This window comes from Dysidea avara, chromosome 8, assembly GCF_963678975.1.
Source record: "Dysidea avara chromosome 8, odDysAvar1.4, whole genome shotgun sequence".
Taxonomy (NCBI): domain Eukaryota; kingdom Metazoa; phylum Porifera; class Demospongiae; order Dictyoceratida; family Dysideidae; genus Dysidea; species Dysidea avara.
The window spans coordinates 3,389,170-3,636,103 of NC_089279.1; the positions used below are offsets into that span (position 1 = coordinate 3,389,170).

Below are 246,934 nucleotides of genomic sequence, written 5' to 3' on the forward strand. Positions count from 1 at the left end.
GCAGCTGAATTCTCTACATGGTGGTTTCTTTATAGCTGAACTCTCTACAAGGTGACTTCTTCTAGCTGATCTCTCTACAGGGTGATTTGTTTGTAGCTGAACTCTCTACAGGTGATTTGTTTGTAGCTGAACTCTCTACAAGGTGGTACTTCTAGGTGATCTCTCTACAGGATTCCTTGTTTCTAACTGAACTCTCAACAGGGTGATCTGTTCATATATAGCTGAACTTTCTACTGGGTGATTTGTTTGCAGCTGAACTCTCTAAATGGTGGTTTCTTTGTAGCTGAACTCTCTACAACGTGACTTCTTCTAGCTGAACTCTCTACAAGGTGACTTGTTTCTAGCTGATCTCTCTACAGGGTGACTTGTTTCTAGCTGAACTCTCTACAGGTGATTTGTTTGTAGCTGAACTCTCTACATGGTGGTTTCGTTGTAGCTGAACTCTCTACAAGGTAACTTCTTCTAGCTGATCTTTTTACACTGCATATTTGTTTGTAGCTGAGTTCTCTACAGGGTGATTTGTTTGCAGCTGAACTCTCTACATGGGAGTTTCATTGTAGCTGAACTCTCTACAATGTGACTTCTTCTAGCTGAACTCTCTACAGGGTGACTTGTTTCTAGCTGAACTCTCTATAGGTGATTTGTTTGCAGCTGAACTCTCTACATGGTGGTTTCTTTGTAGCTGAACTCTCTACAAGGTAACTTCTTCTAGTCGATCTTTCTACGAGGTGATTGAGTTTTTTGCAGCTGAACTCTTTACATGGTGGTTGCTTTGTAGCTGAACTCTCTAAAAGGTGACTTCTTCTAGCTGAACTCTCTACAGGATGATTTGTTTGCAGCTGAACTCTCTACGTGGTAGTTTCTTTGTAGCTGAACTCTCTACAATGTGACTTCTTCTAGCTGAACTCTCTACAGGGTGACTTGTTTTTAGCTGATCTCTCTACAGGGTGACTTGTTTCTAGCTGAACTCTCTACAGGTGATTTGTTTGCAGCTGAACTCTCTACATGGTGGTTTCTTTGTAGCTGAACTCTCTACAAGGTAACTTCTTCTAGCTGATCTTTCTACAGGGTGATTTGTTTGTAGCTGAATTCTCTACAGGGTGATTTATTTGCAGCTTAACTCTCTACAAGGTGACTTCTTCTAGTTGAACTCTCAACAGAGTGATTGATTTTTTTTGCAGCTGAACTCTCTACATGGTGGTTTCTTTGTAACTGAACTCTCTACAGGGTGATTTGTTTGTAGCTGAACTCTCTACAGGGTGATTTGTTTGTAGCTGAACTCTCTACAGGGTGATCTGTTCATAGCTGAACTCCCTATAAGGTAACTTCTTCTAGCTAATCTTTCTACAGGGCGATTTGTTTGTAGCTGAGTTCTCTACAGGGTGATTTGTTTGCAGCTGAACTCTACATGGTAGTTTCTTTGTAGCTCTACAATGCGACTTCTTCTAGCTGAACTCTCTACAAGGTGACTTGTTTCTAGCTGATCTCTCTACAGGGCGACTTGTTTCTAGCTGAACTCTCTACAGGTGATTTGTTTGCAGCTGAACTCTCTACATGGTTTATTTCTTTGTAACTGAACTCCCTGCAAGGTGACTTCTTCTAGCTGATCTCTCTACAGGGAGATTTGTTTGTAGCTTAACTCTCTACAGGTGATTTGTTTGCAGCTGAACTCTCTACATGATGGTTTCTTTGTAGCTGAACTCTCTACAAGGTAATTTCTTCTAGCTGATCTCTCTACAGGCCGATTTGTTTGTAGCTGAACTCTCTACATGATGGTTTCTTTGTAGCTGAACTCTCTACAAGGTGATTTCTTCTATAGCTGATCTTTCTACAGGGTGATTTGTTTGTAGTTGAACTCTCTACATGATAGTTTCTTTGTAGCTGAACTCTCTACAAGGTGATTTCTTCTATAGCTGATCTTTCTACAGGGTGATTTGTTTGTACCTGAACTATCTACATGATGGTTTCTTTGTAGCTGAACTCTCTACAAGGTAACTTCTTCTAGCTGATCTCTCTACAGGACAGTTTGTTTGTACCTGAACTCTCACATGATTGCTTCTTTGAAGCTGAACTCTCTACAAGGTGATTTCTTCTAGCTGATCTTTCTACAGGGTGATTTGTTTGTAGCAGAACTCTCTACAAGGAAACTTCTTCTGGCTGATCTCTCTACAGGGAGATTTGTTTGTAGCTGAACTCTCTATACATGATTTGTTTGCAGCTGAATTCTCTACATGATGGTTTCTTTGTAGCTGAACTCTCTACAAGGTAACTTCTTCTAGCTGATCTCTTTACAGGGTGAATTGTTTGTAGCTGAACGATCTACAAGGTAACTTCTTCTAACTGATCTCTCTACAGGGTGATTTGTCTGTAGCTGAACTCTCTACAAGGAAACCTCTTTTAACTGTGCTCTGTACAGGGTGAATTGTTTGTAGCTGAACTATCTACAAGGTAACTTCTTCTAGCTGATCTCTCTACAGGATGATTTGTTTGTAGCTGAACTATCTACAAGGTAACTTCTTCTAGCTGATCTCTCTACAGGGTGATTTGTTTGTAGCTGAATTCTGTATAGGTGATTTGTTTGCAGCTGAGCTCTTTACAGAATGGTTTCTTTGTAGCTGAACTCTCTACAAGGTAACTTCTTCTAGCTGATGTATCTACAGGGTCACTAGTTTGTAGCTGAATTCTCTACATGGTGGTTTCTTTGTAACTGAACTATCTATAAGGTGACATCTTCTAGCTGATCTTTCAACAGGGTGATTTGTTTGTAACTGAACTCTCTACAAGAAAACTTCTTCTAACTGATGTCTGAACAGGGTGAATTGTTTGTAGCTGAACTCTCTACAGGGTGATTTGTTTGTAGCTGATCTCTATACAGGTTACTTATTTCTAACTGATCTCTTGAATTCTGTTTAGGGTGACTGCTCTATTAGGATGACTGCTCTATTAGAGTATCTCGATCTCGCACTTGCTACACCAAGTTGGATTTCGTGTTATAACTCCGTGGCTTTAAGTCTGATTTTTCTACGCCATTGAAGAGCCTTTCTAAGATGATAACTCCATCTGTACAGTGATTTTCAAAGCATTACCCCAAGTGGTTTATCTGGTAGGCGTGGCAAGCATAATAATAATAATAATAATAAATTAGCTAATCTCGATTGCATAATTGTTACACACTGTTGATTTTTTCGCTGTATCTTCCTGGTTTTTAGCTCGATTTCTTTCAAACCACAAAAGGTTTGAGGTTCAATAGTTAACCTATTCACCCACCGATTTTCAGCTTCTTCCCATACGTGGTTTACCCTGTAGGCGTGACAACATATTGGTGTTATTTTTCGTGCATAATCGCTCATAACTCTTTGCCTGTTTATGGTATTCCAGCCAAAGTTGGTACAGAGATGCGCCTTTATACCCCCCTTCTGTGTGCCAAGTTTCAAGGCAATCGGATAACGCGTTCGCGTTTTATAGCAGTTTTTGTAAGTGTGCGAAAAGAGGAAGAAAAATAAGAAGAAAAAAAAAACGAAGAAACTAAGCCAATTTTTGAAGTCGCATATCTCAGGAATTCCTGAAGCGATTTCGCTCAAATTTGGAATGTGGAGTACTGAAGTTGGAGGGAATGTACACAGCAAAATTTGTCTTGTTTCATCAAGGCAGCACAGAGCTACGGAGGTGCGAAAATTGCGTTTTCTTTCTTCCTGTCAATATACTCACGGGGTTGCGCGCCGGCTTCTTGGGCCGCACGACACACTACCGTGTGTCTTGATTCACCGAAACCAAATAAAAACAAAATTATGCACTAGTCCAGCTAGTCAAACTACAGCTATGTGTATATATGATACAGTTCTACCATTTCACTGCTGTGAGAAGGCCACTCGTTGCTTTCAGAGGTGAGCTTGCAGTCTTCAGAGAGACATAGACCATAATCAGATTCTTCAGTAGTAAGTCAATTTATTATTAGCTCCTTAATTATGCCTAGCTACATGCCATATAGCTAAGAATGCACCAGTTGTGTGCATACACATTGCATATTGTGTGCAAAGGTGGGCAGGCCCATACTACCATGCAGCCTCCTCACAGTGGACCTGGTAGGTAACATGTCACTCTATGGTATGGCTAATGGTAGCACCCCTGGCTCTGACCATGTGGTATAGACCAGGCAAGGTCAGGGTGTCCTTGAGTTGGCCTTGCAAGCCAACAATAGGGTTTTCACTATGCACACAGTTCATACATTGCATTGAGGATAGACTAAGCAGAGTCCCAGGACCCTGCTATTGTCTGTGGCCCATCCACCCTCTTTGCGAGTTATTTCATTCATCTGGCCTAAATCAATCACTTGTAATTCAGTTACCCAGCATCCCTTAGCTAGATAGGTGGGTGTCTCCCATGGAGGCCGGAGCTGAAGAAGATTCCAGGGCAGGCAGTCAAGAAGTGTGTCAGGCAGCATAGCAAAGTGGTTAGAGCATTGGCCTGGTAATCAAAAGTTTCCAAGTTTGATGCCATAGTTGCTATTGTTGTTGTTGTTTCCTTGAGCAAGAAACTTTAATCACATTAGCTAAAGGCATGGCGACCCGGGGGTCCAGCCCCCTTTACGAATTTCTGATTGTAAATTCAAAAAATCGAGATACTCTAGTAGAGCAGTCAGTTACTCTAATAAAGCAGTCACAGTATTCAGAGAAGCAGTGTAGCAAACTATGAAGTTGTGAATAAGGAGGATTTTTATGCACTTTATCAGTGATGCAAAGTGGAGGGCAACCATTCTTAGCAGGTGTTGACTTCTCTTCTTTTTTTTTTTGCTCTTCAACACCATACTAGAACCCCCCTATTTAAAAATATGTTGCTATGCCTATGCTAATCCAGTCCACCCAGCTGTTCACAAAAGGTAATTTGGTGTTAACTGGGGAAGCAGCCCACCCAGTTGTGTCATTAATGGTTAGCTGTATCTGGGAAAGCAAATGTCAAGTGTCCATGTCTCGCTGTACAGCCGTACAGGTGAGGACTTTGAGTGCCCACACCTTTACTTGTGAGACATGGGACAGCCTCCTGTAGGTTTCTAGTCCTGCCCCAGGAAGATTTGCCATTACTGACTCCAAGACACAAGTTACCCAGTTAAGTCAGGCATGACGTTGTATACTGAAACCTAAGGCTTTGTTTTCTTTTACTTTGTGTGTGTGTGTGTGTGCATGCATGTGCTGCGTGTACTTTCTGAGCATTCCTGGTGGATCCATCCATAATAAAAAATAATATTACCAGTATTATGTTGCATCATTCTTACAAGGGATGTATGTTGGCTTACCTATATATGCAGGATGTCAACCCGGGAGTGTTTTCCTACCTGGATTTGCATTGATGTATGCAAAAGCAAAGCCTATATACATATATCAAATGTTGCAGTGTAACCAATTGGTGTATCTTTTACATAAAGAAATATATACCATGAGCTTAACCAGGAGCCCATGGCACTTACAGACTCCTGATAGCTAACATAGCTACCAGCAATATTATCTGTAATGCAAATTATTTTAACTTTCTGGGTTTTTTCCGGCCACAGTATTTCCAGTTTTCACATTATCTCCACAGTTCCCGATAAGACAAAACATATTGTTAGTATAGCATAGGCGGCGGAAAGGGGGGGGGGGGGGGCTAGGGGCTTTGCCCCCCCTCAGAATGATATCGCACCGAAATTATCTTTCTTGGAGTGGGGCTGAAAACCGTGATAAAGATCGAGATACTCTAATAGAGCAGTCAGTCTAATAAAGTAGTCAGTGTGTAGCGAGCTATGTAAGGATTTTTATGTAGTTTATCAGCTAGCAATGGTAGCTGGTGCGGTGGAAAGCTCTTGTCAGTTGGTTGTGACCTTTTTTTTTTTTTTTTTTTTTGGTCTCACCTTACCAAACTATAGAAATAAGTCTGGGTCAGCCCAGCCCCCCCTCATATCAACTACTTCCTCCGCCGCTGTAGTATAGTATAAAGCTGTCACCAACAAATTTAAGGCATCACTTACTACTGTTGTTTGTAATGTTATCAGTTGTATTGAATCAACCAACATTTGTTGGTTATTAATGGTTAATGTAGTCCATGGCTAATTCTGATGCAGTCTTCTCAACCTCATTTATAGAAGACAGCTGGATAGAAAAAAATTACACTGATCATGCCCATGAGGTCAGATCAGCTATGTAGCTATAGGCATATAGGCATTCCATAGTTCCACTGGTTCTCATATGGTTCCACTGGACAGAACACGTTCTCATGATTCCAGTGGTAGTGAATTTGTGGCATATTGTATACTTGTATGATGTGAAATAATAAGAATTAGTTAGTCTCGTGAGTACCACATGGTGTCAGAAGTGGGATGTGACTGGCAAGGAAATTTACCATCCCAAGCAGCCGTCGTAGAGCAGCTTTGTCAGTAGGCACTGGCATGTTCACAATGGCACTGACCTTGGCAGGATCTGGCTTAATTCCTTCATCACTAACAATGGTGCCCAAGTATTTGACTGAGTTGACACGCAACTGAAGTTTGTCGAAGTTGAACTTCACATTGCAATCTCGAGCCCTGGCTAAAACCTGTCGGAGGATCATGTCATGTTCTTCTACATTGGCTGCAGCAATAATAATATCATCCGCCACAATGTGAACACCATCAATCCCATCAAAAGCAGCTTCATTTTTCTTCTGAAACACTTCGCTGGCTGATGCTAAGCCAAATGGTATACGAGTGAAGTGATAGCAACCAAAAGGAGTGCTGAAGGAGCATAACATTGAACTGTAATCATCAAGTTCAACCTGCCAGTACCCATCTTTCAGGTCAAATGTAGAGAAGACCTTTTATCCAGCAAGTTTACTTGATATTTCCTGTGCAGTAGGTATTCTGTAGTGCTCTCTTTTGATCACTTTATTGAGATCTCGGGGATCAAGGCAAAGGCAGAGTGTCCCATTCTTCTTTTCTACAATAACCAAGTTGTGCACCCAGTCAGTGGGCTCATCAACTTTCTGCAGCACACCACATTCGAGTTGGCATCAAGGGAGCGCTTTAACTTGTCACATAGCAAATGTGGTACTCTTCTAGCTTGGTGTATTACTGGGATGGCATTCTCTTTTAGGGTAATGCGATATTTTCCGATGTTTCCAAGGCCTTTGAATATGTCTGGAAATTCGACTTGAATCGTCTCCTTCAACAAATCAGGGACCTGAACGTATGTACCCTCTGAACCAGACCTAAACTAGTACAGTCCTTGAGTCCTAATATGGGTTGAACTTCTTTAGAGACGACAAAAAATCTAACAGCAGAAGTAGCAAGCTTCCTTCTACATTCAAGGACACATGTGCCAATTGGTGTGAGTACAGAGCCTCCATAAGCAGATAGTTTTGTTGTTGTGTTAGTAAGCATAGGCTTACCTCTCAGACGGTTAAATACCTTCAGTGGAAGTACACTAGCTTCTGCACCCGTGTCCAGCTTGAATGTGATCTTATTTCCAAGCACACTGATTGTTGAGAGCCACATGGATTCTGAGATTCCGTGAACTTTAAGTGCATCAGTGACTAGTAGTGGCTCGCCATCTGAGTCATTAATTCAATTATCATCATGACTGGAACTGCAAAAACAGACTATGCAAGAAACATTTATGGCTCTTCATGCTGTCATGACTTAACTATGACTTTTCATGCAATTATGCTATACTATAGCCAAGAATTCTTTGGCCCTAAACAACTTTTTAAACTGGCTTTATAATACAAATTGCAGAATGCAGACATGTATCTATTCCATACATGTAGTGATGAGGTATGACTTGCTATGCTCTTTGTGCCCACATGTTTGCCTAGCTTGTATAAAAAATCTCCAGGGTGACCACAGTTACTGTTGACTGAATCCCCATGCACAGATCTAGAACACTGAGAAGAAACGATTACATTAAAAGTGCTGTACAATTAAATCATTCATCATTAATTGTTCCAGATGATGCATTTTTTTACAAAGTGGCTATACTAAAAGAACAGAGTTAGCAGTTATATACCCTTCAGCGATTGAACTGTAGAATCTAATACCTCATGACATAACTAATGCTCCCACATTTAAATTCCTGTCATATTTGTTAATAAAGAGGTAAGCAGCATAGCCATATACCATGCTACTAGCCTATAGCTTAAAGCATTTTGATTCAACTGCATATGGTATAATATGTCTAATTATAGCAACTAGGTTTACATAATTCCCAGGTCCTGCATGGAGGTACATGTATCTGAGATAACCGTGATCATGTCAATGCTATTGATACCTGACGCAGAAGCTACGCTAAATGTATAGGTTAAAATTTTCAGTTTTTATAAGGAACAGCCGTGAAGAATCAGGCTGGTACATAATTATGCATAGATGAAAAACATCATAGTATATAAGTGAATTCTTTTTGAAATCCGACTATAAACTAATTTCTAGCAAACAGCTATAGCTAATAAAATAAAGCCACAAGTTATTTTTATTGCTACAATGATTCTTCACTACCAGACGTATATGACCTATAGTAAACCAGTCTTAAAACTTGGTCAGCCTAAAACTGCTGCAATTTTTTTCACAATTCAGATCATGCCAATTGAAAAGGCTATAAGACTTGATATTGTAACTAGACAAAGATACTTCTGACTTGTAACATTCCAACTTCAATGCAACTTTATTCACCATGCATGATAGAGGATAAAAAGGTGTCTACATTTAGATATCTTGAACAACATTCCTAGCTGTTGATATTGAATAATCAATGGATTAAGTAGTTTTAGCTGTGAATTCATATCTACGTGGAACCATGCAGTAACCATGAATACCATGCAGTGGAGCCACAGAACCATGACAACCAGTGGAACCATGAAACCACTGAAGATAACCAGCAGAACAGACATAATAATTACTTCACATATTTCCACATGCAGTTAATATATAATTAATATTTCGTGAGTTTTGTATCCAGAAAGAGTTGCATGTCACAGTGGCACAATGACATGTCATGACTGGTGTGATACATACCCCATACCAGTATTGACTGGTGTGATACATACCCCATACCAGTATTGACTGGTGTGATACATACCCCATACCAGTATTGACTGGTGTGATACATACCCCATACCAGTATTGACTGGTGTGATACATACACCATACCAGTATTGACTGGTGTGATACATACCCCATACCAGTATTGACTGGTGTGATACATACCCCATACCAGTATCTCATGTAACTTTTTTCTTCAGTGCATGTATATATAGTGTGATTATTAACTTTATTCGCAATAAATGTTTATCCACAGAATATTGTAATGTTTCATAGACATTAAAAGGTTGTGTATGGCATTAACTGTGATTTACATGGTTATGAATATATTATGCTTCTTGTCACAGGGTCTGTGTCCTTCAATTTAATTTCTGTTTATTATCGGTTTATAGTTTTGACCTGTAATTAAATTTAGAGCATGTGTGTATCCAGTATATAGGTATACAGTGTCAGAAACTACTGCAAGAATTCACTACAGTGGTATCACTACCACTTCAAATACACTATGTGTTTCTTTCATACCGGGAATACCATGACACTTGTCATCACGATACCTCAGGGTACATCTCTGACACAGAGAATGATGGTAGGGTGGAGTTAACATCAAGGTTAGTTCAATATAACTGATGGTTTCATCTCCCTTGAATTTTTTTGGCTGCTCAGGATGTTTTTTCAGTTATTTAAAGATTTAAAACAACCACTGCATGCACTATATGTACTAACTTGTAGCTATATACTACTAGCTATATGACTCTTATTGTTCAACAACTAGAATTTTAGTGAGTATCAAGACACACGATAGTGTGTCGTGCGGCCCAAGAAGCCGGCGCGCCACACCGTGAGTATATTAACAGGAAGAAAGAAAACGCAATTTTCACACCTATGTAGCTCTGTGACCCCTTATCCAATTGGAACCAAATTTGCTAGGGACGTGCCGCCCAGTTAGGGGAGTCTACATACCAAATTTGAAGAAAATCGCTCCAGCCATTTTCGAGATACGAGCGAACAAAATTTCGTTTTAATTTCTTCGTTTTTTTCTTCTTCTTCATCTTCTTCATTTCGCACACTTCGCAAAATTCGCCATAAAACACGAATGCGTGCTCGGATTGGGCTGAAATTTGGCACACTTAAAGGGCTCATTAAGGCGGATCTCCGTACCAACTTTGGTAGGAATCCGATGAACATTCACGGAGTTATTACCGATTATTTTCGTAAAATAAGGTCTAAGGTCTGTCACGCCTACAGGGTAAACCCCTTGGAGGAATCAGTTGAAAATTGATATGTAGATGGAGCAACCATCGTAGGAGTGCCTTTTTGTAGTTTGAAAGGAATCGGGATAAAGACCATGGAGATATGACACAAAACCCAACCTGTGTCAAAATTACGCGATCGATTTTTGTGAATAAAAAAACTATTAGTTTTCGTGTCTACCAGGCAAACCGCTTAGAGCAACGAGCTGAAAATCAGTATGTAGCTGGAATAATCATCATAGAAAGTTCCTGCAGTAGTACAGAAGAATCGGATTACAAATCACTGAGTTATGATTCGAAAGGCAACTACGTGCAGCAAATGCGAGATCGAGATACTCTAATAGAACAGTCACCCTAATAAAGCATTCAGCTGCATGTTTAATTTACACAGTTATATTACATTGCAAGTTATTCTGTAGGGAATTCAGCTACAAACAAGTCACCCTGTAGTCAGATCAGCTAGAAGAAGGTACCTAATAGAGAGTTCAGCTACAAAGAAGCCATCATGTAGAGAGTTCAGCTCAAATATATCACCCTGTAGAGAATTCAGCTACAAACAAATTGCCCTGTAGAGAGATCAGCTAGAAGAAGTTACCTTGTAGAGAGTTCAGTTACAAAGAAACCATCATGTAGAGAGTTCAGCTGCAAACAAGTCACCCAGTAGAAAGTTCCGCTATGAACAGATCACACTATAGAGAGTTCAGTTAGAAACAAGTCATCCTGTAGAGAGATCAGCTAGAAGAAGTCACATTGTAGAGAGTTCAGTTACAAAGAAACAATCATGCAAAGAGTTTAGCTGCAAACAAATCACCCATTAGAAAGTTCCGCTATGAACAGATCACACTATAGAGAGTTCAGTTAGAAACAAGTCATCCTGTAGAGAGATCAGCTAGAAGAAGTTACCTTGTAGAGAGTTCAGTTACAAAGAAACAATCATGCAAAGAGTTTAGCTGCAAACAAATCACCCATTAGAAAGTTCCGCTATGAACAGATAACACTGTAGAGAGTTCAGTTAGAAACAAGTCATCCTGTAGATAGATCAGCTAGAAGAAGTCACTTTGTAGAGAGTTCAGCTACAAAAAAACCACCATGTAAGAGAGTTCAGATGCAAACAAATCACCTGTAGAGAGTTCAGCTAGGAACAAGTCACCCTGCACAGAGATCAGCTAGAAACAAGTCACCCTGTAGAGAGTTCAGCTACAAACAAATCACCCTGTAGAGAGTTCAGCTAGAAACAAGTCACCCTGTAGAGAGTTCAGCTAGAAGAAGTTACATTGTAGAGAGTTCAGCTACAAAGAAACTACCATGTAGAGAGTTCAGCTGCAAACAAATTGCCCTGAAGAGACAAACAAATCACCCTGTAGAAAGATCAGCTAGAAGACGTTACCTTGTAGAGAGTTCAGCTACAAACAAATCACCCTGTAGAGAGATCAGCTAGAAGAAGTTACCTTGTAGAGAGTTCAGCTACAAAGAAACTACCATGTAGAGAGTTCAGCTGCAAACAAATTGCCCTGTAGAGAATTCAGCTACAAACAAATCACCCTGTAGAAAGATCAGCTAGAAGAAGTTACCTTGTAGAGAATTCAGCTACAAACAAATCAACCTGTAGAGAGTTCAGCTAGAAACAAGTTACACTGTAGAGAGATCAGCTAGAAACAAGTCACCCTGTAGAGAGTTCAGCTAGAAGAAGTCACATTGTAGAGAGTTCAGCTACAAAGAAACTACCATGTAGAAAGTTCAGCTGCAAACAAATTGCCCTGTAGAGAATTCAGCTACAAACAAATCACCCTGTAGAAAGATCAGCTAAAAGAAGTTACATTGTAGAGAGTTCAGCTAGAAACAAATCACCCTGTAGAGAGTTCAGCTAGAAACAAGTTACCCTGTAGAGAGTTCACCTAGAAGAAGTTACATTGTAGAGAGTTCAGCTACAAAGAAACTACAATGTAGAGAGTTCAGCTGCAAACAAATTGCCCTGTAGAGAATTCAGCTACAAACAAATCACCCTGTAGAAAGATCAGCTAGAAGAAGTTACCTTGTAGAGAATTCAGCTACAAACAAATCAACCTGTAGAGAGTTCAGCTAGAAACAAGTTACACTGTAGAGAGATCAGCTAGAAACAAGTCACCCTGTAGAGAGTTCAGCTAGAAGAAGTCACATTGTAGAGAGTTCAGCTACAAAGAAACTACCATGTAGAAAGTTCAGCTGCAAACAAATTGCCCTGTAGAGAATTCAGCTACAAACAAATCACCCTGTAGAAAGATCAGCTAAAAGAAGTTACATTGTAGAGAGTTCAGCTAGAAACAAATCACCCTGTAGAGGGTTCAGCTAGAAACAAGTTACCCTGTAGAGAGTTCACCTAGAAGAAGTTACATTGTAGAGAGTTCAGCTACAAAGAAACTACAATGTAGAGAGTTCAGCTGCAAACAAATTGCCCTGTAGAGAATTCAGCTACAAACAAATCACCCTGTAGAAAGATCAGCTAGAAGAGGTTACCTTGTAGAGAGTTCAGCTAGAAACAAATCACCCTGTAGAGAGTTCAGCTAGAAACAAGCCACCTGTAGAGAGTTCAGCTAGAAGAAGTTACATTGTAGAGAGTTCAGCAGTTTAGCTGCAAACAAATTGCCCGTAGAGAATTCAGCTACAAACAAATCACACTGTAGAAAGATCAGCTAGAAGAAATTACCTTGTAGAGAGTTCAGCTACAAACAAATCACCCTGTAGAGAGTTCAGCTACAAACAAGTCATCCGGTAGAGAGATCAGCTAGAAGGATCACCTTGCAGAGAGGTCAGCTACAAAGAAATCACCCTGCTTCATCTTTTCTTCTTCCTGTAGTAAAGAAAAAATGACAGGTTAAAAAGCCCTAAAGCCAGCCATAGGCCGGTTTTGGGGTATACAAATACAAAAAGAAGTGAAATCTAATCCAAAACAGCCAAGCTGTAAAAAAAGAGTGCGGCCCTGAGAAAGGCTATGGTGAAAAAAGATGTGAAATCCAAGGTGGCGGCCAAGAAATGGCTGTGATGGTAGGTTAATGGTAAAAATTTTAATAACAACAATTCAGGTGAATTTGGTGCCGCTTGGTCTTGTCACAAAATTCACCTGAATTGTCGTTATTAAAATTTTTACCATAAACCTACCATCACAGCCATTTCTTGGCCGCCACCTTGGATTTCACATCTTTTTTCACCATAGCCTTTCTCAGGGTCGCACTCTTTTTTTACAGCTTGGCTGTTTTGGATTAGATATATATATACATTCACATAAGGACAGATTAGTCACACTTTAGTACACAAACTGCTGGACTGGTGTCACCAATACAGCAGGATGAGGTGGACACATGCAGATCTATATGAACTAGCATCACTATAGGGATACTACGTATCATCATATTGCAGCCCTTATACCTGTTATCTGTACTTAGATCTGAAACAACTTTTGGAGATGATCCAATCAGATGGTGTAATCCTGCTGTACAAGGTTCAGTGCATGTTGAACTGTTTCAATTTGTACAAGGTGAGATACAGCTGTCTGGGGAGATGCACTAACATAAATGCTATTGCTGAGCAGACTCCATCAACCCCTTCACTGCTAAATGTTATAAGTACTGCTTGAAATGTGTTTTGTGGGTTACTTTCACCAATCTTGTGTGCCATGTGTAAAGTGGTGGATGGACCAATAAAAGAATATGGAGATGAGGAATACTACCAAAGTTCAGTAGTACACAGTGGCGTAGCCAGGAATAAATCTTTACCGAGGCAAAGTTTATGCATTGACCTAATTGAAAGGGCCTGCTTCTGACTCAAATGATTCACAAATACTTTCAAGTATGGGTGGTACAACATTTACAAGTTGACTCTCTGGTTGGATGGAAGAAACAGTTTCAGAAGACTCAGAACATTTTTCTACATGTCTCCAGCTTAGTTAATACTACAGTATACCATGCTTCAATTATTTTACTACTTTAATTGCATTAAACTGGTACAAAAACTAAATTACTCCAGAGATAGTTTGAGTAGTCAGGCCATCCATGGACTGCAAGGAAGGTCATAGTCATGCACATTATACTTGTTATTGATCTGATGTGATGTTTAAGTCAGAGATTATCTCTTTCATGTGATGCTCAACTGCATGTGCTAAGCATGTCAAGCTAGGGACTCCAGGGGCATGCTCCTTCGAGGAAAATTTTAAAAATATATGCTTTGAATTGATATGTGGAGCCTCGGAGGCTATTTTTCATTGTAATTGTAATTGTAATTGTAATTGTAATATTTAAACAGGGATTCCACTCAGTGAAAAACACTGATTTTCAGTGGAGCCCTGCGAAACAAGCATACATACATACATACACAAATACATATATACATACATACATACATACATACATAAACATACAACACAAAAGGGTATACAAAGAACAGTACACAAAACTACACAGATACAATCAACTAAATTTATCATGATATAACCGTACAAATTTAGATAAGTTGGTTGCTTCAGTAACAGTTGATGGTAAACTGTTCCATATCATAGCTCCCCTGTAATAAAAACTTCTTTTCCCATAATTGTTGTTTACTCTAGGAACAAAGAGTCTATTAATGTTTCGACCAATATGACCTGTGATATCTCTGGAATAGTGAAATATATTGTGGAGATACGAAGGTAGCTTCTGGTGAATAGATTTAAAGATCTGTATAGCTGTATGAAACTTACGACGTTCCACCAAAGTAAAGGAAAACCTGCTCTGGTACAATGCTGGCAATTTTTTCATAAACTTAGAGTGAGTTCTTTCATTGGAATTTTTGAAAAGTAATTCAATAAAAATGTAAATGATTCAGACAAAGCAATATAATGGGTACAGTCGCTAATCTGTACTGAATGCTCTATTAGAGTATATTACGGTGACTGTTCTAATAGAGTATCTCGATCTTTTACAATGTATAGAATCTATACAGCTGTAGTACTAAGCAGGGCTAGCCGAGCCTACACCTACGGTGACACAGTGCTGGACCACTTTTCAGCTACTTAAATTGCAGTAATGTTGTCTAGTATAAATGTTTGAGTAGAAAATCAGGAGTGCCTATACTCAGGTCTGCTCAGCCTGTTGAGAATTTTTTACCGAGGCAGCTGCCTCGGTTGCCTCAATGGTAGCTACGGCCTACGCCACTAGTACACCAGGTTAGCCACCAGGTATACTCGAAATGTATACTAAGTGTTATAATTACCTGTGTATTAGATAGGTCATCAGCAATAGAATTTGAATATTTATCTTATGATGAAGTACCCTAGTCTCGTGCCCAGCCGGGCTCGCGGATGGGCACGAGACTAGAAGTACCCATGCTGTCCATCGGAAATAATTGTAATGTATTGTGTACAGAATTGCAAATAGGAAATATATTTGCTTTTTTTTTCATTCAACTTGTTGTAGAGATGCTATTATGTATATAAGTGTTAGTGCAAATTCAGTGCTCAGTTCTTTCAATAAACATGCAGGAATATTCAATGATTTTTTTTTCTCGGGGTGCCTGCACCCCTTGCCACCACCCCCAGCACCAGATGGTAAAAGTGCTGGACAAAGACTGTAAACTCAAAAAATCAATGAGATGGCAACACTTGGCCTTCCGAAATAGCAAGGTCAAGTGCTCCAATAGTCACAGGGCTGCCACGGTGTGACCTTGCTCCACGCAAGCAGGTCACTGCTGACCTGAGCAAAGAGAAGCTGGTGGAACATCTAATCCATGATACAACACTGCTGTAAGATTGGCCCCGTTGAGTAGATAGCATAGAAGCTAGACGCTTATAAGCAACTGTAGCTGCACTACCCATTCCTCCAAAAGTGGACCAATGGAGTGAATGGGCCCATTTCAACAACTCTTATTCTCTGTTCATACATCCTTTGTTTATCTCTTTCAAACCTTCTGTACAAGGAAGAAACCGCTGTGTTTTGATAACTGGATTGAAAATTCTAACATCAAAGAAAGCCTTCTGATGGCGACTTCCCCAAAAACCATGTGCACTTACATCTAAACGTGCCTCATCCTCCACATTAGCTGTGGCATAGCGAAAGGACTCACCAGACAGGGGTTGCAGCACTGGTTCAATGGCCACATTATGACATACTTCAGACAGAGCAGCAGCAGTGAAGTCCCTAAGTTCATTATGACGTAGAGTAGGGAAACCACCTGTAGCACAATTCATTGCATGATCAACAGTAAAGCCATGACCACAGACACACTTAGCAGGTAGACCATTGGGCAACCAACCATATCGTAGACACAGTGCATCCCTAAATGCACCTTTATGGAGTGCAAAACCATGTTCTTCAATAGGAAGCACTGATAACCATGATGAGGCACCTTTCTCACTAGATAAAGAAACACTATGACGTAAACTAGCTGGCAACTGTGGTGTGAGTTCCAATTGCTTACAAACCAGCTGTCGATGTCTCAAAGCTATAACATCAGCCTTAGCTTGACGCTGGGCACTAACCACTGACATCCTAAAGCAAGTCTGTTGTTCAATGATCTCCTTGGTTAAAGATGAGGTAACTTGAATGGAAGAATCAAATTCAAAGTTAGCATTAGCAGAAGGGTTACACAGATCCAGGCCTCCCATTCGTGCTGGAGGAATACAATTCGGAAACATGCAGGAAAAAAAAAAGAAACATGCAGGAATACAATTCGGAAACATTCGGCACTAGTCTCTTGGAAACATGATCCTAGTCTCACGTGGACAGACTGCTTTTTTCTCTTTATCGTTGGGTCGGGAGAAAAAAGGGTCTGGTGTGGTTCGAATACCCACACTCGTTCTGAGAATCCCGCTTGCCAGTGTTGCCAGATGATTTGCTCCAAATGTTCATGTGAAAAAATAAATTTGTTCATAAAAAGTTCATAAATCCATAGTCACTTTCCGAAAACTAGCTTACACATTATAAATAGGTGGATCTCTGGGTTAGTAGGGCACTGAAGAGCCAAAAAAAAAAAAAAAAAAAAAAAAGGTTACCACCTAAAATTGCCAAAAGTTCATAAAATGTTCACAGATTACTCCAGGTTCATAAAAAAGTTCATAGATTATTTCAAGTTCACAAACCAGCCAAAAGTTCATAAAAAGTTCATAGATTATTTCAGGTTCACAAACAAGACAAAAAGTTCATAAATCTATGAACTTTATTCACAGCATGGCAACCATAGGCGGCGGAAGGGGGGGGGGGGGCTAGGGGGCTAAAGCCCCCCTTCGGTCTGCTGAGGGGGGGCTTAGCCCCCCCTCAGAATGATATCAAAACGAAATTATCTTTCTTGAAGACCGTGATAAAGATCGAGATACTCTAATAGAGCAGTCACTCTAATAAAGTAGTCAGTGTGCAGCGAGCTATGTAAGGATTTTTATGTAGTTTATCAGCTAGAAATGGTAGCTGGTGAGGTGGAAAACTCTTGTCAGTTGGTCGTGACCTTTTTTTTTTTTTTTTTTTTTTTTTGGTCTCACCTTACCAAATTATAGAAATAAGTCTGGGTCAGCCCAGCGGAGCCCCCCCTCATATCAACTACTTCCTCCGCCGCTGATGGCAACACTGCCGCTTGCGGTGGGGGTAGAAACGTGATCCAGTAATCTTACTGCCTTACACAGTGGCGGATCCAGGATGGGGCATTTGGGGCAAATGCCCCCCCCCCCCCCCCCCCCCTTCAAGAAATTGCATACAAGATCGATATACTCTAATAGAGCAGTCAATTACTCTAATAAAGCAGTCACAATGTTCATGAGGCAGTGTAGCTTACCTATGAAGCTACAAATAGGATTTTATTTTACGTGATATAGTAGGTAAGGATAACTAGCTATTATTGTTGTGACCTTTTTTTTTTTTTTTTTTTTTTTTGGTCTTCAACTGGTTTTCAGTAAGTTTTTTTGGTCTTCAACTGTTTTTCAGAAAGGTGCCCCCCCTCTTTCGAAACTCTGGATCCGCCCCTGTTACAGTCGCATGTATGTTTTAAAATTAAGCGTGTTATATATTTACCTAGTCTCGCGTAGCCAGACCTTCTACGCGCCAGGCGTTTATCGATTTTTAGATTATAAGCGTCTGCAGCCTGCGCTTATAATCTAAAAATCGATAAGCGCCTGGCGCGTAGAAGGTCTGGCTACGCGAGACTAATATTTACCTGGGAATTGGAACACTAATGTACGTTTAATCTGCCATTACAACGGCCATTCAAAGATTGGGATTCCGACCATTTAGTGTTGAGCAGGCAGGCGATGTTTAGGAGAGATAGATTCCATGTAAATATACAACGCGCTTAACTTTAAAACACGCATGCGACTGTAAGGTAGTATCGGATCACGTTTCTACCCCCACCGCAAGCGGGGTTCTCAGAACGAGTGTGGGTATTCGAACCGGACCAGACCCTTTTTTCTCCCGACCCAATGAAAAAGAGAAAAAAGCGGTCTGGCCACGCGAGACTAACATGATCCTTCTTGATTGCTCTATTAGAGTATTTTAATTTTTTAATGATGGTGACTGCTCTATTAGAGTGTTTCGATCTATTCGTTGGTTATAACCGTCCTGTTTCCTAAAATTGCACATGCACAAAATCTCGCGGTTGGAAAATCACGATACCCCTCTGCGCATGCGCACAGGGCAATAACATACACCTTTTATGGTATTATTTTGTTGTTACTAAACATAGTCACAGCATTATTGCGGTCTTAGGCACTGGAGGGTGTACACAGAAGGCAGAGCCTGTTCGAGGTTGAGTAGAGAGATTCGAGAAGAACTTGAAGTCTATGGTTTCAAAAGCCCGGGTGCGGATTCTCAGTTGCAATCAGGACAAGAAATCATGGCGGAGGTCGAGGATGCGGTACAGGGCAAGGTGGTAGGTTAACACGGACTCCGCCGTGCATACACCGTACCAGTGTATCTCATGTCACAGTAACTTTTTCTTCAAAGTGTGTAACATTATTAATATATTATATCAACTTCATCATGGAATTTGCAATGAACGTTTATCCACAGAATATTAATGTTTCGTAGATTGGCGGCATGAGGGGTAACTAGCTAGCTAGATGTAAATCAGTTTGTGTGAGTACTGGAATGAAATGTTTGTTTGAAAGAGTGAGGTTTTGCAGGTACACAACCCATGAAAGTCACAGTAGAAAAACTTCATGTTAATATTCACATGATTCCTTTTCAGGTATCCAGGTTGTAAAATCATGCCAGCAACTTACAATATTCTTGCAAAAGACTAATACATAACTTCTACCATGAAATTTTCTACTGTGTTTATCATGGGCCATCAATACACTTCTGCGTGGTTTGATGTTATTATTGATTTATGTACTATCAACTTAATAGACTCTTGAATCATTGATATTCACATGTATGCGTTTATTGCAAATTCGTGGTGATAGATTTTAATTTAATACTTATATAAATTATTCCCTGGGTAATTCTTCAAAAATGTATAGCTACGTACAACCACGCACACACACATAAGTTGCACCCAGACATGTGCATGACTACAATAAGCAGAGGACGTCCATCCATTATAGTAGCAGTATAAATACATCAGTGAAAGGTATGTAGTCATTTACTGTAATTATACCACTAAATGTTTCTCGTCACAGGGTCTGTGTTTTTATTATTTGATTAAATTTCTGTTTGTCATCTTATTTATAGATTTGACCTGTAATTAAATATAGAGCATGTGTACAGTACAGGTATACTACTGCAAGAAAATCCAACTACAGTGGTATCTGCGCTCTGTCATCACTACCACTCCAAATACTCTGTGTGTTTCTTTCATAGCAGGGATACGATAACACTTGTCATCATGATACCTCGGGGTACATCTCTGACACAGAGAATGATGGTAGGATGGAGTTAACATCAAGGTTAGTTCAATGTAACTGATGGTTTTATCTCGGGAAGTTTCTTTGGCTGCTCAGGCTGTTTTTTAATTCAAAACAACCACTGCTCTACATATACTAAATTACGTTTCCTTGTATATTCTTGTAGTTCAACAACTAGATTTTTAGTGAGTAAACAGGCTATACTATTCACATAATGACGGATTAGTGTAGTAATATACTGCATGTCACTCTTAGATGTTCTAGAACACAACTGATGTCACCAATAAGGCAGGACACAGTTCTACAAACTAGCATCACTAGGGGTACTAATATATCATGCATTGCACTGCAGCCGCTACCTGTTATCTGTATTTAGATGTGGAACAACCTTTCAGTTTGGAGGTGATCCCACCAGATGGTTTTGCTGCTAATGTACAAGGTATGTTGAACTGTCAACATTTCAGAATTTATTTCAATTTATACAAGGCGAGATACAGCTGTCTGGGGAGATTGAGCTAAATACGCTGACCCCAAATGCTGTTGTTGAGCAGATTCCATCAACCCCTTCATCACCATTTGTTTTAGGTAATGCTTGAAATGTGTTTAGTGGGTTGTTTTACCAATTATGTGTTGTGTGTACAGTGACAGATGGACCAATACCAGTATATGAAGATGAAGGCACACAGATGGACCTACCAAAGTTCAGTAGTACACAGGTTCTGACGGGATGGCCACCAGGTATACTTGTAATATACTAAATATTACCAGTGTGATACATATTAATGAAATAGGTCACCAGTAATGGAATGCGAATATTTCTTTTGATGAAGTTTTTAACAAAATCCGTCCTACATACATGCTGTCCGTCTGATGTACATTAATATAACAATGAATCATGTGCAAAACTGTTTGTCATTTGTCTGCAAATTAAATATCACATCACTTGTAATGTTGTATACAATTAATAATAGGGTGGTTCTTATTGATTGACCATACTGTGCAGAATGGTTAATCACCTTTGCATGGATTGCTAAAGATTAGCTATACTACATTGTATTGTTGTTGGGGAAGCTAATACTTGTAAACTGAAGTAAATCAATTCCATTGTGGTTACTACAATGTACCAGTTCCAAAACAATCAGAATTGTTTTGTGTAGTCCTTTGAATGCTGTGCTGAAATTTTTTTTTAAAATAGTTACAAATTAAGCATTATTCTTTAAAAGAAATGCTTTTACTTTGTTCATAAATATTATACAGTTCTTTTTCAAACCACCTGTGTAGAGGGGAGATATAAGTCTGGACTATATCTTTAGAACTCACTTTGACGTTATCCTCTGCCCTGGTGTGTAGAATGGATTAGAGAACATCTTGACATAAGCTGCATGTAACATCTTGAATAGCTACACAACAATTGTTCCAAGTAATATATGAACACTGCTTCAAATTACTCTCAATAAATTATAAATCACTTGACCTCGTGTTGCCTGACCAGTACATGCCAGGTGCTTAGGCCACTTCAACTTGATTAGCTGTTTCACAGTGAAAACTCAAACTGGGGTCAATAGGTTGGCACAAAATTCAACATAAATAAATCAGCACAGAAATAACAAAACAAGAGTAAGGGTACGATCAGGCTCATTCACAGTCATAGTGTGTTTTGAGCAGATATTGGTATGTGAACAGTAGATAAATGCATTGGAGGGAAGAATATGAGGCTCGGGCTCAGACTTTACAGTATATGATAGTTATTTTATCTCTTGATAATTACTTTTATTTCTCAATCTTCAACAAATGTGGGTTGGTTGGGCCATGAAACAACTAATCAAGTTGACAGTCTAAGTGCTGAATGTAATTGGTCTGCTGACATTACCAGAATGTAGTGGCAACACATTATAGCTGTGGCAGCAGAGTGTAACTATAGCACAAGTGACACATATTACTCATGCTATTGTCTCTTAGCAACCACACCTTCCATTGCTAAACTGAGGTAAAACTCACAAACACATGTATCATTACAGTGTACAATATAAGGGAAATTATTGCTCAGACAGAATGGCCAAATTTGATTGGCCATTTCTGAAATTGCATAGCCATAAGATAGAGGTGTACTACCGCAGTACGAAGCACAAGCCTTCTGGAGGGGTCTGGGGGCATGCCCCCACCCCCCCCAGGAAATTTTTGAAAAAAAGATCACTCTGAGATTGAATCTGAGACCACTTTCAGCTACTTATCACTGAACTTTATGCACATACATTTTACACAGAATTGTAATACATGTACAAAATTTGTATTGCTGCTTACATATTTTACAAAAAAAAAAACTATGAATCAATGTATTGTACAGCCAGTTTGTATACTTAGCTAGGCTAAATGCTTTGTTACAAGTGGTGTTTGAGCCAACACAGATTGAATTATAACTATCCAACTAGCTATTGTTAAAGCTTCTCTTGTGAATTGCAACTTACTCTCGAACTTGCCGTGTGCAGAACACTTTTATCACCTGACTTTCATTCCACTATCTCCAGCCAGTGTATTCTCCAGACATGGGGCCAAGTACATTTAAAAGTACTTAAGTAAAGTACAAGTACTTTTGAATTTTCCAAGTACAAGTACAAGTACTCCAGCAGCAATCAAGAGAGTACTTAAGTAAAGTACAAGTACATGCTGGAAGTACTTAAGTAAAGTACAAGTACATTTTGCTGTAGTAAAATATACACTATATACACTGTATTCAGTGTATTGTAGTATGTAAGTGTGCCTAGGGGGGTTGGTTTTTGTCAACCATTCTCTCTCTTAAACTCTTAAAACGCACTGACTTGAACAACAGCATTGGCGACATCGTTAATCATGGCAACATTATACACAGTAAGGTTGGGGAAGACAATAGAAGAATTGCAAGAAGTTGTAAACTGCACCTTCATATAATTTTGATACTCTCATTGTATACCCACTGTGTACAAACTATGTGCAATGTTTGCAGTACTTACAAGTACTTTAAGTACTCAAGTACATACAAGTACTTAGCAAAGTATATGAGTATAAGTACAAGTACATTGGGGGAATTTAAGAAAGTATTTAAGTAAAGTACAAGTACTTTCAAATCTGTACTTAAGTGTACTTAAGTATAAGTACTCATGTACTTGGCCCCATGTCTGGTATTCTCTACACATTCTAACCACAAAATGGCCATCTTGTACTTAATATCGTACCTCCACATCACAAATATTAATTTCTTTTCTTCTAGAAAGCGCCACTCGTGTAGTCAGTGTAGTGATTGCTTCTTCACAACATCGACTGTAACCCACAATCGATAATTGGGGTAAACACGAGGTGCAGTGCTCTAACTTACGCATGCGCATTGAGTCGATGCTTCAACAGGATCAGGACTTCACGCAGCAATAAAGTAGCTTCGGTAAGGAAAGGTAGCGATATGATAATAATAATAATTATAATAATACGTACATGTTATAAAGACTAATAATAAAGAATTACAGTTGTGAAAATTTCGATCGGTACAAATGGCCGACCAACGGCTACATTGATCGGTCAACAGCATCACTTGGTCGGAAAATGGCCAATGGCTGACTGTTATATTGTACTCTGCATTAATACTAACTGCTTGTGTACTGCTATACAACTAGCAACCAGTTGTAATTACACACTTTTTGTGAACAGGAAAAGGAGAGGGTCTGGTAAACATAACATAGTACCACGTGCAATGTTCCCACCAAACAATTAGCCTCTCTGCTACAGACCTGCAGTACATCACCAAACAAAAGTCAGGGAACAAAGCCCACAAGAATAACAGTGCTATGCTATGTTCATTAGGCGCTGCCTTTCTTTTCCCATCCACACACAACAGAAAAAAAAGCAGTTAGAAAATGGTATGCATAAAATCCCTAATCTTTGGGAGATAATGAGGTCCTTAAAATTCCTAAGAGACCTTTGGATAGGTTCTCTAAAATGAGACCTCCTGAGGGAGTTACTACCAAGCAGTGGGCAAGCACACCTCACTGATGTGCTGAGTAGCATTACAGATCTTACTAATGATCACTTATCTGCTATGCCTCCCTCAGCAGATCAGTGAACTTCCTTTATATATATATATATATAACAATGTAGAAGTAATTGTGGGTTTATATTTTGTACAAGATATGACATGATGTTTTACTCAACCCACAGTCAATCAATCCATCTACTAGTACAAATATACCCACACCATTTTTCTAAGTCAGTTAGAGATCACCCACTCAGATCTTTGTGGTTTTAAAAAATCTCGACTTCACCTTGAGTTTTTAAATTCACGAAGAATCGAAGATCCTTGTGGTAGGTCTCTAACTATTACTTAGGCTACCCCAAACTAAACGTAGCTATACATACACATGACACTCACTACACACCTGTTTCATCTCCTGGTCTCTGGTCTGGCTGCCATAGTTCTCTGTAACAATGATTAATTTCATCCGACTGTTTGTTGCATATCCATAGCTACAGTGAGTGACATGGTGAATTTATCATGTGACAGTGCACCCAGTAAATTACATTTTGTAGTTCTCTGAAGGGTACAGGAGTCCTAGGTAGTGCTCACGTGGGTCACCAACCTTTGAAGAAACCTGCGACACTACACACACAATACTGGCACAGCCATTGTTACAAGAATCACGTGTACCTTTCTCCTCTACTACATCTATACACGTGTGAACCAGAAAATGAAGACTAACGTCCGCTTCCGCGCCAGAACGTGAATTCGGAACCCAAATGTGTAATGGAAAGTTCTAAAAGAAATACGAAACTAATAACCAGTTGTTGTACAAGGTAGCTAGAATTGTACCTCTTTAGATATTACAGCAATACATGCTATCGCCATTAATTCTCCTCGCGAAGTGTCTTGTTTTATCCTCTAACAGAACGTTCAGTGAGCACTAATTAGAGCAGTATATCACGAGCGTTTATACGCAAGCGTAACTCCAGTTAGCGGGAGATTTGCACGCAGGGGACATTCACAGCAGTTCGTGATGGCAGTGATCCAACCGGACACGTTTGTCAGTAGACTGGAAAGATTGTACGAATCCTGGAAGGTGTGAGGAATGCATGCACCACGTAGTCTAGTTTTCTCTAATTAATACCCATCACGTTATTGAACACTTATAATATGTATACCATGTACCAACACCATTATAACGTGTTGGGTGTTTGAATGGTGAAACAACTGTTTCCAATGCACTAGTAATGGACCTGGAATGAGATACGTACAATAATATATTTATGCCATTGTGTGTAGTAGGGGTATCCCCTTACAAGCTGTTTTATTTAAACCACACCACAATCATTACAATTACCACTGCAGGTACGGTACTTGGAATACAATGGGTTGTATCGAAGGACTTCTGTGTACAGAATTTTGAAATTAGCCGTTTTGCTATTAAATAAACAGGAAGTGTTGCCTTTGTTTGATGTGCTATCCATGTATGCAACAAGTGACAATCCACTCCCTGAATGTGTCATGTCAGATTACATGCTGTTATGTAGACTCCCTAATACAACACTACCACATGTTCTCCGGTCTGCTGTATACCAACTGGGTGTCTGGCATGATTCAAAAATTTCTAGTACAGAAAAGTTCAATTAATTTTGTTAAACTTGTCCTACAAACTCAAATGTGTCTAACGGTCTGCTGTAATTTTTCTGCTGTATAGTAAAACAGTATGTATGGTCTGAACTACTGGTAATACTATAGACATCTTGTCACTCAGTGTTTACTTATGAAACACCTTTAGCCAGGTGCTGTTGCACTATTTTTCAACAGGTGGTCCTATCTGCAAAATCACCTATAGTATCTCTATATGACATAGGAGTGTACTACAATTTAAACACAAATGGTAGGGACCACAAAGGAGTAGGCGTGGCCCACGAAATAATATCACCCAAAAAACAGCCTCAATTTCCCCAATGACGATCAGGCAGTATTGGTTAGGTGAAACTAAGCCCAAACAAGCTTTCAGATCGACCTGAAACGCTTTCAACAAGTTGCTATGGAATTTTAAAAATAATATATTTAACAGAATTTTCTACTGACTGAGTAAGTAAGTAACTGACTGATGCCTTCAGACAAGCGTAACTCGATAACGGCTAAGGCTACAGGCTTGATTTTTTTCACTGTTTGACGTCGCTTCGGCCCGACAGGTGCCTTTTGGCATACCGCAGTACGTACAATGCATTCTTCATGGACTTAATTACCAGTATCCTTTGTGTCCCATTCATCTTTGCTGACAGCGAAAAGTGTCGATTTGGCAATAGCACGTGATGGCTTCCCTTCGTAATGGAAATCATCCATATTTGTCATAGTGGCTATTTTGATATCAGAGGTGCTTTTCAAACAGTTCTTGATTCATACTGCTGTGTAACGGGTTGAACATAGCTAACAACAAAGCGTAATGGATACTTCACTTTTCAGACAAAAATTGATATAACTGAGGTGCGTGGCACCATTTCTTTCTTTCGGTATGCGTGGATTGCAGAGGTGCTTTACGAACAGTTCTTGATTCGAAATACTGCGTAACAGGTTGAACATAGCTGAGAACGAAGCGTAATGGATACTTCACTTTTCAGGTGATAATTGGGGGGCGCGGTGCCATTTCAGATGCGGTATGTGTGGGTTCACCAGTCATAATTATTATTTTACAAAAAAAAGTTAACAAACAAGTACACAGAAAAATTTGGAATTTTCAACTAGAGTAGGGACCATAACACATCGATAAAAAGTACTGAAACAAGCTGGAGTAGTGCACGATATTAAATTACAGTAAAACAATAAGTGTTATATCCCTACTGTGCATTTCTATTATGGTATCTTGAGCACAGTAGGGATATAACACTTCTTATTGTTTTACTGTGATTTAATATCATGCACTACTCCAGCTTGTTTCAGTACTTTTTATCGATGTGTTATGGTCCCTACTCTAGTTGAAAATTCCAAATTTTTCTGTGTACTTGTATATTTCACCAGGGAGTGCATGTAGTCCTTCGTAGTTATTATATATAGTATACAATCACCAGTTAATGGTGAAAGTTGTGGTTATGTTCCATGGATATGTAAAGTTTATACTGTAGGAAGATGATTTGGACTTTGTACAGTGGGGTCATGTGGATGCCATCTGTGTTGTAGTCGGGAGAGATGAGGTACTCTACTCCAAGTCAATATCATTACAGGTAATTCTCCCTTTGTAATGTGTTGTCTTGAGTGTCCCCTGGGACTTTCCCTCCAGGTCTGGTTGTTTGGATATGAGCTTACAGACACAGTGTGTGTGTTTTGTGAAAACGAGATACACATTCTGGCTAGTAAAAAGAAGATTGACTTTTTGAAGCCTCTCGAGCCAGTTATTGGCAAGAGAAGTGACTTACCAAAACTACATCTTCACTTGAGAAACAAAGTATAATTGGAATTGTGGAATTAATGGATTTGTAGTAATTGGTGTGGATTTGCAGAATGATTCTGACACTGAGAATTTTAAAAAGATATTGACAGCAATTAAATCTAGTAAAAGTGTGAGTCTTAGTTTTTGTGTGTGCGTGTGTGCAGTATGGTGTGTTATGTGTTACTTTGTAACAACTTCTCCAGGGTGGCAGAATAGGAGTCTTCACTAAGGACAATTTTACTGGTGACTTTGTAGAGGGATGGAAGAAAGTCTTGGAGGATACTAACTTGGAGATGGTAAGCTACATAACTAACCAGCATGCTTACTTGTCTACGTTGTCTACTTGAGCACCAACTTGTGGAAACTCTTCCTAAAAAGAAAATTCTGTAATGTGCACTAAGGACAAAGTAATATGATCTCAACAAGAGACTGGCTTGATAAGTCTGAAAGAGAAAATTTTTATAAGCTGACCAGTAAAAGCAATGATGTTTCTTCAGTCTTCACTGTGTAAATCTCCACCCAATATGGTCCTCAATCTCTTACATCAATGGTGTTTGGCCAGACGTTTTCCCATGCAGCCTTACTGCTCAACCTGAACTTGTATAAACTTCAAGTGTCTATAATTATTGTAATGTGGTTTCTTTACAGACAGATGTGAGTGCTGTGTTTGCATACGTCTCATCAGTGAAGGACAACAATGAGGTGGAGACCATTAAGGTAATGATTGGAATTACATGTGGTTTAATTGGTGGGAATTATATTTGTCAAACTGGTAAATAAAGCATATTAGAGGAATGTTAATTTGGCTAATGACTAAAATTCATCAATTAGCCAAATTAAAATCCTCACCAGTAAAACCATGTATATGGTATAGTATACATGTAAGGTTACTCATAATAAATTTGAGCGCTACACACACAAAACACAGTACACACACATGCATAATGATGCACAGCACGTGTCTGATATTTCATCTTTAGGTTGCCAGCAACACCAGTTGTCATGTCTTCAACAAGTATGTGAAGAGAGAGATTGTGAAAATCGTTGATGAAGAAAAGGTAATGATTACACACAAGTGTATTGTATACAAACAATAGCATCATCATGCTTAACCTATCATGGGCTGCATCAATTAGCAGTAATCTTCTCTGTATTTACTTCAGGTTCTTGCCACCCAGAACTTATTGGCACTTAGTTAATACTTTGTTTATGTCTTAACAAACAATTAAAAATAATAACTATAATCACTAGTCTACTAGTTCTGTCAAAGGTCACATTGTGGCTTCTCACCAGTAAGTCTTCTGAACCTGCCTTTATAACCTACCCCCACATGAGAGGCTGACAAATCATGGAAACAAGGTAGTGTTTAGGTCTTCTCACAGTCCTTCCTCCTCTGATCATAGTGTGACCATTCTCCTGTTGTTCTGATTAAGTAACATGTTCAGTAACGCTGTCATTATTGTCCTCTCCTGGCAGTTTTACTTTCTACCTCATCTGATTCCCTTCTTATGACCCAGCCAAGGTTGAGTTGATTCCAACCCTTCTCCCTTACAGCATGACAGTTTTTTTTTGTAATGACACAAATCATCTATGAGCTGATTGGCTGAATGTAAGCACAAGTAGTAGTCATGTCATGTACACGATGTGGACCTCAATACTGACTGTACATGTCAAACTTGAACTTTGAGTCCACCTTCAACATAACCAAATCTCCAACATCAGTTTTGGACTCTTCACCTCTTTGTCGTATATTGTTGCTTCTGAATATTCTGTGCCTTGACAATACAGTACTTTACCTAACTATTGGTCACATTTGCTTTACCTCATTGAATAATTATCTGCCATATAACAGCCTTTGGCTAGATAACACACTAGCATCTCACCCATATAGCAAATAGAATGGGATTCTCCTTATGAGGTTTGTGGCATTGTCCAATGCTCCATCAAAACTGGACCCAGTAGTTCATCCCAGTTTCGTCCCTTCTTCATCACCAATTTGGACAGCAATGACTCAAGGGTTTTGTTCAGCCTCTCCACAAATCCAGAGTAGCCCCCCAGATGTTGGTAACTGCTTCACTCCCAAAATTGCCGCTGTGTCCTGCAGAACATGTGACAAAAATCAGCAGCTCTGTCATGTATAGTACATGCTGGTACCCCATGTCTCCACACTACTTCAGCTAGACAGCCTGCTACAGTCTTAGCATCAGGCCATTTGGTGAGGTAATCCTGAAACACTAATGCTTACCTGTTGCTCTTGCTGATCACATCAAATTCTTTGAAGTCCATACCCACACACTCAAAGGGCTCCCCTACTGGAATACTGAGGTGGTAGCCATCTCTCCTGTCCCTGAGTAGACAAACAAGCTCGGCAATCTTCATGCACATCAGCATTCGTTCTTGGCCAATAATAATACTGGCTTACTCTCTATAACATTTTCATTTTCTTGGGTGCAAGGTGCCCTGCAAAAATGGCATCATTGTTATCCAACATCAACTGTTTTCTCAACAAAATAGTTGCTTGCATCCGGAAGTTGATGAGGCTTCTTAGTATAAAATACCATCCACAGTGTAATAGCCTTTTGTGTGGTAACTCTTGTGCAATGTTGCATCATTTGGTAAGATACTCTGTTTCAAATATTCCATCAACTGTGACAGCTCAGGGTTTCTCATTGGGTGTCTCTGACTTTATGCATCGTAGATCCAACTATTTTTATCTCAATATGTAACTGGAGCACGAGGTAGGGAATCAGCTGCTTGATTTGCAATACCAGGTTTGTGCTGTAAGTTGATGTTTAGAAGAAAAGTACCAGTACCTGATCGTTTAAATGACCAGTACCATTTAAATGACCAGTACCAGTACCTGATCATATAAATGATGAGACTAATGCTTGATGGTCCGTGTACATGGTTACTTTTTGTTACCAAGGAGGTAAACTAGGAAATGCTCCAATGCAGCAAATTCTAATTCAGTTTATCTCAACACTGTTGGTTGGTTGACTTGCATATGCTACTGGGTGTCTGTGTGATACCCTTTTCATCTTCCTGTTTCAAACCATACTCACTGGCATCTTTTTTCAGATTAGTAAAAGTGTGGACACAGGCAGCTTAAAAAATGCTTCTGACACTCAGGAGACCATGTAAATTGTGTTCTATCTTTCCTCGTTAGAGCTGTTAGTGGCATTGGTCAACCCTTCTCCATTACTGATAAAGTCCCAATATGTGTCGTCTTATGCTTGGAATCCTCTGCCATCTTAACCTGGTGGAGGCCTCACATCAAGTCTAGTGACAAAAACACCTTGGGTTCATTGTGTCCCACCATGTCTACTAACTCATTAATTCTTGGGAAACGATCAGGTACTGTCACCGTGATAGTCAACGCATACACAGAGCCCTCCACCCTTCTTCCTCGCTAGCACTATTGCAGTTGCATATGGGCTATTGCTTGGTTCAATACACCCAAGTTCAGTCCTCATCTCCCTGGCGTACGGCATAAGGTAGTCTCAAACAATTGGTCAGGAGCCATCCTCTGGTAATCCTTTAGTTGCCTCCAATAGTTCCTATACAGATGTAAAATCAATGTACTGCAATTTAAGGCAGCAGAGATATGCTGTTCAAGGATCTGTACGTACTCTGCAATGACCCTTGTAACTTTTCACAATGCTGTCCCACCGTGCCTTGTCTTCCGTGCTCAGTGTTCGTTGCCATGTGTGCTTAGCTGCACCTAAAAGAAACCATCTTACCCTCAACTCATCTGAACACCCGTTTCTCCAGTGGCCTCGCAGTAATCATCCAGCAACACCTCCAAATCTTCCTTAGACTCTCCAGTAGATAACCCTTTCACGTAGCTCCTTAAATGCTATACAACTGTGAGGTAGTCACTTCCTACTGTACCTGCTATTGTACTTGCACTGAGTACTGTCTGTGAAATTACATTCACCCCCTCAGACACAGAAAGCACATTCCTGATATGTGGGATGCTGGCACTAAGGGATTCTGCTGTATAGCAGTCAACACTGGTGTCTGTGGAAGCTTGCACCTGCTAACTGACACGTGACTATGGTTCTGATGGGTACGGTGTGGACGTGAGTAGAGGTATGCAAACCAGCTTCCTTTCTGCTTCGCTGGTCACAGCCACAGTCTGCTCAGTAGCTGGACCCATATGGAGTATGCACAGTTCACGCCATGCTTCCTCTGGTTGGCTTTGTCAGCCGGTCCTCCATACTCTTCCTCTCCAACTATAGTGCCTCAGACGCTCTGCTTCCTGTGTCTTGTTAACCAGCAACTGTTTGTACAATCCCTTCTGTACTTGTGCACTCCACATACATTAGACAACATGCTAGGGTACCCTTGTGCTTACACTGCAAGCACGTGAACAACGATGATTTGTATGGCGTCTGTATTATCACATCATAGCATGCTTGTCACATAATTTATATGCTCACACAGGTCACACTGAAGAGCTTGGTCTTCATCTTTCGCTCTGCACATGATGCACAGGTCCATGGGTTTGAAATCAGTTTCTCCCTCCATTGCTAAAGACTTTCTCCACTAGGACTCTTCTCAGCCATAGTAACCTCTTAGTAGACTATCTTGGTAGGATCTCCAAATTGTAGGATCATGGGTGGTGCCTAATCTTCTCCATCCTCACTTCTGGTTCTCGCCACCCAGAACTAATTAGCACTTAGTTAATATTTCATTAATATCTTTAACAAATAATCCAAAACAATAACAACTAAGTCTAAAGATCACTAGTCTATGAGTTCTGTCAATTAAAGGTCACAACATGGTCTATAACGTACATTCTGTGGTAGCCTTCGGTCACATGATCCTCCCTTTACATACTTAGGCACAAGTCTGTGTGTATGTACAGTGTAGTACACACAAGCTTGCTAGTTGTTTCCATTGAAACTGTTTTGGTAGAGGTCTGTTGCATCATAGAAGATGCTAAACATATGTCTTGTCTAACAGCTTGGAAAGTGATTGAGGACGAAGGCATAAGAGATTACGATGTCCTTAATAGATCTAATCATTTTCCTTTCCTCCATATTACAGAAAGTGAAACATTCTAAGTTAGCAGAAGACATTGAGCGACTAGTAAATGATGACAAGCAAATGTTGCCAGCTGATGTTGATGGAGACAACGTAAGTGGGCTATAATTGGAGTATTGTTATATTTACCTCATTGTTGGTTACTAGTGCTGAAAATGAATGCCAATTTTTGTCACTACACGTATGTACAGTATTACATATAGCTGTAATGGATGAACTGGCATGCATTTCTGTTGATATGCACTAAATGATTCCTGTGAACTCTGCTGTAATCAGCTTGTTCAATCTCAGTACAGCACAGAGCATGAAGGAAATTAACAATTTTATAGTGCATTTGCAATTAGAACTCAATTCCAGGTATGATGTCTAGCATAACCCTAGATTTTGCATGGAGGTTCAATCCCACTTGAAGTGTATACGTAAGAAATGTTGTGCACACTAGAGCTTGTTAATGTGGACACTTGAGGACACCTAGACACTTAGTTAAGGTCCCAAGGTATTCCTTAATACATAAACTGACCTGGAAAATCAGAACACCTTGATAATCTTGGTTGGTCCTACACTACACCGGTTCCAAAAATTATATACCTGTCATTGTATGCCTACAGATTGAGACATGCTATTCTCCAATCATTCAAAGTGGCGGGAACTACCAACTGAAGTTTAGTACTGTCAGGTGACTGTGTTTTATTTATTGAACACCATCTTCATGTGGTTAATATGTAGCAATGACGATAAACTTCATTTTGGGACTATTCTTTGCTTCCTTGGTCTTCGGTACAAGTCATACTGTTCCAATATTGTCCGTACCATGTTTGTACAGCCTTCTAAAGTAAGTGTGTTTTGTATGTGTGTGTTTGCATGTTTTGTGTGTGTGTGTGTGTGTGTGAATCTGTCTAACTTCTAATTGACACAGTAGTAGTCAAAAGTAGTTTGAACACTAGTATGGTAATTGGCTAATTGTTAGATCCCTTAATGTGTTGTTGTTTCCTTGAGTCACATTGCTCCACTTTAAATGAGGACTTGATGTTGTCTATAAAGCAAATACCAACCATCCATGTCTTGCTTAACAGGTGTTGATGACTCAGCTTCCTCAACTGTTTTTCATGAGACAAATTTTGGCCTCCTCGAGCATTCTAGCCAGGAGTATTTGCCAGTACTGACTCCTTAGTACCTCTTTTTACATTGTATATGCATGGTAGTGTATTGTAGTATAATGTAGGTGTTACATTATGCTATCACTACCTGCAGGAGCAAGAGGAGACATACAATTTCTTACTTGCTGTTTATGAGAAAGTGTTGGAATCACTCAAAGATGGAGCACAACTCAGTTCAGTCTATGCTGCTGCCATGAAACACATTGAGCAGAACAAACCAGACCTACTGGAACACTTTACTAAGACTGCTGGGTATGTTACTAGCCCATGTTACTAGCCCATGTTACTAGCCCATGTTACTAGCCCATGTTACTAGCCCATGTTACTAGCCCATGTTACTAGCCCATGTTACTAGCCCATGTTACTAGCCCATGTTACTAGCCCATGTTACTAGCCCATGTTACTAGCCCATGTTACTAGCCCATGTTACTAGCCCATGTAACTAGGCACAAATTGCATCATGAAATAGGCACGGCATGTGTACCATATGTACGATGTGGTATTTGTGTGTCTCATATTTTTAGCACATGTGACTTATTTGAGTATATAGTGTGTAGTAACTCTATTTATTGTGCAGCTTTGCTACTGGAATTGAATTCAGAGAAAGTTCAATGATGATTGGTCCAAAATGTACTGCCACTGCGAAAGCAGGTCAGTGCTGACCTCTGTTTCCTATTAACAATTAGACAACAGTTTCATGTTTACAGGGATGGTGTTTAACGTAACGCTGGGCTTCAATCAGCTCGAGAATCCTAATGTAGAGAATGATCGTTCTAGAGTGTATGCCTTATTAATCGGGGACACTGTGCTAGTTAATAAGGTGTGTACCATCTCGTACAGTATTGTTTGGTTGTTTGTGAGGTGTCAACTCTCTCTCATTTCATATAGGATGGTCCTGCTACTGAGTTAACCATGAGATCTAAAAAGAAGTTATCAAGTATAGCAATATTGTTAGGGGTATGTGTCTGTCTGTCTGTATGTCCATCTCTCTTCCATGCATGACGGGTGTAGTTCAGGTTCTGAGACTTTGATTACCCACACCTTCACCTGTTAGGCATGGTACAGCCTCTTGTGGGGGTATTAGTTTTGTCCCCAATAAGGAATTCAAAGTGCACACATCTAAGTAGTACACTAGTGACCTAGTGTTTCACCGGATAGGTATTGCCATGGATTGGAACAATGGCAGCTGAGGGCTTTGCTATTTTGCTTGTGTGTACGTGTATAGTGTAGTATGTGCTTGTGTATAGCTGTTCCATACCAGTCTGTACGTTGGTGTGTGTATTGTGGTTAGGATGAAGATGATGACAAGGGTCCTCAGATTAATGTGAGTAGTTGAGTGGTGTGTGTAGTATCTACCTGATGGCTTGTGTACAGCCTGAAGATGTGTTACATGGAGCAAGTTCTAAAGTGTTGGATCACAGAACAAGAGTGAGTGACGGGAACATCTACAGAGATACATGTGTGATAGTCTATAATATTGATAATATCACTCACTTCTAGACCAAGCATACGTATTGTGTGCATGTTTTGGTCTCTTTGTGTTTATGTGATAGTCTGTCTTGTTCCCCTACAGACGGAAGTGCCAGCAGAGGATAAGAGAAAACCTCACCAGATGCAACTGACAAAACAAATCAACGAGGAAGCCAAAGTGAGTTTGTATCTCCATGTAGTAGCTAATAGAAGCAAGGTATCTCAGAAACCAGTCAATTTGTTTTACTGGGACTCCCTTTCTAATAGAGCAGTCAGCCACTTACTGTATAGCCTAAATATTTCAAGGGAGAAATTAACAAATTTTAGACTAAGTGTTAGAGGGTTAACAAACTTTAAGACTCCATATATTGCAGGAATTGTTTGTAAATCCGCAAAAAAAAAAAAAAAAAAAAAAATTTATACCGCTCAACCTTGAAAATACTGCCCCTCAAAATGTTTATAGACTATATACGGTATACATACAGTTCTATTTGTAGAGCATCAATTTTTGTTATCAATCTTATGATACCCTGGAACAGTCTACTTTTGCTCAAGTGAATAAACAAATGAAAGTTAACTTCAAATTTTTCAGCATAGTCAATAGGGGGTTAGGTATGGTACAGTACATATTTGTACAGTAAACATCAGCTCAACAATACAACCACAGCATTATAACAATGTATGTATCACAAATTTTACACTTACACAATTTTCTTTCGCCTCAATTTATGATTGCTTCATGTTCTGTTTCTCTTTACTCCAGAGAAGATTGCTGGAGAGCAAGGACTCTAATAAACAAAAGAAGTTAGCAGTTTACCATTTCTGAAATGGCAGCATATGATATAGTCACTCTTCCCTACAGAACTAGGGTTGTCCTTACTGCTTACAAGAATTCTACTGCAGTACCGAGAGAGGCTGATGTTCAAAATGCAAAGATTTTTGTAGGTCAGCAAAAAAGCTTTAGAATTAACTGTATTGATGTTAAATGATGCAAGACTAGTGGAAGAGCTTAGTTAAGTAGCAAAACATGTAGTCAATTAGAATTGAGCTAACAAACTTTTTGGCTTTAGTAAGTATGCAGAATTTTGTCCGTACTAGGCAGCACACAGTGGCTCAAATGTACTGGCACTGACTGGTACAGCAATTGCTTCATCTGAAGTGTTAGTGAAGTTTAGTTAACTTTGTAAGTTCCGATAAAGCTCCATCCATCTCTATAGCTGTTAATTGTGACTGCCTGAGCAAAAACCTGCCATGCTTGCAACATATTGAAACACACTGGGTAAAAATTACACACGCTACATAAAAAATTACACATGTTTCACAGTGAAACAAAACTCAAACCAATAAAACCTATACTCCATCAGATTTGCCTGTTTATTGAGAGTAGGAATCAAGGCTGGTTTTTGCTCAATCAAGCACAATTGTTGAATCAAACATTGACTACATACCCAACTTTTGTTGTTCAATGTCTTGATTTATAAACTTGTACTCTCCCCAAATAATAATCTCGTATTGTTTGCGACCAGTGCATGTCTGTATATTTGGCAGCTATCACTCTGGCCAGAGCCTTGTGTTGTTTACAGTTATTACTGTCATTGCTCTTGTAGATAAACGTTATGAGGCTATTCTCATTCCTGTGGATGGGCTAGCAATACCATTCCATGTATCAACAGTTAAAGTGAGTGTAGTAAAGTCTAGTAAACTCTTGTAAACTAAGTGTAAAATTGTGACTGCTAGAATGTCAGTAAGAGTGAGGAAGGAGACTCAACGTATTTAAGAATTAATTTCTTCTTCCCTGGAAGGTAAGGCTGTTTCATCATCAACTAACTGTTGTGATGTGATTTGTGTGTGTAGTTCTGTAGGGAAGAATGATGGGGTGGCATATCCCAATCCTGATGGGTCATTTATTAAAGAAATGTAAGCCATGATGGTATACTGGTGTGACCTATTTTGGTCAGCTTTAGAGGGTGAAATTTTGTGAAAGTATAATAATAGGCTCCGCCTGTTAAGCAAGGCACTAAATCACTCTATTAGAACAGTCTTTTTAATACTGTGCTACATCTCAGCAAGATGATCAGATCTATATACAGTGTAGTTACCCTTCACATTTATTTGGAGTGCCCTTTGAACTGTTGATATATTATAATAGTACTATCTATGAGACCAAAACAGTGGACACTATAATGAGGTGGTCTCAGGGTTGTCAACATGCAATAGTGTATGCTCTATTAGGGTAGTGGTATGTAGCTCTGTCAACCAATGAACCGACTACGTTTTTCTATCAAATTTGTAATATACAGATGTTCAGGTAATGGAGGTCCAACTGTACTTCATCTCAACTCTTCACTAGTTTTGTCTTTTTGAGGTCCCACTGATTTGTTTTGTTTTAATGAAGCAGAAAGCTATATGAATTTCATATAGATCATTCCGATCATCACGGCAGTCAGGAGGCATGGTAAACCTCACCAGTGTGTTCCAGATGATCAGGGAGATGCAGAGAAAGTTTAAGGCCAGAGAGGCTGAGAAAAAGGAACTGGAGGTGTGGCAGTATTACATCACTCAATATTATGATGTCATCATGTATGATGTTGTGTTGTAGGGTATAGTGGAACAAGCTGCTTTGATCTTGAACACTTCAAAGACTAACTCTGTTCGGCTAAAAGATCTGTACATGAGACCTGTATTGGGATCACGTAGAATACAAGTGTGTGTGTGTGTGTGTGTGTGTGTGTGTGTGTGTGTGTGTGTGTGTGTGTGTGTGTGTGTGTGTGTGTGTGTGTGAGACAGACAGAGACAGACAGATACACAGAGACAACATTGACACTGTATTTAGTATCATGCGATTCCAGAAATGCTCCCTGTTGTTTTGTTGTGGATACCACAAGGCTATCAGAACAGTCGTGATTGTTCTATTAGAGTGTTTCATAGAAACTCTACAGTGTACACACTTCTGTATAGCACATATAAAAAATCCTCACTTATAATTTCTCTCAGCCAGAACAATTATAATTTTCTCCAGTCCTGGTATACTCAAGATATTTAAGCAGTTATCAACCTATCTTTGTCCACTACAGGGATCACTAGAAGCTCATACTAATGGTCTACGCTACACAACACTTAAAGGAGACCGGGTGGATATCTTGTATAGTAACATAAAGCACGCCTTCTTCCAGCCATCCAAGGGAGAAATGATCGTGTTGATACACTTCCACTTAAAGGTATATGTGGTGTATTCTATTTATAGCACAGTACTTAGGCATTTACATTGCATTTTTTGTTACATTGAGGATCTAAATATAAACTTTAGGCTGGAACATAGTACACTACACAGACACATACTATATTTGGATATATAATTCATATTAAGAAATAATCTCATTATGTTTGCATAATGTATATAGTTTGGTGTTCTTTATTTAGAATCCTATTATAATTGGTAAAAAGAAGCATCGTGACCTACAGTTGTACACAGAAGTGAGTATCATGTGTCACTGTCACCCACCCCCCTTTTGTAACCCCCACCCCTTTGTGTGTCACTGTCACATCCTAGCTTGTGTAACTGGTACTCCCCTACACAGGTTGGAGAGATCATGACAGACTTGGGTAGGATGCACAACATGCATGATCGAGATGACCTCCTTGCTGAACAGGTATGGTCAAGAAATGGCGGTATCACAAACATACCTAAGTTTAACTAAATTATCTGTATATTGCTCATTGCTACACAACATGTATGTCTCTCACTACACGTATCATTACAGGCTGAGAGAGAGCTAAGGATGAAGCTAGACAATGCTTTTAACAGTTTCTGTCGTAAGCTAGAGGCATTACCACAGTGCCATTCAGAATTTGAGAGACCATTCAGAGAATTAGGGTTTGTCAGTGTATTTGAGTGATGATGATGATGTGACACTTGCTTGCAGGTTCTATGGGGTCCCATTTCGCAGTACAGTACAAATGTTCCCTACCACAAACTGTCTCATCAGTCTAGCTGAATATGTGAGTGTCTGTAGGAATTAGTTAATAGTAGGAGCTGTGAAACTAATTAACTTAGTTACTGACCTTATTAGGCAGGGGTGATAGGCCACTTACAGTTGCAAGTTGGTTGAACAGTGTAACAAAACTAGTATTTAATTTTTTTTTGTGTGTCAAATACAAGTAGCTTTCTGTAGTATATTATGTTACTACAATTGTACCATATTAATTTTGGTTTGTTCTCAAAATAGCCACCATTTATTGTCACACTGGACGAGGTAGAATTAGTACACTTTGAAAGAGTAGCGGTAAGTGACATCTGCTACAATGTTGTGTGTGCCTGTTATAGCTCTCTTGTGTTTAGTTTCACCTCAAGAACTTTGATATGGTGTTCGTATTCAAGGATTACAATCGTAAAGTGGCCATGATTAATTCCATCCCAATGTCTTCGCTGGACTCTGTCAAGGAATGGCTAAAGTTAGTGGTAGTGTGAGACGTGGCCTTATTTAGCTGTTGGTTATGAGTACATTTGTGTGTACGTATTAGTGTACACACATTTAGACCTCATAGATCAGGACACCTTGATAATCAAAACATTTGTCCATTGTCCCAAGGTGTCCAGAATAGACAAAATAATTTGGTTGGTTAGTTTTGGGCTATACAATAATCATCATAAAATGCTTATCATGATAACTGTATGATGTATGACTTGTCACGATAAAGATAATGAATTTGTAACTATAAAGGTATTGAGGATGATAGTAAACTGCTGTATATCTTGTGGGTACACTTGTGAGAAAAGTCTCCAACCAGTTTTGGCAGAGCTATAAGGACCACTTTGGCAAGTAATTGCCTATAAACAATTGTAAATATTCCATGCTGTGTTAATTATTGTTTATCATGATAAAATAGTGCAAGTTTTCCGTTATCACACTGCCATTACCTTACAGCTCATGTGATATCAAGTATACAGAGGGAATACAGAGTTTGAACTGGGCTAAGATCATGAAGACAATTATGGATGACCCGACTGGCTTCTTTGAGACTGGAGGATGGGGATTCCTTGAGCCTGACAGTGATGTGAGTAGTTGTGTGAATGTCTTGTAGTTCTTCACAGAGTGAATGAATAAACACACATACACACAACGCATGCTACATTCTCATTTTGCTCTCCAGGAGGAGAGAGGTTCAAATGATGGAGATTCGGATGCGGACTCAGATGAGTACAATCCTTCGTCTGATGATGACGTCGATGGCAACGTATCAGAAGAAAACAGTGATGACGACTATTCCAGCCTATCAGAACACTCGGAAGAGTCATCAAACTATGACGATGAAGAAGAAGAAGGAGACAGTGAAGAAGAGAGTGGGAAAGACTGGAGTGAACTAGAGGAGGAAGCAAGACAAGGTGTGTACATCAGTGAGAGTAGTGGCATCTGTTAATATGGACACTTGAGGACACACCCACACAATCCAGTCACTTGACTACGATCCCACTAAACTGATCTAGAAAATCCAATATGTAAAATGTAGCATAAAGCCAACCTTGCTTTGACTAGAATGTTTGTAGAGACCTTTTTCTCTATTCAATCCTTGTGTTGTCAGTGCCCTTCATGACAAGCTAGTAAAGCTATGTAGGTCTTTTTTACATTACTAAGGTAGGGTTTTGTAATTGTAAGTACTCTTTGTCAATTCTTTCTAAGGAAAGGCGTTTGTAGGAGACTGAAGCCCCCTCAACTAAAAACACTCCAATAGAGCAGTTAAAGGATAAAAGTGGAGTTGCTTTTTAAAATGTTAAAATAGACGGCAAGCATTGAGTTTACACTTTTAAGGAAATATCCAAGCTAATTTACTGTATGTTACTAGACTACCATACAGAATAGAAGTACTAACAGCCGGCTAATATATTGCAAAGGTACTGCTTTAGGCCTATAACTGAAGCCATATATACTTGCCAGCCATATATCACAGCGACAGCGGGTCACAGAATGTCCCTCGTTATTAACACTCATTTTTAGGTTTCACCTTGGTCTCATGCCAACAACTGTGATATAAATATAAAACCTGTTGTTTTGTGGTACACAAAATACTATGTTTTCTACCCACAGCTGATCGTGATCAAGGTGCTTATGACGATGAAGAAGAAACTCGAAACAAGATCAAGAAACGTAGCAGACCAAGTGGAGGAGGCCATTCACACTCACCGGCAAAGAAAAGGAAACGCTGAAATATTTTAATCACCGCAGCAGTACCCTCGACCAGAAACTCCACACCACACATGCATACAATACGTATAATAAAATATCATAAAATCATTTTAAAATTATATTACTGTTGCATTAGTAACAAATGCTCTAGCAATATAACAGTCACAATCACTGATCTTGACTTGTGGTAGCTTGCAGGCTGACATGCGATGATGCAGGGTAGGGTGGGGCTCCGTGCTGCAGCTACTCTGCATCACCTGTCCAAATGTACAGGCATGCATCAACTAGTATACTACTTATGCATGGTACTCCCTTGGACAGCTACTTTTTTTTCCCATGTCTTTTTTTTTTTTGTCATTTTTTTTTTTTTTTGCTTTTTCCCTTTTTTTTTCCAAATGAAAATATGGGGTGTTATACATGAGTGCATAAATACAATACATACTCTAATTCTTGGCTTGTTGACGGAAGTCCCAAGTTTTGCGTGCATGTTCATTGTATTCTTCAGTAAGGAGCATACCAATTCGATCTCCCTCTACCCCTACACCAATCAACACTTAATACCTCACACATTTGATAGTTTCCCTACCTCATCGCTCTGCCTCGTCCACCACGATACATTACTGGCATGAAGCCACCAAATCCACCAAAGGCGGCTGCAGGGACAAAGTATCCTCCTCCTCTACCTCTAAAACCACGCCCCCTTCCTCGACCTCTAAAGCCACCTCTATCTGTAGAGCTTACTCCAGGTAGATTGGTTCTTTTTAGTGTTACCTATACAGCAATTAATTGTAGCATGTTTAGTGGGTGTGAGTTAGTGTATAATGCGTACCTTCAACTGACGACCTTTAAATAATGATTCATTTAGGGCCAAGGCTGTCTGAGCACTGTCCTTATCAGCAAACTCAACATAAGCAAACCTGCAGGATATGTTAGTAAACTAAATTTGCATTTAAACAATAAAAATAAAAAAATACGCACACAAACTGATCCATAGTCACTAACCCTTTTGGATTTCCGGAGAATTTATCACACATAATAGTTACTCTGGAAACAGCACCACAGCCCTGGAAGTGCTGGCCCACTTCTTTAGCTGTTGAAGAGTAATCCACGTTGCCAACATGCACTGATCGAGCATCAGCCTCTTGTTTCTCCTCAGGTGTTGGGAAATTAGCAGCAGCAGCAGCGCCACCAGCAGCAGCAGCAGCTAAAATATACATGATGACAGAGGAAGAATTAGTCAAGAGTTGTACACAATTAAAACATTCTATCACCTCAAAGGCCAAAAAAAACAGCCAACTTGAAAATAAACTACAATGCAAACTGTTTTTATACAGAAAGTATTCAATTTATGGACTTCAGTGGCATATTACGTCCAGTTTACCTTTTCTGTACATAAAAGTAGCTATAGAGACATTTATACAATTCAGCCTATCACATTTTACCTTGGGCATTAAGCAGTTCACACTAGTAACAGTGCAATATAGGACTAGCTTAGTGGAACATTTTATTTATTTAAAGAAACAGATAATATATGCCCAATATCAGATGCTATATGTGACCTGCTGAGTGAAAACCCGGCTTGTTTACATAATTGTGTTTTAGAGATAAACGCCATTGAAATACATTGGGTAAAAACACATGCTACATAAATAATTTTACATAACATTTTAATCACTCCAGTAAACAGTGAAGGAGGATACTTGAATCGAATAATCTAATATAGCAGTGGATTCGTCTCTTCATGGAGAATAGGAATATCTTTGTTTCGTTACTGTACCATGGAGCAAATGTGAGTTACGTGTGTTTGTTTACGTTGCGGTAAAACGTAACTTTATCATTGCCGTTTTTAAGCTTGAACAGCCTTCTTGCTTGATAGCATGAGTGTATTTAAGTCAAAAACTATACCTTGATGAATGTCCCAGTTAATTGTGAATAGAATAGCACAAGTCCCAACCAGGGTATTTGATAAGGCAATATGGCGCTCCATTGGCCCAGTGTGAACACAAAATGACCTACACAACTCATGGCTTCTGTTCCAATTTTCTCAGCACTAGTCCAGCTTTGTGACCAATACACATCAAACATAAGCTGATTGGTCCAGTGGTATACTACTGGTGGAGCAGTAGATGTCTGGGTTGGACCAGTTTGGCTCATAGTCAAAACACTTATCAAAAACCTTGGTCCCAACTCCATAGCCCATTGCACTAGAGAGTTATGATTAATTAAACGAGTGCCTGTAAATTTTTTTCCATATAAGCACTGTACAAATCGATTGTTTTGTTCTTCTTGTCTATCGCTATAACTCCAAAAACCACTTACCAGAAATTGAAACTTTAACAGTCCATTAGTTTTCCCTCTAGACAACAAAAATGTCATAAAATGAAATTTGAGGAAAAGGCAAACAAGTCGGGTTTTCACTCAGCGGGTCACATATAAAGTATTGCTGCTGAAAGTCATGAAAGGCTAGCTATGCCACCGATGCTACAACACTGCAAGTGAATACGAACAACTCACAAGATTTATTGGGAGGCGTGTTTAACATCTGGTCCACTTCTCCTTGCATCTCCTTCAGCTTCTCTGCCTCTTCTTCCATCTCCTTAACCCTGGCCTTTATCGCCTCTAACTCCTAACAGAACACACACTTGCATATAATGTGCAGGGAAGAAGATAACTTATGTCCCTATCAATATATATAGCCCCACTTCAAGCTTACTGGATAATTGACATGAAACTGTTAGGGAATTTGACAAGCATTCATTAAACGCGCAAGTATTTTGTTGCTACCTTCAAAAACCACATCAAATCCCTGTGTTATAACTGGGAATTATGGTGGGGATTCGACAATCTAGGTGGACATATTTGACATTCGTGTGTGTCAAATCTCCACCATAGCCCCAGAGGGGGGGGGGATACATTAATGGGTGCATTATTCCATATAAACATGCAAAGTTTATCACTTCTAACATTGGGCTTGTTTATGCTTACATGAACCTATAATATAAACCCACAACACAATGTCTCACTGGGTCGTCCTCCTCGGCGTTAGGGTTATCGTCCCCATCTAACAAACTATCATCAACGCCACCATCTAACAGGGTAGAATCGTCCTGGTTATCCGGTGCCTCTGTGCCTTCTTGTGTGGCGCTGCTCTCCTCACCGGTGTTTTCACTCATCCTTTTGGTCTCACGTGGCCTGGTCGCAAAAACGTTGGTGTGCGCGTGCTCAAAATTTAGCCAATCAGAACGTAGTGCGAATTCAAAAATTATTTCGTCCCCGCAGCTGTAGCTACGCTTGTACGATGGAGATCAGAGGAAAAGAAGGACCGAATTCTGTCAAGGTTCTAACTAATCAGGTAGGCCTAGCCAAAAGAATGAATTTTATTCTGGGTAGAATATGGATTGTGGTGCCACAGCGTTTATATGTCGATTTTTGTTCGTTCCCAGGTCCAAAGTATATCCATACACAACAATACATTTACGGTTGACAAAGAGAACCACTCACATCACCAAACAACCGCTTACCCCAAACAGGTTGATACACTTCACAAATTGATTTCACTGTTTACCGCCTTTTCTCCGCTTTAGTTACAAGTGAAGCATACTGAAGTACCCAAACCGCTGTACCCTGTAAACGCGACTGTTCCAACTAGCGCTCATTTAAAACCATCAGGAGCACACCATCCGCCTCCAACTACAGTAGTAAAAGAGCCAGTAGTAGCTGCTAAACCGCCTACCCAACCATCAGACAAATCACTGTCAAAGTATGTTGTGATTTTGTGTATGATAATTTATATTTTGTTAGGAGGTGGAAATTGGACGACTTTGATATCGGAAAACCACTTGGAAAAGGTAGGAATGGTGATCACATGTAATGTTTTAAGTTATTTCTTGTAGGGAAATTCGGTAGTGTCTACTTGGCAAGAGAAAAGAAAAGTCACTTCATTGTGGCATTGAAGGTGACTTTCAACAAACCATTCCATCACAGACATTCAGTGCTTCTCTAGGTATTATTCAAGTCCCAACTACAAGGTGCTGGAGTTGAACATCAGTTAAGAAGAGAAATAGAAATTCAATCACACTTGCGGTAATGTTTTTAACCAATGGAGAAAAGACATATTTCATGTCATAACGCATAACGCTACAGGCATAACCACATTCTCAAATTGTATGGATACTTTTATGACCAAAGTCGTGTCTACTTGATTCTTGAATATGCTGCACAAGGTGAATTGTACAAAAAGTTGCAGAAATTAGGAAAGTTTGATGAAGAACGTTCTGCAACAGTAAGTTATCCCTGTGTTGCTGGATGTGTTGTGACCAAGTCTTCATCCTTTTTTTTTTAAGTTGTTGTTTTTTTTTCCTGCAGTATGTGCGTCAATTGGCTGATGCACTAAAGTACTGTCACTCAAAGAAGGTCATTCATCGTGACATCAAGCCCGAGAACCTGCTACTGAGTTTCAAGGGTGATCTGAAGATTGCAGACTTTGGGTGGTCAGTACATGCCCCTTCATCAAGGTGAGCAGATGTGCGATTGTAGATCTTTTGAATTGTCTCTAATGGAAAAGTTTTTTAGTACTTTAGCTATAATTATTGTGCTTGATGTGGGAGAATCAAAGTGCCGCCGCATGCCGTATTTTCCATATTGTACCAATTAGCTTCATAACTACTGTTTGAGTCATACAGCACAGTTATGCAGATAATTGGGCAAATACAGTACAGTTATGAGTTATGCAGCGCAGTTATGTAAGGAATGTTACGAAAACAACCCCACATGATTGATCACATGCATGACATTGTAAATCGCTAAAACTAGCCAGCCAGTTGGTTCTATGCCTAGACATAGATTACATGAACACTTACTGATATGGAAAATTGAAGCAACAACCCCACACAGATGGCACGGTGGATCACATGCGTGACACTGTCAAACACTAAAACTAACCAAACTAATCCTACCAAATCATTCAATGGCTATAAATAGACAACTTACTGATAGTCTGATCACCAAAAATTGAAGTGGTTCGGGTACTCAAGAAAATTGCTCCAAGCAAGATGACCGGGAAGTACAATAAAACACTTAAAAGCACCGCCAATGCTTGTGTGTATGAAAATACAGCACTCGGCTTTGCCTTGTGCTGTATTGGCCTCCTGACACCGCGTATTTTCCATACACACACGTGGTGGTGCTTTAACTATAATGAGCAGTGCATCCACACTACGTGCATATTGTTTGGTAGGTGCTGTATGCCTATTAGCCATACACTTAGTTTGTAAATTATCCTATAGAACATGCATAAGACATCAACTACTCTAATTGAACAGTCACTTTGTCATATTTGTGCATATCAAGTAAGAGGTGATAAGGGTGGTTCTTGAAATAGTCAATATTTATACTTTCAATTTAGACGTACTACGATGTGTGGTACATTGGATTATCTTCCACCTGAAATGGTTGAAGGCAAACAGCATGATGACAAGGTATGTCTTTGTAGCAGTTTGTTTGTAACTGCAGTTTGTGTGTGCATATGTGTGGTGAGGGGCAGCATGGCCAAATGGCTAGAGCACCAGCCTGGTAAAGTGGTAATCAAAAAGTTCCAGGTTCGATGTCCAATTACACTGTTGTTTCCTTGAGCAAGAAATTTTACTCATAATACTCCAGTCAACCATACTGGTACCCAGGATTGGGCTCACATGAGCCCAACTACTCCAACACAAGTGCATTCAGCAGATCGTGGTCACCCCGTCATAGCAAAATACACCCCTCACAATACATTTCTGTGGAGTGTCAATATTAAATCATTTCTACCACTCAAATTTGACGGCAACCAATCAATGCATGCCAATGACATTCACATACAAATCGCCTTGGTAATGCAATGCTTTTGTTTGAATTGAAAGGCACTCATCTGACGTAACCAGCAGTTACATATGCTGTCTAATTGAATTCCTTTTGAAATGATATGATCTCTGTATTTCACCAGACCCTTACTTTCTGCAAAGGGGCAGGCAGCCCCAGACTATTGTGAGACATCATACAGCCACTGGGTGGGTATGACCATAGATAATAGAGTAATAGGGATAGGAAACGCAATAACGTGACGTCACAAAATACGTACATTTCTATTGGAATTCCGTGTAATACGTCACGAACATACTCGTTACGCTTGCTGCGCTTGTATCAAAGAGAAACAAATTGTTGTAACGACAGAATTTTGTAACCAACGACTGTGAAACTTCGCTACAGTGAACTCAAGTAAGTAATCGAGGGAAATAGGATGGTACCAACCCTCAAGGAAGTTATACGCAAAATTAAAGGAGATTGAAAGTGAAAAAAACGGCCCAAAAATTACTTTAAACCACTTTACTTTCTTCGTAAATATATTCTATCCTTTTAACTGTGATAAACCTATTCCTTACCATTTAACAGAGGGAACCAGAGGAAATATCGGAGCAAAACAGGAACTGTTGCTTGAAGAAACGACTAAGTATCTTCCATTTTTAACCAAAAGTTTAAACCACCTTGCAGTACAACGCAACGGTAAAAGACTGTGTTGGTGACACGCCTAGCTTACCACAAGATTCGAAAGTGGAACCGGCTATAAAAGAAGCGGTATGGAAGAGGCATGAAGGTACGATGAGCGAAAGTGTGACAGCGTGTAACAATCACGGTTAATGCGATACGCTTTGTTACAAAATCTACGGTCTGAATTCTCTCGCCAAAATCTCTCACATAGGCCTAAATACTTACTGTAGTCTGTTGGATTACTATTTACGCTGCTTAGAACACTAATTCTCACAAAACTGTCTTGTCCTTTCAAGTCACGCGTAACGGAAATCAAACCGGAAATAGCTTGCGTTTCCTATCCCTTTACTCTATTATCTATGGTATGACCATGCTAGCGTGGGAGGCTTGTGTGTGTAGTGTATGCATCTATCTATAAAAACCAGTATGAATGGTGTAACATCCGGTTGTTCTAATAGGTTGACCTATGGAGCCTGGGTGTACTCTGCTACGAGTTTCTAGTTGGTAAACCTCCCTTTGAAGCACATGACCATGTGTCAACATACAAAAGAATATCTCGGGTAAGTTCACAACCACATTTACCTGCTAGCTACAAAACTTACAGTGCAATTCTGCTACTCATACAGGTAGATATTCAGTTTCCTAGTCATATTTCTGAGGGAGCCAGAGATTTAATCTCTAAAGTAAGGAATGGACACTGGAACCTGTTAATGTGGACACTTGAGGACATCCAGACACTTAGCTAAATCCCAAAGTATCCCTTATACAGTACATAAAATAATCTACAACACTTTGGTAATCAGACACCATTGGTTGGTCCTATGGTGTCCATATTAACAGTTCCCTTGTATACAATTTGCTGGAGATTATCCACTTCTAATACAACAGTTATTAAAATATAAGCCATCAGAAAGAATCAATCTTGACCAGGTGTTGGTTCATCCATGGATCGTGGAGAAGAGCAAGGAACAAGGTCAAGACTTGCCACTGTTCTCTTCATGATACAACACTTAATATATTTTCTCATTTTGTATAAGTAATATTGCTAAGCATGTTATTGAATAGCAAAGTGTAATATTCCTTGTGTCGTGTGTATTTGTTGTGAAAAGATATGATTACTGTAACATAAAACTGCTGTTTTCTGTTTGGAAGGTTGTTTAAGGTGGCGGTTATCTAGAAGTCGTGGTTTTGAAGCCATACGTTCTGCCACAAAAATTCATTTATTGCGTCATGTGATTAGTGTTTACGTAATAATTAAAATGGCAGCTGCGCGTACTAAGGCCCACTGCCTTGTAACAAGAATAAATTTGTTACTATTGTGCGAGTATTATTAAAGAAGACATTCACTAAAGTAAGTAGAGTAGTTTAGAAGCTTTGTTCACGGGGATTCGGGTGGTTCGCGCGAAACTTAGACGGCATACGTCATTTATGGTTTTGTATGGTATGCTAAAGTGTGAGTACAACTTTCTGCGTCAGTTTTTTCTTGTATACTAGTGAGGGAGACCTCTGTATTAGCGTAAAATAAGCGATTGGTTATTGTAGCAGGGCCGCATGTCGAGAAAAAAAAGATTTTTGTACTGACTGTCGATGTTACAGCAGGTTTTAGGTCCCTTCGCAGTGGCCAAAAGGGCTACAAAATCCCATAGCTGTGTTTCAGCCTGGCATAGGCTGAAGTTGTGTTGATTGCGCCCTGCTTATGCTGTTAAAGAACAGATTACACGTTTTACTTCGCCATGATGTGCAACAAGCTTTGCGTAAACTGACGCCGAAAATATCTTTGCATGCTCTTACAATCGGCTCTATAGCGTTATAGTTCAGCATCTGATGGTCGTACAAATCATCATGTAGGTAGAGGAAGAGCTGGGCTACGATGTAACGGTGTTTGCTTTCGCTAGCTCTACAAATGTGTTCACAACTGAATTTTAAAAATATCCTTCAAACCGGAAATTGTGAGGTAACCGAGTGCTCTGTGCAGTTTGCATAAGGCTTCCCAAGTCACATGGCAAAATGATGGAAATATTATGGTTGTTAATTAGTCTGGCTTATTACTGAATTTTTAGCACCTGTGTGTTATGCACCTATCAATGTTAAGCCCCACCACCCCCAGTACGGGGAGGGTGGGGATTTGATCAAGTGGAAAGTCAAATTCCCCTACCTGGGGGTGAATTATCAGGTCAAATCCCCACATAGTCCCACCCTATGAGGTGGGGATAGGAAGGGGATTTGACAACCAACGTGTTCTAAAAACAGAAGCCACAGTGACAAAGTACACGAGGTGCTGCAGTTTTATCATGTGTTCTCTCGCACTTCACTTATAAAAGGGGAAACGTTTATGCTGTTTTTGCTCAGGACTGTTTCCTCTCGTGTTCTCCGCCACTATGTTGAGACGCTGTTGTACCGTGGCATGTTATTAATAACGGTACCACCTAAGGCTAGTCACTGTGATTTCAGGTTCGTTTTTTCTTCATGGTGTTCTTTATTTAGATTGAGGCGGCAAAATGACAACAACCCCACGTTCCAAGAGGAAGCGACCACCGCCAAACTCACCTGGTGATTCTGATGCAACGATCTGTCCAATCTGTTTGGACCCTATCATAGATGCCACAAAAGATGCAGAAGGACAAGAAGCCATATACTGTGAAAGTACTTGCAACACCTGGATTCACAGGTAGTGTGCCGGTCTCTCACAAACACTTTATAAAGTCTACCAAGATGGAGATGATCCATTCTACTGTCCCCACTGTCGCCTAGCCATTCAAGAGCAGCAACTACATGAGCTTACATCCGCCATTGATAGCCTCAAAAAAGGAAGTCACAGACTTGAAAGCTGAAAGTCCCCAACCCAAGGAAACTGTTGGTATCACTCAACATATCATTCCAGAGCCACAACTGATCACTTCAGAATCTTCTACCAGCAAATCACAGTCTACTCCTTCACCAAACAACAAACATGTAGCTGTGCCTGACAATCCCATAGATCGCAAATTCAATGTCGTGGTTTATGGCATCAAAGAGAATCCCACTGGCACTCCTAGGAGTGCCCGTACTAAGTCAGATATCGATTGTTGTGTCCACATTTTGAAGGAAGCAAATAATGACATCACTGAACAGTCTATTAGAGACTGCTTCCGACTGGGAAAGTTCGATTCAACTAGAACAAAGCCAAGACCTCTACTTGTGAAATTATCTCGTGCTTTTGATGTAAATACTATCCTTTACAATAGATCCAAAATCCCCGAAGGCACTCAAGTCAAACCGGATATGAGCAAAGAAGAAAAGCTGAGAGAGCAACTACTATTAAAGGAACGTTGGAGCCTGATTAGTTCAGGAACTGATAAAAACACATTAAAATTCGTGGCACTAAAATTTACGTTAAAAACCAAATACATGGTGAACTAGTTGATTCAACCTTTGTACCTAAATCTAGATCTGAAGCATCAAACACTTCTAATAGTAATTCTACAATGGAAGATGTCACACCTACCTCTCAATGACTCTCTTTTTTCTATACCAATTCCAGAAGTATAGTAAATAAACTCCAGAAATTCCAATCTGTAGTTTACTCTAAATGGTTTGATATAATTGGCTTAACAGAAACTTGGCTTTCCGATAGCATATTTGATAATGAAATTCTACCTTCCAATTATACCCTGTTTCGTCAATCTCGTGGTGGTGGGGTCCTCATTGCAGTCAACGACAAAATCTCCTCCCAGAAATTAACTTCACCTGTAAACTTGGAAGCCGTATGTGTCATACTGAATCTACCTAATCCTGTCACCGTTTGCACAGTTTACGTACCTCCCAACAGTACTGCTACTTATTATGAAACCTTGTTCGACTTTCTTTCAAATTTATCTAATGCTTCTGATCAATTAATCATTCTTGGTGATTTTAACTTTCCAGACATAGACTGGGACTCATTATCAAGTCATTCTCTTCCTTCCAATCAGTTTTGTGATCTGGTTTTCCAGACTGGTTTAAGTCAGCTCATCGACATACCTACCCATAATCATGGCAACATACTAGACCTGGTTCTTACTAATTTAGATGACAATATTTCCAATTTACAAGTCCATTCAACTCCACCACTACCATCTGATCACTTCAACATTACCTTTTCACTGTCCACAAGTACTACAATGTCTTCTAAGCCAACCACTTACTTTACATTTGGTTATTCCAAAGGTGACTACCAAGGTTTACATGACTACCTATGTTGCTCTGACTTTACATCATGCTATTCAAGTGATGACGTTGAGTATATATGGCACATTGTTGAATATCAGATAATCACAGCCATGGAACTGTTCATTCCTGTAAATAAAGTTCATTCAGACCGACACCCCATATGGTTCAATTCAGAAATAAGGCACTGCATCAAACGTCTCAGAACTCTTCGACGTAGAAATAAGCGGCACCCAACATATCACATTTCCCATATCATTGACTCCCTTGAGAACTCTCTTCAAGACAAAATAAAAGCAGCCAAACAGAACTATGAATTTCACCTCATAAACAATTTTGCCCCAACTAACAACAACAAAATATTTAAATATCTAAAATCTATCACTAAGTCTAATACTAATCCTCCTATCATGAACTATGACTCTTCATCTGCTAGCACTGACTCCAGCAAGGCCAATTTGTTTAATCAATATTTCCACTCTGTTTTTCACAATTCATCTTCACCAGCAAACCATGACAATTACCCAGCCACACATGAATCCTTAAACTCCATAACTATTACTGTCACTGATGTTTTTGAAGCTCTCATTTCATTAGATGTTGAGAAATCTTGCGGCATTGACAGAATTGCTCCTAAAGTACTTCACAGCTGTGCTGGACCTCTGTGTGAGCCACTACATCATCTGTTTTCCATGTCACTACGTCATGCCACCTTACCTTCTAGCTGGAAAATTCACAAAGTAATACCTATCTTCAAAGTTGGCGACCATTGTTCTGTAAGAAATTATCGTCCCATCTCGCTCCTATCCAACACATCTAAAGTTCTTGAAAGACTAATCTACAACAAAATTATCACTCACATTAGTAAATATATTAGTTGTTCTCAGTTTGGTTTCACTAAAAACTGTTCAACCTTACAACAAATGCTAATTTTCCTAGACTACATAATTAACAGCCCCTCACAAACTGATGTGGTGTACTTCGATATCAGTAAAGCCTTCGATACCGTATCTCATGCCATCTTGCTCAACAAGCTTTGGTCTGCTGGAATAACTGGTACACTCTGGGCTTGGTTCGGGGAATATCTGACTGATCGATATCAACGTGTTTGCATTAACAACTGTTACTCCGATTTACTGCCAGTTCTCTCAGGTGTGCTCCAGGGCAGCATACTTGGCCCCGTGCTATTTCTAATTTATATAAATGACATGACATCATATATACACCAAAGCCAACTCCTAAAATTTGCCGATGATACCAAGTGTTTCATGCACATCTGTACTACATCTGACTACATCGCTCTGCAAGAAGATATCATCGCTTTATTTACTTGGTCCAGAGAGACAGATCTGAATTTTAATCTAAAAAAATTCGTACATTTATCATTTAAATGCAAGTTAGAAACCACCTACACCATTTCGGATATTACTATACCACATAATGACTCACACAAGGACTTAGGGCTCATATTATCTGAGAATCTAAGTTGGGACAAACACTACAAATCAATCTCTGCTCGTGCATACAAGGTATTGGGACTAATACGTCGTACTATTGCTTCTACCCATTCTACTTCTACATTGGTCACATTATATATTTCAATGGTTCGATCTCAGCTGCTCTATTGCACCCAACTATGGCATCCACACCTGATGAAAGACATTTTAACTCTCGAGCAAATCCAGCGCCGTGCCACTAAGTATCTATTAAATGATTACACCAGTAGTTACAAAACCCGTCTAGTAAAACTAAGGATCCTTCCTCTGATGTACCTGTTCGAGTTACAAGATATATTATTTGCAATCAAATCAATCAAGGTACAATCTAAACAGTTCAATATTCATGATCATATCAACTTCAGCTCAGCTAATACTAGATCCGGCACCAGCAACAAATTGATCATCCCTCATCATTTAAATAACGTATCTAGACATTCTTATTTCCATAGATTACCAACTCTCTGGAATGCCATGCCTATCCTTAACTTGGATCTAACGTTTCCTCTGCTAAAATCAAAACTAAAAACTTTTCTCTGGGATCATTTTATAACTAACTTTGAAGATAACAACAATTGCTCATTGCACTATCTCTGTCCTTGCTCAAGATGCCACCAGTCACGTCCACCCACCTCAAACCTGAACTACTTGTAGAATCTGTATGTATGTGTGTGTATAAGTAAGTAAGTAAGTAGGTAAATAAGTAATGTAATGTAATGTACTTTCGCGGCTGTTGGTACATGTTACCAACAGACCTTTGGTGTGTTTACACCATAAAGCAATAATAATAATAATAATAAAACTACTGTAAAGGATCTATGCTACTATAGAGTGCTTGTTCAAATTCCCCACCCCTGGGGGCAAAATTTAAGTTCAAATCCCCTCCTAATGCCCCACATAGCCCATACTGGGTGGGGTGGGGCTTGACATTGATAGGTGCATTAGGAAACAGGCGCATGAAAATTTTGGATGATTTACTGTAGTAATTTTGCTAAAAGAGAGCGCTTGCAGTTTTTTGATAGCAACTTCGGGTGACAAATGGCATGGAAGTGAAAAGAAAGATTGGTGGCAGTGTCAAACTGGAAGTTGAGTATCTGTTTGAGAAGCTAAAACAAATAAAAACGCACAACAGTTTGTACTGCTTTGCACAGCATATCATGGTAAGTATCAATAGTCGGCCTAATTCGGGGTTGTAAGCAGGCCTTTTTGTGCACTTTTGGATAAAGGCATGAAACTTGGCAGAAAGTTTGTGTGTATAACAAAAGTTTATTTTTCAATAGGGAGCCACCTTGGATTTGACCTTTGGTGACCTTTACAGGCAATTTAATGTTCAAAAATTGTCAGTTTTGTCTCTATTTCATGTTTATATGATCCAAAATCTACAAACTTGGTGCCAAATTGAAGCTTTTACCCTAAAGAATAAGTTGGTTTTAACAGAAAGTCTATAGCTTACTCTGTTCTAAAGTTACTATGATTTTTGAGGTAAACTATGTCACTATTGTCTCCTGCCCACGCACAATTTTGAATTATGTACAGAAAGAAGGTTTACTTTTCAATACCTTATTATCTTTTTATTAATGCTTTACAGCACAAGTGCTGAAGGTCTGGTCCTACAGCCTGTTGAAAGTTGTTACATAAAGTGTGTTTGAAAAGGTAGAGACAGGCATGATCCTTGAACCATCCGATTAACGTTTGAATGCTTACAGGAGTCTGTCAGGCAGTCAGGATGTTTTCTCCTTGTTATCCACCATAAGATTTACAGTACAAGTGCTGAAGGTCTGTAGGACACCTGGTCCTACACCCTGTTTATAAAATAGTTACATAAAGTGTACTTGTTCTGTATAACAATTTGCCATGTTACAGTAAATAGGCATGATAGATCAATCGACTGCCGTGGGTTACATGCCCTATTCCGAATGGCAGGCTTATGTACAAGGTACAATTTGAATGAGTTTTGCAAATTCTTGATTCACTAAATTTTAGCTGCATGTTTTTGTATGAATTCACACATTTTGACTAAGCTTTCTGGATTATACTTTTATTGAATCGTCATAGTGAAGACAATTGCTTGAAGCAGAAATTTCTACTGTAGAATATTTAGATTTTATATGAACTCCAAATATATAGTATCACTAATGTTTAGTATCTATCACTGAACAATATTTGAAACCACCCTACACAATAGAAACACAGTATATTAGTGCATATCACACCATATAAACATTGTTCTTATTATATTAAAGCTATTACTGTGAAACAGAGATGCAACGATACAGTGTATAGACGTATCGATATATTGCCTCTGGTGTATCACGATACAGCAATATATTGCACAATACAAAGTGGAGTCTAAGCAATGGTCGATGTTGTTTTTGTTTTTTTAAGAAATATAAGTGAGCTAATTTTTCTTTGAGAAGCATTACATACCACTCGGTTTAACCACAATGTACGATAATTTGATTGTCAGCCATGTTAACAAGCCATGATATGTCGATATATCATGATACACGATATATCGATATGGTTTGACTTTGTATCAATACAGTGATATTGTCTTAAAACTATACGATACGCGGTATATTGTGGCATCTCTACTGTCAAATCTCTCTAATTCAACACCTGTATCTAATCCAGAATATCTCTGTAATCTGACACCGTTTGCTGCACCAATGAAATATGACTTTGTTTACTTGATACTGCTTGATTTTTTGAGCCAGTATGTAATAGGAAAATTCTACACAGGCAACTAAACTAGGTAAAATAGATTTTTTGCTCATACGTACCATAAATAGGTACTGGTCATGGTGCAGGTTTTAAAATCAAAACATTTGTCCAACATTAAAGTAGTGTGACTTATTTATTATGTTGTACATTATATAATAATTGTTTGGAATGTAGAACTTAGTTTTCTTAATTCTTATTTGTATTTATTGTAAAGAGCACTGTAGGGTTGCAATAAGATAGTAAAGGAATTGGCAGTTGATTTACAATAGCAGCATAAATACCACTAACCAAACAGCATAATATCCACACATATTGATCACCAGGTTAGTAAGTACTACCAATCACGACACACCAACGTAATGCTTGGTATACTGTATACACAGCAATTAAGGTTACACATATTGTTACAGGGTGAAGACTGGTACAAGCTTAAGTGTTGCTACTGGCTATTGTACATTCCATAGGCATTAGCACCATTTTAGCTAAGTGTTCTATCTTACGTAGACAAATATGCAGTGCGTTTTACTGTACAATGTACGTTCTTTGTCTTGGAGTTAACTTTATAGAGATGTAGTCTCTTAACACAGGTGGCCACTATAAGACAGGTTTCACCTTACAATTAAATGATATCACCAGCATCTAATAATTATGTTGATAATACAAATCTGCACTATGTATAAGTACCATACTGCATGAACCTGAGGTGGCTCCCTATCAAAAAATAATCTTTATGATAGCTACATTCAAAATTTTATCCAAAAGTGCACAAAAAAAGGTCTTAGCACCCTAACTACCAGGCTCTAGTGTGTAAACTGTAAGACTAGTTCTAGCTTAAAGGGGAAAATTATAACTCGCATTCTACAGGAAATTAGCAGTTGGGTTTGGACTAAAGTGTGTTCTAGTGTTAGCTTACATCCAGTAACAAAGTACAGTATATTTGCCCAAGCCATTTGTGAGTTATGGTAATTTCATGGGAGCCATACATGAACTGTACAGAGCACACCTAATGTGTCTTATTTGTTTTTGCAGGTTGTTATCCTTTCCTTATATTTGAACAAAATATAATGTATTTTGACCAATGCTGAAATAGATCAGAAAATGGCTGATTCCACTGCACACCATAACAAAGATCATCTCAACAGCCTTTTCACTTTCCTGACCAATGATGAAAGGAAAACAGTCACCAAACCTTTCCAGGGAATTTGGCAGTTATTAATGCAAAGACTTTGAAACGAAACATTGTACCAGATACAGTGGAACCTCTCTATAACGGACACTTTGGGATCCAGAATTGTAGGCTTAAATTTGCTGTCATATAGAAGTTTTCCTCTTCAAGATAAAAAAAATGTATTAACCAGACCTGTTGGGACCAAAAATTTTGGTTATTATGAAGGTAGTGTCCTTATTTTGGAGAGCTTTTAAGAGAGGTTCCACTGTACACATATTTATTGGAGGGAAATCTCTCGTAAGTTGTAGATCTGGAAATATGTTACAGTTTAGTTTTCAATTAATTTTCACAAATGGACATACACAAGTTACGTATTACCAACTTGACTATGTAGGTGATGAACGTTCTATTTTCTTTCATTTTGTTAACACTGCCTACACTAACTGATTCTGAACTCTGCTATTATACACACACACATGGACATAGAATACTAGTAAAGTAGATGGCAAAAAACAAGTGTACAGTACAGGTGTACTTATGATTCTTTGATGATCTTCTGTGCAATCCAGCCACGAGCTCTCAGTGTTCTGACAATCAGAGGGACACACGAGATTGTGATCATTGCTCTAATCGGTAGCGTGAACTTGTACAATATATAGGCAGCTGCAAATGTGGACAGGCCTTTGGTAGCAGTATTGTGGAAACCAAAGTATGCCAAGAATTTACCAACATCAACACCACTGTAGAGAAAGGCACACACAGCAGGTAACACAACTAAGTATTTTGACAACAAACCTAACTACACATGATGCACAGTGGAACCTCTCAACAAGCTCTTCAAATGAAGAACACAATAGAAAAAAATTCGTAAAAGTAAGGGGAACCAACAGGTCTGGCTCCATACATTCTTACCACCTCACAAAGTGGAAAACCAGCAAACATAAGTATAAAATTCTGGGTGGTTCCAAATGTGTCCATTAGAGAGGTTCTACAGTAATTTTTGTGAAGGCCAATTTCCATTAAAATATGTGACCTAATTTTAGAAAACTGTCAATATCCGTACACAATTTTCAAAATGGATTTTATTTGTTCTATGTTTTCTACAGGGACAGAGGAATGGACTAGCTAAGTTTCAGCTTCCTAAGTTAAGCAGCGTTGGAAATACAGCATTAGACAGCCGGATGAGCAAATAAATTGATACATACAGAAGCTATCGAGAAAAGAATCTACACAGGCGCTTACATAAACCATCATAACTTACTAATATAACGACATGAATCTTTGCTCATTGTGTTCGCCATGAATTTCTATATCCACCAAAGTATAGTTTTTTCTCCAGACATGCTTCTGTGTTCGAGAAGGAAGGCAAATTCACTGAAAACGATCGTCAATAAATTATTTCGTCACCGCAATGTAAACAAACGTCTGTAACTTTGAAATCCTTTCGTGTATGGAAATGAAACAAAGATTTTTGTACTCCCTATGAACAGGCGAACATGATGATACCCAAGATTTATCCATTGGAGGCTTAATTCGCCCACCAGTGAGGCGATAAAAACTTGCATAATCTTTTTTTTCTGGAGCTTGCATTTTTTACCCGTAGTTTTTAAATGCGCTTTATTACAAAAGTACTATTGTGCGTATATCGATGGTTTTCCAAAATTCAGTCACATACATAGCACTTGAAGGGTGTCTTAAGACTAACAGTACAGCACTTGGCTCTGTATTAGCCTCTTGACACACTCCCTCATGCTGTATTTTCTGTATATGCACCACATATGTTGTTCCAAGTGGTCTTAGTAATACAATCTATCTTTTACATAATCAGGGATATTCAATTAGCACACTGGTTGTGTAATATGGTTTTAGTGCATGTGACCTGGTTCAGCTTGCAGTAGAAATATATACTAATAACTCACTGGTCAACTAGAGTATACATCCCTCCTAGTACACACAAGGACATTGAGGTGTGGAACAACACTGCCACCACTCCATAATCTCTCAGTACTTGTTTAACTCGTTCTATCTGGGTAATGGACTGCCAAAAGCTTTGCTGCTTTTTCTCGCCTTCCTGTTGAGTGTTCATCGACCTTATTCCGGGGGAGTTAGCATATGTTAACTGTTGGATAGTAGGTGTAGCAATCTTCAAAGATCGTGACAACGTTTGATGTCCAACCACGCAGCGAATTGAAGGAGAAACTCGACTGGTGGTGGTCACACAATGATTTAATGTCCCATTACTCAACACACTGCTATAGTACAATCCACGAGAACTGATCGTAGTAGGAATAACTTTAGCATTAACGCACACTAATCTCAACATGCTCGTCGTAGTCACGCGCACGTTACTCTTTTCTATATAGAGCTCACTGTTGATATTGTCACGTGAGTTTACCGGGAGATGTAAAAGCGCGCGGTTATAAAATGGCAAATGTCATCCAGTCAATAAAGGAGGACTTGCAGGAGTTCGACATCAAGGTTGACAATGATGGACTGATTGATAAAAGTTAGTAGTTGACCGTCACTTCACGTCATTGTCCCTACACGATGTTCTCGTAGTGTACGAGGTGGCGCTTAGATGTGGTGTGGACTCTGGAGAGGTAGCCTGTGAGTGGATAGCATTCTCGACCGAAAATGACTTCCTGGCCTTGTCTTCTGAAAATATAGACAAGTGGGACTCGAAGGTACCTTAGTAACTTAGCTCACTCATTGCAAATTAATCATGCAAACAAGCGCCCCTAATATATTTAAGTGTCTTGTAACTTGTTCCCTAGTAATGTTACGCCTGGGCTTTGCATGAGTTGTACTGCAGGACTGAATATGACTTGCATGGAGAGGACCCTTAAAGTTTGGCTAATTTATCACACAACAAACATGTAATTGATGCAAAAAGTTATGATGACAAATTCCATAGCAGCTTCAATAATTTTATTTTTATGGAAAAACTCCTGGGGACATATTCAGGTAGCAAATCCCCACTCACTGGGGTAGGTGGGACATTAAGACTTGTCACTGCAAGGTGCCACATGAGCTCAATTATTCGTTTTCTTTCAGTGTTGACATCATTGTTGTCCTACCATTGATAACTTTAGATAACTTGTAAGTTAGTAACTAGCTTTAGCAGGAAAAAAAAAGTTACTTTGTGAGGCATTTGAGCTATCTAATTCATTAACTACTAACTGCAGTACCTGCCCTTTGTGCAGGTGGAGCTAAATGATTGATATAATATTTCGCGTGCCCTTCGAATATCATCTTGTTTGTACTTAACCATACATGTATTGCTGCAGAAGCAAAGTACACTCTAGTGTACATGCCTGTGATCTATTTAGCTCACCTACTGTAACACTGATAATATTATTGATGCAGCAGGCATTCAAGTTGATATATAATCTTTCTGACATTCACACACACGCACACACACACACACACACACACACACATGTTGTAAAAATAAAACACACAGCAAGTGTACATATGTGTGTGCGTCCATGATTGATCAGTTGAATACACAGTGAAGTTGAATAAAAGTTGCCAGCTGGTGTTGTGATTCAGTACATTAAAGCTAGACTATAGGCGGACCAGCAAATACCCGTAGTTTATCACTATTATCCATCTGCTGCGCCGTAAACATAGATTATATATTTCCTACCATAATCTATGCGTGGAAGTTACGATGGCTCCATCACTCGTAGCCTCGATCACTCTCGTTTCTCTTTGGCTCACATAAAGCTTCCTATTCCATTCGGTTCAGGCTTGCGTTGTTCGTACTCTTCCCCAGAGTTCATATTCCAGGAGGCCAAAAATATCACTCCTCTTCAGTCGCCAGTTTGTGTTGCTTGGCATGGATTTATATGTAAAATGGACGTCACTCCAGAGAGATGCCTCATTGTTACTCTTCTACTTTGCTGTGATCCACCTATTTACCATTCCAGAAGTACAAAAAATCGCTTTCCTTCATTCCGCAGTGTTTAGAATATCCACACGTCTGACGTCATTACTATTGACACAGCAACAGAATTTCAAGGTAAGCGTGTTTCCATAATTCACGTTATATTATATGTCGACTTTCCTGTGTGTTTACTTGCTTGCTGAATTGTAAGGTTAGTTCATTAGTTGTAGGCAAGAATTCCACCAATGGATAAACAATTTGGAGTAAAGAGTAGGCTTGTAGAGTTTGAAGTTGATTACCGACGAAATGTGGGTGTGGCACGTGTCAGAAAATGTTCAAGACTTTTAGTCCATAGTGACACCATAGCGGTATAATTCGCCATGTAACTACCACTAAATGGTGTGTTTTGTAACGTAGATCAACGGCTTAGGGCTGCAATCACCAATCCATGTAGTGGGAAGTAGATGTACTCAAAATACCTGTTTACGAAATTGCGGTGATGTTATTCGGCTCTGTACAGTGAACGGGACATGCTAGAAATTCCTATTAATAAACTCCTTGGTGCCAGCTTAATGGTGATTAATATGCAGCAAATCAGGGATAAATCGGTGCCAAGGTTCAGGAGTTAGCTGGATCACGGACAGACAGACAGCTTTTCATCTTTATATAGTAGATCTAGTTAACATAGATTTCCCACCCATATTGCTGTTTTGTGGGTGAGAAGTTAACGATTAAGTTTACATGTCCTATATTAACTGTTACTAGTTGACTGGAGCTCGACGACCAAAGAAGAAGATAGATTTCACTCAGGACACTCAGATATCTCGACGCTATGATGAGAGCACCCTCAGTGACTTGTGAGTAGTGAGCCATGATTGGTGCTGCCATAGTTACTGGTGTATGGTGACAGGTTTGGAGTAGACAATGAAGGACTGATTAACACATACGGTACCCCTGAGGATAAACAACAGCTGGTAAGCAATCCTTTGAAATTTGAGACACGGATACCTGAGAATGCACCTGAAGCAATCTACAAGAGTCTAAAATACAAAAATTTCTGGATCTCAGGTACCCGAGGATACACCAGAAGCATCTTAAATGTAAAAAATCTTGTGGGCATGCCCCTAGATGCCATGTGCGTAAGTGTAAGCACACAGATCTTTATACCATATTGCCCCCTCAAGTCATTTCCTAGATGTAGGCCTGCATTTAAACTTTAGTGGTGCAGCCCCCAAATACAAATCCTTGAATAATGAAGTGTCAAATTTGCTTTCCTCAGTAAATTTGGGATTTTTTTTTTTTTTTTTTGCAAACTAAATCTATATACACTCTAATAATGCAGTCACTTGTGTTAAGTGATGGTGGTTTTGTTGTAGAGCATTAAAAGGAATAATGATCACCTTACATCATCTATGCCGACTACCAAGAGGCCATCACATACTAATGGTTACAAGTCATCCACGATCAAGAGTCCTATGTCTTCACAGCAGCTGAACAGTGGCAGTTTCATGACTACCCCTAAATCAAAGTTTACCCCCTCTGTCAATTCTATACCATTTAATGGATCGTTTTCTTCTCCCTCGTAAGTTGCAGTGTGTAACATGTAGATGCTTGCATAATCCATACAAAGTATCCCTTAATTATTAGTAACCTGGAACGTCAGGGTACCTTATTATTGGTTGGTCCCAACTACCATTCAGATAAAACCTAAGGTACTGCCCAAGTGCAAAATCACATGCCCAATTTTGCTCGAGATTTTAAAAATCGTTAATTAAGGGGCGTGGCAACTGTTTTGCTCGCAATACAGCTGCCACGCTGTCTCATGAGTGAAACAGTTGCCATGCCCCTTAATTAGCATTTTTTTTAAATCTCAAGCAAAATTGTGCATGCAAGCGAGTGTGACGTTGCACTTGGACAGTACCGTACCTGACAAGTCAATCAGCCAAGTATAGTGAACAGATGATGATGATGTAGCACAACAATGAGTTCAATCACATGACCACTCAAGAGGTGGAACTTTGACAATTAACGAAGCAAGACGTATTATATAGCTCCCCCCTAGTTTACAAATGATAGTAGTCCACAGGTTGGACTACACTACCACCTTGAGTTGTGGGCAATTGCTGGCCCAGACTGCCAGTTGGATTCCCGTGTGGTTCAGTGTCCCCTGATGCTCCAAGTGATTCCATAGGTCCACCTGACAGTCCTGAGAGTATTGTGAAACAGTGAAGGACTCCAATTTGAACTCATCGTCCACTTCCTCTCTAGTAGGGGTCTAGCATGAACAGTCTGCTCTCTGCCACCTTTCATGATTTGTAAAGTTGTGTTGTCTTATTGCTATATAGCCCATTCAGCATGGGGTACAATTTTAATTAATAGTACTCTTTGTCTCTACTTGAACTGATGAAATTTAGAGCTGTGGTAGAAGTGTTCTTGTCTGTTTGCAGATTCAACCTAGTTAGCATATTAATTCTGTTAGTTTCAAGAAACGTAGTCACCTGTATCTAGAATAACTGTGAAAACCAGGGATGTGGAGAGACGGAGGAGGGTTGGATCCAAAGACAATCTCAAAACGGTGAAAGGTCAGTCAACAAGGCCGGGGTGGTGTTATAGGTGTAGTGGAGGCCAATCCACCTCCTTTTCAACTGAAAAGGTACACAGGAGGAGGCTTAACAGTGATTGATTCATGCACTTTTACCAGGCCGTGTTCTATGGAACAGTAAGGTGTGATATGCGATTTTGTTACATGGAATAATGCTTTACAGAGGTTAGCAAGTATGTGGTCTTCTAAGTTTTGATTGGTACTAGTAATAGCATGGGTAGCAGTGAAATTTGGGATAAATACCACGAGTGTTGTATTGGAAATGGAGATAAATTTCACGAGGCGAAGCCGAGTGAAATTTGCCATTTCCAATACAACACAAGTGGTATTTATCCCAAATTTCACTGCTACCCATGCTATTTCCAGTTAATACCATACTCGCTGCATGCATTAGCGTTGCTATATACGCAATTTGTCACTATGTACTAAAACACTAATTGGCGCTACATTGTTAACATAAATTCTAGCCAATGAAATTGCAATTACAACTTTTTCACTGCTACCAGTGAAATACGGGATAAATTTCACTGCTACTATTGAGACTTTTGTATGGGCAGTGAAACAGGGTATTATGATCTGAATGTGCTGGGAACCCAACCAGCGTGAATGCTTCATCACGTAAGACTTTGACAAGCCTATTAGCTTTTAGATCATGCATGGCTTTTGCAAATGGACACGTTGAGAAATTGACTTGCTCTACCGGGATATATGGGTGTCCACTGCAACTAATTCCCAGGTTTTATAAGCAATCACTGGTCAAAGGGGTGTAGGCTGCCCAGCAGCTGGTGTGGAGCAGGCAGAGCAGTACCATGACACATCTTTGCTCATACTCACCCAGTAAGCAATTTGTAAAATCTATGATAGTTTGCAGTCTGCACCTTGGTGTGTCCCGCCTTGTCATGAACAACTTCAGATACTGTGGGTGACTATGAGTAACTTCTGTTTTATCACTGTGGGAGACTTCACTTTATGACATGACACTGCTTCCTGTAGAGATAACTGGAACTATCAGTAATGTAAGGGAAATTTGTTCCACTGAATTGGTAGTATCAGCGTTGGTCTCCAGTCTGTTGATGATACTGGATCCTCTCTGTGTGCTTAGCTAAGTTGTTGTGCAGTGAAAGGGGAAGGACTCTATAGAGGCCACAGTGAGCCTGGAAGCCTGAGTACTAGACAGTGTCACATTGTGAAGTTAATGCCTGCAGTTCCACTGAACATTTTTTCAGTCACTGAGAGCTGGCATGACTTGCCTTAACAGATTCTGACCACAAGAGGGGCATGACATTCCCAAGAGATAACGATGGAGTTTACGAACAGCCCAAACTATTGCTAGATATTCTTTCTACTATTAGCATACTTCTGTTCAACTGTGGATGAACTGGTCAGTTTTTTTTGTCAAGATGGAGACTAAAGCCTTGCACAAAGTGTTAAAAGCTTGCTGGTGCTCAGGTGTCTGGGAAAAAGCTACTTTATTGCTGGTAAGGCGGATGAGGGGGGCCTGCAATGTCTACAACTTTGTTGACTAAAACAATCATAAAAGTTAGCTAGTCCCAAAATGATCTCAGTTCCTTGGCAGACTTCAGGGGTGACCAATTACACAATTGGCAACAGTTTGTGTTCTCTTGCTATGCAATGATCCACGTAATTATCTACATAACACTTCCAGTTCTGTTACACTGTATTCCACTGACAGGTTTGGGTGGGCCATATAACATCGCTGTGAATTCCCAGAGGGTTCCTGTTTTCTCATTGAATGACTGCATGTGGAACTATCAGTAAACACTGCGCAAGTCAAGTTTGAAGAAAATACATGTGCCTGTAAGTTTGAGCTGGGCCTTATCAGCTCGGGGAACTGGATAGGAATCATTTTTGTGACATGATTCATTTGGACTACTCTTGGAGACATATACTGTTGGTGCACACCAGGGACTACTTCTGCTCTCCTCAGCCCCTCCCGGATGCCCTCCTGTGTCATTTCCTGCAGTGTACTTTCTCAACATAGGGAAATGGGGTAGGATGGGGGTCCTAAGATGACTGAGGCATCAAGGAGTTCTCGGCTTGCAGGTTTCCGAGGCTGACTGAATATCACGGAGGGAAGGATATGCCTTCCATTAGCTGGACACCATGGTCTGTGACTGGTATTGTCTCTACCACAGATAGTAGAGGAGAAAGTTCCATCCATAGTCCAACAACTGTTGGTTGATCCACTACTTTTGGTGTGTGCAAGTGTTGGTAAGTGTTCTGTTGTGTGAGCATCTTCTAAAGACAGGGACACTTCCTGCTTGACAGTTCTAAGCATCCCTCTCATGTTTCCCTTGTTCCAGCAATCTTTAGCAAAGTGTCTTCGGTCTCCACAATTAAATATTCAATTTGAGGCAAGTGGGTTCTGCTAAATGTGGCCTGATCAGATGGATTGAGTTCAGAGAGCTGTGAGCTCAGCTCTCTGTATTACCCTTCCAACTTCTGCAGGTGTCCATCACCAGTTGGTCTGGAATTGGTTGAGGTTCTGGGATGCCTCTACCCTATTGTAGATCAGTCACAACTCTCTGGCTTTAGCAATAGTTTAAATGTAGTTGACTTTTGGCTGTAGTTTTAAATTTTAACTGAAGTGATACCTGCTCTGGTAATAATAAGTTAATATGGTGATATAATACTGCAGCAGATAAGCCTGGAATAGCCAGGTCTATATAGAAACTTTACTAGGTCATGAGCAAGTTCAACTTTTTCCTTCATGAAATTATCTGACGCTCACAAGCAACAGTTTTATCTTTATTCTGTATCTGACCACATTCTATGGTGGCTAATATGCATCTGTCTCCTCTTCTCTTAATGAGTCAAATATCACCCAGGCTTTGCCCCTTAAGAACGTTGGCAGCCATAAGAGCTTCTTTTGCTAGCCATTTGCAACTGTCATACCACTTAAACCATAATTTGGTGGCTTCGTTCTGCGATTATTCAGGTAGAACAAGACCTTCTGTAGTCATGTTATTCAAATTGGGTTTCAGCCCTACACCAAGAATAGCGAACAGAATACAGCACAACCACGAATACAATTAATTATGTGGCCACTCAAGATGGCCAAGAATACAACAAAAATATTAGAATACAAAGCAAGACCTATATATTATCTTGATATTATTACATCTTTAAAGTTTAGAATATAATTTTCACATATTCTTGTCTGATTATTACTAGTGTTTCTACTCCTGCTGTTCGTTATGTTCAACGTACCAATTCTGGTGATGAGGTATGCTGTTTGAACAAGGCCAGTCTGCCATCCAGTTGGCGTGGCAACAGCAAGAGTAGGCCACCAAGGATAGTTCACTACGATGAGGACAATACTCTGGTAAAGCCATACAACTTTATGTACCAGACCAACTCAGCAAAATCAACAGGTACCACATTAACTACCATACACACATACACACATACACACATAACTGTTTGTGTGTATTTGATATGCTTTGTGAAAAGCTTCCCTTGTAAATTGTCACAATCATTTTATCATCAAATCTTTACAAAATTGTTTGACCACCTACCACTACTTCTGACCTAGCAGAAACAATTATTTTATATTCAGTAATATACTGTAACATTCAATTGTGGTGTATTGTAGAACTCAACGATTATGTGGAGCAGATGGTGTCGTTGATTTGTAAGGCACATGGACTATCCGACCCATCCAGTCTAGCAACCGTATCATTGGTGAGTGTGGGTGGATGGCAACTATGTGTGTGTTTTATCTTTCTGTATGAGTGTGAAGTGTGTATATATACTATAAAACATTTTAAAAACTATAAACCAGCAAAGAGTTTGGTCCCAACAGATCTGGCTCTATCATGGGAGTGGGTCTAGTACCAAAGAGCTCTGGCTCTTCTGTTTGTAAGCAAGATCAAGATACTCTAATAACTAGAGCTGTGTGAGTAGAGCAGTCATTATATTTTTTGAAATGTCTAAAGCTTCTGGTGTTACAATCCTGACTCCACCAAGTTTCTTCATGGTGACCTCCTTGCCATCGACCACTGTAAGCTGTAGTCAATAAGATCTAATACGTCTGATTTGCAATTAAATTTTGCTGTTTTGAGTCACAACATGATTCTTAACATCGTGATCCTTCTATATCTTCTAAGTGACCAAATCTCTTTGTTAAGCTGAATTGTCATGTTTCATAATATACATCAAAGATTGGAAAGCTAAACTCTTTATAATTATTTTGTTAATTTTCTTGTAATTGTAGCTTAAGGAGATGTCCCAGACGAACTACCTATGTTACCAGGCAGTAACCCTGTGCTCTACCAAAGGCACTTTCCTCTTGTCATGTTTTTCCATATTAGGTGTGTTTCCTTAGCGGCTGGCAAACTACATACAGTGTCACTGACTTAGAGAACTAGGCATCATAGTGCATTATAAAAGGCTACATTTACGTTATATAAGAACAGCTCAGAACTTGGTACCTACTTGCAACATACTCAATGAAGCATGTTGTGGCCATGTAGTCTTTCACATACACCACTCGATCTGCACTAAGTGTATTATGTAAACATCTATAGCAGAACTGTGTGATGTCATGGTTCAACAATCATTAAAGACTCAGCTGTTATCTTAAGGACAATGTTGATGGTCCCAACAAGCTAGTCTAGCGTGTCAAATGTCAGTACAATCTTAACACTGAGTTATAGTAGGTTTGTCCTGTACGTTTAATAGTATTACAGTGAAATGCAACCTCACTTAGCAGCCGCCTCTGTACACCTTACTAGGTCTCAAACATACCTATGACTTACTTCATGACCTCATTAATAAGACCACGTGCACCTCATTATAGTGACCATGTCAAGTAGATCCCAAACATAGCTAAGGTGTACTTCATGACCTTATTAATAAGACCACTGCACTAATATATGCTATCCCATAGACACTCTTATATTGTAGCAGTCTCCCATTGTCCTCCAGAGCTCACATTACACACAGTGTGTAGTATCAATTAATGTTCTCACTAAATATTATGACCCTTAGTATAACCAGGACTTGTTTATTTGCTTACAGATGGCCAACAAGTGTGTGTAGGTGTAAGAATTGATGTTAATATATCCTTCTGAGTTAGATACCACCTGATGGTTGAGTAGATCCACTGAAGAATTATCTAATCTTTCCTTACACACTATAGAAAAAGAAATAGGAAACATTAAAAACACAAGTTGACAAAATTAAAGTTGTCTATATTAAGCATCTCTCCGTACAGTAAGTCCCAATCCAAATGCAGTGGAAACCTCTAAAGTGAACACCATGGGAGGTTTTGTCCTCTGCATAGTAATCCGGTGTCTATGAGACTCATGAACTACTAGCACTATAGCCATTTGGGACCTACATATGTAAGACAAAAGCCTTTAATAAGGGTGTCCAATGGGGTGCAGGCACTCTAAGAGGTCCTATTTTGTATCCCATGAAGTAAGGACACCTCCATATGAAGAATAAAATTAAATTCTCCACTGACATCTGTCTTAAATGGTACCACAAAAGCCTTTTCCATACAGGTTGATGTTGTCAGTTTGCCTCTGGAGCCATCTGTATGTGCCAGGTGTATCAAAAACATGATATTGCAGGAGTGTAGCTTACCCTGTATGGATAGTTTATATGTGTTATTTGTTTACAGATCACCATCGAGTGTTGGCGTGTGTAATATGAGTGTGATAGGCTATGATAGTGTATCCAGCACAGGTGTACACTAGAACCTTTAATGAGAACACTTGAGGACACCTACATAATCCAGACACTTAGTTAAGGTCCCAAAGTATCCCTTGGACACCTTGGTAATCAGGACACTATTGGGTGTCCATGTGATGTCCATGTGATCAACACGTTTCAATGTGTACCAAAACAATTCCTAACATAATTAAAAGAAAGACAAAAGATAGCAGGTTGACAATAACCTAATTAACATAACTCAATAAAAATGTTTTGTTTATAATCTGTAAACATTGGTTAGCTTCCTGGCCAAGTAGTGACAGCTTATTTTATAACATCTTCACCTGTCCATCTGTCTGTGTGTAGGAGCCAACAATATATGCTGGTCGTGTTGTGTCAGACTGTGTTAATGGGGGTCACATGAATGCCTCGTCCGTCCTGCTGGAGGGGACCCGCAGGACATCACAAGGCCGACTGGTTAGATTAAACCTCTCACAAGTGAAGAATTATTCCCTGTTCCCAGGACAGGTACATACTTCTGTTTGTCAGCTTGTCTGTACGTATGTGCACAGAGCTAAAAATAAATGTTTTTTTATATATCTGGAGCAGTGTAATATCAGCATTACTTAGCCCACTGTTTCTAAAAATAGTTCTCAGCTTGCACATATAAAGGGTTGGGTGTAACAGTGTTACGTACAGATGTAACAAAGATAATCGTTACAAGAAATTTATAATGCACTGTAGAGTAATAATGTCTATTCCTCCAATTGTTGTAGTGTTCAGAGTTGACCACATCCTACAGTTGTACTGACTACACACTCCCACAATGTGTTGTGTATATCCTCCATGTCTCCCACAGATCATTGTAGTGGAGGGGAACAACTGCTCTGACCTCACTCTGATGGCCACCAAGATATATGGGGTAAGAGTGGCTTCTTGTTACTCCTAACAAACACCCCAATTTAAGACACACTAGACAAAGATTTTTTGTCTGGTTTCATACATTTTTACCTCTGAAAGACCTCCAGACTAATATTCTCTTTTAAAATCTAGCCTCTTCATTTTACCAACAAAGCATTAATAATTCGTAGTCCTGAAATATCCATCACAGATAGGTTCCACATGAGTGTGTCATTTCATACACACTTCAGAGAAATGAATGATTACAGGAAACCAGACACACGCCTAGTTTGAAAATATACTTAAAATTCTTGTATTGAGCTGAGGCTCCCTGTAATGCTGCCATTTTTGTTATATTCAGGCTGTCAACTTGGAACGACCTTATAGGGAGTTCAGTAGCACACCAGGTGGGTTGTTACTAATAATAGAATGACATCATCCCATTACATCACATGTGTTAATCACACACATTATTAACACTGCAGTGTTAATTAATGATTAGTGTTTAATGTGGATTAGCACTTTATCAGCAACTTTGAGTTGATGACATTTAAGTTTTGTAGTAAGGGTTCCCTCCCACCTGTTTGTTTAACTAGACGGCTAGCATAAGAAAAGTCTTCTGTTTTCCTACATTTGGAGGAAACCATATTTGGAGAAATACATACGCTTTCATGTACATGCACTGGTTTACTGTAAATCTATTGGTACATAAACCATTGGACCAAAACTATGTGGTCAGTATATTGAGTGAGGTACATGGTCTTATTAATGAGATGCTGAATGAGGTTTACTTTGATATCAAAATGGCATCGTATACACTTGTACTTCACATTTGTTTCTGTGCTAATTCTAACTTCTGCTAGCCTTCACCATGGTGGTAGCAGCTGGTCCCTTCACGACCTCTGACAGTTTAGACATGGACCCACTAAGTGACCTCTTGAGAGTTGTCAGCACTGAAACACCTGACATCTTAGTGCTAGTAAGATCACATTACCTGCTAGACTTGCTTAACCGTGTTTGTGTGACCTCTACAGTGTGGACCTTTTGTTGATGCTGATCATAAGATAATCAAGGTAATTGGAAAGGTCAAAATTGTGACCTTGATTGTGTAATCTCCGTAAATGGTAAACAGACTGTACTGCACATAAACGTTTACTGACCTTTAAAGCCACACACAAACTTTCCCAAAGCTTCTGTATGTCAGTGTGTATTGTTTTCAGGATGGAACACTCACTCAAACACACCAACAATTCTTTGAGTCATCCGTCTTACATCGACTGAGACAAGTGGACTCTAAACAGTAAGTTACTGCACAAAGGGTTTGAATCCCTATAGTGCTTGTTGATACACTTGTGACTGCGATCAAAATTGAATCAAACAGCTTTTAAGAAGTCGTTGCAAGAAGCTTAGAAAGTTAACTGAAGCTTTTACATTAGATCAACCAATCAAGCACCTTTATTAGTGAAATCAAGGTAGAATTTTGCTCGTCAAAATACTCATTCCCAATTGCAGGTGTACTAGTGTAATAGTGACTGCCCCTAATATCAGTGATCTCTTGTGTCATGATGTGTACATCCCTTCTCTCAGCACACAGGTTGTTGTACTGCCATCACTAAGAGACGTACACCACACACCAGTCTACCCTCAGCCACCATTTATCACTACCAGTGAACATAATAAGGTATTGTAATGTTGTACACATAACATGTTTACAACATGACCTATTAGTGTAAATAGTACCCCATGGCTATAGAAAGTGCTTGTACTCACAAAATTTATAGATATACAGACTAGAGCATCACTCTGTTATTGGTGCCAAATCACTGTTACCATGTAGTAAGAAACTTTGGCGAAATCTGATTGGCAAAAAAACTTTGGCAAATCACCATGCTTTAATTGTCATGTGTCACTGCACATTGCATATAGATAACGACAGCTGGATATATTCTTTGGCAGAAAAAAAGTTTGGCAAATAAAAGGACAGTTCGCCAAATTCATTTATCAAGGGGTAACAATTATCTAGGGAACGCATTTGTGAATTAGTCAAGGAGCTCGTGTGAGATGGTTCCAATCCTGGATACTACCCGTACACCATATAGCAGCTTATTTTCAAGGGTAAAAAAATTGTGAATCAAATTTTAAGGGAATAATTGCAAAAATTCCCCCCTCGCCTTCTATGGTGGTATTAAATGCTATTTTCAAGAACAGAAATTTCTGTACAGTTTGTAACAAGCACAAAACAGTGTATTTGTTCCCTGAAAAACTTTTTGCTGTACGCTAGTCAGTAGCAACCTATGCACATATGTATATCTACATGGATACTGAAGTAAGGTTTAGGAATTGATGTCAGACCTGGGACCTCTGTGTGCATGACTACGTACTCGGCAGTTTATTCTACTGAAATCACCACAATTTTCACCGCTTTACAACTGGCTTTACCAAACTCCAATCTTTCTGCATGTTGTGTGTTGCACTTTTTCTCCGTTTACTAATATATATTTTCAGATCACTTTGTGTATGATTTGTTGTGTAAATACACAATGATATAACTATTGCGCCATATCAATAACCGGTTGTGCTGGAGCTAGTCATTTTGAGTTCTGACAGAGGCGACCAGACTAAAGAGACTGAGCAGCTCATTTCAGACACATAATATTCACTTGCACATGCTTGACATTTAATATTTACGTTGTATTACAATGAGGTAGCTGTCACTACTGTGGTAGGATATCATTGTAGGAAACTTGTGATGATATAATAGTTTGTGGAAAAGTGTTATTGTTATGACATAATATGATGTCACACACTACACTGCTAATGAACATTACATCATTATAAATATTTGTACCGCAGTCAGTGTTGACATGGTCATGACAACTGCTTTAAAACCAACTCCATTATCTTATAGCAGTATTTTGGCAGGAGAAACCGACTATGTCATTTCTACAGATAAGTTTGACCACCCTACTTTATCATTAGGCTGCATGGCTGACAACAGAAGTTTCATCTCAACTAAGTTGTTTTATGTAAGGAAGAGGTGACATGCACCATTATAATCTACTGGCTCTACTGTTTGGAGGTTTCTCCCCTGTTAAGTTAGTTTAATATTTTCAATACATTGTAATAGATTTAGTAGCAGAAATAAAAGGCCCAGGGTAGACTCGCTTTGCATGTGGCCAGACAGCTTAGCAGCTGAGCGGCCTCCATAAACAAAAACATCATCCTGTCCCTGTGTGAGGTAGTGTTGCCTTAATATTCATGTGATGTACACATGTTTGTGACCAGTTGTATGGCTTGGCTAGTCAGACTACTGAATATATTCTATAGCTGGGAAAATTAGTACAGGAAAACCTCTTTAATATGGCCACCTCATTGTAGAAGTTAGTCTTACAGTATAACCTCTCTAATCCAACACCTCTGTAATCCAGAATACCTCTATATTGTTTTATGTACCGTTCCGCTTTTTAATCATATCTCGGGCTGCTTTCCCAGTTTCCACCAGGTTCCCATTTAAACAGCTGGATAGACTGGAGCAACATGAGTAAAGTTTCTTGCTTATGGAAACCACAACACTAATTTGGTGTAACCAGCATTGAACCAGGAACCTTTCAATTGCCTAAATATTTCGAGGTGTGCAAAAATAAATTTTTTGCAGAGTCCCAAAATGTATTACACTATATGGAGGCCTAAACTTTTCAAGGATAAAATTTTCACTGGTAACCTCCAAAACCACAAGATCAGCGAGAAAGTTCCCCTCAAAATACTTATGTTATATGGTACCAGGCTGATGCTCTAGCCAGTTGGCTATGATGCCTCACTAAATAAGGTACCATGTAGCTAACACATACACACACACGTACACACACCGCAGGGCACACACACACACACCGCGGGACACACACACACATACACACACTGTAGGACACACACCACAGGACATACACACATCACAGGGCACACATACACACATCGCAGGACACACATACACACACACTTCATTTTCTTTCCTGGTAAAGTTAAGAAGCCTTGAGTAATGCCAGTAGATTAATTGCAGCCAAAACACACACAGGGGATCTTGTTATCAAGGTGTGTAACATGATGACTGGCTTATCAAGTTAAGCTTGCTAATTTGTAGTGTAACATTTCATGTAGCCTTGATGGTACACACCCACCATTTGGAGGGTTAGTTAGATACAAGTATTTGTTAAAACATTACCACAAGTTGTATATGAAAAATATAGCAGTCAAAGAGTGGTCTTGGCAAAATGTAGCATGAGACAAACTTTTTACAGAACTTCCCAGTTTGAGCTCAAGCCAAGAATATGCACAAACCTTACCAAGTCCTTGTACCACAAGTAGTCTTGAAACAGCCAACTTTGTTCTGGATAATGATTGGAAGCGCCATGAAGATCCTTTGGGATCTATTTCTTCTTTAACTTTTCTCTTTAGTTAAATCAGTGTTTCATCCACACAGAGTATTACAACTATCTCCATGTAGCGCTGTAGTCACATAGACAAGTTCTTTAACTTACCTTAGCCCTGCTCAAATGGTTTCTGCAGACAGTCAGAATATTGCTCACAATAGAACATAATTTTATTTTTTTTAATTTGGGTGGCCTACTTTATATGGTATAATTCCTTTAGTAAATTAATGCAGAGACTAAGGGATGTTTACAGGTCAAACTAAGTTGTTTTCAATGATGGAGTTACCATTAAGTGTTAGCCAAGTTGTTAAATATGTAGCTAAACTACTAACGTATTTATGTGTGGTAGTGAAGCCTTAATATGGCCTTCTTGGTGTCCTTACTTAGATATGTTTGGGACCTGGTCACTATAATGAGGTGGTCTTATTAACGAGTTCATGTAGCGATGTTTGAGACCCGCTTGACATGGTCACTATAATGAGGTGGTCTTACAATAGAGGCAAAAGTCTCAGATTATGTGAAGTCTTTTCATATTATAGGCTTCTCATGGAATCAGTTTCATGTCAGATCCTTGTGTTCTGGTGGTCAATGGTATTGTGATGGGTATGACATCAACAGACATCATCAAGCACCTGTCTGGACAAGAGGCATACCAGTGGTGAGGGTCTTGTTGAGTGTGGCCTTGTAGTATGGGAGGAATTTAATAGGATGTACCCCAATACAAGACTAGTGCATATTCTCCCATTAGTAATGATACAGCTGTGTAGTGAAATGTTTCTATTAGTTTCATATTCATCACTAACTGTCTGTTTGCTTTTGTACATAGAACATCAACTTCTTGAAACAATTTGTGAGAAAAATTCTGTGAATTTATGCCTGTATAATAAGGTCACCTGTCTATACTGGCCATTGTAACAGTCCCCCTTGAATGTGTCATTTGTATGTAAAGTGACCTGCCTAATAAGGAGGATTTTGACCCAAACTGACAGGTTTTGTGATCCGCAACAGGTCTGGTTCTGCAATGCATTTTTGCCTTTGAACAAGAAAATCCCTTTGTGGTTTGCACCAAAAATGGACCAAAAGGTTTCTGGCTGCCTAACATGCTATTGTAAAGAGACTCAGCTAGATGGGCAATGGGGCAACAAAGAAGTTACTAGTGTTGCAAACAGCATGTGTTGTTTTTGCTGGTGACATTATTGCTTCATCTTTTGATGTCCACAGGGTTGGCTTTTTGTGTATAGCTGGTAAACATATGGTGGTAGTAGGCTAGGGGTAATGTATTGTTAAGTCACTAAACTAATTATTTTGTTGCTATAGCGAAGAAGCCAGCAGTGACAGAATGGCAAGGCTAGCCAGTCATCTACTCGATCAGCAAAGGTGTGTACCTGGGGAAATGGCGGTAAAACAGTTTGTTAAATTTGTGGCCAATAGAAGCAAGATTTTATTTAGCACAAACAAAATATGCTAAACTTTCAAATTCAATGTGGACACCTTGGGACCAACCAACAGTGTCCTGATTTTCCAGGTCAGTTTACTAAGGCATACTTTGGGACCTTAACTAAGTGTCTGGATTATGTAGGTGTCCTCAAGTGTCCACAGTAGCAGGTTCCAGTGCATCACTGTTGTAATTGTCTGTCCATTTATTCTTCATCCAGTTTCTATCCACTATACCCATCTCATGAAGGCGTTGGCATGGATATATCTCGAGCACTCCAATACTGTAGACTACCAGTCCGACCGGATATACTCCTTCTTCCATCTGAGCTGCGGCCATTTAACAAAGTATGTAATTTTAATTGTAATAAACACATCTTTGGTATAAACATTATCCTATAATGAATTAATGTCTTTTATGGTAACATGTCTTAAATGATGTCTACTTTAGGGAGTGCACAATAAGACATGCTCATGATGATGATGTTGTATGTCGTGTTTACCTGTAGGTGGTCAAAAACACATTGTGCGTCAACCCTGGACATATCACTAAGGGTGAGGTTGGCGGTACTTATGCCAAACTACACATATCAGCTGGAACATTGACTGATCTACATACTCATATTGGTGTACAAGTGTTAAGAATATAAGCATTTTTTATGATGTAAAATTTCCATGGTAATTAATTGTGTAAGTATTAGTATAAAGCATATCCACAAAGACGCAGTGTTTACATTGTTATTAGACCAGATTACCGAGTAGTGATTTGATCTTATTGTTTGACAGGAAGTGACGTATGTGGTTGTAAGGCTTCCGTAAAGTGATTGCCCGCGTCTTAGCCAGTTATAAAAGCGATGAGATTGTTATAAAGCGAATTTACTCGTTGTTAACTCTAAATAATAAGATAGTTGAAGATTTTTAGCTATAATGTCGCGAGATAAGACGTATGCGGTTACCATGTTGGACTCGACTCAGTTAAGAGTCGCTCTGCCTAAGAAATCGAACGGGCAAGATTGCTTAGACCAGGTAAGAAAATTGCTGACAACTCCGCAAAGAAACCCGTTATTATTCAACTCTTTAATTGCAGGTTTGTCGCTCTATTGGTGTCCTGGAAAAGGAATACTTCGGGTTGCAGTATATTGGCAAGTCTGGAGAACCGTTGTGGCTGAACGCCAGAAACCCAATCAAAGAACAGCTTGGTAAAGGCTCCCACTTGCTCTTCTTTAAAATCAAGTTCTTCATCAAACCTCACAAGATTATTCAGAACTCAACTAGGTAAGCACACCACGCACTACACAACTACCACACACTACGTTAGCAGGTTTACACTTAGATAGCTTAAAGGCACGCAAATACTAACACTCTTTTCTCCTTACAGGGAGCAATTCTACCTCCAGTTGAAAAGTGACTTATTTGCTGGTAGACTGCGGACCACTCTTAGCCAAGCAGCTTTGCTTTCAGCTCTAGCTATACAAATTGAATATGGTGATTACAATCCTGACTTCAATATTTCATATCAAGATCAATTGATTGGAGTACAGCTACCAGACACTGTATCCAGAGTAATGAGTGAACATAGAGAACTCCTTGGGGTATCCAGAATTATTGCTGTAGAACGATTCCTGAATGAAGCACAAGGCTTGGAAGATTACGGTATCGAAATGCATAAGGTTCAAAACTGTTACACTCATCGAAGACAAACAATCGGAGTTGGACCCGACAGTATTTTTGTTTACTCAGACAACATGGAAAACAAACAACGGTAAGTGCAACATGATAGTGCCAGCATCTTTGGGATTCCTGCCCTGTATAGATGTGTTACAACCCACTCTATAGCCCATGGAATGTCAAGCCTTAATAGCTTTGTTAACTGTGTTTTGTTAAGAAGGGGTAACCTTAAACTAATTAGAATGATTGTTTTTACCTTATATAGCTAACCTGTTTTACATGTGGTGTTTTGTTTTCCCTCAGGCACAGTTATAGCGAGGTACAGTTCACAGCATTTCATGGCCGAAGATTTTGTATGTTATTGAGAGAGGCAAACTACAGAGCACCGAAGGAACACAGATATGAACTAGTCACAAAATCAGCAGCACAAGCTTTGTACAGATCAATAACTGAATTTCACACTTTCTTTAGAAGAGAAACTGTAGGAAGAATTGTGAAAGATGCAGGTTATTCAACCTCATTGTTTGCAACTTTCAAGAAGAACCCAGTAGATCGATTTTATTTTGACGTTCTAAAGACACACAGAGAAGTTGTGGATCGTGTCTGGCCCATGCTTCACCCAGAATTACCTCCAGTCTTGTTGCACAGAAGAAACACCACAGGCAGTTTACTAAGACAAGCAAGACGATCAAGAAACCCACCTCCACCACCCAGTTACTCTGAGAGCTCAATTGTTCCAGCCACAATCATACCAGATAGTCACAGAGCTCAGGAAACACCAACAAGAGACTTGCACTCGCCACCTCCAGAATATAGTGAAATAGACTTGTCCCCACAAGGTGGTAGTATGTTGAACTTGCAAGTTAGTCACAGATACTCGGTAGACCCAGCCACATTAATGTCCAGGACAAGAACTCTAGAACTTGAACTACAAAGATTAAAAGCAGCTATGATGTGTCGTGTGTGCAGGAGCAATCCAATCGGAGTAACCTTTTGTCCTTGCGGTCACACTGTTTGCTGTATAGAGTGTGCAACAGACAGAGGAGAATGTATCCAATGTAATGAGACTGTATCATCAACACAAAGAGTATTACTAGCATAACTTGTAATGTATTGACAACACACCAAATTGCGAGCGTGTGTGGACATTTTTAACCTGCCCATTCTTGTAAGATAGTTCGGACAAACCTGTACACTTTTTACTGACTTGTAAACTACTTGTATACTCAAGCAGCTAGGGCTGTATAATAATATAACCTGTAAAATATAAATTGTTTTAATGCATTTAAACCAAGATTAAAATGATCACAACTAATTTTATTACACAGAATTTCAGTAAGGAAGATCACTGCAGGCAGCACATGAACATGTGCAGTTTTGACCTCAGGAAAATTGGAGGGATTCAGTTAATGAAATTACCATCACACACCAGAGTTGTAGGAGTGCCTGTAGCTGCATTTGTCAGTCATCTCCAATAAAACTACCTTGGTTAGCAGTTATCCCACATGTAACCATGATTACTATTATCACTAAGGCTAGCCTGGACACGAATTTTACGAGGTATACAATCCCACAAGATGGGACACCATTAAGGAATTTATTTTTATCTTCAGTCAAGTGGTGTGTAAACTATGAAATACTGGGGGTGTGCTTTATAAAGAAGTTGTCCACAATTCAGGGGTGTCTCTTTGAGAGGAGTTCCATTGTGTAGCTATTCATGTAATGTCAACAGCATGATTGATATCCCTTACCTTAGGCAAAGTTTTTGGTAATAACTGTAGCCCAAGGCTTGGCAAAAGTTGTTACCTGAACATCAGTGTGGCCATTTACTATCAGTCAATGTTGTAGACCATATTAAACAAAAGAATGCAGAGTGATACATGTCCTAGTGATGTGGTGATGAATATGGTTAACATACTATGTATGCCACAGTGTGTGGGTAAGCTGATCACTTGTATAAACCATTAGAGTTGCTAATAATAGCCTCAACTTCAAACAGTGAACCACAGATATGTCACATGCCTTCATTATAAAATACTACACTAGAACCCACTCTGACTAGAACCTGTTAATGTGGACACTTGAGGACACCTATATACATAATCCAGACACTTAGTTAATTTCTCTTAGCACATCAAACCAACCTGGAAATCAGGACTGTGTTGATCCTAAAGTCCATACAGGTACCAGTACTGTATTACAAAGCCCAACATGTAACTTGTAGTATGATATAACTGGGAACACTTATCACACTTGTGCACCCACAGCAACTGTTGAACTTGCTTGCACTATCTATAGCTGACTCAGCACCATTTTCACATGCAGGTCTTGCTGAAGCCGTTGAGGGGACAGCTATCGCAATCACTACCAACATGCATTCTGCAGCGGTCGACAATCACGAAAACCTCATTATCCAATCAATAACAAACCCAAGAGGTCTCTCCCTCATTGTAACTGTGCTATGCGAAGAGATCAAGTTACTAATTTATAACATTTCATTACTACATGAACTATGTGAAAAGTCCTACTAGAGTTACAATTGAAAGTTAGTGACACATATACCGCAGCACTATAATAATAATGGGTTAGACAGCTAATAATGTCTTTACAAAATTCATTACAAAAAAAACTGTACACTTTGAAAAAAATTGTCAGTCAACTCTCTTTATACTAAGTAGGAGAGCCGTTTCACAATTATTAATATTTGAAGAAAAATTACTATTAAACAACTTTTTTCTAATAATTATGCTGGTTTTTTTATCGATTGCTAGGCAAGTCACTTTTTTGATAGAAGAGAAGGTAGGCGATGCGTTCCTTGTAGTGCTTGGTGACCTGTTCGTCGCTGACTGGTTTAATGGTGCTATCATCCAGCCTGATCCAGCCACCACAACTGGGGTGGTAGACGTCACAAGTGTAGTGGCCGCCAGCTGCATACTTGCCGTGATGGTAAATCACTGTAAAATATAGTGTACTATTACACCGTCACTACAGAGATTTGTTCAAACTATATTGAAACCTCAATAACCAGAGCTATCTTTGTGCTGAAAATATGGCCTCAACAATGAGGTGGCCTTATTAGGGAGGTCATGAAGTACACCTTAACTAAGTTTGGGACCTACCTGACATGGCCACTACAATGCAAATACTCTTAAAGAAATGGTCAGTAACTGAGGTTTCACTGTTCAACACTCACCTCCATTCAACTTGTAAGTTTTGCTCTTTCCTTTGACCAGAGTTGGAGCAAGAAGCTCTACAATGACAAAACCAAAAGTATAGACATACCAAACCCAAGCTCAAACACACACTACACTCCTTCGTGAATACTCTATCAGATAAAATCCACCAGAGAAGAAAGCATTTAGTCGTCATGGTGACACAGTTAAATCTATTCATTGTGGGATAATGTCAAGGCTATGACATATAAGTCATAGCTAACTAATCCAGCAGTGTGGGATGATACTAGAGCAGGCAAACTATCACTACTGTACTCACTGACGTGAATATCATTTACTGCAAATGGATATATTGGAAAAACATTTTAAATAATATCACCAAGAGTTTATAATTGTAAGGATTTAAAATTTAATATTACGAACCCTTGATATCGCCTGTCTTTAAAAGACAAGGTACCAGTATTTTCCATTTTTTGTTCAAATTTAAATTTTTGTCGTTACTTCAATTTTGAGCATGCTAGGTGTTTCTTGCAGAAATGCAAAGTCCTTTATTTGGATAGAAGACACTCTACATATAACCAATACAGTTCACCACCAGACACTTTATAGCCAGTGTGTTTGTAGGAAAATAAACCAATACAAAAGGAGTGTAGTTGCTATTGACAACAGACACACTACAAAACTTCTTGACCACTTAAAAAAATAAAATCCCATTAGAGAACAATGACAGAAATTAAAAGCAACCAATTAGGGGGGCTCTAAAATACTGAACACAGAAACCTCCACACTACACTCCCCCCCCCCCCCACACACACACACACACACACACACACACACACACACACACACACACACACACACACACACATACACACACACAGAGCCTCTGTTCTATCTGTACACAAGGAAGAACACTTTGTTTTATATAACCAGAATCATTAATAGTGTTTTAGTTCAGGGAATAGCCATATTTGGTAATACTCAAATGGTAGGGAATAGCCATATTTGGTAATACTCAAATGGTAAAACTTTTAAATTCACGATACCTTAATGGTCTTCATGCAAAATAAATATTTATCAAACAAATCGAGCTTGTGATCGAATGACATGGTAATAATATGGAAACAGTATAGTAAGTAATCTTATCTTGAGAAGACAGGTAGATATCCATTACACATTCATATAAAAGCTGACAAGATTGGTAGACTTCATTATTCCTTTACACAAGTACATATCACATGTCATGACAGCCTTTATTTGGTAGAGAAAACATCGCAGTAAGCAGCTCTACCAATGCAAGGAGACTGATAAATAACAACTCTAGCAGTAAACACAATAGTTGCCTAACCTATGGTAAAAAATAGTTAGACAGCTCAACCATATATAAGACACAACATAAATTACTACTAAAGGACAAGTATATTAGTGTAATATGAAGTATGCTAGCTACCCCACACATACTAAGAAATTGTATTAAGAAATTCTTTTCCTTTTTGTATTCAAATATTCACTCACAACATCCTGTTTGGTATACGACCACAACTCTGGCTGGGACAATATGGCGGCCGCTTCCTTACAAGCTGATGTATGTATGTAGGTGTGTGGAAGTGAAACAGACTTCTAGTGTTGAATCATTTGGGTTCTGTTGCTTTTGATAAGTAATTACCATTACCCCACACATTGAAATCTCTTCAAAAAGGATGACAGGGCACTCTCACTGTCATACCTTGATAATCAGAACACTTGTCCATGGTCCCATTTGTAATAGTGTATACACAATTAGACCCCTAAAATCAGGACACCTCACTAATAAACAAACAGTCTAAGTAGATGGTATTTGTTATACAGATGGTTTCAAAGACAATAACACAACATTATTGTAGGGGTATACACTGGCAAATTTGTCAACTTGGTTGCTGATTTATCAACTTGTTGTTACCTACCAAATTCTGCACATTTGGCTGTGTAGGAGTAAGCCTCACCATTGTTTAGTCCCCCAGTAATAATTTGTTGTGTGTGCATGTTCCAATTAAAACTATTCCCCAGCCACAGCACAGCTGAGCATGCAGTGTGTGATGAAACACGCACTGACACACAAACATACTATATCCAGTATCATTGAAGAGAAAACCTTGTTGTTATAAATTTTATACACTTGTAAGAACCGATTGTCAAGGATATAGCTTTACAGTTGCTGACAGAAAACATTAAATGCTAACAGCTAGCACACGAAACATGCAATCAAACACAACCAGTCTAGAGTTTACCGAAAAAGGTAGACAAATTAGAAGGAAATTGTATATGCCCATCCTATAAGAATCCTGTGTTCTGGTATTAGAAGTAAATTTGATATGGGTGTTAGCAACAATGAGTCCTGCCAAGATACACTGAAGCAGCTGTTTTGTTATTTTAGAAATGCAGTGGAAATTTAACAGCCACTGAGCGTGAAGGTCGCATGTCAACTACAAAGACATTCTCTTGAACAAGTCATACACTACTCCCAAGTCTTGACGCTATAATAATTGAATACCAGAGTGAATTAATTGAGTAAAATTGAACAGACAATGAAAGAAACGGTACATTGACGTGGAACAACTACATAATCCAGACACTTCGTTAAGGTCCCTTGATAACCAGGACATCTCACTAAAAGTCACTTTATCACGGTCAAAATCCCTAGTTGTCCAGAATAGATAGGGTTCCAGCAGATTCGTGTTTATTTCGGTACCTCGCATGCGTACAATTCAAAATGTTTACAATTCATCTCCCAACCTTTAGGAATCTCTAGCTCCATGGGGTAGCTAATTTCTTTGCTTAACTTCTGAGACCCTCCCGTGTGGTTGAACAAGAACCTCTTGAAATGAAGGATCAGCACGGCTGGCAACTGTGACAATGTGATCCGTTTGAATGCCTCCACCTGTGTAGAAAGAACAATATAACCTTAAAAACCAATGAGAAATGAATTGGAAATTATACAAACACTGTGAGCAGGGCTTCCCTTAAAAGGTAAGACAGTGGACACCTTGGGGCCAACCAACCAATAGTATCCTGATTATCAAGGTGTCCTGATTATCAAGGTGTCCTGATTATCAAGGTGTCCTGATTATCAAGGTGTCCTGATTTTCCAGGTCAGTTTATGTACTAAGGGATACTTTGGGACCTTAACTAAGTGTCTGGATTATGTAGGTGTCTTCAAGTGTCCACATTTATACCACTTCATTTGGAAAATCAATTCTGGAGATTTAATTTTTTAGTGGCAGAAAAACTTAATTTAGTGACTCTGCTTACTTCATACTGGGTGGGATAGCACCCTTCCACATAACCCTTTGTCAGAATCCTTAGGACTCGCTGTGTAAACTATTACATGTTTAGTGCGGTTGGTCTCTGTGTGGGGTGCTTCAGCTAGCACTCTACACTCTGACCAAAGACCATCTGGTCAAGTCCCTTCACAGTCTTCCTGTACACTGACACCAACTGATGATTGTATTAGGCCACTGAGCTGTAACCTGATCAACTGTGAAAGTTGACCACCCTATGGATAAGAACCAGGCTAAGTGGTATGGGTTGTTGTCTGGCTAATATGCCTCATAACAATGTGTTCTTGATTCAAGTAAGTACACTGGAACCTGTTAATGTGAAGCTTGAGGACACCTACATAATCCAGGCACTTAGTTAAGGTCCCAAAGTATCCCTTAGTACATAAACTGACCTGGAAAATCAGGATAATTAGGACACCATTGGTTGGTCCCAAGGTGTCCATATTAAAACTTGGGACCAACCAATGGTGTCCTGATTATCAAGGAGTCCCAGGTCAGTTTATGTACTAAGGGATACTTTGGGACCTTAACTAAGTGTCTGGATTATGTAGGTGTCCTCAAGTGTCCACATTAACAAGTTTCAGTGTAGCAGTCATCAGCAATGCAAGAGTACTTGGTGATTTAATTACATGAAGTTAGCAAAACGTGCAGAACAGTAAAAACAAAATACAGCAATGTATTGAGGAGGGTACAAGTTATGGCATAAGGAGGATCCAGAAATAACAGATACATCATCATTACAAGCATTCCTTGAGAGTATCTGATAACTTCTAGGAACAAATATAGGGTGACCATAAGGCGGGCATGAATGAATATTGAACAGTACGTTGCAATGAATGTAGAGATTACGTCAACTATTGCATTGTTTAGTGTCCAACTGGCAGTTACTACATGAAGATACTCCTCCATAAAGATGTGATTGTTGGATGCGTAAACACTCGAAAACACTTGCTGGAAAACAAGAAACAAACAAGGGCTGGGTTATGGGTGGGTGGTTGTGTCCCTTCTCCACCCAGCCAATAGCCACATGACATAGTTTGTTAACAAGACCTACAGGAACAAGAAACTAAAATATATATAGTAACCCATAAAAGATTAGAGAAACTGCTCTAAGGTGTGGACAAATGGATTGACAGCCATATGAATGATACAGTGGAACTCTTCACAAGGACACCTCGATAAGTTGTCCATAGTCCCACTTGAATTGGTGTACACCTCTAATAAGGACACCTTTATAATCAGGACACTTGTCCGTGGTCTCATTTGTAATAGTTTACACACATTTAGACCGCTAAAATCAGGACACCTCACTAATAAGGACACCTTGATAATCAGGACACTTCAGCAAAGGTGTCTAGAATAGGTACAATGGTGTTGTATACCAACAACACTGGCACATTGCAACTAAAAGTTCAAGAAATTACACAAACAAATGTAAAATTGGTCAAATATTGTGTAAATATAACAACCATCATAAGTCACATGATTGTCTCTCACCTCGGTCTGTGTTTTAGAGCAGGTGAAGCCATGCAGAGGCTCCTTCACTGCCAACTTGGCCAGAGCATCTTCTACACAGGTCACGTCGCTAGCCTAGAGGGGAGGTACGTAGGAGTGACACATCACAACATAAGTCACACAACACAGACAAACACATCATGTACTAATGTATAACAGCTACATTGTTATCAATCAAAAACATATCCAAACACAGCCTCTGGCCATCACTCTATAACTACAGGTAACTATATTCATCCATTCAAGAACATGTACAGCAGTTGAAATTCATTTGTGAAAGATGTAAACAATTTGTATGGGCGCTCTATTGGCTCCTAATAATTTTAAGACAGAGTGTTCTATCACACAATTGCATTCATCCAGCCAGTCAAACATCATGTATTAGAATATAAATGATTACACAAACCAAAACACAGGTCTGGAATTGGTATACCATTTTTTGTTACAGTTACGTATACAAGTCTGAATAGCGTACAATACCATTTGCTTCTTAGCTAGGAGAACCATGTATTGTGTCAGGATGGCTGAAAGAAGTTCGTGAGGGTTCTAGGACATGGACCTACACATTAGAATACTTGGTATTGATACTGGGGTGTTGGAGTTGGACTACGAGATCATGTGATGCTTGATGACGCATGACCAACCTCCCCTGGCTGCTGCATCCACCCTTGACACTACCTCCTCCATAAAGGAATCAATCTTTGAAGGAGGAGGATTGTGGGCACATTGTGTTAACAACATAGAGGGGATTCTACCATACACCAAACAATGCAGTAAATGATAGGACATGCCTAAGACCAGATTGGCAGATAATTTGTACAAACTTTTGAAGACATTCAAGTACACCTACTGGTAACTAAGCAGGCAATTGGTTACTAAGGACCACAATAACATAGCAACTGACAACACCATTTATGAAAAACATTTTGCACTTCATTAACTGAGCATGGTCCACAACCTAACTGGCAGAAAATAGCAAATATCATGATGTTTACCACTTTCACAAATGTTTCAAATGGCTACACACCACCTGTTACGATGGTAAACAAACAACCGTAGCTTGCTTTAGGTTAATTAATATACATTGAAAATATAACATAGTGCCCACACAACTTATAAACAATTGTTATTATGTTGAAATGAATTCTTCAATCACAAACTGAATTTCAGTATAACAGCTTGTAAACATTAGCTAAGCTGTTTACCTGTATGTCCAATGGCAGGGTGAAGAATGGCTGCACCGTGGCTGACTCCTTCGCCCCCTGATGGTGAACAGCTGAACGCATCTTCCCACCGAAAATCTCTGTGATGTGAGACTCAGCAAAAGATGACACCTAAAAACATAGCAAAGTTACACCATACACATGTGAGGTGGGTACTACAAGGGAGCAAAGACAAACAGAGGATGACAGAATTTGAAAGTTAACCTTGCACAGCAAATTCCAGTGTAGTTGGCAACACCTGCACGCTACCAGAGGCTTGTACAACATCCAGAAAGAAGACATATTAATGTGGTACAGTACAAAATTAATAACATGAGAAGACTGTACAAGTTCCAGCGAAAAGTCATTGCCCACTTCGCATGTAAGTGGCAGCAAATCCACTACACTAAATCATTTAGGGATGCACTAAACTACGTAAATAGCAACTGGCTGACAGTATTGACAACATTTGCTAACTAATGAGGCATAGCCCAGCAGAGAGTAGGAAGCTCACAAAACAGTTTTTACTCAATCTCCTACACACGACTCCAATAGGTAGTACTAGATAAGATTTCACCCCTTGAAGGCCACAGCTCTAACCACTTACCACAATTTGAACACCATTCAACCCCTAATTACCCCATATATACTGTTACCATGTTAGCATAGAATAGTGGCAGTGATTGGTTAAAGCAGTAAGCATGACAACGCTTAGCAATACAAAACATTCTCCATAAAATAAATTCTACAAGCAGTAATCAAGTGAGATTAAAGCACAGAGCCCTTACCAGTGGACAATAGATATAAAAGGAATAAGAAGCTCAACTGAAACTGACAATGACTGATACTTAGATGGCCACAGACATATACATCACACTGCTGATTGGAAACACTTAATTCATGGCCTCTGTACAGACAAGTATTCCATCATTCCAGCAATCTTTAAATAAATCTGTCAGTAAACAAAGTTTAATCCTTCACAGCTAAAAGATCTGTCATATTGAGTGTGGTGGTTGTTAAGAGATGAAGGCATAACTAAGAACACACCCTGGTGTTATACGATAAAGAATAACAAATGGGACATACCAAACTGACTGTATTACTACAAGGAAAGGAACAACTTTAACAAGCCAGGAAGAAGGGCTTACTTCATAGTTCCTACAATGGAATCCATCAATTTGTGGAATCTGTTAATATGGACCAACCAATATTGTCCTGATTATCAAGGTGATCTGATTATCAAGGTGTCCTGATTATCAAGGTGTCCTGATTATCAAGGTGTCCTGATTATCAAGGTGTCCTGATTATCAAGGTGTCCTGATTATCAAGGTGTCCTGATTATCAAGGTGTCCTGATTATCAAGGTGTCCTGATTTTCCAGTGTCTGGATCATGTAGGTATCCTCATTTTTAGTGTTTGAATTGACAATTCTGCTGGAACCTTGAGGACACCAGACGTCCCAAGGCATCCATTAGTACATACGTAAAGTGACCTGGTTTTCCAGGTCACTTAATTCCATTAGTTCAACATAACATTATGCTGTTAATACTGAAATTACATTATTGTCACTTTAAGCGAGACAAGGTGACAAGCATGCATAGTCTGTCCTGGATACAAATCCATGTTAGAGTGTACCACTACATTTGACAAATGTCATTCCAAACTACATACCACTCTAGTTATGGTCGACTTGTTCTTGTGTCCAACCTCCTCCCACTCATCCGCTTCGTCGCTCATGGTGATGTTGCTGGATGACGAGGCTAGGAAGCAAACAACCCAAATAGATAAAATGTCTATATTGTATATACAAGTGTAGCATGTATGTCACTGTGCATGTAGAAATCACTTAGTCAGCAAACAAACTGCATCCATAGCGTAAGCTACTAGCACATGCTTACAGGATGCACTTCCACAGTCAGCAGAACTTACAAAAATTACATCAGCTAGCTACTGCTGGTGATGTTGGCATACTATAATTACTTCACTATTACATATGATGACATCACTACAGCTGCTAGGAGCCCTTCCCCCCAATAGAAACCATAAAACATCACAACACTACAGCCACAAGTGAGATGGTCATTAAGTGACACATTTCCTTCTTATTGTTATTGTTGTATGATTGTTACAATGACACACTCAGGCAAAAAGGATGACATGACATCCCTGGACACCTGTGCACTACTCAGTGGGTAGACTGCCCCAGCTGTTAACACCAGTTCCCCATTAATACAACACACACAAATGCTACACACAGAGGACAATAACCAAAGTACATTACACACGACATGATAGTTACAATGTTCACATTACCTTCCCCCACACTGCTTCCATCATCCTCCTCAGGAGGCGTGACTAATTTCTTTGCATTAACAATTTCTTCATGGAGTCCATCAAGGATGCTACCAAGGAACTCCTCAGCATCTTCCTGCTTGCCCTATAGCAACCATCATAAAGTCATCTCTTACTTAGGAACCAGTTATATACAGCATCTACAAACACCTTTGAGAATACTTCTTTTTGCTGTAATAAAGTGATTGTTTGGCAAAATGTACATACACCTGTATGGAGCTTAGTAGGCTTTTACGAGACTGGCTTTTGCGTCCTTAATAAAGAGGTGTTTGTGTCCTTAATTTAGAGGGATTTGATTAACAAAGGTTTCAAAGTGAAAAACCAACAAAACTAATAATCTCAATTTGATTACTGATGGTTAGCCACACTCGTCACCCAGAGGCAAGTTTAAACAAGCTCAATAATCCAATTATAAGGTAAATAGTATTCACAGCAGTGATTGGCCGGGAATCGAATTACAGCAGAGCTCAACCTAGTGATCAATAACCTCTCACCACTAACAATTTATGATGATAAAATATCCGCAAATATCCCATCACCAAATGACCAACTAGATTGCTTCAACCAACAATCCTTACAAAAGACGATACCACCATTTCAAGGGCGCCATGTCAATAATTAAGTTGATTATTACTAAACTTAGAGAGATCATGACAAGACCATGAAATCAAAGTTTGCTGGAGTAAGCAATTATCCAGATGGTAGTAGGCAAAAGAGAGTATATTCTACGTACCTAGTGTTGGCATCCAAGCCTATCAACACCAATTAACACCTGCACTCCAGTGTTGTAAAGTAATAATCAGAATTCAGTTATATTTCTGTATTTGTATCAGAAATGGTAATGATGATTCCAGTTAGTGCCTCTAAAATCTACGCTTCAATGTTCTCGATGATACTCACAAGGGAGGAGACCAGGCAGTTAGCTACGTCGTTCCCACGAGTGGTTGGCTACACCACTTCAGTGCAAGCTTTTCAGACATGACAGAACTGAGGTATATAGTATAGCCACTTTAGCTCTATGATGATAGTCTTGTGTTCTCATTTCTCTCAGCCGGGCTGCAGCTATAGATAATATACATATTCTTCACACTACCAGCACATGAGCTGGCTTGCAGTTGGTCGGCCAGACAGTACATATCACCCCCAGTATTGGCTCACATGAGGTGGATTGTTAACTTTTCACGCTACACTGTATGTGTTTACTGTTTCATGAATTAACTTTGTTTAGGAGCCATCTCAGTAAAACAGGATGAAGATTTGTTGGTTAAGAGTTTGCAAATGGTCTGCAAGATGATTCCCGAGTTGTAAGGTGAACTTGCCCACATGATTATTCACAAAAGAAAGTCTACAGAAAAGTTTCTGACGTGATGTGGTAAAAATGAAAAATGGTTTTTCCAAGAAGTTTTTCTATAACAAGTGATTGTCTAGAGTCTCCAAGTTAAAATAACCAGTGAGATCTGTATATGTATTCAGATGAAGATGTGTAGCTAATCACAGATAGTATATTCCACTATCTATGAGCTAATTTTGTTGACCAATTGTATCTACCAATTTTGAACAGCCTCGTGAATTAACAAAGATTGTGAAAGGATTCTTAACTCTGAGAGCCAGGTTTCACAAAAGCAGGGACATGATGGAGAAACTATTTTCAGCACTCCATATCAAGACTTACTTTATACAACAGCCATGACTAAGTACAAGAGCTCACTTATCTTCCCACAACTAAGCCAATAGCACAAACAAAACTGCTACATTCATCCCTAGACATCTCAGAAATATGGTATTGCTTAGGCCCCCCAAATAGTCTCATGGATGTAAAATTCTACAGAGAGTGCCGTGACTACCTCTTCGTGGATAAATTCTTATCCTAGGTTGTTTTTAAGTTCCCACACCTGTCACCATAGGGCAAAAACAGCATAATGATGATTTAAAACAAGCACAGCATCATGCTAGCCTCTAATCACAGACTACCAGATTATAAACAGCATAATGTACCTAGCAGTGAACAACAGAAATATGAAGATTCGTAGCTTTCTTCCCTTCCTTTCAAATCATCAGAGCAGTAGCAATCACCATCACGACATCTTGATACTTCAAAGGATGAGGTGTTAACAAGACATTGCGGAGCGCACAACAAACATCAAAGGCGCTACAGTTGGATGCCAATCCCGGGTATATAGAATACACTATCTGTGGTTGTGTTAAGGCCGCCCGGAGGCAAATTTAAACAAGCTCAATAATCCAATCATAAGGTGAATAGTATTCACAGCAGTGATTGGTCGGAATCGAATTACAGCAGAGCTCAACCTAGTGATCAATAATCTCACCACTAACACGTTATGATGATAAAATACCCGCCAAATATCCCATTACCAAATGACCAACTAGATTTCTTCAACCAGCAATCCTTATAAAAGACGATACCACCATTTCAAGTGCGCATGTCAATAATTAAGTTGATTATTACTAAACTTACAGAGATCATGACAAGGCCATGAAATCAAAGTTTGCTGGAGTAAGCAATTATCCAGATGGTAGAAATTGGCAAAAATAATAATAATAATGAATAATTGCTCAAATCCAATTGGTCTCTTGATTAATCCAGCCAACTGTTTAGTGCACTAGTACAATTTCTTATTGTAGCACACCCCAGTTAAGATTGCTTGTGTATTTTGATCTGACGTTGACACTGGAGAGTTGTAGTGATGCAGTGACAAGAGACTTAGTTAGCTCATTATTAGACTAGTCAATTAATAAATATACACAACGTAACCATTGTTTACATTTCATGTGTGAAACCTCACATTTTCGGACCAACGACTTTGGTCCATTTTTGATGTAATAAAGAGGTTTAGTAATTATCAAGAGGTTTAGTAATTATCATGGAGGTTTTCTATAATCACTTTATTCGGAAGAGAGTTGCTAAGAGTCCAGTCAGTGTTAGCTGAACAAGTTCAATACACAACCACAATGATAACAGCATTGTATTGCTACAAAATTGAGTGTTTGAAACAGTGAAAGAACTTTGTGAATAGTGATTTAAATTGTCTTTAATGGACATAGTATGTAGCTAAATCTATGGAAAGCATATCTTATATCACAGAAAGGTGTAGTTGTAACATATAAGGTCAGCATCATCTATTATTCGATAACAGCGTTAACTTGCTCAATACAAGAATAAGCCACTTAATCATCAAGTGGATTAACACTATCAGGAACACACCCACACACACAACGGCTATAGAAGTACATGGGTCTATTACATAAACAACAAAAAGCACATGCAAAATTTAAAACAAGAGAGAGAATAAACTAAGTAATGTCCATAATAATACTACTGGTACAAGAATTGTTATTATTAACAAAACAACAGGATCCAAATAGTGCCCACCTTAGCAGTCAGTGAAGAATGCATCTTGTGAAGCACTTCATAGACGTAGTCTGGTTGAAATGGAGTCCCTTTGGCTAAATCTCGACTACTACCTTTCTTCTTACGAATCAGCTTCTGGTTGGCATCTATACGCAATAAAACAATCATAAATTAACAAAGTATCATTATATGTTTACATGTTTGTTCAGGAGCATAGCTACACATGATGCCAGTGTCCCTATAACTACGCAAGGTGATATAGAGGGATGAATTCTTTAGTACCTAGGGTATCTGGGGTACAGTGGAACCTGTTAATCAGGACACTTGAAAATGACACCTGTGTAATTTGGAGACGTAGTAATGGTTGTAAAGTATCCCTTAGTACATAAACTGACTGGAAAATGAGGACAACACTAAGAGTACTTTTATCTCATTTAATAGACACTAAATGCACTGGCACTTGTTGCTATGGTGACATCACAGGAAGCCATGATGGGTGGCAGGAAGAATATGCTATATCACCATTGTGTGTTGGTGAGGACCTCATGTCATGCCCCCTCTTTAGTGAGGTCATAGAATTTGGAGGGAACACTGTCTATGCGTTCCATTCCTATTTTCTAACTGTTAAGACAGCTTAGTTAACAAACAAGTTTGAGGGAATTTTAAAAGCTAGTAGGGTAAAATGAGGGAGGTCATCACCCGAAGTACAAAAATCAACCCACACATATTAGCCCAATAAACTAGTCCCATGAGCGTTGCACCTTACTACGCTTATGGGCTCCTAGTAGGGATTAAATTTGTACTTCGGATAATGATCCCTCATTTTACTGCAATGGTCCAAACTATTTTTCTCTTGAACTTGTTTGTTAACTTTGTGTTATTCAACATTAGTGAACTATAACACTGCATCAAGGCAAAGAAAAACACCAGATGTGTGAGTATATAATTGTATGACAATCTCACACCACAATACTAATTACTGGCAAGCAGAGTAGCCAGTTCTTATACCTTTCCACTATTTTTTGTCCATTACAAAACCGTACAAGGCATACATATAGAGAAGTTTGCTTGAACTAACCCTCTTCCTAGACTGTTGGAGGCACATTGCAAATTACAGCAATTCTTGTTTTACTCTTATGTGATACAAATCAATGCAGTACCCACAAAACCATTAACACCACATGTAAAATCACATTTTGTGCCACAAGTGAAAAATGGAACACAAACAAAACAAAGCTAAGTACATGATGTGTGTATTGCCAAACAATGTCAGCACAAAGCAACGTGTAACTGTGAAGAAATAAAGCCTGTAGTACCCCCCATTACTGAGTAACTCTTGCCTGAACATCAGTCAGTCAGTCAGTCAGTCACTCAGTCAGTTAGCAGAAAACTTCTTAATTTTGTTACAATCATAGAAACTCATCGGAAACATTTCAGGTCATTTTGTAGGCAAGCCTGGGCTTGATTCTACCTAAACAACACCACTAAGGTGCTGTAAGACTTGTTCTCTGATCAATATTTTTGGTGGAAAATACAAACTCTAGTAAGATCCCTACTATACACTACTGAGGAGTTCACAAACTCACACAAAACTACAAACAGAAATTACAACATTTAGTATGCCCTTAGCAACATCTACCACATTCAAGAGTGACCTCAGTTGCTAAGGTCAACAACCCTTGCCAGCCCCAGCAGAAATTGCTGCTGAGTCAGGTAATGCTGTACATACACAAATCATCCTACAACAACCATTACAATTATACTCCCCTAAATATTTACATGATAATTTTAACCTAACAAATCATCACCAAATTGCTACAGCCAATGTTTAGTAAATGTTATTACAATAAATAAAACACACCAAACAAACAAACAAACATAGGGATGTACACAGTACTGAACTATATGATCATTATAATATATCTGATATCCAATATTTATTATTTCACCTGTGCTATCCCAGAAACTGCAAGATGGCTAAGTTTTCAGGGATTTTGAACCTGACACTATTTAATGTGGGAAAAAAATTCCTGATCAGGTGGTGACTTGACCCTCAGCAACTTGATAGTTGCCCTCTACATACAGTGGTGTACTGCTTGTAAAACATTACTAAAGAGTAGCTCTCACAAATTCACTTCTTTAACAACACATTGTATTAGACACACAGCAAATCTGTTAAAGCAACTAACATTCATTCACACTATCTTCTAACCACAGTATGGCATGGTTTAAAATAAATTTCAGTGTGAATCGGTCGTGTCCGGCATGACAAGACAAGGTAGTATTGCATGAATTAAATGCATTTCACTGCATGGGGAGTTTCAATTACAATTCACAGATTTCAATTCAATATTTTGGCCAGCATTACCAACTTTGGGTGTAGACTGGCACAGGTTGGCCCAGGTAGACTCTGTAACTGGCAACGCAATAATCAAAAGCATCCACTAGCTTAAACACAGCAGCCATAATATTGTACAGCTGGTTCTCCACTTTGTTTGTCACTGCAACTCCAGTACCTTTATATTAAGCACCTACATGTAATTGTGCACTTGCTATCATTTGGTAGGCTTTTTAACATCAACTCAAATGCAGATAAGAGCTAACTCGAGTTTAATAGCTAGAGCTGAAAACACTCAGAACAGGAGGTACAATTTTTTTCATTGTACTATGCTCATGCATATGAGTCTTACAATTATAAAATATAATATAATAATTACTACCTAAGCAAAGGTGCTATTCTCCTCTGTACACTGTAGTACTAAGTACACACAAGGATACACAACCTTGCGACAAGCATACACTTACCTGAATCAGCCTCACTCATACTGAATTCATTGGTAAATTGTATCCTAACAGAGAAAATGAACAATATATAACATACATCTGCAATCATTTCGTGGGTGTGGCTCACATGCAGTCTGTGAGGGGTGTGGCACTTGGCTCCTTGGACAGCACAGGAAACTGGTTCAATGAGCTGAACAGATTGTAGACACTGGGACATGATAGCAGCACCTGCAAGGTCTGTAAGAGGTGTGGCTAAGGAACAAAAAAAAAAACATTCACCACACTGTGGGTGGGGCTAGTACAAGAGTAGGTCTAGTTCAGGATACAGTATGAACGTAGCACATGTTTCCACGGTTAACAAGACCTCGTGGAAGGAATGGACGATGTGACTTGTGATCCACTGTGATTGCTTTCAGCTGCTCTGTATACACAAATATACAGATAGGTCATGATAACAAAGGTCATCTTTAATTATCTACTTAACCTTAGAAGTTTAACATGGCACCTACCTGAAGTACAAAAATATTATATATACAAAAGGACATGTCACAAACATACATACATACAAATACATAATCTAGCTTGCTTAACAAGCTATAAAAACTCATATTTTTATGCTTACAAATATACCTCCAAGATGCTTCAACTGTTGATTTACCATCTCAGGATTTTGTGGAATGGGTGTCTGCTCCAGAACTGCATCATTTACCAGCAGCAGAGCAGAGTCACTTTGTTTATGAATTTCTTTACTACTAACAGTACTAGAAGATGCCACGGCAGCAGCAGCAGCATCCTTAGAGGAAGCGGTGAACAGTTGAGACCATTTCTTGCCCTGTCCCCAAGCAGGCACAGCAGGTACTGGTTGTGGTTTACTAACATCACTTAAACTACTATTACTACCATTATTACTACTAACTGAAGAAATATGACTCGAATCTTTTGTCAAGTGTGCATTTGATATTGTTGACGGTTCATTATTTGGCTGATGGGGCTTCTTCTCTGGCCCACTGCGCAGTATAATATTGGCACCAGATTTCAACGATCCTTTACTAGTCGTTTTAGAACTTGCGTCATTGTGAGTTTGTGGAGTTTCTTTACTACTCGAAAACTTGCTATTAGTTCTTGGATTGACTTTCCTATCTAGCTTGTGAGCCTGTGTTGACTGCTCTGAGGACTTAGTCTTTGATTCAGTTGATTTATTGCCGGCAGTGGTTAGAGGTTTATTTTTTACTGTTGCGGAAGGTTTATTTTCTTCTGTAGCAACATTTATGCTGTGTTTTTTAGAGGAAGAAATATTTTCAGCTTCTGGTTTTGTAATTTCTAAGACATTGTCGTCTTCCTGTGAAGTTGCTGCTGCTACAGCCACTACTGTCTGCTGCTGCTGCTGCTGCTGCTGCTGCTGCTGCTGCTGCTGCTGCTGCTGCTGCTGCTGCTGCTGCTGCTGCTGCTGCTGCTGCTGCTGCTGCTGCTGCTGCTGCTGCTGCTGCTGCTGCTGCTGCTGCTGCTGCTGCTGCTGCTGCTGCTGCTGCTGCTGCTGCTGCTCTTCAATATCCACTACAACAACCTCAGCAACCACTGGAACAGGCTCAACACTATCACTATTCTCAATGTCGACTATACTATTAGGGTGAACAATCTCTGACACTTCTGAAACATTAGCCATCAGCTCCTCCAAATTCTCTTCACTCTTTGAATGCTCAGGCTCTTCTTGCATAATTTTTGATGCAGGGAACTGAGATTCTTCTTTCGCTTCAATTTGTTTATGTATATAGCCAGTATCAACTACCTGGCCAGTAGAATTGTCTTTAATAGGAAGCATGTCTTCATTATATTCCTCTTTACTACTATTACTAATTTCACCTGTGCTATCAGTTAATTGTGGTTCACTAGATTCTGTTAAAGGTTGTGGAGCTGCAGTTGTTTGATCTGTGTTGTGTTGTGTAGGGATGGCTGCTTGCTGTACAAATGCGGCAGAACTATCAGCTTGTGAAGATGTTGCATCAACACTATCCTTTCCTTCTGGCACCTCCTGGATGTCGTCCTCAGCATCTGGCAACTGCTCCTGTTGCTCGGAGCCTCCGTCCCACTGATACACTCTATCCTGCACCGATTCTGGCTGAAGTGGCTCCATGTAAAACTCTGGCGTCATTCCAGCAGGAAAATTGAACGAGTGTTGCCTCATAGGTAAACCAGGCTGGAACGGAAATGGAGGATAATGGTAGCCCATAGGTAACCCAAATGGTATGAGTGGCTCCCGGGAATGCCTTGGAGGCATTACATAAGGATAGGGCAGTGGAAGGTGAGGGTGAATCCCCCCACGAACCATCTGATAATCCGGCATTACGGGATAAGATGGCTGATAAACATGATGTTTGTTGAAGTGACGATACTTCTGTGTATGGTGTGCTGCATGTGAAGGTCCCATCATTTCCACATCACTGTTCTCAATATCCTCCAAATTAGCTGGAGAGGTTGACTCAGGTACAAACTCAGGGGCAGCAACGTTTAACATAGAAGAACTTTCTTCATTTTCAGGCAACTGAATATTCTTCTCTAACACAACTAAACTTTCCTTACTTGTAACATTTTCAGCGGCAGCAGCAGTAACTGGCAAAGGAGATCGGAAAATTATTTCACTATCAACATTATCACCATTTTCTTCCTGTTTCAAACAATTCTCACTAAACTGCACAGCACTGGCTGTCACTACAGGCACTGATCTTTGTTTGACTTGTTTACGAGATCTAACCCTGTTACCATCACAAGCTACAGTGACATCAAACAAACAGGTGACTAAACAAGGAACACAGACCCATTGGGAATCACCTTTTTCATCCAGTCCATCTTGCCATATGAACTAGAAGAACATTTGTATGTTAAACTCACTGTGTGGCTACTAACTAACCTCGATAGAATTATTGGTCTCTTCAAACAACTCCTGGCGCTCGTGCAGGGAAAAATCTCCAAATGCAATGTCCTAAACACGAACGGTTTTATACGACCGAATATCTATTATTCATATTGCAGTGCAAAAAGTAGACACTAACCATTCTGAAATCTTCTTTCTTAAGAGCCCGAATATTTCCTTACTCTATAAACCATCCATTTTTACTGTGCGCTGACTGCGCTATCAAAGACACTACGGTTTCCACTTCCAATCAACACACACCTAAAATGGCAGCTAATCTCAACGTAAATCACGTGTACGAGTGTTTATTGCGCGCCGGCGCGTTTCAACAAGGATGGCGCTTGTACTACGAAGTGGAAGTCGTGTTTGGAGTCTACTAAGTACAAGGAGATTGTGTAGCAGTACTAAAGAAGTTCACCCTGAACTACTGAAGATGATAGTGTGTCCGCTGTCTAAGGAAAAGCTGAGGTTGGGTTGTAGTCTAGACTGACAGCGCCCGCCCTTTTCAATGGGGCGGGCGCTGTTAGACTTTACACACATTGCACTACACACAAAATTCGTATATTTGTAGATATGACAAAGAAGCCAACAAGCTGGTGTGTGACTCTTTGGGAGTGGCTTATTCTATTGTGGATGGTATACCAAATTTAATGCCACAGGATGCATGGCTTCTTAAAGATGGTTCCGCTATCACTTCAAATACTGACTAATTCACACACGAAATAAGACTAATTTAAGATACAGTACAATTATTATTTGTCTATAACTAAATATGCAATGAAAAATATTATAGCATGGTGCAATATGTGTTTTATTATCAGCTATAGTTCAGTGTTCAGATTAGAGCAGTGTCATCCCTATCATCTTCAGGGATTTCTTCATCGCTTGCTACAGCAGCTAATAGCTCCATTGTGTTTGACTCTCGGTTACCCGGCTGATTCAATGATTGTTCCAGTAATGCGTTGACCGTATCAGAATCCATTGAATCTCTGTCATATGTTATAACGTGTTCTGTTGTTTTGCTACTAGTGGTATATGATTTAGTCATTGTTGCGGTATAGCCGGTCCCCATTTCAGCAGCTGTGACCATCTTGGAAGAGCCAATGACAGTGGCGTCAGGTGGAGGCTCAGCCAGTGTTAGTGAATATGTTGATGGTTCTGCAGATTGTGGAGGTGGTAACATTTCCATCATTATTTCCTAGTGGAGTGAAATATATTTAATACTGTAACGGCATTGATTTTTATTATCGTTACCTTTGACTCATACAAAAGATTTCTCTCTTCACGACTCTCTGCATCAAAATCAACTTCTTTGCTATTGATACAGATCATATCTATGTTGATTGTTAACATAAAATTACTAACGTTTCTGCCTCCCATTCTTTATAAGGAGCAAGCCACAGTGGGTTGGTGTTCTTTGTCCTAGAATGAAAAGGTAACAATAAAAGGATACAATCTTACTCTAAACAGTGCTTACTGTTCGGTCAATGCAAAAAGTCGCATAGAGTCATTATAAGAGTCTGCAATTACAAAATTTGATGTATTGCATGTTAACATTTGTAATACATACCAACTGTCTTGTTATGTTTGGTAACTTTAGTTCTGAAAGACAAGAACATGTGATTATCATACTAATGTAACTAGTCCCTACCGTCTCCTGAAGATGAAACAGCAACAGAGCAGGCAACAACACAACAGTATGATTAGTATGACAAGTATTCCAATGATTATCAACCATATACTGTCCTCAAATGTACTCTCGGTAACATTTCGTTCCACAGGGAAAGGCTTTTATGAAATATATAAAATTTAAATATGTTAATAATCAGCACAAATACTAATCAGTCCTTACCTTAACTGTATCAACCTTACACTCTTCAAGCAGATTTAATATTCTATCAAAGTTGCTGTCTATCAAACTATAGGAATGGACAACTATGTATACGTGAAGAGCATTAGATGGCACAACCTTATTATTCTGTCCCTGTTAACTATTAAATTAGTTGCTGGATCTATAGCGTAAATGATAACATCCGTCCTGTAACAAGATTTATTTTTAATCATTATGAAGATTGTTATATGGTTTACTCACATTGATGCGTCCACGTTTTGTTCTCTGTTAGTTTCTGATGGTCTTATCTTCTGTATTTCAATACTATAACCAGTAACCATGCTGAGGATTCTGTTAGTGCCAGCTAATAACAATGTGCTAGTTTGTGTTTTGCTTGCCTAGTAATGTTTTCTTGTTTAGCTGTCACCAGATCCACGCCAACATCCATTACAATAATTATCTTCTGACTGTCTCTTACCACCCAGATCTGTGTAGTAGGGGACATGTAGTGATACAGTTAGTTGATGTGTCTAACATACTGTGAGTGTTCGTCGTGCTATCAAGCTTGGGTTATTCCCTCTATTGTCGTAGGCCTCAATTTCGTACTCATAACGCATGCCAGCCTTTCCCTGGAATGTTTGATTAGCTCGGACATTTCCTGTGTCCCTCTCCACACTAAATGGTTGATTAGAAGCAACACTACGATACCAGACTAGACCAAAGTCTCCATCCTCTGGATCAGTTGCCTGTGGATAAGTAGAAGTGTAAAATGACTGCCATTTCATTTTATACAAATTTTCCTAATTGTAAAACTGACTTACCCTTATTTGATAAATGATGTCTCCTAGATCGCTAGTATCAGTAACACCTGTGTACACAAGACGATACTAGTGAGATTTAATACATTTCCCCTCTACCTGCTGTGAATATGGTGTTGGTGAATTGCGGCACAAAATCATTGACATCACGAACTGCAATTGTCACATTCCCAACCTTGTAGTCTACAGTGAAGAGAAACTTACAACACATAATTGTGCCGGGCTTCACCTACCTGCTATATTCTGTAGGAAAACACCAGTGATATTGTAGGGGATAAAAGTAACGAATTTTTTGTGTGGTAGACAAACTCACCAGTGGTGTAAAAGTGTCATGATTGCTGACAGCTATTATGAGGAAGTGTGACTGAGTTGTTTCAAAGTCCTATAGAATATGACGTACAGTAACTGTTAATAAAAGGTCTTGCCGGCTGACCAGTCTCTCCAGTAGTGAAATATCACCAGTCGAAGAATCAATGCAGAAAGTTCCAAAACAGTTTGAACCTGTGCATTTATGAATACATGAGTACTTTACATGAATAATGTAAATGAGACATACTAAGATTGGCAATGTAGTAGAAGTAAATGTTGTTGTTTGGTGCAACATCCAGATCAAAGCTCACACTAGACAGACTGCCAACAACCGGACCAACAGGTTCAGTTTCACCTATTGTAACAGTGGGGTTCTGTGATGTGTTAGAACAGTAAGAAGAGAACTGCAATAACTGAGGCTAACCATCTCAAATGACGGGATATTGTCATTTGTATCGGTGATGTTTATAGTCAGTGTACAAGCTGTCTCTCGGGGAGATGGTATCCCATGGTCAACAGCATAAAGAATAACCTAAAATAAGTAAATTTTATATTGTTATGATAATACAGTAGGATCTTACAGAGTAGGAGTCTTGTGTTTCTCTGTCAAGTGGTCCCACTGCTGTGACTATGCCTGTCTCTCTGTTGATTTGAAATGGTCCAAAGTCGTTTGAGTTGTTGCCAAAATGGAAGGATACTCGTCCATTTTCACCAATGTCATTGTCCATTGCAATTATTCGGAACAAATCAGAACCAAAAACAGAGCTCTAAAGAGTCAGTAATCATAAATACAGGACACAGTGGTAACATACTCACTTCATTTGCAAACTGAACATCCAAACAATTCACTACAGATGGTGAGTTATCATTAGCATCAATTATAGTGACGATGACAGTAGCAGAACAAGTCATCTGAGGAGTTCCCATGTCCCTGGTCTCCACATTTAACTCATAACTGCTCATAACCTCTCTGTCCAGTATAACTGAAGTGAAGATCTCTCCTTCACTGTTGATACTGAATAATCCTACAGTGACACAACCAGTAGAATAATATGATCAGATTTTTGATAACAGAATTTTCGGGACACACGTACGTATAATCTTATGACAGATCTTACCTTGACCAGATCCACCCACAATGTGGTAGTTAAATTGAGCATTAATCCCAATATCATTGTCTACTGCTGTGATGGTGTCTACTAGTGTACCGATCTGTAGTGACTCAGCTACGGTAGTGTTAATGGTGGGTGTGGAGAACATTGGACAATTATCATTAGCATCAGCAACATTGACACAAAGCTGTTCAAAGGATAGAACATTAGAGTCATGGATATTGCACATTTTGTTACCTGAACTGAGCAGCTAAGCGATGACAATGATGAATCAAAGACAACAATCGTCTCACAATACAGTGACATTGTCTCTCTGTCTAGGAGGTTACCACGAACAACGCTTACTAAACCAGTGTCTGAGTTGATAGCAAACACGTTGCCAGTTGGTACTGAAGTGATTGTGTATGTCATACGGTTGAATGGCATCACATCTGCATCAACTGCTGTGTAAGAATAGAATGTTGTCAGATTCTGTCCCTCAGTTGCATTGAGTAGTGGAATTATGGGGCATTCTGGTGAGTGATCATTTTCATTTGCTAAACGTATGGTGAGTGTTGAGGTCTGGTTCCTTCTTGTACCACTGCACATGTCAGTGGCTGTTATGTGCAGTATATATACTCTAGTAGATGTGGTCGCATCATAGTCCAAACTGTTTGCAACTGTCACAACTCCAGAAAATTCTAAATTAATATGCACAATGAATTATTTTACGGTATGTAGTATTACTGCTAACCTCCAATAGTAAAAGCATTGCCAATATTGCCATCAGTAATGGAATATGTGATCACCCCATTAGTACCCAAGTCTAAATCTGTGGCTGTCACAGTGGTCACCTATTAAGATCAACATGTACCAGTAGTGCAGTATTGTGGTGGTTATAGTCTTACTGGAGCACCGACCACTGTTGATTCACTAATATTAACCTCCCGTGGTAGATCATCAAATGTAGGAGTATGATCACAAGCATCTTCTACTACTACGGTAATGTTGATACAAGAACCAGTACAAACAAGGGAAGGTCCTGCATCTATAGCCTACAATGACAGGTCAAGTCCATGTACGCATAGTTACATTACCAGTGTGATGACTTACACAAATTGTTAGAGAAAAGTTGGCAGTCACTTCTCGATCTATCTCAGTTCCACTAGTCACTAATGTTCCATTCATTGGGTCAATGTCAAACTGATCACTAGGGTCTCCTTCACGGATCATATATGTGATCATGGCGTTGGTGCCAACATCGGCATCTGTTGCAACAAGTCGTCCTACAAACACTTTAGAGACAGAATTCTCCATCACAAACAACTGTGCCCCACTGCCATTAAGGAATACTGGACACTCATCATTTTGATCGATAACAGTTACAAATACCTATATGAGTCACACCATTTAGACAGTCCTACTAGCTACTTGTGCTACTTACAGTACAGTATCCAATCCTACTTGTGTTGTGCTGATCTGATACTATCACTGTTAGGACATGTGAGCTAAACTCTTCCCTGTCTAGTATTCGGCTAGTTGTAATAAGCCCCTGAAAGAACGCAACATACAATTCCATTACCTATTGCTACAGTGCTTACAGTGGTTCTGTTGATGTTAAACATTCTCTCTTGTGATGGATGATCAGCAATGGAATAGTCCAGTAAGCTGTCTCCCTCTCCTAGTGTGTCGTCAATTTCGTATGCATCCACATCACCGACTAACACAGGTGATGTCATATTTTCTGTCACATTGAACTGATAAAAGGCTTGGTTACATATCGGATTGTTGTCGTTGATGTCTCGTATCCTGATTGTTACGATGGCCACTGATGTACAAGGTGGACTTCCTATGTCCACTGCATCAACTTGAAATGCGTAGCTGCTTTGTAGTGTTTCAAGATCAAGGTTTACTTGAGTACGGATAACCCCAGTAGTTTCATCAATCCTGAACAAATTCAATCCTGTGGCAGGATTAGATGTATTGAAGCTATACTGGAATACTCCATTAGTGCCAATGTCACCATCAGTAGCTATTAGATGGAACACTATAGCATTAGCACCAGTCTCTTCTAACACATCCACATTATAAGTGGCCTGGCCAAACCGTGGACAATTATCATTGACGTCATTCAAGCAGATCCGATAGTCAATCATCGCTTGACTTGTGTTTAAGGTAGTGCACACAGCTGAAGGGCTGGTGTCCACCGCATTATCACCTCCTTGATCCCTTGCTATTACTGTAACAGTCCACACATCCACTGTCTCCCTATCAAGGGCAGTGGTGGGTGTTATTATACCATCCTCCAGACCTATAGCAAATGGTACTGATCCAACTATTTCATAAGTGATCTTTCCATTCAGTCCTGCATCACCATCAATTACTGCCAACTGAGTGACAACAAAACTGGTATCTGCATTCTCTAGGATACATGTCTCTATGTTAGTTGGATCAAACCTAGGTTGGTTATCATTGACGTCCAGTAAGGTGACCAACATTGTGGCACTAGTGCTGCGTGGCTGTAACCCACTATCAGTAGCCACTACAGTAATGTTATAAAGTGCTTTCCTTTCTCTATCTAGTGGTCTGTTTATGAGAAATTCGCCAGTAAGACGATTGATAGCAAAGTCCTCGTCAGAATTTATTAGGTGATAAGTAACAATCCCATTGAATCCAGAATCACGATCAGATGCTGTGATGTTTACTATACCCTCTCCAACAGGAGTATCCTCGCAAACTGATATAGACGAAGGAAGGTTTGTAAACACTGGGTCGTTGTCGTTGACATCAATAACTTGAACAACAAGTGTTGCTGTTCCATTACAGTCCGGATCATCAGTGGCAGTTAAGGTGAGGTTGATGGTGCTGTGGTCATCGTGATCAACATCAGCTACAATGACAGTCACCAGTCCCGTGTCATTTGCTATTGCAAACTGATCATATGGCCCATCACTAAATCCATAAATAACTTCAGCATTAACACCTTCGTCTGGATCAATGGCGCTTATGAGTGGTTGCTGTAAAGAGAGAAAGATAATAGTGGATGTTGTCAACTGACTGCTATCCTTACTATTATGACTGGTGTATTAGAATCAGAATTCTCTAGTATTGTTCCTATGAACACTTGTTGTGTAAAACTGGGACAACTGTCATCAACATCCAGAAGGGAGATGGCTACTTCAGCAATACCCTAACATCAACAAATTGCACATACATACATGTGTGTGTGTGTGTATGTGCATGTGCATGTACAGTACACACACACACACACATCCAAGTGTGACGTCATAAGTTTAATATTACCGTTCTTGGTGGTGCTCCATTGTCCTCTGCATATACTGTCAGTCGATACAGATCTATTGTTTCTCTATCAAGTGACTCAGCTACAGTAATAATTCCAGTTGTCTACAAAACATAAATACTATAGTTTAGTATTAAACATATCTAAACTACCAACCGAATTAATAGCAAAAGCTCCACCAACATTACCACTAGCAAACTCGAAGGTAACCTCGTCACTGTCAGGATCAGGACACTCAACTGTGGTGACCTCAGCACCCACTGGATGACTCTCATTGATAAAGAGTTGTACAGCTGATATGGGGCAAGTTGGGTTGTTGTCATTGTGGTCAACAATAGTAATAGGTATAATGGTCTACATAAAGAAAGATGATTTCTCTACTAACCCAGTACTAGTATAGTAGATATACCGTAGTATTGTATGACAATGCTCCTACATTCCTTGCAAATATTGTCAAGTTATACTCTGGTATCGTCTCTTTATCCAAAGTGTTGTTTACATATAGCCCACCAGTGTTGCTGTCAACTCTAAATGAGTCTATAAACAAATGTGTTATACAGTATAGTATAGAAATTGGTCGTCTTACTCATTTCATTTCCATCAATGATGGTATAAATTACTTGTCCGTTAGTGCCACAATCGGCATCTGCTGCTTCAGCTACATACACCAGTGAGCCAACAAATGCACTCTCTGACACTCTTGCTGGCTCCATCAGTGTTGGAAACACTGGTGCATTGTCGTTGATGTCACGAACATAAAGAATGACCTATCATGACAGGATTACACACAATTTATACTCAAATAATTCATACGTCAGCATAGCATGAGAGTGGTGTGTCTCCTTGGTCCCTTCCTTCGATACGATATCGATAAATAGCTCTACAATTTGGTGCCTGGTTGATATTGGCATCATCTCTATCTAAACTACCTCCAGCAGGGACATACAGCTCTCCCTGTAAAGTTCAGTCATCTTAATAATTTCTAAGAAGGATACGCTAGACATTCTTACTGTTGTTGAGTCCAGTTCATACAACTGATTATCATCTCTTCTATCAATATAGTATAGTACTCTGCTGTTATTAGTTCCAGGCTGATCAGCATCATTGGCAGTAAATGTGAGCACTACAGTGTCATTCTCAAACATCTCAGTTTCATCCAATGTCTCTGTATAATATATGATAACAGTTTTACAATAACAACAAGTATGTATATATGTGTGGTACTCTTACCTTCATAAAGTGGTCTAGTAAACACACAATTATTATCATTAGCATCTGTTAATGTTATGACGAATGCTTGAGATTGTGTCTGTTAACAGCACACACACACACAGAGTATAGCAATATATTGACTGTGTTCACATACCGTGCATGGATCACTCCCCATGTCAGTGGCATTAACAGTGAACCTCAGTGTAGCATTAGTCTCATAATCTAATGGATTATTGACGTCCACTGTAATCAGTCCAGTCTGACTGTTGATGTACAGCTGAGGAGGTGGATCTGTTGGGTGTGTGACATTTAAGAAGTTGTACATAAAATAAATTTCATTTTTACCTTGACCAAATGTGTACACAACTTCACCATTCAACCCAGCATCAGGATCTATCACATTAAGCTGTAGTACACTCCCACCAGTGGGAATACTCTGAATACCAGTAGATACATAATAGTCACTTATATGTCACACCTTTGATGTACCTCTGAGATCTCCAATGAGTAAGAGACCATGTTGAATTGTGGGCAGTTATCATTGTCATCAATTAAGGTAACGTTGATTGTCACTACACTATTGTATACAGAGTATCACTCTATAGTGTTAAGTATTATCACTCTACACACTTGCTCAACATTGGACTCCCTTGATCTGAAACTCTGACATCAAACACAATATTGTCACTAATTTCTCTGTCTAAAGAAGTAGCCACCGTTATCACACCGGTGTCTCGATCAATGTTAAACAAATTCTGTAGAATAACAATGTATTCAGTAGCCAACATAATGTGATTTAGACTAATAATCACTCACCGTTGTGTTCCCCTCATATTCATAAGTCACTTCTCCATCAGATGAGCCATCAGGGTCATATGCAGAGAGGGTCATAAGAGTGTCTCCGATAGGAATACTCTCACGTACAGACACACGGATAACAGCTATTAAAATTAATTGTTAAGGTAAGGACAATGTAGTATGGCTTACTGGAATTAAATGATGGAACAAACTCGTTCACATCCAACACTATAATATTGACCTGTAGCAGTTTATGATGTAAACATCACATGTTATTATTGTCTTACAGTAGCAATATCCATTTGTGGGGGTACTCCTCTGTCCTCAGCCCTCACCTGACATGTCACAATATGACATCACACATCATGTGCTGTATATGCAGCAAATTATCAAATATAGTGTAGTTATTCTAAATATGGTATTGTTGTTCAAATATGGACTATTTTAAGTATAGTATGCTTATTTTGCAGCCACACCCACCACTAACTATTTTGTGTTTATTATGTGGTCACTGGTTGCTTAGCAATAGTTGTACACAACATGTGAAAGTTATCACAACACCAACGTGTCATTAGTGTTGTTGCCTACTGTTAGTTTCATATTTGAATCAGGAACTTAAAGGTCTCTGTTACTGCCGAACCTGTCTTAGTTGCCACTGGCCTTCCCAGATAATTACCTCTACACTGCATTCTCCAGCCAAACACCAAAGCAATATTTGCCCACCACGGTACCACCATAAACAATCAGCTTCCTTTGTATAATCACTTACTTGTATTGAGTATGAGGATTGTGTTTCCCAGTCCAGGCTGCTAACTGTTGTGATCTCCCCAGTTGTGTGGTTGATCAAGAATGGACCAGCATCATCATTGCTCTCAAAGGTGTATCGCAGCACAGCATTTGTACCTTGGTCTCTATCAACTGCACTAGCCTGTTAACCGAGTATATCAACTTGTGCTATTTGTATGAGTCGATACCACTAACAATTATCACAACATCTCCTTCTGTGATGTTCTCAAAAACACTTGTAGTGAATGGATTTTCAGCAAACTGTGGCATGTTATCGTTTCTGTCCTGCAACAGTGACAGTATGTATTACACACACAATGCCAAATGCAATAGAGAGACACATACCCTCAGTGTAACATTGATGGTTTGGTTACAGCACATCATTGCTGGGTACGTTCCCATATCGCATGCCATCATTACAACTGGTAGTGATCGATGTGATATGATCTCGTGATCAAGAGCATTAATGAGACTAAGTGCTCCAGTCCTCCTGCTCACATTAAAGTTGATGTTATCAGAAATGTTGAACACATATTGGCCATTTGTACCAGCGTCCCTATCCTCCACCTGTATTATGGTGTAACATCACCAACTACTGACTTGTTATTGCACTTACGGTTGGTGTGAAGAAGTTCAAATGTATCATCTCTTCTAGCAACAGATAATCATAGTCAACAGTGGGATCAAACTCCGGACAGTTATCATTGATGTCATCAACATTAATAATGACCATGGTGGTGGCGTATAGAGGATTAGTAGTTGTGTCAGTAGCAATCAATGTGAGTTGATATTGAGCAGTGTCTTCTCTATCCAGTATCACATTAGTTGTTATATTTCCATTATTATCAACTGAAAACCTTTTGTAGGTTGATTCAAGGTAAATGGGTATAATATTGCTGTTTTCTTACCTGCTGCTGCCGAATCCTGTTAAAGAATAAGTTAATATGCCAGCTTCACCTGCGTCTTCATCTGTTGCCTGTATTGTGTGATATTACAGGTAGACATCTTGTACAGGGCAGTACCCATACCTCGATTGTGGCAACAAATGCACCAGTTAGTTGTTCTTCTCTTACTGAGATAGTATATGTGTCAAGTTCAAACATTGGAGGATTGTCATTGACGTCGATGATGAAGATGTGTATCATAGCAGTATCTGATCTCATTTCAGTTGTACTCACCTCATACACTTCAACCTGTAGCACAGTTTAGACAACATGTGTAATTGTGAAGAAGAAAGACGTGGTACCTCAAAATCATAGCTTGTTGTTAGCTCATAGTCAATCATTCCACTGACATAAATTGCTCCACGAATGGAATCAATACCAAATGGGACAGCTCCACTGTTCTGTGGACTAAGCCGATATCGGAATTCTGCATTATCTCCCTATAATTTGAAACATTAAAGTTAACATTATACTAAGCATGTGTACCAGGTCATTATCAAATGCTGATACAGTAGTGATGATGTTGGTCCCTACTGCAGCATCTTCTCTAGCAAATCCAGTGTACAGAGAGGAATGAAATATTGGACTATTATCATTAACATCTTCAATTTCCACAGTCACTGTTGTGATGGCTTCTAGTGCATCACTGTTACTATCTGCCTCAGTTGCCTGACAACATAAATGTATTAACAATTATTAAAATGGGTTGCTTGTTGTACCTGGACTGTTAGAATATACCGAGAGCGAGTCTCACGGTCCAGATTGCCACGTGTTACTATGAGTCCATCACTTTCAATGTTAAAGACATTGCCAAAATTTCCTAAGAACAAGGAAAGTGTACCTAATAGTTCTTATAGACTATATCTAGTACCAGATGTTATCTCGTAGTTTATCTGTGCTCCAAGATTATCAGCATCCACTGCTAATACTCTAACTACCCTAACTCCCTAGGAGTGAAATGTTTTGTAACAAAACTGGTTATACTGATATCTCTTACAGGAGTATTTCCTTCTGGTACTCTAGCTGTATACAGGCTCCTGGTGAATACAGGAGCACGATCATTTTGATCACGAACATTAATTGTGAGGTTTACAATGATTGACTGTGCTGGCCTACCCAAATCCTGAAACATGATAACATGGAACCATGCTTGATGGAGTAGCAATACTTACAGCTACTCTGACAGTGAGTATGTGAATGCCGACAGCTTCATGGTCAAGACTTTGGACTAATGTGATATCACCAGAGAATTGGGAAATACTAAATGATCGATCCTATACAAGAGTGTCAATAGGTAACATTTGCTGTATGAATTAATCCCATATCCACTAATATAGTAAATCATTTCTACCAGTATGTAGTTATGTATGTGTATAGTCTTACCGTTACAATGTCTCCGTTTGATACTATAAAGAATTCCACGCTCCCTGCATCTCCAATGTCTGGATCAGAGGTAACAATTGTGTGTACTCGAGTGCCAACTTCTGTAAGCTATAATGTGATAGCATAATGTCATGCATACACATACACACATGTGCACCCTTGTCATGCATACATGCACATACTGTCCATGTACCCACATATAAATCTGCACAAGCACATGCACCAATTTCTTCCATACTCATACACACACACACACACACACACACACACACACACACACACACTATACCGTACACAAACTTTAGAGATAGATACAATTTTATGTGGTGGTTTACCTCTGCTATCGTAATATTTAAAGTGTTATCAACAGTAGGTGGGTTATCATTAACATCTAAAATAGTTACACGTATTTCAACATCTCCCTGTGGGCACATATTACACCTAACAGAATGAAGCTAATACACAACTGATCTCACAGATAGTCCATCAGAGTCAGTTACTGTGGCAACAAGTGTATACATGGCTGTCATCTGCAGTTAACAAGTATAGACTAACATGTCTGGTAGAGGACCTGTAACTGACCTCTCTATCTAATGCACCACTGACATAAATTCTTCCAGTGCTTGGGTTAATATCAAATGGAATTAGTGATGTATTTAGTGAGTAATCTATGACTGCTCCTTCTGGGTCATAAGCATGAAGGTCTACCACTTCATGGTCTAGTAAAATATACGTAGTCAGTTATAGTGTGTAAGAGTTATGCTGTAAGGCACTTACTTGTCTCAACGTCCTCATGTATAAATGTGATGATGGGGCTAATACCTACTAGGGCCGGTATTCCGGTTCCTGCAGGGATCATCCCGGATCCTATGTCACGGCGATATATAGCTAAGTTACAGGGAACACTATAGCTGTCCTTACCTTGTCCGGCACATTGCGGTAACAAGACCTGCAGAATCAATCCTAATGTCAATCCTGAAACTGTCGTTAGTAGTTTCATTCTTGGTCCACGCCCTGCTGCTGATCGCAATATAACTATGCAACCGGTGCTAGCTAGCGGCGTTCAAATTTTAGAAGGTCGCAGTATAAAACTCACTAAGATATTTAAGCGCACTGATCTTGTTAGTCACCAGCGACTGTTGTAATTCTACTACTAGACCTGTGGTGCCAGCTATCAATGTGAGTACGTAGCCTTTAGAGTTAGGCAGCCACACCCAAATATTCTTACCCCAGTGACGTCATAAAAGTGGCGGGGCCGTCTTTTTAGGGGTGGAGTTGCTTTAGGTTTGAAAAGAAACTCGTAAGTTTATCAGTCATCCAAGAAGCTTTACTAGTTAATTTATGACTCTAGCTAAGAACACTAGAAGATGTTGAAGGCCACAATCGCCATCGTGTTGATAAATTTGTTGTGCAGCTTGCAAGTAAACTCACAAGGTACGTACGGTCACGTATAAAGCAAGGATTGAATTTCGCTAGAAGACTGGTGTTTTAGTACAACCAATTTGTAGTACTGGCTACCACTTAAGTTTTGCCATACACCATTATAGCTGGACATGCTCCGATATTTGAGCCTGTTTTGAGTGGGCAGGGCTACACAGTGATAGTGGATGAGGATACTCCAGTTGGTGAGTGAGTGTACCTGGTGTGTGTGTGTGCATGTGAGAGTGTGTAAAGAGGGTGACACTCAAAATTCCAAGATCTGTGATCATGGTCAAAGAGCAAAGCCGTCAACAAACAAGGTCAATTTTACATGAAGGACAATGGTCAGGCTGTTTTCCGATAACTATGTGAGTAAGTAGTGTACAAAAACTGTAGTGAAAGTAAACAGAATCAGACCAATTAATGGTCATTTGATATTTTGAATGCAGTTGCAGATCATAGCCTATTGGAGTGACACCCCTTTCTGTGTTTGTGTGTGTGTGTTTGTGTGTGTGTGTGTGTGTGTGTGTGTGTGTGTGTGTGTGCTTGTACTATTTGTTACGGTTCTTAAATATCTTTTGTCATAATTGTTAGGAGGCTTTGTAACACAAATCCGTGCCAGGGAGCTAGTCCATGAAACACTGGTCTACCGTTTGGAAGGACACAGCACTAATCACCCTGATGACACTTTCACTGACCCTCCTCTTTCCAGAAGTGTATTTAGGACTGGTATCTCTATCTACACAATCAACTCTGCTACGGGAGTAGTCACTCTTGGCAGCAATGGACCAACTTATATTCCAATTGGTGGAAGACGTGTAAGTAGTAAAAATGATTATATGATGTGCAATATTTTTTTTTCCCACGGGCATGAGTGCTTTGCCTGGTAGCTATGTATGCATGAGCCTGAGGGCTGTTAAATGTTAATAGTAACTCTTTCCAAAGTGTCTATCTCTTATTTGAATTAAAATATATATGGTTGGAGTCATGGACAAAAAGTGCATCCTGAAGTGCCTAAACACATTGCAGAGAAAGATTATGTTACAACTTAGCAGGCTTTGTCCATTGCTAGTTTCATCCCTGCATTGTGGCATCTGTACTGCATGCAACTAAATGTATACATCTTGTCTCCTGCATCCAAGCTTTACAATGCATACCATTTTGACTTGTTGTGTCATGTGTGGTTGCAAATGGAACTGTGGTGTGTGGCCAGCATGTGACATGTGGTTTGGCTTATGTAATCATTTGGTCATTGAATGATGTGATGTTTTTCCACAGGGAACACTCAACTTTATTCCTTATTTCACCTACACCTGTACAGCGTGGTTTGCATCCAACCCTACACTGACAGTGAGTATCACTAATACAAACACATGTGATTGTTGGATACTGCTTTTTTATGTAGGCATCAATACTGGTGACTTTTATCAGCCGAGATGTTAACATGGCTCCCTCCTTTCCTCCCCCAGCTAGTAGATCATACACTATTTTATTTGTATGTATTGTTGTAATGTGTACACTTCTCATTGATGCTACCTTTTGCATCATGACAGACTACAACTGTTGGCACCACGGTGGATCGATTTGTAGCCACAGACCCTGACTTTGGTCCTTCTGGAGAAGTTGAGTATTCATTAGAACAAATAATTCCTGACGAAAACACTGGGGTAAATTTGTAACAATAACACAACTTCAATCTAATTCTGTATTCTAGGTGACATATTTTCAAATTCTAAGGTATACTGGGGACCTGCAAGTGTCGCACACCCTACCACTAGTTGAAAACATGGAGTTCCGTCTTATCATAACAGCACAGGTATAGGTTCATATAATTTCCACTGTAGGTATTGTCATATATTTGTAAACAGGATGAAGGGGACAACCCTCTGAGTGGCAGTATCACGGTTACTGTAACACTTAGTAGACCAAATCCTAATGCTCCAGTATTCACTGCTAATGTCTATTCTGCTGATATCCCTGAATCTCTCAGTAGTTTCACGGTACAGATACATAATTATCTTTATGACAATAGTGTAGTTATACTGTCCACACAGACCCCACAGTTCGTTGTTACTGTAAGGGCTGATGATCCTGCACACGATACAGCTAATGTCATTGATTTTTTCATTGACACTTGTAAGTAATGTAACTTCACATGATTCTGTGGATTATTTGAGGTGCAAACTATAGCTCAACCTGAGAATGATGGAGTAGCTTTTTCAGTGTCAACCATAGAAGGGTCAGGAACCTCAAGAGGAACAGTGACAGTTACTGGACCAGTAGACAGGGAGAGGGAATCTCGGTACTTGTTCATAATTCGAGTGAGTCACACAAGCAGCATATTTAGTACATTATGTATACATTATCTTTCCAGGCTACAAAACGAAATGTATTACTGAGTTCTACTGCAACAATAGTTGTACACATTGAGGATGTCAATGAAGCACCATTGTTTTTGAATACACACTACATCGCATGGGTATCTGAGCACACCAACACTGGAGAGCCTGTACATGCCTTCCTTTCAGCAGTAGACGATGATGAGGCTAGTAGACTGTTAGCATGTGAATAGTTTATCATATATATCATTACAGGGACAATTTGGATTGATACAGTATAGTATTACACACATTGTTGGAAGAGCTACTGAGACTTCAACAGCCATTGATGAGGTTGGCGCATTCAGTATCGATTCCTTCACTGGCGCAATTTATGTCAACACTGACTTGGAGAGAGAACTGATGACTTCTGGCATACATTACTATGACATCACTGTATGTTGTGCACTTCATACTCCACTTGAATGTCAGATGGGTATTTTGTAGGTCAGAGTAACTGATGGTGGTAGCCCAGGCTTAACAGATGAGACCGTTGTCAGTATTAACATCACGGACGTCAATGACAATCGACCCTACTTTGAAATGGATCATTATACTTTCAGTCTGATGGAGAACTTGAGCCCTCATGATCTTTTCAGCTTTGCAGTAAGAAAACAATCAGTGTTGGATCACACATGGCATACTTGTTTCATAGGCATTTGATAATGATGAACGAGACCATGCTACACTCTTGTTTGAACTATCTGGCCGTTTTTTTGAAAGGTAAATTTTGGTGACACTATCAGTGTTTAATTAATTGAAATTTCATAGGTTCAGTGTTAGGGGGACTGGCACTTTCCATTCTACTAACTATATGAGGCCCCCAACTCGGACAACTGGAGTATTTTCTTCTGCAGTTGCTTTAGACCGAGAGGATGTTGACCGTTATGACTTAGTAATGGACGCTGCTGACATCACATTTACTCCTCTTTTGGGTTATGCTAATGTGACAGTGTTTGTGCTGGACCAAAATGACAACCCCCCAATTATTGATGGTGACCCCAAACTCAACTTTGATATTCCTGAGTGTCCTCCCTTCACATCTCCACTTGTCTCATTTACTGTAAGTGTGTGTGTGTGTGTGTGTGTGTGTGTGTGTGTGTGTGTGTGTGTGTAGTGTAGTGTAGTGTAGTGTGTGTGTGTGTTGTGTAGTGTGGGTGTGTGTGTGTGTGCGTGCGTGTGTGTGTGTGTGTGTGTGTGTTGTGTGTTGTATAGTGTAATGTGTGTGTGTGTGTGTGTGTGTGTGTGTGTGTGTGTGTGTGTGTGTGTGTGTGTGTGTGTTGTATAGTGTAGTGTGTGTGTGTGTGTGTTGTGTAGTGTGTGTGTGTGTGGTGTAGTGTGTGTGTGTGTGTGTGTGTGTGTGTGTGTGTGTGTGTGTGTGTGTGTGTGTGTGTGTGTGTGTGTGTGTGTGTGTGTGTGTGGTGTAGTGTAGTGTGTGTGTGTGGTGTAGTGCGTGCATGCATGCGTGGGTGGGTGTGTAATGTAGTGTGTGGGTGTGTGTGTTGTGTAGTGTAGTGTATTGTGTGTGTGCGTGCATGTGTTGTGTAGTGTAGTGTAGTGTGTGTGTGTGTGCGTGTGTGTGTGCGTGTGGTGTAGTGTGTGTGTAGCGTAGTGCATGCGTGCGTGCGTGCGTGCGTGTGATGTGTGTGCATAATGTGTGAGTGTACTGCTTGTAGTGCATGAGTGTGATGTGTGTGTGTGTGTAGTATAGTATGTATTGTGTGTATAAAGTAGTGTGTGTGCATGGTATGTTGTGTGTGTGTTCATGCAATGACTGAAGCTTATATACTAATAGGTCACAGACAGAGATATTGGAACAAATGCAGAGATGGATTTTACTCTTGGCATGTTTACGCCACCTTCAGCTTCTACTCAATTCACCATCACGGCAACTAGTGTCAGGACAGCTGACCTGGAACTAACTGTCCCAATGATGTTTGACAGAGAAACAGTTCCTTCCATTACATTCCGCATGACCGCCACCGATAGGGGTACACCTAATCAATTATCAGACTTTGTGGATATCTGTATCACTATAACAGTGAGTGCAATACTGTGACCAGCTGCTAGTGTTTTTAATACACAATAATCAACAGGACTGTAATGATAATCCACCAGTGTTCACAGGCACCTACACTGCTACTATATATGAACTTGCCTCACTCACACCAATTGGAACACAACTCTTCACAGTGATGACCACTGATAATGATATTGGATTAAATGCAGATCATCAGTATCACCTTGAGCCACATGCTGGATCCGGCTTATTTGAAATTGATGAGAATACTGGAATAGTTAGAACGGCAGCTGTACCAGATTATGAGGTCCACCAAACCAATATAGTTTTTGATGTAAGTTGCTCACCTAGTACCTATACATTATAAAATGTGCCTGTTTTATCTATGTAGATTATTGCTAGAGATCGTGGCAGTCCACCTCTCAGTGTTACTACTACTGTGAGTTACTTGTAGTGAAAATTTCTGCTCACTATATACACAACACTCTGTAGGCTACCATCAGTGTCTGTGACTGTAATGACAATCCGCCCATAATAAGTACACCAGGTGAGAACATGTGTTAGCCATGTGATAAGTTTAACATGAAACCTTTCTGGCACAGATGATGGCACTTGTATTGTGGAAACCACACCAACAGGGACTGTCATACGAACATTTACTACAAGTGATGCTGATTCGTTAGCTTATAACAGAATACATCGATTTAGAGCAACATCAGCTACAGTAAATCCATCAGGAAATGTGAGTTAATATAACAAATTCTGCGAGATGTAATTTCTGAGAAAACTACTATGGGCTTGTTCTCACCATTCAATGTCATCATTCAACATGGTAGTGTTAAGAGAAGTCACATTGTATAGCTGGGTGGTACTGAAATTTAGCATCACAATATAGCATGGAAAAAGATATCACTTAATGCTCCAGTTCGAAAGTATTTATTAGAGTATATAACTAAATGATGTTTGATTGGTGTTTCTCGACTTTTTTAGAACCTAATCTGCCACCGTGTTGTTTAATGGAACTATGTAGTGCTATCACACTATACCATTGTGTTTAATCATTAATACTAAATACTGCAGTAATAAGCAGATCCAGGGTTTGGCAAGGGAGGGTGCTAGTAAGTATATGAAGCAGAGGGTACCCCCCAGAAGTTAAAAGTACTTAGTATGTTTTAGGACTGAAAATTTTTCATCTAGAGCAGTTTTATATACAAATATCTATATAGCTAGTAATTAATATGCTAAGTGGTCTACATTGATCAAGAGTTGTGGGATCAGTGACAGTCATAAGTTGAGCCAATAGTTGTATAGAATGGCAAACAAAGAACCATGTACATTTCATCTCATGGGATGGTGCTGCAGATGTCAGTTTTCGTATATACTAAGCAACTGTGGAGGACTCTTAATAGTGTTACATGTGGTGACTGCTCTATTAGAGTATCTCAATCTTGTTTAAGTTTTTTTTGGGGGGGAGAGGGAGGAGCCAAGTTCCCCGTTTTGGATCCACCACTGATAATAACTTTATTTTAGAACAGTACAAGTATTGTTTCATTGCCAAGTTACCACCTGAAATGCTGTGTTGATTTGTTGGCACTGGTTGGGCAAAAGTAATCTTCAATATAATAATATAATCACCCATCGTGTGTACATCTACTGTTCAACAACCAAGCTTGCTTCATAGACATCTAGCAGTTGTGAAACATTATTAAGTGTTGTGTCAATTGGTAGAGCTGTGTGGAACAAAGTACGTATGTACAATGTATAGTGTTGTTTCTTATTGCTGTTTCTACGTTCTTATACTCCTCAACACATTGAATGTATTATGTTGAGTTGATACCTATGAAAACTCACAAATGGAATTACACAAGATATTGAAATTTGGCTTATTTCTAGTGTAGTACTGCTTGATCAGATAAAAATATCTTAATCTTTTCATTCACATGTTTGAAATTTTATTAATGACTCAATAAAATTTTCACTGTTTTGTTGTAGTGGAGCCAACCCACACATGTCCACTCTTCACATCATTACTGTCATGTTACTTATCTTTAGCACACAAAAAAACATACTGGTACTTTTACAGTACTACAGAAAGAATAAATGTTATCACAAATGATTTGGATTCCAGCAAAACAGCAAATGTGCATCTGATTTCAGTGTGTATGCAAAATATATTCATATTAGATTATATCTCTTTGCAGCCATACTTGTGTGTTCCCGACAACACCAGACCAGAAATTGTGTTGTGTCAAACAGTTGACAGGGACTTGCCTCTAACATACGTCACAATAACAATAGAGATCACTAATCCAATACCAACAGCAGGTGAAGCAGCTCCTAACACTCCATGTGGAGACTCATACACGTATGTTACACTGAGTTTGATCAAATTAATGATTACTACAATATACAGGGAATTGAGGTCATATAACATTTGTATATCTGGAGTCAATGATCATAATCCTGTACTTCTGACACCAGCAGCTACTAGTATTTTTGAGGTCAGTTAACAAACCATTGCATTGTGGTCAGTATTGTATTAAATCTTATTATTGTACAAGACACAGAGTAAGTCCAAGAAATACAAGTAAATACATAATTACACCATGATAATTTTCGAATCTAAACTTTGTAGTTGCATTTTGATATATGTGACCCGGTCTGCGAAAAGGGCTCTTATAGCCTTTCCAATTATCCATGTTTGGCTAATCATAACTCCTAATCTACTAAAGCTATCATCATGTAATTACACCCACAGCTACTGCCAGGTTAGGGTTGTTGAGTGACCAAATTGTAGGCTTGTACCATATTCACCAGTCAAGTTATGGGTTACCATATATATGCAATTGGAAAGGCTATAAGAGCCCTTTTCGCAGACCGGGTCACATATGTATAATCTGTTGTCACAGCTTGTATTGGAGAGCATGTTGTGTTCTACATCTAGTTTTATCTGTTAAACTGTTTTACACTTCTAATTAGACATGACCACTGCAATATAGGCCTTATTTAGACCAGTATATTCATAATACGTAATGTTATGATAAAAACTAGTTTTGTTCCATATATAGCAGCTATATTCATCTGTGTATGATAGTTTATGTATCAGTTCATTCATCAATTCAAATATGCATGTGCTTGGAAGTGTATAAATATGATCTACTAATTGGGTGTGTTACAGTGTGGAACTCTACCTGGCAATGCTGGTGCATTTGTCCTCCGTCTGCAAGCTACTGATGCTGATGTAGGCGAGAACACTGTGATCACATTTACACATTTGACTGGAGGTGATAATCGATTTGAAGTGGACACAGAGACCGGAGCGATAAGAGTTACCACAATGGGAGTGGACCGTGAAGTTGCTGGGTCATACATGCTAACGGTGCGTGCAATGGATAATGGTGGACGACTGGTGAGTGACCTAGAAAAGTTATACATGATATTTATGTGTCCTCTGTTACAGAGTAACACAGAGACTGTCTCCATTACTATCCTCGACTGTAATGATAACCCACCATTGTTCACTAATCCACCATATGAAGTTATAATTGATGAACACACTGCAATGGGAACTGTAGTACTGCAAATGCTCTACAGTGATGCTGATGTGCACACAACAAACTTTGGGACTGCACAGTTTATCTTTGATGGTGGAGCCGGGGAGCAGTTTGGTCACTTTGTCATAAGCACAAGTGTAAGTTTGCAAATTGTAATAATACTGATGTATGATTTATTCAATGTACACAAGTGTTGCAGTTGGTTTAATTTGACTGACTACCATACAGTTTTTAAATCACCACCGAATAAGCATGTATTGCATTTATGGCTCTTTTTCATTTCATTTAGGGTATCATCACAGTGAACACTGCCAATTTGGATAGAGAGCTAATCACACCTACTGGCATTCTACCAATGGATGGAAACTGTAATGCGGTGTATCAGTTTGTAGTGAAATTAACTGACAACCCTGGTGGAGTTGATGATGATCGTTTATCAACCTACACTAATGTGAGTGTGTGTATTGTACTGTCATGTTGTAACTGCTGTACACTACTAGGTGACTATTCGCGTTCATGACATCAATGACAATGATCCAATATTCAACCCAAATACTAATACAATTACAGTAGCAGAGAATAACGAGCCTCCAACAGCAGTGGACCATTTAGTGGCCACTGATCGTGATTGTGGCACTAATGTTGCCCTGTCATATAGTATTGTATCTATAACATCTCTCCCCAACCCTAACCCTGATCCAGCTAATCCATTCTTTGCGCTTATCTCCCCAAGTGATCCTACCATAGTAGCAAGAAGGGTGCTGGACAGAGAAACATATAGCTCCTTTACAATTGTTGCTAGAGCTACTGATGGGGGAACTCCCTCAAGGTCTGCTGATGTAAGCTATTATGTTATGTTGCCTGTGCTGTTGATATATTGTTGTTGTTACAGTTCACTCTGACAGTATTAATCTCAGATGTGAATGACCACAACCCAATACTGTCCTGTCCAGCAGCAGCACTATTGGCTTGCACATTCAATGTTCGTGAGGACACAGAAATTAACACTGAGATAGTTAACAGCATAACTTCAACTGATGCTGATGCTACAGGCCCTCACAACTCAATATCTTATTCAATCACCAACAACCCAACACCTCCATTTTCGATTGATTCAGTAAGCTACATTCTTACAGTCTGAGCTCATGTATGTTATAATTGTGTCTCGTTATTCTCAACAGACAACTGGTGTGATTAGTACAACAGGATTACTAGATTGTGAGACCACATCAGAATATTATCTGACTGTGGTTGGAACAGACTCCAGTAGTGACCCCAATCACATTAGAAGGGTATATTATGTGTATAGCTAGTCCCATCTTACAAATGTGACCATCTTTTAGGGATCAATTGTGGTTCATATAGTATGTGTGGATGTAAATGATAACTGTCCAGTGTGGGAGTCTAGTAATATGTTTGTTGGATCAGTTTTAGAAAATATGCCAACAGGGACATCGATCGCTTTGGTAATTAAATGTAAATATACCATCTTACCAGTATGTCATGTGCTCATTACAGGATCCATCAATATTTGCATCTGATGCTGACCTAACTGCAGCTAACAGAGTGTTAACATACACAATTTCAGACACAACAAATTTTAATATGGATCCCACAACAGCTGAACTGGCTACCAGTGCCATGTTTAACCGTGAACTACAAGACACTTACACATTTACTGTGACTGTTGCTAATGCTGATTGTGAAACTCCAAACGGAGTTAATGGCATGACTGTTGTTATTACTGGTACAATCACCATCACTATTATTGATGTGAATGACAACCCACCTGTGTGGACCCCAATTCCTCCATTTACTTTCCGTGAATGTGACACTGCACCTAACATTGTCATTTATACAATAGCAGCAGGTCAAGTGACAGATGCGGACATCAATGAGAATGCACAAATATACTATCGGTTTAGTGAAGGTCATGATGAGGACTTCCAAATTGATTACAATACTGGTAGTATTTCAATATTTCAAGAGTTAGACCGAGAACGGAGAAACACGTATATGTTCACAGTTATTGCTACTGATGGAGGTGACCCACAAATGAGTAGTAGTACTGCCTTTATGCTAACAGTCACTGACTGTAATGACAATGATCCTGTGTGTCCTGAGGTGGTTCCAGTTGTTGAGATAGTTGAGAACTCCACAACTCCTATTACAAATTTAACAACATTCCTTGCTACTGATCTTGACATTTTAAATAATGCTGAGGTTACCTATACCATTGTTAGTGGAGATACAGGTGAGCTAAACGTTATATTGAATTTAACACAATAGTCATTTTCTTAAAATACATAGGTGGATATTTTACAATACAGACACCATTTGAACGACTAACCAACACTGCTGTGACTATTGGAACAACTCGTGTACCTGTGGATAGAGAAGCAATAGCTTCATTTACACTTACCATTCAAGTACGCTGTGATAGTGTGTGATAAGTTAGTGATGATGTGTTATAGGCTCAAGATCATGGAGACATAATACGAAGAAGCTGTACTGGACAAATACAAGTTAATGTACGAGATATCAATGATCATTGTCCTTACATTGATCCAAATCCTCTTCTTCTACCAATTGATATCCCAGAAGACTACCCTGGTGATCAACAGGTATATACTAGCATATTATGGTATATATACATAGTGTGGATAATGAACCATTCTAGTGTATACTTTAATTTTATATATGAACACAACATTGTCCTCCACAGATTGTGCAGCTAACTGTAACAGATAGAGACATTGATGAGTCCAACAGGATTCCTGTAACATTTGCTATTGAATCAATTACTCCTGCAAATGATATCATAATTGATCGTAAGTTGCATTTCTTGCACTGATAATGAAGTACAGATTATCATCTCAGGAGTGCATTGGGTCCTATGAACAAAGATTCTTTGTTTATAATATTCCAAGTCCCTGTCCATAGGATTTGATGCGCTCCTGGTAGTAGAATTATGCAATAGAAACTTTGAAGGGACAAAATTTTGAGTTCATTAACTTTTCACAAAATATTTTAAGGATGCATGTATGATTGATTAAGCTAAACACATTGAGATAACAGCAGTTATGCATGAAAATAGTGAAACCATTGTGTTCCTTGAATTTCTAGTCACACAGTATAATGGTTAAAGTACAGTAAATTCTATTTACAGCTGTGTCTGGTGGAATTCATACACAAAACATTGACTTTGAAACATTTCGTCAATATACTTTGAGAGTATCAGCAACAGACAGTAGCACTAATCCAGGACCACTAACTTGTTTTGATGATATTACAATTCGGATCACTAATTGTAATGACAACCCACCCATGGCTGATGATATTATCTTTAATGTGTGTGAGAATAACAGTTTTGAGATGGCTCCACAAGGAAATGCTGTGATAACTAACCCAACAGCAGCTGTGGTTGTGGGAACTGATTTAGACCGTTTCTTTGATACAGTTAGTAATGTAGCACCTGATCAAGTCAGATATAGTATTATTGATGGTAATATTGGTAACACTTTTGCTATTGACCCCATCAGTGGTCAAATAAGTATCAACAATGTTGAAATAGATCGTGAGTTGCTGGACGAGTACACATTAACAATTCAGCTAGTAGATACTGGGACACAGTGTATTAACATGACGTTGACATCAACCTCAACAGTGAGACATATCCACACACACATTAATCACCACACAATTTTGTCTATCATTAATCAGGACAATATCTGACCATAATATGTAATATTTTAGCAAGCATATTTAGTGATAGATCAGTAGAGGTGGCAACGTCAATTTCTATATAATCCTGCATAAATTTCCTTAGTGTTGAGCTTATTTTCAGTAGTCAGAACATACTGAGTTCACTGCATCACTTGTGTATTACCTTGTAGGTACAAATTACAGTGTTGGATAAGAATGACAACATACCAATAATTGAAGAAGACTGTTATTTCTGGAACATCAGTGAGGGCAGTCTGCCAGGACAATCATTCATAGAAATTCGAGCATCAGACATGGATCTTGATATGAATGCTTACATTTGTTTTGAAATAATAAACAGCCCAGATAGTAAGTAAATTTTTAATTTTTAGATCATAAGTTTAAATGGCACTCTTCTTACAGATGCATTTGCTATTGACTGCAATGGTCACTTAAGAACAGTGACAACCTTGGATCGAGAACAAACAGATTATTATGAGTTCACTGTGATGTCATATGATGCAGGTATGCCTGTGTTAAGAGATTCAACATTGGTTAAAGTCAATGTAACTGACATCAATGACAATACTCCCATAATTGATGGATTTAATAATATGGCAGCTCTTTGTGAGGTATGTACAATACACACATCTATGGTAACTGTACTACCAGTGGTACCTCTAGCATGATCCTATTGGAACTTCATTGTTCAACTTCACTGGAGATGATGAAGACTTGGGCAGCAATGCGGTGTTCTACTTCAGCTTATCAGACACTCATGATCCGTTTCCATTTACTCTCACCTATGATGGACATTTGACGATTGCTGGTGATATCGACTTTGAGTCATTGGTTAACCGTGATTGTGAAACTCCCCAATACTATGTAAGTAGGATCACATGCACACATGTTGACTGTGTTTTATTCCACACATATCTGTCCAGCTCACTGTGGAGATCATTGACAATGGTACAAATGCAACAATTGATCATACAAGATCCTCTTTTGGTCATATCAATATTTCAGTCTGTGACATCAACGATCACATACCACGATTCACAGATAGGGTAAAGACAGATCCTATCCAGTATAATACCTTTTACAGTTGTGTTTCTTGTAGCAATTCATGATTTGTATCAAAGAGAACCACACAGTTGGTTCTTCAATATACACGTTCACTGCAACTGATGATGATTGTTATCCTGAGAACAGAGAGTTGTTCTATTATGTTGTTGGTCAGTTCTCCACAAGCAGTGCTAATCCAAATATTAGTCACATGTGTCTTACAACAGGAGGAGACAGTGCCAAATATTTTGAAGTTGACTTACAAACAGGAACATTGTCACTAGCACTGTCAGTGGTAAGTATTCATGTCAGTATCACACAAGTCTGTTGACAATATCACACCTCAGGATCGGGAGACACAAATAACACATGAAGTATTTGTTGCAGTCACCAATTTCCCAATTGATCCACGCACTGTAAGTATTAATATTTAACAATGTGAAGTAACAGTTACTTAAATATTCTTTTCAAATTTCTGCTATCAACCAAACGATGCACAGAACCAATACCAATGTAAGTTATTAATAGTTTTAAGTTATTGTATGTGGTGACCGTGTGATCATCTTACAGTGGCCATGGTCAGTACAACAACAGTATGTGTGGAGGATATTAATGACAACCCACCACAATGTCTGCTCAACCCATATGTAGCAGGTGAGATAGAGTGGTTTTCAATGATGCTACTGACACTGTCACATGCGATTACATTATCATTTCCTTATTTCACTATGACCTATAGCATATGAGAGCTACCATTGGTAAAAGTTATGGAACTAGGTTTAAATTACGAATTTACTGCTTCAAAAGATCAAGACACTCTAATAGAGCAGTCATCTACCTTCAATTTCTTACAGAATAATCAGGTTTGCCTCACCTTCTAAAATTTTCTAGTTACACCCTAGCTGTGCAGTTACATACATTGTATTTACAGCATATGTACTATTGCACACAAACACAAGAAATTATAGCTGTTATAAATCCTCTCGTACCAGATATCCCAGCCACATCTCAGCATATGAATGTTTTCTTTCAAGAGATGTAATAAGCTCTACTAGTGCTATATAGTGTTGTACCAATGAACTTCATTATGCAAGCATCAAATAATTTATATAGTACATTAAATGTTATTTTACCATGCAAATATATTTCTACCCAGCTATTGGTCATGATTTGGCATATGGATCTGAATTTGCTACAATTATCGTAAGTATTTCATAAAACACATCACACATATATTACAAATTATTGTTAACAGACAACCGACATGGATATTGGCAACCATAGTGTGCATTGGTATGAGCTGGAGAATACTGATGTGCCATATCTGATAGAACGAGAGACTGGAGTGATGACTACAACTGCTTTGTTCCGTGATAAAATTGGACAAATATACTACAACAGAATTCGTGTATATGACAATTATGGTCAAGCCCCCAGCTTGTTTGCTCTCTGTGACCTCCGAGTATGTTTTAATGACAACGTGAAATGATACATATTATTTTATTGGTCTTATTTCTCAGGTATATGTTGTCAGTGATGAATATCGTATCATCATCATAGTCAATCTTCCTATTGAAATAGTCCGTATGAACATTGTGTCAATCATTAAGTGAGACAAGACAAACATATGTCATAGTACGTTATATTGTTGCAATTTTGCAGTATTTTCCAGAGAGCTACAGGATGCTTGATCGGTATTGACACTATCAGGCCAAGAACCAGCGATGAAGAAGACTCTTTCCAGATCTCTCAGTGAGTGATACCTCATATTTTCTGTTAATTTATGGCAAACAATCATCACAACATGTTACTATTACAGAACTGATGTTATTGTTCACGGCATTGACCCAGTCACTTTTGAACTTAAACCTCGTGGTCCAATAATATCGTAAGAATTTGAGTAGTAAATTTATAACTAGTTTCACACTTTCTCTTATATAATAGTATAATAGATCGCATGTACAGTACAATTAACACTTCAATTCATCAAGCTGTCGGAGCATCTGTCCTTCAAGTCAGGGTAAGTGCCAGTTTTATGACAAAGAAATTCCTTTAAAGTTATTTATGGTCTCCAGCGTTTCCCAGTAGATGAAAATGATGATAATTCAGACTTATTGGTAATTCTTTGGATTGTCATAGCCTTCCTAGTCGCAATAGCAATAGTGTTATGCTGTTGCTTCATATGTTGCTACTGCTGGGAGAGAAGAAGGTAATGGCATGAGCTAGTGTAAATATTTGTTCACCCTGTTGTTCTCTTGTAGGAGAAAACTAGCTCACAAAGAACTCAGTAAGATAATTTTCAACTGTATGTGATCAATGTTTATTATTCTTCATTATTTTTAGAATCTGTTGTCTCTTTGGATCAGTTTGAAAATACTGACAAGTAAGTGTCTAGGAAATGTGTTTATATGTTAGAATTACACATTGAATGTGTTGTGTTTTGTGGTGTTATCATTGGCCCAGCGGCACTTACATAAACTGTAAATTTTCAGTCTCCTTCTATAATTATATACCACACAATTAATTGACATGATACCATAGTTCCTATTCAGTTTAATGGTAACGAAAGTTAAGATACTCTAATAGAACAGTCAACTCACTGTTTGGCCCCTGCTATTGGGCATAGTATAGGTAGTATGGACAGAGTGCTGGAGCTGCTTCACATTATACATTTGCAAGTTATTATTTGCACTCTAGGGTCAATCATCTACCTAATTATTGATCCAATTAAAAGCCAGGCTAATATCAACAAAATTTACAAGCAAGGCATGATTCTCAATTAATAGCATGTTTATATAGAGAACATACATGCATGACTGTATACGCTAATTTTGTCATTGTAGTGGTGGAGTATATCAAAATCCATTGTGGGTGCAGCCTTATGCAGAGTGGCAGGAAGAGTCTCAGTCACAGGAAATTGTTATGTAAGTGAAGGAATGAGTTGTGGTACTGATTTCTGACAATTTGTCATCTGTAGTGACGTTGATGATGAACCTGTCAGTGAAGTCAACCTAATTTATGCATCCCAGGTGAGATTTTGTATCCATTAAATGTGTGGCGCTAACAATGTAATGAATTTTGTGTTAGGAGTTAGAGATACCTGTCACTCAGTGTGAAGATGAGGACAGTGACGATGAGATGAAGAACGTACAACCGCCAGACTACTCAAACAGCATGAGGCTTGGTCAATATGTTGATGACACACAAACTTCTACCAGATACTCCTCTGCACAGGCCTACAGTCAACCATCTACATCTTATCAAAAGCAAAGTACATCATATCGTACCAGTGGCTATGGTGACACTACTGGTGGCTATGGTGGCTCTGATTCCTATGAAGCTGTGTCAGGGAATATTGGTGGAGGTACTACTAGTACAACCACAACACGCACAGTCTCTTACAAGAAGACAGCCTCCTACAAGAGAACCATAGAAGTTCCTGAGACCGTAGAGACTGTTGAAGTGATTCACACCACCTCTCCTACTACCCCTTTTGAAACAGAAGATGAGAACACAGGTTTGCTGTCTGATGGTAATCAATTTAATTTTGATGAAGACTGATCGAAACTATAACTTGACACAAATCACATTTACTTTTTATTATTTATCGTTTGGTGCTTATTACTTCACACATACATACACAAATATACACATACGTACACAAGCACAATCTTGTAGATGTATTTAAAATAAATCCGGATATTTAGAGTATACAAAATAATTATTCTCCGGATATTCGTTGTGAGTATTTGGTAGCTAGTTGGTCGCGGATCTGATGGGACAATGTTCTGGAAAGGTATCGACGAAGAAATTCGTGTGTGGTGACTTAATAGAAGACACAGGACTACGATATGCTACACTACGACCCATCGATGTCAACGTGACGATTAGCGGAGAACAATTACCACAAGCTGCTGAACAGAGATTACAGATTAGAGAAATATTAAAGGAGCACTCAGAAGGCTCGCAGTTTTCAAAGAAGACTTTTTCCGTGTTGCCAGATGTGGCGACGTTGGCAGAAGTCCATTTTGGGATAGGGTGTGAAATTGAACGCTATCACTTCTGTAGCGAGAAACACATAGGTGCCAATCATGACTTCCTCACGGGTGACGAGGTGAGAGACAGCAGTAAAACGTACAGTTTCGATTTAGTGGGATACAAACAAGTTCGAGAGTTGTCCTTGACGTTGGATATTCGACCTCGTGTGGGTCCTTTAGCCGGAAAGAACATTTCTTTTTGGTGGCGAAACGATACCCTTCAAGTCAAAGGTGGAGGCCCAAACTACTCTTTCTCATTTGCGAGACACCATTGGTACCATTCCTTCAGTAGTGTGACAGAATTCTGCAAGATTTGTCTACACATTGCTCACCATGTCCCTAGAACAGCAGCTATTGGTCTACACGACTTTCTTGTACTGAATGACGATCAGGAAGCACCAGAAGAACGTCTTATACAGGAACAACCTTGGACGCTATCCCAAATTGCTGGTCGTAGCCTCATGTGTCATCTGGATGCTATTCCCCATGGACTAGCCATTCCCACAAGATACCTGTCAAAGATATACAGTGGCTGTGACCCAGTTGACGTGACATTGCATTTGTGGCCTAGCACATTTCACAATGGGAAGAGTTGCAGGGTTACAGTGTTGGATGGGTTGTTGTACTGTGAGCTAACACACATGATCATGTTAAGGTACAACATAGGTCCCAGTTACCAGCTGAAGTGGTACGAGAACTTCAAGCCTGTTTCGGGGATGCAGCAGATTGGAGTGCACTCTAAGAGAGTTGATTGTTTTATTGTCAACAAGTATGTTGATAGCGAGCTTGAAGATGTGTTCTATGGTGAAGAGCAGTCACTGAAATCCACTGTACCAATTATAATCTCACTAGTTGGGTTTGAGGTTAAAGACTTGTATGTTAATCCTTCAATGACTGTCAAAGAGTTTGATAAAGAAGTTAGAAAATTGTTTGGCTTGAAGTCTGATAGTTTCTTAGTGTTACTCCCTGAGGGGGATTTGTCACCACAGTATAGCAGAAATGACCAATGGAAATGTGTTTACTCCTTGTTGCTTGGCAGCCAGACTCAGCATAGACCAAGCAGTTCCGGATCAGAGAACTTTACTCGTAGAAGTTCCCATCGCAATGGAAGCAGCAACTATGCCCCCAGAAGTCAAAGCAGTATAGCTGATTCACCACAGCACCAATCCTCAAGCTCATTTAGACCATGGCAGCCATTCCAACGTTCTAATTCAGTACGACAGTCGTCTTCCTCCAGTAACTACGGACCCTCATCATTTCAGAGGTCAATGTCAATTCGACCAACAACTAAATCTGCTCCCTCACCAATGGTGTTGGCTACAAAGTTGCTTTCTAATGACTGCAGAAATTTTCCGATGCACAAGAACATTCATAGCCTGAGCGTTGATGAGGTTTATGATATGCCAATGTACAGTTATGACCTGGAGAGGTACGGCATATTTAGTCACTCAGTAGTGCAAGTTTTTGAGGTGACAGGACCAACAGTGCCCATTTCATTCTGTGGATCCACAGCTCAGCAGCGTAGCACTGGCCAAGCTTCAAATTCAACCTCCTCGCATGTTAAAAGCCGATCCATTAATCTTATGGACATCAACCCAGCATGGCCCATCCCCACACTTACACAATATGTTGAAGCAATAATCTGTCCTCGTCAGGCTGTGTCACAGAAGAAAATCACACTGGGTAGTAATACACTCATTGATACTGTGGACGTCATGAAGCTAAAGGTATCAGAAATTCTTGACGTGTGGAAACCTGTGTGGTGGAAAACAAAGGGATCCTCTTCAGCACATAAAATGTCATCGAAAGACATTACTCCTGAAGATGTCTTGATCATTGAGGCAATGAATCACCAATACAATTGAATTGTAATATATTACATATCCACAGCTTTATTATATCATTTGATTGAAAATTTCTATATATTTATTTCACAAATTTTATTTCATTAAATTGTATACTAAAATATCAGTCATAAATTTTATTTCAATATTGTATATCTCTAATTGTACATAATAAAACATTTCAAGTAATGTGTGTATATATAACAATTTGACACCTCAGATCAAAGGAATTCCAGAGGATACATTTGCCATGTATACCTTTACAGGAATACATCTGAATGTACACCGGTGTGTATTGAAATGTATCCCGGGATGCACTTTTAAAGAGCAAGCCACTTTCATCAAAGCAAGCATGGCCTTGATGTGGATGTGGTAGTTCTGTTTGTTTTATACAAGCTCAGACCGAAATCAATTGTGGAATGCCCACTTGATGATTACCACAAATTGAAGTGTTGCCACAAGAAGCACTCAAATGAAGTATCCTTGCCATTCTACAAGTTGGGAAATGTTACTTAAAGGTTAGAACTAGTCTTACAGTGCATTCACAAGCGTTTCGGCACATTTTTGAATGTGCACACACCCACATTACAAATGACACGAGTTAACTACTCTATAATGAAGTTTACCCCTTTAGGTCTTTAGTATATGCTGTGAGTAGTCTTTAAACAATGCACAAGCATTAAAACACTTGTAAATTCCCCGAAATTTGCCCTACTCGACTTTTTCATGATATCCGTAGGACTCGTCTGTTTATTATAACAATCGTAGCTACAACGTTACTTGCTGCCTAACCATAATCGAATCTTTCAGGCATGCATATAAAACCAATCCAGTGGTTACACTCATATTGGCATCAAGGCTATCATATCAGCCTGAATGGAAGTGTTACATATTAGTTGTAGCATGGGCACTCATGATTTGCCTGATATGTATGCCCGCAGCCCTTGGGCTTTGGGCATACATATCAGGCAAATCACAAGTGCCCATGTTACAACTATAAAATTAGTGGCATGAGGGCTTTGCCTGATATGTATGCCTGAGTGCCCGAGGGCCGCAGGCCCAAGGGTATACATATCAGGCAAAGCCCAAATGCCCTGTGTTACAGCTAATATGTAACACTTATCAGGCCAGCTGATAGCCTGTACAGGGCGATCAATCACCCAAGCCAATACGAGTGCAGTCACTGGATATAATTTATTACATATGCATACCTAAAATTTTTGATTATGGGTCAGCAGCTGGTTACGTTCAGTTACAATGAATGTACATATCCTAGAGATATCACAGAGAATTTCGGTTACGTGAGTTTAATGTTTTAATCAGTGCTATATTGAATTGTTTACAGAAACAGTATGGAGTTCACTAAAGGCCTAGATAGGTTGTAGAATGGTTACTCCGTGCAGAGTAGTAGCTTCACGATGGGGATGTGTCTGTATCCGAAAACGTGCAGAAACGATCAGTGAATAAGCTATAGCACTACTTGAATTTCATCATGAAAACTACTCAGACAGAGAGCATTTTGTTATCCTCGCCATCCTACGAGTTGAAATAGGTTAGACCTGGTTGTGCATCCTAATCACATGAGTATTAATCAATCCCCACAATCGATTTTGGCCTCAACGTCTATATAATCACTGCCCAGTTGTATATAGCTTGGCTAAATTTCGTATGTAGCCCGGGCGGCTCCTTTGATCTGAGGTGTGAAAGTGTTACATTCTATGCATCAATGATATAATGTAATTAGTTGCAAAGGGTCAACAGGACTTAATGACAAAAGGAGAACTGAGAGAGAATCCTGGTGATGGGACCAAGAGGAGTAATAAGTGTAGTTTATTGTAAATGTGTAGTTTGCATGCCAAACCTGCATAAGAAGGTCACTGATAATCCCCAGATGTGTCATAAGTGTACACAGAAGCCAATACGTGCTGGGGTCTTCTGTGTACAAAGAGACCTTGATGTAACCACTATGTGTGCTCTTTTCATTGGGGAGGCTACAGCCATGACCAATATAACTACCATGTATCTGTGATAAACAGAGCTTGTACTCCAACTGAAGTGATTTACCAAGTACAGAAACAGGAAAGAGTGTTTGTTTTTGCTGAAATGATGAAGTACTTTATAATAGTTATAACATTTGATACAATTCACTGTGAGCGCTTTCTGAATGCAAACACTACCATACATGGTAAACCACAATAAGCATCACACTATTAAAATGCCTCACCGATCACATCCCATTCTTCTTGAGATAGTAATATACTGAGTAGTTATGGTAAACAAAAGACTTTATATAGTCTATAGTCTAGTGTGTGTATACAGTTTGTCCAGTGCATGCATCCTACATCATCATAGAATTGAATGTTGTCTTGTGTAAAAGAATTCATGGAAGTCCTGCTTTAACACCAACTCCACGTTGTGTCCTAGCATCCTAAACAGCATGAAGAGATTTTTCTCCTTTTACTGCACAGGCTTCATAACAATTTCAAAAAGATGTAACTAGCTTACAATCACCATTAGCAAGGGCATCCTTCATATACCAGATCACAAACTGAAACCATAATATGGCTAGTTACAGTTTGCCATCTTCTTTCTGGCATAAAAAGTCTACCTCTTGATTTACCTCCATAGCACTTAGCACCGCAAAAAATACTACATGCAATTCACCACACCACTACTACTACAGTATAAGTACACTACTGTCTACTCCACTGATATCAATCCATACAATGCAATATACTGCATATAGCACCCTTACAGAAGTTTATGTTGATGGAAGCCCCTTGTAATAGAAGACACCACTTGGTACCAGGCACAACAGTAGCAAGGCACCAACACTTTCAACACAACAGCTAGTTGCATGAGATACACCTGCACAGTGCACACACTTCCTCGTAGTGACTATAAACTCTATTACTAACTGCTTGTACCTTACCAGGAGACTGAGGGAAGTGTATCAGATATTCTGGAACATCCCGGCACCTTCAAGGTCGAAGTCATACTTGGTTACAAAAGTAGAGCTTTGCTATATGTAAATGTACACAGGCTATCACTACACATACCACCCACTCCTATTTTCTGTAATCATTTGGTCATGGCAGCACCTTGTTGGTTTTTTATTGATGAAGTCCAAATAATTGAGATGGACACTATATCAAATGCACCAACCAAAACTCCATAGCTGAAGATGCTTGGTCATTGAGGTAATATAATATATCTGCAGTGTTATTATCATTCAATCATTTCTTAACATTAATTTTCATTCACAAATTATATTTCATTAATTTAATATCTCAAATCATCCATAATTACAACATAATTATAATATACACGTGCATTTATCATTGATATAATGTAATTTAGTTGCAATGACTTGTTCATTGGAGAGAGAAATTTACAACTATGACTAACTACCGGCATACATCTGTGTGATAAATAATAACAACTTGTACTCCAATTGAAGTGATTATACCACATACAGGAACAGGGAAGAGTGTTTTGTTTTCGCTTCCTTCAGCTGAAATGATGGGAGTACTTTATATAGTTAATAGAGCATTTGAGATGGTTCACTGCAGACGTTTTCTGAATGCAAACACCAGGTATAGACCTACCATATATGGTAAACCACAATAAGCAACACTTTAAAATGCCTCACCAATCACATCCCATTCTTCTTGAGATATTTCACCCTATAGTGATATAGTAGTTATAGTAAACACAAGGCTATATTATAGTGTAGTGTGTGCATACAGTTTGTCTATCCAGTGCTTGCATCCTGTAGAGGAGGTCAACATCTTCAACGAATTGTTGTCTTGTGTGAAAGAATTCATGGAAGTCCTGCTTTAATACCAACTCCATGTTGTGTTCTTCCAACATTCTAAACAGCATAAAGAGACTTTTCTCCTCTTGCCACATATATAGCATAAATGGTGTAACTAGCTTACAGTCACCATTAACAAGGACATGAAGGGCTATGGAGATGTTGTTCTTCATCACCAGAAAGATGACGAAACCATAATATAATTGCAATTCTTTCTGGCATAAAAAGTTTATCTTGATAGCACTTAGCAAAAAAACCTCTCAATAGCACTCAGCATAGGAAAAATACCTTATTTGCAATTCCATATTAGTGCTATAACATCATTTGCTATCTCGATACAACAGTAAGCACATTCCACTGATATCAACCCATACAATATATGTATAACATTCTGCAAATTAGTACCCATAAAGAGGTTTATGTTGACAGAAGTCCTTTGTAAAAATAGTGGAAGCCCCAACATACCACTTGGTACCAGGCACAACAGTAGCAAGGGATCAACACCTTTAGCAAAACAGCTACTTGCATGGGACACACCTGCCTCTTTATATACTTGTAGTGATTATATATAACACTAACTGTATACCTACCTTACTAGGAGAAGGAAGTGTATTAGATATTCTGGAACATCCACCACACCTTCGAGGTGGAAGTTATACTTAGCTCCAAACAATGGAATATCATCGATGTTAAATGATGGGATGGCAGAGTAGATGCTGCTGCCACACATGTGGTCACCCTCAGTAGAGGATCTAAATCGACACCTGCAAGAGGAGGGCAGACAATTATAAGGATTATAGTGCACCCTTAGGAGCATGTTAAAAGTGTCTACACTAGAGAGAAATCCTGATTTTAGGTGTGTATGGATAGATATCCTTTTTTCAGGTATCCTTCACCCACAATAAAAATCAAAACACTTACATATCCTTCAATAAAAGGCACAATGGATGTTTTCTACTTGAATGACAAAAGCACATGACATTGTTTGGACATATGTTTAATTGGCAGGGATTATGATTAGAAATTTTGTTCCTTAACTATATTGGCAAGGCTACTCATTTACTGGCATAAGCTTTAATTTGGTAAATAACTACATGTAATTCACCAATTTACCAATTTAACTTCCTCACCAATAAGTATACAATATTTAATCACGATAAACTATACATGTATCATCTGTTCAATTTAACACCCTTACACTAATTCATTGGAATCAATAGTGGTTCCAATTAAGAAGCCTCCTGGTCGCAGGTTCTCACATAAATTCAATAACATCATCTTTGCCTGAGCAGCACTCTCAAAACAGTATTGGAGGGAAAACTGACAACTGGCGATGTTGAACCTCATGTAAGGATTCTTATACACATCTCGTAGTCTCACCTGCATACCAATTAAATCCACCATAGCTACTATGAATAGAACAAGCAGACCAGCACAATTTTAACTTGAACAGTGAAACTTGTGTGTCACCTTTCTAAACTGGCCATGTTGTAATTTCTAAATGTGCAATTAGTATGACCTATGTAATCACCTACTTAATATCACTATGTAATAAGGTCACTTGTCAATTTTCAACTTGAAATTCCCCCAAATGTGTACACCTGATGTAGCCACTTGGTCAGGAAATATTGGCCCAAAGCAACAGGAGTATAGACAAGATGTAGATGGTGCCACTCACTCTTGTACAATCGGCAGTGTGGAATTCAGCATTGAATAGTGGCTGCCTGTGACGACCTCTCATCCTGTCTGAGTTGTATCTGGTATCACATTGTTCAATGGACGTGGCTGCAATATCTGTAATGTAACCACAGTGGTAATGCAAAGTATGTACACCATGATCATAAAAAGCACTGTGATTTCAATTTAGTAATTACCCCCTAAAGGGACTTGAATGCCTGTGGGTTCTAGCCCCTAGCTTACCTGCTCCAACAAGATAAGAGATGTTTCCCTCTTTCCACTTGAGCAAGTCTCCTCCCTTGCCACAACACATGTCTAGCACGGTGTAATCTCTTTGGAGTATGTGCATGCGGATCAGCACACTCTTCACCCAGTTGTTGAAGTTGCGTAGATAAAATATTCGACTCTATTATGGGACCAATCACACTTATTACGCATACAAATATACATAATGGCCTACAAACAAGCCCGGCCTTATGATTATGAAAAAACAACATACTGGTACTATTATCCAGGAGGCCTAGGGTTAGACTTAAAAAAGAATACAAAAAATTGCCAAGTTCATAAAGTAGCCTAGGTGGTTGTTCCACTAGCTGTTTTGATATTGCAGGAGATGAAATTTTGCTTGCTGGTAAAATACAAGTAAAGAGGTATCTGTACTGATAGAATTGCTTATTGATATACTGTGAGATAGTAAAATGGAGGTAGATGAAGTAAGTCTTGGTGTAGTACTATCTGTGGCAACTAGCATTTCTTCTATTTTATAGGCTCTGTCAGTTTAGTAATTGTTTTACTGAGTATGTTATCCACAGCACATTAATGCAGGATCTTATGCACACCACTACTCATTGGAGTGTACACTGTTCCTTTCACTGATAATGGGCATACAAGTGTTGTAGTGAGCTACCAGCAGTGTATCCTTTCAAATTAAAAGGCAGCATGCCCCTCATAATGCATACAAAAATCAAGAACTCAAGGTTTTCTTCCAAAAAAAAAGAAAAAAAAGTTGAGTTGCCTTTCTCTAAACAGGGAACCAACTGATCATCATGATGGTGAGAGACAAGATAACAGTGGTCTCGTGCAACTTTCTAATTATACAGTTTATAAGTCTTGTACTGAGACTGATGGAATAAGTGCAGATCAGTTCAGCATCAAAACCACGTTGGGTCATCAGGGTTTATAGAATATCCCAGTGTGACCCATGTGTGAAATGAATTAATCGGTTAAAGTGAACACATCAAGGTCTAGCCCTTTTACAGTCCAGCTTCGTTTGTGAGCCATGCCCATTTGTTGGATTATATGCTATTGTCTGTAAGCATATGTGGAGTCATACCCATCTACTGGTAGTGATAGTGTGCACTGTAGTCTATATAGGTATACATGAACCCATATCTGTTGACTTAAGTGGAGCCACATCCACTAATTGATTGTTATTGTATGATTGCCTTGCGGCATGCCCATGTCAGTTCCTTTAGTGAGCCACGTCCATCTATAGGGAGTGTGTGATACTGTTTGTGTGCAGCCATGCTAATTGGGTGTGTTGAAGTTTGAGTTGCTAAAAATTGCATTTCATTCCTTTAAATTTTAGCCAGTGTAGACATGTATATGCTCTTGAAGTAATAAAGTCCATTTCACAAACTAGATGTTTGATTGCTTGATGCCAATTGATTACTTGATTGAATTTGATCCCAGGATTAAGTGCCTATAAAGGTAACTATCCTTTGAATTATGGGTACTTTCACAAAGCCATATCCACTTATAGGAAACGTGTTTAGTTGTCTGCAAACTTTCCTGTTTAGTTATCGCATATAGCTACCCATTTAGGCTTAACCTAATAAGCATCCAAAATATAACTTTAAGCGTACACCTCAGTTTAAATCATCCAGGTCAGCAGTAATGACCCAGGTTAGATGCTGGTGTAAATATACATACCAGAATCTATTTTCAATGCAAAAGTGAAGTAACACAACATCATGCAAAAGTACACTTCATTTCACTATTGCAATTAGCCACTCATTATTCTGATAGACCAATGTAGACTAGTGCTGAAACGAATAGCAATTTTTACTATTCGAATAGTTGTGGAACAAAACAACCGAATATTTGATTATTCTACTTCAATTGAACAAATACTGAAACCTTTTGTTAGGGAGCAAGGTAAGGCCTAAGAGCTATTTCTGTCTTTTCTATAATAGAATTTTTACAGCATAGATACATCACTTCATTCATAGTCTCAAGTTTCAAGGCATCTGAATACAGTGTACAAAGTGCTAACAATTATTCGAATAGTGTGTTAACGAATCAAATAGTGTCATGCCAACCGAATAGTCCGAGGCAAATAACCGAATAATCGTTTCAGCACTAGTGTAGACCCATTCTTACCATTTGCTAATAGCTAGGGACCTGGTGTGATATTCACACAAAACATAATACATGTCTGATTTGCCTGATCACACCACAAATGCAATCAAGCTATCAAAATAAAAAGTTCTCAATCCCAGTCACAAATGCAGACTTTGCCAGAACCACAAATTTCTATCAAACAGTGCAATGCGATGACAGGTTCATTTTCAATTTTGGTCTACAGATGGCCTGTGAGATACTACATACAAATTATGCAGTCAGAGTATTGACCATTGTTGAAAAACAAGCTGAGTGTCCAAGACTTACCTTATCCTTTTTGGCATTCTTCTCACTGGTAACAAATTTCTCAACTTGAGGAATGTTGTATTCTTTTCCAGGTAGATTATCTTCTGGTAGCTTCCTTTTACTACCTGATGTAGAAGCCATACTAGTGTCAATTTCCCAATTAATGCCCACCCACTATCCAGATATGATTTTTATAAAGGCACAACATTACTGCATATTAACAATTTACCTGGACAATGAAAGAACCAGTTTAGTTAAATGTACTGCACTTCTTCAATTTTCAATGCTCACTCCACACTGAATCAACAATCTTATTTAATTAAGACAGTGGGTGGTTTATGAGATAGAATTCATAATAGTACTTGTAGCAATTGTCCTAATGAATACAAACTATTACCGAGACAAATAGCATATTACCTCCCATCTGGATCGACTCAAGATTTGGCTCAGCCAACTGGTTGTTGAGGACGTCACTGCTAATGGCCACACACGATATAATGGAGTAAATTTGAAGGAACTATATTTACCTTACTCACTTCTTTTTCCTCTTCTTCCATTTCTCAAAAGTTAGTTTATCCCACCTCCATGAACAGTCTCTCTTCCTCTATTGGATGACTAGCACTGTCACTACCAGCTGTTGCTACATGTTGCCACTATCTGATCACTTCTTGTTCATTTTGATCTGCTACTTCCTCCATTTGCCTGTAGTATCCATCATCGCGTCTTCTTCCTTTATTTCTTCACTCTTGGCCTCTAACCTCAGTGGATCAGGTTTGCAAGGAGTGGGGGTCTTATCTTTATTATAAAGAAGGTGATAGGGCCCTACAAGGCATATAGTCAAAGCGTATGTGCAGTCGCATATATAGCAATATATATAGTCAGTACCTTGTTTGTTGTTATCCATGAAGTGCGAATATAAGTGAAGTGGTTTCAGAAGTTCAAGCCTGGACACTATAACACAAATGCACAAACTACAAGATCATAAACTGCTAGATGGCGACTGTTGCATCGATTCCTAAACAGTCAAACACTTAACCAACAGATATGTAGCTACTACTATTGGGATGATGAAATAAGCTCTACTGATATACTAACAGGAGCAAATCCAGACTTTTGGAAAGAGGGGTCAAAATGTGAGCCCAAAATGTGATAAATTTCCATACCAGGGATAGAAGCTAGGAAGGAAGCACCCTTCACGGTGCTATTGACAAACTCAAAATGATTTAAAATTCAGTGTGTACATAGCTACATTTAGACCAAAGATTAGCTACCATTTGGTAATTGTGTTGAAAGGTTATATACAACCTCATACATATGAAGTTAGCAGTTATATTTGACTAGATACATGCATGATTCATCTAAGTATATACAGCTGTAGTTATACTGTATATGTACTTACAAACTTGTAGCCAGATATATAAATGGCATACTGTAGGTTAAGTGATGTTTAATAAGTCTCTAATTCCTGTTTATTTAGGTTAGGTAATCCTAAGGCTGCAGCACATGTTGCTGTCAGACCTTCAGTGCTGGCCACTGTGAAGCTTTAATAATAATAATCTATCACCCCAACATCAAAATGTCATTGAAGACACTACTGCTCACGATACCTTGGTCATTGAGGCAATAAATATATATACAGCATTATTATCATTCAATCATTTCTATTACATTGTATAACTTTCATTCACAAATTTTATTTCATTAATTGATATCCCAAATTATAATATACACGTGCATTTATCATTGATATAATGTAATTTAGTTGCAATGACTTGTTCATTGGAGAGAGAAATTTACAGCCATGACTAACTACCATACATCTGTGTGATAAATAATAACAACTTGTACTCCAATTGAAGTGATTATACCAAATACAGGAACAGGGAAGAGTGCTTTGTTTTTGCTTCCTTCAGCTGAAACGATGGGAGTACATTATATAGCATTTAAGATGGTTCACTGCAGACGTTTTCTGAATGCAAACACCAGGTATAGACCTACCATATATGGTAAACTACAATAAACATCACATTTAAATGCCTCACCGATCACATCCCATTCTTCTTGAGATATTTCACCCTATAGTGATATAGTAATTATAGTAAACACAAGGCTATATTATAGTGTAGTGTGTGCATACAGTTTGTCTATCCAGTGCTTGCATCCTGTAGAGGAGGTCAACATCTTCAACGAATTGTTGTCTTGTGTGAAAGAATTCATGGAAGTCCTGCTTTAATACCAACTCCATGTTGTGTTCTTCCAGCATCCTAAACAGCATAAAGAGACTTTTCTCCACATGTCATTTTCAAAATGATGTCACTAGCTAACAATCACTACAAGAAGCAGGAGTTCATAATACTTAGGAGAGTATCCTACTCTCATATAAGGATGCATTGTGAAGTTATGATGTAACACTTCCGAGTTCACCCACTTCTCTTTGTATAATTAATGATGTCATTAATTGAATATATTATCGACTGAATGTGTACCTAAAAATGTTGCTAGCAACTGAATTAACTCGAGCTGTCAGCGTTTTTCATTGTACTATAAAAGCGCGCCATCAAGTATTTAGATAACCATGTAGGAATTTCTTACTGGACAAGGTGTTGTACATATGAGCAACCATAAAGTGCACGAATTGTTGACAAACACTGTGGGATGCTCGGGACAGCCTGACCGACCCGTTGTATTATCTTCTTAGTATATTATGAACTCTTGCTACAAGCAAAGGTATCAAATGCTATGTCTTCCTTCATCACCAGAAAGATCATAAACTGAAACCATAATATTATAGTTGAAATATTGACATAAAAATGTTCATCTCTGAGTACAAAAAGGCAATATTTATTTGATGCCTCATATACACCACACCACTACTACAGTAATATCAATCCATACAGTATACATACATATTATAAATTAGCACCCATACAAAAGCCCCTGTAATAGAGGAAGCCCCAAAAGACCACTTGGTACCAGGTACAACAGTAGTATCTACCAACAACAGTTAGTTGCATGAGAACACTACCCCTCTTGATACTTGTAGTGACCATAAACTCTATTACTAACTACTTGTACCTTACTAGGAGAGGGAAGTGTATCAGATATTCTGGAACATCCACCACACCTTCGAGGTGGAAGTTATACTTAGCTCCAAACAATGGGATATCATCAATGTCAAACGATGGGATAGCAGAGTAGATGCTGTTACCACACATGTGGTTGTCCTCAGCGGACAATCTAAACCGGCACCTGCAAGTGGAGGATAGACAAGGAGTGTGGTGGAAACACTAATTCTTGGGAGCATGCTAAAGTGTTTATACAAGAGAAGAAATTCTAAAGTGATTTATAGGTGTCCTGGTTATCAAGGTGTCTTTTATTTTAGGTACCTTCCAAATAATATCAAGCATCAACACACCTTTGAATGAAAGGCACAAATGTTTTTCTCTGCTAGACTCTGGAAGTATGTGCTTTTTTCATTATAAACTATACACTACAATAATTCATCAGAGTTCTTACACTAATTCATTGGAGTCAATAGTGGTTCCAATGAAGAATCCACCTGGTCGAAGGTTCTCACACAAGTTTTGCAACATCAGCTCAGCCTGAGGAATACTCTCAAAACAATAATGGAGGGAAAACTGACAGCTGGCTATGTTGAACCTCATGGCAGGATTTTTGTACACATCTCGTAGTCTCACCTGATAAATAATAGTATCAAGAGTACATTTATAACAGAATTGGCTTTGAATGGCACAGACTAGCATGCTTAAAATTGTTTTTACTGTAGTAAACTCTGTCCATGTAAATAAAGGATCCGGCAATCATAATAAACCACAAAAATGAGCAATTTGTGTACAAAGTAACTTCCTAATGTAGCCACCTGCTAAATATGGTCACTGCATAAAGAGGTCACCTGCCTAAACCGCCCAACTTGAAAATCTCCAAATATTTTAATTGTGATTGACATAATGTAGTCATCTGTTTAATAAGGTCGGCCCAAAAGGTTACAGAATGTTACAGAAGATGTAGTTTGTGCCACTTACTCGTGTACAATCGGCAGTATGGAATTCAGCACCAAATAGTCGTTGCCTGTGACGACCTCTCATCTTGTCTGACTTATACCTAGTCTCACATTGTTCAATTGATGTGGCTGCAATATCTGCAATGTAACCACAGTGGTAATGTAGTGGAAAGTAAAGTAATGGTCAGAAGCAAAGAACATCATTGTAGTGTAACCCGTAACAGAGTTAAACGCACCACTGTTTGTTGGTTTCTAGCTCTGACCTACCTGCCCCAACAAGATAAGAGATGTTTCCCTCCTTCCACTTGAGCAAGTCCCCTCCCTTGCCACAACACATGTCTAGCACGGTGTAATCTCTTTGGAGTATGTGCATGCGGATCAGCACACTCTTCACCCAGTTGTTGAAGTTGCGGAGATAAAATATTCGACTCTATATGAGAACAAATCACATTTAATAATTACACACAGCCTAGAATTATGAAGAATCAATCACCTATAATAAAACAAGCCTACTGATAATGACAAAAAAAGATAGGCTGGTTGATGATATGTTTAAACAATACATTACCTCTCGTCTAGATTCAAGATTAGGCTCAGCCAACTGGTTATAGAAAGATGCCACTTGGGCAGCATTTCCAGATTGCTACACACAATATGGTAAATTATATACGTAAATCTTTTATATCACTTCACCTGTAAGTCACTACTGTCATCATTTACTTCTCCTTCCTCTTCTTCTAATTCTTCATGAGTTCTTTTCTGTCCCCTCTGTGAGACCTGTGAACCTTCTGCTGCTATATGACCACCATCTTCTGGTTCATGATAGTTCCTCTCTTCTCCCTCCTCTACCTCACCACAGCTGGATGAGTCACTGTCACTACCAGCTGCTGTCTCATGCTGCTCTTCTCTGTCTGTCACTTCTTGCTCATCTTGAGTGGGATAATCAGCCTCAAATTCTTCCTCCATTTGTCTGTAGTATCCATCATCCTCCTCCTCTGTGTCTTCTTCTGGGGGTCTGGGCCATTCTTGTGTTGGATGGCCTGTAAACAGCTGACCTGACTCCAGCCCCAGTGGATCAGGCTTGCAAGGTGTGGGTATCTTATCTTCAGTATATGGTTGAGGTGATGGGGTCCGCCTACAAGGTGCAGTTAATTGTACAATTATGTACTAGTTCAGTTACCTCAGTGGTTGCTTTGGCTGTAACCTCATCACTGATGATTCTAAAAGTAATGTAAAGCTAACTTTTTACACAGATAGACCACACACTGACCACATACCTATTTCTGACACTAACATGTTCATAACAGCATCCCTTTTAGTATCATCTATAAAGTCCAAATAAAGGAAGCGTTTTAGAGGTTCAGGCCTGGACACTACACCAAATTGACAGACCACGACTCTACAAATACCCCTTTGGTGTAGCTTCACTGCTGAATTCCATTCCTTCACACACCTGAACAAAACACACACTGAGACAATGCAAATTTATACCTACTACTATACCGATTGCTGGAGAGATATGGTTCACTAATACCAACTACTATAACACAGCTCTCAGTCATGGCCTGACTGATATGGTGGTCATTAAAATGGTGAGCATCAGGCATGCAATGGTAACACGCCAGTGCTTTTAGATTATGTTTATTTCTCAGGGGTCTCACGACTGCCTCCCTGGCTAACTCTACATCTGACGTGCTGTGTGATACAAACAAGTGGAACTTCTTTCCAGGAGGAAGAACACCTGTCAACAACAATATATGACATAAACAATATTTACAGACACAGACGTGCCAACAAAACCGTACTTTATTATGGTTGCTATCTTTTCTCATAGCAACATACAACAATACTACAAATCATTTCAGCCTGTTATCAAACTTTTACTGCTCCAGGTATAACAGATACAATAAGAGGTTAAGAGCAACCACTTTAACTCTTTACCAGAGGAAACTACTCAATGCACACACACACAGTTAGGTCATGCCATTGTTTGCATACATACTACAGCCATACAAGTAGGAGGAGCTATAGGTATACAACAGCTAATGCCATCACAGCTGGGCACTGTGCTTTGTACACAGACAAAGTGGTGTACAGTGTAAGAAGGATTTACAATACTTTCACAATTTTTTTCATACATGCACGAGATGTCTTTTACTTAAACTATCCCCCACTGAACAATGTTAACACCTCTCAGTAGACTAGTTTCTGCATCAGTCACTGATGTCAGATATGCAACAGTCAATCATGCTAATGGTTCTGCATTATCAAAGTAATGCTTATACAGGCAAGCAATCAGTAAATTCTCTACTCTGACAGCTGTCTACTACAGAACTCCTCTATAACCTGACACTGCCTGCTGCACCAAAGACACCATCTTGACAATCCAACACCTTCACTAATCTGGCAATTTTGATCACCAATGACCATTGGATTATGGACCTTATGCAGGTAACTATCAGTGAGGTAAGGAATTTTACAGTGTTAAGTAATACACAGTATACTGTTGATGTGTATTAGTGAAATCCAAGTTATTTAGGGAATACCACTGTGTGCATTGAATATTTAGCCTGTCTCTTGACATCGAAGTTTACTCATGTAACGTATAACTACATAAGTTATATGGTAATCTGTGAACACACAGAATGATTATATAACATTTACAGATTTAGGTGAATAAAAATCCTCTTAAAGTAGAACAACAGATAGTTATAACCGAGCATATTAACTTATAGCAATCTATATATCTACAAGTTATGCGTATATGTACTAAACACAGTTACAAGTTTGTGCATCCATCATCAATACTATATATTCACATCAATATTTGTTGCATAACAAGAAGCAAATTACAGTAGTTATCTACAGTTAAAACTAATTCAGGAATTCAATCAACACTATATATTCACAGGTGTTGACTGCAGTTATAAGGTATCATGAACAGTTAATATTGTATTGATAAGGAGAGGAAGTCATGACATCACAAAATGTTTACATCAGCTATACTGGTGTTGATGGTAGTTAGCAGATTTTGCATCTAATTAGTAGTCTAGTCCATATTAGGATAGCACACACACTTCTGGTCAACTCACAAGGTCAGAAATAGTTTTCGTTGCATATATGCTGGCACCAGTTAGTTCATAATTTTATTTTTAATGTTATGAACATTTGTAGTATAACTACTATCTGGAAAAGGAGTTCGATAGTGATTGATAAGTGTGCATATTTACAACGTGGTAAAGCAATGGAAGTTAAACTTTAAAATTGAAATTTCCTAATAAACACAATATATAGCTAGGTATGTAGTGGAAAATTTCAACAAAACATACAATACCATGAGAGATAGGTATCTACTACAATACCATGAGAGATAGGTATCTACTACATACTTATAAAAGCCATACTAAGATATAGGATTTTGTGGTAAAGATTCCTATATATAGTGCCAGGTGTCTTGTGCATGTAGGAGTCATTCTTTCAAAACATGCAGTGTGTCCTAAATTTGAGTTATCAATGTAGGCAACTCAGATAACAATGTGGGCAAGCAGAACTAGAAAGTTGAATTTGATAGTTCATGTGAATGAGAATACAACTATCCTAGCTAGTTAATAATTTCAAAAACTCGCTTAATGGCTGAATTCGGCCACCAGTAATCCCAAAAATCCAGCAAAGAAAACAGCGATGCACACAGAGACGAGATACTAATAAGTAATTAAATTTATGTGGCCTAAATCATGCATGGGTTGAGCTAGTGTGATGTGAAGTGACTCCAAAACTGCTCACAAAAAAGTTGTAGTCAAAAATCATGGGAGAACACAGTTTCATAACCAAGGAAGCTGATTGTCAATAAGTATATAGCGCTATTAGTAAGCCGCAGGAATTTTTTGCTCTGTTTATCCGACAACACTATGAATGCTATACCGTATAGAGGGAAACTTTGGCAGGACTAAACTTTGGCAAATAGCAAGTTAAATTGCATTGCATTTGGCGAACAAACTTTTGCAAATTCAAGCTCAATCTTTAGCTTTAAAAACGCTAATCTGAGGTGCTACGAGTAATTAGCAGTTTAACTCTGAAAAATTTGTAGCAGATCGCCAAAGTTTCTCTCTTTACATTAGGTGTTAATAGAAAGGGTATACTTTACTAGAGGATGCATACTTTACTAGAGGATGCAAATCCATGTAGAGATGATACTATACAATTTTGTTTAAGCTGCAATAATAGGAAACAGTGATGCACTGGAGGAGTTCTGTACACAACATTGTGTATTCTGTACAACTTCTCTACCCAATAGTACCCATATGTTAGCTAGTATAGAGCTGTCTGGGCCCACTACAAGAATGTTGGGTGTAGTATAATTAATATCCACATATATAATCATTACCATATATGGAATACACCAAGAGTGTATATAAGGAGTAGTGAGATCGGTACTTTTCACTAATCATCCTGAGAAACTCAACAATGAGACTACTTGTCTTGACAAGTTTGGCTGCAGCCCTACTCTTAACAAGAGCAATAGTAAGTCCATCACAACTACGAGTTACCATCTCATTGTTATGTCTCTCACTACAGGATAATCCTACATCATGTGGTGACTGTACATACAGCACATTCAGAGGAGATCCCGGATTACCAGGACCACAGGTACTGGCTGGCAACATGTACTGAAGTAGTATCTTCTATGCTATTGTAGGGCCCTAAAGGATATCTGGGTGATGATGGTGTTCGTGGTAGGTCAGGCCAACCAGGCACCAATGGAGCTTATGGACCAAAGGGAGATGATGGTGACCGAGGATATCCTGGCCCTCGTGGCCCTAAAGGACAATGTCTTCTCACTGATGGACAACCTGGCCCTCAAGGAGAAAAGGGAGAACCAGGACAGAAGGTATCACAATTCAATCCTAGATGTTACTAGAAGTGCTGTTGATGTCTTAGGGTATAACTGGATACAAAGGAGTCCATGGCCTTAAAGGTTACAAGGGTGAAAAGGTCAGCGATAATTGGTGTCCTATGATGTTGATCATGTGATCCATTTCAGGGACAATGTTGTCAGCATGCTCCACCTGGTTATCCAGTAAGTGTCAATACAGTCATTGTAACTCTGCAGCATTGTCAGTATTGTTGTTACACTTACTATTTACACATGTTGTCATACAGGGTATCCCTGGAGATGAGGGGCCTTATGGTGAACGTGGAATTCCAGGAGATCGGGTTAGTATTTTTGTATAATATAAAGTGCCACCTGGAAGGCAATGTACCTGTGTTTTGGTCAACAAACAACTACAAAATGCATAACAAGGATAATTAACCATTACCTTTTATCCAAAATTTTGTACTCTGTATATAGTTAGTAAAACACCATATATGGTGATATTGTTATTGCATTACAGGGTCCGCGTGGTCCAAAGGGACAGAAAGGAGAGACCAAGGGGCTTTGGAAGGTACCGTGAAAGAGTCAGTACCTCATATATATATATATACATATTTGTGGTTCGTTTACAGACAAGGAAACAGTTTGAGTATCTCGTCAAGTACCTTGGACTTCAGGTAAACAATAAGAACACTTCATTAAAGTATAGGAATTTACTATTACTTTTACTCCACACAGCTACAGTCATGTTGTAAGGCAGGTATGGTTCCTACAAATCCAAATACAAACAGCTACATCTTATTCTACCGACAGCTGGACACCTAGTACACTCTTCAAATCAGCACAAACGTGATGTACCTGATGGTGCACTTTCCTACACATGTCCTATATATGGCACAGTGAGTGAATCATTTGTTTCCGCTAACACTGCATGTGATCTCAATGATTTACATTAGTACGTACATGGTGAGCGTGGATATGAAGGACCAGCTGGACCCAAGGTATATTCTAAGAGTCACTGATAAATAGATAACTTGCAACACAACAAGGGATAACTTGTCTTTAGTTGCATTCTTTCCAGTAGCACAGGTGTGTAGGGATGGAGCTGATTACCAGTTTCTTTTATAACAGACCTTACTAGAAATGAGCTATGAGTTTTAAAATTTACACAAATCTCACTTGTCTAAGATATGCGGCAGTTATACATAAGCAACACAATAGCCATTACGCTTAATTTACTGATAAGCATACTCTTGTCTCTGGACCAATGGTCCTTGTGTCATATTTATTGTTACCACAATAGGGAGAGATGGGTGATGATGGTAAACAGGGACCAAAGGGATACAGTGGATCACCAGGGAAACATGGAGCTGCTGGTAAACCTGGAGAAGAAGGACCCCAAGGATATCCTGGACCTAAGGGATACCCTGGAGACCCCAAACATTGTGAAGAATGTAGAGAGCATGTCGCAGTTAAAGGAGAAAAAGGAGACACTGGAGAGCCTGGAGACCAGGGACCTCAAGGATACAGAGGGCCAAAGGGGCCTCCTGGGGAAGACGCTAAATGTCTAATTGGCAGACCAGGCATGAAGGGCAAGCGTGGTCCATCAGGACCTGATGGAATGAAGGGAGATACTGGACCCGCAGGGTTCAGTGGTAGACCAGGACGTCGTAGCACACTCAAAAATGCAAAACGTGTCCAACTACTTCTCAAATACATTTCAACTTTCCGATCAGAATTCTACAAGTGCTGCTATGGTCAAGAGTATGGTAGACATATCAAAAGAGCAGTAGATGACATCACCCTTGAGTTAGACCAGGCTAACAATGACACTACGAGTGATGAGATCGACACCACTAATGACAACAATGATGGTATGACTGATGATGATACTAGTTCTGTTACTGGAGTGGAATTTTCTTGCCAATACTATGTTAACTATGAACACGGTAGCACCTGCAACTATTATTTTAAATATTGCCCATTCAAGAAAGGACCAATGGGATATCCTGGTCCACCAGGACCCAGAGGAGACCCTGGCAACCAAGGTTACCCTGGACCAGATGGACATGATGGACAAGATGGAAAACCTGGTCCTAAAGGTCACAAGGGTAAGAGGGGACCCTCTGGACTACAAGGCCCTTCCGGAGAAGACACCTATCGAAGATGTCCCACACAAGGGTCAAAAGGAGAGAAGGGAATGCGTGGTGAAAAGGGAGATAAGGGTCCTCGTGGTGATGTTGGCTATCCTGGTGCTAAAGGAGATACCTGCCCACCTTCTACTGGCCCAGATGGGGTACAAGGTATACCTGGTTATCCAGGGATCCCTGGAGAGAAAGGTGTGCAAGGAGCACGTGGTCCACGTGGAGAAAGAGGAGACCAAGGTGACAATGATATCACTGAAGAGGAGTTGGAATACTACAAGATACAGCTACAACAACTGGAAGTTAAAGTTGCCACTGGAAGGTGCTGTTATGCTCCTAAATATTAGACAATGAGAATTTTCAATGTTTATACATTTTTATTTTGATACGTATGCAATTTTTAATATCAATACACATGTACAATGAAAGCTCCATTAGTAGGTATGTTGGACAGAAAGCGTTTTGTTAGAGAAGATAGATAACACTTGGATTAAAACACATATACAACACAGTGCACACATTTAAAAGCTAATCTTTCTATACCAACACAACTGCCTAGCAGGCATTGTGCAATCAAGTCAATACCACCGATATTGAGTTTTATAATTTGATAACTAACAGTACATCGCACACAGTACACACATACAACACTAATATACATATGGAACGCCCTAAGCTATTTGACCATTATTTATCTGTACCTCATCTATCCAAAATTGGAAATGACCATTTTATTAGAGTATTTGAGGTGTGATTACAGGTGTATGTTCTGTTAGAATATTTCAACAGAACTCTGCAAACAAATGTGTAGGCTTCAGTTATTGGAAAAATTCACTTATCTGAACACTTTTACCATTGCCAGAAACCAAAGGGGATTCTGATAATAGAGGATCCACTGCACACACACACGCACACACACACATACACTACATGCATACATACATATGTGCATTAAACAATGATTGCTATACTCTTTGACCATTGACTTAAGCTTTGACTTTAGCTCAAGACACATAATAGTGTGCTGTGTGGTCAAGGAAGTTAGAGCTGTCACACAACAAACAAGTGTGTGTATTACACACGAAATACATTACTTACATGTACCAATAACTCTGATGTATATAGCAACATTTTTCATGCTAGAAAAGGTCCAACCGCCTTCTAGATATATGCTTAAAGTTCATTTTACTTTTCTTCATATTTTCCTTATTTCTACATGCAAGTAACTTGCGCATGCTTTATCCAATTCACCTAAAATTTTGTGGATCATACAAGCCCGATTGACCTTATTTAACTACCAATATTTGTACACAGATTGACTATAGCATGGATGAGTTCCTCCTAGGTGTTGACAAACACACACACAGACACGTCAAACCAATTTCAGGTAACAAAACATGCACCTTGCATGCCGACCAAAGGCTGGCTGCAGGGTGCACACCTGGTTACAAACAACACATATAACAAAAACATGATTGAGATACTCTATAGGCCTTTTCACACTTAATGCGCATTGATTGTGGATCCAGCTGTGGTCAGACTGAGAGTGGATCGAATGTGCATCAATCCATTTCACACTACGTGTGCAGCAACTGAATTCAGTTCACTTTCATGATAGTATGTGAAATAATTATTGATTACAAAAATTTAAATAGCATTGGTCATTGTACTACCTTCTTCGTATTCCTTGGAGTCAGAAAATTATTCGCAGCGAGGAATGTTGTTAGTACACTTACAAAACATTGGGTGCCAAGTAGCTGGGTAGTTGCTATGAGGAAACCTGTACAGGGCACGATGATTTCAGAAGGGTATGCTGTTCCTTCGACACTCACTCATGATCACCATATCACTGAATATAACACTAGATATGCCATTGCTTAGTCTAGGCACAATAGCCATGCTTTGCGCAAGATATGTGGACACTGTATGGTGCCACATTGCTAATTGAGGTAGTGCGCATTAAGTCCAGCCAATTCACCTCTCAAGGCGGATTGACATGAAGCCGAATTAAATGACAACTGCGATCAATCCAGCTCAGGTGTGAAATGGTTTGATCCACATTCGACTGTAGTGTGAAAAGACCTTAACAACTGAAGGATTTCAACTGTTGAGTCACTGCTGACAGCTATCCTCCTACCTCTACCTTATAATGAAAGATTGTGTTTCTAGCAATGCAAGTTTTGAAAATTTTATATAGAAAGTTTTAAAATGAAAAAAAAAATACAAAAAGAGCTAGCTAAAGTCATGCATCAGCCAACTTTTGGTTTAGGTAAGCTTGTCTTTTTCACATATCACATGTTTTTTCAGTCTTGTACTACATTGGTGCTAAATTCATCAAAGATAGTGTGACATTATAATGGTTGTTGACTATTCATGGTTACCAGTTTACATTGACTCCTAAAACTAGATAGCACATGGAGTAATGATTTTATCCTATCCATTGATTCAAAGCAACACATCTACATAAATTCAGTACCAATAGGTTTCTGTTATTAATATCCAGCTATACATACAGTTAGACATATAGTACCTGTAATGCTACAGTATATGACTTTACATGTGTACACTGTGTTATTTGTTCTGGTAGCAAGGAATGGCGCCAGGTATATCATGTCCTTAATACACAATATTAACAGTTCACACACAAGTTCTTACCAGGCATAGTGGTACTTTTACTGTGAGGCTGATGGCTAGATGATTGACCACTTGGGAAAGAAGGGGATTTCCCAACAATACCAGCAGGCTTTGGATATCTCTCTACAATTTTCCTATCCTCTGATACTTTCTCCTGTTTGGCAACAACTTGGCTGTGCACCTGGCCTTCTTCTTCACTGTCAGAAGAGCTGGAGCTAGCATCTGAGTCGACACTACTTGAAGCATCTTTCTCTTCATCGTAATCACTGTTGGCAGCTACTTCTTCACCTAGCCTACTACTGCTGCTACTGCTATGCTTTCCCTGACCAGTTGCCTCTTTCCCTTCCATCTTTATGAACACTTCCTCGTCATATTCTGCCTCAGGATCATCGTCAGTAGAAACCATTCTACCTCTCGTGTGATCCACTTTTAGCGGGTGCGCTATGCCAACGGGTAGCATTCTGCCTGAGGCGTGATGCATCCATCTATGGTTATCTATAAAACACTTATTTAATGTTGTATATGAACCTTCAGTACAAAAGCCACCTTGTTACTGAGAACTACAAATTTAATATTTCCTAGCCTGCAAACATTATTGCAAAAGTAAAAGATAAAATCTGGGTATCAATGACAAGTCCTTGATACAATTTTGCTTGGCCATACAGCAAATTTACATGATGACTAGGTCACATATGTACAAGAATTCTACCTGAAGATTTGGAGGGAACAGAGGAGGATGGTGACTCAAGCAATGAAGAGTCAGACGTGGTATCAGCTGCTGCAGTTTCAACACAGTCATAACACTAGTACAATAACAGCACAAATTACACAAAGTAAACACAACTTTACTCACATCAGCTCTCTCAGGGTCCATTTCATTCTATAAGTTAAAATGTCAGTAATAAGTGGTATTCTTATTAATTAACGCACAAATAGCATGCACGACTAACGCTTTCCAACACACTAACAACAAAAGTTTTATGGTGTCACAGAATATGTGCAAAAAGTACGTGAAGTTCGAGTTATATAGTCTGTCATACCAGTGTGGTAGCACCACAGCGAATCTGTCGAGTTGCAGCATACGCCGCCCACCATTTTGCTTCTAATTAAAGCGCATCTTTGTTTGTTGTCAAGAAGGTCGAATAGTGGTAAGAAACTGTGTCTCTTTGAGTGAGAGTTTGTTTTTGCACTATTTATGAATGTTGTACTTAACTACTGGAAGCATAGGCTTAGTTCCCTTGATTGTTTGGCCGCCTAACCGCCATATTGAAGTATTGAAAACTCGATTGAAGACACCTTTGAACCGAGCTCTCTTCCCCAATAGTCTCGACCGCTTTTCGTCCAGAATAGTGTCTAGAGTGTTGCTTCAATCCTTTTGGTACATTGTACACACTACTGCTTTTTGTGTTGCCTCTTTTTGACTATTGCAATGTTGTCTGGTGTCCTACTACTGCCATGTTCGCTGGTATGATTGAAAGAGTTCATTCTAAATGTATAAAGAAGTCACCACCATGTTGTACATCCAGATAATTTTCCCCTTCACATTTTTTGGTGCTACAAAGATGTAACAGGTTGTTATGGACGTAACGTCTTTGTTCCCAGAGTTGTTACTAAGATAAATATGTTTTATCGTGGATCAGTTTGTCATCATTTAAATATTATAAGTCGTATTTATTTATCCTGGTTTACTATGTGTGTGTGTGTTGTATATTTTACAGGGCTCCACTGAAAATCAGTGTAAGTTGAGTAAATACCCTACTGAAATATTACAATTACAAAAGGTGTCCACCCAATTACAAAAGGGGGGGAAAGTACTTGCCCCAACATCACATGTGGCATGTATACACTTCTCTGAGTAGAGTGTTGTGTGTTTATTATAGCTACCTCCAAAAGGTTATGGCGACCAACAAAGTCCCGAGCAACCTCTGGGATGCAAGGATTAATGATATCCCTCGGTGGTGGAAGGAGAATTTCACTGTTAAGAAAGCAGCAAGATATCCTGTGTCGCTTATTCAGGCATACAGAAATAAATATATCCTCTGCCGGAAGGCTACCATGCGTCCATTTTTCCACTTCATAGGAGCGTTGATGGTGTTCCACTACTGGGTTGATATGAGGTACAAGGGGTTGAGAAAGAACCACCGCCTCAGAGAATACCATTAAACTTGACTATACCAAACAATGTATTATTATTATAATAGTGATATGATGATGAATCATGTGAAGTTTTAATATCTACTAGTTGCATGACTATTAGTGTTGTATGGCCAAACCACTTTTCTTCATCACAATACTTATTAATTAGAGATTTATAAGTACCTATTCCTCTTTCAGAGTAGCTGCTCATTTTCTCTAATATTAGTACTGTGATGAAGAAAACTGGTCTGGCCATACAAGATTGTATTGGTATCTTGTTGATGGTAGAACAAGAATTTGGAACTGATGTAATGTGAAACCAATGAACAGTTAATCTGTCAGTGTTCTCTTTAACGGGTGTCCTCATTCACAGGTAGTTTTGGATGTGATGTATGGGACATCTGGTTACTGTTACAGAATCTCTGTACAAACAGAATTCAATTGAAATAATAATAATATCTACTTATTCTTGCAATCATCTTTATACAAATGAACAGATATTGCTGAAAGTCATCTGTGGTAGGCCTGCCACTTACATGCATTTCCAACAAACAGTAACTCCTGCAAACTGTTGAAGTTGATATTATATTAAAGTGTATTCTGTTGCATTGAGTTTTTAAAACATAAATCAGCGTTCTGCCATTTTTATACAAAAAGGTGAGAATGTGTTTGTTTATAGGAATTGATTGGTGCTACCAACATTCCAGCAGTGCTTCTTTAGTAGCCAGGCATTTTACTGTCTACACCATAATGCATACCCCAGTAGGCTGCATGCAAAATACCTGACAGAAAATAAATCTGCTGCTGTAGGATTTGGTATGGAAAGCAACCCAAGAATATCATTACATAGAGTGACATAATTAAATGAACTACATATCTGTGCCAGCTGTTTCATCTGTGTTATTGTCAAAAGAAGTTCTTGATAAAACTTCTACTTGTGGTACGAGTATCTCTTTGTCATGATCATCTTCCCAGGGCAACTTGTAACTAAGTGTGGGCAGCCAGTGTTCACTACCAAGTGCCCTGGCACATGCTAACTCAACTAGTAGGATAACAAATGACAGTAGGATACCAGTCCCTAGTAAGATGAATAATCCACCAACTGAGTCCAAGTCAATTGGTTCACTGTCCTGTTGTGCAGAGGCACTATCTCTAGTTATGTCACTGTCACAAGTACGTCTGTGTTGGAAGTACTCTGTAATTATTTGCTCTAACACACCGGCTTCTCTGAGCTCCAGTATAGCTAAGGAGAAATCATCAGTGTAGGGAGAGTTCTTATTTAGTCCTAGACCATATCCTGAAGGATTAAACAAGCCATCTCCAATATTCTTCAGTGTACAATTGGGATTGTCATCATCATCTTTCCTTGAGCTTATGAAATCAACAATGGGACTGTCCATGATTAAGGCAATCTTATCATTAATGACAGCTGCAATAGCCTCAGTCAGGTTGTCATATAACAGACCCTCCATCTCCATGTATTGGTAAGCTTCTTGATATGCCTTGATTGGTGAGTTTTTGAAGAAGTCAGAGATTTGTGTATTGTTGGTAGTACCAAAACGCACATCTGGAGGAATTTTGCTGACAAGTTTGTCAATACTGTTAAAACCAGTTTCGATTGTTGGTGCAGCAAATATAGCAGTGAGGTTTGCAGTGTAAGTAGCAGCCAACACCAAACACACAAACCACCAACCACCCATTAGAACTCTTGCAGAGACTGACCTTGGTGCTGTTTCTGCACCTGTACACAAACAAGAAGTTATGTACATAAATCACCAACATAAACTGTATTATCATACCTTGTTGAAATATGGCAGACAGCACTTGCCAGATAGAATTATACAATGTCATTTGAAATTGTGATTCCCATAATGAGAAATCATCTGGTGGACTCTGGTACCAGTCATAAGGACTCAACCTCCCAATTATGGCCACTCCAATACTAACTGCAACAATAGATGCTAGAATTAGCAGCCAAAGACTTGTCTCAAATGGCTTTAAGAACAGGAACAATTGATCTGTAGTAAATTCATCTCTATCTTCAACTTTATAGAGAACTCTTAGTCCAATATCAAAGTATGCTCTAGTAAAGTCTATTACAGTTTCTCTACCTGCTGATATAGTGAAATCAGCTAACGCAATTTGAGATTTCTATATATGAAACATTATTTGATAATAACTGACAATATTACAGCCCTTACATGATCAATTAGATCTTTCACTAATCCTGTCCAGGTATTTGTTTCTTCATCAAAGGCTCCATAATTCCCATCAGCCACAATACTAATGGTATAGGTGAACCCCATTAGTTCACTCAACTTATCCATCAAGTCAATACACAGTCCTTCAAATCTTCTAACAGTATCATTGTCTCCTTTTATCTCTACAAATGGTTCAGCCTATAACATTGCACACGTACTCAATACATGTCTTGTCACTTTGTACTCATTTCTCACTTCTATGGTAACAACATCAAAGTTGTAGTTGCTATAGTCATATCGATAAGGAGAATTTGGAGGTGCTCTTGATGGGGGCCTTGACACACCAACACCACATCTAATATCACTAACACTTTGACACAAGTTCACACTGTTTGCTTCTTGTTGAGAACACCAACGAATAGGTGATATTGTTTGGAGGGTTTCATTTCCTCCTGTCCAAGTTGCAACCTACAATTATAAATCCCCTATTACACACACACATGCACACACGCACGCACACACACTACACACATGCACACACACACACTACATACTATATAATTTAAATCACATTCATACAGTGTACGACTCACTTTGTTCAGTCCAAACTCACTAAAGCTGATGTATTGGTAAACATGACCTCCTGTTGTTAATGTATGATTGATAGAATCTGATTTGGTCTATATAAGCATAATTCACTCCATAACATGTACATAGCTGAATTGTTAACCTTTTCTAGGACTGATTGAATCTCTTGCCAAATGACCACACCTCCAAAGTATCACATGACTGGTTAGTTTGTGTAAAGCCAGGCTCCATCACAGTCACCTCTGCTACACCCTGAGTTATTATTGTGATTGCGTCATAAAGGTAGGCAGCACTCTGTACAAAATCTGCCTATCATATCAATGCATTATATGAAGGATGTACCTGTGACTGCTTGACTGATCCATATCCTCTCCAAACATCAGCAAACTCATCAAGTTTTGGTGTGTTGGACACAGTTGGGTATACCCCAAGTAAACGTGGTAGTTGTGGTAATGATGCACCCTCAGCAACACGAGAGGTTAACTGTAAATGCATATGCACACTTTAAGATGCTACTCATATGTGTGACTGTAATACCTTTTCTGCAGCTGTTCCTGACAGTATCCATACATAAGGAGCCTCAGATAAACCTTCCTCTTTGACCTGTATATATGAGGGATATATATGTCTGAAATAATAATTATACGCATGACTCCTGAGAGTGCACAGCGCTAGCTTGATGAAAAGTACATATAAAACTCTGAGGTATATGCTACACCCCAGTAGAGGAAATAGCAATAAATTAACTGTACCTTTAGTGATTGAAATAGGTAGAATCATTCACTTAATTATATTATGCACTGAAATTCTGTTGAACACAGAAAAAATCCCAGAACAAAATTAATGGTGACTTGATCTGCAAATAACTTTTACTCCAGGAAAGTGGCTAGATACTGTAGTCACACAGCCTGGGATCCAATATTTTCTGTGCATTTAACTAATAATTAAACGTATAACCTTATTAACTACCATCCCAGTTTTCTTTGTTATGACTTAATGCCATAACATATGTTAAAGCATATATAAGACAAGGCATTATAAACCTGTGCATGGCTGTCCACTCACCATTGTGAAAATGCGTAGCACTTCACTAATTTTGTAGTGATGGAGGATGATGACAGAGATTTCACTTTGCTTAATTTTCACCAGTCTTGACCTCATAGCCACATCACTATCATCTGTATAATACACTGCAGCTACTCTGTAGCTAGTTGAGGAGCCCGGCATGAACAGTTCAATACCTATACATCAGGTGATAGTCGCACAGGGTCGTTTAGTAGTCTCACGTAGCCAACCTCTTTCAGTTCTCTTTTTCATCAGGTAGTTAAAATGACCCAATGAAAAAACAAAACAAAAGGAGGCTGACTATACAAAACTTCGGTATTAATAGGTTACCTGATCCTGGCCATGTTATCAGTACTACATTGGTCCATGAAGTATCAACTAGTACTTGGGACAATGCATTAGCTATCTGCTCCTCTGATGGAGTAAGGTTTATTACTGAACTGCTATGATAACTGGTAATGTGTGTAGTGGATATCACTGGGACCTGAACTGTATCAATGACATGTTTTACTGCACTAGGTAGTGGCTGATCAGTTATGAAGGCCACTACACCATCAGACAGCAGCTCACAAACTAGTAAACACATGTTGGCTGTGGTGTAGGCATGTTGCTAACTCACTTCCGTTCCATGGAGTAGAGGGTGATAATTCATGGGTCTCAAAACAGACTTGATCAGTCTCAACATCAGCAAGAGCCAACTGTACAGCTCTGGTCTGGTAGCTCAATGGCTTGAACAATCCAACTGTATTTAATACACTCTTGTAGCTACACGTACTGACAATTAAGAGTTTAATAGGGGAGTGCCCTTCCCATTATAAACTCTTGGTACTGAGAATACACCAGGCTTACTTATTCTGTGTTGGTCATGGCATACTGTACCAGTCACATGTATAATCACAATTATAATGATGCCAGTTCTTACGAGATGGTTCACAGAATCTGCAACCATTGTACCTCTGTGTGAGGCACGCCCACTAAACTATTCGAACAATTTATGCACAGCGACCGCGTATGGTCGCTCAGTTGACATGCCAGCCACGCCCACTAGCAATTTGTTTGCCGCCACACCGCGTCTGCAAGGTTTCTCAGTTGATATGTTGAGATTAATAGTAGTTGTTGTTGCAGCTTTGATGGGAATAAGTACTTGTACATCTCAGCCCGTCCAGCTAGGTACATGAGCAGTGTAGCTATATATAGCTATTTCAGTAGAGTTGCCGGTCAAAATAGGAAGATGCTTGTTTCTGGAGATATTCACACAGCCAGTGACTGACCTTACAGATAAGTAAACAAGTGCTAATTTTATTATTGGATTGTTTGTAGCATTTGATATCAGCATAATTTTAACACACGTAAATAATACTAAATATCAAAAGGTGGTCATGTGACCAAAAATCCTGCATGAAGAAGCCTTCCTTTATTGTTTCTGCATGGTGATTTTCACACAGACTGATAAAACAAACAAGTGTAAATTTGTTATTCTTTTAAAAGGAATTGTAGCTAACAGTTATTTTTGTAACTGACTAACTAGCTATATCAAGTATTTAATTATTTTTCTTATCAAAATAAAATTCCTCTTATAGAGGTTGTACATTCATAAATACAATGCAATTACAACTCTGCCTATTGCTTTCGATATCAGTGCAGTTTTACATGCTTAAAAATATCCTATCAACATGACCAATAGTCCCATAACAGTCATATTGGATGTGCTTGTGCATGCTATAGCACTACAAGATAGAAAGAAATACAATTTTGAATTGAGTCTTAGATCACCCTAAAATACAATAATTTTTGTATGGGCTATCCAATGTAGCTATGATGAGATTTTCGATCACGTGACCACCTTCTGAATATAAAATGCTACAAGCAATCCATTAATAAATTAGCACTTGGTTGCTTTATTTGAACGGTCAGTCTGTGGTGAAAAATTGAAAAGAAGCATCTTCCCATTTTGAGTGGAAACCCTATACTACATATTGTAGTCTCCCACTAACTTTTTTTACTTTTGACTTGACCAGATGAGAAAGAAAAAATATTGCATGATCTCCAACTGTGCAATCACTGCACTGCAGTCAAATATTTTCTAGCTTTAAGTATTTATAATTAGAGCGGCATAGCTGCAAGGGGCCACTCTAAATTTCAGTACAATTTTTGAGATTAAATGAGTACAACACTCTTAAACTGTTACAGTTACTTTTAATAGGAAGCATATGTGCTACTTAAAATGAAGTAATTATATAAATGATTGTTATGAATACTTTCTTAGAACTAGAAGTATCTAAGATTTACGCTATCATTTTACTGGAATAAATTGAGAAATTCTAATTATTAGAGAAAAGTATGTTTTAAGCTACGTAAATGGTCATTAAGTGCATTACTGTCAAACCATTTGTTGGTGGCAGCTTTATACTACTAGCAATATGTTTTGTTGTATCATTTGCTATTCTATTCCTGGAGATAATGTGGAAATGTTTTGGAATTACTACAAAAATTAAGGTATATTGGTAGTAAGGGTTATTGTAATTACCTACCTCTTGCTGGTAAATTGCTCTTACAGGACATGGTCATGCAGAACACATCTTGGATTATCGAAGGCCAACTGGACTGCTACTGTCAGTGATACAGGACATGATGGTGATGGAGAATCAACAACTGATGAGGGAGCGATCCTTACTCCAAGGGAAAGCTCTGCACAACATACATTGCCACCCCCTGACATCTTTGAAGCTTTTATCAAACACCAACCTTCCTCATAATGAAAAAAAATGGACTGAATTTTATGTGACATTACATCATTAAATCTGTCCACTGGACTCCACCCAGCAATGTGTTGTATAACTGTGTTGCATGTATATGCAAATGACTTTTTTTCAATCCCCTCAGTAGCACTGTATGTACATATATCATGTGTTTGTACATAGTGTGTAGTGTATTATGTGTGCACTGTTTAATAGATGTTCCAGTCAAAAAAAATAGCAACTCAAAGTGCTGCACTTTAGTTTTAACAGTGTGTGTGTGTGTGTGTGTGTGTGTGTGTGTGTGTGTGTGTGTGTGTGTGTGTGCGTGTGTGTGTGTGTGTGCGTGCATGTGTGCACTCACCATGCTTGTACTCTTGCTGAGGTGTTACAAGCCTCTCAGGGATGCCATCAGCTTAACTCTGCACAAAGTGCAAAAACAGCTGTTTTAACAGCTAGCACTTGTAACATGTGGTCAATGGTGCACACTTAAGGTCCCATTGAGGTAGAAAGTTAACAGAATGATGGTCAGAGTGATGAAGACAGGAAGATACGTAGATCATAGTCAAAATAGTGCTTGCATGAGCTGAGGTGGTATGATGTGTCTGTAGGAGCATACAAGAGACTAAATGGCTTGGTGATGAGGTTTATGAAGTGAATGGTAGTGTGCTCTGGTAGGCCAGTACCATCTGGAGGAGTACATGTGTAAAGAGGAGAAGGAGTAGCACTGGCACTTAATGGCCCAGGTATAGCAGTTTAAAAGTGTGGAGGAAGACAATGGAGTTAAAGGATAGAGGTCAAGATGTCTGTTAACTTACTTGGAGTTCTGCAAGTCAACAAAATAAGGAAAAGTTTTTCAGCAACTTGGTACATTCTTAAATTCCCTGCTGACAAGAGAACGGTGTTACATATTTGCTGTAACACAGCTTTTGTCTGATATGTATATCCTCATGCCTGTGTTACAACTATTACATATTATCATACAGCTAGGTCAGCTAAAAAGGTTAGGCTCTTAAGGTCATCATCTCCTAATCATGAGACCTCTGATACAGTACGTTATAGTGTACTAGCTATATACTTCACTTGCATAGACTATTTTTGTACGACACATTCTGGTACAAACCAAGTGATAATGGTACAGATAGTCAGATGAAGTGTGGACCAGAAATGACATTGACCCCCTTCTATGAGTCATGAAATACATGTTTGGAACTTATCAAATATTACCATGTAAAGAGGTGGTCTTTGCAAAAAGATGGTCTTTATAAAAGATGACAGTGAAGTTGTCTAATTAATTTGATCATTAAGTATGCCTTAGCCATGTTTAGAACTTAATTAAAATGTGATGTTTATACAGAGGCGGTCTTTGTAAAAACATTTTTAGGCAGTCTTGAGAAGTTACCACAAAGTGAGGATTTTGTTCTAGTATATATGTACGTGTATAATGATTTGACTATTTCTGTTTTTCATTTCCATTTTCACATTTCCAGTTTGCATTTCCACTGTTCCCAATTCCCCATATGAAAATCTGCAGCTATGAATGTGGTTGTTTGCATTGATATAACACTGACATAGGTTGACTACTGGGTTGATCTATATGGTTGATATGAGGTACAAGAGGCTGAGGAAGAGCTACCGCTACCATTAGACTTGACTCAGTACTATTATTATTATTCTAAGGGTGATCATATCTGCATCATAATCCTACTATTTTACAACCATATGTCAGTTCTGTGTTAAGAATGTCAGGAACTAGGTATAGAGATGAAACAAACTCCTCAAATTAAGGACGCAATAGAAAAAAATCTCCATAATAAGGAGAAAAAATTTGGTCCCAACAGGTTTGGTTAATACATTTTTACCTCTGAAAGAAGAAAACCTCTATATTACAGCAAAAAGTGGCCAAAAATTCTGGCCATGGGTTCCAAAATGTCCAGAGGTTCCACTGTGTGTATAGCAGTAACTGTAGCTAGGCATTTTAGTGCCCCCACTGAGTCAAATTGACACCATACTAACAAATTCTTTATTGGTACTTGCTGCACTTATATAACACTCAATTTTAAACATGAGCAAAATTTTACATTATAATTAAAGATAACTGATAAATGTGAAAAGGCAAAATCAACACTACCAGCCTATAATTAAGATGGTGTAAATGATAAATAGAGTAACACGATGAATATTATTAGTTACATATCTGTGCCAACTATTTCATATGTTTCATTATTGAGAGACTTTGAGACTTCTGCTTGTGGTACAAGTGTCTCTTTGTCATGATCATCTTCCCAGGGTAACTTGTAACTAAGTGTGAGTAGCCAGTGTTCACTACCAAGTGCTCTGGCACATGCTAACTCAACCAGTAGGATAACAAATGACAGTAGGATACCAGTCCCTAGTAAGATGAATAATCCACCAACTGAGTCCAAGTCAATTGGTTCACTGTACTGTTGTGCCGAGGCACTATCTCTAGTTATGTCACTATCACAAGTACGTCTGTGTTGGAAGTACTCTGTAGTCAGTTCTTCTATCACCCCAGATTCTCTGAGCTCCAGTATGGCTAAGGAGAAATCATTGGTAAAGGGAGAATTTTTACCAAGTCCAAGACCGTATCCCGAAGGATTAAACAAGCCATCTCCAATGTTCTTTAGGGTACAGTTGGGATTAAACTCATCTTTCCTTGAGCTAATGAAGTCCACAACTGGACTGTCATCAATCAGAGCAATATTATCATGAAGGACAGCTGAATAGGCTTCAGGTTCTGTGTCAAATAACAGACCCTCCATCTCCATGTATTGGTAAGCTTCTTGATACTCCCTGATTGGTGAGTGTTTAAAGAAGTCAGAGATTTGTGAATTGTTGTAAGTACCAAAACGCACATCTGGAGGAATTTTGCTGACCAGCTCATCAATGCTGCTAAAACCAGTTTCGATTGTTGGTGCAGCAAATATAGCAGTGAGGTATGCAGTGTATGTAGCAGCCAACACTAAACAAACAAACCACCAACCACCCATTAGAACTCTTGCAGAGACTGATCTTGGCGCTGTTTCTGCACCTGTGCATAAATAAGGTCACCAATATTAAACTAAGCAATACTGCAATTATTATACCTTGTTGAAATACGGCAGACAGCACTTGCCAGATAGAATTGTATAGTGTCATTTGAAATTGTGACTCCCACACCGAGAAATCATCTGGTGGACTCTGGTACCAGTCATAAGGGCTCAACCTCCCAATTATGGCCACCCCAATACTAACTGCAACAATAGATGCTAGAATTAGCAGCCAAAGACTAGTCTCAAATGGCTTTAAGAACAGGAACAGTTGATCTGTAAAGTCACCCTCATCTTCAACATTATAGAGAACTCTTAGTCCAATATCAAAGTATGCTCTGGTAAAATCTATTGCAGTTTCTCTACCTGCTGTTATAGTGAAAGCAGCCAATGCAATTTCAGATTTCTATTGGTGATATTATTTGATAATGACTGCCTCATAACTATATTGCACTTACACGATCAATTAGATCTTTCACTAATCCTGTCCAGGTGTTTGTTTCTTCATCAAAGGCTCCATAATTCCCATCGGCCACAAGGCTGATGTTATAGGTGAACCCCATTAGTTCACTCAACTTATCCATCAAGTCAATACACAGTCCTTCAAATGTCGCAACACTATCATTACCTCTGTTTATCTGACGTATAAATGGTGGACCCTATAATGCACAGTAATACATACTCACACTATAGACTCATTATTCACTTCTATAGTAACAACATCAAAATTGTAGTTGCTGTAATCATATTGGTAGCGAGAATCTGGAGGTGCTTTTGGTGGAGGTCTTTTGGTAACACCACATCTGATATTGTTAGCACCTTGACACAAATGTAAAGTGTTGGCTTCTTGATGAGAACACCAATGAATAGGTGATATTATTTGGAGAGTTTCATTCACTTCCATCCAAGTTGCCACCTACAAGTATAAAACTTTTAACATGGCTACATGCAATAGTGCATATGCAATTACGCATACACACACTACACACATGCACACACGCATGCATAGCATGCAAAACACAGCTATTGTCACCTAGTGAGCCAGCACTGGGATGCCTGTGCACCACTGAGGAACTTGAGTCTAGTGAAGGAAAATCCAGGACCAGTAACCTGCAGAAAGACCATCCAGGTCTCATTGAAAGAGGTTGTGGAAGCCAAAGTTCCACAACAACCTCAACACCACTAAGCGTAGACAAGGACAGTTGGGTATTTGCTTCCCCAGTTTACACCTGGTACCTATTGATGTTACAATTGCACGGGCTGCTCCCTAGTTGACACCAGGAACCAGGTCCCCATTTAACAGCTGGGTAAACTGGAGCAATGTGAGTAAAGTTTCTTACTCAAGGAAACAACAACACCAAAGTGGTGTAACTGGGAATCAAACCTGGGACCTTTTGATCGCCAGGCCGATGCTCTAACCACTTGGTTATGCTGCCTCACAGCACAACACACACACACACACACACACACACACACACACACACACACACACACACACATACACACACACACTGTCAATTGCAAATGCAAAGGCAAAGCCAGCTACGCCAAAGCAAAATTAAATCTACAGCAGTCATGTTAGTGCACTGGAATAATTGTGCACCACTCAAGTACTATAGTTGGTGAATGCAATTCCCTCTGCATGGGATGACTAATAACCCATAATGTGCCATGCCTCATAGACAATAAGTAGTAAAAATGATGCCAAGTTTTACAATGATCCCAACACCACTACACAAGACATGGACATGTATAATTTAGACATTTGCTTCATATTACACAGCTGGGTAGAGCAGAGCGATGTGAATCTTGTTCCAGGAAACGTGGCAACTGGGTGGCACCAAGCATCAAACCTGAAACATGAGATTACTAGGTGGGTGTGTGGCAGCATATATAGTGCCACACAAATATTTAAACTCACATCTTCTTGGCCTTTTTCACTGCATGTCCGAGGATCTTATCCCTACCTCAACCCTCCACAGAAGGCACCTATCTGCCTACAGTATCAAGTAACCTATTTACAAATCTAGGTGAGAGGAACCCCTAGGAGGGTGTATACAGATGATAGCATAAAGGGACCCGAGTCATTGACATGTTTCAAAAGCAGGATCATTCTTACTGTATTAGAATTGCATGATGTGTATTCAGCATGCACGTGTGCACACACACAGAGGCTCACAGCAACTTGCTTTACTTACTTTGTTCAGCCCTAACTCATCAAAGCTAATGTAATGGTAAACATGACCGCCTGTCGTTAATCTCTGATTGATGGACTCCAATCTGGTCTGTACATGGTATGGTTCATCACATGATATAATGTTAACCATGCAGCTACCTCTTCGAGTATTGAGCGGAAACTTCTACCAAATGGCCACACCTCCAGTGTATCACATGACTGGTTTGCTTGTGTAAAGTTAGGCTCCATCTCAGTCAGCTCTGCTACACCCTGAGCTATTATTGTGATCGCATCATAAAGGTAGGCACCACTCTGAACAAGTGTTAGTTAATGATATGGCATCATGTGATCACTAATTGTGTGATCACTGTACAATACCTGTAACTGTTTGACTGATCCATATCCTCTCCAAACATCAGCAAAGACATCAAGTTGTGGAGTGCTAGACACAGTTGGGTATACAGCAAGTAAGCGAGGTAGTTGTGGTAATGATTCACCCTCAGAAACACGAGAGGTTAACTGTAGTACATTAACAGATGCTATGTCAGTGTGTGAAACTATATTACCATTTCTGCAGCTGCTCCTGACAGTATCCATACATAAGGAGCTACTGACAAGCCTTCTTCATTGGCCTTACATTTATAACTCGATGTAATACAGCATTATAGCTACCCCTGAGGATGCTCACCATTGTAAAGATATGCAATACTTCATCAACATTATAGTGATGGAGGATGATGACAGAGATCTCACTCTGCTTAACTTTCACCAGCTTTGACCTCATAGCCACATCGCTATTATCTGTATAATACACTGCAGCTACTCTGTAGCTAGTTGATGAGCCCGGCATGAACAACTCAATACCTATACCACAACATAATTAAATGGTCTCATGTGGCCAGCCCCATTTTTCACTGGCGAGTCATGAAAAGCGACTCAATGAACAAGAAACAAAGAGGGCTGGCTTTGTGAGACTACATGCAGTATTGATGGGTCACCTGATCCTGGCCATGTTATCAGTACTACATTGGTCCATGAAGTATCAACTAGTAGTTGGGACAATGCATTAGCTAACTGCTCCTCTGATGGGGTAAGGTTTATTACTGAACTGTTATGATCAGTGGTAATGTGTGCAGTGGATACCACTGGGACCTGAACTGTATCAATGACATGTTTTACTGTACTAGGTAGTGGCTGATCAGTTATGAAGGCCACTACACCACCAGACAGCAGCTCACAAACTAAACAATGATATCTGTTAGTGTCAGCTCAGATGGTGGCTAACTCACTTTCAATCCATGGAGTAGAAGGGGATAACTCGTGAGGCTCAAAACAAACTCGATCACTCAGCTCATCATCAGTGAGAGCCAGCTGTACAGCTCTAGTCTGATAGCTTAATGGCTTGAACAGTCCAACTACAGATAGTGTATTATAACTACCATACTGAGAGTATACGCCAGACTCACTTATGCTGTGTTGGTCACTGCATATTGTTCCGGTAATCACACTTAAAAGGATACTAATTATCACTCGATGGTTCATCTTCCGGAATCCACAACCACTTGCGCGAGCCACACCCACTAAGCAATTCAAATAATTTGTGTGTCGCCACCGCGTCTGCATGACCTCTTGGGGTTTTGAGTTGACATGTTGAGATTGATAGTAGCTGTTGTTGCAGCTTTGATGCGAATAAGTACTTGTACATCGCAGTCCATCCAGCTAGGTAAGTGAGTAGTGTATGTACGTATACGTAGGCCTAGTTGTATTATAATCTCGCTCAGCTGGCCAGACCACTTTTGTCACTGACCTGATGACAAAACGAAAAAAAAAGTGCATGGCCTAACTGCGCAGGACTATACAATCACTGCGCTGTAAGCTGAATGGTCATAAAGTATCGTAGAATGCACTAACCATACTATCGAAGATGATGATCTCATTCACGTGACAGCATGGGGATTACGTATGTATGTAAGGTATATGCTGATATTATGGGTCAAGGGGTATTAAGGGTCACATATATGCTCAGAGGGTTAAATCCTGCAGATTTAGGAGAAATGGATGATATTACAGATCAACATAGACAGTGATCATATGCTAACCACAAATTCATGCAATTGAGAGATCATGCACATAGCTATTTCTTTGAGCAGGAATACTGTCTCAGATTAGCTACATGTACCTAGTAAAAAATATGAAGATAAAAAATGCAAGTGGTGTTTTGAATGCCATTAGAGTGCTTGTAAATGTTTCCACATAACTGTTGGATATAAAATAATGAACTTATGAAGTAATAAATATTGTGACTCATAATACCCCCATATGACTTGTAATAGGAGCACTTACAGTGCTTTAGAGAAAAGATCATACAGCCCACCACATGGCAGGATAATTTTTGAAATTTTAGGATAGTGTAGATTATGGTTACAGCTTTGCCTACAAGTAGTATGAAAAATTGGGGTCACATTATTAGGTGATAGGAATACTGTTATATTAAGTGACTCTTCATACCCACGTATACCTTACTTCTCTCTATTCAGCTGCCTTGTACAACAATGTGGTTGAGAGAACTGCATCAGAATTTGCTGTTGACTACACTAACCAGCAAATGTTGACCAACTCAGTACAACTGACAATGTTAGAGGTCAACATGATAATGAACAATACTGGTGAGCTGTCTAGTATGGTTTAGTGTTGCTTATCAGTCCAATTTTTAGCCTGTAGTGTATTATCAAATATCAGTGGACTGGTAATCCCTTCACTAACTCAGTCATCACTTGAAGTTGTTCAGGACATTATGGAGGATATTCAGATATCGACTATTGTAGCTCAGAGTATTATTGGAAACTTCACTACCATCAAAAATGATATGATCATCTGGAGGAGTACCACTGATGAAATTTTGCTTGTCCTTCAAAGCTTCTTTGAGCTTGTATCACCGACTGCAGTCGTGTTGATCGAGAGTGAAGGAAATATCACAATGCCATTGGGTCCATTACTACCAGTAATCCTGTCTGATGATGCGAATATCACTGTTGTCAAATGTGACGGTGATGATGGAAGCTTATCCAGTGTGCTGGAAAATCTTAGCAGCACTTCACTGAGAAACCATTCATTTGTTTTTATTATGAACATTCCAACATATTATGAAGATAATGTGATTACGAAGGTATGTACATATAGGTGCTTTGCTGGTGAAGTGGTGCATAGTGATTTTGTGCTGACCTGATTCAGATAATGTTGCTAGTAGGAATTATTATGTATCTAACCAACTATAAATTCTTTTATAATTTTAATAGTGTCAGCTAAGAAGGGTAGTGACGGTTAACATAATTTGTAATATGTATAGTTAAAACTCATTCAGCATGCAGAGTGTGTGTTTTCTAGGGGGTCTGGGGGCATGCCCCCACAGGAAATTTTTCAAAATCATCAACCTTCTGAAATCATGACAATTTTATTGAAAATGTATCTATTTAAGTACATGAATTCTCTAATAGAGTATCTGACTGCTCTATTAGAGTATATTAACCTGTAAAGTGGAGGAGCTAAAAAAGTGGAGGAGATAAGCCCCCTGAAATAAAAGTGGGGGAAGGGGGTCCTCTAGCCCCCATGTCCCTCTGTTGCTGTGCCTATGAATAGAGTGAATAAAAGTAATATGATGGTATGGTCTGTGTATATACATATTGTACTTTGTGTGGGAGGATCAGAGTGTTGACACGTACTATATTTTCCATACAATACTAAGGCCACTCCAAATAAATTTTCTGTTTCCCGTCCTGGACTCAGGAATGTTTGCATGCGGGCGGGCGGTTCATTTCCATTATTTCATTATAAGATTGGCAGCTTTTCAAGCCATTATTTGCTTGGCACAGCCAAAAAAGCTGCATAAAAGCATGCTTAAGCTTGTTTCTTCCTTTGTAAGTTGCAAAAATAACTCAAACGTGAAGTTTGTGCTGACTTGATAGCACTGCTGACATGTGAGCTGACACTGTTTCAAGATAGCTTTTACTGAGCCTATCAGTATGCAAGAATAACCGGAAAATAATGCAATACGGAATAATAGAATATTTAGAGCTGGCAGTAACCAGATGCGGGCGGTGGACGGGAAACAGAGAATTTATTTGGAGTAGCCTAATCAGCTGCATAACTGTACTGTATGAGCCATACAGTACAGTTATGCAGAAAAATTAAGTAAGGAATGTTACGAAAACAATCCCACTCAGACAGCACGATTGATCAAGTGTGTGGCATTGTAAAACTACCCAAACTGATCCTATTATACCAGTTTGTTTACATGAGCATCTACTGATAGTCTGATTGCCAAAAGTCAAAGCAACATTCCAGCAAGATGGATATGTGCAAAATGCTAACATCAGCACTAATCCTACCAGTTCGTTCTATGACTACAAATAGATTTTATGACAACTTACTGACAGTCTAATCACCGAAACCTGAAAAGATTCGGGTACAAGAAAATCGCTCTGAGCAAGATGACCATGAAGTACAATATATGCTTGTGTGAATGAAAAAAAACAGCACAGCACTCGGTTTTGCCTTGTGCTGTATTAGCGCCTCGACACATCCCCTCATGTTGTATTTTTCATACACACATCAGTGTTGCTTTAATTAAATATAATGTATAGTAAAACACTACAGGTCAACATTGCTACTGCAAGTTGGCAGTATGATACATACAGATGGCTCTTGATGCCACATCTTACAGAACATGTGAGTTGTGAAGTATTTGTTGTTGTATCATGTTACCCATGAAACAGATGATCAACTCCATCACAACTGGTAAACCATCATGGCCACTCCCATCCATTGTACAAGGAATACAGCTAAACCCATTATCCACACTAGAATTTACTGAGTATCAGGAACACTGGTTGTCGGCTAATAAGACAAAGTTTCCAGGTAGTAGTTTTGATAATAGTGAAGTAAGGAGATAACATCACATCTGAATTTGTTTGTACCACTTTTACATGATAGTTTGCCTATGATGTTTACAAGGCAGTGGTGACAATGGTTGATGCAATCACATCGCAAGCTGTTCGTGTCACTCCTGATTGTTCAGTGTCATCATCAAATGACACAAACACAGTGGCCAATAATGTAAGTGACTAATAGCTATATAGATGTAGGTCGGTGCATGCATACTGGTGTTATTGTATGTGTAGTCATTGAATGCCACCAATGGTGATAGTGGTGTATTGTCAAGCAGGAATTATACAGTGTGGAATTTGACGGTAGCAGATATGACTAAGGTATGTATATCACTACTTGGTAACAACATGCAATACATGTATATAGCACTATTTTTATATATAATAACATAAACTATTGCATCCATGCATCATTCAGTTTGGAAGATGGTCAAAGGAAACAGGCTTTGTGGGAGTTAACACTTGTACAGATATAAATACTGAATCAACTTCAGAGGACAATACTACACAGGTCGATACTGGTTACCAGTACAACTATACTGGACTACACTTCAATGTTGTGACTATTCAGGTAGCTAATTATAGTACTGTAGATTGATTAATACCTCACCTATTTGTGATTGTCATAGGAAGAGCCATTTGTTATGAGAAATTCAACTGGAGAATTGGAAGGATTTTGTATAGATTTGTTACAAATACTGTCAGATGAGATGGGCTTCACCTATAGTGTTTATGAAGTAGAAGATGGTAAGTATGGAATTTCAGAGAATGGTATGTGGAATGGAATTATTGATGATATAGTGCAACAGGTAAAGTAGTTTAGCAGTTATTTGACTGTGCACTGGTAACCATCTGTTCTGTAGAGAGCCAATTTGTCAGTTGCTGCACTGACCATTTCATCAGAACGTATAAAAGCTGTTGATTTTACTCAACCATATATAGAGCTTGGCACATTGATATTATTAAACAAGAGGTCGGAAGATGAATTTAGTCTAACACGCTTTGCCAAGCCATTCTCCACTGCACTAGTAATAGTGTTTGTTGTTTCTTGGCCAGTTATTGGTATTGTAGCATGGATAACTGCCTGGATTAGTCCGTATGACCGAAGAGCTTTAAAGAAGGAGAAGAAAGTTGATGCACCTTATGGATTTGCTTACAGCATATGGGCACAGTTTGGATCAATGATGCAACAAGGTAGACCCCCTCATGTTATATAAAGTTATAAATGGTGGTATCTTAGGTTCTGAATACCATCCTCTGTCACCAGCTAGTCGCACTGTGGTAGCCACCTGGTGGTTTGTTGTGTTAATTCTCATCTCATCCTATATTGCTCATCTGGCTGCCTCATTAACCAGAGACACTATTGCTAATAACATTCAATCTATTAGTGACTTGGTTGATCAACATGTCATCTCTTATGGAACCGTTAATGATTCTGAGGTTGAAGAATTCTTTAGAACTTCAAACATTTCCACTTACAGAAGTGCACTTCCTACAATTCGCAATAATTTATTTCAAAGTGCTGATGATGCACTTAATGAAGTGTGTAATTCTGGGGGCACATTTGGTTTCATTTGGGACTCTGTCATACTGGAGTCATTTATTAGTGATAAAAAGGATCAATGTAACTTGTGCTTAGCTGGAACATTGTTTAATAGGAAGGGATATGGTATTGCATTGCCACTCAACTCCAGTTACACAAATGACTTCACCTTAGCTATCCTAGAGCTACGGGAGAGGCAAACATTACTGACACTAAGAAACAAGTGGGTTTCATCAGATGGTGGCAGTCAGTGTGAGGAGTCACAAAGCATGAGTTATACCATAACATTTGTTGGTGACAGCTTTATACTGCTAGCAGTATGTTTTGTTGTATCATTTGCTATTCTATTCCTGGAGATAATATGGAAATATGGTGGGATGACAAAGAAAGTTAAGGTAACACACACACACTCATGCACGCATGCACACACACACAATTACTGGTGGTCATGTTAAATTGTTCATACAGGGGATGGTTGGAATGTGTGCTGGATTACCCAAGACTAACTGGACTGCTACTGTCAGTGATACAGGACATGATGGTGATGAGAAATCAACTACTGATGAGGGAACAATCCTCACTCCAAGGGACAGCTCTACACAACATTCATTGCCACCCCCTGACATCCTTGAAGCTTTTGTCAAACATCAACCTTCTTCATAGTAGCTTTGCACAGCCAGTGACATACATACATAGTTGAAATCCTGTACATGTATTTATTTATAATAGTTTAATTATTATCATATCACTTTTAGAAGGATTCATCAACTGGCTAATAATTGTGTAGTGTACATATATATGTGTGTGTGTAGTATTTGCCTTATATATTTAATGCATGACTGTCTCCATGTGCATCACACAGTTTAAATTGTTGCAAACAATAATGTGTGCGTAGACTTCACAGCCAAGTGGTAGGGCTTTGCCCTGGTAATAACAAGGTTTTATGTTCAATACTGCCTATTTGCTGTTATCGTTCTCTTCTTGAGCAAGAATCTTTACTTAATTTCATTGCTCCAGTCTACACAGCTGCAATGGGTATATGGGGCCACCCAACTGTGTCATCTATAGGTATTTGATTTGATGCAACGGGGAAAGCAAATATATACCAACTGTCCATGACTGATGTAATGGGTTGGTAAATACATGGACACATTGTAGTAATGTGTCCAGCAGTGTGATGAGTCACAAAGCCTGAATTATACCATACTATTTGTTGGTGGCAGCTTCACTACTAGCAATGTATATGTTTTGTTTTATCATTCATGATTCCAGGGATAAAATAAAGCAACAAAACTTAAAATAGGATGGCTTGCATACAGATTTAGCATGTGAAGTGTGCTCTACATAGGGGGGTCTGGGGACATGCCCCGACAGAGAAAGTAGCCTTTTGAAGATTGAATTTGGTAGGCTATTTGAAAACACAACCGAATGTTTGATTTGAGTACATGACTGCTCTATTAGGGTATCTCAATCTTAATAAGTGGAGGGATATATTATAAGCCCCTCTAGCCCTTGTAGTCCTCTCCCCCATTGCCATGTCTGTGTATGATTATAGAATCATGATGTCATGGAAATAGTGTGTAAGCTTACACTTCAGGTATACAAGAGCTATAACCATAACTCTTGCTGGTAGTATTATTACAGGAGGTATAGTTGGTTGGATTACTTGGGTCAGTGACACAGGACATCATGATGATTGGGGATCAACTATTGATGAGGGAGCATTGCTTACTCTAAGGAACAGCTCTGCACAATATCCATTGCCCCACATAGTTAATTTATTTGCATCTGACCTGACCTGACCTGAAAAACTTAAATAATTTCTTTAACGTATCCTAACTAGGTGAGTGGAAATCTTCAGGCAAACAGTGAAGAAAGTGTGTGTGTGTGTGTGTGTGTGTGTGTGTGAGTGTTTAATTCTGTTATGAAAACTACCATTTGCTGCATATATAAAAACCAATATTTGAGTGAAAGAAAGCAATTGGACTTGCACTTCGCAGTTTTCAAAGAGGTAATCTTCTAGCATAGTGTTAATCAAATACACAGCAGTGGTACGCTTTCTGGTAGATATTTATTGAATTTTTAACAGGTATGCAAAATGGTTGCATACATATTAGAACAGTATTACTGTGCTTCAACACAGAAAAGTAACATTGGATAAAATTTACCTGCCAAAACTGAGCAACATGGCTCCATGCTATACGTATGAAAGGGTAAATGATTGTATTATATGCCAATTAAATATCTGTCCTTGCTATATCTCCTACTTTCACTGTTCAGAAAACTTGTTGAAGAGAATTTTATAAGTGTGAAGATAGCTTTAGTTGAATAAAAATTGTTAGGTTCACAGGAGCCACAGGGATGGAGATAGCTAATGAAGTTTGTGTGGCGGGAGTCAGGAAGTAAATTTTGCTATGAAGTATTTCCATAAGATTTAATAATATAGTGCTGATAAATAAATGATTGGAACTGAGTTCCATATAAGTAGCTGTTTCTACCAGCCATCCAGTCTGAATATCTGTTTAATATGACGGAAATGATGAAAGCTCACCCAATGTACTGGAGAAATCCATGGCCAGCTGCTTTTATATAAATTCCATCATACATATGAAGCAGGTAGTATGTTCAGTGAGGTATGTTTCCCTACCTGTTTAAGACACTGCTTGTGAAGTGATAAAAGAGAATAAAAATAAATGCCATTACTTGGAAACAACCTAATTAATGAAGAAAAGTCACTTTATTTATATATAAAATGGAGAGAAGAAGTGTTCCGGAACCAACCTAACCTTGTAATATATATATAAGTACGGTTGTTTACTAGCGAGCTTGTGTTACAACTTGTTGCAATGTAGATAATAATTATTTGCTAAATGTTAATCCAGTATAGACCGAGTGTGGGTGGTTTCAGGACCACACATGCAATAATGAATATCTGCATGCACAATTGATTATTTTTGTACATTTATAAGGTATTTGTCTTTTATGCAGCCATTAAAACAAAACAACAAAAAACGTAATCAAGGACAAACCCAAGTACTCATAGAATTGTACATGACATTATTACTGTGCTAATAAAACTCACAGGATGAGTAAAAAAAACACAGCAATTAGCTATAGTCTATGGAGAAGAAAGGTTAACAGATCAATCATCTTTAAAGTTAAGGTTGTCCAGCTCAACTAGTGGTTGAAATTTTAAGTAAACTGCAAACTCAGAAATACCGTATTTTACCAGCTGCAAAAAGAGAAAGTGGAAAATTAACTGGTTCCTCATAAAATTATCGGTTTTGTGTCAAGTATAGCATACTATCTGTTTTGAACAAATCAAACAAAACAAAAAACAACAACACTGCTTGTATCCAAAGCAGCAGTATTGGGCAAGTTACTTTTTAAAAGTAACTAGTTACATATTACATGCAACTGAACTATTTAGTTACAGTTACATATTACCCATAAAATAAAGTAACTATAATAATATTATTACATATTATATTACTTTGTGTCCACAGCCTTAAGCTGTCACGTGTGAAACTACCACCTTATCACGTGACATGATTGCATTGTTGGACAATGTGCAAATCTTGGTTTTAAGTAAGAAGCTGGTGAATAAGCTTGATTCAGTAGGCCTCGTTACTTCGTTGTGGTTAGGCGTTACTCAGTGGATTACTAATGAGATTAGTAACTTTGTTACTTGTAGTAATAATATTTCGTAATATTAGATTCGTTACAGTAACTATATTACTTACAATAGGTAAGCTTTACATTTGTAAGTAAAATAACTTGAGTTATATTACCTGTTTTTATAGCGTATTGCGTTATATTACTTAGTTGCCACGAAAGTAATAATATTACATAACGTGTTACATATGTAACGCGTTACTCCCAACACTGCAAAGCAGTAAGACAGGAAACGAAAGTTAGTTATGCAGTGGAGTCTAAAGCATACAGTGGTAGTGGAAAAAAACAAAACAACAGCTTTGACATAGTAGAAAAAAAATCAGATAGACTATTTTCACAGTGTAGTTTGAGTAGGTACTTACATGTTTAAATGCAACATTTTTGAGTAGACTGCTCTATTAGAGTATTTTGATGAAGGGGCCATAGCCCCAATTTCCACTGCTTTTATGATTCTGCATGATTACTTGATGTACAGGTGGAAAGATTGTACAGTATTTCAGAGATCAAAGTATATTTGTTAGACAGATATATATCATACATGTGGATGTAAATTATGGAGGTACAGTGACAAGTCCTGCTGGTCCCTGACCCAAAGTCTGTCCTCCAATGGTGCTCTGTAGTGGCTTAAAGCCTAGTTCTTCTGTGGGTACTCCAAATGAGGCTAGCTTGGCTTCATAAGTACGTATCAAATCATTGTGAGCCTAAAATGAGATAAAATGATATGAACATGCACATTATGTGTGTGTGTGTTGTGTTCATGTCTCCATGCAGATTGAGTGTGTGTGGATGTGTACACGTGTGTGGTGTGCACACATTCTATACCTTGCATACTCTAGCCAACTCATATTGCAAGTCCTTGATAGCACTATTTTTAGAATCAAGAACATCCTATATACACAAGCATATACCACAAGCGGAGGTTTGATTTACACATACCTCAAGTTTGCGTGTCACCATTGTCAGAGCAGATGGATCGAGATTAGAAGCTGCCAATACTTCATTAAGTTGAGCCTCCTACATTGTCAATATGTCAAGCTAATCTAATGGTATAGCTAGCAACTCATACCTTCTTTTCTAATGTGTCAGCTAGAGCTGTGAGCTTCTTCTCCAACAGCAGATTCTTGAAGCCACTTTTTTGTTGTACTTCATGAATAGCCTTCACAAACTTGTTGTACAGCTCATCTCTCTCTCGTTGGATCTACCAGTGCTAGTAAACTAGGTGAACACTGTATCACTGTTTCTCACCTGTGAGAACCTTTGTTCTAACACTTCATGTTCCCATCTTATGCTCTTCAGTTCAGCGTCTTGTACTTTTAGTCTTGCCTTTGCATTCTGTGGCCAGGTACAGTGTGTTATTACTAACACTGTATGTTACAGCTTACCTCTAGTGATTGCTTGTCCTTCATGTAATTAGCTAGCTGTCTATGTAACTCAGTAACCTCTTCACGAGCCTGTATGTGTGCATGTACAGTAATATTGGTGGCTATTGTTGTATGTCACCTTTTGTAAAGGATCGTGTAGTCTTCGGTTCTCCGCCTGAGTTTCAGCCAGCTGTTTTTCTAACCTTTCTTCCTTCTTTTTCATATTTTCAATTTGTTCCTACGTTAAGCACATAGTGATAAGTACATAGTGTTGGGTTTATCTCTTCAGTCAGTTATCACCTTGAGAGAGTTAATGAGTGCTAAGTTGTTCAGTGTAATATCATTGTAATAATTCTTAATGTCACTAAATGCCTTCTCGTGGTTCTTCATTAGTGTATTGATCTGAGCATTCTTACACTGTGGACAAGATGGTCTATTAATCCTGTAGTTTACTAGTGCTCTTACTACTGATGTACCTCTTCTATTTCATGGATCTCTGTTTTTCTTCTTAGCTCCAGTTCATCTCTGAGTACCTGCATCTTCTTCTCGTATTTCTGCTCCAGTTCTAGTACACAGCAAGGAAATATTGAAATGGAACCTGACTCTATCTCAGATACTGCCGAAGTGTCCTAGACGTCCTGATTTTAGGGGTCTAAATGTGTGTGCACGACTGCCGTGGACAAGTGTCCTGATTATCAAGGTGTCTTATAAGTGTTTTATAGTCCACACAAACATATCCCGTGGATAAGCACTTATTGTGATTTCATCAAATGGTCCACATTTCAAACGATGTAATTATGTGGCTAGAATTAATGTCACTACTCACCAACTGAGTCTCTCTCAAACTCTTCACGCATTTTAGTAACAAGCTCATCATTTTTCTGTTACAAAAGTTATAAGCTACTGGTAATATGTAGGACTACATGTTGTGATTCACCTTCTTTAGATTCTTGACCATTTCTTCGTGGGCCAGTTCCATTTCTTTGATCTCAATTTTTAATGTTCTCTTGTCACCCTTCATCTCTGACTCTCTTTCCTTGTGTTGTTTCTGCTCCAGTGTGATAGCCACAGCACCTGAAAGTATAGTATAGGTACACACTATACACTGACTGTATACGTGAACAAACACTCTAATAGAGTACACATGTATTGCACTATACTAATGAAGTCAAATGATGATACCTAGGTTGTTAGTTGCATATACCCCACCCAGCTTAAGTCATGCAAAATTAATCTTTTTGGTGGCCAGAAAAATTGGATATGATGTCATAGTCATGGTATGAATTATTGTCGCAGTATAATATTCAAATGTAAGTGTGTCACAGTAAATGCATGCACAATTTGACAGTTATATTGTAGAACAGAATTCGTACAGAATAATAATCAAAGGTGTAGCTAAAATATAGTAGGTGAGGCAATATGACTGCTCTATTTAATGTTTAATGTAAGGTATACTGTGATTGCTCTATGAGAGTATCTCATTCTTTTGCAGTGTGTTAAATTCTCTTCAATTAAGCCACGGATAATATAATTTTTGCACATGGATTGGAAACACGCATATAAATATTATTAATACATAAAGTCACCATGTTTTACAGATTTTGTAGTGGAGACTAGTATAGAATATCACCGATTCTCTAATAGTTGTAGAATGTTTTTGAAACGTATAAAGTTGTCTTCCTGTTTATTTTTTTTTGTTGGGATTTGCATAGTTTAACAGTAAACTACACTGTTTGTGGTTTGCTCTGGTATGTTTGTGTAGGGTATAATCTCTGACTAAGTGATGGCAAAGAAAGGATAGCCACTCAATTTAAAGTACATAACTGTATTTTATTTCTTTAGCTATTATAACCTGATGTAGGATAAGTTAATTATTAAGTGGATGAAGCTTGAATATAACGGAGTGTTTGTGTAGAAAAATCATGGCAGTGGGAGTATGTACTTACACAGTTGGCATGTATCTGTTCTGTTTCTTTAGCAACACAATGTGGTGAGTTGGCATCGTGTGAAGCTATGAAACATTCAGACAACTATCAATGGAAACTACCGATACACACTCACAGAAACTCAAGCAGGGGCTCTTCATTCCATTACTATACACTAGAAGAGTAAGTACTAGAACCAGTTTCGTATAAAACATTGTCTTCCTCAGTGTAAATGGCTAGTTTCACCATGAATTAAGTTTGCCAGGCAAACTTTATTACAAGGAAAGTTTTGTGCAATTTACGGAGTCGGTTCCAATCCATATATATATTACCAGTGATTTAAGCTCTCTTTACCAAGGCAGCGGTGATGACAGCTGCAGCATCAGCAGCAGCTCAAAGGAAATTACACCACTGATATTACTTACCTTCTTGTTTTAACTCTGTAATATTGTTTTGGTGCTCATATAGTAAATGCTTCACCTTCTGCTTGTAAACCTTTAACAGTAAGTGAGTTACCACTGTATTATTTTAGCAAGGAGACTACTCCTAACCTTGATTTCTACTTGATGTCTTTCTTCAGCATCCTCAATCTCTCTGTCTTTGTTCCGTACTACTGCCTTTGTCTCCTCTAGTTGACGTTTAGTGATATCCCAGAAAGTGTTTACTTTGTCTCTCTCCAACTGGAAGAAGTTCCTCTCCTCTCTCTCCCTGTCTAGTTCTTCTCTGAGACGAGTGATGTGTTCTTCAAGCTATGTAAATGAAGGTATGGTTGGCTTTGGAGTATTTAAAATACAAAAAGATGTGAAATCCAGCCAAGCTGTATAAAAAGGGTGCGGCCTCAAAAGCCTGGGTAAAAAAGTTATGAAATCAAAGGCTGCAATGATGTTTAAGATAATAATATTAACGGCTGCATTAGCAAATTTATTATTGTTAACATCATTGTGAAATGGCTACCACCTTTGATTTCACAACTTTTTTTATCCTGGCTTTTGAAGGCTGCACCATTTTAATACAGTTTGACTGTTTTTGCATGGTTTCTAATAACTGTATCACTTTCACACCTCAGATCAAAGGAGTCACCTGGGCTACATTCGTAGTTGGTGTCTTTGAGTGGGCTACATCTGAATGTAGCCTGGGATACAACTGGTCAGCATGAATGTTAAGGCCAAAATCAATTGTGGGGATTAATTAATACTCACGTGATTTAGTATGTACGACTTGGATTAATTTTAATATTATAGTAGATACTTGATTATCCAGACTCTTGATTATACAAACAGTACAAATGACTGTTCTATTAGAGTATTTTGACACTTACTGTACGTTCTATTAGAGTAGTTGAAGGAGAACTCACTTGTACTGGTGAACCAGCACATACTACAAAAGAAAGGGACCAAGTCACCAGGCACATTATAATAATCAGTTGCTTGCATGCCCCTACTATCAATCGGTAGGATATGTGTGTGTGTGTGTTGCTGCTGCTGCTGCAGCTTACTTTAATTGCATAATTAATATCTGGAATTTCACATGAGTCTCAATAGCTGTAGTAAAACCAGCAGACATTGAAGTTTACGCTCAGTAGATTAGATCTGTAATTAGCACTTCATGTAAAATGTACTTAGAGCCCTTGTTAGCAGTGATTGTTTTGCCAGAAATCCAGGGGCCCCTTCAAAACAAAGTGTATATCTTCAAAAATTTATGATTTATGTGAAGCACTATCTAAATATCTGCTGAGCCCATCGTCAGCTGGTTTTGTACTGTAATTGTTGAGATTCATGTGAGAGAGATTGTTGTGTTTATTCATAATTGAAAATTAGGTATTAGATAAATATAGTACAAGGGCATGGGCGTTATTTAGATTCAGCAATGCGTCATCGTTTCCCCCCTTGTGGAGATGCAGCGTGTTACTCTCAGCGAAATGGATGTTCTAGGGGCGTCGCTAGAAGGTAAAAGACCAGAGGAACTTAAAGTTCCCCAATTGAAGCAGTGGCTTTTGTGTAGAGGTGCGCTAACCAAGGGCAAAAAAGCGGACCTTGTTGAACAGTACGCGATACTATTTACTTGTAAATACAGTCGTTAGTTGAATTGATATAAATATTATGTAGTGTCTTGTAATGCTTAGTGCTAACTACAGGGCTAGTGCTAACTACGCTATGGCGTATTTAGTATAGCAATATCCGGCAACTCTCAAAATTGGATTAGCAGTATGAGAGAGTAGATGTATGCTCTATTAGAATATCTCTTATAGAAATGTATTGGCTTAACTTTTACTATCGTCTGGACTGTTGAGATTTGGGTCTTTTTAAACCAGGCGCACGCCCACCGCCGGCCGAAGGCCGGCTGTGGGCGTGCGCCTGGTTTACTGTAATTGTTTCCGTAAAAGTGTGTGTACCTATCTACCTATGTTTGTCCGTACGCACCCACGTGAGCAAAATCGTTTAATGACGGTAAAAGCAGCGTTTACGTAAGAAGTAAAAGTGAAATGAAGTCTGTATTAAACTTCTGCACAAATGAACTTTGCTCTGAGGTGGTTTCTTTTCGGCGGACTGAAATAGGGGTGTGGTGACTTTCCTCAGACTACCTTCCCCTTGAGGTTTTCAGGCATTTAGCAACTGAAAAGCAACGGTGCAGGCCTCGTACACTGCCAGGAATAGCCTATCGCTTCGAGTTGAAAGGGGGCGTATCCCTTACGTACGCGAACGAAAATGAAGAGCAGCTTTGAGGCTTTGTCGAGAGAATTTGTGGGAAAAAACACGTTAGTCACACTATAAAACAGTTTAGAAGATAGTTTTGTGCGTAATATGTTGGTTAAAGCGGTTTATTTAACAAACGCTTCCCTAGCAGTGCATAGCAACGTAATTGAACGAATTACGAATATTTCATGAATTACGAAATACGAGAAATAGCTAATTATATTATCAAACTACCCTATTGTAAAGTAGTAATACATAGTTGGTTAATTCATAGTAGTATATACTGTCTATAGTTATTCCAGATGAGTTAGCTAGCTGCTTGGCGCCTGGTTTTTAGAAGTAGCACAACATCAACTTGTTTTGTTGTTGTTGTTGTTTGCTTGTTTGCAACTACACTTTACAAGACACTACATCAGTGAAGCCTGTAGTACTCCATAAAATAGAGCTGATTATATATATACCTACAGAGTAAAAGCTTACATTAAGTATGGATGGGACAAGAATATTATCCATTCCCATGGAGCACAGTGTTCATTAAGCAATGAGGATGTTATTACTGCAAATTTTGATATGCCAACAGATGGTTGGAAACCAATTACGGAAGCTTTTTGTGTAACTACTATTCCAGACTTCAATCATGGACATATTTTGGCTTATTTTGTCATACGTTCAGTTATTGATGGTTTGCCGTCAGGTGATTATAATTCAGTCAGTTCATCTGCCATATATCTATTTAAGTGTGGTCATGTTCAGAAGATTGAAGTGTGTTCAATACCATCAGGTTTGTATTTGGAGCTTTCTGCCAGTCAGAGATGAAAAAAAATGCTCCATACCAAGTTTCTACGGTACTAAATCCAGTTACCTTTCGTATCATGTTTGCCAGCTGAAATGCCCAGCAGGAAAAGGCCCGAATGGTAGTTGTAAACACATTGGTGCTTTTTGTTATGCGGTAAAAAACTTTTGCACATTGGGTAGTATACCTGAATTCTTAACATGTACTGATGTATTACAGACCTAGAATCAGCCTTCTAATGGTCCTAAAGTAGATCCAATACCAGTGGAATCACTTTGTGCAAGAAAATGTGAAATTTTGAATAAGGTTGATAATTCAGCAATAGTCTTTGACCCATGGCCTAAACAGTTTCAAACTTGCTGTCCAAATCGAACTGAGAATCTTTGTTGTGATCTTTTAAATTTGTGTGATAATGGAAGTGCAGCATTTCTAACAATTTTGATGCCATCAGTAGCCAATATTGATCACAACCACTCTTATGCTTGCAAGACAGGTGAAGAATTCCAGTCCCAGCCAATGCAGAATGTAGCTGAAGAAGATAATGAAGGAAACTGGACTGCAGATTTGGAAGAAAACTGCAGATCAGACCTGTGTGATGTTATGTTTGCAGAACATCAGGTGGCAGTGATATTCTCACTTTGCATATCTAGAAAGAGCAAGAAGAGTTGGAGAAGCAAACAAGGAGTCAAAGTAATAGTACTTTGTGGCATGATGCCAGACAGTTGCGTATTCCTGGATCAAAATGTGGAAGAATATTGAGTCGAAAAAAGAAAACGGTTTCACTTTTACGTTATGTCTTGTATCCAAAGCCATTTGAAGGAACACCAAAACCAATTGAATGGGGAAGGAGAAATGAACCACTGGCAAAGGGGCATATGGTAAACATATGAAGTCACATGGCCACCCTAAGATTGAAGTTAACATTTGTGGTTTTATTGTTCATCGTGTAAAGGGATGGCTTGGGGCATCACCCGATGCACAAGTGTATGACCCAGATGTGTCACTGCCACATGGCATTGTTGAAATAAAATTCCCTTATTCGAAAGCTGATGTCACTATAGAAGTTGCTTGTCATTACTCACTATTTTATTGCACACTGGATGATGAAAAGAATATCCAACTTGCCCGAAACCACCAATACTATCACCAGGTTCAGTTACAGTTGTATGTATCAGCAGCATCTTGGTGTGATTTCTGTGTTTACACCACTAAGGTTATTGCCATAGAATGCATTTGCGCAGACCAATAATGGCAGCAAGAGGAAGTCCCAAAACTGGACTAGTACTTTCATGAGTACATGTTACCTGAAATTATAGACCCTCAGGTAAAGCCAAAGTATTATCTATGACTGATTTCATGTACAGTATTACATATTGATTCTCACATGTCATGTTCTTAAGCATTTCATGTCATTTCATGTGCATACTGATTTTCAGAGATATAAATACATTGAGATATACACATTATGTACACAAAGGTGGATGAAAGTTACACATAACACAACATACAAAAAACATATGGTCAGCAATGCCAGTGAGAGTCATTGGTAATACAAGGTCAAATATGTGGTAGTTCTTGATTCGCTCCATTGCTCTTTTAACATGGATTCTTAACGATGCGATTCTCCTGTTCTCAACCAACGTTGAAACCGGGTCACTACTGCTGACCTGGATGACCCACTGACCCGGATTAATTAAAGCCGAGACGTGTTTCAGCTAGTCTCGGGTGAGCGAACGAGTCTACATTTTGAGCGTTCGATTCGTGTTGAGTAAATATTGCAACTTCAGCCTAGCTGTAGGTTGAAGACCAAAAAAAAAAAGGAAAAAAAGGTCTTCACCTACTGACAATAGCTACCCCTCACCATAGATATCCTCAGTTTCGTGCTACATACTGCACTTACTAACAAATAGGCGTGGCTGAGCATATGTTGGTAATGCGATAAGTGGGCGTGGCTCACGAAAGAGCTACGGGATAGCGTTTATAAGTTCCACGTCGTCAAACGAACAATTTCGTTTCTCACGTGATCCAATCCGGGTCAGACCCGGATGACCCGGAGAAAATGTGACCCGGATGACCCGACCCGGTTTCAACGTTGTTCTCAACCACCTCCTTGTGACTGAACTGCTCTTTTCCCCGCAAGAAAGGAGGAATATTAAGCTTTATACCTAAAGGAATTAAGTATTCTCCAATATCAAAACCTTTGTCTTAGGGCTGAGCGATACTGCCATTTTAGTATCACGATTGATACTAAAGCCACTATTCACAATACCAAATACTTAACGATACTTACAAATAAGTCAATCATAGCTGGTGCCACATAGTGTATTGCTCAGCATTCCTGCAGGAAGTCCTTATAGGTGATAGCAAACTAGCCACTATCATCCTTGTTTACAGTAACAGTTATTGTAACACATGCTTTGAGGCTGTTATGGTGTTCACACCTCTCTGCAGGGGAAATCAGATGGGTGGACTTTATCATTTACAAGGATTCTTAGCCTAGTACTGCATAACAAATGGATTTTTAATGACAGTAATGTACAGGCATGGTATCACAATAGTTAATAACAAAATATCGCGATATATCGATAAAACGGCAGTATCGCTCAGCCCTACTTTGTCTGCCATTACAGAGTCTCTCCACTTTCTAACAAATCTAAAATTCCAGACTTCCGTGTCAACTCCTTATCAGATACCGACCCAGAAACAGCCTTGAAACAAACGTGATGGCACCACTAGGTGAGATTCCAACAAGTGCTTTGTACGTATTGTGATTTTTATGCGATGAAAATGTCATCTTTTGTAATTCAGGGATATGTGGTTGTTCAATAAATATCTCGGTAGCATCGATAAAAACTCGAGTGGAGGGACATTGCTCTTTAAATACTTCAGGCATGTACAGTGATACAACTTCCTTTTTTGGCCATAACGGTAGTTCTTTAAATTGTAGGTACAAAAAATTAATCCAGGTTGTGATTATCCGTGATACCGTACTTTGGGAAATGCCAAATCTGCATGCGATGTCTTGTTCCATGAGCCCCAAGCATAGTTGAACCAACAACAACAAAAAAATCTTCTATTGGTGGCAAGGTATGTGGGCGTCCACTTCGACAAGGTGTCTCATTTACACTTTGATCCTTATATGACAAATGATTAACAGCTGGTCCAAGAAAACTGAAACAAGCTTTTAGACTAGCAAATGAAGGAAAGCCAGTGTAAAAGGCTACTTTCTTGTTGTCGTCTGAAATATTTGCTAGTCTAAACTGCATCCTATTACGATCTTTCTTCAAATTTTCAACCTCCTTCTCCAGTGCCAGTTTCATTTCAATCAGTTTCGCTATCTCTTCATGGTGTACAGCAGTGTTGACGGACTTCTCCTTCAACCTAGGTTCCATAGCAACATCGCTCGATATCGAGATTTTACGCTTCTGCAGAGGCTGTCATTCTTTTGGTGGTTTTCGCTTCGTTGTCAGCTTTGTTACACTTGTGGGAAGAGTAGGTAAGTGTTCGGATGGAATTTCATCTTTCCTCAACTTCCTTCCTTTTGCATTGACAAAGTGACAGCTGCAAACTCTAGTGCTACAATTAAGAGGTAAGTTCGAGCAACCGATTTTATGAATCCACCGCTTCAGTAACAATTTCTTGCCTAATGGCAAACCAAAATAATACAAGTGTACTTCTCTGTCTGAACGACTAGAACACTCTGGTACGCAACAAGCGTGAACCATTCTAGACCTGTGTTCTAAATAATACCCATGCCCCTTGTATCGTATTTCTCTAATACCTAATTTTCAATTATGAATAAACGCCATTCAAGAAAGTGGTGTACAATGTATCTCCTATCTCTTCTGACTAGCAATTATTAAAGAGCAAAGTAGGTAAGTGGCCATTCTGCTTTGTTTTCAGCTACCTGTTTACAAACAAAGAATGGTATAAGAAGTGCCTCTACAATCAATACGGTCGCTACAGGAAGTACGGATGATTCTCATGATAGCCAGAACTGAATCATGACACATTACTGTACAACACCTATGCAGTAGTGGAGAAAGAAATGGGACACAAAGGAGGACAAAGGTAAGTCCATGATGCAGCTGCTTGTGGTTGACAAAAAGGCATGTCGCATGCTGAAGCAACTTCAAGCTCATAGCTTTCAAGTTTGAAGGAATTAGTTAGGCAGACAATCAGTTAGTAGAAAATTTAGTTAAATTTTTGCTAAAGCCCTTCAATATCTCCAAGGTTAATGCATGTACAATTTTAATGATGATACTGCATTGGCATCATCAACTACAGTAGAACTCCTCTAAGACGAACACCATTGGGTGTCCTTTGTAAAGGGGTGTCCTCATTAAGGGGTATACAAGCTACTAATACTGTTGATTGGTGACCTAGACAGATGTCTGTTAAAGGGTTGTCAGAGACCTCAACCTGTAAAATCCTTGAGACTTGAGGCTAAGATTGGCCCACTTATTAGTGAGGTCCCCTCTCAGTTTAAGTTTTCAGCAAAATTTGCCACTTTGTTGTACTATTTCAGTTTTTTTTTTTTTGTAAATTGTTAGCTATCAGACACTGTTTTGTGCCTTTCTGAGTAAGTGAAATAAAATCACATGAGAGCTCAGGAATTGCAATGTGTGAGATAGAAAACCATGCGTGAGGTAACAATCTGATGAGTGTGTCTCATGCATAATGCAAGTTCATAGTCTCGCATAGCCAGAACGCTTTTTTTTCTTTTGTGTGGGCTTCCCGACGCCCACACAAAAGAAAAAAGCGGTCTGGCTACGCAACACTATGGGATTCAGGGGTGTGAAAGAAGGGTTCTACTACATTCAAGGTGCCGATAGCATTCAGTGTACAGCACTAATTGTGAGTACTGTCAATTTCATCACTTAAAACTTCAGTTCTCAACCCTTCAGTGTAGGGCTGCAATGCATCAGCATTAGTGTATGACTTAGTATTGTAAGAGATTGCAATACAGTGTCAGATAATAAGTGTCACTATCAGACAAGAGTTGGGTAATACCTGTTCTTTGGACATATCCTCCACTGAGACGCCATCTATGACGGGTGATTCCTTCTTCGCCTTTCCTTTACCTTTGCCCTTGCCCTTGCCTTTCTTTGCCTTCTTGGGCTACAGTGAATGAAACAATTACAATCATCTGAAAACATAACAACGTGATGAATTTTCGTACCGGCATTGTGTTGTCGTTTGTTTTATTACCAAGGTTACAAACCAGTCACGTGGCATCACATGAGTGGTTTTCCCCTTGTGTAGACAAAATGGCTGGAGTTCTCTCTCATACTACGCTGTATCCTGAAGTATTAGAAGCTATTGATGCGTTTGTTAATTCGCAGCCTAAAGGAAAGTTTAGTGATTTTAAACTTCCAAGCGCGTTTGTTGAACGGTGCAGGCTATATTTGAAGTGTTCGCCTGCTCCCTGCGGAAATACAGCGTCTAGGTTCGAACTACCGTTTGAATGTTTTGTACAATACAACTATTACAAGGAACCTAGAGGAGAAGAATTCAATGAGAAGGTAATTAACGTTTATGCTGACCCTGAAGAAATAGGAGGGTGGCAAAATGCTATTCGTTGCCTTCAGAGATATTGCTTTAATTTGCTACTAGCTCCTAAAAGGAAAGATTTTCACTACATCAAGGTGAGTATATTGAATTACTTGCTACCCAGCAATGTGTAAATCGTGGTGATTTTCAACAATTCTTTTGCAGCTCTCAAATGCCTATTATCAGTACAACATTGCAAAGAGTTTCAAGGGTGCTGAGAAGATAATGGAAGCAATGGGATATAAGGTTGTAAAGGATGGAGGAAAGCCGCACTATCAAGTTCTTACAATGCAATTGAGTGGTAGTCCTGACAGAAAGAAAATTGCCAAACTTGTAGTTGATTTGGTACTCTTTGATCTTGAGCTGGAAACTATACATGAATGTATCATGTTACATAATAAACAGCATCCTTATAACCACTGTAGTATCAAGGATGCTTTAGAAGCCAGAACGAACAAAAAAGGTGGAGTTCAAGAAGCAATGAATTATCTTTGGCAAATGCTGAAAGGGAAGAGTGGAGAAGCAGTAGGGAATTTCTCTAACAAATCAACATCGTCCCAACCGAAAAATCCTCATGACCAGCATGGAACTGCATCATCTGGTGCCATTTCCGAAAGTGGAGATTTTCAAACACCTAATGCTTCACCTGCAACATCAAGAAACATAAATGCCACCCAAAGTGGTAGCCGTAAGGAAAGCTCATTTCCTCGTATTGATCCTGCTAAAGATCTACCACCACCTGATATTGATGATCCGAGTGTTAATTTCACATCAGTACATCACACCAATCCTTCATCAGAGTTTGATGATGATGGCTTGATTCCTGAAAGCACCCACCTTGGTTATCGTAATCCTCCTGAAACAAAGCATAACCCTCTAGCTGGACATGGTCCAACTACTGATCTGGTGACCACTGGTGGATATGCTTATCCACCCCAAGCTACTGCTGATCCACTTTCTACAAAGTATCCTTCACAAACAGTTGCATCATCTAGTGACAAGGAAAGGTTTGGTCATCCACCTGGTGTCTCCCAACAAAGTCGACCACCAGTTAAAAATCGAGATGATTTCCCACAACATGGTGCTCAGGCTTACTACCTCAGGAGCACATCTCATGGTAGTGGTGATGGACTACACTCATTACCTACTAATAGCATTAAGCCATCTGCTGGGAACACCAGGGTTGGAAATTTTCCATCCATTGATAATCAACTAACCCCTACAGGAGGAATGACTAGACAGAAGTCTGTGCCTGCATCACCTGGTAGTGGCGAGATAACTGTCCCGTTCACCTCTTGTACCATTACTCCTGCTAGTACAATGGCTGGTGTGACTTTTAGTGCTGTTAGTACAACTGCACCTTCAGTGTATTATAATGTGCATGTTTCTACTACTGTTGGTAATCAGTCTACATCAACTAGTACTACTACCTCTACTAATCCTGTATTGGTTGGGGAACCTGTGTCAACCATGTCAGCACCTCCTAAGCATGGAACACTGGACTTAGATAATCTCAGAAAGAAGACAAAGCATTTTCAGCAAACAACAGCAAATTTTAATGTCCCTGATAATCCACCTCCACAACATGATTTACGAGATATTACCACTCTGAAGAACTACTTAGACAAGAAGAAAGATGCAAGAGTCAAATTGGGTGCTAATGTAAATGACAGTGACAACAAAGAAAGTGATTATGTCAATTTAGACGAAATTACTCCATCTGCAAGAGCTGCAGCTAAGGCACACATTCAACCAAATAAAGGACCAGTGGCAGCCCCACGATATAAAAAAGACTCGAAATCTGGTATTCATGCTGATCATCCTTTCCCCTTGGAGGAGAAACACGAACACTGGCGGTGTGCTCATTGTGAAGTAGTGAATGGAGCTAAACATACCACTTGCAAAAAATGTCAGCTGATTCGTGGATCCCTATCAACTTCACATGCTTATTGTAAGTTGTGCAGTCTACTAATTTTTTTAACAGAAGAAAAGCTTAAGATGAGCCCTACTAGTACCTGCCCAATGTGCAAAGACATTGTTCAAATTTATACTTTAATATAATTTTACTGCTGTGTGTATTTAAGATTTGCACAAACTTGCACATAGACACATGCAGTTTACGTAGTACATTTGATACCTGCATATTGTTTTGAATTTTGTTTTATTTAGAAGTAAATCTTAACTCGTGATCAGCCAGTCACCATAGATGCATTCAATATTAGGACACTATAATTATCTATTGAGCATTTCATATATTCCTACTGGGCAAGTCATGTCGTAATGTGGTCTTGTATAATTCTGTTCATAGATTAATGATGAACCTCCAAACAGTCGGCTATAGCCATTTTCGTTACCTGGAGGAACACATCAAAAATAAATACACTGGGAACACCATTGGACATACGCACAACCAAAACTAAGAAGTAGTTAATTTTTAGGTACAACACAGATTACTGCTTTTTAAAAGTAGTCAATATACCACTAGGGACTCATAAGAAGGATACTGAAAGTGGCCTGTATTATTGTATGAACTTGCAAAGCATTTGTTATACTGAGAAGGCTATTGTGACGGTCAGTGTAGCAGTAAGACACATGCTACTGCTATGTGTGTGAGGTATTTGACTTTCAGCAATCAATTTTTTGACAGGAGGATAATACATACACACATGAGCTAAAACAATAATTATACTAAATATACAATCAAGTTGGAAGGGAGATGCTGGACATAGTGGGAAAAGGCGAATATAGGGTAAAGAGGGAAGAGTGGGAACTAGTAGTTACTAACAGATTGAACGAAGAGATGAATGGATGGCAATCATTGGAATTGAGTATTGCATAAAAGCCAGAAGTCAGTTTGTAAACAAGAGGGATCTGGATTGGAAAATGCTAAAGGTCTATTACTAACTGTAGGTGGATGGTAAATGGGCAATTCTAATGGGTAGCGAGCTCGATAACTAGAGTGCCTCAAATCATGTGGTTGCCCATCACACGGAGTTTCAGAAGCAATCAATTCAGCAACTAAAGGAGAGTTCACAGTATCTGGGGGTACTGAAGTTACCAAAAGTAAAATTCTCTGCTCTGCAACAGCAGCAATGTCCTCATCAGCAATAAATTCATTAAATTGTGACTGAATTTAGGAAAATCTGTCTTAATGTCACATGTGAAATAGCTACACAGAAATCTATACTTTGCTGTGCCACCATTAAAATATTTCACACAAATTTGTTGTAATTCAGGGTACTGACCAATAATTTTAATCATTGTAATTGGTAGCCTCATTTGATAATAAATATTTGAATTGTAAAATGTGACTGATTTTCCAAATCCGGTCATTTCACCTGCGCAAACTAATTATAGAACATTTTTTAGTTGCTTCTATAAATAGCTCGAGCTTGACGCAGTGTGACGTTTGCTAAAAATGGCGTACTGACAGTAAATTATTAATTGTATTCCAAAGACGAGTCAGCATCTGGTAAAAGGTGAGTGTATGTCTTGAGTGACTACAAGCCTGATAACATGGTAACTTAATGTTATAACAATGTGCTTGTTGTAGCTGAAGTCTCCGCCCATTTTGTATTTGTTCCATCTTTGCTGGCGTTTTCTAATGTCCATATTGAAGTAACGAGGTCTTTTACAGCCTAATTGTTTTAATCGCGATGCCATTGTAATTGTATTTGTTTATTTGTGTAGTGTTAATCTAACGAAAATGAGAGAATACAAGGTTGTGGTTCTTGGCTCAGGCGGCGTTGGGAAAAGTGCCCTTACAGTTCAGTTTGTGTCCGGCACATTTGTAGAGAAGTATGACCCGACTATCGAGGACTTTTACCGTAAAGAAATCGACATAGACGGATCACCAGGTGTCTTGGAAATCCTTGACACAGCAGGCACCGAGCAGTTCGCTTCAATGAGAGATTTATACATCAAGAATGGTCAGGGATTTTTGCTAGTATACTCCATAGTCAATGCTCAAACGTTCATCGATGTACAACCAATGAGAGACCAGATCAGTCGTGTTAAAGGTGGCACAGTACAACCGATGATCTTGATAGGGAACAAGTGTGACATGGAACAAGAACGATCAGTTAATAGTAGAGATGGACAGATGCTAGCTAGTGAATGGGGCTGCCCATTCTTTGAGACATCAGCTAAGTCAAATCTAAACGTAGCAGAGGCATTTCTAGAGATTGTGCGTCAGATAAATAAGATCAAACAAAAGCAAAAAGATAAATCTTGTTGCATATTATTGTAAAGTGTATTTTGTGTTCATTGTATTGCCCATACAAATTTTAGTTTATATGTTAATTGAAAATAGTTTCTCACCATTTGGTATCACTGCTATTTAATTTAACCATCACTACTACTAACCTGTGGTTATGTATTTTTTCATTGCACACGCTGACATGATGCAACATTGCTAAATTTCTATACACCTGTATTATAATGTTACATGCACCACAAATTAAAATAAGTTGAAATTGTGAAATGACTTGTATGTGTTGAATACATTCAAAAGTAGACGACTGTTTTATATTTTGTCACGAGACGTAATCATTGTGACTGATGTGTGTATTGATGCAGCCACAAAGTTAAGATGGTCATGAATTTGTGAATTTCAGGGAACATTTAGTGTGGAGCCAATTCCTAACTATTCTAAACTTGTAAGGCCATAGGTGTTAGTTGAATAGCAAACAAGTGTGATAAATGTCACCACATATTAATCTATGTTGACAACTGTGCAGGTGTAGGGGTGCTGTGTGGTGATATGGCACATGTCAGGGTCAAATGTACATCTTGATGAAATGCATGAGTTCATATTATTGATAATGAAATATCAAAGGTGTTGCCTTTTGAAGAGGAATTCCTGTGACACCACAAATGACATAATCAGCATTACATATTAACCCACAAGAAGGGAAGCTATTTTAACAAATGGATGATAAAGCAAATAACCTTTATATGGAAAGTGTTTGGAAAGCTTTGGTTCCAGTTGAACAGCCATCACATTTTAGCCCTTACTTGGCCATATTTCTGTCTAGTGTGACTTATCCAACCTATAAGGGGTAGTCACTGTCACAACTGGGATCAATAGTTTTGATCATTGAAGTTTCACTATGAACATCAGAGAGTAGAGCCTTACTATCTTCATCAAACTTTGTGTTGCTAAATGTTTTCTACATGCGATTCACTGCAAGAACACTTGATTCCATTCAGCAGTACTTTAACAGGTAGTGACTATCCCATTATACATTGTAAAGTTCTAATTATCTAGTGTAACTCAATACTAGTTGGTGTGATGGGTGGTATCAATATTTATCATCAAATGTAGCCATACATTGCACACAATTCAATAGCATTAATTGACCGTGTCAAATGTTTAAGTTATGGAGCGTTAGAGTTGGGTCCCCTCTTCCTGCCAAAACTCTGTACAACGTTGACAAATCGTCTGTTGTACTGCATCCTTCTCTTAGCTCGGCCAGTCTTCTTCTTTTTCTTTTCTTGTGGCTCAATCTAAAAACGAGTAGGTTAAGTAAAGGAGTCCACATACATTTTAAAAATTTTCATACCTTTGGTGTTTGTCCCTTCACTTTACCAGCACGAGCAAGTGATCCGTGAACCTTACCTGTAACATTACAGAGAATGTCAAGCAAGTTACAACACAGAACATACTAGATACATCACATGTAGAACATACAAGTGCTTCATGTGTTGAACTATTATCAATTACCATCAATATACGGTCAAACCCCTACAACCACAAATGTGCTTGTATTCTACTCTTAGGGACAATGGTTGTAATTTTCTAATATTATATTTTTCACGTGAGACTACTATGCATATTTATAAGTGACTTCCATGCATTATCCTAATTAATGAACACCACACATCAAAACTTCACCTCCGAGGATTCTGGTAGTCAGTGTAATGGTTCCCATATCAGGCACTTCCTCGCACACTAGCTCATCGTCCTCAAGTGGCACACCACCATAAGTCAGTACTTGATCCTCAGCAGTGACGCCTTCAGACGGACTCAAAATATCCTTCAAATCGCCGACGGTAGTTTCATCAGAAACACTCACCGTGTGAAGCGAAGATCCCTGGACGAATAGCGGCATTTCAACTCAACTTAATTCTTAGCGCTCAGCCCGAAATTTTATAATGAACAAAAAGGATTGCAACACGAGGGTGCAACGATCATACGCATGCGCTAGGTGTGTCAGATTTGTGGTGTGGAATAATTAGAATATGCCGGTGAGAAGTCAGCTAAAGTTACAGCGTGTGTCTAATATTATATCACTTGTGTATAGCCAAAGCAAAGAACTAAGGGACAGAAGGAAATCTACGTAGAGAATTTGAAGACACTTTCATTTTATCGCAATCTAATTATCATTGGAACAGTGAGTGCTTTCTGCAGTAGTGATAGGTGTCACGTGTGTGTCTGTTAGTCAGTACAGGTTGTGTTGTCATTGTTATTCTCAGTGTATGGAACTGCCTCGTATTTCTGGAGTATAGTGAGTTGCTAGCTGTTTGACTTGTATACATGATAATGGGTGTCTCGCATAGCCAGACCACACAGGGGTTTATCAATTAGAGGTTATAAGCACCCGCACTGATTCCCACTGAAAAAGGTCTGGTACACTTCCAATAGGCCAGTTGTGACAGCACCTGGTAGGAACGTGATGCGGCCACTTGAAGGCATTAATGAGCATGCATAAGGATTCACCATTGCATGATGGTTCTTTGTTCTGCAAACACTATTTTCATTATTTATACTTAAGATACTGATAGAAGTGCTGTCACATGTACAACTGGCCTATTGAAAGTATACCAGACCCTTTTCAGTACAGGTGGCATCTGCGCTGAAATAGTGGTCTGGCTATGCGAGATTAGGCAATGAATATGTTGTTGACCATTAGTCCACAATGCTGAACCATAGTAAACCCTGGTACCTGGGGTTAGTATATTTATTGCCTTTGCTGTTAAGGTAGTTGTGACCATACATGTGGAATGTTAGTACAAGGGCCATCAAACACCTTGTATTTTACAAAATTGCTAGAGAAATTTTGAAACTTGACAGCTACTGATATGTTTCAATTATAGCTGTTGGATGAAGCCTGAATCCTTATAGTACTTATTCTCTTATTTAGCCAAGGAATTTCTTGAGTTGTTTGGTTGTTGTTTTTTGAAATATACGATCATTTGATAAATTACAAATCCCTGCTAACTAGTAGTAGATGCCTCCAGCGTGTAGGTAAGTTTTAGTACAGTATTTTGTACATGATGCTTGCCTTCATGGTTGGCAGGTCAACATGGTTCTTAGTTGTTCCTGGATCTTATTTTCTTAATCCTAATTTTCTACAATGTGTAACGAAAGCTGTTTCCAGGCCAGTATTTAAGTCTTTAGTGACATAACGTCCACCATTCACTTGAACTTGTCTGTATGGTAGTATTGTCTTACATCAACCATTTCTATAATAGTCCCCTTCTATCTTGTATTAGGTATGGGTGATATATGCTGGGCTGGTCAATGGTGGGGCATATTATCTGATGCAGAAGATGGCCACCCCTTTGTTTGGTAGTACAGGACAAGTAGAAGATGGTGGAGCTGATCTTAACGTGGACTCAGGAACTGCTGAGTAAGATTTGTGTGTCTATGAAAAATGTTTGAAAGTTGCTTCCCTAAAATACAATATACCAGAACCTGTGACAACCTATAGTGAAAGGTGTCCTGATTTTCCAGGTCAGTTTATGAACTAAGGGATACTTTGGGACCTAACTAAGTGTCTGGATTAATTATGTAGGTGTCCTCATTAACAGGTTCCAGTGTATTGTATTAAGGACACCTTGGGATCAACCAATTGCGTCCTGATGATCAAGGCGTTATAGCCACAGTTATACAGGACAAAATAGTTACTCTGTGGTGTATACTTGGGACCTGTTGATGTGGACACGCTAAAAAAAATGACCCAATAAGGATGCTCAATTCCAGGAATTGTTGGACATGAAAATGAGAATTATTGTTTTTATAATTAGTTTCATGTTTTTCAATGCCAAGATGACTAATTACCTGATTGAGCAGTGTTAGCATCACCTACACTACTTTCTATGTTTGAACCTTACTTAGGATTCAAACAGGCAAGGACAGGCAGGTTCTCATTTTCTGTGAATCTGTCTAAATAGTGTTTCATTTTAAACCAGGCACTGCCTGCAGTTGGCTGGTAGTTTCCTGAAATTGGTTTGTGTGTGTGTGTGTGTGTGTGTGTGTGTGTGTGTGTGTGTGTGTGTGTGTGTGTGTGTGTGTGTGTGTGTGTGTGTGTGTGTGTGTGTGTGTGTGTGTGTGTGTGTGTGTGTGTGTGTGTGTGTGTGTGTGTGTGTGTGTGTGTGTGTGTGTGTGTGTGTGTGTGTGTGTGTGTGTGTGTGTGTGTGTGTGTGTGTGTGTGTGTGTGTGTGTGTGTGTGTGTGTGTGTGTGTGTGTGTGTGTGTGTGTGTGTGTGTGTGTGTGTGTGTGTGTGTGTGTGTGTGTGTGTGTGTGTGTGTGTGTGTGTGTGTGTGTGTGTGTGTGTGTGTGTGTGTGTGTGTGTGTGTGTGTGTGTGTGTGTGTGTGTGTGTGTGTGTGTGTGTGTGTGTGTGTGTGTGTGTGTGTGTGTGTGTGTGTGTGTGTGTGTGTGTGTGTGTGTGTGTGTGTGTGTGTGTGTGTGTGTGTGTGTGTGTGTGTGTGTGTGTGTGTGTGTGTGTGTGTGTGTGTGTGTGTGTGTGTGTGTGTGTGTGTGTGTGTGTGTGTGTGTGTGTGTGTGTGTGTGTGTGTGTGTGTGTGTGTGTGTGTGTGTGTGTGTGTGTGTGTGTGTGTGTGTGTGTGTGTGTGTGTGTGTGTGTGTGTGTGTGTGTGTGTGTGTGTGTGTGTGTGTGTGTGTGTGTGTGTGTGTGTGTGTGTGTGTGTGTGTGTGTGTGTGTGTGTGTGTGTGTGTGTGTGTGTGTGTGTGTGTGTGTGTGTGTGTGTGTGTGTGTGTGTGTGTGTGTGTGTGTGTGTGTGTGTGTGTGTGTGTGTGTGTGTGTGTGTGTGTGTGTGTGTGTGTGTGTGTGTGTGTGTGTGTGTGTGGTTCCCCACTTGAAGTTTCATGTTGAAAGCAGACAGTGTGAGCATTCTATAGATCCTCAATTTAATTTATAGGAGTCTACTCGATAATTTCTAAATACAGTATGAACAGCTTGGCTGTGCGGGTGTTGTAATGACTATTGACCTTGTATAGGCTACTAGAAAAATAGTGTATCCCTTTGAATTGAAATGGGATGTGTCCCTCTCAACTGCATGTGAAATGAAGATCAGGCTCAAGGCATTGTCAAGAGTAAGCACCGTATGCAGACTATAAGAAGAAAGTTGATTGTTCTTTGTGGTGTAAAGAGGTTTATTCAAGTTACACTTCCTTACCAATGAATATGCTGTAGTAATATCAAATACCTGGAATTACAATTAAAATTGCTGTATGCGTTTGATAATAGAAGACCACAATTAATGGGCATAACTTATTTATAGTATTGACTGGCACCTGAAGTAACACTATATGAACTTGTTTCTATGCCTTAATTTTGTGGTCAGTATTGGGCCATTATGTTATAGTTAAAGCATCGCTGCAGGTGCTATACGAAAAATACGAAAAGAGTAGGTGATATTTTGTCTCGAGGCCACTCTTTGAGTGTTATATTTTTCGTATATCACGAGCAAGGCAATGCTTTAATTGATTTAAAGAACTTCCAAGTTTCGAGCTGGAACTCGAGTAAGACATGCGTGAAACTATTTGAGACTTACCAAGCAAGCCTTTAGTGAAACAATAGACTTCGCTCTGATAAGAATGTACCTTGAGGACCCCCTGAAATGCTTTTTCCTGTGCCTCTGGGGTGCTTTCTTCACCGTCCTTGTCTTCTCAATTTTAGGGTTGGGCGTCGCGCAACTAATCGTCTTCTGCTCATGCAGTACTATAACTACCTTGATACAGCGCTGTGGTCATAGCACTGTGGTCATAGCACTGTGGTTGCGTATATAGCACTGTGGCCACATAAACTGTACTGTATCACAAATATAGCACTTTTTTTTGCATTGATCTTCACTCTAAAGTTCTTTAATGCTCTTTATGAATTTACACATGCGACCGGATCTGCAAGAACTAGACACAATCAACTTGCATTTTTTGAATTCCTGTTTATTAAATATTTATAATTTACTTTGCCAGAGTTTCAGCCTCATATGCCAATAACTTTCGGAGTCACAGCAGTACAAAGTAGCAACAGAAATCGATTTGTACGCCACAACAAGCAAGTATAGGAAAGTAAATTACAGGTGCTTATTAAAACAGTTGGATTGATGTACGGAGCTGAAATTTTCACCATTGTGTTCGCCATGAATAGGGGAATCAATTACTGGGCAAGTGTATCCTTTTATGGCCTTTTGCACACAGAGGCGAAATTTGTGGAGAAAAATCAATCATGTACGATTGCTTCAATGTGACATAAACGAATACTCATAATTTGGGTCAACTGCAATCAAACAAAGATTTTCCAACTCTTCTTGAGTAGGCGAATAAGATGACATCCAGGTTTTTATAATTAGTCGCTTTCTTCACTAAGAAAGGGTCGTTCAAAAAAATTTACTGAATTTTTTCAATAATATGCAGATATTTCACCCATTGTATTCAATGCTTCATACTGTAAATTTAGGATTGTGTCAGGTTTTTACAGATCCAGTCACATATTATATGTTTGCTGTGGTCCCATAAGTATGCTTCATGCTTTTAGGCACAAAACTACTATAGCAGCCTATATACTATATCTTGATTTTGTACCTCTTATATATTACCGAGTAAGTCGTAAGTTTTATAAGAGTTGTGTGGTAGTACTTGCACATGCTTTGATGTAAATTATACATTGTATGCATGTAAGTTGAGGGGAAAAGAGTTCAATTCCATCTGAATGGAGCTAGTTTTCTTTATTACAACTACAACTAGTTCAGGTAATATGACTGCTGTATCATGGTAGATGACTGTTCTATTAGAGTATATTGATCTCTCTTAGCATAAAGTGGCCAGCCACCATTCTTGACCAATCCAGTAGGTAATTGGGCAGGTCTTTGAGTACATTGGCCTAAAGTTATAACTCTTTCTAGTGGAACTGAATGGATCAGGCTGGCTAAATATACTTAACTTGGAAGTGCACATTATAAGCTGTATTTGTTTAACCCTTTGAACTACGTCTTGTTATAACAGGACACATATGAAATATATTGGGTGTATCCATTCACTGGATTTGACTACTGGACTCAAACTTTTTAAATCAGGCACGCCTGAAGGCCGGCCGTGGGCGCACGCCTAGTTTACTGAAATTGTTTTTGTAAAAGTGTGTGTGTGTGTGTGTACCTACCTACCTACCTATGTTTGTCCGTACGCACCCACGTGAGCAAAATTGTTAAATGGAAAAAGCAGCTTTTACACAAGAAGTAAAAGTTAAATGAGTTCTGTGTTAAATTTCCGCACAGGTAAACTTTGCTCTGAGGTGGTTTCTTTTCGGCGGTCTGAAATACGGGTGTGGTGACTCTCCTCCGACTTTGTGAATTACCTTCCCTTCGGGTTTTAACAACTGAAAAACAACTGTGCAGGCCCCATAGACTACCAGGAATAGCCTATCCCTTCGAGTTGGAAAGGGAGCGTATGTACGCGAATGAAAATGAAGAGCAGCTTTGAGGCTTTGTCGAGAGAATTTGTGGAAAAAAACACGATAGTCAAACTATAAAACAGTTTAGAAGATACTTCTGTGTTGATAAAAGCAGTTTGTTTAACAAGCGCTTCCTTAGCAACGAAATTGAAGAATTATAAAAAATTTGTGAATTACAAAATACGAATTACAAAAAAGTTAATTATGTATTATTGCACAACCAAAAACCTATACAGTGGAACCTCCCTTATCAGGACCTCTATTATCCAGGCACCTCCATTGTCTGGACAGCCAAAATTGGTCATGTGGCTTGTAGTTTATTGACCATAATGAAATTTGGTTTAGATGAAAGCACAAGGAGGGAGCCTAAAGGTTGCTGTTTACCTGTTTGGTGGCTTGTTTATTCTACTACTACTAATAACTACCACTTGGTTGCTAGGTGATAATGCATTTTTACAGCCCAGGGGAGTGACCATGAATGCTCTGTAGTGACTTCCCCCTCTGGCCCACTAAACTGCCTAGCAGCACTAACTGATAGCAATAACAACATTATTTGTATTTAAGTTAGTCACTTTAGCATAATAGCATGTTATTCTTAGTTATGGATATTTCTGAGATACGGACAGTAGTATGTACCAGACTGCCCGGATAAGAGAGGTTCCACTGTATATACATATAGTTGGTTAATAACTTAATTTCAGATGAGTTAGCTAGCTGCATGGCGCCTAGTTTTTAGAAGTAGCACAACATCAACTTGTTTCTTACCTTTTATAGCCAGATTTGACCACATATTAATAATAGCAATAGCAAGCATAAAATATACATGGTTGATTAATTGCCTATTTGGTTAGAATGGGAAGGTATTAACTGAATGGCCGCCTGGTTTTTAGAAGTAGCATAACATTAACTTGTTTTTCATGAAGATGTACCTTCTTGTTAGATGGTGTGTGTATTGGGAAACACTATTCACTTATTGATACTGTATTTATAAACATTACAAACCAAGGAGCTGGCCATTCTATAGTGAATACACAGACTACTGAAGCGCTAGGTAATGCTACATTATTTCAATTTAATTGCATACTGTAATTTAGCATATTTTGTAATTCATGGATTATTTTGTAATTCTGTAATTACATTGCCATGTGTTTCTAATGAAGCGTAACTATAACAACCACTGTAAACCGCACATTACGTACAGAAGTATATTCTCTTGTTTTATAGTTTGTCTATTGTGTTTTCTCACACAAATCGTTTAGAGAAAGCCTTGAGGCTGCCCTTCATTTTCATTTGCATAAGTACAGGTAACGCCCCCGAAGGATATGCTATCTCTGGTAGCCTAAGAGGCCTTCAACGTTGTTTTGAAGTTGTTAACCATTTATAAAATCAAAAGGGAAGACCGTTCACGAAGAGTCACCATACCTGTATTTCAGACCACCGAGAAGAAACCACTGCAGAGAAAAGTTTATGTGTGTGTGGAAGTTTAATACAAACTTAATAATATTATAGCTTTCAATTCTTACTTCCTGGCTGCTTTTTACCATTCAACAATTTTGCTCACGTGGGTGTGTACAGACAAACATAGATAGGTACACAATTTCAGTAAACCAGGCGTGCGCCCACAGCCACCGGCTGTGGCTGTGGGCGCGCGCCTGGTTTAACAAAATGTAGTGTACCATGAGAAGAATACAACCTATTGATTATGAACTATCATATCATTTCATAGACCACTAAAACTAGAATACAATTACCTGTACATGCCTCTAACCCTGAGTGTGTGGTATACAAAGTAATGATCATAAGGGATATTCACTTTTAGTGGTTGAAAAAGGTATTTGAGCAAACTTTATGTTCCAGTCAATTTTGTTTTTAATAAATAACTTTTACTCTCTCTGATACATTTTCCTTCTAGCTATATAGTACACTATTGTTGTGATGTGACTGTTGTTTGTTATTGTTGTTGTCTAGTATTCTGCAATACAGTACATTTTGTGTATCACGTATCACCATCAATAAACTGTTCAATACGATACTGTATCACGATACTATAATGAAGTGGTCATGACTAGTTATGACTGGCGTATTATCTAGTAGTTGCAATTTATCCATACCTTAAAGAGCCAACACTGATTCTACATTCACTGTGTATACAAATTTCTTAGTTTATTCAGTGAGTGATGATAAACTACAGTATAGCTGGTGTGTTTAGTATGAAAGCACATCTCTACCTGGATACCTGCCTCTATTACACCACCCAGACAATTAGCTATTTTAATGCATGTTCCCACGAAGGTTTGTCCAGATTACTCTGCATTTTGATGAGTTGTCAAGATTACTTGTATCAGCAGATTGTTTACTGCTTAGTGGTGCAGTTCTTTATACTTGAAGTGTAACCATTTAGAAGACCCAGGTAAGAATATTTTAGCTATAACAGGCATTAACAGCAGCACTAATACACACGCATTTGTATGGCTTCTTGTAACGTTGCATTTTAAAGCACAGGTAAATAGAGACTTAGAGAGGATTTCTATTTTAGTATCCAGATCACTGTTACAATAATAGAGCAATCACTGACTGTTTCTACTAGAAAACTTTCTAAGTGTAGTATCATATCGTGATACTTATTTGCTGTATCGATATGTATTGCAGTTCCCTATTGTTGTCATAGGTACACTAAAGATGCCATCATTCTGACATGTTTTGTGCAATGTGTGGCCTCCTTAATCTCATACTACTTTTGGCTCCTCTGGCTATTGGTAAGGTGACATACAATAATACTATACACATACACAAAATGATAGTGGTAGTTATGTATAAGTTTTGTGTAGTTGGTGAACTGACGTAAGACCCTGTTGGGCACAGTTGATACTGTATGACTACACTAGTGCTGAGAAATAATATCAATAGTTCGATACTTGCGATCAAAAATTATTTATCACAACATGATAATTACAGCTAACTATCGCGATAATGCTGTAAGATTACTAAAAACATTGTTACCAAGTTTATTTTACCTGTTTTGTAACTCTTTAGGCTTGCTATTCTGCAAAATATCTGGTGGCAAGCCTATAACGAGCTGTGTATATTTATCGACCACCCATGCAATTAGTCAATTGCTTTGCAAAGGCTTTAGAATCCCACTAAAAACACTGCTTGAGAAGCTGGCTTGGCTGTTTTACAACTACTTGGCTAGCTATTTCATGAAAAGGTTTGATTGCAAGGCTGTAACAAAAAATTGTTGAATATCAGCCACCCACGCAACTAATTAACGAGCTTACAAGAAACCAAGAAAATAGGAAACTATGAAAGTGTTAATCATGTTTAGCATGTTTATTTGTCCATTGAGAGAATTAGTAAAACGCGGAAAATGGAATAACGGAATTGTGGAATAACGAAATAAGCAAAACTTATCTTTTGCAGATTGTACAAATAGTTATATGCTCTATAGTAATTATACTTTATTTACACCTTGCAACAACTCTGCATGGCACACCACGGCGATGGATAGAACAGTAGCTGGCGAGCATTAAATGGGACGAGCACACAACCAATCACCCTAGCACAATCTACCTTCGCTAAGTTTACTTACCTACACTCTTGATTCAAACCTGAAAGAGTTTTGAAATCCATTTAAAGACACACAACCACTGGACTTCCCTACTGAACTCTAGTGTGACTCTAATAAATTCGGTCGTATGCACATGAAGGGCAGCTAGAATAGAACTAGGTCTTGGCGTTTTGTAGCTATATCAACTAAGTAGTACAGATAAATAAGTTTAGCGAAGGTAGATCATTCTAGGGTGATCGGTTGTGTGCTCGCTCGTCCCATTTAATGCTCACCCAGCTGCTGTTTAGGTATCCATCGCCGTGGCATGTCATGCAGAGCTGTTGCAAGGTGTAAATAAAGTATGATTGCTATAGAGCATGTAACTATTTGTACAATCTGCAAAAGATAAGTTTTGCTTATTTCGTTATTCTGCAATTCCGTTATTCCGTATAACTCCCGTCCATTGAATACTTGGACTTGATTGTAAATCATCACTCCTCAATCAAAGTATAATCGTATCGTGAATAATACTTCAACATCTATCGTGATAGTGATTTTCTACTATCGCTCAGCACTAATCTACATGTGCATACCAGAGGAGGTTGGTCATGCTTCATCATTCATAAGAAATGTTGAATCACAGATGAACTAAGTGAATATTGACACTAAAGAACATCATTACTAGTACATCTCACAGCCTTCCTAGTACAACGTGCTGTTTTCCTAACTGTTAAATATGCCTGGAGCAATGATTGGGTGTGTAATCTCATTGTAGGGTTGTGACACATGACCAACTTCCTCTGTGTACACTAATACAAATGGGACCATGGACACGTGTCCTGATTATCAAGGTAGTGAGGTGTCCTGATTTCAGGGGTCAAAATGTGTGTACACTAATGCAAATGGGAAAGTGTTTTAATATTGTCATGATTTGGTGTGGTTTGACTATGCATAATATTTCATCCAGCCAGCAACTTGTATGTATACCAAACAAGTGTGGTAATCTACTTGCTTGTTACAGGCTCCAGGTTATGCATTCTACCAGTTGTGGACTAACCTACTGTGGCCATGGTTTCAGGCTGGATCTGGAGGAGAAGAGATGAGTGATAAAGACAGAAAGAGACAGATGAAAAAAGAAAAGAAATTAACTAAAAAAGTATATCACTGATTATATATCATTAGTTCAAAATTACAAATAATTCAATGATGACTTGTTCATGTGGTTGTGAAATGCTTGTTTTCTATTTGGTTTCCTCTGTTAGTGTGTTAGATCAGACAGTCTTCTACTCTTCTTTTCTTAGTTAGTTACCTGTTCTCCCCGACATATATAGGTGTTTTGACCAAGTTCCAATAAGCTGTCTGGGTTGGAGATCTTGATTTTATTGGCAGACCAGTATCAATCACCAACATCACCATAGAGACATACAGGCCAAAAACTCTGCAATGAAGTCTACAACAACACAATACTAAAAACCACAGTCGCAAATTATGTGCAACTTGATATACCATACTAGTGGTAGAAATAGATTTTGTGCTTTACCCAAACTTAGATTTTTTTTGTCTACAGCAAAACCAGTAACATCCGACTAGGACAGGATTACTGACTTGGCCAGCCCAATCTACTATTGGGGGGTGCATAGAATTTATAATTAAAGGTAAATTATGCATATTTCAATCAATCCTGATTAATTTACAAAGTCAATATGTGTAGGAATCATCGGTCACTACAACTGCATAGTGTGTATATAGTAGCTACATCAGCAAAAAACAGTCTTTCATCTACTTATTGTCTGCAGTTATACAATGCGGAAAGAAGCAGCAGGCTCATACCCCAGGCATTTTGCAATAAAAATTGCGTAGTTCAGCTATCCAGCAAGTCCTGAATGCAATTTAACTGTTCTGTTGTACTGCTTTAAACACTTGTATTGAAAATTCTTTGTCCCAACATGTTGTTATGCTACAAAGATCGGAAATTTTTTAGGGATAGGTATATAAACATTTTGTGGCACTATACAATTCCATCAAAATCATTTTTATCACTTATGGAGAGCTTCAAACCATACACAGTACCTTAAAGCTGTGTTGTTATTATTTTCTTTTTATAAAGCATTTCAGAGCTACAGTGGTTCAGATATTTGAGATCCTGGCCATGTTTTCAGTGGTATTCATGTGCTGTAGCAGAGTTAATGTATTGTTTAATCCTTCACTGATGCATCCTTAGTGCAGGCCTGTCCCCTGTCATGAGATGGCAAGTTATTAGATGACCTCTAAAATCAGGACACTTATCCATGGTGGCATGGTCCATTGTACACACATTTAGAACTCTGAAATCAGGACACCTCATTAATAGGACACCTTGATAATCAGGACACTCAGTAACCATAGCTTAAATACAAGATGTATCTGAGAAGTCACCTATACGATCTATGGTTACTAGTGTATAATATGATCTGGACGCTTTGATATAATCAAATCACTAATATTGGTTGTCTGTTTCAGGGTATCCTTTTGAGGGGTTCCTTATTGCATGGCTGGCTGCGTTGTCATTGAAAAACTAATCTGTGTACATGTATAATATATGTACACAGACTACACGTACACAAACTAGTTTTTCAATGACAACACATAGGCCCAGCCATGCAATACGGACTCCTAAAAAGGATACTCTGAAACAAAGACAACCAATATATTAGTGACTTGGAAGGTGGAAGTGTTTTGTGGGTGCAATGCCAAAGGGTTGTCTCTTTGAGGCTAATTCCTAAGCAAAAAAAATGGTAACTGATTGCTGATCTCCTTGTGCCAGAGTATAATAACAGGGCTCCTGATAATCTTTTTGAGCGTACTGTCAAACTGCCAGTACGACATGGATTTTGTCCGGACAAATCATAAAAAATGTACTGATGTACTAGTACCAGTTCTGAGTTTTTTAATGCACAAACCAATAGCAGTGTGACAATATCATAACATGATGTACACACTGTTTGTAGTCCAAGCAGGAACCAGGTGCTTTAAGCTGTTTAAGCAAAGTTGTACAAACCTCTTGAGGTAAAGCTTGTGCCAGGTCACATTATTTACTACCTTTGTAAGGCTGCTCTCCAGCAATACAACAGAAATTGTTTGATTGTTGAATGCACTGAAAATGGTAGAAGTACAGCTGGCCTACACACGCAATGTGGCTATTCTGGAAGGAAAGGGGTCTTTAGTAAAAGCTGACGTTCAAGAAGTGTACAGGATGATCCTAGTTCAGCATTTGCTAGGTATCAAATGGAATGAAGCCATCTATATGAACAAGGTTGGCCTTTGCCCTACTCTTAAGATGTCTGGCCTAGTATCCTTCTATAGATATTAAGCAAAAGGGCTGGACACCATTGATGACTTTGTACTGCAGCTCACACAGCATCAAGGCAAGACCAGGAACTATTGTATGTCCACAATTTACAACCTTCTGATCCTACTCGACCAGTCACAGTTGGGTCCACTACCTGCCTGACATTTCTGGGAATCAAGATAGGCATGGAGTGACTACAGCTACACCATATTGACATCTTCTTTAACTGTTAACATCTATAGATCATCCTTCAATTAAAAAAAGAGAAGTACATAGCCTTGCTCCACGATGTGGAGTATATAGCCAGGAATCCTGTATAAGGTTTGCAAATCCTTAAAGGGGCTAAACATATCAGCAATGGCAGACGTCCTCAGTGGCATTTTTTTGGAAAGGTGGAACAGTATAATATCACTGTTGTGGGATTGGGCCTGTTTAAGTGTAACCTACAGATGTGTCAGGTTCATGTAAATGCAGCTTTCCAATGCCCCCATTGGTTCCAGTTTTTCACTGGACCTCCCACAAAAGTCACCTGTCCATTGCAGTGAAAGAGCTTATTTCAGTAATTATGGCAGGGTTAGGGGCTGGGAAGGTGATGCAATTGGTACATGGTTGCAGTATTAAATGTTCTCACAGTCATTCTACACTGACTCACAAATGATAGAGCTACTTTTACACAGGTAAATTTCATTTATAGCTGACAACATTTTGGGAAGAGGAATACAATGGCACTGCATGTGTGTGTACTTATGTATGTGTGTGAAATTAATGCATAAATGTATTGCATCCCGTCTGTATGTTGGTTTTGATATTAGAGCACAGTCTAAATGCAATATTCCAAATGCTTCAGTGGGTGAATGGACTAGCCTTCTGGAAGACTAGCCTGTGTGGGTAAGTTGGCATACCACCAAACATACCATCCAGAGCTTTATCATAGATTTCGGGGTACACATTTACCACGACCGGAGAGTCATGTGATCTCACGTGACAAATTAAGGGTCAGGAATTTCAAGGCTACAGTGCTCCAGTCCATTCTCCCAATCTTGATGTCTTATTGTATATGGTCATTGGTACACACTAGTATACAGATGGGAACAAGTTAAACACTACCAAAATGAATAGTGCTTGTGCAATATGATTTATAAATCTCATATGAAGAAATGGTTTATTTAATTCAAATTTTTTTTGTGTAAAATTATGTTTGGATGATTTATGTGAATGACTGCTGTATTAAACTATCTCTATCTTCTGCTAAGATTTTTGTGTAAGGAATTTTCTATTTTTGTATTTTTATAAAGAAAAGAAAAGCAAATTGCAGTAATTCTCACAAAATAAAGTACACAGAAGTCATGAGATGTATAAACAAGACTCGTAACCTAGACTGATGTTACAATATAAATCATTTGTGGAAATAAGTGGAAAACCAGTTTGTGGATCTATATAGCCTGCCCTATGGAAATTATAACACAAAAGCCAGGCAGATGTTGCAAGCACATGATTCAGAATGATACTCTAATAGAACAGTCATCTATTGAACATTTTAACAAATGAACAAATAAATATACGGAACAGACACATGCATTCTTTCTTAAATCAGTGAGAAAGGCTGGTAAATACAAGCCCCAAATCCAGCTGTAGGCCTGTTTTGGGTTTGTGTACATACAAAAAGAAATGATGTGCACCCATTCCAACTTTAGAGTTTAAAAGGCCAAGTTGTGAAATTCAAGGTGTTATTAAAACTGCAAGGCCGTGCCCTTTTCATCTTGGCTGTTTTGTATACATAAACATAACCAACACACATGCTGTACACTGTTGCGTACTATTTCAACAGGTTTGGTCATTGCTAGCTTTTCATCTTTTGTTGAATTTGTTCTTCTCATGTACTATTGTAGCTTCAAGGTTCAATGCTATATAGTGAAAACAATTGCTGTGATGGTCGATACTTTCTAGAAGAGTTTACTTTGTTGTGACATTTGTCATCCTCTGTAATTCCAATCATTGTATGTACACACTTTTGTCACATTATTTCAAGGAGTATTTGCTTCTTGGCTACAGTGCTCCCTCGATTATCTGACCCCGATGTGTTCAGATAATCAAAAGGTTTGGATAATCAAAGCCTATTCATTTATATATGGAGCCCAGTTCAAATACTCTAATAGAACATACAAAATACTACATTTCCACTGTTCGGATAACCAAGTGTTCAGATAAACTCTACATGTATCATATATGTATTCTTAAGCCATCCAAACACAAGATGTAGCTTCCCTATATACAGTGCTCCCTTGATCAACACTACTGTAGGAGAAACTAATGTCAGACGAGAGAGCGTCTTATTTTGTGTGGTGAAGTGAGTGGTACTTTCTATAACATATATTATTTTAGGATTTATAATAAGACTAGTAACAAGTGAAAAGATGAAAGTAATTGTAATTAGATCAGAGAATTTTACTCTTCATGACCAGTACCTAGTATTAATTTATCACTATTAAATGTACTTACAAGGTAACGTACGGTGATACCCAGTTTCTGTTGGTGTGATTTTGAATTAGTACAGTACAATACATTGCTCCAGTCTACCCTACTGTATAATGAGGATCTGGTGGCTTGTTGTTGACTAGTCACTCTCTAGAGTTCCTTGGATACATATACATGAAATTGACAAGGAGAAAACATCCTGGCCACCTGGCAGACTCCTGTAAGCATTTGAGCATTAATCGGATGGCTGCAGGTTTGAGGCTGCCTAGGTCCAGTCATGGATTTTTCTCCTGTCTCCACCTTTTCAACACACTTTTTGTAACAACTTTAAACAGGCTGTAGGACCAGGTGTCCTACAGACCTTCAGCACTTGTGCTGTAAAGCCTTAGTAAATAAACTAGGGAAGCAAATACCCAACTCACTGGGGAGCAATAGCTGTGTGTTTGCACTGGTGTGACCACCAACTAGATGTGAAGTCACTATGATGACAGATTACCCAAGGCACTAAACAATGTCACAGAAACCTACCATGCAGCAAATTAAGGGATGGTATCTGGACAACACCTCCAGACTGCGTAATAAAACAAACTGGTGGGGAAAGGTCACAACATGACATTCACTGCATGTTTCCATAGTAACACTCAGTACAAAGTATTTGTAGAATAATATTAATCTATGGTCATGGGCTATTCCTCATTTACCATGCTATCCCACCTGTGCATCTGAAATTAATGATCATGTTGGCAAGTTTAAAAATTTTTGTACTTGAGTGCATGCAGTGAAGTCCAAAATTAGACCATTCCATACTTAATATCAGTTTGATAGATTGCCTGTTATGTTCCATATATTATTATGTTTAAAGGTTGATTGTTTTATTTTTCAGATTTGTATTAAGTACCAAATAAGCCAAGAAATTTAGAATTATAATTATATGCATGTCATTGTGGTATATTAATCTTGTTATTCACTTCTTTTGAGTGCATGCTTTACAAATTGTGTACAAGCTTTAATTTGCTAGGTACAGATAGTGCTATCTTGCACAAAAATAAAATAACTAATTGAACAACATTTGATTCTAATTATCATGCTACTGATGCTGTGTGTCCACGGTGCAGGCATGACAGTTTGATCTCTAATGAATAAGCATACAATTGAGCTGATGTTAACCAAAATCAGAAAGTCAACTACTGATAGAAATAGTCACAATACACTTGACACTACATGCACTCAAAAGTCAAAGATGTGCTTCTGTGTACAAATGTATACATGTCACTTAGTGATGACCAATTGCTGCTCAGTGACTGCACATGCACACTTCCCCTTATGCAGTATTCCAAATCACTAAAATTGTTCTGAATAATACAGATAAACTTGTCCCAGTTCTTACAAGCATATTATTATGGGCACACTGTCCTTCACAACACTATTGTGAAACCAACACAACACTGGAAGGACAAAAATTTCAATTGTTGTACATGTGCAGCTATATGGAATATGATATTAGCATTGGTACCTGCATGCCCCTGGCATGCGCAGGACCATACCAGTTTCTGCAGTAACTATCTTGTCATGCAAATAACACTTTTCTAAAGTTTACATTTAACTTTAAAAGTCATAGAAAATTCCAAGCAGAAGTTAATACACACAGGTGCACATTTTCCGATACTCATGTTCAGTTTTTTAACAATGTAGACTAGTTGAAAATTATCAAGAAGAATTTTACACAACAAAAGTAGTATGTTTAGCTACTCTAATAGAGCACACGCACAAGCAAACACATAGACAAACAAACACGGCCTTCCCATGCCTCCTATAGATGTGCTATATACTTCCCAATAGTACATACCATACACTGTACAGCCTTCCAAGACAATGAACTACTATGACAAAAAAGTATAGTGGTATTCTAGAAGGAAAAACCTACATATTCAACTGCATGTGAGGCTGATATTCTACCAGATGATCATTGTCTTGGACAGCTTGGCTGTTTTTGTGTGGATTACAATAACAATGAGAATAACCTACTTATGCATGCCTTCATGAACAGTTTATATATACCTTACACATTGAACTACTGCCTGTAACACATTTGCTTATAAAGGCATGCATAAGTAGGTTATTCTCGTTGTTATTGTTATCCACACAAAAACAGCCAAGCTGTCCAAGACAATGATCATCTGGTAGAATATCAGCCTCACATGCAGTTGAATATGTAGGTTTTTCCTTCTAGAATACCACTATACTTTTTTGTCATAGTAGTTCATTGTCTTGGAAGGCTGTACAGTGTATGGTATGTACTATTGGGAAGTATATAGCACATCTACCTACTTATGCATGCCTTTATAAGCAAATGTGTTACAGGCAGTAGTTCAATGTGTAAGGTATATATAAACTGTTCATGAAGGCATGCATAAGTAGGTTATTCTCGTTGTTATTGTTATCCACACAAAAACAGCCAAGCTGTGAAAAAATGGTGCGGCCTTCATAAGCTTGGGCGAAGTGAAATCAAAGATGGTGGCTGTGTGCATTATTAAAATGTATTAGCATTAACATGATAACATCACTGCAGGCATTTCTTGGGCCACCTTTGATTTCACAACTTTTTCACCTAAGTTTATAAAGGCCGTACTATTTTTTCACAGTTTGGCCGTTGTTGTGTGGATTTCACTTCATTTTGTACTTGCAAGATCCCAAAACCAGCCTATGGCTGACTTTGGGGTTTGTTTTTGCTCACATTTCTAAAGACAGACTTGTACATCAACGTATTGTATTGCATGCTTTATTCAATAATTATTTAAAAAATAATAATTGTAATACTCTAGTAGAGCACACATTTTTTGAGGACTTCTAATAGAACATGTATAGAATGTTCTAGAACAACCCTTGGTAGATCTATGAAACTATAAACGTTAAGAAATAAGCAGTAAACTAGAATTTTCATTTATGAAGTCATAGAAATTAAGTAAGGTAAACAGCCAAGATAGCAGTGGATAAGTGGTAAGGGTGTGGATGTTAGGTATGGAGGTCCCTGGTTTGAACTCTGGTAAGGTTCCCCCCTGACAGTTTTGTGCACTTTTTTACCCCATGGTGACTGCTCTATTAGAGTATCTTGATCCCATGATTTTACACTGTACTTATTTAGTTTTTGTTCAATAACTCTGTATTGTAATTCCATTGTTTTTGGAGCCATCAGAAAGCACATGCACACTGCTACAATAATCAGTCTACATTCACGCCAATTTATTCCCATGCTCGGTTTACCCTGTAGTTATGACAAAAGTTTGACATTTTCTTATGTGAATAAATATTAATAACTCTCTGGATATTTATTAGATTTATAGCAAACTTAGAACATTAATTCACATTTGTGCAGAAGTTCACAGCAATCAAGGTAAATGTTTGCATTTTATAATAGTTTTTGCAAAGTGTGCGAAAAGAAATCGAAGCCTCTGTAGACTCCTTATGGCTTAAGAATGGTGGACAACTATAATGCAAAAATGGTGTGCTTTGGCAAAGGGTCCATGGAGCTATGCATGCATGAAAATGTTGTTTTCTATCTTCCTGTCAGCATACCCATAGTGTGACATGCCGGCTTTCTTGGCCACATAACACACTACCATGTGTCTTGATTTACTGTGTAGAAACACACAGAAAGAGTATAAACACAGAGAAATGTTACCTGATCTGCGAAAAGGGGTCTTAACTTTCCAAATTTCTAAGTTTGACGAGTCATAACTCGTCATGTGTTTAACCCATTGTCATAAAATTGCAACCAGGAATAGTGCTATGTTAGGAGTGTAAAGTGACCAAATTTCAGGCTAGTACCACACACACAAGTCAAGTTATGGATTGTCAAGTACATGCAAGTGGAAAGGCTGCAAGACCCCTTTTTGCAGATCTGGTCACAAATTATATGTAAAATTAGGTGTTGACATGTGGTTTGCTACTGAATAGCAATCACTAAATGCATGAATTTTTGTTAGTTGTATACACATGTACCCTAAAAATTACTGAATTGATCTGATGCTTAATGTGAGAGCATTTTAAGGTTGTGTTTGCAATTTTTAACCTGGAATATTTAACCTGGAATATTTTACATATTCCAGGTTAGGTTATTTTACACTTTAAGAGAGCATTTTTGATAAGTTAGTGCGTATTTTAAAAACAAGTTTAACCTGAGTATGGTGTAGTAGTCATTCACAATTTAGGGGGTTTAAGGGGGGGAAAGTCCTCCCCCTATAAACAGCCCTAGAATAAAGTGACAATAAACACTGGCTAGATCCATCCGTGGCAGCCCAGTCGTGATTGGAGCACTTGATTTTACAACATCTGAAGGTTAGGAGCTTCCATCACATTAGGCATCATACCATTTGGTGCATATGCGGCGGAAAGGGGGGGGGGGGCTAGGGGGATAAAGCCCCCCCTCGGTCTGCTGAGGGGGGGCTAAGCCCCCCCTCAGAATGATATCACACCGAAATTATCTTTCTTGGAGTCGGGCTGAAAACCCGTGATAAAGATCGAGATACTCTAATAGAGCAGTCACTCTAATAAAGTAGTCAGTGTGTAGCGAGCTATGAAAGGATTTTTATGTAGTTTATCAGCTAGAAATGGTAGCTGGTGAGGTGGAAAGCTCTTGTCAGTTGGTTGTGACCTTTTTTTTTTTTTTTTTTTGTTTTTTTTTTTTTTTTTTTTGGTCTCACCTTACCAAACTATAGAAATAAGTCTGGGTCAGCCCAGCCCCCCCTCATATCAACTACTTCCTCCGCCACTGAAATTTTGGTGCAAGGGATGCTGGTCACCCCGGGAAAGGAAAAAAAACAACCAATTGAAAACAACAGAATGGAGTGGATCTCTTTGGTGGCACAAATCGTTGACCACGTAAACTCTCCTGTATGCCCCGCGTCCCAATTCCTTTAGACATCAAAAATCGAAATCGGAACTGGGGAAGCCATTTCAGATTCTCTTGAAGGTATGGGTGCCGAGATGCGTGCGCCGCCAGAGTAGAATATTAAGTTATATTTTGTACCTCTATAAATAGTATGAATTCGTGAAATCCTTTGTGAAATCTCCCGTCACTGCTGGACGTGAAAGTAGTGCAGTAACACAGGTTGTGAAGCGATAAGGGAGCAGTACAGGTGATGACGAGATGGCTAGGTCGGCTACCTTGTACATGGTGCTGTCTTCTGATGCGATATTCCGTCGTGTGGTAATTCCCCTGCTGTTGTTTGTAGGTGAGTGCAGGCACACCATGAACTTGTGCTAACTTCTTTCTCTTGTCTTTCCTGTGGAAAACATAGAGACTTTAATAGTTACTGGGTCCCTGCAGTCTAGTGTGTCAACAATTCACTAAGAACATGCATGGAAGTAGAGTTCACTCTCGAGTTCACCACTCAATGGGTAAACAGCCATGATTCGTTATATGCCAGTGGCTCATGGCTGTGACTTCCTTCACCTTCTCGAATGTACTTTGATTGTACATCAAATACCCAGTTTCCCATCATTTTCACAAATGGCACTGTGTGAAGTTAATATTTTTGCTCTTTTTCATTTCATGAAAGCATAAACAATCACATTTACCCCTTGAAAACCGCATTTATAGTACAATCTGTGACCACAGTCATGGTTGGTCAAGCTTCAATTTGACTGTTGACTATCATCACAATTTAATGGCGGAATATATTGATTTTTGTCAGTGTTTAGTGCAGTATTTTCTGGCACAGTTTTTTTTTATTGTCCTGGAAGAACAACTGCACTATTGTCCTTTACTTAAACCTTGACTTCTGCAGTTGCAAACATCTATGGATTGACACCTCTATGCAAGGTTGGGCACAGGTGAAAATTTGTTAAGCATTAATGTTAGCAGTTTGTCTCAAATCATCAAACTGCTAATTTTTGGGATCATTATTTATAATCAGTAGCTATATACTTTCAATGAGTCTCCACTAGTCCATGGAATAAGTGCTATATGTAGTGTCAGAAGAGTAACAATGCTGAGTCTCGAGATTGCCACTGGAAGCTGCCACTGCAACAGTATAATGTGTTCAGGATTCTTGGGTATCTTAGAGGGAAGAAGTAACATACACGTACTGGTTGTGAAAGCACTCATCTACTTCTGTCTTGACAACTCCCTGTGGACAATCTAACCAGAGAGCTTCAATCTTGCCAGTATTGCCACACTTCTGACGCTGTGTAGCAACAGACAATATTGAGTATTAAGTTGTGTCAAAAATTGTTTTGTTCAGTGTATTTGTTCTATTCCATGCACTGGTGAAGAGCTTTTCAGTGCTTACTGCCTCTGACAAGTTTAGTGCCCAACCTGGGACGTACAATTGATAAGTGTTAATCTTCTCTTGTTCACACACAGCATCAATATTCCGTTACAACCTCATTTCATTGCTCTACTTTACGTCTATGTTGGTAGCCGTCTTGTTACCAGCAGGAACAAAACGACATTTAGAGAGAAGTGAGTTGTTGTTTTTTGTTGTTGTTATGACTACAACACTTTACAGTACCTCACTTCATCCTCACAATCTTCCTCATTGTACTGTCCACCATCGGTACACTGGGTCAACCTCTCTTCCAGATCACCCTAGCTACTGATTACAACACAACTTATTGTAAGTGTCTTTTGTGTAGTGTGATTGTAGAGGATGGGGTAATGTATGACAGGGTGGTGAGAATTCGCGTGTTTAGCTTTTGAAGTTTCTTCAACATCTTCATGATAATGAGTTTTATCTTTATCAAGCAACTGATCATCTTCCAGCTGTACTGCTTTGGAGAAGTTTGCCTTCCGTAAGGATGTGAATAAATTAAAGCAACTGATTAGCAAATACACCTGCTTGCAATCTGTAGGGCAAAATGGTGCGGCTAAGCAACAAAAGGTTGATCAATTCTATAGCCAAAACAAACCTGACAACATGTAGTTAAAGTTACATATAAGGAATTTGAGTTACAGGATCATATCAGGGTAACACCACATGTGCAATTAAACAGTGAACATTACATTACAAATGAAATTACAAACTGCACAACTCAACAAACTGGTTTGTGTACCATCATAATACGGTACATCATTTGTAAGAGCAAAAAAATGTAGCTTTCAATTTGGCTTGGCAACAAGATGTTTGAAATAATGTTTATGGTCAGGTAGAGGTGTTTTGATATAATGTGAAAATGTAATGACGACCTGATAATTATATTTACTGCAAAATAACTCATTGCGGTGACAACATTACTGTGGTAGGCTATAGTCTGTTCACAACCACCATAGCTCCATGTAAGAGTCAGCAACATCGGAGGTGGCATTATAATAGTGCATAAACATATGGGATATTTTAATGCTTCATAACTTGCTTGTTCCTGTTCTGTCAAAGCACGTTTACACAACAGTTCAAAGTTGGTTTGTGTAACAGAAGTTGTTACGGAAAACGAGTATTCATGTGTTCATGAACCAACCATGGTATGAAATAGGTGGAGAGGTACTATAGTCATTTGTTAAAGTGGCGTTCCTTTTATTGTCTAACACAACCGTAAAGGTTATTACTTGAGAAGAATTACTGTACTACACTCAATATCATGTCACTTATTAAGATACCATTCTGTTGTCCTCTTCAACCCTTGTGTAACCAGGCCTCTACCTTCATCGTAGTTCAATATTATTCCAACATGTATATATTTGTGATGTGTACTTGTAGGTACGGACAATGAGAAGATCTGGCGTCAGTGTGGGTTTATTCAGTGAGTTTTGTTTTATTGTATTTTAATGACAGTTGCTCACTCTTGTTACAGGTTTGAAGATGTTGATGCTGTAGACATCATGAGATTCATATTGCCTGACGTAGTCATATTGATCACCAGCATACTGTCTTTTTTGATGCTCATGTTCATAGCTTTGTCACAAATGTGGTACAATCAGGCATCAAGCAGTGAGCAAACAAGCTCAAGCCGACAACAAAAGAGGCACTCAAAGGACATTGATTTTGTTAGCAGCTACCACTCCATCAATAGTGAACCTTCTCTAAAATTTAGTGAGGCCAGCGTGGATTTGGGACCACGTTCTGAGAGAAAGATGAGAAGACCTCAGTCTCAGTTACATTTTGTACAGCAACCAAGCTACTCTGCCTACTTGACAGTGTCTTGGTATTTCACATTTATATTCCTCCTGTGGCTTAGTGGAGTGTGCACAGCATCAGTACTCAACTTCCCATACTTCGTATCTAGTGTGTGTTTAGCATTGTGTTGGGGTCTGCACTTGAACCGAACAAGATGTTTCCTGATCACTCAAAGAATCATCATCATTCTTACAACTCTCTACTCAGCTATTCATCTCATTCTTCTCTATGTATATCAGTTCCAGTCAGCTCAGGACCTTGTGCCCAGGCCAAGTGTGACTGCAAGGCACGTATGTATGTGTGTGTCCTGTACATCTTTTTGTATCTGTCTTGTCTATCTGTATGTGTGTCTGTCCTGTATGTTTGTCTGTCCTATTTGGTTTGTACCTAATGTTGTGCGTATGTGTGCTCTTGCATAAATGTTCTGTTGTATCTTTGTTCTGTCATTCATATAACATATCTTCACAGGGTCCTAGGTTTGATTGGACTGGTTCGTACTGACTGTGAAAACCCAACAAAACTACATGTCCACTCGAAACTAGAATGGCCACAATACCTCGGTCCCATCAGCATTGTCCTACTCTACTACTTTGCTGCCAGTGATGTCCGACACTGGCTGTTACAGTATGTGAGGAGACTAAATGTGGTGAGTGACTGAACAGTGAGTATACTGTAGGTCCAGAAAGTTTTGTGTTAGCATGTAAGACCACTAATAACAAAATTTTTCTTGCCTTAATATATAGATCGATGCAAAAAATTTTAACTATAAAACAAAGGGAATATAATATGAAGATATAAAATTTTGCACCACAACTAGAACTGTTTCGGCATGACATGCATAGTATGCTTTGATATCTAACGAGGTCTCTAATATATCACTAAGAAACCTCCTAGAAACCTCCTTGAGTTGGTTAGAAACCTACTGAGTATTTTATTCAGACTTCAAGTATTTAGCAAAGTGTACTAAAGCCCAGCTGTGAAAACTTGTTTTTGATCATGGGTAAATATAATGCGATTAAAATTACACGCTGAACCAGGAACCACGCCTTTGGATTCTAATACCATGAAGAACCTTTGGTCGAGTTCCTAACGTATACATAGGAAGAGAATTGGTATGCCAATTCCAGTATAGTTGCAATAGACTCTTGTAGTGGTACTTGTACTCAAATAGTGGTACTCAGCATATCATTGTCTTAATACATAGCAATGAAATGTACAGGAGCTGTAGCACATAGTCCACACCAAAAGTATTGAATAGGCTTCCTCAATTCTTTAAAGTGGCTTAGCCATCATATCACAAGTTCAAGTCACCAATTGCTGGCACATTGTTAGGTCAGCTCAAGGCCATGAGTGCTTCTATACTCTTTGTCAGAGTTTCCCAATGAGTTTCATTCTTGTTCGTCTTGACCTGAGTTTGTCTCTTTATTTCACCCAGTTCAGTACCAAGTGTTCTATATTTCTTGTAGTTTCCAGAATCACCATATTAGGCTATAGCAGTTACCTACAAAATGTAAAGCAAAAGTTAGACAGTGACTTGCAATGATAAAGCTGTCAATTGTTTCTTCATTTTCATTGGGGCAGTCTACAAACACAAGCTTATTTACACAAAAATTTCCAGACCAATTTTTGTCTATACTTATGATACTTTACATGTACAGTATAGGGGTTGTTGACACTGACTTGTATGTAGGGAGAATCTACACCTGTTGACATCAAACAGAAGAAGAAGAAGTCACCATCCAGTGGTAAACCAGCTACTTCTATAGTAAGTGTCACATATTATTGTTTTCTTGAGCAAGAAACTTCACTCACATTGCTTCAGTCTACCCAGCTGTAAACGTGGACTTGGTGTTAACCAGCCAACTGTCCATGTTTCACATGGCAAACAAGGTTTAGGTGGGACTTTGGGTACCCACAGTGTTGGGGTAATTACTTCTTAAAAGTAACTAGTTACGTATTACATATTACTTGCAACTGAACTATTTAGTTAAAGTTACATATTACCCATAAAATAAAGTAACTATTTACATATTAACAATTTGTGTCCACAGCCTTAAGCTGTCATGTGTGCAACTACCACCTTATCATGTGACATGATTGTGTTGTTGGGCAATGTGCAAATCTTGGTTATAAGTAATAAGCTGGTGAATAAGCTTCATTCAGTAGGCTTTGTTACTTCGTTGTGGCTAGACATTACTTAGTGGATTACTAATGAGATTAGTAACTTTGTTACTTGTAGCAATAATATTATGTAATATTAGACTCGTTACAGTAACTAAATTACTTAGGTGACGCATTACATTTGTAAGTAAAGTAACTTTAGTTGTATTACCAGTTTTTTTTATAACGTATTTCGTTATATTACTTAAAGTAATAATTATTACGTAACATGTTACATAAGTAACGTGTTACCCCCAACACTGGGTACCCACACCTTCACCTGTGAGATAGGGCACAGCCTCCTAGTGGTGCCCCCAAAATACCCTATCTCCTAGCACCTGAATAGTGCACAGGTTTCAAAGTGTCTCTGTGTCAAAGTGTCTCTGGCCATGAATACAGTGACTGAAGGCATTGCTAATGTATGCAGTGTGTATAGTATACATGTATTCCATTTTTGAGATAGTACAACATTTACAGTTGATGGATATTGAAACAGGAGCCACTACCGATCATCCTCCTGAGGAAACCCCCAAGAAGAAAAAGAACAAACTACGTCACTGGTTCTCACATGATGGTGTAGCTGGCTGGTTGATACAGTCAGTACGCAGTGCTATACTGAAGAGTGTCAAATATTTTATCCAGACTAACTTTGCGCTCACTCTGGTCTCCATGATGGTGGGTGTATAATGGTGGTAATATTTTTTAAACACTACAAAAAAGAATAGTGCTAAATTGAAGAGTATGCTACAATGTGGGGTAACGTTATTTATAAATCTTGTATGAAAACAATTTCGCTTTGCTTTTTTACAAAATAGAGGTCATGTGATGTTACACTATGAACCATTTGTGGAAAACCTGCCCATAATGGTTCAAACCTTTAAGTTTGAATTGGAGAAACAGCTACAAAGTTATAACAGAAAAACACAAAATCAAACCATGTGGAGCAAACACATGAATGAGATACTCTAATAGAACAGTCACCTATTGAACATTTTAGCAAATGAGGTCAATAGGAAAAGTCAACATATATAACAAATTTAATGTAAACTTGCTTGAATCGTTTTGTAGAAAGTATGGAAATAAACTGAGTCCTAGATCCACTGGCAGCTGTAGGCCTGCTTTAAACCTTTCAAAGGCTATGTCTTTTTGCTTGGCTATTTTTGTATACATTAAAGTAACAAACACACACACACACACACACACACACACACATACACACACACACACACACACACACACACACACACACACACACACACACACACACACACACACACACACACATTGTATATTGTTGCATACCATTTCAACAGGTCTGGTCATTGCTGTTCCCATCCTGGACATCATTTGTTCTCCTCATGTGGTCCTGTATAGTTTGGGTCTTTCCGAAGTTCAATGCTAAGGACACAGTGTACTACACTACTCCACTGTTAATGCTCTATGCCATCATCTTGTTGCTCATACAATACCTCTACAACCTGGACCTCACTGAAGAAGAACTAGAGAGTAACGCCTATGTTGGTCTGACCAGATACCATGGTCCTCCAGCTGGTGCTCGTGTGCTAACAATTGCTTTAAAGGTATAATACTCAACAAGTAGTAAGGACATTTGATAGTTTAGTGGCAGCTATCGCTTCCCTTAACTTTAACTGTAAAATTTTCATTGCTAAAAATCACTAAGGGATAAGTTAAAGTAATCTTCTTTAGTAAAATATCAAAAAAACAGTCAATGACTTGTACCCAACTTTGTGAACCTTTATACCTTCCCTCTTTTTACAGTCCCTGTTCACTGCTGTATTCCTGTACTCACTAAGAGAGTTTGTCAGTGAGTACAAACATCGATGGCGTTATTATTGGGACCTTGGTGTGTTTCCATTTTCCCGTCACCATGACTACAGTGATGATGTTGAAACCCATCTGATTCCAGCACAGTACTCGACAAATGGTAAGTATTAGAAGATTAAAATATTGGCAGATATTGAAGAGAAAATATTGCAGGGGTATAATAGAGGAGTAGAATATTAGACGGGGGGAGGGGGGAATTGAAATGATTAACCCTAGCATTAATGAAAGCAGACTAGCAGAGTATTAGAACGTATTATTGTATACACAGAGGCAGCTGATCTATTTCTGTACATGGAGAGGTATTGGATATTAGTGACTGTTATTGCATTCCTATTGGTCAGTCTCATTGGTGATGTCACCATATTCAAAATGGTCTATATGTTGTTCTTCCTATTATTCCTAATATGTTATGAGGTGAGTGTAACTCTGTGTGTGTGAGTGTAGACCCTCTTCTCTCTCTCTCTCAAGAGAGGAAAAGGGTGTGTGCGTAGTGTGCGTGTGTGATTTCACACACAACACAACACACACTCTTTCACCATCCACAGATATTGCCTCGTTACTGGTACAACATAATGAAGCCTTTGTGGACGCTTCTCATATTTTATGCCTTCATGGAGTTGGTGATTATCTACACTTATCAGTTCAGTTACATAAGGCACAAGTGGGAGGAGTTGTTTGAGAACCATCATGGCAGCCTGACCCCAGAGGAAATGTATGTTGAAATTACTAGTGGTTTCTGTAATACATTATAAATGTGTTATTTCTTGTTTTAATTACAATGGAAATACAAGTGTTTTGAAATGCAAATATATTTCAGCTTATTTTATTTTGCAGCTTGCAGAGCATTGGCTTCTTTCGAGTAGAAATAGACGATCTTTCATTCACTAATGTCGAAGATTTATTTGAGACACTCATACCTCCTGCACTGTTTGTAGCAGTAATGGCACTCCAGTTGAAATATTTCAGTCCATTGGATGTAACAGTGGAAGAGGCAATGGCACACAGCTCTTTGACTGAAGAGGGAGATGACAATACTCCTAAACTATTACAAAAATTGATAAAATATATACACATATTTGCTGAATTCTGTTGGAGATTTCTAGAAATCTATCTTGACAAGGTTATAACAATAGTAGCATTTGTTCTTGTCCTACAACAAGTTAGTTCAACTCATATCATCACATTGCTTATACTATTGGGACCGATTGTCGGGATGAGAGCCACACGAGTCTGGTACCCAATACTAACCCTGTACATCAGTGTATTGATCATGTTGAAGATGATGTACCAAGTTAGAATGATTGAAGTGGACACATTTGATCTCACTGATGAATGTTCTGTAAGCAATAGAGTTTTAGTGCGTTTACCATTGTGGTGTGGTAGGCTATTGATGTTATTGACAGCCACAAAGCTCAAGTTACTGGTGAGATGTTCAACTACAAGTATTCACCTCGGGAAAGTGACCCAGCCTGGTTTGGCTTCTTCAAGGTCGAGTGTCAGGACTGCAGTGGCTTCATAAGCTACATCACGGTATCTGTGTGTGTGTGTGTGTGTATGCCTGTGTATAACACGTGTCACAATTTCAGGTTCACATTGTTCTTGTCATGTTGATCGCATGCAGATACTCAGTGTCAAGAAGACAAGTAAATGGTGTCACGTATTGTCCCTTCTTCCAGTGCTTGTTTGTAGGCACGATGTCAGAGGCAGCATGGCAATAGCACTCTTGATACAGACAAGTTGGTGTTGTTCCCTGGCATCACTGTAGAGGAGATGGACACATCCATTCTCAAGACCGTAGCCTATCTAGTCAGCCATATATTTGAGTTCTATGGTCTACACGTGAGCCCAGTATACAATACAGGATGTGCAGTGAGAGAAGTGTTGCTCAAATGAGCTGAACCACTTCAAGTTTTACAAGCTGTGTTTTATTTAAAACACTTCACAAAAGCTTTCTACTTAAAACAATCGTGAATAAGCCTTCACTATTTTTTCTAGCTCACTAAACACAAGACTTAATTTCACGCCATAGTTTCTTTGTAGTACTTTTTATTGGTGTTTGTTTAAAGGGTCCACTTGTCTGCTTATCATAGCATCCTTACTTCAAGATATGGGCCCAGCATTAGCAAACTACTTCATCTCATGTAGCATCCATTTCATTATATTAATAATGTGAATTTATTTCTCTTCTAGTTGTGTTGGTGTGTATTAGCCATCAACATAGCAGTGAGGATTGACGTGTATGGAGTGGTGTATGCTGTGGCACTGGGTCTGCTCTTGTTTATATCATGGATGAGACTATGGCCAGCCTGGGTGATCTACTTGTTATTTCATGGATGTCTATTGGTACTACAATACCTCCTACTGTTGAATACTCCATATGGAGCTTGTATCCAGGATGGGAGGGAGGATAAGGGTTAGTGTGTTATTGTGAAAGTTAAAATCCACACTAAAATACCCAAGCTGTGAAAAAAGGGCATAGCCTTGGAGGCCACACCCTTTTCCCACAGATTGGCTGTTTTGTGTGGGTTTTTGTTTCTTTTCGTACCCTATATAGCCTCAAAGCTAGTCATGGACTAGCTGTAGGGCTTATTTTTACCCACATTTCTTCTTATCTGCAGACAAAATGATGATGTTATTGAAGACAGAAGTTATATTTGTACTGTTTTTGTAATACTCTAATAGAGCGCACATTTTTTTTTTGAGGTTTTCTATTAGAATGCACATAATAGAATTTCCATCGGTAAATATATGAAAATAACTTTTACTATTAAGTAAATTTTAGTTAGGATTTTTCTTAGAAATTAAATGAGGTGATCAGTGGTGATACCAGTGGTTTAGGATTTGAGTGCTCAGTACAAAGGTCCCTGGTTACTCCAGTAGTAACATTTTTCATGCACCTTTTACCCCATGTTGACTGTTCTATTAGAGTATCTCAACCCCATGATCTACATTTGTTTGGTTTTTGCTTTATAACTCTGTAGCTGTTACCTCTTTGTATTTCTAACCATCAAAGGGCACTGCTATGATAGCTAGCCTAGGTTCACACTAAATTGCAAGTTATTCCCATAAGCGGTTTGCCGACACAAGTTCAATCTTTTTTACGCAAATAAACATAGCCTTTAAATGCTCTTCATCTGTACCAGATGTAAAGGAAATTGAATTATGACTTTGGATCTTATAACAAGTTTTGCAAAGTATGTGAAAAGAATAATCTAGGTCACCGTAGAAGAAAAGAACAAAGAAAAAATAAATTAAAACTTTGGTTGCTTATATCTTGTAAATGGCTGGAGTGATATTATCAAATTTGCTTTGTGGCCTACCCTACCTAGTGGACAGCTATAGCCTTTTATTTCTTTCTGTTAATATATCCATGGTGTAATGTATCAGCTTTCTTGGCCACATGACTCACTACTGTGTGTCTTAATTGTGTTATTGCATTGTAAAATCTTACACATAGATAGCTCATTTTTTCTGTAAGAGGTTTTAGATATGGAACCACCCGTATTAGAACCAAATTATTTGTCTTCATTGTGGAGTTTATATTTTGAACACTCTACATAATTATTTGTTTATCCTCACATGAAATGTTATTATGTGTGGCATTGACACTCTTACAATAGAACTCCCATGGAGTGATATGGAGCCGTTGGCACTGAAGCGATGGTTGTGGCTACCTTTGAGCAGTGACAATGTGACCATATTGAACAAGGATTGGTTGTGGGGTGAGTAGCCTTTTTTCCTACCCCTGGTAATTGTACCTGTTTTTGTAGCTGATTTTTTCTCATTCTTGTTCCTTTGCTCTGAGTCTTTCAATTTCCCTCAGAGGTCACAGCAGCCTGCAACTAGTACCATAGCTAGTAAACGATTTGCCTTTTGTGCCTTTGATCAAGCTGAGTGAGTGGTAATATTACTTGTAACACTTGCTATTACTGCTTTTGTTCTGTAGGATTTTGTTAGACCATATTAAAGTATGTATTTGTGTGCTGTGTGTTTTTGTGTGTGTGCGTGTGTGTGTGTGTGTGTGTGCGTGCATAAATGTGTGTGCGTGCGTGTGTGTGTGTGTGCGTGCATGCATGCATAAGTGTGTGTGTGTGTGTGTGTACTGTGTTTGTAAAAAACTACACTGTTACTTAAGGTGGTATACTGAAAGTATCGCTCAGTGTGTGCGCGTGGTGCATGTGCACACCAGCATACGAGTGATACTTATATTTTAAGTAACAATACAGTTTTTGATTGTTTGCTTTCCCCCACACAGAGGGTGGTCTTCAAACACTCCTATTGGTTCACAATATTCATCATCGTTGCTGTTGGGGTAGCACAAGTCAGTATACTAGGAGTTGTCTACCTGCTTGCCTGTTTCGTCCTTCTCTGGTTTGGCAGTAGAATGCAATTGCTTCCTCCTAGAAAGCTAAGCCGTCGGTAAGTAGTTTGCAATGACACTGGTTATTGTACGGTAGAATGTTAATATAGAAGATAATATTTTAATTCCATTGGGAACCTGTAAAAGAGCTGTGTAAATATTTGTCTAGCTACTGTTAGCCATTTGATAGTTTCACTAGTATCAGGTGACCTATGTTTTCTAGCTGGTTTATGCTACTAGCAGTTGTTTGGTGTGTGCTGCTAGTGAAGATATCGCTACAGGTACATGTTCTACATCAATGTATTCTAATTGTTTAGTTTATGTATTGTTAAGGTGAGGACCTGCGTCTATCCCAAGAATGAATATGACGATGACTGTGTCATCACGAGGTTGTTTAATGCTCAGTGTGGCGCTCGATCTTATTATGGTAAATAACACAAAGCATATTTATGAGAGCATATGAAAGAGTTTGCTAGTGAAAAGTGTTACTAATCAGTCGTCATGGCTGCAGCTATGTGTGTAACTGTTATCCAGCTATTAATGTTGTACACTATGTATGTTTTACAGGAGTAACTGATCCTGACAAACTGTGTGATGATCTGCCTCGCCATGTCGGCCTGTGGTTGGATGTGTTTGCATTTGCGGCCATTACCATTCAAACCATCTTGTTTGCCAGCCCATATTGGAGTTACATTAGGGACTATACTATCGCACAACATCTTGATGATGATACTGATCGGTGAGTTGTTTGTCTTGATCAGTTGTGTTGTTGATCAACCTTGGCTTAGGATTACTGATGCTCTACTGAACAAGATCAACACACAAGTCAAGAAGAATAGAGACAAAGAGAAGGAAATGAAAGAAAATATCAGGGAGAGGTGATCACTTATTGGTAGGTGTCATCCTTTCTAACTATAACTCACAGGCTGCTAGCTGTGAAGAAGAAATACAAGACCTCTGTAGTAGAGCACTATCTCAGAGCTGGGGGTGAGATGTTCAGCCACACATGTTGTGTATAGTTGTAAGGTGATATCTTTTGTAGTTGTCCTGCCCAGGCACATCAAGTTCATTGGAGAGGACCAAGCACTGTATCACGATCGTGCTGCCTTAGTGCAACGAGATGTGGAACAGTTTGAAGAACCTGTCTCACCAACAATTGTCATTGATGATGATCAGGGTACTTCAGAAGAGGAGGATGATAGAGCACTTCGTCCTGGTCGATGGAGGATAATTGGTGTGATGTTAGAATTACTGGATAATGCACTAGCGATGGCTGTTGGTTGGCTACGTGGTACCAGTATTTACTATTTTTACATACTGGAACAATTAGAGGCACAGCGTTCTCAAGAGTCACGTGATCTACAGCATGTTCCTGAACTACCTTCACAAGGTCCACAGTTAGTGTCCGCCAGTTCTGAAGACCCAACTCCAGCATCCAGCAGTGAACCAGTATCAGGGGAATCCCCTGTAGACACAGCTCTGTATGATGATAGCTATTTACTCTACAATAAGGAGAAGGTGTATAAGATCTGGGACAGGATAAAACACAGGCCAATGGAACTACTGGTAACCAGCTACTATGCAGTATTAGCTAACACTCAGTATATCTGCTATCTGCTGATAGTCCTCAATGTGACAGTTCACGGTAGTGTATTATCATTGGTATATGCTGTCTTGATGTTTCTGTGGGGATTGTTGTCCATCCCATGGCCAACCAAAAGGTTCTGGCTCACTCTGATGTTCTATAACATGTTTGTGATACTGGTGAAATATGGCTTCCAGTTCCAGCAAGTTGATTGGTCAGGTTCACCCGAGTCTGGACTGTACTGGCCACGAGTGTTAGGGGTCGAGAAGAAGGATGACTTTCTCAAGAATACAATTTGGGACATCATGTTACTTGTGTCTTTGTTCTTCCATCGTCATCTACTACAGGTACTGTAATATAAATGGCTTCAACCCTTAACACTTGCGCATGCCACTGGTGAAGCTAAGTAGATCAAAAGAGTTAATTTTTACCACACATACCTAACACAAACACCACACACACTACTTGGAAGCCACCCACAGCATCAGATACCATGATAGGCAGAGCTCTATGATGAATCCTGGGCCAGTGACAAGCTGGAGGTCACACACGCGCACACGCACACGCACGTACACAAAGCACGCATTATGCACACACACACACACACACACACACACACACACACACACACACACACACACACACACACACACACACACACACACACACACACACACACACACACACACACACACACACACACACACACACACACACACACACACACACACACACACACACACACACAGCACACAGCACACAGCACACAGCACACAGCACACACACACACACACAGCACACACACAGCACAACACATACACACACACACAACACAACACATACACACTACATGCATATATACAATTGACACAAAATGTTATGTTTATTAGGAAACTAAACGCTGGGATATTCCAGGATACTTTGTTGTCACTTCATATGAGGATATTGATGGAACAAGTGCTTGTAAGTGTATTGTATTGCGTATCTAATTATTGGAGTCAATATTTTCACAATCAGTGAAGCTATTGTTCAAGAAGAGATCAGAGATCAGTGTGAGTAAGACAAGCCGTGGAAGTCAAGGAGATGACAGATCAAAGACTACTCAAGATCAGCCTGATTATTACTGGAGCGATCAAGATGACGATGATGATGACAATGATGACGACGATGATGCTGATGAAAATAATTTAATCATTTTAGTAATGTGCGTATTTCATTGCATTACAGACAAGTGCAGTAAAAGTATGTTGAGCCCATGTGTACACTGTGGAACTATGATATGGCCACAAGATTGCTTCCTAAGTAGGTACAGTGAAGCCTGTCTATTCTGGTCATCATAGGGACAAAATTTTCTGAGGAGGTGGCTGCATTATGCAGGTCACTTTGTACATAGTTGGCACATGTGGGGATTTTTATAATGGCCAGTTTAAACAGGTGACCTCTTTATGCAGTGACTTGATTAGACAGGTTTCACTGTAGCTGTATTAGGAAAATCAGTTTGTACACAATATTTCCAAACTAAAGGATAAAAACCCTCTGAATTAACTGCTAAACTTAATTTTTGAGCTATATTATCAATAATGCTGTGTGGTTGTTGTGTAGAAAGAACATATTGGTGAACATCAAGTACTTCTACAATCAGATAATCAGTCCTGATGTCAGTCTTGGAGCACACAACTATTACATGTTGTCCTTCATCATGGATACTATCAGTTTTATCATTATTGTTGTCGGGTTCTCTTCTTTTGGGGTAAGTAACGTATGTGTGTAGGTAGAGAGAGAGAGAGAGATGGCATGCCATCTTGTAACGCTGCAGTTAGTACTGTTGTAGCCAATAGCCCAAGAATCTAAGCTTGAAGATGTACACTCAAGCTAGTTGAGGAAAACTTACCACAGCATATTACTGCCTCTCTTAATTTTGATCATTTATATATCATCTTGTAGGCGGATGAGGATGAAGGGGTTACTGCTGTTGCCAGTTACATTGAAGAGAACAACATCCCCATCCCATTTCTGATGATGTTGTTTGCTCATTTCTTGTCCATGGTGATAGACAGGTAGGCAATGTGATTTGTGTTTGATTGTGGGTTGGTATTTGTACACACCCTGTAGGGCTATCTACTTGAGGAAGTTTGTCACGGCCAAATTGATGTTCTATTTATTTCAACTGGCTGTCTGGCATCTGTGGCTGTTCTTCATTTTACCCTCGTCTCCCGTCACGGACAAGTTAGCCATTAAACCGTGACACAATATTCTTGTGTTTGACGTGTCTGACATTTTAGGGCCTTCACCGATAATGGATTTTCTCAGGCACTTTACTTCTTCAAGTGTCAGTATTTCATCTTGTCGGCCCAACAGTGTGTGGGGGGTTTCCCCAAGAGGGTACTTGGCTACTTCATCAGTGAACAATACAATATCGTTGCTAGTTTCTTATTCAGAATGTAAGTCACCATTTTGTACTTGTGGAATCAATTGAGAAAGAGTATTTAAGATATAATCTGTTTTGTTTGTTCCTTGAGAAGAAGCACAAAAGAAAAAAAATAGATTGGTGTTGTATTACCTAGAAACCTCCTGCTGAATTCAACATGAGCAGTTATTTTAATGATCTAGCTAATTACCGACATTAATGATATTTTGGAAAACCACTGTGCAAGAAGAGTGCTTGTTGATATAGTACACAGTTATGGTTGTTGTTGAATGATTACCAGTGCTTGACATACGTATAGACAGATTTGAGAGGTGCAATTCTAATACTAACTATCCTAGTATTGTTGGTCCAACTATTTTTTTATTTGTCAATTATTGTGAAACTGTAAGTGTGAAGAACACATCCATTAATCTCTTATATAACTTGTTGGTTTAGGTTTGCTAACCTTTCATGTTATGGCACACAAACAGTACTGCAAATTTTGCTATTGTGTTTTACGTGTGTTTGCCACAGTACAAACACTGGTCGTTTTGATAACATATTGAATGTTCAAGTATCATGGTTCAGTTTATTGTGCTCACATGACTGCAAAATGTCAATTATTTAACAACATCAGTGATACTTCTTAACACTGCTCAAAGTTCATGAAAATTATTTTACAGGTACGATTTTCAACTCAAACACCACCATAAGTATTTAAAACAAGCTATTTGTAGTCAATAAATAAAACTGTTTTGGAGAAGATTTTAGTCGATGGGTTAGTAGCAATGCAGCATTATACAGGTGGTACAAAACAACTTTCAGACAGCTCAATGCAGTGGACAACTCTTAAAGTAACCATTTTTTTTGTTTTTTGTTTTTTTGTTTTCAGACCACTTTTAGAAGCACGTTTTACAAAGTACTTTGGACGTCATTTTCCCGGATTTTACATTTATTTTGTTGGCCACAAAATTTTCATTCTATAAAATTAATGATTATCAAGATTAGCCTATACTAGTGCATAAACAAATGTTGATTTTATGCTTCGAAGGTTTGAATGCAACATTCGAAGCTTTGATGAATATGGTATGGTGATATAGCTACGATTAGCTACATATTATGTAGGTGGCATAATTTTGAGTACATTGTAGCTTAATCCATAGTTTTTGTTTTGGCTCCCTTTGGTAAATGGAATTTCTCACGTTGACACTATTATTTGTCTGTTTAACAAGATATAGCAGCTGGAGAAAACACAAAACAATATGTAGCTGCTGCTAAAAGACATTATAGTAGTACACAACTCACGAATATTCTTCCTCTACAGCTTGCACTTTGCGATTAGTGGTGGGCGTGGCCACTCGTGGTGCCAGCTAGTTAACTTGTCAGACACCTAGTACAACCACCTTCCATTACTTTCTAGTGTTTCAAGCGTAACTGCCCATGGTAAAATTTTTCATGACGTGATGAGCAATCGGATTCTTATGGTCTTCTGCTTGCCAGGTTGCGCATGTGCAAAATTCGAACTTCATTCGAATAATGTGCCCTTCGAACCATTGAACGAATGCAGTACATTCGTTTATGCACTATGTACTACATAACAGGTAGCCTGAGTGAAAAACAAGTGATCCACCCATGAAAATCTTTAATCTGCAAAAATTGCATACCAAAAATTTGGTACATATACAGTATTCAGTGGCTACCCATCACTGCTACTATTCATTACAGTTACCGAGCTATTCCATTACTTCCTGAGCTGAAGGAAGTCATGGATTGGATGTTTACTCCCACTTCATTGGAGCTATCCCATTGGCTAAAAGTGCAGGAGGTGTGGTCACTGCTGTATATAATCAAAAACCAGCGAAAATGGGAAAAGGTATGATTAAGCATTGTTATACACTCTCAGTATCTGTTAGTGCGACTTGTTGTTTGTAGAGTGATCGGCGCATGTTGGGTGATCCTGAAAGTTTTACAGCTAAGTTGCTAATGGGTGGAGGACTGTTGATCCTGTTGATTTTGCTGATCTGGGGTCCGCTGTTGATAATCGCTCTTCTCAACACTACTACAATTGGTAATTCTCCAGTGGAGGTCTCGATTGAGTTGAGCATTGGATCATTTGAGGTTATTGTTATTATTGATGTTGTTGATCCTTTGTTGATTGATGTTCATCGTGTGTTGATCATGTATTACTGTTGAGCATGTATTGATATAATAATCATGATGTAGCCATTGTTGACGATGAAAGTAGGGGAGTATGGCATAAGAAGACTAGATGATACAGAGTTTGATTATGTGAGCAGTGACTATTCAAGAAGCAAAAAGGTTAGGAGTACAATGCGTACATGTGTGTGTTTGTGTATATATCAGTCATAACATTACAGTGGAGCCTCAGTTATCTGAAGCCCAATGTCTCAGGTAATGCTAAGTCTGAAACCCATACATTTGTATACAGATCTCTGTTGAAATACTCTAATAGAACATACACATGTACTCGATATATATACTGTATTCATGATATCAACATTTGTTGTAAGAGTGTTCTCTTCATAATTTATGCTAGAGACCTAGCCCAGTAACTGTGAGCTATCAAACTAACTTTCTATTTACAGAGTAGAAAATCATTTGAAGACAGTTACAAACAGTCAGACTTTCGCTATATCTTGTTCTCTGGAAACTCAACTTCTGTGTGGGAGATTAGTCCTCCTGCTCGAGCAGCACTTGAAGATTACCTACAACAAAATGAAAGTGTCTATGTCCCTCTAATATTTTCTTGGGAGATCACAAGGTATGTGTGTATTGTATGATAGTATGTGTGTATTGTATGATAGTACGTGTGTATTGTATGATGGTATGTGTGTATTGTATGATAGTATGTGTGTATTGTATGATAGTATGTGTGTATTGTATGATAGTATGTGTGTATTGTATGATAGTATGTGTGTATTGTATGATAGTATGTGTGTATTGTATGATAGTATGTGTGTATTGTATGATAGTATGTGTGTATTGTATGATAGTATGTGTGTATTGTATGATAGTATGTGTGTATTGTATGATAGTATGTGTGTATTGTATGATAGTATGTGTGTATTGTATGATAGTATGTGTGTATTGTATGATAGTATGTGTGTATTGTATGATAGTATGTGTGTATTGTATGATAGTATGTGTGTATTGTATGATAGTATGTGTGTATTGTATGATAGTATGTGTGTATTGTATGATAGTATGTGTGTATTGTATGATAGTATGTGTGTATTGTATGATAGTATGTGTGTATTGTATGATAGTATGTGTGTATTGTATGATAGTATGTGTGTATTGTATGATAGTATGTGTGTATTGTATGATAGTATGTGTGTATTGTATGATAGTATGTGTGTATTGTATGATAGTATGTGTGTATTGTATGATAGTATGTGTGTATTGTATGATAGTATGTGTGTATTGTATGATGGTATGTGTGTATTGTATGATAGTATGTGTGTATTGTATGATAGTATGTGTGTATTGTATGATAGTATGTGTGTATTGTATGATAGTATGTGTGTATTGTATGATAGTATGTGTGTATTGTATGATAGTATGTGTGTATTGTATGATAGTATGTGTGTATTGTATGATAGTATGTGTGTATTGTATGATAGTATGTGTGTATTGTATGATAGTATGTGTGTATTGTATGATAGTATGTGTGTATTGTATGATAGTATGTGTGTATTGTATGTGTGTATTGTATGATAGTATGTGTGTATTGTATGTGTGTATTGTATGTGTGTATTGTATGATAGTATGTGTGTATTGTATGATAGTATGTGTGTATTGTATGTGTGTATTGTATGATAGTATGTGTGTATTGTATGATAGTATGTGTGTATTGTATGATAGTATGTGTGTATTGTATGATAGCCATTTGGGGGTGGGAATACTTGGTGGTAAAATGAATCAGGAATAATTCTGAGTAGTAGGACAATTTTCATAAGTTTTATAATATAAAAATTCTTTGCAGTGCTAATGATATACTCTAATAGAGCATCCACCTACCCTTATAAAGCAGTCATAAAGTGATTGCTCTATTAGATTGTCTCGATCTTTTAAGCTACAATTTATGCTTGCTGGCTCTATAGTTGCAGAAGAAAACTGATGTAATTAGCTGTAATCACTCCTGGAAATAATAATAGGTTAAGAAATACTGTTGTAGGTAACAATCTGCTCACACTGTATTATCTATGCTATTATGAGCCAGCATAAGCAGCACACCATATGTATACAAATTTTGTGATACATAAATTTTGTGGTTGCTTGGCTATCTGCAAAAATTTCACCCTCAAATGTTTGGATTTAGTGTGTACAAAATCATCCTTGAAAATTAAAAAATAAACTATGCAAACAAATCCTGCATCCACAAAAATTACATACCTAAAAATTTGTTCATATAATAAAAAAAATCAGTACTTTTGTCCAGAGCGTCCAATTCCACTGAGCACTATTGTACTAATAGCTTTAGTTTGTAGCAATAAATAATTTTATATTAATACAGAAAGATTTCACAAACAGAAGGCTGTTTTATGCACTAGATGCTTCATGAGTATATCCATCAAAATATTTTCTCTAGACCATGACAATTTTAACCATACAGTAGGACTAAACTCAGGGGCGGATCTAGGGGGTGGGATTTGGGGGCTAAAGCCCCCCCCCCCCTTCACTTTTAGGCTTTACTTGATCAGTATGCTGAGGATTGTAATGAATTTTTTACTTAGTATAATTATATGATCACTAATAATACAAATACTCATAAACCAACCTTATAAACATCTTTCCAAGACATAATCAGTGGATTTATGCTAAAGGTTATGCAACAAGGACCCAGATCAGCATTGGAGGTGTACAAGACCGAGATACTCTAATAGAACAGTCACCTAACTACTCTAATAGAACATTCAGTGTAAGCATAAAAGTTGGTTCTGTTATGGAATCTGCCTGCACCTATACATTCAATGAAGTGCATTGGTCTGTTTAAAAGGCTTGTTTATTTACTTGTGTAGTATTACCAGTACCGGTATACTTAATTCAGGTACACAATTTCCATTGAAAATGCTCTCATATTCAATCTTGTATCATTCAAATTTCAAAATTTTCCAGTTCAACATTATCATGCACATAATTGTGAGAGGGTGCATCATGTGCTTGGTTGTTTGAACCTACCCAAACTTTTCCATTAGCAAATGCCATATATATCTAAAGACAGTACCGTATAGCTGGTAATTTTCGAAATGTTTTTATTTTCAGATATTTCAAAGAGGCCCTTCTGTTCGAAAATAAATTCCCACGTCCGTCACCAGTTGTTCTTCGAAAATAAATCCCCACAAGTGAAAGGAACGATCCAACTTTTGGCGATTTGTTTGTGTATTCCTCGAGTTTTACCTCAGTATTACTGATGATAATGGGTAAACTGTATCATTACTGTGCCAATAACTAGAAAACAGGTGATCCAGAATGGGAATTGATGCTAGAATCTATGGTGGATAGCTAGCTACGATCGAGCACGGTCGAGCAAGTGAATTTACTCCACTCGAGACTCCACTTGAGACTCTACTCGAGACTCCCTCAGTCTTCTCTCCAGTGCACAAGGATGGGCCATTATTAAATCAGTTTTTGGCAAACATTCACGCATCTTCATATTTTGTGACAGAATGTCCGTTTATTTGAAATCCATCCGGACTTCGAAATATGCACTCTTCGAAGTTAAAATCCTTCGAAATTCAGATTTTGCTTCTTGTGCAAAATTTTCTGTTTCAAAAATAACCCGTTATACGGTATATAAAATATCTACAGGCAGAAATATGCATTTTATACAGAAATGTCTCCAAATTGCAGTATTTAGCATCTATCTTTCAAAAATTTCCTTGGGGGGCATGCCCCCCTGACCCCCCTAGTTCCAGCATGCTGGGAGGTGTGCAAAGCACACCTCCACCCAAGAGATTAGTACCTTGAGTTAGCCTCCCTCTTTTATAAATCCTAGATCCGCCCCTGACACTTATGCACACATTCAATATATTTGCTCTGGATACCATAGCTGTACTCAACATGTAAGTCATGTTTCTTGTGTAGGGAACCAGAGACTGGGCTGGCATCAGAAATTGTGTCTGGGGAGGTCATCAGAAAGTTGTACCGAAACAACCCTGAGGACATGCAAACTCGTCAAAACTTTGTCAAGCTATTACAAAACCCTACCTCGGAACCCGTGTAAGTGCTACGTGTTCCATTATAACTACACCAGTGTTATTAACACTATTTGTTATACAGGTTTCTAGTTGATCTTTTTCCACAGTACATCTATGCGCCAGCCAATGGACCTTCAACAGCCCTTGGTGTTTTAAGCCGTGAGTCCTAATACACCTGATGATATAACATTATTAAGTTACGGTGTGTAGGTGGTCGTTATGTCAACTGCACTGCATCCCTGCGCACTAGAAATGTCACAGTAATTCCAATTGGTGCCTCCTCTCCGGTTTCTATCACTATGGAATGGTGGGCACTAAAACAGAACAGTAGTCACCATGCTGTAATGGGTAGAGAAGACAATGTGGAATTTATTATATACAGTGAGAGGATTAATGATCCTGAATTTAGCTTCATTGCAGGATTAGGGTGAGTTACCATGGTCAATCCACAGGGTCAATTATCCTGTGTTATTAGAAAACCCTGGCATTCCCCTAACCATGTGAACATATCATGTTAAAGGAATAATACACTAATTATTATTAAATGTGCATGCAAAAAAGCTTCAACATGAATGTGTGTAATTATTTTGACATTTGTACTCATTTGTGTTACAGAATTATTGGCCTCTATGTCTCTGTGGTACTGGTGATTGGCAGTGCCATACGCCGTTATGTCACTCAACTGCCAAGACAAATCATATATGATGAGATCCCCAACCCAGACAGTCTATTAGAACTTTGTGATGACATATTCTATGTCAGGGAAGATGGACAACTTCAAGAGGAAGAGATATTAGTCAGCAGACTTTTCTTCACGTTCCGATCTTCTGTCAGACTAATAGAAGAGACCAGATGGAAATTAGATTAGCATCCTTATAGTAAATCATCAATTAATTGTATGTTGAATGAATAGTAATATTAATATGATCAATGATGCACTTTTCTAGTCAATTTCGTAATTTACGTGTATAGATAGCCAGTTACTTTGCTTGATATGTTGTAGTCAACATTTATGATGGATGACCTATATCCATCCAAATAACTTTTATGATTGCTGTCTGGGATATGATTAGCAGCTGAAATATCCATGATCTGATAGTTTCCATATCCACTGCTCTAAATAGTGAGGTAGACATCCCATCATATAGGGATCAGTGGCTGCAGTCCTGGTCAAGGCTATAATACTCATAGGTGATTCATGTATACATAATGTACTTATCAATGTTAAGCCCCCACCCCTGGGGTCCCCATACACCTACTGGGGATTTGACATCTACACTTACCCCACCCCTGGGGCTTTTGACGGTGGCAGTTTACTGAACAAAAATTTTAATAGGTAAACCAAATCCCCTATAGAAATCCCTCTTTCAAGGTGGGGACATAGTGGGGTTTTGACAAGCTTCTTAGCTCCAGTATTTGACACTAGACTTTGTCAAATCCCTCTGTATTCCCCACCCTACCTGGGGGTGGGGCATGACATTGATAGATGCATAATGACCTTCCCTCTGAAGGAATAATTATGACATCCCAGATAAGCTGGGAGAGGCCTGATATTACATACCATAAGGTGGAAAGCCAGGCCTCTCCCTAATGCCACACCCTACTAGTCCTGATTATCTACTCATTTGGTCTGGCAATACTGTAGGTACATCCCTATCATACCACAAAGCTAGTACGTGCATTGCCATACAGCAAGCTGGTAGTATACCCCTACCATACAACAAGACCCTTAGTATACAGCAAGCTGTTAGATACATATACATCCTTACTTATATACGTGTATATACAGTAAGCTGGTAGTTACACCCTTACTATATAGCATGCCAATGGTTATACCCATACTATGCAGCAAGTTGGCAGATAGTGATACATTGATTGCTACTATACAGCAAGTCAGTAATGTACTTTACTAGTTGAGCCCTGCACTGTGAAAAAAGAAGGATATAAGATGGTATTTCCAGTGGCTTATTGAATACAAAAAGCTTGATATAACCTGTATTATACTAACAGTCCCACATAAGGCTTTAGTTAATGTTAAACATACTGAAACCATATATGTGATAGTATAGTGTGGGCATTATATTAGATATAAGCTACTTCAAGTATTGTGGTAATTAAACTGAAACTATACATGCAATAGTATAGTATACATTATACTAAAGTATAAGATGAGTAAAATACGGGGTTTATATTAAAGCTTATTTGTATTCAATAAGCCACTGGAAATACCATCTTATATCCCACCTTTTTCACAGTACTGAAGGGTAAACACAGTAGTGCACATTCACAACAAATGCTGTTGACTAATAATGAGAGTTGCTCCCATAAAATTGCATCAAGGGTAAATAACACTTCTAATTCTAAGATGTAACATTTGGATGCTCGTTTACATACTTACATTAAATACTTTATATACTTTCATTTCTGATAAAGAACTTTAACAAACTGCCTTATAGATAATTCTTTGCATGCATATGCATTCTAAGCCAACTATTAGTATTTCATGTCAACAAATCACGACTCTCAATCTGTGATTGTTTAGTGAAATTTACCCTTCACTAAACTATATGTTTTGCAAACAATAATACAATGAAAAACTGCAACATACTTTCGAACATACTTAATTGGTTAATTAAAATGCGTGTGTACCTATCTCGCAGCAATTTAAAACAATATTCTATAATTCCCACAGTTTAAGAGTGTGTCTAAAAGAAAAGGAGGTGTCAACAGTCAGTCAAATGTTCCAGCTAAACAAACGAAGACTAGAATACGTAGTGTGTTACAAATTCCCTCAGAAATAGTGTACAGTGCCATATATACTGCAATTTCTAATGCTTGCTTGTATATGATCGTCTCAGAATCAGATTGCACAGCTGCTAAACTATCATCTGTGGCCACTCTCTCTATTACACAATCATCAGATATATCATCGCTGCCTGCCATACAGTCAACTGTTACATACGTGTTACGATATTTTGGTTTTACAAATTCAATGTTTCTGACCTCAGCTGGATTAATCTGAAACAACTGATTATTTAATTTTTTTATTTTTATTAAAGTTTTACAGCACAAGTGCTGAAGGTCTGTAGGACACCTGATCCTACAGCCTGCTCAAAGACATTAGCTACTTAAGGTGTGTTTGAAAAGTTGTATTAATACACACAAAAGTTTAAAATAAACAACTAAATTTTCTTTATATCAGTTGTTCCACCTACAACTCATAGAATGCTGTTTCGATTTTAAAAAGTATTGCTGCCATGTGACTGTACACCTTGACTGCAAAATATATATTTTTTCAAAACTGCACCCAATGCAGCACAAATGAAATAGTTAAACACATTAAGAGATTTAAAAATTTCCCCTTTGTATAGGGTCCTCTAGTTTCAATCAAATAGGAGTATACATCTCTGAACAGCAAATCTGGCCACTGCGTCATATCATCAGTCAACTCTTTTACTTTCAAAACATGGCAGATGCTCTATTCACGTGATATTCTAATGATGTAATGAAGTGACGCATCTTAGCACGCACACACAATGCATGATCTATACATGAGTGCATTTTTAACAAGTGAATAATTTAATTAGCTACTAATAAAAGAAGTATTCAATCAAGAAAATTAACATGTACACACATACAAAGAACTGTGCAATACAAAACCATTATATTGCAGTCAGTGGCACTGAAGTGTTCAGTGTGTATTCTTGTAACTATCATTGTGGACTTCAAATACATCGACATCTTTAAGAGACAGAAAACAAGGAAAACAATTTCACTGCTCAAAATCATTCTTCACACTCCTGGAAAAGAGAAAGACACAGTGAAATGGAACAAGCTGGGTATACATCATGTTATGTAGTGATTATATTATTACTCAGCTGTGACTGTAAAGTACAGCATGACTTTGAAACAACATCTGGTATTGTGTAAGAAAAAAGCATTTTGTGTATTTCGTGTACTAAAAAGGAGGAGTACAAAGTGATGCAATCAAGTGTATATGCTATGTGTGTTGGGGACTAGCTACAGTATGTTGTGTTGAAGTTTGTAGGTATGCATGAAGCCATGCCCACTTATAGGAAATATGTTTTGCTAACTGTAGGCTTACTTGGAACCATGCCTACCTACTAATCGAAAGTTAATTTTAAAACTTACCTGTAATAAAACTGGTAATGGGAAAATGGAAAACTGAAATAAATAGAAACTTCATATACAAGTATGCCTAGAGTAAAACTTTGCTTAATAGCCACCTTTTAAATAAAGGATCACCTCTTTACAAAGACCACATTGTGATGGTGAACCTGTCAAGTAATTAGGTCCCAAACACAGTGCATGTTCGACCTTCTTAATAAGTAGGGGGCTAACTATTTAAATACTTCATTATTTGTTCTTTATCAAGTATCTGATGATGTGGGAACAGCTAATAGCAAGGGAAAAAGATTTTAAAGTTTTATTGTCTTTTACTTACAAACAATGGACCCACTTGACATGGTCAATATAAAGAGGTGGATCTTATTAATGAGGTCATGAAGTACACCTGAGTCAGAGACTTGGTCTGCCTCATGCGTGCATGGCGTAGGTATGATATAATTTACCTTCTATTGGCTTGCAGGGCCAACATAGAGTCCCATAACCCTATGTGGTCTCCACCACACGGCCGTGTCATGGGTGCTGCCATTAACCACATCACCTACAAGTGATGTTTTATTGTGTTTGCCATGAGGATGCTGGCAGCGTGACACACACCATACCCCCCCCCCCCCCCCCCCCCACACACACACACACACACACAGAGCTGAATCACACCAATATCATAAATCAGGAAAAACTTGCTGTCAAAAAATTTTCGTCACTGGCTGTATTGACAAAAATTAAAACGCCGAATTATTTTACAAATAATTTGCGCATACAAGTATTATTCAGTCAAAAAACTTTTGTCAATTATGCCAGTGACGAAAATTTGTTTTGTTGAAATTTTAATAGATGGAAATTTTCTATGCCAAAATTTTCCTGATTTATGCTATACATGTTAAGTAGGACACCTACACAATGTGGGTTGTATGAAAACTGCCTACAAATTTTGTAAAAAAAAGTGTCAATTTGGTGGGCCAGGAAAACTGAAGCAAGTATACAGCAAGAAGTACCTAAAGCTAGCAAAACCTAAAAATCAGGTGAGAAAATACCGAAATGCAGTATTCAATTGTACTACAGATACTGTACAATCAAAGGACATTGACAGAGGACAGCAACACAGGATGAACATGCATGTACATATGATAATACTATTTTATTGATCTTGCGTATAAGCTTAAACCATGTACACACTATTTTTTCAAGTGCCACACTGAGGGTACACTACTACAATAATAAACCTGCCTACTAGTAGTACTATTATAGGATGGCTACTTGTTTTATTCCATGTCTTTTCTTTCTTTTATCCAAGTTATCAAAACACGATCAATTATTCATGTCAAGCCTCATGACACTATGAGAGAAATATTAATATTTACAAAAGTGTAGCTAGCACAGCACCATTTGTGAAAAATATTCATAGAAAAAAGGGCAAAACCCCTCAAATAGTACTGCACTCTGTTACCGTTTGAGATTATGGCACAACTTAGGTAAATATTTAGATGACATATCACTCAAACAATCACCATGTAACAGGTGCAGTTTTAGTGGGGTTTCCAAAGTTTCCGGAAACCCCTTACTTCAGAACAGTTGTCCAGCCATTAGGTAACTATAGCTATTAGCCAGTATTTCACTAATTCTTCCTTAACTACAACTAAACCACCTCATAGTATGATTTATACTTACCAAAATACTCATCAGCCAGCCGATACTATTCTTGCAGCAAAACTTAACTGAGGATCACACCCCAATGTTTTAATTCGTTTAGAGTTAATAGTATTAGTAAACCTTTAAGGCTACATGAAGGATAAATGCTAAGTGTACGGAGCAAAGTGTTGATAAGTAGAATCATCAGTAGTGAGCTATGTGTAGGCTAAATAAGCCAACCTTCTATCCCACTGAAGTCCTACATCAAACTAAAAAATTGGGAGTATATGGTAGTTATTACCACTGGTAAAGGGTTCTTCCTCAAGATGTTTTGGAAGCCAATAGCACGTTTTGAGGCAAATTTGCTCTTTATTGTGCTATGAACATCAGTAGCACTCAATTTCAGACATGAGCTATGTTTGGTAGGACTCAAACATGAGCTATATCAGTAGCACTGAGACATGAGCTACGTTAGTAGCACTCAAAAGAGGTAAGCTGGTAACATGAGCTACATCAGTAGCACTCAGACATGAGCTATGTTGGTACCACTCAAACATGATCTATATATGTTGGGATAGCACTCAAACACGGACTATGTCAGTAGTACTCAAAAATTAGCTATACCATTAGCATTATTCAGATATGATCATGAGCCATGTTGGTAGCACTCACACATGCTCGACGTCAGTACATGGGCTACTTCGCTAATACTCAAACATGAACTATGTTGGTAGCGCTCAGACATGAGCCATATTGGTAGTATCCAGACAGGAGCTAAGTCAAGAGCACACAGACATGAGCTACATATGTCTGTAGCACTCAAATGAGGTAAGTTGGTAGCACTCAAACATGAGCTACATCAGTAGCACCCAGACATGAGCTACGTTAGTAGCAGCCATACATGAGCAATGTCAGTAGCACTCAGATGAGGCAAGTTGCAAACATGAGTGATGTCAGTAGCACTCACACACGAGCTACACCAGTACCACTCAAATATGAGCTATGTCATTAGCACTCAAACATGAGCTACATCAGTAAATGTGGGCTACATCCATAGCACTCAAACATGGGCTATACTGGTAGCTCTCAAACATGAACGATGCACAAACATAATCATGAGCCACATTAGTAGCACTTGTAACATGAGTTATGTCAGTAGCACCCAAACATGAGCTACATCAGTGACACTAGTAATATGAGTTATGTCAATAGCACACAAAAATGAGCTACATCAGTAGCATTTGTAATACGAGTAGCACCTGACGGCATCAACCACAAAAAAAAAAGTGACATGCAAGTTGGTGGCTAATAGTCACATATCAGCAATGTCGATTGGCAGCACCTGCTACACTAAATAGAGCAACTATACATTGCATCACACATCAACTATACGTGTGTCTGACTACATCAATAATTATCACAGTAAATATGGGACAGATACTCTGGTAGCTCAGCACAGTCACACTTGAGCAATGCAGGTAACACCTGACTGCAGTAAATGTGACACTACTGGTAGTGCTCTTCAATCACATTTGCTAAGACATTAGTACCTGGGTGCATCAATTCTAGTAAAATTAATGTGATAGCTATGTTGGTATCACAGTACAGTCGCCATGCCAGGATAGGACTATTTTGATACTCCTGACCATCTCATGATTGCGGCTGCATATCAGTTGTATTATTAGTACCTGCACCATTGACAGATCTTACAGATAGTAACAACACAGGACAGTCATGAGCTTTAGCACCTGACTGCATCACTATTACTCAGTATCAGTCACAGTGGGTGAGACAGCTATGTCAGTAGTGCAGTACAGTTGCACATTGCAGGGCCATAGCAATCGCATGAGGGGCTTGGTCTCTGAAACATTTAGCATACTTAGCATGCCCAGCCATGTACTCTAAAGACTCCTCTTCACCCACACTAATCATAAAGGCCTAGTGCCTGCATCAGCTATAACAGTAGCACCTGACAGCATCATTTACAGCATATTTGACAGCTATACAGTGGTAGCACAGTGCATTGTAGATGCGTATCAGCTATACATGATAGCATTGATGGCAGTAGATAAAACAGCTACTCAGCTGATTATACAGTGGCATATCAGTTATTGCACTTAACTGAATGACGGGACAGCTACATTTGTAGCATTGTACACATCAGCTAATCACTACACTAAACGGCAGGACATGCAGCTGCTGCGGCCACAGTTTAAGCACACTTCAGCGACGCTGCACTGAGAGCTTATGACTGCATCTGCTAAGCAACCAGCACAGCGGAGTCAGATATCAACTTGATCATTAGCACCTGACTACATTATTTGCTCCAGCTAGATGTGGCAGTGATGTTCAGTAGCACATGTATACAGTACACATATATCAGCTAAATTGATAGCTGATAATCAAGATGACCAGCTACTACTACAGCTCACTTGCTGGGAACACCTTGACTAGAACTGCTAGCAATAAAAAAAAAAAAAAAAAAAAACAAACAAAAAAAAAAACATACTGGCATATTCGATATCGGGCTAGTCAGGATGTGACAGATAAGCAGCACACTACAACAGCTATGGTGACCACCACACAAAACAATTGAGTGAGGATAGATCTGGTAGCACTATATACTTCAGGCAACAAGACAAAGTCGTACTAAGCTATTTGATCATTACATGCTTATTCTTAACAAAAAGGTTTGAAACCTCATCCAAACGGCTTATAGGTGTAAAAAAGTGCACATCCAAGTAAAGCAGAGTTAACTGTGACAAAAAGTGATGATATCATAGTGCGGCCACGTGTGAGGTATGCAAGTTGTAAATATTAATCAGATAATAAATATATATATATATGTTAAAGTGTTAATGAGAACTATGTGATGCTGCCAGTCTTTAAGTGTGCAAGCATCTTCATAAATGCCACTCAACTTTGATTCTCAATAAAGCAAAGTGTATAGATTCTCTGATAGCAATAAATAGTTTGAGTTTGGTCACCTTTCCTTTGTTCATAGCATTGCTATATAGAGGAAAAGCGGCCAAACTCAAAAGTATTTATTGCTATCAGAAAATCTATACACTTTGCTTTATTGAAAATCAAATTTGAGTGGCATTTATGAAAATACTCACACATTTAAAGACTAGTAGCTTCACATTAATACTTTAGCAATAATATTGTATTATCTGATTAATATTTTTACAACTTGCATACCTCACACATGGCTGCAATATGATATCATTACTTTTTGTCACAGTTAATTCTGCTTTACTTGGACGCTCATGTTTTTTACAGCTATAGCTAAGCTGTTTTAGATGTGATCCTTAACTACAGACACAATGATATTTTATCGAAGACGGAAGTTATAATTGTATATTTTAATTTGATTTTTTGATAATACTCTAATAAAAGCGCACATTTTTGTAGGCTTTCTAATAGAATGCTGACACAGAATAATCTAGAATTTCCATTGGTAGATCTATGAAAATGACTTTTACTATTAAGTAAATTTTAGCAAGGATTTTCATAGAAATTAGGTGAGGTAATCAGCAGTGATAGCAGTGGTTAAGGATTTAGGTGTTCAGTACAGAGGTCCGTGGTTCAAACTCTGGTAAGTTTTTTTTTTCGACATTTTTCATGCACCTTTTACCCCACGTTGACTGTTCTATTAGAGTATCTCAACCCCATGATCTATATTTGTTTGGTTTTTGCTTTGTAACTCTGTAGCTGTTACTTCTTTGTATTTCTAACCATCAAAAGGCACCGCTACAATGGCTAGCCTAGGTTCACACTAAATTTCAAGTTATTCCCATAAGCAGTTTGCCCTGTAGCTGTGACAGAAGTTCAATCTTTTTTGTACACGGATTATTTGTTTGTTTTCACATGAAATGTTATTATGTGTGGTGTCGACACTCTTACAATAGAACTCCCATGGAGTGATATGGAGCCGCTGGCACTGAAGTGATGGTTGTGGCACACACAC

General features: G+C 38.8%; 25 protein-coding genes and 3 long non-coding RNA genes across 35 annotated transcripts; 16 read left to right on the forward strand and 12 right to left on the reverse strand.

The window, feature by feature from the left end:
* The first annotated feature begins 18,935 nt into the window (after positions 1–18,935).
* LOC136264524 (uncharacterized) lies at positions 18,936–21,068 on the forward strand. Of its 2 annotated transcripts, none has more exons than XM_066059285.1 (7): positions 18,936–19,143; positions 20,076–20,161; positions 20,375–20,442; positions 20,496–20,558; positions 20,606–20,704; positions 20,762–20,857; positions 20,911–21,068. In XM_066059285.1, the coding sequence occupies exons 1-7, from the start codon at positions 19,108–19,110 to the stop codon at positions 20,919–20,921; spliced, it is 459 nt and encodes a 152-aa protein (XP_065915357.1). In that variant the 5' UTR covers positions 18,936–19,107; the 3' UTR covers positions 20,922–21,068. The 2 variants fall into 2 exon arrangements, with proteins under 2 accessions (XP_065915357.1, XP_065915358.1); XM_066059286.1 differs by having other exon boundaries at positions 18,937–19,143; positions 19,462–20,161.
* On the reverse strand, positions 20,932–25,089 carry LOC136264525 (trafficking protein particle complex subunit 2-like protein). Its single transcript, XM_066059288.1, has 6 exons — positions 24,951–25,089; positions 24,789–24,894; positions 24,662–24,740; positions 24,520–24,607; positions 21,440–21,519; positions 20,932–21,392 (listed from the first exon to the last, which is right to left on the reverse strand). The coding sequence occupies exons 1-6, from the start codon at positions 24,984–24,986 to the stop codon at positions 21,329–21,331; spliced, it is 453 nt and encodes a 150-aa protein (XP_065915360.1). The 5' UTR covers positions 24,987–25,089; the 3' UTR covers positions 20,932–21,328.
* LOC136264510 (FACT complex subunit SPT16-like) lies at positions 25,040–41,536 on the forward strand. Its single transcript, XM_066059269.1, has 34 exons — positions 25,040–25,197; positions 27,230–27,328; positions 27,385–27,549; positions 27,605–27,664; positions 27,738–27,830; positions 28,183–28,251; positions 28,515–28,592; positions 32,587–32,676; positions 33,192–33,259; positions 33,310–33,415; positions 33,835–33,992; positions 34,318–34,391; positions 34,448–34,560; positions 34,629–34,697; positions 35,032–35,064; positions 35,115–35,168; positions 35,314–35,388; positions 35,974–36,014; positions 36,073–36,155; positions 36,818–36,888; positions 36,948–37,012; positions 37,065–37,127; positions 37,632–37,749; positions 37,810–37,914; positions 38,285–38,428; positions 38,631–38,684; positions 38,789–38,860; positions 38,972–39,084; positions 39,134–39,209; positions 39,437–39,493; positions 39,550–39,662; positions 40,136–40,265; positions 40,362–40,593; positions 41,294–41,536. Exons 1-34 carry the CDS (start codon positions 25,135–25,137, stop codon positions 41,410–41,412), a joined length of 3,123 nt encoding a protein of 1,040 aa, XP_065915341.1. The 5' UTR covers positions 25,040–25,134; the 3' UTR covers positions 41,413–41,536.
* On the reverse strand, positions 41,503–44,615 carry LOC136264521 (polyadenylate-binding protein 2-like). 2 transcript variants are annotated; one of them, XR_010705159.1, is made up of 7 exons: positions 44,416–44,615; positions 43,907–44,018; positions 42,395–42,596; positions 42,222–42,309; positions 41,979–42,163; positions 41,835–41,930; positions 41,503–41,649 (listed from the first exon to the last, which is right to left on the reverse strand). XR_010705159.1 is itself a non-coding variant. In XM_066059282.1 (6 exons), exons 1-6 carry the CDS (start codon positions 44,563–44,565, stop codon positions 41,894–41,896), a joined length of 774 nt encoding a protein of 257 aa, XP_065915354.1. In that variant the 5' UTR covers positions 44,566–44,615; the 3' UTR covers positions 41,834–41,893. The 2 variants fall into 2 exon arrangements, 1 of the variants encoding a protein (XP_065915354.1); XM_066059282.1 differs by lacking the exon at positions 41,503–41,649 and having other exon boundaries at positions 41,834–41,930.
* Positions 44,616–44,621: 6 nt separating this feature from the next.
* Positions 44,622–49,045, forward strand: LOC136264519 (aurora kinase C-like). The gene is made up of 12 exons (XM_066059278.1): positions 44,622–44,744; positions 44,836–44,922; positions 44,977–45,152; positions 45,194–45,240; positions 45,286–45,347; positions 45,396–45,475; positions 45,536–45,674; positions 45,758–45,906; positions 46,797–46,869; positions 48,373–48,474; positions 48,541–48,597; positions 48,803–49,045. The coding sequence occupies exons 1-12, from the start codon at positions 44,691–44,693 to the stop codon at positions 48,914–48,916; spliced, it is 1,140 nt and encodes a 379-aa protein (XP_065915350.1). The 5' UTR covers positions 44,622–44,690; the 3' UTR covers positions 48,917–49,045.
* Positions 49,046–57,804: 8,759 nt separating this feature from the next.
* LOC136264522 (protein FAM210B, mitochondrial-like) lies at positions 57,805–59,868 on the reverse strand. Its single transcript, XM_066059283.1, has 2 exons — positions 59,407–59,868; positions 57,805–58,227 (listed from the first exon to the last, which is right to left on the reverse strand). The coding sequence occupies exons 1-2, from the start codon at positions 59,808–59,810 to the stop codon at positions 58,023–58,025; spliced, it is 609 nt and encodes a 202-aa protein (XP_065915355.1). The 5' UTR covers positions 59,811–59,868; the 3' UTR covers positions 57,805–58,022.
* Positions 59,854–77,104, forward strand: LOC136264514 (DNA polymerase alpha subunit B-like). The gene is made up of 18 exons (XM_066059274.1): positions 59,854–59,993; positions 60,047–60,171; positions 62,142–62,233; positions 62,287–62,350; positions 62,753–62,958; positions 67,174–67,373; positions 67,595–67,683; positions 70,027–70,188; positions 70,520–70,582; positions 70,922–70,967; positions 71,424–71,539; positions 71,595–71,633; positions 71,781–71,860; positions 72,148–72,241; positions 75,524–75,642; positions 76,302–76,361; positions 76,640–76,766; positions 76,928–77,104. The coding sequence occupies exons 1-18, from the start codon at positions 59,912–59,914 to the stop codon at positions 77,066–77,068; spliced, it is 1,905 nt and encodes a 634-aa protein (XP_065915346.1). The 5' UTR covers positions 59,854–59,911; the 3' UTR covers positions 77,069–77,104.
* A 180-nt stretch (positions 77,105–77,284) lies between these two features.
* LOC136264517 (E3 ubiquitin-protein ligase MYLIP-like) lies at positions 77,285–79,401 on the forward strand. Its single transcript, XM_066059276.1, has 4 exons — positions 77,285–77,444; positions 77,506–77,693; positions 77,797–78,180; positions 78,390–79,401. The coding sequence occupies exons 1-4, from the start codon at positions 77,346–77,348 to the stop codon at positions 79,186–79,188; spliced, it is 1,470 nt and encodes a 489-aa protein (XP_065915348.1). The 5' UTR covers positions 77,285–77,345; the 3' UTR covers positions 79,189–79,401.
* Positions 79,402–80,558: 1,157 nt separating this feature from the next.
* LOC136264509 (uncharacterized) lies at positions 80,559–99,003 on the reverse strand. Its single transcript, XM_066059268.1, has 15 exons — positions 98,846–99,003; positions 98,704–98,775; positions 98,625–98,655; positions 96,429–98,564; positions 96,125–96,219; positions 95,926–96,035; positions 95,820–95,863; positions 93,036–93,160; positions 89,606–89,729; positions 88,964–89,052; positions 87,297–87,425; positions 86,074–86,166; positions 84,032–84,176; positions 81,280–81,336; positions 80,559–81,040 (listed from the first exon to the last, which is right to left on the reverse strand). The coding sequence occupies exons 1-15, from the start codon at positions 98,846–98,848 to the stop codon at positions 80,844–80,846; spliced, it is 3,450 nt and encodes a 1,149-aa protein (XP_065915340.1). The 5' UTR covers positions 98,849–99,003; the 3' UTR covers positions 80,559–80,843.
* A 410-nt stretch (positions 99,004–99,413) lies between these two features.
* LOC136264506 (protocadherin Fat 4-like) lies at positions 99,414–112,411 on the reverse strand. The gene is made up of 61 exons (XM_066059265.1): positions 112,276–112,411; positions 112,101–112,232; positions 111,957–112,046; positions 111,762–111,898; positions 111,656–111,709; positions 111,515–111,601; positions 111,180–111,287; positions 110,969–111,070; positions 110,794–110,919; positions 110,668–110,743; positions 110,516–110,616; positions 110,283–110,465; positions 110,099–110,236; positions 109,881–110,045; positions 109,761–109,828; positions 109,469–109,709; positions 109,198–109,419; positions 109,048–109,137; positions 108,836–108,994; positions 108,354–108,401; positions 108,256–108,307; positions 108,085–108,209; positions 107,899–108,023; positions 107,758–107,845; positions 107,614–107,704; positions 107,423–107,559; positions 107,287–107,365; positions 107,067–107,221; positions 106,870–107,010; positions 106,643–106,823; positions 106,466–106,593; positions 106,213–106,410; positions 106,059–106,160; positions 105,826–105,945; positions 104,357–105,772; positions 104,200–104,307; positions 103,869–104,147; positions 103,664–103,810; positions 103,510–103,609; positions 103,014–103,456; positions 102,783–102,963; positions 102,481–102,689; positions 102,246–102,431; positions 102,089–102,196; positions 101,912–102,038; positions 101,789–101,856; positions 101,669–101,737; positions 101,589–101,598; positions 101,455–101,538; positions 101,359–101,405; positions 101,077–101,283; positions 100,936–101,024; positions 100,799–100,888; positions 100,676–100,744; positions 100,559–100,625; positions 100,358–100,494; positions 100,277–100,308; positions 100,184–100,226; positions 100,072–100,128; positions 99,961–100,021; positions 99,414–99,904 (listed from the first exon to the last, which is right to left on the reverse strand). The coding sequence occupies exons 2-61, from the start codon at positions 112,177–112,179 to the stop codon at positions 99,542–99,544; spliced, it is 8,793 nt and encodes a 2,930-aa protein (XP_065915337.1). The 5' UTR covers positions 112,180–112,232; positions 112,276–112,411; the 3' UTR covers positions 99,414–99,541.
* Positions 110,475–125,769, forward strand: LOC136264507 (protocadherin Fat 4-like). 2 transcript variants are annotated; one of them, XM_066059266.1, is made up of 42 exons: positions 112,402–112,479; positions 112,531–112,613; positions 112,727–112,804; positions 113,193–113,416; positions 113,877–113,948; positions 114,004–114,093; positions 114,152–114,265; positions 114,313–114,414; positions 114,467–114,598; positions 114,653–114,734; positions 114,789–114,919; positions 114,973–115,143; positions 115,193–115,372; positions 115,424–115,582; positions 115,632–115,699; positions 115,748–116,039; positions 116,772–117,017; positions 117,073–117,330; positions 117,388–117,435; positions 117,489–117,543; positions 117,599–117,738; positions 119,198–119,361; positions 119,410–119,497; positions 120,175–120,405; positions 120,457–120,687; positions 120,840–121,001; positions 121,051–121,389; positions 121,443–121,667; positions 121,732–121,842; positions 121,894–122,016; positions 122,069–122,804; positions 122,861–122,979; positions 123,025–123,174; positions 123,276–123,381; positions 123,720–124,216; positions 124,447–124,624; positions 124,679–124,887; positions 124,940–125,140; positions 125,200–125,322; positions 125,376–125,490; positions 125,548–125,615; positions 125,668–125,769. In XM_066059266.1, the coding sequence occupies exons 2-42, from the start codon at positions 112,547–112,549 to the stop codon at positions 125,752–125,754; spliced, it is 6,972 nt and encodes a 2,323-aa protein (XP_065915338.1). In that variant the 5' UTR covers positions 112,402–112,479; positions 112,531–112,546; the 3' UTR covers positions 125,755–125,769. The 2 variants fall into 2 exon arrangements, with proteins under 2 accessions (XP_065915339.1, XP_065915338.1); XM_066059267.1 differs by having other exon boundaries at positions 110,475–112,613.
* Positions 125,770–125,814: 45 nt separating this feature from the next.
* On the forward strand, positions 125,815–129,020 carry LOC136264518 (cadherin-87A-like). The gene is made up of 14 exons (XM_066059277.1): positions 125,815–125,833; positions 125,891–125,974; positions 126,477–126,523; positions 126,576–126,782; positions 126,841–126,929; positions 126,983–127,072; positions 127,140–127,208; positions 127,265–127,340; positions 127,396–127,529; positions 127,582–127,607; positions 127,664–127,703; positions 128,164–128,244; positions 128,298–128,349; positions 128,408–129,020. Exons 2-14 carry the CDS (start codon positions 125,896–125,898, stop codon positions 128,879–128,881), a joined length of 1,464 nt encoding a protein of 487 aa, XP_065915349.1. The 5' UTR covers positions 125,815–125,833; positions 125,891–125,895; the 3' UTR covers positions 128,882–129,020.
* A 5,445-nt stretch (positions 129,021–134,465) lies between these two features.
* On the reverse strand, positions 134,466–140,299 carry LOC136264520 (mRNA cap guanine-N7 methyltransferase-like). Of its 2 annotated transcripts, XM_066059281.1 has the most exons (12): positions 140,230–140,299; positions 139,872–140,166; positions 139,762–139,820; positions 139,574–139,641; positions 139,366–139,518; positions 136,939–137,101; positions 136,697–136,812; positions 136,217–136,398; positions 135,609–135,782; positions 134,949–135,075; positions 134,854–134,887; positions 134,466–134,805 (listed from the first exon to the last, which is right to left on the reverse strand). In XM_066059281.1, the coding sequence occupies exons 5-12, from the start codon at positions 139,483–139,485 to the stop codon at positions 134,765–134,767; spliced, it is 957 nt and encodes a 318-aa protein (XP_065915353.1). In that variant the 5' UTR covers positions 139,486–139,518; positions 139,574–139,641; positions 139,762–139,820; positions 139,872–140,166; positions 140,230–140,299; the 3' UTR covers positions 134,466–134,764. The 2 variants fall into 2 exon arrangements, with proteins under 2 accessions (XP_065915353.1, XP_065915352.1); XM_066059280.1 differs by having other exon boundaries at positions 139,574–139,820.
* Positions 140,300–140,978: 679 nt separating this feature from the next.
* LOC136264513 (uncharacterized) lies at positions 140,979–154,150 on the reverse strand. 3 transcript variants are annotated; one of them, XR_010705157.1, is made up of 17 exons: positions 154,057–154,150; positions 153,870–153,896; positions 153,726–153,819; positions 153,038–153,511; positions 144,869–145,106; positions 144,643–144,818; positions 144,546–144,585; positions 144,059–144,500; positions 143,934–144,008; positions 143,633–143,795; positions 143,388–143,503; positions 142,861–143,042; positions 142,420–142,593; positions 141,482–141,608; positions 141,387–141,420; positions 141,213–141,338; positions 140,979–141,164 (listed from the first exon to the last, which is right to left on the reverse strand). XR_010705157.1 is itself a non-coding variant. In XM_066059273.1 (16 exons), the coding sequence occupies exons 2-16, from the start codon at positions 153,888–153,890 to the stop codon at positions 141,298–141,300; spliced, it is 2,397 nt and encodes a 798-aa protein (XP_065915345.1). In that variant the 5' UTR covers positions 153,891–153,896; positions 154,057–154,150; the 3' UTR covers positions 140,979–141,297. The 3 variants fall into 3 exon arrangements, 1 of the variants encoding a protein (XP_065915345.1); XR_010705158.1 differs by having other exon boundaries at positions 140,979–141,338; positions 142,425–142,593; XM_066059273.1 differs by having other exon boundaries at positions 140,979–141,338.
* On the forward strand, positions 147,809–150,810 carry LOC136264515 (collagen alpha-1(I) chain-like). The gene is made up of 12 exons (XM_066059275.1): positions 147,809–147,886; positions 147,941–148,012; positions 148,062–148,253; positions 148,304–148,357; positions 148,407–148,442; positions 148,526–148,579; positions 148,759–148,809; positions 148,871–148,915; positions 148,977–148,998; positions 149,052–149,137; positions 149,195–149,239; positions 149,542–150,810. The coding sequence occupies exons 1-12, from the start codon at positions 147,830–147,832 to the stop codon at positions 150,727–150,729; spliced, it is 1,902 nt and encodes a 633-aa protein (XP_065915347.1). The 5' UTR covers positions 147,809–147,829; the 3' UTR covers positions 150,730–150,810.
* On the forward strand, positions 153,965–155,248 carry LOC136264526 (uncharacterized). Its single transcript, XR_010705160.1, has 2 exons — positions 153,965–154,164; positions 154,897–155,248. It is a non-coding gene; the product is annotated as an uncharacterized lncRNA (long non-coding RNA).
* Positions 155,249–155,964: 716 nt separating this feature from the next.
* Positions 155,965–159,168, reverse strand: LOC136263811 (probable glutamate receptor). The gene is made up of 10 exons (XM_066058436.1): positions 159,007–159,168; positions 158,479–158,544; positions 158,284–158,424; positions 158,182–158,235; positions 158,084–158,134; positions 157,947–158,033; positions 157,609–157,821; positions 157,354–157,551; positions 156,952–157,303; positions 155,965–156,893 (listed from the first exon to the last, which is right to left on the reverse strand). The coding sequence occupies exons 1-10, from the start codon at positions 159,166–159,168 to the stop codon at positions 156,022–156,024; spliced, it is 2,196 nt and encodes a 731-aa protein (XP_065914508.1). The 3' UTR covers positions 155,965–156,021.
* On the reverse strand, positions 159,113–159,997 carry LOC136264523 (uncharacterized). The gene is made up of 4 exons (XM_066059284.1): positions 159,856–159,997; positions 159,626–159,748; positions 159,337–159,579; positions 159,113–159,249 (listed from the first exon to the last, which is right to left on the reverse strand). Exons 1-4 carry the CDS (start codon positions 159,953–159,955, stop codon positions 159,242–159,244), a joined length of 474 nt encoding a protein of 157 aa, XP_065915356.1. The 5' UTR covers positions 159,956–159,997; the 3' UTR covers positions 159,113–159,241.
* Positions 159,998–160,056: 59 nt separating this feature from the next.
* On the forward strand, positions 160,057–161,884 carry LOC136264527 (uncharacterized). Its single transcript, XR_010705161.1, has 2 exons — positions 160,057–160,176; positions 161,564–161,884. It is a non-coding gene; the product is annotated as an uncharacterized lncRNA (long non-coding RNA).
* Positions 161,885–163,760: 1,876 nt separating this feature from the next.
* LOC136264511 (glutamate receptor ionotropic, kainate 2-like) lies at positions 163,761–168,847 on the reverse strand. Its single transcript, XM_066059270.1, has 12 exons — positions 168,434–168,847; positions 168,257–168,382; positions 167,966–168,208; positions 167,656–167,831; positions 167,534–167,599; positions 167,346–167,486; positions 167,127–167,279; positions 166,990–167,076; positions 165,498–165,707; positions 165,250–165,450; positions 164,849–165,197; positions 163,761–164,793 (listed from the first exon to the last, which is right to left on the reverse strand). Exons 1-12 carry the CDS (start codon positions 168,588–168,590, stop codon positions 163,931–163,933), a joined length of 2,772 nt encoding a protein of 923 aa, XP_065915342.1. The 5' UTR covers positions 168,591–168,847; the 3' UTR covers positions 163,761–163,930.
* LOC136264512 (glutamate receptor ionotropic, kainate glr-3-like) lies at positions 168,559–174,321 on the forward strand. The gene is made up of 12 exons (XM_066059272.1): positions 168,559–168,690; positions 169,505–169,633; positions 169,682–170,133; positions 171,621–171,692; positions 171,740–171,904; positions 171,957–172,079; positions 172,145–172,231; positions 172,329–172,481; positions 172,540–172,719; positions 172,774–173,104; positions 173,151–173,848; positions 173,922–174,321. The coding sequence occupies exons 1-12, from the start codon at positions 168,615–168,617 to the stop codon at positions 174,114–174,116; spliced, it is 2,661 nt and encodes an 886-aa protein (XP_065915344.1). The 5' UTR covers positions 168,559–168,614; the 3' UTR covers positions 174,117–174,321.
* A 3,301-nt stretch (positions 174,322–177,622) lies between these two features.
* LOC136264529 (dynein regulatory complex subunit 4-like) lies at positions 177,623–189,148 on the reverse strand. Its single transcript, XM_066059290.1, has 15 exons — positions 189,083–189,148; positions 188,914–189,021; positions 180,966–181,163; positions 180,840–180,909; positions 179,427–179,563; positions 179,316–179,370; positions 178,966–179,054; positions 178,790–178,906; positions 178,629–178,727; positions 178,511–178,579; positions 178,374–178,460; positions 178,195–178,326; positions 178,065–178,142; positions 177,951–178,016; positions 177,623–177,829 (listed from the first exon to the last, which is right to left on the reverse strand). The coding sequence occupies exons 1-15, from the start codon at positions 189,086–189,088 to the stop codon at positions 177,680–177,682; spliced, it is 1,461 nt and encodes a 486-aa protein (XP_065915362.1). The 5' UTR covers positions 189,089–189,148; the 3' UTR covers positions 177,623–177,679.
* On the forward strand, positions 189,131–191,635 carry LOC136264528 (uncharacterized). Its single transcript, XM_066059289.1, has 2 exons — positions 189,131–189,548; positions 189,619–191,635. The coding sequence occupies exons 1-2, from the start codon at positions 189,171–189,173 to the stop codon at positions 191,512–191,514; spliced, it is 2,274 nt and encodes a 757-aa protein (XP_065915361.1). The 5' UTR covers positions 189,131–189,170; the 3' UTR covers positions 191,515–191,635.
* Positions 191,636–192,801: 1,166 nt separating this feature from the next.
* Positions 192,802–193,954, forward strand: LOC136264530 (ras-related protein Rap-2a-like). Its single transcript, XM_066059291.1, has 2 exons — positions 192,802–192,932; positions 193,144–193,954. The coding sequence occupies exon 2, from the start codon at positions 193,160–193,162 to the stop codon at positions 193,700–193,702; it is 543 nt and encodes a 180-aa protein (XP_065915363.1). The 5' UTR covers positions 192,802–192,932; positions 193,144–193,159; the 3' UTR covers positions 193,703–193,954.
* A 784-nt stretch (positions 193,955–194,738) lies between these two features.
* On the reverse strand, positions 194,739–195,657 carry LOC136264532 (ubiquitin-like FUBI-ribosomal protein eS30 fusion protein). The gene is made up of 3 exons (XM_066059293.1): positions 195,350–195,657; positions 195,018–195,073; positions 194,739–194,961 (listed from the first exon to the last, which is right to left on the reverse strand). The coding sequence occupies exons 1-3, from the start codon at positions 195,564–195,566 to the stop codon at positions 194,833–194,835; spliced, it is 402 nt and encodes a 133-aa protein (XP_065915365.1). The 5' UTR covers positions 195,567–195,657; the 3' UTR covers positions 194,739–194,832.
* Positions 195,624–205,928, forward strand: LOC136264531 (transmembrane protein 208-like). The gene is made up of 6 exons (XM_066059292.1): positions 195,624–195,702; positions 195,759–195,848; positions 195,897–195,962; positions 196,951–197,087; positions 203,819–203,906; positions 205,719–205,928. Exons 1-6 carry the CDS (start codon positions 195,697–195,699, stop codon positions 205,863–205,865), a joined length of 534 nt encoding a protein of 177 aa, XP_065915364.1. The 5' UTR covers positions 195,624–195,696; the 3' UTR covers positions 205,866–205,928.
* Positions 205,929–207,731: 1,803 nt separating this feature from the next.
* Positions 207,732–209,286, forward strand: LOC136264534 (uncharacterized). The gene is made up of 3 exons (XR_010705162.1): positions 207,732–207,989; positions 208,040–208,913; positions 208,960–209,286. It is a non-coding gene; the product is annotated as an uncharacterized lncRNA (long non-coding RNA).
* A 6,263-nt stretch (positions 209,287–215,549) lies between these two features.
* On the forward strand, positions 215,550–238,132 carry LOC136264535 (piezo-type mechanosensitive ion channel component 1-like). 2 transcript variants are annotated; one of them, XM_066059294.1, is made up of 41 exons: positions 215,550–215,731; positions 216,865–216,963; positions 217,010–217,117; positions 218,195–218,237; positions 218,289–218,897; positions 219,080–219,257; positions 220,302–220,376; positions 221,249–221,446; positions 222,085–222,351; positions 222,551–222,716; positions 222,885–223,030; positions 223,162–223,328; positions 223,451–223,955; positions 224,000–224,146; positions 224,203–224,259; positions 224,306–224,455; positions 224,807–225,029; positions 226,237–226,338; positions 226,387–226,510; positions 226,563–226,584; positions 226,872–227,035; positions 227,200–227,257; positions 227,310–227,403; positions 227,544–227,715; positions 227,765–227,854; positions 227,902–227,963; positions 228,019–228,908; positions 229,452–229,524; positions 229,579–229,765; positions 230,164–230,311; positions 230,506–230,618; positions 230,674–230,787; positions 230,844–231,002; positions 232,694–232,841; positions 232,901–233,086; positions 233,192–233,287; positions 233,575–233,750; positions 237,077–237,211; positions 237,272–237,348; positions 237,400–237,616; positions 237,805–238,132. In XM_066059294.1, the coding sequence occupies exons 1-41, from the start codon at positions 215,647–215,649 to the stop codon at positions 238,055–238,057; spliced, it is 7,083 nt and encodes a 2,360-aa protein (XP_065915366.1). In that variant the 5' UTR covers positions 215,550–215,646; the 3' UTR covers positions 238,058–238,132. The 2 variants fall into 2 exon arrangements, with proteins under 2 accessions (XP_065915366.1, XP_065915367.1); XM_066059295.1 differs by lacking the exon at positions 237,805–238,132 and having other exon boundaries at positions 237,297–237,348; positions 237,400–237,541.
* The last annotated feature ends 8,802 nt before the right edge of the window (positions 238,133–246,934 follow it).

Coding starts and splice junctions, on each gene's coding strand:
- LOC136263811 (XM_066058436.1), bottom strand. CDS start 159,168: ATGCCGGGCTCCTCAACTAGCTACAGAGTAGCTGCAGTGTATTATACA. Junction 158,135..158,181: donor TAACTCAGGGTGTAGCAGAG/GTGACTGTGATG, acceptor CCAGTCATGTGA/TACTTTGGAGGTGTGGTCAT. Junction 157,822..157,946: donor GTGAGTTTGGACTGAACAAA/GTGAGTCGTACA, acceptor TTATAATTGTAG/GTTGCAACTTGGACAGGAGG.
- LOC136264531 (XM_066059292.1), top strand. Junction 195,849..195,896: donor ATCTAATTATCATTGGAACA/GTGAGTGCTTTC, acceptor TGTGTCTGTTAG/TCAGTACAGGTTGTGTTGTC. Junction 203,907..205,718: donor TTTGGCTCCTCTGGCTATTG/GTAAGGTGACAT, acceptor TGCTTGTTACAG/GCTCCAGGTTATGCATTCTA.
- LOC136264519 (XM_066059278.1), top strand. CDS start 44,691: ATGGAGATCAGAGGAAAAGAAGGACCGAATTCTGTCAAGGTTCTAACT. Junction 45,153..45,193: donor TCAGACAAATCACTGTCAAA/GTATGTTGTGAT, acceptor ATATTTTGTTAG/GAGGTGGAAATTGGACGACT. Junction 45,675..45,757: donor ATGAAGAACGTTCTGCAACA/GTAAGTTATCCC, acceptor TTTTTCCTGCAG/TATGTGCGTCAATTGGCTGA.
- LOC136264509 (XM_066059268.1), bottom strand. Junction 84,177..86,073: donor GCTCTAAAACACAGACCGAG/GTGAGAGACAAT, acceptor CTTTCTACACAG/GTGGAGGCATTCAAACGGAT. Junction 81,337..84,031: donor GGAGCTAGAGATTCCTAAAG/GTTGGGAGATGA, acceptor TTGTCATTGTAG/AGCTTCTTGCTCCAACTCTG.
- LOC136264514 (XM_066059274.1), top strand. CDS start 59,912: ATGGCAAATGTCATCCAGTCAATAAAGGAGGACTTGCAGGAGTTCGAC. Junction 62,234..62,286: donor GAGAGCACCCTCAGTGACTT/GTGAGTAGTGAG, acceptor GTATGGTGACAG/GTTTGGAGTAGACAATGAAG. Junction 75,643..76,301: donor GGACAAGAGGCATACCAGTG/GTGAGGGTCTTG, acceptor TTGTTGCTATAG/CGAAGAAGCCAGCAGTGACA.
- LOC136264530 (XM_066059291.1), top strand. CDS start 193,160: ATGAGAGAATACAAGGTTGTGGTTCTTGGCTCAGGCGGCGTTGGGAAA.
- LOC136264524 (XM_066059285.1), top strand. CDS start 19,108: ATGGCGGAGGTCGAGGATGCGGTACAGGGCAAGGTG. Junction 20,559..20,605: donor TTTTGCTGCTAATGTACAAG/GTATGTTGAACT, acceptor AATTTATACAAG/GCGAGATACAGCTGTCTGGG. Junction 20,705..20,761: donor TTCATCACCATTTGTTTTAG/GTAATGCTTGAA, acceptor TTGTGTGTACAG/TGACAGATGGACCAATACCA.
- LOC136264535 (XM_066059294.1), top strand. CDS start 215,647: ATGGCTAGGTCGGCTACCTTGTACATGGTGCTGTCTTCTGATGCGATA. Junction 222,352..222,550: donor TGCTAACAATTGCTTTAAAG/GTATAATACTCA, acceptor CTCTTTTTACAG/TCCCTGTTCACTGCTGTATT. Junction 237,349..237,399: donor AGCCCTTGGTGTTTTAAGCC/GTGAGTCCTAAT, acceptor TACGGTGTGTAG/GTGGTCGTTATGTCAACTGC.
- LOC136264515 (XM_066059275.1), top strand. CDS start 147,830: ATGAGACTACTTGTCTTGACAAGTTTGGCTGCAGCCCTACTCTTAACA. Junction 148,358..148,406: donor AAGGTTACAAGGGTGAAAAG/GTCAGCGATAAT, acceptor GATCCATTTCAG/GGACAATGTTGTCAGCATGC. Junction 149,240..149,541: donor AAGGACCAGCTGGACCCAAG/GTATATTCTAAG, acceptor TTACCACAATAG/GGAGAGATGGGTGATGATGG.
- LOC136264522 (XM_066059283.1), bottom strand. CDS start 59,810: ATGTTGAGATTAGTGTGCGTTAATGCTAAAGTTATTCCTACTACGATC. Junction 58,228..59,406: donor ATGTATACTCTAGTTGACCA/GTGAGTTATTAG, acceptor CTTTCTCTACAG/TGGTGTTGATGTTGGTAAAT.
- LOC136264510 (XM_066059269.1), top strand. CDS start 25,135: ATGGCAGTGATCCAACCGGACACGTTTGTCAGTAGACTGGAAAGATTG. Junction 35,169..35,313: donor TGTTGGATCACAGAACAAGA/GTGAGTGACGGG, acceptor GTTCCCCTACAG/ACGGAAGTGCCAGCAGAGGA. Junction 36,015..36,072: donor GACTCTAATAAACAAAAGAA/GTTAGCAGTTTA, acceptor TCTTCCCTACAG/AACTAGGGTTGTCCTTACTG.
- LOC136264506 (XM_066059265.1), bottom strand. CDS start 112,179: ATGAAACTACTAACGACAGTTTCAGGATTGACATTAGGATTGATTCTG. Junction 102,197..102,245: donor AAACACAAGACTCCTACTCT/GTAAGATCCTAC, acceptor TACTTATTTTAG/GTTATTCTTTATGCTGTTGA. Junction 100,309..100,357: donor TGTTTCATCTTCAGGAGACG/GTAGGGACTAGT, acceptor CTTGTCTTTCAG/AACTAAAGTTACCAAACATA.
- LOC136264529 (XM_066059290.1), bottom strand. Junction 179,371..179,426: donor TGGTCAAGAATCTAAAGAAG/GTGAATCACAAC, acceptor CTTTTGTAACAG/AAAAATGATGAGCTTGTTAC. Junction 179,055..179,315: donor GTTTGAGAGAGACTCAGTTG/GTGAGTAGTGAC, acceptor GCTGTGTACTAG/AACTGGAGCAGAAATACGAG.
- LOC136264507 (XM_066059267.1), top strand. CDS start 112,547: ATGTTGAAGGCCACAATCGCCATCGTGTTGATAAATTTGTTGTGCAGC. Junction 122,017..122,068: donor CAGGGACATCGATCGCTTTG/GTAATTAAATGT, acceptor TGCTCATTACAG/GATCCATCAATATTTGCATC. Junction 124,217..124,446: donor CGTTGACATCAACCTCAACA/GTGAGACATATC, acceptor ATTACCTTGTAG/GTACAAATTACAGTGTTGGA.
- LOC136264513 (XM_066059273.1), bottom strand. CDS start 153,890: ATGGACCCTGAGAGAGCTGAT. Junction 153,820..153,869: donor TGGACCCTGAGAGAGCTGAT/GTGAGTAAAGTT, acceptor TTATTGTACTAG/TGTTATGACTGTGTTGAAAC. Junction 145,107..153,037: donor TAAAAGTACCACTATGCCTG/GTAAGAACTTGT, acceptor TGTTGTTGACAG/GTGTTCTTCCTCCTGGAAAG.
- LOC136264532 (XM_066059293.1), bottom strand. CDS start 195,566: ATGCCGCTATTCGTCCAGGGATCTTCGCTTCACACGGTGAGTGTTTCT. Junction 195,074..195,349: donor GACTACCAGAATCCTCGGAG/GTGAAGTTTTGA, acceptor GTAATGTTACAG/GTAAGGTTCACGGATCACTT. Junction 194,962..195,017: donor TGAAGGGACAAACACCAAAG/GTATGAAAATTT, acceptor ACTCGTTTTTAG/ATTGAGCCACAAGAAAAGAA.
- LOC136264525 (XM_066059288.1), bottom strand. CDS start 24,986: ATGGCGATAGCATGTATTGCTGTAATATCTAAAGAG. Junction 24,741..24,788: donor AGATGTAGTAGAGGAGAAAG/GTACACGTGATT, acceptor TTGTGTGTGTAG/TGTCGCAGGTTTCTTCAAAG. Junction 24,608..24,661: donor CCTTCAGAGAACTACAAAAT/GTAATTTACTGG, acceptor CACTCACTGTAG/CTATGGATATGCAACAAACA.
- LOC136264523 (XM_066059284.1), bottom strand. CDS start 159,955: ATGGTTGCAGATTCTGTGAACCATCTCGTAAGAACTGGCATCATTATA. Junction 159,749..159,855: donor CCATGACCAACACAGAATAA/GTAAGCCTGGTG, acceptor TATTAAATACAG/TTGGATTGTTCAAGCCATTG. Junction 159,580..159,625: donor CTCTACTCCATGGAACGGAA/GTGAGTTAGCAA, acceptor TGTGTTTACTAG/TTTGTGAGCTGCTGTCTGAT.
- LOC136264517 (XM_066059276.1), top strand. CDS start 77,346: ATGTCGCGAGATAAGACGTATGCGGTTACCATGTTGGACTCGACTCAG. Junction 77,445..77,505: donor GGCAAGATTGCTTAGACCAG/GTAAGAAAATTG, acceptor CTTTAATTGCAG/GTTTGTCGCTCTATTGGTGT. Junction 78,181..78,389: donor AACATGGAAAACAAACAACG/GTAAGTGCAACA, acceptor GTTTTCCCTCAG/GCACAGTTATAGCGAGGTAC.
- LOC136264528 (XM_066059289.1), top strand. CDS start 189,171: ATGGCTGGAGTTCTCTCTCATACTACGCTGTATCCTGAAGTATTAGAA. Junction 189,549..189,618: donor AAGATTTTCACTACATCAAG/GTGAGTATATTG, acceptor ATTCTTTTGCAG/CTCTCAAATGCCTATTATCA.
- LOC136264521 (XM_066059282.1), bottom strand. CDS start 44,565: ATGAGTGAAAACACCGGTGAGGAGAGCAGCGCCACACAAGAAGGCACA. Junction 42,164..42,221: donor TTAAAGGTCGTCAGTTGAAG/GTACGCATTATA, acceptor ATTGCTGTATAG/GTAACACTAAAAAGAACCAA. Junction 41,931..41,978: donor GGACGAGGCAGAGCGATGAG/GTAGGGAAACTA, acceptor TGATTGGTGTAG/GGGTAGAGGGAGATCGAATT.
- LOC136264520 (XM_066059281.1), bottom strand. CDS start 139,485: ATGGCTTCTACATCAGGTAGTAAAAGGAAGCTACCAGAAGATAATCTA. Junction 135,783..136,216: donor ATTGATTCCAATGAATTAGT/GTAAGGGTGTTA, acceptor CTCCTCTTGCAG/GTGTCGATTTAGATCCTCTA. Junction 134,888..134,948: donor AAGCACTGGATAGACAAACT/GTATGCACACAC, acceptor ATATCACTATAG/GGTGAAATATCTCAAGAAGA.
- LOC136264512 (XM_066059272.1), top strand. CDS start 168,615: ATGTTGAGATTGATAGTAGCTGTTGTTGCAGCTTTGATGCGAATAAGT. Junction 172,080..172,144: donor CAAACACAGTGGCCAATAAT/GTAAGTGACTAA, acceptor TTGTATGTGTAG/TCATTGAATGCCACCAATGG. Junction 172,720..172,773: donor TTGATGATATAGTGCAACAG/GTAAAGTAGTTT, acceptor TCTGTTCTGTAG/AGAGCCAATTTGTCAGTTGC.
- LOC136264518 (XM_066059277.1), top strand. CDS start 125,896: ATGGTCAGTACAACAACAGTATGTGTGGAGGATATTAATGACAACCCA. Junction 126,524..126,575: donor CTGAATTTGCTACAATTATC/GTAAGTATTTCA, acceptor TATTGTTAACAG/ACAACCGACATGGATATTGG. Junction 126,783..126,840: donor TTGCTCTCTGTGACCTCCGA/GTATGTTTTAAT, acceptor CTTATTTCTCAG/GTATATGTTGTCAGTGATGA.
- LOC136264511 (XM_066059270.1), bottom strand. CDS start 168,590: ATGCAGACGCGGTGGCGACACACAAATTATTTGAATTGCTTAGTGGGT. Junction 168,383..168,433: donor CAGTGACCAACACAGCATAA/GTGAGTCTGGCG, acceptor CACTATCTGTAG/TTGGACTGTTCAAGCCATTA. Junction 167,600..167,655: donor TATTGCATATCTTTACAATG/GTGAGCATCCTC, acceptor TATAAATGTAAG/GCCAATGAAGAAGGCTTGTC.